General features: G+C 38.8%; 1 protein-coding gene and 2 pseudogenes across 2 annotated transcripts; 2 read left to right on the top strand and 1 right to left on the bottom strand.

The window, feature by feature from the left end:
• Positions 1 to 42589: 42589 nt before the first annotated feature.
• Positions 42590 to 251774, top strand: SPPL3 (signal peptide peptidase like 3). 2 transcript variants are annotated; one of them, XM_037816662.1, is made up of 11 exons: positions 42590 to 43108; positions 172563 to 172640; positions 203709 to 203828; positions 236778 to 236897; positions 237608 to 237686; positions 238524 to 238636; positions 247746 to 247852; positions 248292 to 248455; positions 249154 to 249353; positions 250378 to 250487; positions 251178 to 251774. In XM_037816662.1, exons 2-11 carry the CDS (start codon positions 172628 to 172630, stop codon positions 251247 to 251249), a joined length of 1098 nt encoding a protein of 365 aa, XP_037672590.1. In that variant the 5' UTR covers positions 42590 to 43108; positions 172563 to 172627; the 3' UTR covers positions 251250 to 251774. The 2 variants fall into 2 exon arrangements, with proteins under 2 accessions (XP_037672590.1, XP_037672589.1); XM_037816661.1 differs by having other exon boundaries at positions 42591 to 43108; positions 203709 to 203794.
• On the bottom strand, positions 122233 to 122482 carry LOC119519169 (annotated as a pseudogene).
• LOC119519168 lies at positions 231071 to 231949 on the top strand (annotated as a pseudogene).
• Positions 251775 to 281345: the final 29571 nt, after the last annotated feature.

Here is a 281345-nt window from a genome sequence, read left to right as displayed (position 1 = left end):
ATTGAGTGCTCTGCCCTCAAGTCTGTGCAAACCCACCTTCTCTGTCCCCCACATACACACAAACACACACAGCTGGTGCTCCAGCCCCCTTACCCTGCTTTACTTCTTCATTTTTCCATAGCTCTCACTATCTTCTATGATACTCGACAACTGGGTGTGGCTAATAAGCACTTGGAATATGGCTAAGGTCCCTTAAGATGATACTATTTGTGGTATATTGGGTTAAATTTTTCAAAATTAAATTTGAAAATAAGGAATATTTTAAAGGTTTAATTTGAAATATTTTAAAAATAAACAGATATCTTCACCTGTTTCTTTTTACTTTTTTAATGGTGCTACTGGAAAATTTACATGTGGCTTGCATTGTATTTCTGTTGGACAGCCCTGGTGTCTAAATTTAGTTACCTATGATGTTGTTTATGGTCCACCCCCTCTGCTAGCATGTAAGCCCCGTGAGGGCAAGGCTTTTTTCAGTCTTGTTCACTGATACATCCTCCTCAGTGCCTGGAACAGTGCATAGTAGGTGCTCAATAAATATACTGAATGAATGAATGAGTAGCTAAAGTTCATTATGCACTTATGATGTATACTTAGCACTGTGCTATGCTTCAGTCATGTATTTGGTTCTCAGAACAACTCTATGAAGTACATACTGTTATTATTTCCATTCTGTAGGGGAGGAAACGGAGGCTCAGAAGAGGTAAACGGCTTGCACTGCGTCCTTCAATGCCAGGTTTTAAACCCAAGCCATCTGACCGCGCAGGTAGATGAGCACAGTGTGATCAGCAGCAAGTAACTTCAGGATTGGGCAGCTTGCAGCTGGTGGCAGAACTCGAATCCAGGAATTGTGGCCTGAGCTAAAGGACAGACACGATGCAGTGTGCTGTCCCTTCCTGGCTCCATGGGCCTGGTTTACTAACCCCCTGCAAGGAGGCGGTTCGCTGCCTGCAGTCGCCCCTCAGTGACTTTTCACCTAGAACAGGAAACAGAAATGAAGGAGGGGTTGGGGATGGGGCCTGGATCCTTTGCAGAACTTTTTTTTTTTTTTTAATTCAGTTTTACTGAGAAATATTCACATAGCATATAATCATCCATGGTGTACAATCAACTGTTCACAGTACCATCATATAGTTGTGCATTCATCACCCCAATCTATTTTTGTACATTTTCCTTACACCAGAAAGAATCAGAATCAGAATAAAAAATTAAAATTAAAAAAAAAAGATCCCCTCCCCCATCCCACCCTATTTTTCATTTAGGTTTTGTCCCCATTATTCTATTCATCCATCCATACACTGGATAAAGGGAGTGCGATCCACAGGGTTTGCACAATCACACTGTCACCCCTTGTAAGCTACATTGTTATACAATCGTCTTCAAGAGCCAAGGCTACTGGGTTGCAGTTTGATAGTTTCAGATATTTCCTTCTAGCTATTCCAATACATTAAAACCTAAAAAGTGTTATCTATATAGTGCGTAAGAATGTCCACCAGAGTGACCTGTCAACTCCATTTAAAATCTCTAAGCCACTGAAACTTTATTTCATTTAATTTTGCTTCCCTCTTTTGGTCAAGAAGATGTTCTCAATCCCACGATGCCGGTCCAGGTTATCCTGTGTTGTCAGGGAGATTTACGCCCCTGGGAGTCAGGTCCCACGTCGGGAGAAGGGTACTTTGCAGAACTTTTGAACTCATGACATGCCCGAGGCCAAGCAGCTGAACCGGTGACTCAGGGACAGAAGTGAATTTGGTTGGAGAGGGGATGGCAGTGGAAGGGGAGAGCCTGCTGGGAGTGTAAGGAGAGAGGCCCCCCAGGGCCTCCTTCAGCTCCCAGCACACACAGAGGCCTTTGTCCTGGGTGCCTGGAATGCGGGTTCACTCTGATGGATGAAAAGGCATGTCAGTCACCTGACCCTGCTTCTTGACAGATCCTGAGGTCCCACAAGCAGAAAGGCTGGTTCTGGCCCCCAGCCTGCCCTTCCCCAACCCCCATGGGGCCAAGTGGAACTGACTCAGGCTGGGGGAGGCAGTTTTTCTTCTTGAGAATCACACAGGACCCGGTTTATGTTTCACTGTCCACACCCACCATCCATCAACCCCCTTGCCCAGCTGGGTGGCTTCAGGCAAATATCCCAAAGGAGTTAATCTCTATTGACTCTCTCATAAAATAAAGATATGGATCTCATAGGGTTGCTATAAGATAATTTTTTAAAGAGCCTAATGAACCAGACTTTCTTGGTTCAAGACACACTGAGTGCCTCAGTGTTTTTTTCAGGACACCTCTAGCCCCTCTCTCCCCAAGTAACAGTTATAGTAGTAAGTAGTTAAGTCAAAACAACTTAATAAGTATTCATGTTCTAACAATTTAATAGTCACTTGGAAAAATAATGCACATAAATTAAAAGGAAAAATAATATTTTTAGTTCATTCTTAAATGACCATAGGAACCTACTCACAGGATACATGTGTCTGTGAGGCTCTGCAAAGCTTTTCAAACCTTGGAATCAGATTGGACACTACCACCCTTATTTCCTGTTCCACGCTGATTTTTGCAAGACACTCGCTTTCTCATCACTGCAATTGCCAGAAACCCAGCTTCACAAAGCTATGACATCATTGGAAGGAACGTAAGCTCCATTTAACAAAGAAATCATGAACTACCTTGAGCTGGTAGTTTGCAAAGTGTCCAACAGATGCCACTGTGTTTCCATCAAAAATCCTCTAAAATATGCTGTGGTGCCCTGGGCCACTTCGGCGCACAATTGCAGAACTGTGGGTTTTTGTGGTGGCTCCCTCGGACACAGCAGGTATTCAATAAATGGTAGCCAGGTGCTTTAGCACTATCTTCTCCCACCTGGCGAGTAGCTATCTGCAAGGCTGAAAGTTCTTTGACGTCCAGACAGAGCACAAGGCTTCTCCTTGACCTTGAGAACCAGAGTAAGAGGGGTACCCCTTCAGCCAGTCTCAGACTCTGCAGGAATTCAACGGCACTGCCCCCCACCCTCCCACCCACCCCGGCTGTTGATCTTAATGCAGAACATGCAGCAGGACCCACCTGTATTCCAACTGGGGTAACTCTCCTCTCTGCCCCCATTTCCACCCCTTAATTTTTATTGAGCAATATTTTTAAATACGCTTTATTTTTTAGAACATTTTTTTTTTTAATTTACAGGAAAATTGTGCAGAAAGTACAGAAAGTTCCCATACAGCCCCCTCTCTCCCACCCCCAGACTTTCTCCTATGGGTGACATGTTGCGTTCATATGGTACAATTACTACAATTGAGGAACCAACATTGGTACATTATTAGTAACTAAAGTCCATAGTTTACATTAGGGTTAGCTTGTGTTGCACAGCTCTGACAAATGTATAATGTCATGTGCCCACTGTTATTGTATCATACAGAATACTTTCATACATGATCTCATTTAACATCTCAAAGCCTCATGAGGTAGGTACTTTTATCCCCATTTACAGATGAGAAACCTGAGGCTCAGAAAGGAAAAGCCCCATGGGAAGGAAGGGGCAAGGGCTGGAGAGTTTCTGTGCTTTATTGTCATCCCCTTTTTCAACAGCAGAGAGCTCTCTACTTACACACTGCAAAAGTTTCCAAACCTGCCTTAACCCTAAGAATTCTCAGGTTCACGGGTAAAAAGTTCAGATTCTAAATCCCCACAGCCATTGCTCCTGAATCAGACTCTCCAGGGGATACGGCAAAGAATCTGTTTTGAATGAGACCTTCAGGCAATTCCTGTGATCAAATAAGTTTCCAAAGCTCTGTAACACATAGCCTCTTGGATGTCTTAGATGTGACTCCCGCCCTCAAGGGGTTAACAAATGAAGGCAAATAACCTGATTCCAACAAGCAAACACCCAAAGATATGTACTATGATACCACAAGGAGCCAGGTGAAGTGAGCAAATAAATAAATTAGCTGGGACTCCACACTTCCGCCCCAAGGGTAGTTGAAGTCACTGCCCAGAGAGCAATTGTCGCAAGCTCTGCCAGGTACTAGCCGTGTGACCTTGCACAATTGATGAACCAATATTGATACATTATTAGTACCTAAAGTCCATAGTTTACCTTAGGGTTCGCTCTTTGTGTTGCACAGCTCTATGGGCTTTGACAAATGTATAATGTCATGTGCCCAGCATTACAGTATCACACAGAATACTTTCATGCATGAACCCGTAACCATTTGGAGCCTCAGTTTCCCCATCTTAAAGTGTGATAATGTGGGACCTAACTCAAACATCCTTGTTGTGGGTTTTTTGTTTGGTTTTGTTTTTAAACCACTTCCTTTAATATACAAGAAACATACCAGACCCAAAGAAAGCCCAGTCAAGCTCTCAGTTCCAGAGTTGATAGTTTAGGGAGGTGAGGCAAAGAAAACAAGCCTTTCTTTAGTCCCCCAGGGAAAGAAAGGGTGAGAGGACACAAAACATCACAAGGTCCTGAGGAACCCAAGGCTGGGGCCAAGGGGCCCCCAGTTCTCTACTAAGGGAACTTGCTAATGTCCCTTCTCATGGTCTCCTGGCCTCGCTCCCACGCTCATCTTCCGGTTTTCACCCAGAAGCCGTCAAATTCCCAGGATGGCCCCTTCCCTAACATTTTCACTCATGGAGAAATCCGCTTACACTGTTGTGGTGCCAGGGCCCCTGCGGGATAGTGAGGGGTCATCTCCCCAGGACCTTGCCATTTGGTTTCTGCCTATTATTCTTAGAAACTCAAGATCGGTGTGTGTTCATTAGGGTTCTCTAGGGAAACAGAATCAACAAGAGATATCTATAAATATAAGATTTTATAAAAGTTTCTCATGCAAGTGTGGGTATGCACGAGTCCAAATTCTGTAGGGCAGGCAGCAAACTGGCAATTCCAATGAAGATGTTCAATGAACTCTGCAGGAACAAACTGGCAACTTTGATGAACTCCTCAGGAAACGCTTCGCTGGGCAGCCGGAGAAGAAGTGAAGGTCCTCTATCTGTCCCACTTAAAAGTCTTCAATTGATTGGATTAAATCCAGCTGATTGCATTCTCTCATTGCAGAAGACACACCTTTCGTTGATGTCGTCAGTCACAGCTGCAGCCAAGTGACTGGTGATTTAATAAACCAGCCTGTTGGTTCATTAACTAGCCACAAACATCCTTGCAGCAATGGTTAGGCCAGTGCTTGCTTGACCAGACACCTGGGCACCATCACCTGGCCAAGGTGACACATGAACCTAACCATCACATGGGGTCTCTTGGGGTCTGAGCCCTGGTTGGCTTCAGGGGTTTCTGTGGCCTGTCCTGCTCCCCTCTTGGAAAGCACCTCTTTGGAGGGGACCTCAGTCTGGGTCAGAAGTGGTGTCTGTCTAGTCCTCCAGGGATAACAAGGTGCCCGGAAGCAAGTCCAATTCAGAAGATATAATACACGCGACAACATGCATGAAGCTTGAAGACATCATGTTGACTGAAATGAGGCAGATATTGTAACACTTTTATGAAATATCTAGAATAACCAAATTCATAGAAGCAGAGAGTAAATTATAGGTTACCGCAGGCCAGAGGGGAGGGGAATGGGGAGTTGCTGCTTAACCAGGACAGAGTTTCTGTTTGCACTGATGAAAAAGTTTTGGAAACGGATGGTGGTGATGGTGGGACAACATTGGGAAGGCAATTAATATCATGGAATTGTACACATGAAAGTGATTTAAATGGGAAATTCTGTCGTGTATATATGTCACCACAATAATTTTTTTTTTAATTTTTAAAATACGAAGTTGTATATTTAGCAACCAGATGTGTGTAAGTATAGCAAGCAGGCATTTGACTGTTAGTTTTCATCCTAATAAAAATAGCTAACATTTTTTAGCACCTACTACATGGCAAGCCCTGTGCTAAGTGCTTCATATTTATTCGCTATCTTAATTCCTACAATTATAAAAGCCAACCCATTTCTGGTAGTTTGCATAATTACCAGGCATTAGCAAACGATGACCTTATGAGGTAGGTTCTATTATTATCCCATTTCAGAGATGAGGAAACTGAGGCAGAGAGGTTAAGCAACATGCCCAAGGTCTCACAGCCTGGAAACCACAGAGCTGGGATTTGAACCCAGGAAGTCTGGCTCCAAGCCCCAGGAGGAACAAACCTACAATGTCTGGTCAGGAATTGTGGAAGTTGTCACTTGACTTCTTTTGCAAAAGGCTGTCCACTCAGTTGAGTGGGTCCCAAAAGTAGCTGAAGGGCCAAATGCAGGTTGCATGCCCAGGGGCAGGGCCCCAGCAGGGGGAGTTTTCATGGGTCGCCTTAAACATACCTGAATTCCTGGGACCAGGAAGTGCCCCTGCCTTGGTCTTGCTAAAGCCACTTATCGTGGGCAGATGTTGCATGGGTGGTGTGCCAGTTTGGATGTATTCTGCCCCCAAAACACCATGTTCTTTAATGCAATCTTGTTGGGGCAGACATATTACTGTTGATTATGTTGAGATATTTGGATTAGATTGTTTCCGTGGAGATGTGACACACCCAGCTGTGGTTAGTGTCAACTTTGAGTAGATTATTTCCATGGAGGTAGGGCCCCACCTATTCAGCATGGGTCTTGATTAGTTTACTGCAGCCCTGTAAGAGCTTGGACAGAAGGAGCTCAGTGGAGCAACGGAGAGAGACATTTTGGAGGCGGCTGCTGAAAGAAGACTTTTGCTGACACTTTGGAGATGCTAGCCTGGAGTTTGCTCCAGAAAAGCTAAGAGAGGACAAATGCCCCAATAGCAACATTTTGAAGAATGCACAGGAGCTGAGAGAGGAGCTGGAACACAACCCAGGATCAGCAGATGCCAGCCACGTGCCTTCCCAGCTAACAGAGGTTTTCTTCAGTGAAGTTACCCTATTGTTGATGCCTTTGTTTGGACACTTTTATGGCCTTAGAACTGTAAGCCTGTAACTTAATAAATCTTTATAAAAGCCAACTCATTTCTGGTAGTTTGCATAACTACCAGGCATTAGCAAACTGGAACAGGTGGGCAAGTGGCAATTAGTTCCTGCCCAAACACAAGACAACCTCCTTCCCAGAAAGCCACAGCTTCTGGACTCTGCCCACTGGAAACAGGGCCTTTGTGGGAGAATCAAGGAGCCAAAAGGGAAATCAAGCCAAACCAGGTCTCCAGGGACTTGATGCTAGAGTCAAATCCATTCACACACCTGGCTTGGAACCATTTGACTCACCAGGTATCCACAGTTTAAAAAAAAAATTTTTTTTTTTTTTTTTCAGGATGGATACAAAAGAACCCAGCAATATTGGTTGTTTTAGAGGAGGGGAACTGAGAGGCTGGAGGACCGAGTGGGATGAAGTCTGCCCTCTTGGGCTAGTTCAGTTTCACACTCCAAGTGAATTGGTCAGGGTCCTGGTGGGATACAGCTGGTGATCTCAAATGAGATGATTTGAGGAGGCTTTCATGAAGGGGTTATTTATGAAATAAATAAATAAATGAAATAAAGAAGACATAGGGATGCCCAAGAGATCGAATAGTCCAGGGTGGGGATGGGGGCTGCTAACAGTGGGGAGCTGTTAGCAGGAGCAACCCTGAATGGGTGAGGGGTGGGAAAGACCCCAGTGCCTTGGAAAGGGCTGACTCAAAAGGACCAACCCCACCATCAGAGCCAGGTGACCCAAAGTGGTGGGGTGGGGTGGAGGGGCTTGCATATCTCCTCCTTGCTCCTGTCCTGCCCTCCAGTCTCTCCAGTTGTCCAGTTGCCAAAACCAACCATAAGCCAGAGGGCAAGGGATACTCCTGGGGCTCAGGGCAGGGTGGAGATGGGTGGAGAGCAACTCTGGAGAACAGAGCAGATAGAAGCTCAGTAGATATAGGTTAACAATTCAGAAAACAGATCATTTGAAAAAAGAAAATTTTTTGATGCTGTGAGTTACTTCCAGATTCTTTCCATCAATCCCCCTATTTCATTGAACTTAGATTGAGTTGGGTTTCTGCCACTTGCAACTCAAAGAGTCCTGCCTAATACAGATGGAAACTGCTCAGACTGCACTGAATTGGAAATCTGGTATTAGGATCACCATCTGCATGTGAAATCCAGCTACTCTGCCTTGGCCTACGAGGGGCTGGGTGGTGGCTGGGTGGTTTCTGTTCTCAAAGTCACCTCATGATCCAAAATGGCTGCTGGAGCTCCAGCCATCATATCCAAATACCAGGCAGTAAGAAGAGGTAGGGGAAAGGACAAAAGTGATAAACCTCAAGGCTGAGTCTCCTTGGAGTCTCATATATTTCTACCCATAGGTCATAGAACAGACTGCCATCATATCTAGCTTCAAAGGAGGCTGGGAAATGTCTTTATTCTAGACAACAAGATTGCAATTCTGTTACTAAGGAAAACATGGGAAGAATATATATGAGGTGTGTAACTAGCTATAAATAGTAATAATACTGCCTCCATTTATTGAGCACCTCTCCATTGCCTCCTTCCCTCTCCACCAGAGCACTGTCCTGCAGGGCAACCTCAGCCCCTCGATGTGCAAAGCTCCTTCTTGCCCCAGGGCCTTTGCACATGCTGTTCCTTCTGCCTGAACCACTCTTACGTTCTTCCATCACCAGCTGCTTCTCGTTCTTTACCCACTTCTCAGCACAAAGCCCTTCCTGACACATCTAAACAGGTTCTCCTCTGTTAGTCTCCATCCAAGCTCTGTGTTTTCTCCTTCATAGTGCTTTTTAATGTTTATGATTATTTATCAATCTCCTCCATCAGACTGTAAGCTCAGTGAGGTCTTTTTTTTTTTTTTCATGACTAGAACAAGGCTTACTCTCAAGCAGTTGCTCATTATGCCCATGAAGAATGCATCAATAAATGACTTCTCTCCTCTTCATGTCTGGCAAGCCTCTATTTGATCACTTCCAGAAATGGAAATTCCTGACATCTCAAGGATGTCATTCATTTTCAGTCAGTTCTGAAATTAATAATAATGAATCAGTCAGATATTATATTTTGGCTGCATAGAATACAAAACCCAAAGTCATGTTGTATTGAGGCAGAATAGAATAGGGCATCCAGACAGTGGTCCCTAGCCTTCTATTCAGCTTCGAAAGAGTTAATGCAGAGCTGTGAACTTCAGCTGCAAACCTCATGGGACAAAAATTTCCCCTAAAGCTCCGTCACCTCCCCAAACCATAAAAGCTTATAAAATCATGGGCCCAAAGCAAATTCCTGGTTAATGACAGAAAGCATGGGGTCACAAATGTTGTTAAACGTCTGCCCAAAGACAAATTTTAGATGTATGAGGGCAGATAACTATCTCCTCCTGAAACAAAGAAGACACCTCATGTTCAAACATTGAGATAAGATCACTGTCAAACTTCCCTATATAAAAAACTAACTCACTGTCACTCAGTGTGTGTTTCTCCTATGAACAAGTCTGTTTTATCTTTTTAATGTGTATTTTTTCTTTCTTTCTTTAATAAACTTTATTACTTATTCCAACTGGCCCCTCTCGTCTCTGAATTCTTTCCACGGCGAGAGTCCTAAACCCGGAACGGGGTTCTGTCTAGTACAGTTGCCAGCAGGGCGCCAGTTACAGTATAAACACATAAGAGTTTATTTCCTCCAGAAGCCAGCAGTCAAAGGCTAGGATAGAGGCTTTACAAGTCACCAATGCTTTTATCTTTCTGCTCTATCATCTTCAGTGGGTGGTTTCTGTTCTTAAAGCCATCTCATGATTCACAATGGCTGCTGGAGCTCCCAGCCATCATATCCAAATACCAGGCAATAAGAAGAGGTAGGGGGAAGGACAAAAGTGATAAACCTCAAGGCTGCGTCTCCTTGGAGTCTCATACAACATTTCTACCCACAGGTCATAGAACAGAATGTCGTCACATCTAGCTGCAAAGGAAGCTGGGAAATGTCTTTATTCTAGTCAACAAGATTGCAATTCTGTTACTAAGACAAAAATGGGAAGAATATATATGAGGTGTGTGACTAGCTATAAATGGTAATAATAGCGTCTCTATTTATTGAGCACTCACCATGCCAGACACTATGCCAAGCACTTAACAAGTGTATCCTGGTCAATCATTACCTTCTGTCCCTTCTGTCATCAAGGAAAAAAACACACAAAATGACAGAGGAGCCATTTGGACACAGCCCCCTTCACTGTGAGCCAATGTGATCCTGGGCAGGGAGAGGTTATGTTCTCCTAGCATAAGAAGATCGGGAATACTGATTCCCATGAAATTAAATCAAAGTACTGTAACTAGGAGGAGTATGAGCTTCCCATGCAGAAGACAGAGGGGCATGTTTTCCGAAGGACGTTAGGCTCTGTGGTTTGAGACATGTCTGGTTTGAAATGTGTTGAGCAAAAACTAGCTACGGCTGGTGCGGGAACTGCTCGCTGTTCCAGCAGCCCCTCAGAAAGCCTGAGATCACTTCCTCCTCCTGCCCCCCACAAGCGTCAACAAATGGTGAGACCAAAGTTCACCCTGTTCCCCTCTGCAAGTCAGCAGAAACTCGGAGAAGAAAAAGCCTGACAGTCAGCAGACTCCGGGAACTGTGTACTTTGCAATTTACAAAAAGGAGCTTCGGGGTGTTGCCATTTTTACAGAGATGGGTGAATCTTCATGAGTGGACTGGGGTGGCAGGGGAGGGGAGGGCATGAGTTATAGGAAGGCAGGAGAGACAGGCAGGCAAGTCATAGAGGAAGGGGGCCGTGCAGAGCCTACTTCAGGGTCACACTCACCGACAGAGAAGAGAGGAAATTACACTTGACCTTCCCCAGGGTGAGAAGGAGGAAGGGGCTTGGAAGGGTAGAGGCTGAAGCAGGGGCTCCCTGCGAAGTGGGAGCTGCCCCAAGGCGGGAGACATGGTTTGGGGGGTTCCTGGGAATCGGTGACGTAGGCAAAACCTGGGCACCCAAGCTTGGCCTAGAAACAGAGGCCTTGCTGGCCTCCCAGTTGGAACTGAGGGTATGTCAAGGCAGCCAGTGTGGCCAAGGGCCAGAGGGCCTCCCTCAAAATTTCTTGCCTGTGTAGGAATCCCACAGCCTTTGTACAAGACTAGAAATAGGAAGTCCCATGGAATGCCTGAGTTTGAATGCCCCTGGGGGAGTTTGGGGTCAGGCTTAATTTGATTCGGAAAAACAAAGTGATGTCTCTAGCACCTGAGTTGGAAATTCCTACCTGCACCAAATTGGAAGGAAATGCAGGTGTTGAATGAGAGGTGGTGAACACACCCTTTTACCACCGCAGCTGTTCTAGTTTGCTAATGCTGCCGGAATGCAAAACACCAGAAATGGATTGGCTTTTATAAAAGGGGGCTTATTTGGTTACACAGTTACAGTCTTAAGGCCATAAAGTGTCCAAGGTAAGTCATTAACAATTGGGTACCTTCAATGGAGGATGGCCAATGGTGTCTGGGAAACCTCTGTTAGCTGGGAAGGCACGTGCCTGGTGTCTGCTCCAGCAAAAATGGCTTTCTCCCAGGACATTCATCTCTAGGCTTCAGCTTCTCTCCAAAATGTCACTCTCAGTTGCTCTTTGGGTGTTTGTCCTCTCTTAGCTTCTCCGGAGCAAAAGTCTGCTTTCAGAGGTAGTCTCCAAAATGTCTCTGTAAACTGCAGTTCCTCTCTCAGCTCCTGTGCATTCTTCAAAGTGTCCCTCTTGGCTGTAGCAAGCTCACTCCTTCTGTCTCAGCTTATATAGTGCTCTAGTAAACTAATCCAGGCCCATGCTGAATGGGTGGGATAACACCTCCACGGAAACTATCCAATCAGAGTCATCACCCAGAGTTGGGTGGGGCAGATCTCCATGGAAACACTCAAAGAATTACAATCTAATCAACACTGATAGTCTGCTCACATAAGATTACATCAAAGATAATGGCATTTTGGGGGGCATAATACATTCAAACTGGCACAGCCACCCTCCACTCCAACCTCCTCGGCTTTGACTAGGGGCCAGCTAGGATGTTTTCAAATGAAAGTCAATGAAAACAAAAAATCCCAAAGTTGGGAGGGTGGGATGATGTCATTAGGGGCCCAGGGTGTCTCCATTTGCTCTCTGCACAGGCCAGGCATCCCCTTATAGGCACCACTGGCTGCCACTGGTCACCCGGAGCGCCTTCAGCCTCCTTGGGCAGAGGGAGAGAGAAAAGCTGGCTGAGCAAGGCCTGCCTGGCCTGTCACTGAATCAATCACTGGCGAAGGGGACTGGATCTGATCGACTTACACCTGAGCTCTCCAAGTGTGGTCCCAGGAGCAGCCTCAGCCGCCTCACCTGGAAACTTGTTAGAAATGCAAATCCTTGGGCCTCTCCTCAGACCTGCTGAATTGGAAACTCTGCAGGTGGGGCCAGGAATCTGGGGTTTCACCAGCCCTCAGGTGATTCTGCTGCACTCTCAAATGTGCCTTGGAGAAAGGACCGCTGAAAGCACCTTCCGGGTCCAGGCACAGAGGTGACTGGAGAAAGGCAGGTAGGTGAGACAGTGTGGGGTTAAGGAGGGGAGGAACGCCCTCTTCTATGGGTAATAGCAGCTCACTCTGCGTGCACAGTAAGACGGCTGGGACGACTGTGGGCCAAGGAGTCCCCATTTGCAGCCCCTAGTCCAGCTGGAGAGACAGTAAAGCTGAAGTTTCCTTCCCCACCACCACCTCCCACAGAGGAGGAATAAACCCAGTGAACAGAAAAAGAAAGCACCAATGCATATATTATGTCATCCTTTAAAGGAGCTAGCATTAAATTCCATTTCAGCAATGAGGAATTCAGGGCTCAGAGAAGTCAAGGAACTTGCTCAAAGCCACACAGCTATGCAGTCATTTGTCTGTGTCTTGCCCTTTATGGCTAGGAGATGTCCAGTCCATCTCCTATCTGACCAGTGACAGACCAATGGTGGGGCGGTGGAAGCAGTCAGCAGTGGAGACGTGCATTTTGTGTACAGAATTTAAAAACAATAATAAAACCAACTAAATGTCAGTCTGCTTTTGATGATCACCATGCATCAGCAATTCTAAATGATGTCAGTGACAAAATACTCTTCCCCAAGGTGGTTTAGGTTCTAAACAATTTCCGCAGTTACTGTTGAGTTTTAATAATATATATGATAATGTAAATAATATAGATATAAAAGATAAAAACAGAAAATAATATACAAATAAAAATTAGCAACTTTTAACAACTTATCTTTTCATAGACATTGTATTCTACCTGGAAGCTAGTTCAGAGAATTCCCGGTTATAACAGCTGGCCCCTCTGCATGTGAATGCAGTCATCAGTATGTCGGTTTCAAGAGTACGTTTATAATGATACAAGATCACTGGGCAAAGTTTTTGACTCCAGCCCCTATCGTTCTACATATTTCTGCATTTAAACTGTAGATTAAAAAAAAAAAAGAAAAGAAAACGATGGCACAGCAACTGTACAGATGAAGAAAGAGAACTTGGGTCACTTCAATTCTGTCACTTTACATGACCATTTGGAGTTTGACTTCATGTTTAAAATTTAAAACAGGGAAACCCGAGTGTGCACAGCAAGGTGTAGTAATTTTGTTGGTAAGTGCTAACTTTAGTTCCTACATGAAATATTTTACTGAATTTAAATGTTATCTTTAAAATTGAAATACTGTCTTTGTTCTGATTGTTTTAAAATTAAAGAATCAAAAAAAATGATTACTGATTATTATACAATTAATAATGAAAATATTTTCATCCTATAGAGAAAGGGAGTGTTAAATACTTAAAAGTGCCAGTGCAGTCCTTCAAATATCTGAAAACAGTTTTTGAACTGCTGTTTGAGCTCTCTCTTCCTGATTAAATGACCCCCAATTCCTTTGGCCTCTTCTCAGCTGACACATTTTGGAGAACCTGCTTACCCACCTCTGCTACCCCTAGAATCTAGTGAGGATCCTTTAAAATCATGGCATCTGGAACATTGAATTCTGCAGGAGAGAGGAGTGAGCACATTTTAGAACCAGGAGGACCTGGTTTCAAACCCTGAGTCTGGCTATGTGATCTCAGGCAAGTCATTTTCTCTCTCTGAGCCTGTTTCCTGATCTCTACAATTTGGTTAAGGATATTTATAATCTTGCAGTTGGTCTGAGGATGAGATGAGCTCATTTATTATCTAGGTGTGGTTAGTCATAATCTTTCCTTGCCAACCTTCTAAGAAAGGAGATTTTGCCTACTCGGCTCCCCCTCCTCTCCTTTTGTTCAGAATCCCAGCAATGGGCTACATCTTCAGGAGAAAGCAGTCTGAGAGTTAGAGACCTATGTCTACATACTGAGGGACTGCCACCCCTCCCCTCCAGGAAGACCTTCCCTCCCGGAGAAGAAGTATTTTAAGGAAGTCTTGTGCATGAAAAATGTACTTACCCCCAAACTACACCTATTACCTGAAAGTGGTTGAAATGGGAAATACTTAGTTGAATATACATTGCTACAATAAAAAGTAATAAGACAAGACAAAACAAACAAACAAACAAAAAACCCCACACTTATTAGAATGGCTAAAATTTAAAGGCTGACCATACCAAGTGCTGACGAGGATGTGGAACAACTAAAACTCTCATACACTGCTGGTAGAAATGTAAAATGGTACAATCAGTTTGGAAAACAGTTTGCAGTTTCTTAAAAAGTTAAATATATAATATTATTATATGATCCAGCCATTACATTCCTAGCTATTTACCCAAGAGAAATGAAAATATATGTCCACACGAGGACCTGCATGCAAATGTTCATAGCAGAGTTATCTGTAATAGCCAAAAACTAGTAACAACCCAAGGACCACCAACCAGCAAATATTACATGCATACAATCGGACACCCCTTGGCATTAAAAAGGAACACACAACAGCATGCGTGACTCTCAAGATAATTATGCGAAGTGAGAGAAGCCAGATAAAAAAGAGCACATACTGTATGATTTCATTTCTATAAAATTCTAGAAAATGTAAATGAATCTTCAGCAATAGAAAGCAAATAGTGGCTGTCTGCAAATGTGGGAGGGTGGGCACAGCCGGGAGGAAGGGCTTACAAAGGGCCACATGGAAACTATTAGGAGTGATGGATCTATTCATCATCTTGTTTGTGGTGATGGTTTATCCTTATGTCAGGTTTATACTTATGTCAGGTTTATACTTGTGTCGAGACTTATCAAATTACACACTTTGAACCCATGCAATTTATTGTATGTCAGTTATATGTTGACAAAGCTCTTTCTTAAAAATGGTACTAACTCCTTGGACATTTTTTGAGAGAAAGGGAAGAGATTTTAATTACTTCCAATTACATTTTTTCTGCCAAAGAAGTCACTATGCAGAGACCAGGCAACAAGAAGCACTGGTTATATTTGGCTTGTACATATCAGACATAGAGCTTGGTCCCTGGCTCGATAAATAGAGGTGATTGAGATTATTAATGCAGCATTCTAGATAGCATCTGACTGGCACAGAAGAGAATTCTATTCTAGACCAGAAGTTGCAAATTCAGAAGTCTTTAGAGCCCCAGGCAGGTGAAGTGAGCAGGCAAAGGGAGACGAGCAAACACAATAGGTAATGGCAGAGACTTTGGCAAACAGAATGTATGTGCAGTATAAACAGTCAAATTCTGAATCCCAAACAACAGATATCCGTGAACTGAATTGGGTGAGTCTCTGTAGGGCCACTTTGCTATCTTTATGTTTAGATACTGCATTTAAAGTAGGTCTGTGCAACTTAGTGATACCATAGCAACAGCTAACGTTTTAAAAAATATTCTTGTTTGGCCCTCTCAATAGCCCTGTGCACTAGATCAGACTATTTCCATTTTCCAAATGAGGAAGCTGAGGTTCAGAGATGTCACCAAGAGTCCAGCCCAGGGCTTAGACCCAAACTTACTTCTCATCCAACCACACCTATGATTGTTTGGGGGTGGCAGGGTGCCCAGCCCTAGGGGGGTCATTTGCTTTTGGACTTTTTTTTCTACTTATGCATTTATTTTTTTTAAAATTCATATTTATTGCGATATATTCACATACCATGAAGTCATACAAAACAAAGCATACATTCCATTGTTTACAGTACCATTATATAGTTGTACATTCATCATCAAAATTAATTTTTGACATTTTCATTACACAAAAATAATAAAGAATAAAAATTAAAGTGAAAAAGAACAATTAAAGTAAAAAAGAACACTGGGTGCCTTTTTTTTTTCTTCCCCCATTTTTCTGCTCATCCATCCATAAACTAGACAACGGGGAGTGTGGTCCATATGGCTTTCCCAATCCCATTGTCACCCCTCATAAGCTACATTTTTATATAACCATCTTCAAGATTCATGGATTCTGGGTTGTAGTTTAATAGTTTCAGGTATTTACTGCTAGCTATTCCAATTCATTAGAACCTAAAAAGAGTTGTCTATATTGTGCGTAAGAGTGCCCACCAGAGTGACCTCCCGGCTCCTTTTGGAATCTCTCTGCCACTGAAGCTTATTTCATTTCCTTTCACATCCCCCTTTTGGTCAAGAAGATGTTCTCCGTCCCACGATGCCGGGTCTACATTCCTCCCCGGGAGTCATATTCCACGTTGCCAGGGAGATTCACTCCCCTGGGTGTCTGATCCCACGTAGGGGGGAGGGCAGTGATTTCACCTTTCAAGTTGGCTTAGCCAGAGAGAGAGGGCCACATCTGAGCAACAAAGAGGCATTCGGGAGGAGGCTCTTAGGCACAAATACAGGGAGGCCTAGCCTCTCCTTTGCGGCAACAGTCTTCCCAAGGGCAAGTCCCATGGTAGAGGGCTCAGCCCGTCAAACCACCAGTCCCCTGTCTGTGGGCATGTTAGGAACCATCGAGGTAGGGCAGGCGAATACCCCTGCATTCCCCACCAGCTCCTCAAGGGGGCTCTGCATATTTCTTTCAATGTTTTTTGTTTTGTTTTTTTAATTAACTTTTTTTTTAAATCAACTATAACAAAAAAACATTTTTTTTAAAAACATACAATTAAAAAAAACATTTCAAACAAACCATAACAAGGGAGACCACATGTACATGTTCCTACTCTACCCCAAGAAAATAACCTAATAAAGCAACATTTCTGTGAACTTGTTCCTACCATACCCATCAGAAAGTAACAAACCATAGTCATTCCTGGGCATTCCCAGAACATTGAATTTACCCACGATAGCTTATCTGTTCTTATTGGGTTATCATTCCCCCTTCATTAATTGCTCTCTACTGCTAGTTCCCCTACATTCTACATTATAAACCATTTATTTTAGGATGTTTTGTTTAACCTCCAGGAGTTTGTGAATTTTCTAAGTCTCTGATGGTTACTGACTTCTAGTTGTAGTCCATTGTGGTCAGAGAATGTGCTTTGAATAATTTCAATTTTTTTAAATTTATTGAGGCTTGTTTTATGTCCCAGCATATAGTCTATTTTGGAGAAAGTTCCGTGAACATTAGAGAAGAATGTGAATCTTGGTGATTTGGGATGTAATGTTCTATATATGCCCGTTAAATCAAATTCATTTATCTGATTGTTTAGGTTTTCAATTTCCTTATTGTCTGCTGTCTGGTTGATCTATGTATAGGAGAGAGTGATGTGTTGAAGTCTTCCACAATTATTGTGGAAACATTCATTGCTTCCTTTAGTTTTGCCCGTGTTTGTCTCATGTATTTTGTGGCACCATGATTGGGTTCATAATTGGGTTTATGATTGTTATTTCTTCTTGTTGAATTGCCCCTTTTATTAGTATGTAGTTGCCTTCTTTGTCTTTCATAACATCCTTGCATTTAAAGTCTATTTTATCTGAGATTAATATTACTACTCCTGCTTTCTTTTCGCTGTAGCTCACATGAAATATTTTTTCCATCCTTTCACTTTCAATTTCTTTGTGTCCCTGCGTCTAAGATGAGTTTCTTGTATGCAACATATTGATGGTTCATATTTTTTTATCCATTCTGCCAATCTATATCTTTTAATTGGGGAGTTTAATCCATTTACATTCAACGTTATTACTGTGAAGGCATTTCTTGAATCAGCCATCCTATCCTTTGGTTTATGTTTGCCAGACATATTTTTTCCCTCTCTCTCTTATTGTCTTTTTATGAACCAATATTGAATCTCTTTAGTACTGAACTTTTCTCCATCTCTCTCTCTCCTTTCTTTGTTTCTCTGTTGGTAGGGCTCCCTTTAGTATCTGAAGTAGGGCAGGTCTTTTATTAGCAAAATTTCTCAGCATTTGTTTGTCTGTGAAAAATTTAAGCTCTCCCTCAAATTTGGAGGGCTTTGTGGATAAAGTATTGTTGGTTGGAAATTTTTTACTCTCAGAATTTTAAATATGTCATGCCACTGCCTTCTCGCCTCCATGGTGACCTCTGAGTAGTCACTACTTAGTCTTATGCTGTTTCCTTTGTATGTGGGGAATTGTTTTTCTCTTGCTGCTTTCAGAACTTGCTCCTTCTCTTCAGTATTTGAGAGTTTGATCAGAATATGTCTTGGAGTGGGTTTATTTGGATTTATTCTATTTGGAGTTCGATGGCATTTATGCTTTGTGTATTTATATTGTGTAGAAAGTTTGGGAAGTTTTCCCCAACAATTTCTTTGAATACTCTTTCTAGACCTTTACCCTTCCTGTCCCCTTCTGGAACACCAATGAGTCTTATATTTGGATGTTTTATTTTATCTATCATATCCCTGAAGTCAATTTCAATTTTTTCAAAATTTTTTTCCCCATTCTTTCTTTTGTTCTTTCATTTTCCATTCTGTGGCCCTTGAGGTCGCTGATTCATTGTTCAGCTTCCTCTAGTCTTGTACTATGAGTATCCAGAATCTTTTTAATTTGGTCAACAGTTTCTTTTATTTCCATAAGATCATCTATTTTTTATTTACTCTTGCAATTTCTTCTTTATGCTCTTCTAGGGTCTTCTTCATATCTTTTATATCCTGTGACATTCTCTTCTTCATGTCCTTTATATCCTGTGCCATGGTCTCATTGTTCATCTTTAGCTCTTTGATTAATAGCTCCAAGCACTGTGTCTCCTCTGATCTTTTGATTTGGGTGTTTGGGTTTGGGTTATCCATATCATCTGTTTTTTTCATATGCTTTAAAATTTTCTGTTGTTTTTGGCCTCTTGGCATTTGTTTTACTTGATAGGGTTCTTTTAGGATATGTAGGATTATTCAAAGACTAATCTCTAATTTGTCAGATCTACAGCTTGGTGGCATACACTTTCTCTAACTACCAGCAGATGGCGTCCGCAAGTCACCTATTCCCCTCAAGTCAGTTCTCCCCAACTTTGTCTTTGTGGTGTGTGGGAGTCTGATTCTTGTGGGGTCCAACTGGTGCACCAAATTTGGGTGTGTTGTCAGTGCTGTCTGCCCTGAATATGGGGCGTGTGTCTGAGTGGTTAGGGAGGCAGGGCAGCTTTAACAAACAAACCTCCCAGGTATACTTGGAGATTTAAGGCTGTTGCAAGAGTCTAAACCTTCATTTCAGTCTTGCCACAGATTGTCTCTGCCGCTGACCAACAAGTCTTTAGTATTGGTATATGGTCCCTGGGATTTCCAAGTGCGTCCCTCTTCTAAGCCATGCCCTTCTAGGGCCTCTGCTGAGGGAAGGTTGTGCTATGTCACAAGTGCATGCAGTCCCTCAAGGGAAGTTCTGGGCTGCTGGGCTGTGTAGGGGCATTCCCAGCCTGCTGTAAGGATAGCTGTGTGGGGTGTGTTAATTTCCTCCTTTTCGCAGAACTCTGCCTTCCCAGCTCTGGAACAATTACCTGTGGGTGCACAAAAGGCTATTGTCAATGCCAGATATTGTGGCATGTGCGTATGATGCTGGAAATACCCCCGTCACACTGGGCTTTTTGGCATGGCTCTGGGCTGTGGCTCTGGCGCCGGGCAGGAGCATTCCCAACCCACCAGAAAGATGACTGCAAGGGGCGTGGTTATTTTCTCCTTTTGGCTCACCTCTGTCTGCCTTGCTCTGAGACAATTAGCAGCGGATGCGCGAAAGGCTGTCTTCCACGCCAGATATTGAGGCGTTCGCACAGCCCATTTCTGCCGCACTTCACTGTGCGGTTCTTGCTGCCGTATCTGCAGCCGCTTTTGGGTTTTTTAAAAAAGAACTAGTCTGCCTCCAAATGCCAACCCACGGTTTCCCTATACCACAGCATGGCTGCTGGATATTCAGCAACTTACTCGTTTCAGAACACAGACTCCCAGTTTCACCAAGTGCATGGTCCCTGTGGATTTAGCAGACCTTGTTCAGCTGGTGCATCGCTGGAACTGGTGTTCTGGGTCACTTTCTGGCTTTTATCTAGCATTTTTCATGGAGGTGTTTTTTTGCCCTGTCACTCCTAGCTGCCATCTTAGGTTCTCTTCTACTTATGCATTTAACGTTATAGATTTTCCTCCCAGTACAGCTTTGGCCCCACTTCGCAAATTTTGATGTGTAGTGCACTCATTTCTAAATAAATGAAGAGTTAAGTTTTAATTTTCCCTTTATCCCAGAAATTACCTAAAAGGGCATTTTGTAACCTCCAAGACAGTTGGAATGTTTCTCGCCACGTTGCTAACTAGACCTGAGCATCTTTTCCATATGAGCTACTGTTCAAAAGGTTTGCCCTACCCAATTTGCTTTTCTTTCCTGGTGGTCACTTCTAGGGGCTGGGATGTTTCGGAAGGAGAAAGAGCTCAAGGAGCCCTCTTGTGGTCATACTCGGAAAACAGAGTTGGGGACCATACACCTCTAACCACCTGCCCATTTCGACAGGATAATTTATAAGTTCCCTTGTTAAGGAGTTCACCTGTATTCAAGTAACCTGGAAGATTAATAAAGGTAAATTTGCTTTCAGAAAGTCATTATATAACCATTTAAATCTGTAAAAAGGATTTGTTTATTCATTCCACGAATACATCTGATGTGTAACAGTCCCATATAGTTTTAAATGCCTGACAGATGTTAACATTAAATCCTCGGAACAGTCATTTAAGGTGGGTTTTATCATCATTCCCATTTTACAGATGAGAAATTAAAGCTCTGGGCATATTCAACAATAAACAAAATAGATGCTACTTCTTCCCTCCTGAACTTACAGTCTGGTGGGAGAAACCAATATCAAATTACAAACTTTGATTATTGCCAAGGAGGAAAAGCAGAAAGTGTTATGCAAGTGTAGACCAGTGGAACCAAGTCTGGATCGAGAGATCAGGGAAGGGGACTTCCCTGAGGAAGCACTGGCTGAGCAAAGAGGGCTGTGGAGAGTGGAGGGCAGTGCAGTGTATAAAAGCTAGAGGCAGAAGGGAGCAAGACTTTCTGGAAATCGAAGATGGTGCAGAAAGCCAGGAAGAGGAGGCTGGAGAGACCAGCTGAGTCCAGACCCTGCACGGATAAACAGTTTAGACTTGGCCCTTAAGGCAGTGGGGAGCCATTGAAGCTTAAAGCAGGAGAGTAATATGATCAGATTCTGTCTTTTTGGAGGGTTGTTTGGGAGGAATGAAGCTGTGATGGTGGAGGGATAATCTCTTCTTCAGGATTCCTTCAAATGGACACCCTGCCTCCACCCCCCACCCAGCACCCACTCCCCCCAAGTGTAAGCATCTTGGCTCAATTCATGCAACACTTTTCAGAAGTATATGCATTTTTTTTTTCTTAGAGAAGTTGTAAGTTTACAGAAAAATCATGCAGAAAATACAGAGTTCCCACATACCACCCCCGCAATACACATATCCACTTTTCTCTATTATTATACTTAGCATTAGTACGGTAACTTTATTATGGTTATGAAATAGTATTATCATACATATACTATTAACTATAGTCCATAGTTTGCATTAGAGTTCACTGTTTGTGTTGTACAGCCCTATTTTTTTAAAAAAATTTTAGCCTACTAAGAATATGCAACCTAAAATTTCCCCTTTAGTCACATTCAAATATATAACTCAGAGGTGTAAATTACATTTGCAATGTTGTGCTTCCATCAACACCATCCATTAACAAAATTTTTCCATCTCTCCAACCAGAAACTGTACCAATTAAGCATTAACTCCCCATTCCCTACCCCACCCCAGCCCATGATAACCTGTATTCTAGTTTCTGACTGTATGAATTTGCATATTCTCATTATTTCCTATCAGTGAGATCATGCCATATTTGTCCTTTTGTGTCTAACTTATTTCACTCAACTTGATGTCTTCAAGTTTCATCTATGTTGTCACATATATCAGAACTTTATTCTATTTAATGGCTGAAAATATTCCATTGTATGTATACACCACAATTTCTTTATCCATTCATCTGTTCATAGACATGCGGTTTGCTTCCATCTTTTGGCAATTGTGAATAAAGCTCCTGTGATAATTGGCATACAAATATCTGTTAGCATCCCTACATTCAATTCTTTTGGGTATATACCTGGAAGTGGGATTACTGGGCATATAATAATTCTGTGCTTAACTTTCTGAGGAACCACCATACTAACTTCCACAGTGGCTGTGCCATTTTACATTCTCGCAAGCAATGAACAGAATTTCCTATTTCTCCACATCCTCTCCAACTCTCGCCATTTTCTGTTTTGTTTTGTTTTGTTTTCTGATAGTAGTCATTCTAGTGGATGTGAAAGGTATCTCACTGTGGTTTTTATTTGCATTTCCCTAATAGCTAATGATGTTGAGCATCTTTTTATCTGCTTATTGGCCATTTGTATATCTTCTTTGGAGAAATGTCTATTCAAGTCTTATGCCCATTTTAAAATTAGGTAATGTTTGTCTTTTTGTTGTTGAATTGTAGGGTTTCTTTATATATTTTAGATATTAAACCTTTATTGGATATGTGGATTCCAAGTATTTTCCTCCCATTCTTTAGGTGTATTTTTACTTTCATAATAAAGTCCTTTGATGCCCCAAAGTTTTTAATTTTGATGAGGTCCCATTTATCTATTTATTTCTTTTGTTGCCCATGTTTTGGGTATAAAGTCTGAGAAACCATTGCCTAACACAAAGATGCTTCCCTATGTTTTCTTCTAGGAGTTTTATAACTGGGTTCTTATATGTAGGTTGTTGATCCATTTTGAGTTGATATTTGAATATGATGTGAAGTATAGATCTACCTTCCTTCTTTTGCTTATGGATATCCAGTTTTCCCAGCACCATTTGTTGAAGAGACTATTCTTTCCCAATTGAGTGAACTTGGCACCTTTGCCAAAAGTCAGTTGGCTTTGAATGTGAGGGTTTTTTTTCTGAACTCTCGATTCGAGTCCATTGTTCTGTATGTCTGTCCTTGTGCCTGTACCATGGTGTTTTGATTACTGTAGCTTTGTAATACATTTTAAAATTATTAAGTCCAACTTTATTCTTCTTTTTCAAGATGGTTTTGCTTATTTGGGGTCCCATACCCTCCATATATATTTGGTGATTGACTTTTCCATTTTTGCAAAGATTGCTGTTGGAATTTTGATTGGGATTGCATTGAATCTGTAAATTGCTTTGGGTAGAATTGCTATTTTAACAATATTTGGTCTTCCAATCCATGAACAAGGAATGTCCTTCCATTTGTTTGTTTTCTTTGATTTATTTTAGAAATGTTTTTTAGTTTTTTATATATAAGTCCTTCACATTCTTGGTTTAATTTATTCCTAGAGATTTGATATGTTTAGTGGCTATTGCAAATAGAAGTTTTTCCTTGATTTCCTCTTCAGATTGTTTATCACTAGTTTATAGAAACATTACTTATTTTTGTGTACTGGTTTTATACAATGACACTTTGTTGAATTTGTTTTTGAGCTCCGATAGCTGTTGTGGATTTTTCAAGATTTTCTATATATAGGATCATGTCATCTGTGAATAGGGAAAGTTTTACTTCCTTTCCAATTTAGGTGTCTTGTATATTTCTTTTTCCTGATTAATTGCTCTGGCTAGAACTTCCAGGACAATATTGAATAACAGTGGAGGCAATGGGCATACTTGTTTTGTTTCTGATCTCAGAGGCAAAGCATTCAGTCTTTCACCATTGAGTACGTTAGCTATGGATTTTTCATATATGCCCTTTATCGTGTTCAGGATGTTTCCTTCTATTCCTAGTTTTCTGAGGGTTTTTACCAAGAAAGTGTGCTGGATTTGTCAAATGACGTTTCTGTGTTAATTCAGATGACCATTTTTTTTTTCTTCTTCATTCTATTAATATGGTATATTACATTAATTGATTTTCTTATTTTGAACCATCCTTGCATACCTGGGATAAAGCCCACTTGATCATGATGTATAGTCCCTTTGATGTGCTGTTTGGTTTGGTTTCCTAGTATTTTGTTGAGGATTTTTGAATCTGTATTCATAAGGGATATTGGTCTATAATATTCTTTTCTTGTGGTATCTTTATCTGGCTTTGTTATTAAGGCAGTGTTGGTCTCAAAGAATAAGTTAGGCAGTATTCCCTCTTCTTCAATTTTTTGGAAGAATTTGAGCAAGATTAGTCTTAATTCTTCTTGAAAAGTTTGGTAAAATTCACCATTGAAGCTGTCTGGTCCTGGGATTTTCTTTGTTGGGAAGTTTTGGGTTACTGATTAAAAATTGGTTAAAATGGCAAATTGTATATATATTCTGGTTTGCTAATGCTGCCGTTCTGCAAAACACCAGAAATGGATTGACTTTTATAAAGGGGGTTTATTTAGTTACAAAATTACAGTCTTGAGGCCATGAAGTGTCCAAGGTAAGGCATCAACAATCGGGTACCTTCACTGGAGAAAGGCCATTGGCATCTGGAAAACCTCTGTTAGCTGGGAAGTCACATGGCTGGCGTCTGCTTGCTCCCAGGTTGTGTTTCAAAATGGCATTCTCCAAAATGTCAACGTCAGCTTTCAATGGTCATCTTCAAACATCTCTCTAAGCTGCAGCACTGAGCTCCTTCTGTCTGAGCTCTTATAGGGCTGCAGTAAACTAATCAAGGCCCGTGCTGAATGGGTGGGGCTGCACCTCCATGGAAATAATCTAATCAAAGATATTACCCACAGTTGGGTGTGTCACATCTCCATGGAAACAACCTAATCCAAAGATTCCAACCTAATCAACACTAATATGTCTGCTCCCATAAGATTACATTAAAGAGCATGGTGTTTGGGGGGACATAATACATCCAAACCGGCATAATACATAAAACCACAATGAAAAAAAAATGTTATTATCTTGGGCTGAGCTCTTTAGAAGCAGAGCCTCAGACAGGTTCATGAAATTCACTGAAAAATGAGGGAATCAGTATAGGGAGGGGAGGGGCCAAGCAAGGACCATTTCAGGTCTAAATTGCACCATGGCATTGTCCCACTTTAAGGCAAGGGGGCTAGACTTTTGTGTTCTTCTATCAGCCAGTCATTGACTGCAGATGGCTGGGAGGTGGAGGGGGAGTGCTATAACCTTCCTGTCCAGGCAGATCCCCTTGGATGAGGGCAGTCTTCTGGAGAAGGCAGCAGTCAACACTCGTAGCAGCAGGGAATCGATGCAACTGTGGGAGGGGGGACCTGGGCAGGGCACCAACAGCATCTTCTGCAGCTAGCAAACTGCAGTTTCAAGTCAGATCCCCTAATGCCACCCTTCTAACTCGATTGCCCTACCCCCAGTCCCTCCTAGTGGTAAGGACAGAGAAGGCATCCATGAAGATGTGACTTCCCCCCAAGACCTGAAGGATGAAGACTAGTTAGCATGCAAAAGGGAGGAAGGGGCAGGAGGAACTTTCCAAGCAAAGGGCCAGCACTACAAAGACATGGAAGAAGGGACTGAGAGAGCTTATTTGAGGAACTGAGTGAGCCAGGGAGGCAGAAGTGCAGACAGTGTGGCGACACCAGAGCTGGAGGCAAGATGGAGGTCATGCTGGAAGTTCAACTTTATCCTCAGGGCAGTGGGGAGCCACTGGGGGTTTGGAACAGAGGAATGACATGACCTGACATGCTTTTAAAGGAGTCCTGTGGCTGCTGTGAGGAGAACAGACCTGTGGGGACAAGGGCCGAAGCAGGGATCCCGGTGAGGAGATCCAGGCAAGAAGTCATGGTGTCCACACAAAACTTGTTCATGAATATTCAAAGCAGCCTTATTCATAATAGCCCAACAGTGGAAACAACCCAAAAGTCCATCAGCTGACTAATTGCTAAATGAATCAATTGTGGTATATACATACGATGGAATATTATTCAGCCATAAAACAGAATGAAGTACTGATACATGCTACAACGTGGATGATCCTTGAAAACATTATGCTAAATGAAATAAGCCAGATACCAAAGGCCACATATTGCATGATTCTATTTATATGAAATGTCCAAAATAGATAAATCCATAGAGACAGAAAGCCGATTGCCGGGGGCGTGACTGCTAATAGGGATGGGATTTCTTTTTGGGGTGATGAAAATATTCTAGAATTTGATAGTGATGATGGTTGCACAACTTTGGAAATATACTGAAAACTACTGAATTATACTTTCACCAAGGGTGAATTTGGTGGTACATGAATTATATCTCAATTTAAACAAAAGAAGGTAACAAGTAATTGCAACCTGGACCTGTTGGAGGAAAGGGGCTGAACTGGGGATGTATTTTGAAGGTGGGTTCATTTCAGTGTGTAATTTGGAGAAAAGCAGACACAGCAGCAACTGTGGAACACACATCAATGCTCTCCCAGCTCCAGTCTGAGCTGCTCATGGAATTGAGAGGCCATGCAGTGCCGAGTTTACTGGCTGTGTGTCTTTGGGAGACTGGCTTGTCCTCTCTGGGCCTCTGGATGGACTGGGAGAGGTGAGTCTGGACAGCCCCAAGCTGCCTTCTCAGCATTTCTCAGCACATTGTCATAACCTGAGTGCATCCTGACACGCTCCGTGGGGCACTGACAAGTAACTACACGTCTCCATGTGGCTTCAGAGTCCCCAGATAAACCCGACCTCGCCTGGCCAACCCCAGCTTTTAAAAAGAACAAGTCCTGAATTAGGAGGGTGTTTTCTCCTCCATGACCTCTCCCCACCCCCTGTCACTTCTTCCCCTGTTCCACCTCCAGGATCACTGCAGCCTCCTGTCTCGGCTGGGTTCAAGTCCTGCTTCTGCCTCATCCTAGCCGCGTGGCTTTGGGTAACTAACACACTCTCTGATTCTCAGTGTCCTCATCTGTGTAACGGGGATTTGTGAAGATTCAATGAAATATTATGTCCATAAAGTGTTTAGCCCACAGCTTGGCACATGGCAGCCCCCAAGAGTTGTCAGGTATATATATTTTTAATTTTAAAGCCATTTTATTATATGGCATTTTGATTCATACCAAATAATAGATTCATTCCACAAACATACTGGGTACCAGGCCCTTTTGTCAACTCTGAGTATATAGCAGGGACTAAGGAAGACCTAATTGCCATTCTCATTGAGTTTTCCTTGTAGAAGAGCGAGACAGACAATATACAAATTAAAAACTGACAGTTTTTATATATTAGATGGTAATAAGTGGTCCACGAAAAAAAAATAAAGCAGGCAACCTCTTAAGAAGCACCAAGTGGGTGATGGGCTGGTGGTGCAATTTTAAATAGTGTGACCATAGAAGGCTTCATTGAGGAGGTGACTTTTTTTAAATGCAATTTTATTGAGATATATTCACATACCATACAATCATCCAAAGTGTACAATCAGTTGTTCACAGTATCATCATAAAGTTGTGCATTCATCACCACAATCAATCTTTGAATATTTTCATTACTTCAAAAAATGAGAATAAAAATTAAAGTAAAAAAGAACATCCAAAACATCCCATTGCCCCGTCACCCCCTTTGGTTCATTTACTTTTTTAAAATACAGTTTTATTCAGATATATTCACACACCCTACAGTCATTCACAGTGTATAATTAATTATTCACAGCACCATCATACAGTTGTGCATTCATCACCAGAATCAATTTTTGAAATTTTCCTTAATCCCCCCCAAAAATAAAAATAAAAGCAAAAAGAAACACCCAAAACTCTCTATCCTCTCCATCCCACTTTATTCGTCATCTAATTTTTGTCCCCATTTTTCTCCATATACTGGATAAAGGGAGTGCAAGCTGCAAGGTTTTCACAATCACATAGTTGCACTGTGCAAGCTACATAGTTATATAGTCGTCTTCAAGAATCAAGGTCAACTGGGTTGCAGTTCAACAGCTTCAGGTATTTCCCTCTAGCCATTTCAACACACTAAAGACTATAAGGTGATATCTATATAGCACATAATAATACCCTCCAGAGTGATCTCTCAATTCCATTTGAAATCTCTCAGCCACTGGAACCTTATTTTGTTTCATCTCTTTTCCCCCTTTTGGTCCAAGAAGATCCTCTCAATCCCACGGTGCTGGGTCCAGGCTCATCCCCAGGAGTCATTTCCTGCATTGCAGGGGGATTCACACCCTTGGGAGTCATGTCCCACATAGCGGGGAGGGTAGTGAGTTCACCTGCTGAGTGGGCTTAGACAGAGGCTCTCTGGGGGGGGACTCCTAGGCACAATTATAAGTAGGCTTAGCCTCTCCTTTGCAGCAATAAGCCTCACAAGGGAAAGCCCCCAGATCGAGGCAGTACTCAATGTTTGTGAGAATATCAGCAATAAACCAGGTGGGGAAGTCCAACATTTCCGCATTTCTCCCCAGTTCTTCAGGGGGTGGGTGGGGGTGTGTGTGTGAGGGCAAATACACTTTTACTCTCTGCCCAAAACACTCTGGGATGTATCAGGATTTCACCCCAACCTGTACAGACTCACCAAATCCCACTTCCCATTCAAAGTTCCATGCACTTATGGTATTCAAACAAACTGACCGTATGAGTTAAATTATCTAGTGTGCTACAGAAAATACAGATTCTGCACCAAATAAACATTTCCTCTCTTGGTCTCGCACAAAAGTTGTAGTTTTAAAACCCAGTCAGTATCATCCTTTACCCTCTGGCCTGATTTGCCTTATTCCTAACCAGATCTGCTTCATGCATATCTTTAATCGAAGCCTGAACTCATTTTCAGCTCTTTCAGCAGTTGCTGTATGAGGTAATACTGACATTCATAGTGGCTGAGATCTAGCTCCAAGTCTAGGATGTCACACAGATACCCAAAGTTCCAGATACTGATGAGGTTATACACAAGGAGCTCAGCATCTAAGACTTTTGAGATTACAACTCAGGAATACATGTGACTGCTGTAAGAGCTAACAATCTAGGGACCATTACAATAAGCATTCCCCTGATAAGTTGTGCTCTCAGATTCAATTCTCAGAGTTTACACTTTATAGTTAGTTCATATTAATGAGGCATTATAATGTTTGTCCTTTCATTTCTGGTGTAATTCACTCAAAATGCTGTACTCAAGATCCAGTCACCTAGTTGTGTGTCTCACAGTTTCATTCCTTCTTATAGCTGCTCAATATTCCATTGTGTGCATACAGCGCAGTTCACCATTCTGCTCATTAGTCCATGCACCCTTAGGCCACTGAGGAAGTGACTTTTGAGCAAATCCCCTTGCCAGTTTGGATGTATTTAGCCCCCAAAATGCCATTATCTTTGATGCAATCTTGTGGAGGCAGACATATCAGTGTTGATTAGGTTGGAACCTATTGGTTCAGTGTTTCCATGGAGATGTGACTCAGTCAACCGTGGGTGAGACCTTTCATTGGATTATTTCTATGGAGGTGTTGCCCCACTCATTCAGGGTGGGTCTTTATTGGATCACTGGAGTACTTTAAAAAGAGCCACATAGACCCAGATGCAGAGCAGCTAAGAGTGATATTTTGGAGAGCAACTGAGAGCAACATTTTGAAGAGGAGCTGCAGCTAATAGAGGACAAAACGCCCCAAGAACAACATTTTGGAGAATGCCATTTTGAAATGCAAGTTGGGAGCAAGCAGATGCCAGCCACGTGCCTTCCCAGCTAACAGAGATTTTCTGGATGCCAATGGCCTTTCTACAGTGAAGGTACCCTATTGCTGATGCCTTACCTTGGACACTTTATGGCCTTAAGAGTGTAACTGTGTAACCAAATAAACCCCGTTTATAAAAGCCAATCCATCTCTGGTGTTTTGCAAACGGCAACATTAGCAAACTGGAACACTCCCTGATATGTAAGTTCTAAAGTTTAATCACAAAATAAACATTATCCAAGAACCCCTCCAAGTTTAAGAACTAGAGCATTGTCACTCCTGAAGCTAAGATATTTTTGGGCACTGCTTACACACACATACACATACATAAGCACACACACAGATTAGAACAGAGCTTCTCAAACTTCTCAAACTTTAATGTGCACGTGAATCTCTTGGGGCTGGGTTAAAATGGAGACTGTGATTCAGTAGGTCTGGGCCAGGCCCAAGATTCTGCATTTCTAACAGGAAAGCTCCAGTGTTCACATTAGTATCTTCATTTTTCTCCTTCTGGCCTAGCCCCTCCATCTTCCTCCCTCCACCCTCACCAAGATGCCCTCCTGGCTGCCATGCCTCACCATTCTCCCCCTTCTCATGAGTTTCTGAAGCACTTTACAGCTCAGGAAACCTGAGTCAGGGAGTCTGGGTGCAACATGTGGCTCAACCACAAAATCTCTATGTGACCTTGGGCAAGCTACTGTGACCTTGGGCAAGTCACTGGCTCGCCCTGAGCCTCAGTTTCTCCATCTGGAAATGAAAGTCAAGAGGGTCTTTAAGACGTGCTCCAGCTGGGACAATGCATTGGTTGTTTTTTGTTTGTTTGTTTGTTTGTTTTTGTTTTGTTTTGTTTCTGTTTTTGGCTGCCCACCATCTGAACCTCATTCCAGTATTTGGAGATTCCTCCTTACGTGAGTCTTAATGGTAGGCAGGGTCTGCCAGCCATATCATAGCCAAAAATATCAGATACTTTTCCTCCCCAAGCTGAGTCATTTCGATGGAACCTCTTGGAACGTGGGAGAGAGGACACTTGGAAGGAAGAATGGTCTGGAATTCACAGGGCCCCCACTGACCAGCAGGGTAGCACGCTGTTTGTGGCAAAATCCTCACCCGTGGTCCAGCCACCCAACTTCCCTTGGTTCCTGCCAGCATTTTGATCCTATTTCTTTTGCCAATTCTCTAAGCTTCCAGATATCCTTCCAGCAAATACTTTTCTGCCTAAGTTACCTAGAATTGAATTCTGCTGCTGGCAACTGAGAACGCTGGTGGGCCCAGACCTTCAGTGGTCTGTGATTTGCTAAAATATGTTATGCCATTTGGATGTGTATGTCTTGTCTCCCTGCCCCCAACCTCCCCTCCCAAGATAAAAGGATATCCTGAGGGCCCAAACACAGTGCAAAATGCAAAAACACCTAGTTCATGGACACAGAAACCTTCCAAAGATCACGGAGCATCTTTTAGTTCAGGGGAGCAAATCAGCAGCCTGAGAACATCAGCCAGCCTGCAGCTATGCTTTGCTATGAAATTCCAATAGAAGTTTCAGATTCCCAGGTTTTCTTGAAAAATTGGAAGATCTGGCCGCGCTGACCCACATCCCCACATGGCAACATTCAGATGGAGCTAAGTAGCATGTACCTCCTTTAGATGAGGTATGAATTCTCCAGTTTTCCACCCCTGCTGTCTTACACCCGGGCTGCTTCAATCATTTAAATGATTTATTTGAGTTCAGGATGATTTGAGTGTACACCCCTTGTTTAGCTGAATAGAATATTCTGGTTCATGCCTTGCCTTTGAGCCTGTCTTTTAAGGCCATGCGTGGGGACAGGATGCAACAGAGTGAGATGAGCACAGGTTTGGAGTCACCTAATAGCTCGACAACCCTGGGCAATGAGCTAAGGTGAGTAAAGCATGACACTGAATAGGTGTTCAGCAAAAGTTTACTTAACAGTTTGGGAATTCTGAGATCCTAAATGTGAAAGAGCCTGACCTTAGCTCATTGCATTTTTACAACATTCTTGGGAACAATTATTTCCAGTTCAGATTTGAGGAGACAGGGGGTCAAGGAGGTTAATGGACTTGCCCAGCTAGGAATAGCCCAGTCCCCTAATAGCTATGGAATAAAATAGTAGGTATGAGGGGTGGGCGTGACCCCTTCCTGGGCTATGCCCAGCCACACCCCTGAATCGCGTGGGACCCACGGGCTGATTGGGAAAGAACTGCCACCCTGTCCAGGTGTTTGAGCCTGGGTTCAAACAGGTCCAAACCAGCCCAACGAGCTTGGCAGGGCCAGAGGAAGGGAGGAAAGGGTCCCCAGAGAGAAAGAGTCATGGGAGGAAGACAGGGCCTGCGTGGGCAGGGGCCTGGAGAGCAGAGAGAACAGGGGTTCAAGAAACAATCTGAGGCTGTGTTAGAAATGCCCGGAACCAGCCTTTTTCCATCCCTGCAAGGTACTCGTTTGCTCTAGGATAGACGTGGGTCAGTGGTGTGGGCAAAGAAGGAGGTCATGTGGGGCCCAAACGGTGCTGCCAGAGGATTCCTGTCTGAAAGGGCTGGGTGGAAGGCACCGCATGTGTCTGGCTGGAGAGCGAAAGAGGTCAGTCAAAAGCTGCCTGGGACAGGCAGGCCCCGGGGGAAGGTGGGCAGTGTGTGGAACCGGAGACCCCCAGATAGTGAGCAGAGGGCTTCAGACTGCAGACGACAGCTCTGGGCACACCTGAGGCACCTCCTCCCCTGCTGGACCTCAGAGAGAGGTCTGCTTAGAAGCCACAACCCCTGTCAGAGCCTAGAGGGTCACCAGAATGATGGGTGAAGGGAGGGGACCCATGGACAATACACACTTCCTGCCGGCCAAGCTGACGGGAGCTTGGAGCATCAAGACTGGGTGTGGCTGTGAATGTGCCCCTTACACTGGCTGTTCCTTCACACTCGCTGAGCCCCTGTGCCAAGCTCCGTTCCAGGTGTACGATGGAGAACTACAGACAAGGTCCCTGCCCTGGTGGAGCTTTGGGTGGTAGGACAGAGAACAAACACATGAACAGATGAATCGAGGTGAATTCGATTGTGTTAAGTGCTGTGAAGGAAACGAGGTGATATGACCGAGTGGCTGAGGGGAGAGGAGCTAAGTTGACCAGAGCAGGCCCAGCTGAAGAAGAAACATACGTGACACCAGGGTATGAGCCAGAGGAAGAGGGTCACAGCTATGTTTCCTTTTCAGCTGGGCATTGCTCCCAGAAAGCCTTGCTTCACTGGGGTCCTGGTCTTACCATAGAAATCAGACCACCCAATGGCTTACCCGGGAGGGGTGGGAGGGCAGGGCAGGCTCTGCAGCTTCCTCTGTGTGCCCACCCCAGGGGGTTGTCACCTTAGGAATGAGGCTGAGTGGGTGGGGAATCCTCTGAACCACTGGCAGGGGCGAAAGGAATTTAGGATGTGCTCCAACCTGCCCAGGTAAGCCCGGGCTCCTGGGCGAGGGCATCACCAGTGACTCACTGCAGGCAGAGCTGGGGAACCTCTAGCCACCTTCAGGGAGAGGCTCTGGGAGAAGATCTGAGAGGCTCACAGAGACACCCACAGATATAAGGGCTTATTGTCCCTGAGGCAGGACCCACACCCCTGCCCCGTACAAAGCCCCACAGAAGCTGCAGTGAAACTTGAGGTTCATTTCTCCTCTTCTGGTGGAAAAGGGGTACGGACCTTGAGGACACGAAGCCAGCACTTCCCAGAGGAGATGTCTGGGGCTGGGCTGCAGCATCTGAGATGCTCGTTGTGAGATGTCTCCACCTGGCACTGGCCTCCTTCAGTGCATACTCTGTTTCCCTCTTTGCATCCCCATCTCAATCACTCAAACCCAGACCTTTCTACATCCTGGGGCATCACACGTCCCTGGATTTGAAGCCTGCCCCCACTGTGTCCATTCATGACCTTTGCACCCTTTGATCAGCTCCTCACCTGCTCTGCATTTCAGTTTCTTCTTATGAAAAAGGGGAATAAAGAATGTAGCCTCATAGAGTTATCAGATTTTTCATCCAACAAATATTGTATGATTCAAGAGATGTAGAGCACTTGGAACAGTGCTTGGTGTATAACAAGCATGCAATAAATGGCAGCTATTTTGCAATTATCATTATTAAATATTTACCAGGCATTGGGGATTCAGTGGTGAGGAAAACAGACACCACCGTGGTGGACGAGGTGAGATAAAGGATGTACAGCACATGGTCCAAAGAGGGACCCTAGTAAAAGGTGGTTCTCCCTTCCTTTCTAGACGAATGTCCCAGCTCCAACTGTTCAGCTCATTGAAATCTAAAAACCCACCATGTGGTGGAGGCTGAGTGAAGGTGGAGGCAGAAGGGCCCCAAAGAGTGTGCTAGACACTAGCTACCTCTAGGCTGTGCTACCAAGGAAAAGTTTCCCTGGGGAAGGTGTCTTGATCTTCTAGACTGGGGACTAGCTGCGAGGGTAGCAGGGATGTCCTTGCTCACAGCCACCCATCTGCTCGGCTGGCGTCTAGAAGTGGGGTGTTGAGTGCTTTCCTTCCCTGGGTCCTTTTAGTCAGGGCTGGGTTTTCCCTAGGACATGCTGACTCAGGCTTATCTCTCAGGGACAGAGGTGGTTAGTTTCCACCATTTAAGTCTGGTTTTGCAATTCTCACACCCTATCCTTGTGTTCAAAGTTGCCACTCAGGGCTTCACTTAAGGTGTGTCTATAAGGTCTAACTCACAGGCAAGAAGGGGCATATCCTGGAGCTGTGGGGACTTCTTAACCACTTCCAACAAGTTCTCCCAGGCTTTGGGCTCAATTTAAAATGTGTCCTGTTCCAAGGAAGAGAGACTGGGGCAGGGGGTGCTGGTTATCCATTGCAAGGATAGAGGTTGAGTTAACTTTTGTAAGAGGAATTCTGAAATAGTTCAGAAGACACAGGTAGAGTCTGATGCTAGAAATTTAATTTACAAGGAGATATAAAAGAATTTCACAATAGCAGAAAAGCTAAGCAAAGATGTGTTATTAATAATAGCTCTCATTTATTGAGTGCTTACCAAGTGCCACTTTGCTAAACACTTCACATGCATTATCTCATTTAATCCTTAAAACAGCCCTGTGGAGTTGGTGCTGTTATTATCTCCCATTATGAGAGGAGAAAGCAGGACACTTAGAAAGGTGGGGCCACCTTGTTCAAAGCCACACAGCTAGCAAGTGGCAGAACCAGGATTTGAAACAAAGTTGGGTGACTCCAGAGCCTTATCCTCAGCACTGGTGTCATCAACTAGCTGCAATATGATGGAAAGGTGAGATTTCTGAGCTACGACAGACATCAGAAATACTTTGCCTCTACCAGAGGCATGCCTGGGAACTCCCATAAATGGAAATTAGAATCACTAGGGAAACAGTATGAAATGTAGATTCTTAATCTCTACCACGAGAGATAACTGACTTTGTAGGTGGAGCCTAGCACCTCTATTTTTCATAGTTTCTCAAATGATTCTGATGTTGTAGCCTGAATAGGGTTTTGAGGGCTCTCCCCTCCTTAATCCCCCACATATTTTCCACTGGGCTCTAAACTGGAATCCAAACTGCCTTGAAGTGTTTATGAATGGTGGTGAAGAGGAACAAGTATAGGGCTGTATCATTGAACTTGGTTTCAAATCCTGGCTCTGCCATGAATTAGCTGTGAGACCTGGGGCAAATGGACTCACTTTTCAGAGCCTTAGTTTTCTTAGCTTAAAAGGAGAGGGGCTAATTTTACTGACCTTACAGGGTTGCTCTGAGGATTAGAAGAGTTAAAGAATGTAAGGGGTGGGTAATGGCAGAGAAGCTTGGTCAGAAAAATCCATTTTCAGATAACAATTATAAAATCTGAATAAATATATATCAAAGCCCCCCCCCCCAGCTATTTGAAGGCCCTGGAGAACATCCAACAGCAGGAAGAAATGGAAGGAAAGTCAACCCATGAAAGATGCAAGCTGCACTGGGTGAGATTTGATTTTTTTGTGGCATATCCTTGAGGGTATTCTCTAATTTCTAATTATGCGTTTGGGAGGTGGCTTGAGTAGAAAATGGCAGGCTCACTGGTTTGAGGTATCAGGACACAAAGTTCTAGGCAAGCAGAGTGGCTGGAATATTAAGAGGGAAATCCCAGAAAGAAAGAAGGGATCTGTAGAGGAGATGAGTCCATACATCTGTATAGAAATTCCGTACAAATCACACTGAACTACACAGAATCCTTCAGGGATCCCAGTGAAATCAGCAGCTGGAAGCTGAAAGAACCGAGTGGAAATTTCAGCTACCGCCCTCTATAAGGGAGACAATGTTTGGAGTTTAGTCCAGTCCAGTCAAGTTCATTGCCAGCTAGAACAAAAACCTCTTCAGAGGAGCATATCTGAATCTAGGATCTCTACAAGGTATATTCACAATGTCCGGTATACAACAACCAAGTACTAGACATGAAAAGCAAAAGGAAACAAAGACTCATGCTCAAAACTGGTTTTCAAAGAGAAAAAGCAATGACCCAGATGTTGGAATTAGCAGCAAGGATTTTAATACAACTATTATAAAAATTTTCAAGGTCTTAAAGGGAAATGTAGTCATAATGAAGCAGCAGATAGGAGTCTTGGCAGAGAAACTATAAAAAAGAACCAAATGCTCCAAAGAATTGGGGTAGCTGGTGGTGGATACCTGAAACTATCAAACTACAACCCAGAACCCATGAATCTCGAAGACAGTTGTATAAAAATGTAGCTTGTGAGGGGTGACAATGGGATTGGGAAAGCCATAAGGACCACACTCCACTTTGTCTAGTTTATGGATGGATGAGTAGAAAAATAGGGGAAGGAAACAAACAGACAAAGGTACCCAGTGTTCTTTTTTACTTCAATTGCTCTTTTTCACTCTAATTATTATTCTTGTTATTTTTGTGTGTGTGCTAATGAAGGTGTCAGGGATTGATTTAGGTGATGAATGTACAACTATGTAATGGTACTGTAAACAATCGAAAGTACGATTTGTTTTGTATGACTGTGTGGTATGTGAATATATCTCAATAAAATGAAGATAAAAAATAAATAAACTAAGAAAATGAAGACTAAAAAAAAAAAAAAAGAACCAAATGCAAATTCTAGAATTGAAAAATACAATAACTGAAATAAAACAATTTGAAATACAATAATTGAAATAAAACAATTTGAAAGGCTCAATAGCAGAATGGAGAAGAACAGAGAGAGAGAGAGGAAAAAAAAAAAAAGACTGAAAAAATTAAAACAAGCCTTACAGACCTGTGCATCAACATTGAAAGATCTACATACCATATGTAATTTGAATTCCAGGAAAAGAGATGAGAGAGAACAGGGCAAAAAAACTATTTGAAGAAATATTTGCTGAAGATTTCTCAAATTTAATCAAAGACAAATTTTAAAAAGCTTAGTGAAGCCAAATGGGATAAATACAAAGAAAACTATGCCTATCTACAGCATAGTCAAATTGCTGAAATCCAAAGACAAGAAGAAAAATTTTGAAAGCAACCAAAGAAAAATGACATAAACAGGAGACCCATGATACAAATGTTGACTGATTTACTGCAGACAATGGAGGCTAGAGCCTAATGGATCGACAGATTTAAAGTGCTGAAAGAAAAAACAAAATGAACTCTTAAAGCTGATTTCTATATCCAGCAAAACTATCCTTCAAAAATGAAGGCAAAATAGAGTCATTTTCAGATATAACAAAAACTGAGAGAATTTGTCAACAGCAGACCTGTACTGCAAGAAATACCAAAGTAAGTTCATCCAGCAAAGGAAAGCAACACCAGATGTAAACTGAGATCTACAGAAAGGGATGACAAATACTTAAAATGGTAAATATGTGAGGAAATATTAAAATGTTATATATATATATATATTTTTCTTCTCTTGTTTTCTTTAAGAGCCATATGGTTTTTTATTTATATTATTATAATTTCATAGCTAAAATTACACATTGCAATGAGAGATTTATAATATAGATACATGTAATTTATATAACAACAATAGCACAAAGGGTGAGAGTGGGGATAAATAGAATTACATTGTTAAGTTCCTAAATTTTCCATGAAGTAATTCAATATTAATTCTAAGTAGACTGTAATAAATTAAAGATTCATGTTTTAACCACTAGAGCAACCACTAAAAATACAATTAATTCAAGGAGGGTATAGCTAAAAAAGCCAATAGAGAAATTAAAATGCAATACTAAAAATATTCAATTGACCCAAAAGAAGGCAGGAAAGATGAAACAACAACAACAACAACAAAAACCACATGGAACAAACAGAAAACAAATAGCAAAATGGTGGAACTATACCTAAATACATCGATAATCATTTCAAGTGTAAGGGGACTAAACACTCTACTTAAAACACAGAAATTGTCATTGGAAAGATAAGTAATGCTATCTGCAAGATACATACTCTAAATACAAAGTCACACATAGGTTGAAATAAAAGGATGGAAAAAGATATAAAATAAAAACAGAAATCAAAAGAAAACTGGAGAGGCTATATTAATTATAAGATAAAGTAGACTTCAAAATTAAGACTGTTAACAGAAATAGAAGGGTTACTTCACAATGAGAAAAGAGGCAATTCATCAGAAAGGTATAACAATTTAAAACGTTTATTGACCTGATCATAGACCTTCAAATACATGGAGCAAAAACTGATAGAATTAAAGGGAGAAGTAGACAAATCACAATCATAATTAGAGATTTTGATGCCTCTTGCTCAGTAATTGAGACAACTACTAGACAGAAAGTCAGTAAGGACATAGAAGACCTGAACAACATTATCAACTACCTTGTCTTACTTGAATAACTGACATTCGTAGAACACTACACTCTCAAAATAATAGAATACAAATTCTTTTCAAGTGCACCTGGAACATTCAACAAGCAAATGCTGGACCATAAAACAAATGTCAATAAATTTCTGAAGATTGAAATCTTACAGAATATATTCTCTGACCACAACAGAATTAAATTAGAAATCAGTAACAATCAGATATCTGGGGAAGTCCAAAACATTTGGAAATTATACAACGTGTTCCTTAAAAAACCCCCATGGTCAAAAGAATGTAAGTTGATCTGATTCCTGAGAAGCTCACAGAATACCTTTCTTTGGATCTTCTGTCTTCCCATGATGTCTCTAACAGATTTTTCTGTCCTTAAGGATTCTCTTTTTCAGTCGAGGGGCGGGGAGATGGGGGTGGTGGTGGTGGGAGGGAATGTAGAATATGAGATCATGGAGAGAATCACAAGGAGTATACAACCTCTTGTTCTGGATCAAGGTTCACCTTCTTGCTCTCTCAAGACTCATCCCACAAACTCTGAGTTTCTATTCTGAGCTAAGTTCTGGCCTGGGCACTGAGGATGTAACTGGCAACAAGCCACAATTCCTTCCCACAAGGCATTCGCAGTCAGGAGGGAGAGACTGACAAATAAACAGGCAATGTTGGTTTCATTGTGGTGTTACCATGCAAGTAAATTCAGGGGTCTGTGGGAGTACAGGGCAGGAATATCTAATCCCGCCTCAGTTTAGTCAAGAGAGACTTCCTGGAGGAGGTGACATTGATGTCAAGACCCAACATTGTGAACAGAAGTTAGGGAGGCAATGGGAAAGCCTTCTGGGCTTGGTCAGAGATTGGAACCAGACAAGAACATAGCCCATCGCGAAGCTGCAAGCAGTTCACTGAGGAATATAAAGTGCATGTGTGTGTTGTATATATAAGTGTTTTGGGGAGCTGGGGATAGATGGAAGTAAGAAATGGGGCTGGAGGGGCAGGCACGGGACAGCTCCCAAAGGGCCATGTAAGCCACACTAAGGAGCTGGGACTTCAGCTTCTCAGAAAGCAGTGCCTAAGTTACCCAGTCAGTCCTGACAATGGATGCTCCCAGGAGTCTGTGCCTGAGGCAGATGATGCATCCTGGGGAGACTCACAGAGTCTCCTTTGAACATACTTGGTAGAAGGAGTGATGCTATAATTACTGTAGTGATAATTAGAGGAACTTCCTTGGCCTCTCTCAACAAACATTGCATAAGCCGTGGCCCTCTCACCTGCAAGGTAGCCAAGCACCACTCCTGGGTGAGCCAACGCCTGCGTCTCCTGCCGAGCACATTTGACTCTCCGGCTGAGGCCCAGAAGTGTCATAGATACACCTGGGGCTGCTCCAGCTTGAAACTGAGTGCTGCTGGCAGATGGAATAAAGGTCACTCCCCGAGTGCCACAGGCTGGGCTGGCTCCAGCCAACACATGGGTTTCAGATTTATTTCATTCTGGCTTTCAGAGGAGACTTCAAGCCCGCAGGGATCTTGACGAGGACCTGGAAGAACCTTTTACATCTTAGCAACAACAGCCTGAGATGCTCAAGCCACCCATCTCTGGGCTCATTCTTTGTCCTCCTGGGACCATGTATGGCCCCACACCCTCCCCTCTTGATCATATGCTGTTTGGCTTCTTATAAGGTCTGCATTCACGTGTTTCCACAAGATACACTTTGGGGACCCCTGGTTTAGATGGAGAGAAGAAAACATTTCTTCTCATTTTGGACCCCATATCTTCACCTGAACCCCTTCCTCTTTCTCCCTTCCACCAGCTTTTTCTCAGTGGAAAGTGTAATCCCTTCACTTCTGGGAAGGCATTGACTTTTTTGCCCTTGGCATCCCCTGTTCCATCCACCAAATACCAACTTTTCATTTGGCTCTGTCTTCTGTGACTCATTGGGAACCAAAGCCCAAGTGCATCTCCCAGGCTTCAGTGTGTCATTTTTGTTTCATTAGTGACATGTCTGGTCAATTTTGTTCTTAGCTCTCCACAAAAGGAGCTTCTGCACCTCCTAAAGCTACTTGTGCCAATGGTTTCTGGCCTTTCCCATTGTGTTTGGAGCTTTGCTCAAGTGAGACTCAGAATGACTGTGTGTCATGTTCAAGGGTACAGTTTGCTTTCTGTAAAAGGACCTGGCAAAGTTGTAAGAGTTGAATCTTTGCCTTCCCATCTCCCCATGATATCCCGAAATCCAGGGCAATTTCTGGCTGGGCAGATATTTGCAGGCTGGTATCTTTCTGTGAATGGTAAGAGGAAGGGTCCCTGGTGGTTTGGTACTTTCATGGGGCCCAGCCCTGCCTCAAACCCTCTCCAGGACTTTGATCTTATCAACTGGCTCTTTCCCAGGTTTCTCTGGTGGAGCTCCAGAGGAAACAAGTTCAACCTGACTGGTCCTGGCACCTGGAGGTGGGGGAAGAAGGAAGGAGAGCTTGCTTCTTAAGGAAAAGTGTACTTGGCTTTCTCATCAAAGGGTTCCTCTTGGGGAACAGGCAAGTGGCATATGTATGGGCACTGGCCAACTGATCCATTTGGAGATAGATCCAGGGTGTGGTATTTCCCGTAAGCCTGGGCAGGCCCTGGGAAACTGGAGCAGAGCTAGGTCCCGGGCTAAAGTTGGGCAAGCTGCAGTGGAGCTTGGGTATGCCAGCCCCAGGTGTGCAAGCTCTGCTCCCTGCGGAAGATGAGGGTTCAAGAGGGCTAGTGTTTCTGCTGTTCACGCATGCTTCTAAAACCTGGGCGGCACTGATCATTTTCACTCATGAACAGGGTAACTGTCAGGGAAGATTAGTTAGGCCCTTCAAAGTCTGGCCTTACTGCACCTTTTAGTCTCTTCTGTCACTGCTCCCAGCACAAATCATCCATTCCATTCCTGGACTCCATGATCAACTTGAACACTCACATCTCTGGACCTTGCCATTCTCTTCTAGGATGCCTTTTCTCCCCATGAGCCTCTCATTCTTTCAGAGGTCTGCTCAATTCATCTCTCCCTCCCCTCTCCTCCTTTGCCCCAGGTTCGGTTCACTGCGCTGTCCCTGGTCTATGTCTATTGTGTTTACTTCTGTGCCTGCCTCCAGGCCTCCAGATAAGGAGTTCCCTGATCTATTTGCTCTCTCCACTCTGCCAGGAACTCTCTTTCCCCAGAGCTATGCAGGACCAGCTCCTTCTGGTCCACCAGGTGTCAGGGACTTGTTCCTTGAGCACCTTATCTAAAGTAGTCCCCAAGCCTATTCACCTGCCTTTACAGTCGTCATAAAACTTAGCAGCATCTGAAATCATCTTCGTTTTTTTGTTGGCTTGGATTGTCTAAGTTCTTTCCTCTAGAATGTAAGCTCCCGGAGGGCAGAGACCCAGCTAGCACATAATTGGCGCCCAATAAATATCTGTTTATTGATGAAACGAAGACGAGCCTGGGTATTCGATTTGGCACCCCAAGGACTTAGCCCAGAGCCCGAGCGCAATAATGGGCGCAGAGCGTAGAATATTTGCTAAATGAATGAATGAATGAACCAGCGAGCTGCTTGCAGACTGACAGGTTGACAGACAATTGGGGACCCGTGGCCAGCACACGGTTGATTGACGGTTGACAGCTGAGTGGCAGCCCACGGGCGCGCATCGAGGCTCCTGATTGGCTAGCTGCAGCAGACCCTCGGAGAGGGACGGGAGAGGGGACGCGAGGCAACCGCTCCGCGTGGGGCGGGGGGCGGCACCAGGCCGCTGGAGGCGGCCCAACCGCCTGAGGCTGCGCGAGCAACAGTCGCCCAGAACCAACGAACCGGGATCTCCGCTCCAGGGCCCGGCGCGGGGGCGGGACGCGCGCGTCACGTGAGCGTGTTTTGCGCACGTGACTCGAGCCGGCCCAGGCTCGCCCCCGCCTTCGCCCCTCCTCCCTTCGGCGGGTGTGAGCTGAGCGGCCTCGCCTCACCGCCTAGCGCCCCCATCAGCCGCCGCCGCCGCCGCCGCTGCCGCTACCTCCACCCGCCGGCCATGTCCTCCGGCCGTCGCCGCCGCCGCCCAAGCGCGGCGCTCCCGCGGCCCAGCGCGCAGTGAGCGCGGGACCCTCTTGCCGTTCGCTCGCCCGTCCGCCCCGGGGCCCCCTTGTTCTCAGCGCCGCCGCCGCCGCCGCCATGTTGGGTTTAGAGCCGCAGCGGAGCCGCCGCCGCCGCCGCGGGTGAGGGAGACCGAGAGCGGAGCCCGCCCCGCCCCGGGGCCCAGGGAGCGGGGCCGCCTCGGAGCCCGGCCTCTCCCCGCCTGCAGCCTTTCTTGCCCGCCCGTCCGCCGAGCCAGCGAAGCCGGGCCCCGGCCGCGCCTTCCGCTCCCGGCCCGAGCGAACCGGCCGCCGGTTCGTTCATCCGCCGTCGTCGGGCCCGGCCTGAGCCTGCAGCGGAGCCCGCGAGAGTCAGCGCCATGGCGGAGCAGACCTACTCCTGGTGAGTGCGGGGCTCCGTGGGGCCGGGCGCGGCGAGGGTGGGAGGTCAGGACGCTGGTGCGGGCGACCCGCGGGGGAGGAGGAGAGGAGCAGGAGGAACAGGTGCGTGTTGGGGGGGTGGGGTGGGGGCGCTGGTTGAGGGTGCACGTCCCCCCGATCCCCTACCGGAGGGGGCGGCTGGCGCTCCGGGAAGGGGGCGAGCGGTCGGGGACTCGGCGTCCGAGAAGGGGAATGGAGGAGGAGGCAGCTGTGGCAGCGGCGGATGTCATCTGGCTCTGGGCGGAGCAGGTGATGGAGAAAGGGGAGCATGACTCCAGTGGTGGGAAGCCGAATCCGACGGGCACCCAAGAACTGACTTGTGTTGTGGGGTGGCTCCTGGGCAGGAGGAATCGAAAGGGTGGAGAGAGACGGGTCGGGGCCATGGTGGGCTACTGGGCTGAGAGGTAGCCCTGGTGGGAAAAACAGGCGATGAGAGGTATAACTTCGAAGTTGTGCAAGAGGAGGAGCCTCCTGGACTGTGGGGCTGCTGCTTATCTCGGGGATGGGGCTCTAAGGGAGGGGAAAGGTGGGCAGGGGTCCAGGAGCGAGGACAGGAAAACCGCGGAGGGAGTGCGTTTGGGAACCATGGAGGGAAGTCACTGGTGAAGAGGTTGGAAGAGGAAGCCTGTTTGGATAACCAAACTCTGGAAAGGAAGTTATTGGTAACAGTGGGACCCAGGCAGTCTCGTAGTAATGGCTGGCACTCTTTCCTTCAGAATTCGAATTGGCCTGGTGCCCTGGGCCAAGTATGAAGACCGAGGATCTGCAGGTTATGCCCACTTTAGTGGGACTTTTAGAGATAAGTAGTTTGTTCAGGACTGAGAAGCGTGTTATGTAGCTTATGGAGTGACACCATACATATCCTGAGAAGGAAGTGCCAAGGTTTGGGGAAAGGGGGATGAGAGGCCTTCCTTTAGCATGCAGTGGTAGAATATTTTGCAGGACGGGTTGAAGGACTGGTGATGGTATTCCATGAGAGTGGAAATTGGATCGTGGGGGAGGGAGTAATGGCTAGAGCGTGAGGAAGCAAGAAATGGGATGATTGTGGGTGTGGGGGTGAGAAATCTGGTTGCAATCTAGGGAGATCGTTTGATGATGGCATACTCCTTGAAGCAAATGTGGTTCCAGACCCAAAACTGTGGACTTCCCCTTTTTAGAAAAGGGCATAATAGATGGGGAAGAGCACAGCATTGAAGTTGAAAGTCAGATTCTTTACTAACTTGCTGGACAAGATAGTAAGTTCTCCATTCCTGTTCCCTTACCTCTAAAATAGGGGAATTAACTTTTTCATAGGCTGTAAAGATTAAATGAAAAAAACTTTACAAAGCACTTGACAAATTGTCAAGTGCTGTATTTACTACATTCATTGTAATTATGTCAGGGAAACATCAAAGAAATGGCTAATATCTTTAAAAATAAAGATGAGTTTTAGGTAGAAAACTTTGGATGATTTGTGGTGTTTTGGGTTGTGATAAGTCAAGAACTCGTGTCTTCACATAGGGAAAGTGGACTGGTGATTGAAGATAATTCAAAGGGAACTTCAGTGATGTATACACAGTCTCAAGAAAGATAACTGAGAGATTGAAAGAAAATAACTTAAAAGGAAGAATTAAAATCTTGGCGAACAGTTGTTGCTGCACATGTACTTTTAGAAAGATGTTTAATTTGATAGTGAGCTGCCCCTCAGTAACAAGTGATGTGGAACATAAGACTACAAGTCTCGCTTTCTTATGGACAGAGTAAGAAATGAAGGTAAAGGTGATCGATCCTGTCATGCTCTGTGGTAACTCATTTCAAACCTCTTACACTCTGGCCCAGCTGGGATTCCTGATGGCTGCCTTCCTGTTTTTTACTGTGTCTTGTAGAGGCTGTGGATGGTTTAAAGAGTAACAAACACAGTGGTCAAGAAATGGGGAAAATGAGAGTGTTTTCACTACGTAGGCTGACCGTGCACTCCCTCTGTGTCTTTTGGTTGACTCTGTCAGATAAAGGGGGTTATCTTGTGAAGTTTCACAGGTTACAACATTCATTTTACTAATGTATTTCTTCAATCTCAGCTTCCTATATTTGCTTTACATAAATCCCAGAATTAGGTAATAGAGGAGGAAACTGAGGTTCAGGAGGCTAAGTGATTTGCCTAAAATACTTCAGCATCTGTGATGCTTTGTTTTGTTTGACATGAATTCTCCCATCATTTTATTCATTATTACTGAAATATAAATATAGAAAGGGTATTCTGAAAGTATACATACCTGATTTTTGGATTATCTGTCATTTTGCAATATCTTTGTCATTGTTTGTGCAAATAATCAAGAGTTGATTGATTTTTTTAAAATAGACTTGCCCTTTATTATATTTATTTGTATACAGCCTTTAGGAAAATCATCCTTGTGGAGACTATGGTGGCACTATAGGAACTATGGATTTGTCTGGTGATGAAATTGGTGAAGAATGTGGAAGCATATGAAAATAGGCTTCTTTAGGATTTTCATAATAGAACAAGTAAATTATGAAATAATATTAGCCATGACTTAATTGTTGAAGCTAAGTGATGAGAACAAAGATGTTGATGACGGCTTTGATGTGTTTAGATTTTTCATAATAAAAAGTTTTTTTTTTAAAGCCCCATATGTAAATTTATGCCATTCCTTGATTTCTGAACTTGCTCTCTTCCTAGCAAATTCTGTGAAAATCCTGTTACATCAGGGGTCGGCTCAAATTCCATCTGGCTGTGAAGCATTTTCTGACCATTCCTTTCTGAAAGTGATCTTTTTATTTTCAATACTTGTAGTTTTGTCTGCATCAATCCTTGCTTTTCATATGTGTTTAGTCTCCTCACCAGATTGTAAGCACCTTAAGAACAAGGACCATATTACACTAATTTTTGTTCTCCCCTAGTTTTGCACATAGCACCCATAGTAAATACTCGGTGATGGATTATGATAAATTTTCATGGTGGTTCATAGTTAGTTAAAAGAATATTGAACCTAAGGAGAATCTACAGATAAATGAATGTTTGTATTCCATATACTTATAAAAGAGTCCTCTCGGTAACTTAGTGCTGTAAGAATGAGGAATGCCATCTTTATTAAAGTTTTAAATAAAAGCTATTGACAGAAGAAATTAAAATAATTGGTAGTAACACCAGAATTTTAATCCACGATTTAACCACAAGATTCTGCTTATATCCTTTTCATTCAGATACACTGAAGAAGTAAAATACATGTGAAAACACAAATTGAAGGTGCAAACTAGATTTTTATTAATTTGAGAAAAACACTTTATGTATATTTATGAGCAGTCATTTTAGCATAAGTTCTGTGAGAAAAAGGAACTTGTCTCTTAATGGAGTCAACGTAGTCCTTGTATATAGCTCCACCTGAACCCTGCTAGAAATTACTTATGTTAGAGTTATTGTTGGTGTAGCGGGAAAAGAAAGTCAGTCGATTGGAACCTCTTTTAAACTATATTATTATCATAATACAGTTGATCCCTATTGTTCGTGGTAGTTATCTTCTATAAAGTTAGCACGAACACTGAATTAGTGAATACTGAACCCTTGCTCCTAGGGGCGGAAATACAGGGTTAGGTTTCTGTGAGCCTCTGGTCACAACATTTTTGTCAACTGATTAATATGTAACCTTGTTTTGCATATGTTTCTGTTTAAAGACAGGTGTCTTTAAAATAATTAGTTATTTAATAAATATATTATTTCTTTAATATATATTATTGATTCATTAATATTTAAGTCAGCGAACAAGACTGTAACTCAATCCTGAAAGAAAGTTATTTAACCCACATATTTTCTCTGGAAGGCACGTCCCAGCCTTCTTGCACTTAGGAATGCTAGACAGCACTTTGACACCACACTTGGGGACCATCTTAAACAGCAAAATCACCAAGAAAAAGCACAGAAATGTGAAAAATGTGGTACTAACTATACCGTAAAAAGGACACTTGCTTACAGCATAATTGAAATAGGAAGGCAGAACGTCACCTTGCTGGACCTGGGAATGTGTGTGTCAGGTGACTCAAATTTGTTTTTTACCCCTCTACATGTGTCGGTGAATTGCTGCAGACGTGCCCCCAGTATTGATTTTGGAGTTAAAATAAATTTAGTAAGTAAGTGAATTTGCAAATACATACTCTGTGAATGATGAGGATCAACTAGTTTATTGCCTTTTCTGGGTACTAGGCTTTACAAGAATTTCTAAGTAAGGAGCTGAGGCTCAAAGAGTTTAACTTGCTCTAGGATGTAAATGGTAAAAGGCTTCAAAGTTAAGACCCCATTGACACCAAGGCGCTGACACTGAATCTATCTTCTTTTGTTCCACAACCCTTGCCTGCTCTGAGCCAGCTCACACTCCTTTGCCTGGGTTTCTGTGTTAGCGTCTGGCTGGATTCCCTCTTCTGCTCTTTCTCCTCAATAGTTCATTCTCCATGCAATAGCCGGAGTGGCCCTTTTGACAGTCTGACTCAGGTCATATCAGTCCTCTGCTTAAATCTCTTCGATGACTTTTGGCCATACTAAGAATAAGTTTCAGATTCCTTAGTAGGACTCTTCATGGGCTGCCTTTGTATGTGTGTCTAAGGGATGACAGACAGTAAACCAGAATAGAAGTTACAAAAGGGTAAGACCCTTTCTACTTTGGTACTGTCTCCAGTGCCTGGCACATAATAGGTGGTTGGCAGATAGTCGCTGGACACATGAATTGAGACTGCTTTCACCTGTGGAAGTTAAGATGTGATCAAAGGACTGCATTAAATTGAGGTGATATATTGTTGTGATAATGGACATTATCATGTAAGCTATTTGCAAATAGAGCTAAACTGTAGAGTGAAAAATAATACATACCTCCAGAACTAATGGAGTCAGTTCTACATTTGGATTACTGTTGTGTATGCCTTGTGATTATTGTATCTGATGAAGGTTTTCCAGAGAGAAATTATTTAGTTGAAAACATGTATCTAGCAGTATGGACTTCAGAAATTTTCCCATTATTTTTAAAACATGTTTTGCCTATAGTTAATTTAAAGTGCTATGATATTGTTTTGGTGATGTGTAATTTAAGCTAAAATTAGCCAGAGCTAACACTGTGAATTTGTTTTAAATCATTCCCTTCAATGTTTGCTATGAAGGCTTTAAAGGAAGGGAAAAAAAGGAAGGAAAAACTTGAGAGTTTATAACCAAAGTAGTACTAGGAATTAAAATCCCTAACTCTCATGCGTATTTCAAAATAGATTTCTATGTGATCATTTATTTTAAGGATGACAACTACCATTGAATTGTGAAGTGTTATATAGTTCTATATAATTGTATTTTATTTCAACAGTAACATTTAATTTTCATCATTCTTACCTATTTCATCAAACCGTCTTATGAAAATCAGGAGATGTCCTAATAAGAGAGTGCTGTTTTAGTTGGCTGTATTTGGCATCTGTAACTATGCAGTTGCTGTCCATGGCTATAGAGCCATGAGTATAATTTGGTTTTTAAAATTTTGTAATCTATTTTTGAGATGTTTCTGGAGTTTAATGCCTCCTTTTTTAGAAGTTACAAATATTGATTTTCTTTGATGTATGTATAAATTAAGAAATGTTTGCAACTTCGAGTTTTTTATAGCATATTTTCTAGTCCTTATTTAAAGATTAGAGGCAGGGTGCTCCTCTTCTGGAATTTTAACCTATTAGATGTCTAGAGAGGCTCTGGGTGACTAAATTCAATTTTACGGGGAAAGTCTACAATTTGTTCCCAGGATCCTTGTGATGAATTGTTACCTGAGATTTTATTAATAGGTCCATGAGATATTCACTAGGGCCATAGATTAAAATACAAATCTAACTCAATTGATGTGATAAAACTAGAGGGAGCCCCTAAGAAAAAGTTATGTTTATAGATATTTTAAAGCATTAGACCAGTGAAAATATTATCTGTATGGCCCAAGACCTTATAGAAAATCCCATTTTCTAATGAGTTTGTAGAGTTACCCTAACCTGGTAGCAAACCTTGATAATCTCTCTTTTGAAGTCTCAGTATTGTTAGTGAAAAAAATGCTCTGAAGTGGAGGGTTTTTTTTTTAATTTGTTTTGTTTTTATGTGTTTGTGAATTATATCGAATTTAAGTGAGCATGCAAAAAATACTCATTTGTCTTACAACTCTGTCATTAAAATTTCATTTAAAATTCTGAGATAGGAGGACCTAATATTATAGTTCTGGCTTCTTTGAATCAGTAATTTTTTCCTTTTGAAGGTGTTTTTCATTTCTGATTAGCTAGGACCTAGCATGTCTTAGTCCCAGGGTTATAATGTATACAGTGGTTATGCCTGTGTTACCCCATAGGTTCGTTGTGACTACAACCATGATATAATGTATGTGGAAATGCTTTGTAAATTATGAAGTGCTGTATAATGGCAAGATAATTTGTTCTCTACATTAAAGCTTCCAGATAGATTCTCTTACCATGAAATGATTTTTCTTGTTTCATCATTAAACCAGCATTTAAACTTTGAGATACCCATGCTTTCATCCTTATACTGGAAATGCCAAATAAAGAGGAATAGAAATAATAGCTTGCAAATTGTCATTGACTTCTCCTGTTGCCTTTGAAATGTGTTATCAGGTCATCTCCTTTTAGTCATAAGTTTCATAGCCCGTCACTACATTCCACAAAACAAAGAAGAAAATATGTGAATTGAATAAAAGCTAAGATTTTTCATATGATCATTTTATTTTGATCTTTTGAAGACCGTTTCCTTCATAACCTACTCAAATGAAGAAAGAACAGTGGTGTGGATAATCCAGGTCTTTCCTGGTTTTCTTTGAAATGCATAGGAAACCTTTCTTCCCTTTTGAAATGCCTGTGGAGGGGCTGTTAAAGCTGTTATCTGTTTCCGTACTCAGCATCAATCCAACTAGGCACTCCCACTTCCCTTCATTTGAGGGCCCCAAGCTTGGAACTTCATTCTTGACCTAAATAGAACATATGTAGCAAAGTTTTGTTGACTGTTTCTTCCGCTTGATTATCCATACATGTTGACCTAAGTACCAGTGCCTGACATTATTTTGTTGTTTCCTTGTCTTAATTTTTTGCTCGGAGTTGTCTAGCTTGACTTTCCAAACTTTGCCTGACAGCCTAGGCTTTTAAACTTGTGTATGGTCTGACTTGATAAGCTTCAGAAATTTGCACTCATTTTTTTTCAGAAATGCTTGCAAAAATTTCTCTACTCTTTGAAGTAAAAATGTGTTTTGAAGAACAAATTCTCTCATGTAAACCATTGGTTAGTGTGGAAATCTTTAGAAATGTTTCCAGGGACCCCAGCTAGGCTGGCTAGAGTTAGTTGAGATTTGAGATAAGATCAGAGTGAAAGAAAGAAAGAAAGACCAGAAATTGAGGCTTGAGAAAGTCACAGTTGAGAAATGGCAGGAAGAAGAGGAGTCAGAGAACCTCCATCCAGAGGTAGGATGAATTAGGAAAGTGCAGTGACGATGAAAGAAAAGGCACAAGAGAATTTTTAGGGGCAAGAGTGTAAAAAGTTATAGGTTTCAAAGAGAATGAAGAAAAAGCACGCTATTGAATTTGCAGAAGTTGAAAGTGTACTAATAAAGATCAGAGTAGTGAAGTGAAAGCCACATTTGGGATGGGTAATGAAGAAATAAAGGCATTTTTGGGTAATGGCCATTTGAGAAGATAAGTTGTGAAAGAAATAAGGAAAGAGGATGGTTGGTTTAGGGTTATAAGGGTTTTATTTGGTTTTGTTTTTTAATAAGGGAGAGAATTGTGAATTTAGAGGCAGATAGAGAAATTGATCTTGGAAAGGGAAGAGATTGTTTTTCGTAGGAGAAAATACTGTAGCTTAAGTTTAGAGATTTCTACTTTTTAAAATTCATGAATTTCAGCTAAGAGTTTGTGTAGAGAACTTAATGGGGAATGCTTGGTTGTCCATGTACTAATCTTCCTCTCTTGGTCTTTACATGGTCACTGGTTTGGATTGTACTGTATTTGGATGTTCTAGGGACTTTTTCATTGCCTGTGGTATAAAATCCAACCTCTTTAGTCTGACTTTAAAAACAGTCTGGCCTTATAACCCCTCTTCCTTATATTGTCTTTAAAATACTTGTTATTTCAGCCAAACTGAATTACTCACTATTTCCCCTAAGTAGGCTGGCCTGTGTGTTTTTATTTAAACGGACTCTTCTTCGTGATTAGTCCTCCTCCCAAGTCTCTAAATGTGTGAGGCCTACCTGTCTTTCAAGGTCTAGCTGAAATGCTGTCCCCTTTTAACAGGGCCTGTAGTTGGCCCAGGAAAAAAAAACTTCTGATATTTATATCTCTTATCTGTTCCTGTCTTATGGTGGGCCTTAGGATTTTCTGACCTTATGTGTAATTATGTGGCTATCTCCCCCCACCCCCAACAGTGGCCTGTGTAAGGAAAGGATTCAAGTCATTAATTTCATCGTTCAGCGACGTGACTCATAGTAGGTGCTCAGATTTATAGTAGGAGCGCAGATTTTTTTTTTTTTTAAAGTATGAATATTTTAGAGGCAGCCAAGAGAGATCCATTTGAAATTTGTCAGGAATGGCTCCCTGAAAATACAATGACAGGGCATACAGAAGACAGGAGAGTTTACTTCCCTAACATCTCATTGCTCTTTGAAGAAAATACAAAAGTAGAATAGTTACTGCCAAATTGGTTTAAATATGGCGGCCAGTTTTACCTAACTCCCTAAGATCTGAAAAGCATCTGGAGGGAAAAAATGGGCTCAGCCCAGGAACTGCAGGCGAGGGAGACATTTACCATAAAAGATAGCAGGCGCTTTAGCATAGTCATCTTCATTTATTTTCAGTCTTTTTGAACTTGGCCATAGGCTGACTGCAACCAATTTATTTACAATTTATCTCCAAATGAATATATATATATATAAAATTGAAAATATATGACTTTGCCAGTTACACCCACCCCCCATCCCCCCATATTCCGTATATTTTTTAAAGTGGAGAAGCTCTGGAAATCGTTTTTTGGTTAGCAAAACAATTTTAGGGGAAAAATTCTGGTAGCATGCCGAAATGAAAATATTTAAGGAAACTTCCTTCAAAGTATGAGAAACTATAAGCTATATAGAACTAGCTTCTGAACAATTTAACATTTCTCTTTGTCTTTTTTTTTTTTTTGGCCTGTGTTTCAGAAATTGAAATTCCTTATATTTAGCCTTCTGTTTAAAAAGTAAAAGGTTTTTAAAATAGAAACTATTTTGCCTTTATCTTTTTCTGAAAGACTATTTTCTAATTCATTTCTTGTCTCTTGTTTAATAATTATTCAGAAAGGACCATCTTTTAAAAAGATCTCTTGGGCTGGTGTGTGCATATTTTAAATTTAATTGATATAACAGTGCCTCAGTCTTAGGTCAAAATTAGGTAACCTAGTCATCTGGAATGGGCATAAACCAGAAGTTTGGGGGATTGAGAGTTTTTTTGTTTGTTTGTTTTCTGTTTTTGAATCTTTGCATTCTTTGCAATGTGAAAATTACCAGAAGGCCTGAGGATAACGTATTAGGCTGGTGTTCATGGATAGCAAAGATTATAAAAGCCAAGACTGAATGTTAGAAAAAAGCCAAGACTAAATGTTGGAAAAAGAATAGAAGAAGGGAAGAACTGTAATAGCAGATGTGGATGGATAATAGAAGCAGAAGTGAAAGGTAGAGACATAAGTTTCAGCAGGCTTCGAATAGTAAGACCAAATGGAAAATGGGTCCCGAGTCATTATGTAGCAAAGGTTCAAATGGCCCTAAATATCTCTGAAATTCCAGCTTTGTGTTTCAGTTTAGACTTATCAAATTGATAATGAGTCAACAATTAGTGATAGGGCAGTCTTAGCCTATTCCTGTAGTTATCGAGAGCATCTGGTATGGGCATCATAGCTAGAGACCTCAGAGACATTCTTATCAGAAAAGCCCGGAAAGACCTGTTGGTTTTATATCTCTTAATCCATCTTTTCTCCATCTTCAGGGGTATGTAGGCAGTGAGCACCCTAACTTGTTCATATTGAGAAGAGTGTTGAGAGTATGAGGAAGGGGCTGCATCTGATTGTTGTTCTTAAAGAGGCTGTTGCCTCTGGGTTTTAGGACTGTCTTGCATAGGAGCACTCTGGTGGATTTAAGTTTCTGAGAGATAAAACTTGGCGAGTGAATCTTTTATAGAATCTCAGGTAGGGACCTGTGTATTCGGGGACTACTTTTGGTAAGGGCATGGCATACTATAGTCATTTGGGATGTCTAGCTGGAGCTTGTGTAAGGGAAACCTCCAGGACAGCCTCTCAACTCATGTACACTCAGGTTGGGGCCCAGGTTGAGGCAGCAGCCATCGAGGGGAAGGTCTTCTCAGGACAAGTGGCAGGAGCACAAGAGGACAAATGGTAACTTGTGAAGCTTCTTAAAACTCAGGCTCAGAACTTGCCATTTTTGCTTCATTCTGCCAAAGCAAGTCATATGGTCAAAACCAAAAAGACATGGAGATACAAAAACAAACCTTGCCCCTTAGTAGGAGGACTGCAGAGTCACATGGCTACAGGAATGGATCCTGGGAGTGGTGAGGAATTAGGGCTGGTAATACAGTCTACTGCAGTGGAAGTTCCCTCTTCTCTGTCATGAGTTACTTAACACCTTTTCATTCTATTCTAAAATTAAGCAAGTGGCAGATTTCAAATAGGTCCCTTTCTGTAACGTTCTGTTTTTAATTGTAATATTTATATTTTAAAATCAAGATAGAATTCACATATTGTACATTTCACTCATTTAAAGTGTACAATTCAATGTTTTTTTTCCCCCCACAGGGTTGTGCAACAGTCACCGCTATTAATTTTAGAACATTTTCGTCATCCTAGAAAGAAAGCCTTACCCATTAGCAGTCACTGTCCATTCCTCATCCCCTTAGCCCCTGGCAGCCGTTAATATACTTTCTGTCTCTATGAATTTTCCTGTTCTGGACATTTCATATAAACTGAATCATACAGTATATGGTCTTTTGGGTCTGACTTCTTTCACTAAGCATAATGTCTTCAAGGTTCATCGATGTTGTTGTTGCATGTATCAGTGCTTCATTTCTTTTTGCCGAAAAATATCCCATTGTATTCATATATCACATTTTATTTATCCATTCTACAATTGTTGGACATTTGGGTTGTTTACACTTTTTGGGTATTCTGAATAATACTGTTATGAACTTTCTTGTGTAAGTTTTTGTATGGGTATATGTTTTAATTTCTAGGAGTGGAATTGCTGGGTCATATGTACTGTATCTTTGTATTTAATGTTTTGAGGACCTGCCAAATTGTTTTCCAAAGTAGCTGCACCATTTTACATTCCCACCAACACTGTATGGTGAGGGTTCTAGTTTCTCCACATCCTCCCCTGCAGTGTTATTGTCCATCTTGTTGATTATCGTCGTCTTAGTGGATGTGAAGTGGTATCTCATTGTGGTTGTTATTTGTGTGATATTTATATTTTTAAAGGGTTTATATAGAGAAAAAGCAGTGGATTAGAATATGTCAGATCTGTTTGTCCTTAACAGTATAGTATTTAATCTCAATTTTAGTTATTGAAAAATCTAGCTTCTAGAAATAAAAATTAATAGGTGTTTTAGTTCACAGATTTTTATTCAGGCTACTTCTTCTTTTACATTCTAGAATCACTTAAGATATTGGCCTCAAATGATTATTAAACTACTTTCCTCCCTTTGGGTAAGTGAATGACGAAATTATTCTGGCAGCCTGCTGCATCATCAGTAGAGTAGACCTGGGACTGGTTGAATGACTGAAGTTTTTCTGTTGGTTTTTGTTTTCCCTTCTTTATCAGTTCCTTGCCAGGAAGATGATCACTAGAGGAATTCGTTGTAAAATACAACAGTTTCTAGAGCAGCACTGTCAAATGGAAATAAAATGTGAACCATGTATGTAATTTAAAGTTTTATGGTAGCCACATTAAAAAGTAAAAAGAAACAGGTAAAATTAATTTTAATAATATATTTTTACCCAGTATATAGAATACTGTATCATTGGTTATATATAATCAAACTGAAAATGAGATATTTTAATTTTTTTTTTTTTTTTTTTTTTTTTTTTATTGCAGAGTCGTCTCAGTTCAGACTAGCCACATTTCTGGTGCTCAATAACTATATTTGTCTAGTGGAAAGCATCCAGTATTGAACAACAGTTCTGAATGATCTTTCTAAGAGTTTAGAACCTAGATTTCTGCTCACATATATGCAGTGATCTGTTTATCTTTAGGAAAAATAGTGGGTCTTTGATCAGTCTGTATGTTTGGTTCTTTAATTATACATTGTTACTGTTTTTTGTTTGTTTAATTTAACATGGGAGAAGATCAGCATAAGCTCTCTGGGAGATTTTATTGTAATCTTTAGGCTAATGAGCCTGTCTGTAATTATTAGTCAAAATGCAGTTAAGAGGGATCCAGATAGACAAACTCCTTAGAGCTCAGATTTTTGATTGTGGGTAGAGATTAGTTAGTAGGAAGAGGAAAAAGGTCTCAAGCCCCACCATTAGGTATGTGTCAGGTACTGTTCTTAGCTGATGGAAGAAATCTGTTGGACCTGTTACTGTTTAGTCCTTATTCTATTTGTTCTAGATGCTCAGGGTCTGCTTTGGCCTGTTCCTTATCTCTACTGTCTGACCATTTAGCTCACTTAATTAGGTAGACAGGATTGCAGAGTTGATTTCTGGTATTTAGTGAATGACTTTATACCTGTTGGGACTCCACAATCGTAACTAGAATAAAAAGAAGCCCCTTTCCTCCAGGAGTTTATGATGTTGTTGGAGACTGATGGTCAGATGCCAGCAAATGTAATTAAGACAACTTTGAGAGAAAGTAGATTACAGAGTGAGTTATTGTACAGGCTGTGTCCTAATCAATTATTTGATTACTAGAAGGACTGAATGCTTTTACTCATAGCTTACATCCTGTAATTTGCCTCAGTCTCCATCACTTTCTGTTACTATACACTGATATGTCTATATCACTAGTTTATATTATATTCCTAGCCCCTGAAAACGTTTCAGTTGTGATCCCTGGTCTGTAATTAGTTCTCGGTCATCACTTCAGGGATTGAGTGGAGGTAATGAGTTAGCTGATCAGTGTCCCAGCAACAGTGGTTAAAAATTATTATTATTTTTTTTACCTTATGAGGACTTGTATATTTAGACACAAATGCTTTCATCACATTTAACCATTGTATTAAATATTGCTCACAGAAGAATTCACATGCTTTTGATTTGGGGTCCTGAATGATCCTCTGACTGGAGGAGTAAGGGTCACTACTTGATTTACATGCTGTATCCTACTGTACTCATCTTTGAACTCTTTTGTTGTTTGTGATAATGTGAACCTGGCATTCGGGAGGAGGCTCTTAGGCACAATTATAGGGAGGTCATGGTAGCATTTTATGTTACCCTTTTAGGAATTATATGTAGGAACACTAGATTTTTTTTTTTTTTTTACACAAAAATGGGAATAAGTTCATACTATGTGTATAGAAAAAAAATATGTACATTTTGAAGTATAACAGATACCCAGGAACCTCACCAACTGACTAAAGAACTAAAAAGATGATGAATAGTCTTGATCCCTCCTCTTACCTCCATCCCCTCCTCCACCAGGTAATCACAGTTGTGAGTTTTGTGTTTATTATTCCCTTGCTTTTTAAAAAACTAGTTTTAATATATTTGTTGTTTTACTGTATAACATATTGTATTAGGGTTCTCTGGGGGAACAGAATCGACAGGCGATATCTGTAAAGATGAGATTTTATAAAAATGTCTCTTGCAACTGTGGAGATGCACAAGTCCAAATTCTGTAGGGCAAGGTTGCAACGTGGGAACTCCTATGAAGTTTTTTGGCAAATTCCCCAGGAGAAGCTGGATGCCTGAAGTAGAGATGAAAATTCTGCCTTCTGACTGCTGAAGTTATCACTTCTCCTTTTAAAGCCTTCAGCTGATTGGATGAAGTGTCTCTCATTCCTAAAGGCAGTCTCCTCAGTTTTTTGTAGATCTAGTCAGCTATACATAAAATCAACTTACTGATGATTTAAGTCCATGAAATGTCCTCAGAGTAACAGGCCAGTGCCATGCTTGATTGGCCAAACAACAGGGCACCATTACCTGGCCAAGTTAACACATGAGCCTAACCACACATGTTATTTAGTTTTGCTTTATTTTTGTGAAACTGAGTATTATAAAGATGATACACTGTATATATATGTCTTCTATAATTTGCTTTTTTCAGTCAATATTGTTTACAAGATTTGACCCTTTTGTTTTGTCCTCATTTCCAGGGCTGTGTAATGTTTCATTATATGAATATATCTTCATTTATTTATCTCTTCTCTTCTTGATGGATATTTAGGTTTCCAGTTTGGGACTATTTCATTAAGTTCAGCTGTGAACGTTCTTGTACTTATTCCTGGTGTCTGTGTTTAAGTGTTTTCCTAGGCTTTATACATAGGAGTAGAATTTATCAGTGCCTTTTATGGTGAGTGCTTTGTGTCATAAGAAATTCTTCCCTAGGCTGAAGTCTTAAAATATTCTCCTATATTTTCCTTTAAATATGATAGCTTAGTATTGGGGTTAGAGTTTAATGCTTTGCCTTTCATGTATGAGTTTTTAATCCATCCAGAATTATTTCTTTTAAATTGATGGATGAGGTAGGAATCTAGTTGTGCCAGCAGTATTTATTGAATAGTCGCTCCTTCTCTCGTGATCTATAATATTATGTTTGTCTCTTTCTAGTAGTATGTGTTTGTGCACTTGCACAGATGTGTATGTGTGTAGCATTAAAATGATAAATAGTATTTTGTTTTCTGCTTTTTTTCTATTTAATGTATCTTGAACATCTTTCTTTGCCATTAAGTATATTAGACATAAGTTTTTAGTGGGTACATGGTAGAATGCTATATTCAGTCCCTCTATTTTTTCAATTATATTATGTTAATGTGTTAAATAATAAATTCAAGTGGCCACAAAAAGTTATGCAAATTAAGATTTTTGTCTTTTCTGATCCTGCAGTCTTCCTTTCCAGAAAACTTGTACCTAGTTTTCTGTTCTTCTAGAAATGTATGCATGAAAGCATGCATTTGTGCATAAATCCTATGAAATCCCTTTTTAATGGTCGACATGAATGCATACTATACCCACTTTTTCACACACCAATATATCTCAGCTACACTGTCAATTATTCACTTGAATGATCTGAGTCAGTATGTAGGTGAATTTCTGAATATGACCACCTTTCCTAATAGTTAAAATGAAAAGAAAATGAAATAGCAAAGTTAAATCCAGGAATGAAGCCTGCAAAGGTAACAGAAGGAAGTAAATATTAAAAACTTTTGCTCCTAGTAAGACAGATTGCAATTTTATTGAGATCTTTCCAGGCACTTTTGTTAAACATTTGGTGTGCATATTGTTTATCCTGAAACCAAGTTCTTTGAGGTGTGTTCTGTTTCCCATTTTACAGTTGAAAAAACTGATTACTCACCCAAGATTATGCTGTTAATGAGTAGCAGAGCTAGAATTTGAACACAGGTATTTTTGATGCCAAAGTCAACACTCTTTGCCATTATTGGTTCTCTGAGAATAAAGGGGACCTTTAATCAAATAAGCTTAAGAAAGGCTGCATATTAATTCCTTCTCTTGAAAACTCAGAGTCTGAATTAGCATATTATGAACTCTAAGAAGTCACGCTATAAAAAAAAAAGGAACCTGTTTAATTTTGTTTTTTTAATGCATTTTTTATTGTGAACTTTAATATATATACATAACAGTGATAACTTTCAACGTACGATTTCACAAGTAGTTAGTGAACAAATTTCAAAGAATGCTGTGGGTCACAGTTCCCCAACTTCAGCTATTTCCATTATTGTAAAATATACATACAGAGAGATGTTAACTTTTGATGTATAGCTCAACAAGCAGTTATATAGGTATTTTCAAAAATAGTTATGGGTTACAGTTCCACAGTTTCAGTTCTTTCCTTCTTATGCAATATAGGGTATATACAGAAAGGTGAAGACTTTCAAAGCACAGTTCAATGAGTAGCTATAGAGCAAATTTCAAAGAATGTTATAGGTACAGTTGTACCATGTCATTTACCTCCTTCTAGCTATTCCAATACCCCAACATCTAAATATATATATATATATATACACACACACACACACACATGTAAAGTTTCAGTATTCCTAGACCTTTGTTAAATCTTACCTTGTTTGTTACTACCCCTTCCTCTCACTTAATCTCTTTCTCCATCTTTAGGGGTGTCTAGACAGTGAGCACCGTAATGTTCATATTGAAAGGGGGGTGTTGACAGTAAGGGGAAGGGGGCTGCATCTGATGGTTGTTCTTAAAGAGGCTGTTGTCTCTGGGTTTTAGGACTTACCTGGCATAGGAACACTTTGGTGGATTTAGCTTTCTGAGAAAGAAAATTTAGTGAGTGAATCTTTTATAGACTCTCAGATAGGGACCTAGGTATTTGGGGACTACTTTTTTTGGTAAGGGCATGGCATATTGTGGCCATTTGGGATGTCTAGCTGGAGCTTACGTAAGAGAAACCTCCAGGATAAGCCTCTTAACTCTGTTTGGGATCTCTCAGCCACTGTAACCTTAGCTTGTTACTTTTCTCCCCCCTTGACCAAAGGTCAAGTATGCCTTTTCAGTCTCTCGCTGCCAGGGCCTGGCTCATTCCTGGGGATCATGTCCCACGTCGCCAGGGAGATTCATTCCCCTGGGAGTCATGTCCCGTGTGTGTGTTTGTGTGTGTGTGGCGGTGGGGTTAATGAATTTATTTGCCGAGTTGGGCATAGAGAGAGAAAGGCCACATCTGAGCAACAAAGAATGTAGGAGGGCTCAGCCTCCCATTTACAACCCTGAGTTTCACAAGAGCAAGCCTAAAGTCAAGGGCTTGATTTATTAAGTAGTGGGTTCCTGATTTCACATGATATATATATATATATATATGTATATATATGTATATATATATAGTCTATCCCAAGATAAACGGTCGGTTTCTTTCATTATCTTCACTTAGTTGTACAATCATCATCACTCTCAACTTTAAACATAATATATTCCAGAGCTCTTATCAGCTGCTAATTATTCATCCCTAATATTAGTGTGGTATTGATAAAATATTCCTATTAAATATCATCTTTAATATGTAGTGGGTAGTTTTTCTATATACCACTCTATTGTTAACCCTCTGCACTAGTGTCATACCTTCTAAGTATATCACGCTAACACTTATTTAGGTTTGTGGTGCTACCCCGTGGGTTACATGCCTTTAAACAACCATTTACGACCATGTTCACCTTCAGTGCATCACTGGTATTTATAATCCCGTTTACAAACCATATTCACACCTGACTATTCCCATACCATTAAGTTCATCCTCATTATCATAACTATACATCTTAGATTATCATTCCCCCTTCACTAACTTCTGTCTATCTCTAGGGCCTCTATATTCTACATTATAAGACACTTATTTTACATTTTTTCATGGAATTCACATTAGTGGTAACATACAATATCTCTCCTTTTGTGTCTGACTTATTTCACTCAGCATTATGTCTTCAGGGTTCATCCATGTTGTCATCTGTTTCATGACCTCGCTCCTTGTTACTGCTGTGTAATATTCTATTGTAAGTATATACCACATTTTATCTCCTCAACTGCTGAAGGACATCTGCATTGTTTCCATCTCTTGACAATTGTGAACCGTGCCGTTGTGAACATTGGTGTGCAAATACCTATTCATGTCACTGCTTTCAGACCTTCTAGGTATATACTGAGAACTGAAAATTGCTGGATCCTAGGGTAACTTGATATCTAGTTTTCTGAGGAACTGCCAGACTGTCTTCCAGAGTGGCTATGCCGCTACACAGTCTAACAGCAATGACTGAGAGTTCAAATTTCTCCACATCCTCTCCAGGTTTTGTAGTTTCCTGTTTGTTTATTGGCAGCCGTTCTTTCTTATTGGTGTGAGATATCCTCTTATTGTGGTTTTGATTTCCATCTCCCTAATAGCTAGTGAAGATGAACATATTTCATGTGTTTCTTAGCCATTTGTATGTCCTCCTTGGAGAAATGTCTTTTCATGTTTTTTGCCCATTTTATAATTGGGCTGTTTGTACTATTGTCATTGAGTTGTAGGATTTCTTTATATATGCAAGATATCAGTCTCTTAACAGATAAACGGTTTCCAAATATTTTCTCCCATTGCATTGGTTGCCTCTTCACCTTTTTGCCAAAGTCCTTTGAAGCACAGAAACTTTTGATTTTGCTTGTGCTTTGTGTATAAGACCTAAGAAGCAACCTCCTAATATTAGGTCTTAGAGATGTTTCCCTACATTATCTTCTAAGAGTTTTATGACACTGTTTCTTATATTGAGGTCTTTCATCTACTTTGAGTTAATTTTTGTATAGGGTGTGAGGTAGGGGTCCTCTTTCATTCTTTTGGATATGAATATGCAGTTCTCCCAACTGCATTTATTGAAGAGACTGTTCTGTCTCAGTTCATTGGATTTGGGGCCTTATCAAAAATCTGTCTACCGTAGATCTGGGGACCTATTTACAAATTCTCAGTTCAATTCCATTGATCAATATGTCTGTCTTTGTGCCAATACCATGCTGTTTTGACTACTGTGGCTTTATAGTAGGCTTCAAACTCAGGAAGTGTAAGTCCTCCCACTTTGTGTTTCTTTTTAGAATGTTTTTAGTGATTTAAGGCCCCTTTGCCTTCTAAATAAATTTGGTAACTTGCTTTCCCAAGTCTGCAAAGTAGATTGTTAGAATTTTGATTGGAATTGCATTGAATTTGTAGATCAGTTTGTGTAGGATTGACATCTTAATGACATTTACCTTCCTATCCGTGAAAATGGAGTATCTTTCCATCTCTTTAGGTCCCCTTTTATTTCTTTTAGTAAAGTTACGTAGTTTTCTGTGTAGCAGTCTTTTACATCCTTGGTTAAGGTTATTCCTAGGTACTTGAGTTTTTTAGTTGCTATTGTGAATGGAATCTTTTTCTTGAGTGTCTCTTCAGTTAGGTCATTTCTGTTGTATAGGAGCATTAACTACTTATGTGCATTCATCTTGTATCCCACCACTTTGCTGAATTTGTTTATTAGCTCAAGTAGCTGTGTCATTGATTTCTCAGGGCTTTCCAAATATAAGATCATATAATCTACAAATAATGATGGTTTTTCTTCTTCTTTTCCAATTTGGATGCCTTTTATTTCTTTGACTTGCCAGATTACTCTGACTAGAACTTGTAGCACAATGTTAAATAATAGTGGTGACATCGGGCATCCTGATATTAGAGGGAAAGCTTTCAGTCTCTCACCATTGAGTACTGTGCTGTCTGTGGGTTTTTCATATGTGCCCTTTATCATATTGAGAAAGTTTCCTTCAATTCCTACCTTTTGAAGTATTTTTGTAAAAAATGGATGGTGAGTTGTCGAATGCTTTTTCAGCATCTATTGAGATGATCATTTGATTTTTCCTTTTTGATTTGTTAATGTGTTGTATTACACTGATTGATTTTCTATGTTAGACCACCCTTGCATGCCTGGGATGAACCCCACTTGGTCATGGTATATGATTTTTTTAAGGTGTCTGTCAGGCAATATTGACAATCTTATCAAAAGTGATATTTCCACTGTGCTTAATGTTTTTCTGCTTCTTTCTGTCTCTGGGTGGTTCCTTAAGGACTTCGATAATCAGGGCAGAGGCAAAACTTACCACTTCAGTCTGGGTCTTTCTGTTCTGAATGGTCAGTATCACCATAATTCTTAGACCTTTCCAGTCACTGGCTGCCTTGGCAATGTCGTCACCAACCCCTTTTTTGGAGACAGACTGAGAGGGCTGATCTTGGGGGCCAGGGCAGATGTGGCACCAACTTCCCCACTGGTGCACCTCAGGTACACTCAAGGCATGCAGGCTTCAAACCCACCACCGGTCGTCCAGTCCTCCCCCCCCCATTTACAGGGAAGCTGAGACCCAGAAAGGGTTAAGGACTCGGCAGGACAGCACAGTGCCCTGAGTCCAGAACCGGAGGCTTTTCTGCAGGAGGCTTTTTTTTTTCTTTTAATTAAGATTTATTTACGCATCATGCAGTCATCCAAAGTATACAGTCATTTGTTCACAGTACCTTCATATAGTTATTCATTCATCACCCTGATCTATTTTTTGAACATTTTCCTTGTACCAGAAGAAGTGAAAATAAGAATAAAAAAATAAGAGGAAAAAAAGAACGCCAAAATCGTCCCTCCCACCCTATTTTTCCTTTAGTTTTTTGCCCCCATTTTTCTACTCATCCATCCATACACTGGATAAAGGGGAAGTGTGATCCACAAGGTTTTCACAATCACATTGTCACCCATTGTGAGCTGCATTGTTGTACAATCATCTTCAAGAGTCTAGGCTGCTGGGTTGTAGTTTGATAGTTTCAGGTATTTACTTCTAGCTTTTCCAGTACATTAAAACCTAAGAAGTGTTGTCTGTATAGTGTGTAAGAGTGCCTGCCAGAGTGACCTCTCAACTCCATTTGGAATCTCTCAGCCACTGAAACTATTTCATTTCATTTCACATCCCCCTTTTGGTGAAGAAGATGTTCTCCATTCCACGGTGCTGGGTCCAGATTCATCCCCGGGAGTCATAGTCTGCATTGCCAGGGAGATTTACACCCCAGGGTGTCAGATCCAACATAGTGGGGGAGGGCAGTGATTTCAGCCATCATGTTGGCTTAGCTAGAGAGAGAGAGCCACATCTGAGCAACAAAGAGGATTCAGGGGGAGACTCTTAGGCACAATTATAAGTAGGCCTAGCCTTTTCTTTGCAGTAACAGGCTTAAGGGTAAGTCCTGTGGTAGAGGGTTCAGCACATCAAACCACAAGTCCACAATGTTTGTGAGAACATCCACAACAATCCAGGTGAGGAAGCCCAACACCTCTGCATTTTCCCCCAGCTCCTCAGGGAGGCTCTGTGTATTTAAAAAATTTTTTTTTAATTAACTTTATCAAAAAATTAAAAAGACAATAAAAAACCATTTCAAACAAAACAAAAACAAAGGAATAAGAAAAAACAAATAAACTAAAATAACTATATTACTTTCAACATGTTCCTGCTCTACCCCAAGAAAATATACAGACTATAACCCAGCAAAGGAATAAGAAAAACAGATAACCTGAGATAACTACATTTCTGTGAACTTGTGTAGGGAGCTTTTTGATGAGTGATTGGATCTCTTTACTTGTGATTGGTTTGTTGAGGTCTTCTCTTTCTTCTGTGGTCAGTCTGAGTTGTTCATGTGTTTCCAACAAATTATCCATTTTGTCTAGATTGTGTAGTTTGTTGGTGTACAGTTGTTCATGGTATCCTCTTGTGAGTTTTTAAAATTTCTTCAGGATCCACAGTAATGTCCCCACTGTCATTTATTATTTTGTTTATTTGGGTCTTCTTTCTTTTTGACTTTGTTAGTCTAGCTAAAGGTTTGTCAATCTTGTTGATCTTCTCAAAGAACCAACTTTTGGTTTTATTTATTCTAGATTTTTTTTTTTTCTGTTCTTCATATTGTTTATTTCTGCTTTTAATCCTTGTTTCTTTTCTTCTACTTGCTTTGGGATTATTTTGCTGAGCATTTTTGTAGCTTCTTCAGTTGTTCTATTGGTTCTTTAATTTTAGCTCTTCCTTCCTTTTTAATAAATGCATTTACAGCTATAAATTTCTCCCTCAGTACTGCATCCTGTAAGTTTTGATATATTGTGTTCTCATTTTCATTTTTCTCTAGATGTTTAGCAATTGCTCTTGCAGGTTCTTCTTTGATCCACTGATTGTTGGCTGTTGAGTAGTCACTACTTAGTCTTAGGTTGTTTCCCTTGTATGTGGTGAATTGCTTCTCTCTTTTTGCTTCCAGAACTTGCTCCTTCTCTTCAGCTTTTGACACTGTGATCAGAATATGTCTCGGAGTGGGTTTATTTGGATTTATTCTGTTTGGAGTTCGTTGGGCACCTATGATTTGTGTATTTAAGTCGTTTAGAAGAGTTGGGAAGTTTTCCCCAGCGATGTCTTTGAATACCCTTCCTAGACCTTTGCCCTTCTCTTCCCCTTCTGGAACACCAGTGATTCTTATATTTGTGCGTTTTATATTGTCCATCATATCCCTGAGATCTGTTTCAAATTTTCTGATTTTTTTCTCCATTTGTTCTTTTGTACTTTCACTCTCCAAAACATTTCAGGTTTGCTTACTCGTTCTTCAGGTTCATCTAAGCTGCTGCTATGTGTTTCCAGGATCTTTTTAATTTGATCAACAGTTTCTTTTATTTCCATAAACTCATCTATTTTTTTTTTTACTCTTGCAAATTCTTCTTTTTGCTCTTCTAGGGTCTTAATGTCCTTTATACCCTGAGCCATGATCTTGTTGTTTGTGATTACTTCTTTGATTAATTGCTCCGAGTTCTGTGTCTCCTCTGTTTTTTTTCTCATTTGGGTTATCTGTACCTTCTGGTTTCTTTATATGCTTTAAAATTTTCTGTTGTTTTTGGCTTCTTGGCATTTGCTTATCTTGATAGGATTCTTTTAGGATATGCAGGCTTATTTGAACAATTATCTGTAATTTGACAGAGCTACAGCTTGGTAGACTACACTTTCCCTAATCTACCAGCAGATGGTGCCCCCAAGCCACCTATTACCCTCAAGCCAGTTCTCCCCAACTTCGTCTGTGCAGCAAATGGGGGTCCCAACCATGGGGAGGTCCAGTCTGCACCAATTTTCTGTGTGCAGTTGGGACCGCTGGCCTTGAGGGTGGGAGATGTGCCCTGTACAGTTAGGCAGGGAAGATGGCTTTAAGACCCAGAACTCCCAGCCGTTCCCAGGGCTGCGACTGGAATCCCCTGGGGCTGTTGCATGAGTCCACCCCTTCAGCTCAGATTCCCTACAGTTTCTCTTTGCCATGGGCCCACAAATCCCTGGGATTGATGTAGGGCTCTTGGCATTTATGTGAGGGACCCTGCCTCTCTGTGCACTCCGTGGGCCTCTGCAGGGGAAGACTGCGTGACATCACAGTCAAGCGGAATCCCCAAGGGAAGCGCTGGGCCGTGGCGCTGTGAAGGGGCGTTTTCCAGCCTGCTGAAACAGGGTGTGGTAACTTCCCACTTCCGCAGTCCTCTGCTTACTGCATCATCCTGTCCGTGGCTCCAGGAAAATTAGCTGTGGGTGTATGAAAGGCTATTACCTGTGCCGAATACTGAGGTGGGTACCCGGGGCGAGGAAGGGACTCCCCACCATGCTCGACTGTGCGGCTCCTGCTGCCGGATCCTCAGCAGCTTCCCAGCTTTTTAAACTAACCCGCCTCCAAACACTGACCCCAGGTTTCTCCCCCCATGGTGCGGCTCAGCTGCCGTTTCCCCAGCAGCCTCTCTCACTCACTTGATTCTGAACGCAGTCTCTCACTTTCACCGAGTAAGTGCACAGTCACTGTGGATGTAGCGGACCTTGTCCAGCCAGTAGAACCCTGGAACTGCTATTCTGGAGCACTTTCTGTCTTTCATCTAGAGTTTTTCACAGAGGAGTATTTTACTCTGTCTTTCCTAATCCTCCATCTTGGATCCTCCCTGACCCATTGATTGTTTAGGGGTGTGTTATTTAACCTCCAGATATTTGTGAATGTTCTAGATCTTTGATGGTTATTGATTTCCAGTTGCACTCCATTGTGGTCCGAGAATGTGCTTTGAAGAATTTCAGTCTTTTTTAATTTATTGAGGCTTGTTTTACACCCCAGCGTATGATCTATCCTGGAGAAAGTTCTGTGAGCACTAGAGAAGAATGTATATCCTGGTAATTTGGGATGGAATGCTCTATATATGTCTGTTAAGTCAAATTTGTTTATCATGTTGTTTAGGTACTCATTTTCCTTGTTGTTCCTCTGTCTGGTTGATCTGTCTATAGGAGAGAGTGGTGTATTGAAGTCTACCATGATTATTGTGGAAATATCTGTTGCTTCCTTCAGTTTTACCAGTGTTTTGTCTCATGTACTTTGCAGCACCTTGATTGGGTGTGTAAATATTTATGATTGTTATTTCTTCTCAGTGAATTGTCTCTTTTGTTAGTATATAGTGTCCTTCTTTGTCTCTTACGACATCCTTGCATTTAAAGTCTATTTTATCTGAGATTAGTATTGCTACCCCTGCTTTCTTTTGGCTGTAGCTTGCATGGAATTTTTTTTTTTTTTAATCCTTTCACTTTCAGTCTCTTTATGTCTCTGGTCTAAGATGAGTCTCTTGTAAACAGCATATTGATGGGTCATACTTTTGAGTCCATTTTACAGTCTGTATCTTTTAATGGGAGGGTTTAATCCATTCACATTCGAAGTTATTACTGTGAAGGGAGTTCTTGAACCACCCATCTTATCCTTTGGTTTTTAGTTGATAGATCTGTTTTTTCCCCTCTCTCTATTTCCTTTAAGTTACCCTTACCAGTGCTCTTCAGTTCTGTGCCGTTTTCCAGGCCTCTGTCTCCTGTTTTATTTTCTCAGCTGGTAGAGCTCCTTTTAGTATTTCTTGCAGGGCAGGTCTCTTGTTAACAGATTCTCTCAGCATTTGTTTGTCTGTTAAAATTTTAAGCTCTCCCTCAATTTGAAGGAGAGCTTTGCTGGATAAAGAATTCTTGGCTGGTAAATTTTCTCTTGCAGAATTTTAAATATATCATACCACTGCCTTCTCTCCTTCATGGTGCCTGTTGAGTAGTCAGTACTTAGTTTTATGTTGTTTTCTTGTATATGGTGAATCGTTTCTCCCTTGTTGCTTTTAGAACTTTCTCCTCTTTAGCATTCAACAGTCTGATCAGAATATGTCTTGGAGTGGGTTTATTTGGATTTATTCTATTTGGAGTTCATTGGGCATCTTTGATTTGCCTGATTTTATCATTTAGAAGGGTTGGGAAATTTTCCCCAACAGTGCCTTCGAATACTCTTCTTATCCCTTTACTCTTATCTTTACCTTTTCGAACACCAATGACTCTTAACATTTGTGCGGTTCATATTCTCAATCGTATCCCTAAGATCCATTTCAAAATTTTCCATTTTTTTCACCATTCATTCTTTAGTGCTTTACCATTCTGTCCTCTAGGTCACTATTTCGTCCCTCTCCCTCTTCAGATGTGCTGTTATGTGTCTTAAGGATATTTTTAATTTGATCAACAGTATCTTTTATTTCTATTAGATCCACCATTTTTAAAATTTACTCTTACAAATTCTCCTTTATGCTCTCCTAGGTTTTTTTTTTCCACATCTTTTATATCCTGAGCCATGACATTGATGTTTGCTTGTAGTTCTTGATTAATTACTCCAAGTTCTTTGTCTCTGTCTTTTCAGTTTGGGTGTTTGGGTTATCCATGTCTTCTGGTTTCTTCATATGCTTTATAATTTTCTGTTGTTTTTTGTTTCTTCGCATTTGCTTATCTTGATAGGGTTCTTTAAGGACATGCAGGATCATTTGAACATTTATCTATAATTTGGCAGAGCTACAGCTAGGTGGAGTGCACTTTCCCTGTCCTACCAGCAGATGGCACTCTTGAGCCACCTCTTCCCCTCAAGTCAGTTCTCCCCCAACATCGTCTATGCCCTGAGATGGGCTCCAAACCATGTGGAAATCCAATCAGTGCACCAGTTTTCCATTTCCACTGGGGCTGCCAGCCCTGTGGGCGTGCCCTTTGTAGTTTGGCAGGGAGTCTGCTCCAGGACACAGTGGTCCTGGCCATTCCCAGAGCAGCGGGTGAAGTACTCTGTGGCTGCAGAGCTGTGCATCTCACCTTCCTGCTCAAATGCCCCACAGTCCTTGTCTGCTGTGCACCCACAAGTCCCTGGGATTGGGGGAGGGCACTTCTATATGGCGCCCATGCCTCTAGGCTGTGCACATTGCGGGCTTCTATGGGGGAGGATTGGATGTTGTCACAAGCCCACCGAATTCTGAATTCTCTCAAGGAAGTTCTCAGTCACGGGGCTTTGAAGGGTTATCTCCCCAGCCAACTGCCAAGATGGCTGCACGGAGCATGGAAAGCTGCTCCCTTCTGTGCTTGTCTGCCTGCTCCAACTGCCAGTCCCTGGCACAGGGGCTCTTGACTGCCGTCTGCGAAGGGTTATCACCTGAGCCAAGTGCTGAGGAGGGTGCCTGGGGTGTGAAAGGCTGTTCCCCTCCACACTTGACAGTCGGCTTCAACTGCCCATTTCCCAGCGGCGTTCCGGGCCAAACACTCACCGGCCTGACACAGTCTCTAGGTTTCTCCAAGTACATACGTCCCTGCCCAGCCAGTAGAACCCTGGAACTGCAGTTCTGGAGCGCTTTCTGTCCTTTATCTAGTATTTTTCATGGAGGAAAGTTTTGCTCTGTCTCTCCTCATCCGCCATCTTCCCAGAAGCCCTTAAATTTTGTTTTGATGTTAAAACTTAGTGGTTTGCTCAAGGGAAGAGTTTGCCTGGCATACTTACCAATACTGGGATCAGTTCTCCCTTCAGGCTGTTTTGGGGGATGCCATTCACAGTTGTATTCTCTTTCTTGTATCAAATTTAGAGAGGGGCTAAGGAGGGAAAATCAATCCTGACTTGGTGAAGAGGAAGAAGCAGCCCATAGAATTACCTAACAGAGACCAGGTGTGTGTGTAGCTTTGGATGGTGGGGGTGAGCATATGGCCCAGAGTCTTCTGTGAGGTAACCAAAAGGACAGATGGTTTTTCCAGAGGTAAGTTACACATGACTACAACTTCCTTTGTTCATGTTATAAAGAAGATATTAAAGCTCATGCTTTATTTCCATGTGTATGATATGTTAAAATGTTAAAATTGTAATACAACCAAAGGAATTTATGACATTCATTTAGGGATAGTCAAGAAGATAACATTTGGCCAGAAATACTTCTTACACATGAAGTTTGAGTTAAGGATTCTTTGTCATGGATTTTTCATTTTAGCTATACTAAAGATAACATAAGCTATGATTTGGGGAAAGGAAGAATGTGTCCATTATGGGTATATTATTTAAACAGTGAACAGAACCTAGTGTTGGAGATGGTCACGAATGAATCAGCAGCCTGTTTGCATTTATTTTCCAAGAGAAAGTAATTTATCAGCTTAATTGAAAGCCAAACCCTTGGTTAGTCATTGCTTTTAGTATTTGATAGGGCTAGTCCTATCTTTTTTTTTTTTAATTGAATATTCTTTGATATTTCTGTCCATTTACTTTTCCAAGCTCTCAAGTTCTGTGAATAGTATCTTTTTGTTTTAATTGAAACAAAAATTATTCTTCTTCATAATGTTTTATCATATTTCTTTTGCAGCTAATCAGATATTTTCCACGTTAAAATTTAGGTAATTTTAAAATATCAACACATTAATTGCCCAATATTTTACACTTTTTGTTGCTGCTTTAGATGAGATTTTTTCCCATTCTTTTTCTAGCTGGTTATTACTGATGTAGAAAGAAACACCACTGATTTTGGTGGCTTTTCTTTATATTCCAACAACTGTAGTAGACTAATTATTCTAATGATTCTTCACCCAAATTGTATAGATACAGAATCAAGTAGTGATATGTATCTTCCTAATTTTTAAATTCTCCTGTTTTATTTGTTCCTTTAAGGAAAACTAATGTAGAGGAAAGAGTATGTAATATACTATTATAAATAACTGAATCGCATAACCCCTAGATCTTTTAAGTGGAAGACCTCTAAGGTTTAACCATCAAATTTGTGTTGTATTATTTTAATCATGTTTAAAAAGAAAAAAAAGGTTTTTTTGTTGTTTGTTTGTTTGGTTTATTTATAAACCAGATTGTTCCATAGTTCTCTGTTGTATCTTCTCAATTTTAAACCCAAACAGTTTTTCCTCCACAATGCTTTGGGGCCAGTATACCACCTTAGAAATTTTTTAATTCATGTGTGAAAATGTTGGGTTTTATGCTCTTGTGATGGTGATGAAGTAGTGGTTGGGTATTTTTTTTTTTTTTGGTAATTTGGTCAGTGTCGTCTTCTGCTATATGGATTTGTTTACTCAGCTTTTCTTGTATCAGTTTTGGCATTTAATATTTTAATAATATATTATTCATTGAACTTAAGTTTGGTGTTTTCTAACAATTTTGGTCTCTTTTATTTTGGTTTTTAGGATTGCTTTCTCATTTTTAACTTTGAGATTTCTCTTTTCCCGTTTAATTTTTAAAATTTTAATCATCTTTTTAAGGTATAATTACCTACAGTAAAATTCACCCATTTTATATGTATAATTTGATGAGTTTTTGACAACCACCAACACAATCAAATATAGAACATTTCCATCACCCCAAACAATTCCCTTGTCGCTTTACAGTAAATTCCTTCCCCTCACTTCTAGGCATCTGGCAAACCACTGTTTTGTTTTCTGTCATTATGGTTTTGCCTTTTCTAGAATTTCATGTAAGTGGAGTCAAGTCAGACATCATGTAGTCTTTCTGTTTCTGGTTTCTTTTGCATTCATAATGTTTTTGAAATACATCCATGTTGTGTGTATCAGAAGTTGTTTTGTTTTAAATGCAATTTTATTGGGATACAGTCATACACCATATAATCCCTCTGAAGTATACAATCAGTGGCTCACAGTATCATCATATATTTGAGCATTCATCACCGCAGTCAGTTTTAGAACATTTTCATTACTCTGAAAAAAAAAAAAAAAGAACACCTAAAAAATCCCATACCCCTTATCCTCCGCTGTTATTTATGTATTTTTTGTCTTTATTTTATTATTCATCTGCCCGTACACTGGATAAAGGTCATGTCAGTCATAAGGTTTTCACAATCACACGGTCCCACAATAAAAGCTGTATAGTTTTGCAGTCACCATCCAGAATCAAGTCTACTGGATTACAGTTCAACAGAACTACCTTCTAGCTATTCTAATACTCTAGAAACTAAAAAGGAATATATGTATTCCTTATGCATAAGAATAACTTCAGAATGACTTCTCAACTCTATTTGAAATCTCTTAGCTCTTGAAACCTTTTGTTACCTTTTTTACACCCTTTTGTCAAGAAGGCATTCTCAGTCTCATGATGCCAGGGCCAGGTTTGTCCCTGGGAGTCATGTCCCTTGTTGCCAGGGAGACTCAATCCCTGGGAGTCATGTCCCATGTAGCAGGGGAGGGTAGTGAGTTTATTTGCAGAGTTGGCTGGGAGAGAGAGGCCACATTTGAGCAACAAAAGAGGTTCCCTGGGAGTGACTTTTAGGCATAACTATAAGTTGGCTTAGCTTCTCCTTTGCAGGAATAAATTTCATAAGGGCAAGCCCCAAGATTGAGGGCTTGACCTATTAAATGGGAATTCCCTAATGCTTGCACGAATATCAGGAATTCCCCAGGAGGGGAAGTTTAATATTTCCACATTTTTCCCCAGTCCCTCAAGGGGACTTTGCAAATACTTTTTTTATTTTCTGCCCAGAATACTCTGAGATGTATCAGAGTATCATATTAACCTGTACAGAATAAGAAGATTTCATTCCCTATTCTAGGTTCCATGTAATTATGTTGTTGAAATAAACACCCATACAGGTTAAATTAGATAGTGTGCTACAGAGAATATAAATTTTGTACCAAATAAACATCTCTTAAATAACAGTTAAAATTCAGGAATAGATGTGACTGCTGTAAGAGCTTATAATCTAAGAACCTTTACAATAAGCCTTATTGAACATTCTGTACTCTGCATTGATTGTCCAATCTCTGCCCACATTCTATCCCTGGTAACCTGTGCTCTAAAATTCAGTTCTCAGCATTTGCTTATTATAGTTAGGTTATATTAGTGAGGCCTTACAATATTTGTCCTTCTGATTCTGGCTTATTTCACTCAACATAATGTCATCAAGGTTCATTCACCTAGTTACATGCCTCACAAAGAATTTTTTTTTTTTTTTTTTTTTTTTTGCTGAGTATAGTTCTTTGTATGTCTATGTCATAGTCTATTTTATTTATTTATTTAGATTCTGGTAACATATATGGAACCTAAAATTTCCCCTTTTAACCATATTCAACTATATAATTCATTGCTGTTAATTACATTCACAATGTTGTGCTACCATCACCACCATCCATTACCAAAACTTTTCCATCATCCCAAATAGAAACTGTGTAGTTTTAAGCCTTCACTCCATATTCCCTATCCCGTCCCCATACCCTGGTAACCTATATTCTAGATTTCGTATGAGTTTGCGTATCCTTGTTGTTTCATGTCAGTGATATTGTACAATATTTGTCCTTTTATGTCTGGCTTGTTTCACTCACCATGATGTCTTCAAGGTTCATCCATATTGTTGCATGAATCAGAACTTCATTCCTTTCACAACTGAATAATATTCCATTGTGTGTATATACCACATTTTGTTTATCCAGTTATCTGCTGAAGAATACTTGGGTTGCTTCCATCTTTTGGCAGTGGTGAATAATGCTGCAGTGAACATCGGTTGTGCAAACATCTGTGCAAATTCTTGCTTTCAATTATTTTGAGTATTTACTTATGGTAGTTCTATACTTCATTTTCTGAGTTATCATAGTTCATTTACCATTCACCAGTTGATGGGCATTTGTTCTGTTTCTTGTTTTGAGCTGTTATGAATAAAGCTGCTGTGAACATTCCAATACAAATCTTTTTGTGTACACCTGCTTTTATTTCTCTTGCATAAATACCTAGGAGTGGAATTGCTGAGACATGTTTTAACCATCTCTAACTTTTAAACAAACTGTCAAACTATTTTCCAAAGACTGTAGCATTTTGCATTCCCACCAGCAATGTGTGAGAGTTCCTGTTGCTCCATTGTACCAACCCTGGGTATTGTCGGTCTTTTAAAATTTTAGCCGTGTTAATGGGTGCATAGGGGAATCTCATTGTTGGTTTTAATTTGTATTTCTGTGATGACTGATGATGTTTATCTTTTCACATGTTTAGTTGCCATTAGTGTATCCTGTATGTTGAATGTCTGTTGAAATCTTCTGCCCATTTTCTTTTCCATTGTTTGTTTGTCTTGTTATTGAGTTGTATGAGTTTTTTATATATTCTGCATACAAGTTCTTTGTGACGTATATGCTTTGCAAAAATTTTTCTGCAGTTGGTGCCTTGTCTTTTCATTTTCTTAACAGTATCTTGGAAGAACAAAGTTTTGTTTGTTTAAGTCCTAGTTTATCTTGTTTTCTTTTTTTTCCTCCCCTTTTATGGCTTGTCCTTTTTGAGTGCTTGCCTAAACCAAGGTCATATCTTTTTCTGTGTTTTCCTCCAGAAGTTTCTTGTCTTCTGTTTACGTCTTTGATCCATTTTGAGTTAAATTTTGTATATGATATGAAGTAAGGGTTGAGGTTCATTTTATATCTGTATAAATAGTTCCAGCACTATTTGTTGAAAAGACTACATTTTCCTATTGAATTACCTGCACCATTGTCAAGAATCATTTGATCAATGTGTGAATTTTTTCTAGACTCTAGTCTGGTCCCCTAATCGGTGTGTCATATTTTTACATTGATACCACATTGTCTTGGTTACTATACCTTTGTAGTAACTCTTCAAATCAGTAGTGTAAGTCCTCCAACTTTGTTCTTCTGTTTTAAAATTGTTTGGGCTATCCTAGGTCCTTTCCATTTTAGAATCAGCTTTTCAGTTTCTAATAAAAAAGCCTGATTGGATGTTTATTGGGATTTATTGATTTTGTATAAAAATTTGGGAAGAATTGATAGCAGGATTGAATCTTCCAATCCATGAACATAGTATATCTCTTGATTTAGTTAGATCATCTTTACTTTATTACAGATTTATAATTTTCAGTAAACAGTTCTTTCACATATTTTGTTAAATGTACCCTTTTCATGTTTTGTGGTTTTAGATGCTGTTTTTTTAAAATGTAATTTTACTGAAATATATTCACATACTGTACAATCATCCATAGTGTTCGCAGTTTCATCATGTAGTTGTGCATTCAACACCACAGTTAATTTTTGAACATTTTCATCACTCCAAAAAATAAAAATGAAAATAAGAATAAAAATAAAAGTAAAAGAGAACACTCAAAGCATCCCATACCATGCCTTCCCCCTCATTTACTTTTAAAAAATTTTTTAAATTGAAATCTATTCAGGTACCATACAGTCATCCAAAGTGTAACACAATTCACAGTATCATCATATCGTTGTGCATTCATCATGACAATTAATTTTTGAACATTTTCATTACTCCAAAAAATAAAAATAAGAATAGAAATAAAAGTAAAAAGAACACCCAAAACGTCCCATACCCCCTCCTCCATATTATTCATTTACTTTTTGTCCCCATTTTTCTACTCATTTGTCCATACACTGGTTAAAGGGAGTGTGAGCCATGAGGTTTTCACAATCACATGGTCACACCATATAAACTATATAGTTACATGATCACCTTCAAGAATCAAGGTTACTGGATTGCAGCTCAGCAGTTTCAGCTATTTCCTTCTAACTATTTTAACAAACTAAAAACTAAAAAAGGATATCTATATAATGCATAAGAGTTACCTCCAGAATGACCTCTTGACTCCATTTGAAATCTCTCAGCCACTGAAACTTTATTTTGTTTCAGTTCCCTTCCCCCTTTTGGTCCAGATGGCTTTCTCAGTCACATGATGCAGGGTCCAGGCTTATCCCTGGGAGTCATGCTCCACATTGCCAGGGAGATTCATACCCCTGGGAATCATGTCCCATGTAGTGGGGAGGGCAGTGAGTTTACCTGTCAAATTGGCCCAGAGAGAGAGGCCACATCTGAGCAACAAAAGAGGCCCTCTGGGGTGACTCTTAGGCACAATTATGAGTAGGCCTTGCCTCTCCTTTGCAGTAACAAGCTTTATAAGGGTAAGCTCCAAGATCAAGGGCTTGGCCTACTGAACTGGTGATCTCCAGTGTTTGCAAGAATATCAGGGATTCCCCACCTGGGGAGGTTTAATATTTCTACATTTTCCACAGTCCTTCAAGGGGGCTTTGCATATACTTCTTATTCTCTGCCCAAATTACTCTGGGTTATATCGGGGCTTCATGTTAACCTATACAAACCACAAGGTCTCATTCCCTAGCAAGGTTACGTGGAATCGTGGCATTTGAGTAGGTCTATTCAGATCTGTTCTATTTGGGGTAAATGGTGCTTCTTGGAACTGTAATTTTATGTTTTTCATAAGAGATGGTAAATTTTCAGTGATTATTCCCTTCATTATTGTTTCTGCCTCTTTTTCCTTCTCCTTCTGGGATACCTGTCACATGTATATTCGTGTGCTTCATGTTGTCATTCAGTTCCCTGAGATGCTGCTCCTATTTTTCCATTCTTTTCCCTATCTGTTCTTTTGTGTGTAGCATTTTAGGTGGTTCTGTCCTCCAGTTCATGAATCCTGTCCTGGCCAGTTTCCGAGGGTGTCAGAAGCCAAGCTTAAGTTGTTTCTGCCCCCGCCCCTCCTCCCTGGGCCTTGGGACTGAATTCTCTAAGTGAGGGCCACCACTTGAGCTGGACTTCACACCCCCTTTTCTTAGGGAAGATAAGCCCTTTAGGGAATTTTCTCCTGCACTTGACTTCTTCCTTTGTCGCTCTGACTCTCTTAACCCCACCCTTGCCTGGGTCAGCACTGTCAATGGAAAATTCCTGAGGCTTTCTCTGATGAACTACTTAGAATGGGAGAAAGGAAAGAAGAAAGAAATCCCCTTTTCAGAGTCAATCCCCAGTTCCCCAGTTTCGTCAGTCAACTGGAGTTGGTGCCCGGTTCTGTGTGTCCCTCTTCCTGGGACACAGCCATTTTCCAGCATTCTGAGCTCAGCCATCTCCAAAAGCCTCTAGTTTTCATAGTAGTATTCATCTATTTCTGTTGAATACTATTTCATCAATAGTATTCATCTATTATCATCATCTTTTTCTGTCAGTGCCACCTCCTCTCTGCTGGGAGAGACCCCAGGGTTTTTCCCTGCTTGCTCTGGGCCCATCCGTGCCTGCATCCTGCATCCAGTAGTCCAAACCTGTCAATCAGAACTGCGACCAGAGCTTGGCTGAGCTACCCTCCTTTGCTCCTAGTAGACTGCTTCTGCTTTCCACAGGGAAGTGTTCCAACTCGCCTGCTGTGCCAGTTGGGGAGGGGTGCCATTCCACCCACTACAGACTGGTGCACAATGAGCATCCAGGAGTGGACGTCCCACAACAGTTTCTGTAGACCATCCATTAGTCATTTCTGGCTCTCCACCAGTCACTCCAGAGGATCAGCCGAACTCCACACCTCCCCGCCCACTTCATCCTAGAGTTTTAGCTCTTATATTTAGGATGTTAATATATTTTGAGTTAATTTTTATATATGGTGTGAGTGTAGGGATCCATCTCCATTCCTTCAAATGTTGATATTTAGTTTTTCTAGGACTAATTGTTGAAGAGAGTATTATTTTCCCATTGAGTGGTCTTGAAACTTTTGTCAGCAGTCATTTGGCCATAGATGTGTGGGTTTATTTCTGAACTCTGAATCCTATTCCATTTGTTTATAAATCTGTTCTTATGCCAGTACCACACTGTTTTAATTATTATAGCTTTGTAGTAAGTTTTGAGAAGTATGAGTCTTCTAATTTCATTTTTCTTTTTCAAGATGGTTTTGGCTATTTGATGCCCTTCCCCCTTCCATATGAATTTGAGGATTTGTTTTTCTGTTTCTGCAAAGAAAGCAGTTGGGATTTTGATCAGGATTACATTAAGTCTGTAAATCACTTTAAGTAGTATTGACATTTTAAGAAGACTAAGTCTTGCAATCCAAGAAAGAACACAGGATGTTTTTCCATTAGGTCTTTATAATTTCTTGCATTGGTGTTTTGTAGTTTTTGTGTACAAATCTTTATATCCTTGGTTAAGTATAGTCTTAGATATTTTATTATTTTTGCTATTATAAATAGAATTGTTTTTCTTGATTTCTTTTTCAGATTTTTCGTTGAAGTTTTATAGAAATACCACTGATTTTTTTGTGTGGCTCTTGTACCCCACCATTTTTAGGTAGATACATTTATTTGCCCTGATTGCTTTCTTATAGGTTTTTGAGTATTTTTTCTATATATAGGATCATACCATCTTCAAATAGAGATTTATTTTTTCCTTTCAAATTGCATGCCTTCTCTTTTCTTTCTTTTCATATTACTCCTGTTGCTCTGGGCAGAACTTCCAATACAATGTTTAGGTAATTTGTGTGTTTCCAGGAATTTGTCCCTTTCCTCTAAAACATTTTGATATATATTGATCGTAGTGTCTACTTATAATACTTTTATTTCTGTAATGTCAATAGAAGTATGAGATGTTTTGAGTGTCCATTCTCACTTTTATTTTTTTTCTTATTTTTATTTCTTGGAGTAATGAAAATATTCAAAAAATTGTGATGAATTCACAACTATATGATGATACTGTGAACAATTTATTGTACATGTTGGATGATTTTATGGTATGTGAATATATCTCAGTAAAATTGCATAAAAAAGAAAACAAACATAGTTATGTCCTACTTTTTCCATTTTTAGTTACTTGTGTTTTCTCTTTTTTCTTTATCAGTATGACTAAAGGTTTTTTTTCCTTGTGAACTTTAACATATATACATAATAGTGATAACTTTTGAAGTACAATTTAACAAGTAGTTGGAGAGCAAATTATAAAGAATTTTATGGTTTGCAGTTCCACAATTTCAGTTATTTCCATTATTGTAAAATATATATACAGAGAGGTGTTAACTTTCAAAGTACAGCTCAACAAGCAGTTATATAGGTAATTTCAAAAAATGTTATGGGTTACAGTTCCACAGTTTCAGTTCTTTCCTTATTATTGTGAAACAGAATATATACAGAAAGGTGCTAACTTTCATAGCACAATTCAACGAATAGGTATAGAACAACTTTCAAAAAAATGTTATCGGTTCCAGTTCCCCCATTTTGGTTATTTCCTTCTAGCTGTTCAGATACCCTATCATCTAATACGTGTATAAAAATATACATACATATGTGTATAAAGTTTCAGTGTTCGTAATCCTTTGTTAAATCCTATCTTGTCTGTTGCTACCCCTTCCTCTTGTTTAATCACTTTCTCAATTTTTAGGGGTATCTCGGCAATGACTCCCCTAACTGTTCATATTGAAAGAGCTTGTTGACATTAGGGAAGGGGCTGCATCTGATTGTTGTTCTTAAAGAGTCTGTTGCCTCTGGATCTTAGGACTGTCTGGCATAGAGACACTCTGGTGGGTTTAAGTTTCTGAGAGATAAAACTTAGTGAGTTTCATAGAATCTCAACTAGGGACCTAGGTATTTGGGGACTACTTTTGTTAAGGACATGGCATACTGTGACCATTTGGGATGTCTAGCTGGAGCTTGCATAAGAGAAACCTCCAGGATACTAGCTAAAGGTTTGTCAATTTTTTTTCATCTTTTAAAGAATAAACTTTTGGTTTCATTGAGTCTCTGTTGTTTTTCTGTTCTCTCTTTTATTTTTTCTCTGATCTGTATTATTCCTTCCTTCTGCTCACTTTGGGTTTAATTTCTTTTCTCTTTTCTAGTTCCTTCAAGTGTAAGGTTAGGTTACTGATTTGGGATTTTTTTTATTTTTTTAATGTAACTATTCACAGCTATAAATTTCCCTTTGAGCACTGTTTTTGCTGCATCCCATAAGTTTTGGTATGTTTGTGTTTTCATTTTCATTCACCTCAAGATACTTCCTAATTTCCCTTGTATCTTCCTTGAACCATTGGTTGTTTAAGAGTGTGTGGTTTAATTTCCACATATTTGTGAATTTCCCATTTCTCCCCGTTATTGATTTCTAGCCTCATTCCGTTATGGTTGGAGAGATACATTGTATGATTTCAGTCATTTAAAATTTATCAGGACTTATTTTGTGACCTAACATATGGTTTTTCCTAGAGGATGATCCGTGCACCTAAGAAGAATGTGTATGCAGTTGTTGTTGAGTGAAGTGTTCTTATATATGTCTTTTAGGTCTGGTTGACTTGTGGTATGGTTCATATCTTCTATTTCTTAATTGATCTTCTATCTAGTTGTTCTAGCCATTATTGCAAGTGGTGTATTGAAGTCTCTTACTATGAATGTAGGATTATTTCTCTCTTCAAATCTGTCAATATTTGCTTTATGTATTTTGGGGTTTAAAATTATTATATTATTGTGTTGTACTGTATATTTTTGTACCATTTCTGTTTATTCAGAAAATGACTTTGCATATTAGTCTTTTAATAGTTAAGAATGTCCTTGTAGTAGTAAAAAGTATTGCATTTAATGAATATCAGTCCTAGAGCACACATCTTAATATTCTGTGTAATGGGAAGTATGCCTAAGGTACTTATGCATGCTAAAGTATCATGGTTGTTATAAGAAAAAGCACTTGTAATATTGTTTGAGTTGCGTGATAAGCTAGCCACTTTTTTCTTGGAACAACATTTTTACTTGAAGGAATGGCAGAGAAACTGTGGTTATACAGATTTGGATATTTGGCAGATATCGTCTTAAAAAATGAAAGAACTAAGTTTGTTGCTAGTGATAAAATTTGAACTTGACAGCTTCCCACTATTTAAAGACTTTTCTGATGAGATCCAGTAGTAATGCTAATAAATGTGAATGTTTGGTGTGGAATAATGCAGTGTGTCAATATTTGGAAAAGCTACATAACTCGAACCAGTATTTGCTGTTACCAGTCACTAATACATGATGGTACAAAATCATGCATGGGTAAAGATCCATTCAAAGTGCATAATAGACCAGTGAATTTTAACGTAATGGAGTAAAAATGTTCATTGATATGGTTTTAGATTCCACATTCCAACTAACCTTTAAAAAACTACCTCCTGTCAAATTCTGTTGTTGTACCAAAGAATAATATCAACAGTTACCTGAAAAAGCTGTTAAACTGCAGATCTCTGTGAGGTTGGATTTTTGTCATGTGCTTCAGCCAAAACAGTGTATCACAACAGTTAAGTTCAGAAGCAGATGTAAGAATGCTGCCGTCTTGTATTAAGGCAAACAAAGATATTTGCAGAAATGTAAAACAGTGTCACTCTTCTCACTAAATGTCTTGGTGGTTGGAAAATAGTTAACGTTATTAAATTAAATAATTTATGTAATTATATAATGGGTTTGTTATTAAGTGAATCTTTTAAATCTCAGTTTTACTTTTTAACATGGCAAATAATGATAGATACAGTCTACCTAAACAAAGTTTTTTTGGGTCCTCAGTAAGAGTCCTGAGCCCCAAAGTTTAAGACCCTTTTCTCTAGACACCATATTGTTTTACTGTGGTACTGGCTGCATTGTAATTATTGTTGACTTATTTATAATTGAGTCTTGATTTTTTCATGTATGTTGCCCAAAATTCCAGTATTGAAACCGTGTGGCAAACATGAAAATGTTGAAAACTGCTGCTCAAAGCCGTGTTAATCAATCATTTGGCTTTCCCAGTTGCCAGTGTTCTTTCTTACAGTTTGCTGGTTCTCCATCTGGTATCTCAAACCTCTTAGGGATCAGGGATCTGGAGCATATTTTGAAGGGTACTTTCTCCTTTTCTCTCCTTCTCAACCATGTGTCTCTTAATATTCTTCTTCCTGTGGTATGGTTACTGACCCTAAATTTAAAATTGAGAGATTGCTCTTCAGAGATGTTCTGGCCCTAAATTTAAAATTGAGAGATTGCTCTTCAGAGATGTTCTGGCCCTAAATTTAAAATTGAGAGATTGCTCTTCAGAGATGTTCTGGGTCTCTTAAATTTCCTAGTTTTATTTCAGATGGTTGGAAGTCTGACTCTTGGTGGAATTTTGTTCTTTATATATATTGAGGTATCATCGTCCGGTGGGATAGCCTGGATAAACAGAGGTTAGGAAATATGGATTCTGGTCTTGAATCTGCTTTTAACCAGCTGTGAATCTTTCTGTCTCCTTGGTTTCCTCATCTGTGAAGGGAAGGTAGTAATTACCCCTCCTTACTCACACCTTACTCATTTAATAAATAGTTGTGTTTTTTAAGTGTGATTGACAGAGAAGATACAAACAGGAATCAGGCATAAATCCTACCCTCAAGCAGCTTAGGATCTATTAGAGGAGGTGATGTCATTCTTTCCTTGCATTTGAATTATTTGTGGATATATCTTATTTTAATTATTAGAATAGAACCTTTCCGAAGGGAAATTCTTATATGCAGAGCTTTGCATATATTAGGTACAGGAACCATTTCCTAACATAAGTAATGTGGGACAGGACTAATCTTTTATGAGAGTGGGCTGTTGTTTTTGTATGCCAGAATTTCAAGGACAGGATTTTTATCTGCCAGAGTTTTGATTCTATACTATCTTTTTCCAGATAAGTCAGGATTCAGTCCTTTGCTGTGATACGCATAAAGACATCTTACCTATGTGGTGTCACTGATGGCACTGGAGTTAACAATAGTAAAGCAAGGATCCACCACGACCAGGTTAACATAAGATAGAAATGTGGCTGCCAGAGTACTTAGATGAAATGTAGACCATATTGATAACAGTCTCTTCAGGATCAGATTTCAGATTTTTTACTTTCTTATGCTTTTCCCCTTTCTTTTATTGCCAAAACCCTTTCCAAGTTTCTTTCCTTTTATAAAATTCTTTGCTTTGCCTGTGTTCTTCCTTTTTCTATTTTTGAATGCTCTTGTACAGAAATCAGCAAACTAGGGCCCATTTGTCAAATCCAGCCCATTTGTTTTTGTAAATAAAATTTTATTCTAAATTTATTTCTGTATCATGTACATCTGCTTTCATGCTACAGCAGCACGGTAGTTACAGCATAGGCCGTGTGGCTCTCAAAGCCTAAAATATTTACTCTGACCCTTTACAGGATAAGATTGTTTACTCCTGCTTCTTAACTATTTATAGTGAAAGACCAGTCGCTCCCAGCCCCAATTCTTCACAGATTCTTTTGTAAAAATACAGTAAAAATAAACTAAGAAAAAAATAAAAGACAAGCAAAATGCATGCCTGAAGTTTTAATTGTTAGATTCAACAGACAGAAAATTATCAAGTTGTTGTAAATGTTTCAAAATATGTGGTCTCCGTTTTTGTACTTAGTCATGGATCATTTACCAACAGTTTGTGAACCAGCATTAGTGCTGGACCACACTTTGAATAGCACTGTTCTGGTAGTTGATCTTTACTAGAGAACTTCATAGTCACACAACTTTGATTAAATTGATTCACCCCTTTTCTGAAAGTATTTTTGTAAACCACTGCAGTATACAGTTGTATATTTTTGGTTAAGTGTGCCAAAATCGTGTCCTAAAAGTGATGTGGATCGTCTAGTGATGAGTCAAGTCCTCTCGGGAGAATTTGGCATCTCTAAATCCCTGCTTGGTGACTGGATAGACTTTTTGACTCTGTGTAGACTTAGCATAGCTTCCTTATTAATAGGGGTAGTATGACTACAGATATAAATGTTCAAAAATAATTCTTTGAAAACTGTAGGATTTTTGTTTCAAATACTTTTGGGTTTGTGTGTCAAAATTAACTGTATTTATATGGTTAAATACAATACTGCATACTACAGCATATTTAATATATACTATCCTAATTCTTACCTCACAGTTAGTGCTGAGTAGAGACTGTCCACTTAGATTTGGTAATCTTTATGTTGTTTAGGACGATTATGTAAGCATTTATTTCCATATTTCACTTCTAACACATTGTTCTTGTTTGCTAATGCTGCCCTTTTGCAAAACACCAGAAATGGATTGGCTTTTGTAAAGGGGGTTTATTTGTTTACAAAGTTACAGTCTTTAGACCATAAAGTGTCCAAAGTAATGCATCAACAAAGGGTACCTTCACTGGAGAAAGGCCATGGGCATCTGGAAAACTTCTGTTAGCTGGGAAGGCACGTGGCTGGTGTCTGCTTGCTCCTAGGTTGCGTTTCAGCTCCTCTTTCGGCTCCTGTGTGTTCTTCAAAGTGTCCCTTGTGGTTGCAGCTGCATATGCACCTGTGTGGCTCTTTTTAAAGTACTTCAGTGATCCAATCAAGATCCACCCTGAAAGGAAGGGGCAATACTATCCTCCATAGAAATAATCCAGTGAAAGGTCTCCCCCACAGTTGATTGAGTCACATCTCCATGGAAACATCCAGTCACAAGTTTCCAACCTAATCAACACTAATACGTTTTTAGCCCACACAAGATTGCATCAAAGAACATGGCATTTTGGGGGACATAGTACATTCAAATGGGCACACACGTATTTACAAGTTTTCTTTAAAGATAGAACTTAAACACTTCCCAAAGGAAAATTTTCTTACTGTGCCTCCAAGAAACCTGATGAGGCAGAATAAAAAGTGAAAATTTTAACCATTTATTATAAGGACCCTAAACAGAGTGACAAAATAGATAGAGGAAACAATAATAAATTATAAAAAGAAATTGATTCTTAAAAAGGTGTACAAATTTACCACATGACCCAACAGCTTCACTCCTATTAGTTTGACTGCCTGTAAAGTCTTGGATGCTCACATTTGCTTTCCTCTATTTTTTCCTGCTATTTGGTGTTGCTCTCAAGGTCTGATGATAGTGTTTCCATTGTAAATGATTTTGTCTGTTTGCCTGGTGCCCAGAGGACTTTTTTCTTTATTAAATTCCAGAATTTTAATAGAATATTTGTCTCAGAGTTGGTCATTAGGGATTGATTGGTTTAATATTTAGCTCCTTTTTTAAGATTTCATAACATTGATGTTAAATTATAGTTTTTAGTATTTGTTATGTTCCATTGCTGATTTTCTCCTTTAGAGACTTCTGTTACACATAAGTTGGATCTTTTTTGCCTTCTGTAGATCATCGCTCTCCCTTTGATTTATTTTTGCATTTTTATTGTGAAATATACATACAGAAAAGTGATAACTTTTATGGATTACAGTTCCACAATTTCAGTTATTTCCTAATTGTGAAATATAACACATATACCTAAAGGTGATAAATTTCAAAGAACAATTTAACAAGTAGCTATAGAGCAAATTTCAAAGAGTGTTTATGGGTTACAGTTCCACCATTTCAGTTATTTCCTTCTAGCCATTCTAATACCCTAGAAACAAAACAAACAAAAAATTATATAAAGATTCAGTATTCTTAATCCTTTGTTAAATCCTGTCTTTTTATTTATTTTTGGTTTTAAATTTTCCTCCTTTCACCTTCTAGTTTTCTTAAGGCATTATTCTTTGTTTTTCTTTTAGTTTACTCTTCATTCTGAAATAATATTTCTAATTCTTTCCTGTGTTTTGTCACCCCATTTGAGGTTTACTAATTCAGATTTATGTTGCCCCTTCATTATATTCTGTCATTTTCTTGTTTCCTTCATTTGTTTTAGCTTATTTTGAAATATTAAATTATAGTTTTCATCTATTTTAAAGGCATGTGGTATTGTTTGGGGATACTTTCATTATCTTTGGGCATGCTATCTGCCTCTTACTCTCTTTTTTCTCATATTGTCTTTGAGATTTCACTACAGTGCTTTCCTGATGCTCATTTAAGTGAAATTATTTTTCCTGAACTATTTGAATGGACAGATGAGCCAGGAAAGCTTTTTTAGCTTCATGGCTCTAGACCTCCCTGTTCTGAATTTTCTGGGGGAGAAAATGCCTTATACTTTCAGAGACCTCCTGGCCTTTGCTCTTCCTAGTCCTTTATTGAGCTTTCTCTTCCTTTAGCAGTATTGTCTGTATTCTGCTTACTTTGGATTCTGTTCCCATTAGTTTCTCCTCCCTGCAGGACTTTATCCTGAAATGTGGCTTCAGATGGGTAGCTTCAAGTTTATAAGGCCCAAATTGCTATATCCCCTTCAGACTTTGCCACAGTCTCCTTGCACTCACCCACAAATTGGAATGTGCAAAACTCCTTTCACTCTCGGCTGCTATTCTCAATTTGAGCACTTCACTTTCCATTGAATACCTATTTTGTTTCTTTTGGGGTTTTTCTGATTTCATAATCATCAAATGACCTCTTGCTTCCCTCTGATTCTTTTCACACAGATGCCAATTCCATATGGTGGTTTATCCCCACCAGTTGTATTTTGGGTTTCCTTGTCAGCATAGCTTTTTTGTAGATGTTTATAGATTTTCAGTTTTGCCACCCATGTTGCTCTCTTTGTTTGTAGAAGAATTCAGGAGAACTCAAAACCAACTATGCCCTGCCTACTGCCATAATTCTAGAATCCTCTCCCATAATTAAATGGTTTTTAAAATACTTTTTGAGCAGAAAAGTGCCAAAAATGATAGTGTTTTATATTTGGTTTTGCTTTTTAACTTCCAATGAGCTGGAAGTCTAATTAATATAGTAGAAAACAGGCCTTGAATCATTTCACTTTGGAAACATAATTTAGTCTGTGTGTATATGATTAGGAAAATCCATAATGTGTTACTGGACCATTCTTTGGTTTGAGATCAGACGATTTCTGAAAGTAGAAATTTCTCGTTCAATTACTTCCCTGCCTGTCACTTTCAATTAAACAACTACAAAAATGTATCCACTGTTGTCAAGACCACATCCAGAGTCAGAAAAAAGACCTTCCTTCTTTGGGTGGCTTTTTTTTTTTTTTTTTTTAATTAAGAAAAACCTTTTCCTTCTCTCTCTCATTGACCAGAATTGCGCCATAAGCCTGTGCCTAACCAGGTCACTACCAAGGGGACTGGGATCTCCAGGATTGGCTTAGCTCTGTGCTCCCAGTAAGGTTGCTCCTAGCCACATGGAGCTATTTAAGTTAATTGAGTAAAATTTCAGATGTAGTTCCTCACTTGTACTCACCACATTTCAAGTGCTCGATAGCCACATGTGGCTAGTGGCTAACCTTATTGGACAGGGCAGATAAAGAATGTGTTCATATCAGAGAAGGGTTTTTTGGATGGTGCTGGCTTAGATTAACCATGATTCACCCTCTGGGCCTGCCTCTCCTAAAGCACATGATTCTGGGGGAGAAGAGGAGATTCTTGGACAAAATTGGAGTTCTTTTTAGAATGTGAAATTGGGGGAATGACTAATCAATGGATCGGCAATAGTGTCTGTTTTATCTGTTCTGCTGACTTTCAGAATTACACTGTCTTAAGACTGGGTTTCTCTCAGCTGCTTTCTAGGGACAACCACATGGTGAATAGACACAGTATCTGACAGTGAGACCACCCTAGTTTGGCTTTTGGGCTTTGGGTACACTTCCATTCCTTTGCATAAGTAACGTCTTTTCTGAGTGAAGGAAAGGCCGTCTGAAAGAGGACTGAATACATTTTGAAGCAAGTATAGTTTACTTGAAACCAAAATTTTATTTGAAAATTAATCTCTGAAGTCATAGTGCTAGATAGCAGGGCTGGTGATTTACTTGAAAAAAATTGATTTATATACATTTATCAGTTTCTAATTGGGTAGTTGAAAAAATACTAGTGAACTGTTTTATTTCTGTTCATTTATTGTACTGTCTGGAAAGAAGCTCTTTTGCTGGAGAATCTACTTCCCTAAGTCATTAGTACTGTGAATGTGGTGTGAGTTGAACTCTTCTAGTGCTTGCCATTACCTAAATAGCATGTTTTACTCTGCTCATCATGGTAGCAGAACAAAAATAAGATCATCGATAGTTCCTTTTACTTCCCTAGTTGTTTCATATTTTCTGGGGTCTGATGGTCTTTCCGAATAAAGAGAAGAAACAATGACTGGAAGGATACCGATTTTCCTCTCCTCTCCCCTGCACACTCAGGTAAGAGTCAGGCAAGTCCTTTATGCTTTTTTCCCTCTCTCCTTTACTTTCCCCTTGTGGAAAGTCATCATCAGACAGTTAACATGCTTGTACTGAAAATCCTGACTGGCTATTAGGCCCAAATAAATACCATGAATATCATAAATATAAGACTTTTCTTATTATTAAGCTATTTCTCTCAGTTGAGCGGGTCTTAGTTATACCAAAAACAAAATGTCCTGATTTAGAAACACTTGACTCTCATTATTTAAAAGGAATAGGAATAACAGGAAGTTTAGTCTTTTGTTGTTGATAACCTTTGCAGTGTTCTATAATTTAATGGTGTTTAGAGATTGGGGCATTTTGGCTGACTGAATTTTTGATTGACTCAGTTCTTAGCCATTTCTGAGTCTTTAAAAGTCTTTTTACTATGTATGCATATGCTTTCTTGCTTTAATAAAACATACTGAATGCAGTTTAACATTTGACTATTCAGGCTTTCATAACGTCTCAGACACATACTCATTTGTAGTTACTATTTCTCTGATGTAGATACATATACTGTAAGAGGTAGCTGACCACATTACATTGCCCCTGATTTAAAAAACAACAAAAAACAATATGCTATCTGCTTGCTTACTTCTTTTCTCCATTTTATGTCAGCAGAACCAGATTTACTTGTTTTTAAATGCTAGTGTATAATTTGACAAGCATCACCATTTTATATTAATTTCTTCAGCATTCTAAAATGGTTTAGGGATGGAGTCTGTTTACAAATTTAACACCCTCCACCTGAATGTTGAGAGGTATTCTTGTGCGTTATGGTGAACCCTTTGCTCTTGTGAGCTTTAGTTTTCTCTGCCCACTAAACAGGAGGCTGTTTCATGTGTTTCACATTTTAATCCTCACAGAGCAGTCAGTAAAGGGTAAGTTGATGACTGGCACACACTAGGAGTAGCTCAATTTTAATCTGTTTGAGGAAGAACTGATTGTAGCTGTTCTTTTTTCTGTTTTTTTTTAACTATCTTAAATCCTTATGGCCTTCATAATTCATTCAATGACTTTTCTGAATTGCCATGAAAATATGAATTTTTTTTCTAGAATTTTATCGTAGATTGTGGTCCCTGGACTAGCAGCATCTATAACACATGGAAACTTTTTAGAAATGTAGATTCTTGTCTACCTGGATATAATGAACCAGAAACTCTGAAGTGGGGCCCAGTACTCTGTGCTTTAACAAATCTCCAGGTGATTCTGATGCTTCCCTCAAGTTTGAAAAACACTGATTTTGAATGATTTATGAATTTGCATAAATTGGACAAACTCAGAAACTTTGCCCCCATATATGCTTTCATTTGCTTCCTAGCCTTCCTTCCTAACATTAGTGTTAAAATGATGTCAGAAGAATCAGGAAGTATGACAAATACAAGAGTGACTATTTCCAGTCAGATTCCAAGATTTGAGAAGTTGTGGAGTGCCCCAAAGGTGCTAAGTTGTTTGTTAGGTTGTCAGTACTTATTAAGTATATGTTATAGTTTTTCAGTTTTTCACAGTGCTACCATTGTACACACTTGTAAGGTTGGTGAAAATGTGTTTTTGTTTGTTTTGTGTGTGTGTCCTTGTGACATGTGTGTCATGTCATGACAGTTGTGTGTCCTTGTGACATGTTAATTAGTAAGTATAATTCCTTTGGGCAGTTAAAAATGTCAGTGTATTTTATTTGTATAGCACAGGAATTCTCTGCTTTCAGATGTAATGTAGTCCTAGAAACTTACAAAGCAAAATCCTTACTATATACAGATGTTTTCCTTCATCTGGTTGTCTTCCTCAGAAGAAAACAGTGCATGAGCAGATAAGGTGGTAAGGAAGAATGTATCTTAAATAGAAAATATCAGATTGGTATGCACATTTTTCTGGAGTACATAATTCAACCTTCCATACATACTGAAGAACAGACTGCAAGCAATGATGACACGGGTGTAGGCCCACAATTTCAAACAGTTTGCCAAGGCGCCTTGGGGTGTCCCAACAATCTCACATCGGCATCACAGGATGTTTTTGATTTTCTAGAGAAACATGGTGACATCTGTCAGCCATCACACAAGCTGCTAGGGTAAGATAGTTCATGATTCAGCATTAAATCACTACGTTCCTTTTGAGAATGTCGTATCTTTGTGAAGATGGGATTTTGGCAATTTGGCAATAAAAATGAGTACTATGTGAAAATGAATATGCTACAGAAAATGAGAGTAGTTTCCAATCTGATTCTTAGATTTGAGAAGTTGTCGAGTGCCCCCAAAGGGGCTAAATTGTTAGGATATAAATACTTATTGAGTTTGGGCATAATAGAACCATTAGGTATTTTTATGGCTTAAAGGTCACCATTAAAAAATTACTGAGGATTAAATGAGATATGTAGATAAATAAACAAGAAGAACATGACTCTACCCAAAAGAGAGAGCATCCCCTTTATCTCAGCCATTAAGATGAGTAAAACTTATATCATATTTGCTGTGGCATTCTAAAAGTAAGGGGACACACTCAAGGTGATTATGGTTTATAGGAAGAGGAGACCAGAAAGACCAGTGCTCTGCTTATGGAACATTAATACATGAATATTAATACTCTTATTAGATTAAAAGCCAGTTCAAATGGTTACCTTAAAAATAGCCAAATCCATGTTTCCAGGCTTTGCAGTTACCCTAACTTTTCACAACCCAGCTTAGCTCTAGGACCAAGAACACACCAGGCACGGAGTCAGACTTGAGTTTAATAGGACTCACTTACAGGAGGTACAGTTCCATGGCAGTGACAGGCCGGGAAAGATGGAAGTTAGTGCTCCGCAAAAGCAGGGGGTGCCAGAGGGTGTTTTATAAGGGTTAGGACAAGGAGGGTGTGAGAACAGAGTTTCGGTGAGGGTTTTGTGACACAAGGGTGTGGAGCTCTGTTATCTACAGTGATTGGGGAGGGGGTTTTCAGTGCTTTGTTAACAATTCATTTTTTCCTCCCCTGTGTAGGTCTGATGACTTTTAAGGTTTGTCCTGGTCAAGTAGGCAGCTTTCTGATATCACTATGGATGGGAGGGGGCCGAGCCCTGGGCCTTCACGTAACTAAATTAATCTTTTTCTTTCTGTCCTCTCTTTTTCTTTCCCCTTTCCTCCCTAATTAGTCTTGAAATCAGTATTGCATCTTCTTTTCCTTGGGTTTATTTTGTTTGTTTGAATCTCCTTTTCCCTTTTTTCCCCTACGTTTAGTTCTGCACATAGTAAAGCTTGCGGCTATCAGTGCAGATATTCAGTCTCATAAAACTTCATTTATGTGTGTTTATAAGTCAGAAACCTATTTTGCTTCTTCCTGAGCCTGAGGGGGAAATCTTAGAAAAGTCCATGGAGATTTAAGTTGTAAACACACTTAAACACACTACGTAATTACTGCACAAGCTTAACCACAGAGTTTGCTGTTAAAATATAAATACTCAGATGAGGACCTGAAAGAAGCCTCCATACTTCCACCCTGTGAACTCTTCTTGGGTTTTCTGTTCCTGCCTTCTATCTGGCAAACAAAAACATGGAATCTGTTCCAAGAGCTTCTGTGAAGCTGGCTTAGAAACTCTATAAATAGCTCAACTTAAAGACTCAAAATTCTAGACTATTTCCCTTCTATTTTGCTAGCTTTCTCCAATCCATTATTTTTTTTAATTAAGTTTTATTGAGATATATTCACATACCATAGTCATCCATGGTGTACAATCAACTGTTCACAGTACCATCTTATAGTTGTGCATTCTTCACCCCAGTCTATTTTTGAACATTTTCCTTACTCCAGAAAGAATCAGAATCAGAATAAAAAATAAAAAAAGAACACCCAAATCACCCCCCCATCCTACCCTATTTTTCATTTAGGTTTTGTCCCCATTTTTCTACTCATCCATCCATACACTGGATAAAGGGAGTGCGATCCACATAGTTTTCATAATCGCACTGTCACCCCTTGTAAGCTGCATTGTTATACAGTCATCTTCAAGAGTCAAGGCTACTGGGTTAGAGTTTGGTAGTTTCAGGTATTTACTTCTAGCTATTCCAATATATTAAAACCTAAAAAATGTTATCTATATAGTGTGTAAGAATGTCCAGCAGAGTGACCTCTTGACTCCATTTTAAATCTCTCAGCCCCCGAAACATTATTTCGTTTTGTTTCGCATCCCCCTTTTGGTCAAGAAGATGCTCTCAATCCCATGATGCAGGTCCAGATTCATCCCCGGGAGTCATATCCTGCATTGCCAGGGAGATTTACACCCCTGGGAGCCAGGTCGCACATAGTGGGGAGGGCAGTGAGATCACCTGCCAAGGTGGCTTAGTTAGAGAGTGAGTGAGCTACATCTGAGCAACAAAGACACACTCAGGGGGAGACTCTTAGGCACAATTATAAGCAGGTTTAGCCTCTCCTTGCAGCAACAAGCTTCATAGGGACCAGCCCCAAGACAGAGGGCTCAGCACATCAAGCTATCAGTCCCCAGTGTTTGTGAGAACATCAGCAACAATCCAGGTGAGGAAGTCCAACACCTCTACGTTCTCCCCCAGCTCTTCAGGGGAGCCCCGAATATATATTTTTATTCTCCACCCAAATTACTTTAGGATGTGTTGCTATGTCATTCTAATCTATACAAACCTACCATAACTCACTTCCTATTCAAAGTTCCATGCAATTGTACTGTTTGAACGAACTGACTGTAGAAGTTATATTGGTTAGAAAATATAGATCCTACACCAAATAAACATCTCTTCCCTTGGTCTCACATGGAAGTTGAAGTTTGAACACACTCAGTTTCCATCTTTACCCTTTGGCCCGATTTGCTCTAGTCTTAACCAGATCTGTTTTATTCATATCTCTAATTGAAATCTGGGCTCTATTTCAGCTTTTTTTTTTTTTAAACAGTTGCTGTATGCATTAATACTGATATTCATATCTTCTGAGCTCTAGCTCTGAGTTTCAAGTGTAACACAGATACCCAGTTTTCAGAGACCAATCAAGTTACACATTAAGGGATCAACATCTCAGAATTGGGAGATAGCCATTACAGTTCAGGAATATTGTAATCTGGGGACCATTACAATAATCATTTCCCTTTTAGGCTGTGCTCTAAGATTTAATTCTGAGTTTACACATTGTAGTTAGTCCATATTGGTGAGGCATTATAGTATTTGCCTTGGTTTCTGGCATATTTCACTTAACATGCTGTCTACAGGATCCATTCACCTTGTTGTGTGTCTCACAGCTTCACTCCTTCTCCTAGTTGCTCAATATTCCATTGTATGCATACGCCACAGTTCACTATTCTGTTCCTCAGTTAGTGTACCCTTAGGCCACTTCCACCCATTGCAAATCATGAATACTGCCTCCATAAACACTGGTGTGCAAATGTCACCAGTGTGCAAATGTCCATTCATGTCTCTGCTCTCAGGTCTTCCGAATACATACCCCATAATGAGGTTGTAAGACCTTATGGCCCCACCTGCTTAGCTTCTTGTGAAGCCACCACAGTGACCTCCAGAAAGGTTACACTATTCTGCCTCCTTATCAACAGTAAATAGTTACATCCCTCTCTCCATGTTTTCGCCGGCACTTTTATGTCTATTTATATTTTTTCCTACAGTCTTAATATACAACCATCCATAGTGTACAGTCAGTGGTTCATGGCATTATTACCTAGTTTTACATATATCACCACAGTCAGCACTTGAACATGTTGATTATTATGAAAAAAGTGTTCCAATCCATTATTTTTGATTAAAAATAAAAATAATTGGTTATTTTTCTTGAGAACTTTGTTGTTATATTCTTAAGAGGTTTTTTCCTAATTTGTTGTAGGTTTTAAAAAATCCAATTCTAAGACTTGTTTCTCTTTCCAATTTTAAATGACATATACTAAATAAGCAAAACAACCTGCTTTGCTCATTATGCTCCATAGACTTGATGGAATCAAACATTTTCTGGCTTTAGAATTCTAAGACAACTATTTTAAATTGAAATAGCAGCTGTGTAAGTAAACCAGAGACTGTAGAAGTTTATTTCATCAATTTAAAACACTGAAAATCATTGTTTTGAAGTAGTTACAAATCTATTTGAAGAACTCAGTATATCTCTTTGATAAAATTAAGTGATAGCTAAACAAATGTGTCATACTGTGTGTATATTTGAAAGAAATTGATGAAATTAGAAAATTATTTTATTGATCCCCTTAGAAAGTTTCTACTTTTCAGTCATTTAAAATATTTACTGAACTTCTACTATGTGCCAGGCACTGTTTTGGGTGTAGGGATATAGCAGTGAACAAGGCAGCAAGGCTCTTGATTCTGGCTGGGATGGGGAGTAGAGGAGAACAATAAACAAATTAGAAAAATATCAATAATGGATTCTAAACAGAGAATTAAAATGGGATGATATATCATGTGGTTGGGGTGACTCTGAAATTGAGGTAGACAGGAAATGTATGTTTGAGAAGGTGACATTTTTAAGCTGATTTCTGAATAATAAGAGCCAGCCATGCAAAGATGAGAGGAAGCATATTCTAAGCAGAGGGAATAGTCCAAAGGGGAAATAGTTGGGGATTCCAAAACCGAAAGCAAGCCAGAGAGGCTGAAGCCCAATGTCTGTGGCAGGGATGGTGGCAGCACAAGGAATAAAGGTAAGGTCAAGGTCAGATAGAGGAGTTTGGATTTTATTGGGATAGTGGGAAGCCATTGGAGAATTTTAAACAGAGACATGATGTCATGCAGTTTGGAACTGAAGAATGATTATGGGAAGGGGAAGTTTGAATACTATGTAAAGAGACTAGTTGAGGCTTTTGCAGTAGTTCAGGTTGATGGTGATGGCTTGAATTGGGGTGCTAATGATGGAGACAGAAAAGAAGAAGGATTTGGGGTATGTTTTGGAGGTGTGGTTGATTCACTTATGTTGTAGGTTTTGATTTGAGTAACAGGGTGGATAGTGCCTTTACTTGATAGGGTGAAACTGGAGGAGGAAAGGGTTTTTGAGGAAAATGGAAAGTTCTCTTTTGCCCGTTTTAAGTTTAAGATAACAATTATTAGATAACCAATCGGAGATGTCAAATAAGAATTGAATGTATATCACAATGGAGTTCCATGGAGAGGCCAGAACTAGAGGTTTATATTTGGGATTAAGCTACAGAGAGCAAGAATTTAAAACCCTTGGGTTTGATAAAAATCATTAGGAAAGTTGTGTAGGTTAAGAAGAGGAAGAGATCCAGTGCTCTGGAGTGCTTCATCATTTTGAAGTTTTGCAGAGGAGAAAAAGCCAGCAAACGTGACTGAGAAGGAACAGTGAGGTAGGAGGAAGAAACCAGTGGACTGAGGCGTCGGATAAACCAAAAATGGAAAGTTTCAAGGAGGAGGGATGGAAACTGCCAAATGCTACTGAGAGGTCAAGTTAGATAAAGCAGTGACATTAGCTTTACGAGTCATTCATGATCTTGATAAAAGCATTTGAATGGATCAGGGAGAGAATAGAAATGAGGAAGGAGGCAGTGATTAAAGACAACTCTTAAATAAAAAAATATGGTATAGTGATAACAGGTAATTATATTTTCTAAGAGAGAAGGGGGATAGCAAACATGTACTTTGCTCCTAATATGGATCTACAGAAATGTCACTCTAATTTATATATGTGTATCTTCCACCTGTGGACCCAGGCATGCGTTAGTAGAACTGTGGTCCGTCACTGTGTGATTGCTCTTGAATGGAGCATAGGCACAGAGGTCCTTCAGGTAGCTGCACTCCTAGTGATATGCTAAGCAGCTCACTTTACTAGTCTAAGGCTGTAATTTAATATATTTCAAGCTAGAAATAGTTCAGAAGGCACAAAGTTTTTCTCATGTACTGCCTCCTGCAGCTTCCAAATCACTGATTTGACAGGTCCTTTTCTTCTACATTTTTGAAGTGCCCTCTTGGCATTTCTTCCGTTAACTAGGAATGTTTGCTAGGGCTCTGTCTTCAATACTGTGTATTATATAATCTGTCAGTAAAATGTCTTTCCCCACCCCCACCTGTAGTTTCTTGGTGTATAGCGTATCTTGTGCCACTCACTATCTTAGGTTGAGGAAAAAGAGTTTCTGATACTTGTCTGTAGATGTCTTTAATTTCATGCACCTCTTGGCATTACCACCTTTATCAATTGAGTAGACTTTTATGACTATTTTCTCTCTCATTACTCTAAGTAAAAACTATCAATTTGCTGTGTGTGCTTCTGACCCATTATGTCAGAAACCGAGTCATCCTTTTTTCTAGTCATCACAGTTTTTAGTTGTGCTTTATTTCCTGTCTGGACTGGCATAGGCCAGCAAAAGAGATGCAGATAGTTTGTATTGGTTATCAAGATTAATTCAGCCTGCAGAATCCTCAGACTTATTATTCCAGATAGTAAGATAGTTCTGTAAGCTTAGGGCATTATAGTTATTAAATGTCAAATATTGCCTTAAAATAATACTAAAGTACATTTATATGTACAAACTAGTACTTTTGTGACTCAGTCTATTGATTTGTGATCGGACCAGAAAGGTGTATTAAGTTGATACTTCTTTGGCTTTGAATAAGAAGTCATAATTGTTAGATAGTCAGGTATCGAACCTCTCTGACCAAAGGAAAATTCAGTTATCACTCCATAACTGACCTTTCATTTTCCGTACTCAGAAACAGAATAGATTTGGATAATAAGAGGTTATTGTTTTTGTAACATTGGACTAATTGTATAAAGCACAGAGGGAGACTTGCCCAATTAATACCTTTTGTTTCATATTCCAAAACTTCTGACTTACACAGTCAAGTAATTTATCTTAATTCACATGAATGAACGAACTGAGGCTGTTTCTCTTTTCACTCATTTAGGGGAAGTATGTAACTTGGTCTTTTATTCCTTACTTACAACATGAAGGTTTCAGAAATTTATAATAATGGAAGACTGAGAATGGGTCGTGGCCAACCCAGATAATTGCATATGAGTTATCAATTCTTTTTTCTTAAATGTGCACTAGCAAAGGAAACCAGTGAATAATAAAGAGCTGAATAATTCAAAGCTTTTATGTTATTGTTTTTTGAAACAGTGGCTCTATCAAGATATAACTCACATATCATAAGATCCACCCTTTTAATGTGTTTGCAATTCAGTGGTTTCCAGTTGTCCAGCCATTATCACTGTTTAATTTTCATCATCCCCAGAAGAAACCAATACCCATTAGATGTCACTCCCTATTCTCCTGTTCCCTCTGCCCCTGGCAATCACTAATATACTTTCTGTCTCTGTGAATTTGCTTATTAGGCACTTCGTATAAATGGAATCATATAATATGTGGCCTTTTTTGTCTGATTTCTTCCACTTAGCAGAATGCTTTCAAGGTTCATCCACATGTATCAGTACCTCATTCCTTTTTATGGCCAAAAACATTCCCTTGTACGGATATCCACATTTGTTTATCCATTCTCCAGTAGGGTTGTTTCCTCTTTTTGGGTATTATGAATAATGATGCTATGAACATTTTGTGTACAGGTTTTTTTTGTGTGGCTATATGTTTTGAGTTCTCTTGGGGGAATATACTTGGGAGTAGAATTGCTGGATCAAATAGTGTCTCTATGTTTAATATTTTGAAGAACTACTAAACTGTTTTCCAAAGTGATTGCACCATTTTAAAGTCTATCTTATTGTTTCTTAGGTAAGAAAGTTATTGACTAGTCCAATGAATGGAATCTGTCACGTGTATCTACGTATTGAAAAAATCATTTAGCCATGGAGCTAGAGATTTTAATATGCTATTTCCCACCTTTGGTAATATGCTATTTCCCACCTTTCTCTTTGAGAAAAGCTCATAAGGTTTTTTTGTTCATTTTCTTGAAATGATGGCTTGAGACTTTGATAATACCCCTAATTGATTACTCTTAAAGTTTTATCAATTGAATGTTTGCATGCAAATAAAAGAAAGCCCAATTTTAAGCCCTAATGAGGCTTTTTTTGAGCAGTAACTGAAAAGTCCAGCTAATGCTGGCTTTAGGCAATACAGAGTTCCCTGATGGCCTCAGCAGTCCCAACATTGAATTGTATTGTCCCTGATTGATCTACCTTAGGTTGTGTGCTCATCTTTGGACAGGGCTTGGGATAAGTTAAAATTGGGAATGGGTACATTCCAAATCAGGATTCTTCTAGAACAGGGAGAAAGAATGGATGCTGGAGAGATATCCAGCAGAAGCTCACTACGGAGTAACACCTCTCGTTTTGGAGAACTAATAAGAAAAAAGTAAATGCATATTCAGTGCATTTGAGTCTATATATGATAACCTACTGAATTCAGAAAGCCACACTTTCCTCAAGAAACCAATCTTTTGTTTTTCTGGCCTTTCCTGAGGATTCCTTATATGTGTATGCCTTTTCATTCTTAAGTATTTGTTTTGATAAAGTATTTTATAACTTTGTTAAACAAAAATGATTCCCTTGTTTTAAATGCTAAGTTTGGGCTCTGTTCATTTCATAATCACTATGTCTGAGTTTTAAGATTAAAGAGATACTTTTCACTGTTAAGAATGTTCTATATTTGCTCAGTGATAGTCCTTTGTTGGATAAAAGGATTAGATTTTTAATGACCAGTACAACCTGGGTTTATATAAGAAGCATCTCTGACTCTTCTAGCTAATTCTGAAAAGTAACAGGACAAAGGAGTAACAAGGATGGTTTAAACATTTTCCTCTGAGCATCAGTGAGAATTAACTATGATATTTTAATGCAGATGGGCTTTAAGTGAGTTTCCACATATTATATGAATTATCTAGTTTAATCACTTTCCTTGCTTAGCTGTTGTTATTGGTGTTTTTTTCCCTTGCTGCATAACAAGCTCAGAATTTCAGTGAATTACAACCAACAGCATTTACATTCACTCTCATGGGCCTACAAATTGGTGCAGATGCACTGATCTAGGCTTTGCTCGGGTAGGCCAGGCTGGGCTTAAGGCTTCTGGCCAGGTTCAGGTCTATTTCATAAGTTTTACTCTGGGACCCAGACGGAGAGGCAGTGGCTACCTGGGTATGTTCTTATGTAGGATCACAGGAGTATAAGAAAGGTGAGTAGAAACATGCAGTGTCTCTTAAGGCTTCAGCTTAGAACTGGCAGACTGGTACTTCTTCCCAATTTCATTGGCCAAAGTAAGTCACATGGCCAAACCCAATACAAGGGAGGTCAGGAAATATGCTCCTCCCACAATGGTAGGCATGGCAGAGTCACACAGCAAACAGTGTGGGGGTATAATTCTGTGGGTGAGAATGAAGGATAATGATGCTCTGCTTAGCCATAGGTATTTTTGTAGGAATATAGGTGCATAAAGCTATGTGACAAAAGTAAATTTACCTTTAGAGTGAGTACATTAGGAGTTTGGAAGAGTAATTCAGCACAGTCTAATATTAAAACCACTAAGAATGTTCAAATTAAACTACTAAATGATATTTTATGTATTGCTACCTCTGAAAGAAAAGATAGTAGTGATATGTTCAGCTTCTCTGCCTCAGTGTCTGCAGACATTTGCTAAATTGTTTAGTAATTCCTCGTACTAACCCCTTATGTATATTGTACAAAGGGGTAAAATCCTTTCCTGTGGTTTAAATTATTATCCAGCTGTGGTGGTTTGGAGCTGTATACTCCAGAAAAATATGTTTTTAAACTTTATCCATTCTGTGGGTATGAATCCATTGTAAGAAGGTCCTTTTGATGAGGTTTCTTCAGTTCAGGTGTGATCCAACCCGAGCAGGATGGATCTTAATCCTATCATTGGAATCCTTTATAAGCAGAATGAAATTCATACAGATAGAGAAAAAGCCATGGGAAGTAAGAAGCTGCAGGTTATTGGAACCCAGAAGAGAAAGGAGAGTCCAGGAGAGGCTGCTGTGTGCATTGCTTTGTGGCAGAGGAGCCAAGGACCAAGGATCACCAGCAATCAACCCCAGAATGCCAGTCTTTGGGAAGAAAGCATCGCCTTCATGATGCCTTAATTTGGACTTCTCCTAGCCTCAAAACTGTGAGCCAATGAATTCCCATTATCATTGCATGGATTTGCTTTAGCAATGAGGATATTTAAAACACCAACTCTTATTCCCATTCTTTCTCTAAAATTTAGCAAGCTTCTAATTAATCAACTTATATTAGCTGTTACATGGATTCATGACAGAATATAAAATTAATGAAAAGATGGGGATTTTGAAATTACATTTAGAGACAATCTAGGTAATCTAAGGCACATTTCAGAACATTGTATGCAGTGCCCCTAGAACAAATTGCTTTGTCTTTTTAGGGAGTTTCCAATAGTAGTAGGAAAGTGGTTTTGTAGACTATAGGAGGAGGAGGAATCTAGGTTTTAATGGATAGGATGGTGTTTTACATCCTTATTTAACTATGGAACTCTTGGATATTTTGAAAAAGTGAGGTTCTATGGGATACATTTTGGATAGAGTTGTTGTAGGCCATATTTATTAGTTAGGATTAGGTTCAGCTGTGTGTTGTAAGAAAAACTCAAGATAACAGTGGCTTAAACAAAGTAATTCATTTCTCTTTCATATAAACGGTGGCTGAATATGCAAACTGGTATGGTAACTTCACTGTCATTAGGGTTCCAGGGTCCTTCTAGCCTACTAATCTATCATCCTTAGTATGTTCCCTCATAGTTCAAGGTGGCTGCTTGAGCTCCATCCATCATTTTTACTTGTTGAATGATGAATGGGTGTTTTTTAAATAGATTGTTTAATTAAATTGTGATACTTGAAGGGATAAATTTTAGTTATTTATTATTTCTTAGGAATCTCATTCCCCTTTAATAAATGGAATGTTACTATATAAATATAAACACTAAGCTCAGATATAGAACTGATTCCACTTTCAGTGCTTATAAGGCAAAGAATAATACAGAAAATATAAAAATCTTTTGTTTCGAAATGCAGCAAAATACATATTTGGACTAAAAAAAAGCTAGGATTTTAATGTATTTTAGCCAATCTAAGACTTGATTTAAGATGGCCCACTATTTTATATACCACTAAGAAAGAAAAAAAAATGTTGCCGATTGTAAGATGCACTCTGATTTCAGAGATGTTAAAATGTGTGTCTTTTCTTGACCTTTTCCTTGTCTGGCTTTTGTCTCCTTCCATTTTGCTCTAGCCAGTTGAAGGGATAGTTACTGTATGTAATGAGAACTGTTTTGTCAAATGCAGATGAACTAGGCAAAAATAATGCACCATACTAATAAATAGTGCTTGTTAATATCAATTGTGCACCCAGTTAATCTTTTCTTATAAAGCTGAGCTGACAAATTGCATTAAAATATTACTGCTTTGTTTCAGTTATCTATTGCTGCATAATAGACTACTTCAAAATTTAGTAGGCTAAAATAGCCATTTTTAATTGAAAACTTTTAGATAAGTATAGTGTTGTAAAAAAAAAAAAGATAATGTAGCTATCCCTTGTACATTTTGCTCAGTTTCTCCTAGTGGTAACATTTTGCAAAACCATAGTATAATTTCACAACCAGTATGTTGACATATCTAAAACATGCTGATTTTACTCAGATTCCTTGCTTTACCTGTACTCATTTGTGTGGGTGTATTAAATTCTGTATGATTTTATCATCTGTTTATGTTCATGTATCCACCACCACAGGCAAGGTAGTAAACAGGTTCAACACCAGGAATATTTCTTCTGTTGCGGTTTTGTAGCCACACCTCCCTCCCAGTGCTGTCCCCCCACCTCTGTCCCTAACCCCTGACAACCACTAACCTGTCTGCCATTTCTAAAATTTTTTTCAAAAATGTGTTCTTTGCTTGTGATTCTGTGGATCCTCTGTTGGGGCAGGGCTCAGTGGAGAGGCTTGTCTTGGCTCTACATGGTGTCTGCTGGACTTGACTGAGACTGGAGGGTCCAAGATGTTCCCACCCACATGTCTGGAGCCTTGGTGCTGGCTCTCAGTTGAAGTGTCTGATGGCATCTGTCTCATGTAGTTTCTTCTACTGCAGGGCTACTGTCTCCATGTGGCCTCTTGTTCCAGTGGGAGAGCCTGGACTACCTTACATGGCAGCTCAGGGCTCCAAGAAAGCAAAAATGTAAGTTGCCAGGCCTCTTCCAGCCTAGGCACTGCCTCACTTTTGTATCAAAAGTTGCAAAAATAGCTCAGATTAAAAGGAAGGGGAAATAGACTCCACCTCTTGATGGGAGGAGCAACAGGTGTGTACAGGGATGGGAGGAATTGTTGGTGGCCAGCTTTGCAGACAATATTCTGCACACTACAAATAAGATGGTTGGATTACAGGAATTACAGCGCATGTGTCTGCTGGAATATAATGTTTTAGTTTGAACCTCAGGAAAGTACAAAATAGAATGTGATAAAGTTACATAGTTTACTGCTGCTAATGCCTTTTTCAAATAAAAAGTTCCTTTGCAAGCAATGTGTAAGAGTCCAAGTTATCAACCAAATGCAAGGATTCCCAAGAGGCCCGTGGTATTTGCAGAACAAGTGGTTGCTTGAAGTGGCAATCAAGATGTGAGGAATGGTTCCCTCTCTTTCATTTCCCCAAGCTGGCTGGTTCTTGTGATTGTAAAATAGCAGAGACTTGTCTACATATTTCCAGATTTCTATAATAATTTTAGTAAGACAATACAGATTTTTCTCTTTACATTAAGCTTTTTTAGGTAAGGCATAAGAATATTGATTTTAGCCTCAGAAAAAAGGATCAGATCTTTTAAGGGGGAGTAAGGGTGCAGAAGGAAAGAGACCCTCATTTCAGCTGAGGATTTGAAACCAGGAGAATATTTTCTCTTAAGATTTGGCTATGAGATGTTAGACTTCCTTAGTTTTGTTGTGAGAGGGGCAGTCCAGTGGATCAGAGGTTAGATCCTGAACTTCATTGGCAGAATTCTTGATCATCTATTACACTGAAGGAATAAGCTTCATAGAATTTTGGGAATGAGAGGTAACTAAGAGCTGTTGTTCAGTGAGGGCTATATACTTAAAGATCATTTAATACATCATGTGGATGATTAAGTGTAGGTGTGGTTTCAAATATAGAAATGGATTTTTTCACTGATATTTTAGAACAATATGTTACTTGGGTAAGAGTGTCCATCCTGCTTTCCTTCTGAGTGGTATCTTTAATTTCACAAAGACTTGATATGAACTCTTTATGCATGGGTACTTTGTCGGGCATTTTTAAAAGAAAGTTAAAACAGAGTGATTATTTTCAAGAAGCTTGTGGTCTGTGAGAACAAATAAGATGTACATGATAGCTGATACATAATACCAAAGTGATAACATAGAAGAGGTTCAAAATAAGGAGAGAGATCATTATAGACAATAAACTAAGCTGCCTAAACCTCTTGTTGCTTTTGAAAAATAAATTAGGACTGGTTCTCTTCCATCTCTTAAGTACTGTGACTCTGAAATGTATTTTTAAGCTATTAATTGGAGGCATAGAAGATATATTAGATTTCATGTAATGATTTGAAGGATTTATTACTGCATATATACACAATTTACCCACTGTACACACAATTATGAACACATGTTTTATTCAAAATTATGGAAAAGGAAACACAAAGGGTTGTGTTCAGAGTAGTTCAGGACCTGTATTTAGTGCTTTTCATACTAATGGTAAGGATAGCACAGCTGATGTCTGTTCACACTAATAGAAAAGGAGAGTGAGTTCATAGTTGCAGAAAGAAGTTATCCCCTAGATATTGGGAAGGAAATGTCTTCCTTTGCTTTAATAATATTTTTAACTTCTTTGGGAACATGATTGGTCCTCTACTGCTTCCCATCTCCTAAACTTTAAGTGTTCACATGCAAGCTATTTATGGTCCATCTGTCTTTATTCTCAGCATTCTCTTAAAAGGTACTTGAAAGGGCAAAATCCCTGCTGGTCTCCCCACTCAGAGCCCACCTCAAACCCAGGAGACAACAGATCAGACATCAGGACCACTGAGCTCACCTTGCCACTCCATTGCTCTCTTGTTTCAATCATGGGCACAGCTGGTCTGGAAGCAGTTTACACTTGTATTGTTGAAATCGTCAGGGAGCTAAGCCAAGTAAAAATGAACTGAGAGATTCTCACAACATCATTGTTGCCTGTTATGAAGTGAACACTTCTAAAACTGCATCTGAGGTGAAGTTTCCTTTGACTTTGCATCCAGCAGATTGTGGGTAACATGAAACCAGGTCCCACTGTGAACTCTTGCTGGGAAGAACTTAACAGGCCAAATATAACTTCAGGAAATGATGCATAAATGTACTTATCTCATAAAGACTAAAGGAGAATATATGTAAAGTCTCTAATCCTTGATACATTTCTATTAGGAGTCTTCAGAGATCAGTGCTTTACAAATTTACAGTCACCTTCTATCTCTTTATGTTAAGATGAGATCTCAGTCCTGAACCCTGGCACCACTTTTGCAGCTCACTTTAGTTATATAAATTAAAGTAGATCTCACCATTTAAATGTCCTTCTATCACTTGAAGCTCAGTATATAAAGAACTGAACTCTCCTTTCCCACATACATCTGTTTTCCTCCTTTGTTCCTTATTTTCATTAATGGACTACCATCCTCTCATTTACCCACCTTCATTCCTACTTCTCCCTTGCTCCTCATACCAAGTCAGCTGCCAAATGCTGTCTACTTTACCTCTAAATAATGTTTCTGGTGTCTCTCTTGATTTGGTGTTCTTCCTGGGCTCTCCCTTAAATTCTCTCTACTTTCCAGGGCCTGCAAAGGCCCAGCTTAACCTTTCTGGCCAATTTTTTTCCCTCTGTTTTCTTTCAAGTTAGCAGAAATACTTAATACACACCCCACACTTTCTTCTCCTTATGCCATCATCCCTGTACTCTTTGCTTCTGAATGTTCTTCTCCTTGCTGAATTCTGCATATCTAGATCCTGCTTGTCCTTCAAGAACATCTCATTTGGCACCTCTTCAGAAGAGGTTAATTTGACCTCCACAATTGGAAGTGGTCTCTTCCTCCTCTGAACTCTCCTGCCTGTCTATTCCTTTTATTGAAATTTAGTTCTCCTTCTAGTGCTTTTAGAGATATTTATGCATGTGTCTTATCTCTCCTATTAGATTGTAATCTTGGAATCGGGAGCCGTGTGAGTTATCTCCATAGTGCTGAGTGTAGTGCTTAACATAACCACATAAAGCATTTGTCCTGGTTTTAAAGAAGAGTCTTTGTGTGCAATGCAGATTTCTCATATTAAATGACAGTATGGCAACAAGCTGCCCGTATGGTGTAATGAGCTATGAACCTGCTATTACATTATGGCTTCCATAAATGTAACATTTTCAGATAATTCACTTCTTTAAGAAGGGGCACACCTGTATTATTTTATTGTTGTTAGAGACAGAAATTAATAGCATAAAGCAAAAACCAATTTCTTATAATCCTTTGGAGATTAATTAAATGCCACACTCTTTGGTATACTGCAATTAAATGCTGAGTTTGTATGTGAAAAAGACTTTTCCCTTTCTAACCACTTGGGCTCGCTGAACATGGAAGGATTTACAAAGATCAGGTGTATCATTTATAATTTTTATTTTACCATGCAGAGAGAGTACTTATAATCTAGCTTAACAGTAAAGATGTTAAAAATGTTTTGAGAGAGTATTTCTGTTGAAAAAAAGGCATATATAGTTTAGTGAAATGTAAATTATACTAAATTGTAATTGTTAAAGAGCTTGGACTCTTATTAATATCCTTTAACATACCCATACTGAATCTCTTTTGTACTGAACCTTTCTCCATGTCTCTCTCTCCTTTCTTTGTTTCTCTGTCAGTAGGGCTCCCTTTAGTATCTCCAGTAGGGCAGGTCTCTTGTTAGCAAATTCTCTCAGCATTTGTTTGTCTGTGAAAAATTTAAGCTTGCCCTCAAATTTGAAGGAGAGCTTTGCTGGGTAAAGAATTCTTGGTTGGCAATTTTTCTCTCTCAGAATTTTAAATATGTCATGCCACTGCCTTCTCGCCGCCATGGTGGCCGCTGAGTAGTCACTACTTAGTCTTATGTTGTTTCTCTTGTATGTGCTGAATTGCTTTTCTCTTGCTGCTTTCAGAACTTGCTCCTTCTCTTCAGTATTTGAGAATCTGATCAGAATGTCTTGGAGTGTGTTTATCTGGATTTATTCTACTTGGAGTTCATTGTGCATTTTTAATTTGCATATTTATGTTGTTTAGAAGGGTTGGGAAGTTTTCTCCAACAGTTTCTTTGAATACTCCTCCTAGACCTTTACCCTTCTCTTCCCCTTCTGGAACACCATGAGTCTTGTATTTGGATGTTTTATATTATCTGTCATATCCCTGAGGTCCGTTTCAATTTTTTCTATTTTTTTCCCCATTCTTTCTTTTTTTCTTTCATTTTCCATTCTGTCATCTTCCAGGTCACTGATTCTCAGTTCAGCTTCCTCTAGTCTTGTATTGTGAGTATCCAGAATCTTTTTAATTTGGTCAACGGTTTCTTTAATTTCCGTAAGATTGTCTCTTTTTTTGTTTACTCTTGCAGTTTCTTCTTTATGCTCTTCTAGGGTTTTCTTGATGTCCTTTGTATCCTGTGCCATGCTCTTCTTCATGTCCTTTATATCCCGTGCCATGGTCTTGTTCTTCTTTAGTTCTTTGATTAATTGCTCCAAGTACTGTGTCTCCTCTGGTCTTTTGATTTGGGTGCTTGGGCTTGGGTTATCCATATCATCTGGTTTTTTCATATGCTTTAAAGTTTTCTGTTGTTTTTGGCCTTTTGGCATTTGCTTCACTTGATAGGGTTCTTTTATGATTTGTAGACCAATTAAAATCCTTATCTTGAATTTGTCATATCTACAGCTTTGTGGAGTACACTTTCTCTAACTAACCAGCAGGTGGCGTCCACAAGCCACCTATTCCCCCCAAGCTAGTTCTCCCCTGCTTTGTCTTTGTGGTGAGTGGAGGTGTGAGTCTTGTGGGGTCCAGTTGGTGTACCAAGCTTGCATGTGCAGTTGGTGTTGCCCGCCCTGTATATGGGGCGTGTGTCTGGGCGGTCAGGGAGGGGGCAGCTCTAACAATCAAATCTCCCTAGTGTTCCTGGAGATTTAAAGCTGCTGCAATAGTCTAATCCTTCAGTTCAGTCCTGCCACAGTTTGTCTCTGCCGCTGACCCACAAATCCTTGGTATTGGCATATGGCCCCTGAGACTTGCGAATGGGTCCCTCTTCCAGGCTGTGCACCCCCAGTTCCTCTGTTGAGGGATGACTGTGCTGTGTCACAGGTGAGCGCCGTCCCCCTAGGGCGGTTCTTGGCTGCAGGGCTGTGTAGGGAGGCTCCCAGTCTGCTGAAGGGATGGCTGAATGGGTTAATTCACACTGCTCCACTTTCCCAACTCTGGGACAACCAGCTGAGAGTGCAGGGAAGGCTAATGTCCACGCCCAGTTTTGTTTTGTGTGCATGTTATTGGAAGCACTTCCCATCACACTGGGTTGTCTGGGGCATCTCTGGGCTCTGGGGCCAGTGACAGGCAGGAGTGTTCCCTGTCCACTGGAATGATGGCTGTGAGAGGACGCCCCCCTTTTCTTGGGAAGTTGTGGTGTTTAGTGAATTTTCTCAGCCACTGGACTTATTGCCTTGTGTCTCAGAGCTCTCTTAGTTCTGCTCTTGTCTTGACTTGCCCAAATTGCAAGTCTTTGAGGCTTTCTGTATTGGGCTTCTTAGAGTAATTGTTTTAGAAAAAGAGAAAAAGATTTTAAAAAAAGGGGTAAGGCCCTCCTTGCGGATCTAATGGGTTATTGAAATGCTAACAGACAAGGCAATTAGGGCCATTAAGGAATGGTCCAGGGGAAGAGCTTGGACTCTGAAGCCAAATATGGGTGTGAATTCTTTCCTTTCCCCTTTCTAGATGTATGACCTTGGACAAGTTATTTAACCTTTCTAAGCCTATTTCCTCATCTGTGGAATGGGAATAACAATAATGATAACTTTGTCACAGTGTTATTTTGAGTATTAAAAGAACTAATTTATTTGAAGCACTTAGCATAAAATTCCACACATATCAAGAGTTCATTGAAACTAAGCAGCTATAATTACTAGTAGGAGTTTACAATTTGAGATTCCAGATTGTTGGTGGTATGATAGCAAGTGCTGATGATGGTTTTTATGTTTTCAACTGTGCTGAGTAGTTTCCTAGGAATTAGATTAGCTCTGAAATGTTATGTCTGCAGAGAATTTTGGTTTCTAGAAAACAGAACTGACTCTCCCTTCAGAGAAAAAGGCTTTCAGTGGGAATCCATGGTAATTTTTAATTTTTTGTTGGTTGCTGCTGCTGCTGCTTTTTGTTATCAGACCCTTCATTCCCAACTCCCAGATTAAAATGATATTTGTATAGGAGAGGGAGTGGAGAGCTTCGGCAAAAAGAACCTGGAACTACAGAGGAATGACTGCTTGAAGAGAGGGGAGGAATAAAAGGCACTTTTTGTTTTGTTTTTGTTATTTTATTAAGCACCATTATTAGTGGGAATGATTATCTTCACAAAGAGAAGGGAAAGCTCTATCAGAGATATAAGTAGTTGAGAATTCCCAAAGCATCTAATTTCTCCCTCATATGCACATTGGATAAATAGTAGACATAAGCAGTGAAATACAGAAATAGTAACTTGAAGGAATTTATTCTAGAGGTGGGTGAGTAGGACCTCATTAAAGGAGCCAAGAGAGCAGACACATTTCCCTTTTGTAATAGAGGAACCACTTGGGGTGAGCGCTTATCCACCCATCTGATGGCTGGGCTTCCTTCTAGGCCACAAAGTCTGCATGATAAAGGACTTCCAGCTGAAATGGAGGAATGCAGTTACATTTAAAAAAAAAAAATCTATGAGGCAAGTACTAATATTATCTGAATTTTAGAGCAGACTGGAGTTTAGAACTGAATTCCTGATCACTTCTCTCCCCCAACACACAGCACATCCACATTCTACCTATAGTCTTCCCATCTCAGTTGATGGTGGCTCAGACAAAATCATGATAATCATTCTTGATTCCCCTCCCTTCTCTCACATTTCATGTTCAATTCATCAGAAATCCTGTAGGTACTATCTTCAAAATATATCTGGAATAGGGGGAGAGTCCTAAGATGGCAGCATAGAGAGGAGTGGAAGCTAGTTAGTCCCCCGGAACAACTAATAAACACCAAGGAACAACTAGTAAATAATCCAGAATAACTGCGGGGGGACAGACATGACCATCCACTCATCATACACCAACCTGAATTGAGAGGAATGCCTGAGATCACAGCATAAAATCTGTAAGTAAAAAACTGCAGATCCAAGCTGGGAGCTCCCTCCCCCCATGGCCCAAGCTGCAAAGCTTGTGGTGCTAAAGACCACCTCTCTCGGAGCAAGTGAATACAGCTCAGCTGAGCTCCAACTGAGGTTTTAATTAACAAATGTGGACTGCTCAATACAAGCTACAAATCCCCAACAAGCAGACAGAGGCATTGGGTGAAGACTGACCTTGGAGAGCGGGAGGGTGGCTATGGACTGGCCCTGAAGGGGGTTTTCTGTCCCTGTTTCTGCTCAGTGGAGAAAACCTCAGCCAGCCCTCTGACCAGACAAGGGTGCAGATAGCACAGGCAGAGAGAGACCCTTGAAATGCTAATGACCTCTCCCTAGGGGGTCTATCTTCCCTAAGAGGAAAGAGGTGGGGCCCAGCTCTACTACGCACCTTCCATTCAGAACCAGACCCCAGAGCCTGGGGGAAAACAGCCACAGTCCACACCTCTTTACACCAGTCTGGAGCTACAGGCTGACAGGCGCCACCTACTGGGCAGAAAAGCACAGTGACCTGAGGCCTCACGGAGTGTACCAATTTTATAAGACACACCCTCAGGGAAACTGGATACTGAATATTTCGTCCTTCTGGGATCAGAGCCCATTTTGGTCTGGGAAAACCTGATTGGGGTAGCCAAGGAAACCATGCCTTGACAACAGAAAACTACAACCTACACTAAGAAAAATGAAGTTATGGCCCAGTCAAAGGAACAGACTTTCACTTCAACTGAGATACAGAAATTTAAACAACTAATACTGAATCAATTTAAAAGCCATGTGGATCACACTCCCCTTTGTCCAGTGTATGGATGGATGAATAGAAAAATGGCAAAAAAAAAAAAAAAGCACCCAGTATTCTTTTTTACTTTAATTGTTGTTTTTCACTTTAATTTTTATTCTTATTACTTTTGTGTGTGTTTGGTAATGAAATTGTTCAAAAATTAATTTTGGTGATGGGCGCACAACTATATGGTGGTACTGTGAACAACTGATTGTACACTTTATGACTGCTTGGTATGTGAATATATCTCAGAATTGAATTATTAAAAAAAGTTTAGGGAAGATATGACAAAAGAGATGAAGTGTATAATGAAAACACTGGGCGTATGTAAGGTAGAAATTGAAAGTTCAGAAAACCAACTGGCAGAATCTATGGAAATGAAAAGCACGACACAAGAGATGAAAGACACAGTGGAAGCATACACCAGCAGATCTCAAGAGGCAGAAGAAAACACTCAGGAACTGGAGAACAAGGCACCTGAAAGCCTACACACAAAAGAACAGATAGAGAAAAGAATGGAAAAATATGAACAACGTCTCTGGGAACTTAAGGACTAAATGAAAAGCAAGAATGTACATGTCATTGTTGTCCCAGAAGGAGAAGAGAAGGGAAAAGGGGCAGAAACAATAATAAAGGAAATAATCAATGAAAATTTTCCCATCTCTTATGAAAGACATAAAATTACGGACCCAAGAAACACAGTGTACCCCAAGCAGAATAGATCTGAATAGGCCTATGCCAACACACTTAATAATCATATGTCACAGACAGAGAGAAAATCCCGAAAGCAGCAAGAGAAAAGCGATCCATCACATACAAAGGGAGCTTGATAAGACTATGTGCGGATTTCTCAATAGAAACCATAAAGGCAAGAAGAAAGTGGGTGATATACTTAAGATACTGAAAGAGAAAAACCACCAACCAAGAATCCTATATCCAGCAAAACTGTCCTTCATATAGGAGGGAGAGCTTAAAATATTCTCAGACAAACAAACAATGACAGAGTTTGTGACCAAGATACCTGCTCTACAGGGAACACTAAAGGAAGCACTGCAGACAGCAAGGAAAAGACAGGAGTGAGAGGTTTGGAAAACAGTTTTAGGAGATAGTAGCACAGCAATGTAAGTAAACTGAAAAAGATGACTGAGTATGGTTGAAAGAGGAAGGTTGAGATCATATGCAACACCAGAACAAAAGACGAAGGATAAAGACTGGGACTGTGTAACTCAGGGAAACCTAGGGTGCTCAATGACTCTAATAAAAGGTACAAATATGTTTTTACATGAGGTAGAACAAATGAATGTCAACATTGCAAGGTGTTAAAAATAGGGTGGGATTGGGGGGAAAATACAATCAGTGCAAACTAGAGGCTATAATAAATAGAAACATTGCATGATGCTTCCTTTAATATAACAAAGGCAATATAGCAAAGCTAAATGAATATGGGTGTGGGAGTAGTGGAAGGGTATGGTACTCCTGACATTGGTGATGTTGTCTGGCTCTTTGTTCTACTTTGTTAATGTTATCTTTCCTTTTATTGCTTTCTAGCTGTCATTCCCCCCCCCCCTTTTTTCTTTTTCTTTTTTCTCTCTGCTGCCTTTGACGCTTCCTCCTCCTTTGTGGAAGAAATGGAGATGTCCTCATATAGATAGAGGCGATGGTGCTGAATACATAAATACGTGACTGTACAGGGAACCAATGATTATTTGCTTAGGACAGAATGTATGGTGTGTGAACAAAACCATCTTAAAAGGGGTTAATGAAGAAACCTTGAGGGCACTAATTGAGTGAAATAAGACAGACACATAAAGGCAAATATTGCAGGGTCTCACTGATATGAACTAATTAGAATATGTAAACTCATAGACATGAAATATAAGTTACCAGGATATAGAATGAGGCTAAAGAATGGGGAGTGGTTGCTTATTATGAGGAGAATGTTCAACTAGGGTGAACTTAAATGTTTGGAAATGGACAGGGGTGATGGTAGCATGTTGTAAGAATAACTAACAGTGCTGAAAGGTGTGTGAAGGTGGTGGAAAGGGTAAGCTCAGAGTCACATATGCCACCAGAAGGAAAGTTGGAGATTAAAAGATGGAAGTGTATAAAACATTGACTCTTATGGTGGACAATGTCCATGATTAACTATACAAATATTGGAAATCTCTCTCAAGACCTAGAACAAATGTATAACACTATAAGTAGAAGTTAATAATAGGCATATAGGAAAAAAATATATACCTATTGCAAATATATATATACCTATATACTACAGTTTGTAATATTTTAGCTTTCTTTCATTAACAGTAACAAATGTACTGTAACAAAACTGTGAATCAATAATGGAGCGGGTAGTGGTGTTTAGGGGTATGGGAGGATTTGAGTTTCCTTTTTTTTCTTTATTTATTTTCTGGAGTAATGAAAATGTTCTAAAAATTGAAAAAAACTTAATTGTGGTAATGGATGCACAGCTGTATGATAGTACCATGGGCAATTGATTGTATACTTTAGAGCTTTGGATAGTTGTATGGTATGTGAATAATCTCAAGAAAAAAAATATATATATATATTAAAAATATCCAGAATAGATCACCATGACCACAGCATTCACCCCATTGCCAGCTACCATTGATCATCTTTTGCCTGCTTTCACTGAGACATTCTCTTATCCCACTGTAGTCTGTTCTCAATACATCAGCCAGAGTCATCCTTTTTTTCTACTTATTTTAAAAGAGATTTCTTAAGGTATAATGTACATACAGTAAAATTTGCCCTTTTTTAGTATATAAAATTCTGTAAATTTTGACAATATATACAGCCTTGTAATGACCACCCACCACAAGGAAGAAAGAGAACATTTCCTTCACCACAAAAAGTTCTCTCAGGTCTTTTTTTTTTTTTTTGAATGCAAATTTTGATTCTTTTCTTTTCTTTTTTTTTTTTTTTAAATCATCATTTTATTGAGATATATTCACATACCACGCAGTCATACAAAACAAATTGTACTTTCGATTGTTTACAGTACCATTACATAGTTGTACATTCATCACCTAAATCAATCCCTGACACCTTCATTAGCACACACACAAAAATAACAAGAATAATAATTAGAGTGAAAAAGAGCAATTGAAGTAAAAAAGAACACTAGGTACCTTTGTCTGTTTGTTTGCTTCCCCTACTTTTCTACACATCCATCCATAAACTAGACAAAGTGGAGTTTGGTCCTTATGGCATTCCCAATCCCACTGTCACCCCTCATAAGCTACATTTTTATACAACTGTCTTCGAGATTCATGGGTTCTGGGTTGTAGTTTAATAGTTTCAGGTATCCACCACCAGCTACCCCAATTCTTTAGAACCTAAAAAAGGTTGTCTAAAGTGTGCGTAAGAGTGCCCACCAGAGTGATCTCTCGGCTCGTTTTGGAATCTCTCTGCCACTGAAGCTTATTTCATTTCCTTTCACATCCCCCTTTTGGTCAAGAAGATGTTCTCCATCCCACGATGCTGGGTCTACATTCCTCCCCGGGAGTCATATTCCACGTTGCCAGGGAGATTCACTTCCCTGGGTGTCTGATCCCACGTAGGGGGGAGGGCAGTGATTTCACCTTTCAAGTTGGCTTAGCCAGAGAGAGAGGGCCACATCTGAGCAACAAAGAGGCATTCAGGAGGAGACTCTTAGGCACAAATACAGGGAGGCCTAGCCTCTCCTTTGCAGCAACCGTCTTCCCAAGGGTAAAACTTATGGTAGAGGGCTCAACCCATCAAACCACCAGTCCCCTATGTCTGTGGTCATGTTAGCAACCATGGAGGTGGGGTAGGCGAATACCCCTGCATTCTCCACAGGCTCCTCAAGGGGGCACTACATCTTTTTTTTTTTTTTTCCTTGTTTGTCTTTTTTCTTTTTTTTTTTTTTTTTTTAACTTTCCCTTCTTTTTTCAAATCAAGTGTATGAAAAAAAAAGTTAAAAAGAAAACAAACATACAATAAAAGAACATTTCAAAGAGACCATAGCAAGGGAGTAAGAAAAAGACAACTAACCTAAGATAACTGCTTAACTTCCAACATGTTCCTACTTTACCCCAAGAAAGTTACATAATATAGCAACATTTCAGTGAACTTGTTCCTACTACATCCATCAGAAATTAACAGACCATAGTCATTTCTGGGCATCCCCAGAACGTTAAATAGCTTATCTGTTCTTCTTGGATTATTGTTCCCCCTTCCTTAATTGCTCTCTACTGCTAGTTCCCCTACATTCTACATTATAAACCATTTGTTTTACATTTTTCAAAGTTCACATTAGTGGTAGCATATAATATTTCTCTTTTTGTGCCTGGCTTATTTCGCTCAGCATTATGTCTTCAAGGTTCATCCATGTTGTCATATGTTTCACGAGATCGTTCCTTCTTACTGCCGCGTAGTATTCCATCGTGTGTATATACCACATTTTATTTATCCACTCATCTGTTGAAGGACATTTGGGTTGTTTCCATCTCTTGGCAATTGTGAATAAAGCTGCTATGAACATTGGCGTGCAGATATCTGTTCGTGTCACTGCTTTCCGATCTTCCGGGTATATACCGAGAAGTGCAATCGCTGGATCGAATGGTAGCTCTATATCTAGTTTTCTAAGGAACTGCCAGACTGACTTCCAGAGTGGCTGAACCATTATACAGTCCCACCAACAATGAATAAGAGTTCCAATTTCTCCACATCCCCTCCAGCATTTGTAGTTTCCTGTTTGTTTAATGGCAGCCATTCTAACCGGTGTTAGATGGTATCTCATTGTGGTCTTAATTTGCATCTCCCTAATAGCTAGTGAAGCTGAACATTTTTTCATGTGTTTCTTGGCCATTTGTATTTCCTCTTCAGAGAACTGTCTTTTCATATCTTTTGCCCATTTTATAATTGGGCTGTCTGTACTATTGTCATTGAGTTGTAGGATTTCTTTGTATATGCAAGATATCAGTCTTTTGTCAGATACATGGTTTCCAAAAATTTTTTCCCATTGAGTTGGCTGCCTCTTTACCTTTCTGAGAAATTCCTTTGAGGTGCAGAAACTTCTAAGCTTGAGGAGTTCCCATTTATCTATTTTCTCTTTTGTTGCTTCTGCTTTGGGTGTAAAGTCTAGGAAGTGGCCTCCTAATACAAGGTCTTGAAGATGTTTTCCTACATTATCTTCTAGGAGTTTAATGGTACTTTCTTTTATATTGAGATCTTTGGTCCATTTTGAGTTAATTTTTGTGTAGGGGGTGAGGTAGGGGTCCTCTTTCATTCTTTGGATATGGATATCCAACTCTCCCAGCCCCATTTGTTGAAAAGACCATTATGGCTCAGTTCGGTGACTTTGGGGGCCTTATCAAAGATCAGTCGGCCATAGATCTGAGGGTCTATCTCTGAATTCTCAATTCGATTCCATTGATCTATATGTCTGTCTTTGTGCCAGTACCATGCTGTTTTGGCAACTGTGGCTTTATAATAAGCTTCAAAGTCAGGGAGTGTAAGTCCTCCCACTTCGTTTTTCTTTTTTAGAGTGTCTTTAGCAATTCGAGGCATCTTCCCTTTCCAAATAAATTTGGTAACTAGCTTTTCCAAGTCTGCAAAGTAGGTTGTTGGAATTTTGATTGGGATTGCATTGAATCTGTAGATGAGTTTGGGTAGAATTGACATCTTAATGACATTTAGCCTTCCTATCCATGAACATGGAATATTTTTCCATCTTTTAAGGTCCCCTTCTATTTCTTTTAGTAGAGTTATGTAGTTTTCTTTGTATAGGTCTTTTACATCTTTGGTTAAGTTGATTCCTAGGTACTTGATTTTTTTAGTTGCTATTGAAAATGGTATCTTTTTCTTGAGTGTCTCTTCAGTTTGTTCATTTCTAGCATATAGAAACATTACTAACTTATGTGCATTAATCTTGTATCCCGCTACTTTGCTAAATTTGTTTATTAGCTCTAGTAGCTGTATCGTCGATTTCTCAGGGTTTTCTAGATATAAGATCATATCATCTGCAAACAATGACAGTTTTACTTCTTCTTTTCCAATTTGGATGCCTTTTATTTCTTTGTCTTGCCGGATTGCCCTGGCTAGCACTTCCAGCACAATGTTGAATAACAGTGGTGACAGCGGGCATCCTTGTCTTGTTCCTGATCTTAGAGGGAAGGCTTTCAGTCTCTCACCATTGAGTACTATGCTGGCTGTGGGTTTTTCATATATGCTCTTTATCATGTTGAGGAAGTTTCCTTCAATTCCTACCTTTTGAAGTGTTTTTAACAAAAAGGGGTGTTGGATTTTGTCAAATGCTTTTTCAGCATCTATTGAGATGATCAATTGATTTTTCCCTTTCGAGTTTTTAATGTGTTGTAATACATTGATTGTTTTTCTTATGTTGAACCATCCTTGCATGCCTGGAATGAACCCCACTTGGTCATGGTGTATGATTTTTTTAATGTGTCTTTGGATTCGATTTGCAAGTATTTTGTTGAGGATTTTTGCATCTATATTCATTAGGGAGATTGGCCGGTAGTTTTCCTTTTTTGTAGCATCTTTGCCTGGTTTTGGTATTAGATTGATGTTAGCTTCATAAAATGAGTTAGGTAGTGTTCCATTTTTTTCAATGTTTTGAAAGAGTTTGAGTAAGATTGGTGTCAGTTCTTTCTGGAAAGTTTGGTAGAATTCCCCTGTGAAGCCATCTGGCCCTGGGCATTTATTTGTGGGAAGATTTTTGATGACTGATTGGATCTCTTTGCTTGTGATGGGTTGGTTGAGGTCTTCTATTTCTTCTCCGGTCAGTCTAGGTTGTTCATATGTTTCCAGGAAATTGTCCATTTCTTCTACATTATCCAGTTTGTTGCCATACAGTTGTTCATAATATCCTCTTATAATTTTTTTAATTTCTTCAGGATCTGCAGTTATGTCACCTTTTTCATTCATTATTTTGTTTATATGGGTCTTCTCTCTTTTTGATTTTGTCAGTCTAGCTAGGGGCTTGTCAATCTTGTTGATCTTCTCAAAGAACCAACTTTTGGTGATATTTATCCTTTCTATTGTTTTTTTGTTCTCTATGTCATTTATTTCTGCTTTAATCCTTGTTATTTCTTTTCTTGTACTTGGTTTAGGATTGGTTTGCTGTTCATTTTCTAGCTTCTTCAGTTGATCCATTAGTTCTTTGATTTTGGCTCTTTCTTCCTTTTTAATATATGCGTTTAGTGCTATAAATTTCCCCCTTAGCACTGCTTTTGCTGCATCCCATAGGTTTTGGTATGTTGTGTTCTCATTTTCATTCGTCTCTATATATTTAGCAATTTCTCTTGCTATTTCTTCTTTAACCCACTGATTGTTTAGGAGTGTGTTGTTTAACCTCCAGGTATTTGTGAATTTTCTAAGTCTCTGATGGTTATTGACTTCTAATTGTATTCCATTGTGGTCAGAGAATGTGCTTTGAATAATTTCAATCTTTTTAAATTTATTGAGGCTTGTTTTATGTCCCAGCATATGATCTATTCTGGAGAAAGTTCCGTGAGCACTAGAAAAGTATGTGTATCCTGGTGATTTGGGATGTAATGTCCTGTAGATGTCTGTTAAATCTAATTCATTTATCAGATTGTTTAGGTTTTCAATTTCCTTATTGGTCTTCTGTCTGGTTGATCTATCTATAGGAGAGAGTGATGTGTTGAAGTCTCCCACAATTATTGTGGAAACATCATTTGCTTCCTTTAGTTTTGCCAATGTTTCTCTCATGTATTTTGTGGCACCTTGATTGGGTGCATAGACATTTACGATTGTTATTTCTTCTTGCTGAATTGCCCCTTTTATTAGTATGTAGTGGCCTTCTTTGTCTCTCAAAACATCCCTGCATTTGAAGTCTATTTTATCTGAGATTAATATTGCTACACCTGCTTTCTTTTGGCTGTAGCTTGCATGAAATATTTTTTTCCATCCTTTCACTTTCAGTTTCTTTGTGTCCCTGTGTCTAAGATGAGTCTCTTGTATGCAACATATTGATGGTTCATTTTTTTTGATCCATTCTGCGAATCTATATCTTTTAATTGGGGAGTTTAATCCATTTACATTCAACGTTAAAACCGTGAAGGCATTTCTTGAATCGGCCATCTTATCCTTTGGATTATGTTTGCCATATTTTTCCCTCTCTATTAATATCCTTTATTGTACCCATACCGAATCTCTTTAGTACTGAACCTTTCTCCAAGTCTCTCTGTCCTGTCTTTGTTTCTCTGTCTGTAGGGCTCCCTTTAGTATCTCCAGTAGGGCAGGTCTCTTGTTAGCAAATTCTCTCAGCATTTCTTTGTCTGTGAAAAATTTAAGCTCTCCCTCAAATTTGAAGGAGAGCTTTGCTGGATAAAGTATTCTTGGCTGGAAATTCCTCTCACTCAGAATTTTAAATATATCGTGCCACTGCCTTCTCGCCTCCATGGTGGCTGCTGAGTAGTCACTACTTAGTCTTATGCTGTTTCCTTTGTATGTGGTGAATTGCTTTTCTCTTGCTGCTTTCAGAACTTGCTCCTTCTCTTCTATGTTTGACAGTGTGATCAGTATATGTCTCGGAGTGGGTTTTTTTGGATTTATTCTATTTGGAGTTCGCTGAGCATTTATGATTTGTGTATTTATGTTGTTTAGAAGATTTGGGAAGTTTTCCCCAACAATTTCTTTGAATACTCTTCCTAGACCTTTACCCTTTTCTTCCCCTTCTGGGACACCAATGAGTCTTATATTCGGACGTTTCATATTATCTATCATATCCCTGAGGTCCATTTCGAGTTTTTCAATTTTTTTCCCCATTCTTTCTTTTATGTTTTCATTTTACATTCTGTCATCTTCCAGGTCACTGATTCGTTGTTCAACTTCCTCTAGTCTTGTACTATGAGTGTCCAGAATCTTTTTAATTTGGTCAACAGTTTCTTTAATTTCCATAAGATCATCCATTTTTTTATTTAGTCTTGCAACGTCTTCTTTATGCTCTTCTAGGGTCTTCTTGATTTCCTTCATATCCCGTACTATGGTCTCATTGTTCATCTTTAGTTCTTTGAGTAGCTGCTCTAGGTGTGTCTCTTCTGGTCTTTTGATTTGGGTGTTTGGGCTTGGGTTATCCATATCGTCTGGTTTTTTCATATGCTTTATAATTTTCTGTTGTTTTTGGCCTCGTGGCATTTGCTGACCTTGATAGGGTTCTTTTAGGGTTTGTAGACCAGTTGAAGTCCTTATCTCTAATTTATCAGATCTACAGCTTCGTGGAGTACACTTTCTCTAACTAACCAGCAGGTGGCGTCCACGAGCCACCTGTTCTCCACAAGCCAGATCTCCCCTGGTTAACCTTTTTGGTGAGTGGGGGAGTGAGTCTTGTGGGGCCCAATTGGTGTCCCAAGCTTGCGTGTGTAGTTGGTGTTGCCTGCCCTGTATGTGGGGCGTGTTTCTGGGCAGTCGGGGAGGGGGGGGTGGCCCTAACAGTCAAATCTCCCTGATGATCCTAGAGTTTTAAAGCTGCTGCAATAGTCTAATCCTTCAGTTCAGTCCTGCCACAGTTTGTCTCTGCCACTGACCCACAAGTCTTTGGTATTGGCGTATGGCTCCTGAGACTTGCAAGTGGGCCCCTCTTCCAGGCTGTGCACCCCGGGTCCTCTGTTGAGGGATGACTGTGCTATGTCGCAGGTGAGTGCCGTCCCCCCAGGGCAGTTCTGGGCTGCTGGGCTGTGTTGGGAGGCTCCCAGTCTGCTGAAATGATGGCTGAATGGGGCTCTGTTAATTCACACTGCTCCCCCTTCCCAGCTCTGGGACATTCAGCTGAGGTTGCAGGGAAGGCTAATGTCCACGCCCAGTTTTGTGGTGTGTGCCTGTTATTTGAAGCACTTCCGTCACACTGGGTTGTCTGGGGCAGCTCTGGGCTATGGGGCTGGCGATGGGCAGGAGTGTTTCCTGTCCACCAGGATGGTGGCTGTGAGCGGACACCCCCCTTTTCTTGGGAAGTTGTGTTGTTTAGTGAATTTTCTCAGCCACTGGATTATTGCCTTTTGTCTCAGAGCTCTCTTAGTCCTGCTCTTGACTTGACGTGCCCAAATTTCAATTCTTTGAAGCTTTCTGTATTGAGCTTCTTAGAGTAATTGTTTTAGAAAAAGCAAAAAGGATTTAAAAAAAAAAAAAAAAAAAAAACGGCCCTCCTCAGAGATCTAATGGGTTATTGAAATGCTAATAGACAAAGCAACCAGGGCCATTAAGGAAAGGTGCACAGGGCAGAGAGATCAGCCTTGCTTCGGGATTTGCATATGCGCCTCAAGGCCTGATCTCCGCCCTTCTCCTTTCTGTGTTCACCAGAACTCCAAAAATCCTCTGCTTTTATTTTGGAGTTTTTCGTGTTGTTTTTTTTTCTATGCCTGTCTCCTCTCTGCTGGGCTGGCTGCTCTCAGAGTCTCTGGTGTCTGGTCTCAGTCTATCTATGGTTGGAGTTTGAATCAGTAGAATGAGTTTCCGATAAGAGCAGCCACTGCAATTCTCCCTTCTCCTTCCTGGAGCTGACAGCCCCTCCTCCCCCGGGACTGAGTCTGGCAGGGAGGGGCGCGGGTCCCCTGGCCGCAAAAACTTACAGATTTCGCTGATCTCAGCAGTTCCACGTTTTCATGAGTGTTGTATGAAGTATGCCCAAAGACAGATTGCTCTGTGGTGTCCAGTCCACGCAGTTCCTGGCTTTTTACCTACTTTCCTGGAGGAGTAACTAAAACATACAGCTCACCAGTCTGCCATCTTGCCCCGCCTCCATTCTCAGGTCTTTTTGTAACCAGTCCCCTCCTCCCAGCCCCAGCCCCTGGCAAGATTTCTTTAGATTTTTCTTTTCCAGAATGTCACATAAATGGGATCGTGTTTGTAGTCTTTTGAATCTGGCTTCTTTTACTTGGGATGATGCGTTTGAGATTTATCCATGTTGCAGCTATCAGTAATTCATATTTTTTTGTTGCTGAATTAGTATTTCATTGTATAAAGATACCAGAATATCTTTATCCAGTTTACTAGTTGATGGACATTTGGGTTGTTTCCAGTTTTTGGCAGTTCTGAATAAAGTAGCTATCAATATTGACATTCAGGATTTTGTGTGAACATATATTTCATTTCTCTTGGGTCATTTGGTACGGGTCTGTTTTCATCTTCCTTATGACTAATGATGGTTGAGCATCTTTTCATGTACTTACTTGCCACCTGTATCTCTTTTTTTGGTTAAGTGTCTAAGTCTTGCTCATTTTAAAAATTAGATTGTTTTATTATTATTGAGTTAGGAGAGTCATCTATATAAATACATATAAATTTAATTGTAGAGTGTTTTCTCATAGTCTGACTTGTCTTTTTTTTATTTACTTGAGTGTCTTTCAAAGAATAGAAGTTTTTATTTTGGCGAAGTCAGAGTTATCATCTTCATGATTTGTGCATTTTGTATCTTAAGAAATCTTTAACCGAGTGTCACAAAGATTTTTTTCCTATGTTTTCTTCTAGAGGTTTTATGGATTTTAGTTTTACATTTAGGTCTGTGTCCATTTTGAGTTAATTTTTGAATACCATGTGGGGTTTTTTGGTTGATTTTTCATGTGGATGTCCAGCTGTTTAACAGTATTTGTTTAAAATACTGTGCCTTTCCTCTTGGCACCTTTGTTGAAATCAGTGTATCATAAGTATGTGGATTCATTTCTAGACTCTGTTGTGTTGTGTTGAACAGTATGTCTGCTCTTACATCAACCTCACACTGTCTTGAATTCTGTAGCTTATTACTATAAGCTTACTTAATAGTAAGTCTTAAAATCGGTTGGTATGCATCTTTCAACTTTTTTTCCCCTCCAAAATCATTTTGGCTGTGCTAGTTCCTTGGTTTCCATTAAAATTTTAGAATTAGCTTGTTGATTTCTACAAAAAACATGTTTTGCTAGTTTTCGGTTTCATTGCTTTCTACTCTTTACTGTTTCCTTCCTTTTACTTGCTTTGGGTTTATTTTTTTCTGGTTTCCTGAGGTGGAAGTTTAGATCATTGATTTGAAAGCTTTTTTCTTTTCCAATATAATCATGTAATGCTGTAAATTTCCCTCTAAACACTGCTTTAGCTGTGTCCCACAATTTTTGATACATGTATATTTTTTAATCCAGAATGTTTATTGGGATGGTGTCCCACTCATCTTGCTTCAGGGTGATTTTAGTGTTGCTTCCTTCCGAAGGAGCATTCTTCTGTAAGCCTTGCTTTTCCTCCAGTAGATTGGCAGAGGATGGTGGAAGATCCAACACATAAAACTAGTGTCTGTGCATGGCTAAAGACCGTGGTGATTTTATAGCATCCTGGGCATTTCACATCCATGAAGTAGGAATTGAGGCTCTGCACCAGGCGCTTCTTGTGTTTCCTCTTCTCCTCTTCTGGAGAGGGATGAAGGGTCCTTTGCGAGAGGCATGTTCTCGTGGGGAGGTCATCACTGCTGAAAAAAGATGTATGTTGTATTTTCATTTTCATTCGGGTCAAGATATTTTCTAATTACCCTTTGATCTCTTATTTGACCCATAGGCTATTTAGAAGTGTGTTCTTTAATTTCCAACTATTTGGGGAGTTCACAGATTTCTTTCTGTGGTTGATTTTTAATTTAATTCATTATAGTCAGAGAACATACTTTGCATGATTTCAGCCATTTTAAATTCATGCTCCATGTGTGCTTTGTTTCCCATTAGCTTTTAGAAAGTGCATTTTGGTCCATGATACATCTTAATGATCTGGGCTGAGGTTGGGAAACAAGCAAAGTTGAAAGGGAATATTATAAAATGACTTAAGAGCATGAACTTTGGATCTGCAGCCATTACTAGCTGGGTTAAAATTCTAGCTCTTCTTCCTTGTAGCTATATGATTTCTAGCAAGTTAGTTAATCTCTTTGCTTCAATATCCTCATCTCTAGAGATGATAATGATAGTACCTTTCTCAAAGGTATGTGTGAAAATGAAAAGAGTTAAACGTAAAATGGTTAGTACAATGCCTAGTGTGTAACAAGAGCTCCACGACTATTGATTATTGTTATTGTTACTGTAGCAGCAGTTTTATTTCTTGGTCTCATAGGCCTTTTGGCTAAGAGCTTTGTTTAGTTGCTTGGATCTTTTTAAAAGAATTACTCCGTTTTAAAAGATTTTTCTCAGGTTTATTATTTTTTTTTTTTTTTTTAAATTCAGTTTTATTGAAATAACATTCACACACCATACAATCATCCATGATATACAATCCACTGTCCACAGTATGATAACATAGTTATGCGTTCATCACCACAATCTATCTCTGAACATTTTCCTTACATCAGAAAGAACCAGAACAAGAATAAAAAATAAAAGTGAAAAAAAAACACCCAAATCATCCCCCCATTCCACCCCATTTGTCCTTTAGTTTTTATCCCCATTTCTCCACTCATCCATACACTAGATAAAGGGGGTGTGATCCACAAGGTCTTCACAATCACACTGTCACCCCTTGTAATCTACATTATTATATAATTGTTTTCAGGAGTCCAGACTGCTGGGTTGGAGTTTGGTAGTTTCAGGTATTTACTTCTAGCTATTCCAATACATTAAAGCCTCAGAGGTGTTATCTATATAGTGCATAAGAATGTCCACGAGAGTGACCTCTCGACTCCATTTGGAATCTCTCAGCCACTGAAACTGTTTCGTCTCATTTTGCATCCCCCTTTTGGTCAAGAAGATACTCTCAGTCCCACGATGCCGGGTCCACATTCATCCCCGGGAGTCATACTCTGCGTTGCCAGGGAGATTTACACCCCTGGGAGTCGGGTCCCACGTAGGGGGGAGGGCAGCGAGTTCACCTGTCGAGATGGCTCAGTTAGAGAGAGAGAGGGCCACATCTGAGCAACAAAGAGGTACTCAGGAGGAGACTCTTAGGCACCATTACATACAACTTTAGACTCTCCTTTGTGGTAATGAGCTTCATAAGGGCAAGTCCCATGCTCGAGGGCTCAGCACATCAAACCGCCAGTCCCAGTGTTTGTGACAACTTACGCTAGGGGATCAGCATCTCAAAGTTTAGAGATAGGCCTTACAATTCAGGGATAGAGTTAACTGCTATAAGAGCTTACAATCGAGGGACTATTACAATTATTGTGTCCATGTTAGGCTATGTTCTAAGATTCAATTCTCTCAGGTTTATTATTAATGGGAGGCCAGTAAATATTCATTTGGTTGTTTGTGGCACCCATGTGTAGTAGAAAACTGAAAGTTTGGGAAATCCATGTAAGTCAAGCTTTTAAAATACTTTAATTCAAACTCTAACCAAGAATTCAACTCTTGCTAATCAAGTTGTTTCCTCTGAAAGCATTCTCACTAGTGCCAGAAATCTCCAACTATAGAACAGAGCTGATGCCCTTTATAGCTGCCAGCTAGAAGTAGTCTTAGTGTAGCTTTTTTATTTTGACAATCATTTTATGATTGTTTCAATTTTTGTCAAGGTTGTTTAGAAAATTTGTAAGTAAAATCACCCAGTGTTTCTTATTCTTGTTTCATTTTCTAATAGTATATGTGTTCTTTTTTTCCTCCTGGAGTCCTCTAGGTTTGTTATTTGATCTGAATCTAGTTAGAAGAGTGAAAGTGGACTAATTCCAGTTAAAGACCTTTGTGAATATCTCTGAAAACAAACAAACAAACAAACAAAAAAAAAACAACCAAAAAAACAAGGGTATTGAATATTCTCATTATTGCTTCAGACAGAAGAGTCCCCTCCAGACAGCTAAGTATCTGTTCTTTGGAGAGATCTAGCAGGATACTTTAGAACTCTGGATTCAATCTGTCTGAATTTGAATCCAAATTTTGTACCTTACTGGCTTTGTAACATTGAGTAAGTTATTTCACCTCTCTGTCCATTGATTTTCTCATATAGAAATTAGGGAAAATAAAAGTTGCCTATTTCACAGGGTGGTAATGAGGACTAAATTAATGCAATTAAAGTATCGGATAATGGCACTTCTCACATAAAGTCCAATAGTTAACTTTGTTCAGCTTGGCATTTACCAAACCTACTTTTCTATCGCTTCTTTTAGTCATGTAAAACTTGAAAATTGCCTAAGAAAGTGTTGTCCTATAGAACCTGCTTTGGGAAACACTGTTGAAGTGTTTTTTGAGTGATACTCCAGTTCGACAAATATCTATGTATTGTCACCCTTGTTTTTGCTTTAGGATATTAGCCCAGCTGTGACTGATTTTATTGTCTTACCACTTCTGTTCCCTCAGAGTCACTAAATCCACAGAGTAATCAGGGCACTTGTGAAATAAGCGCAGTGCATTTCTTTCTAGAGCAGGACTGGGGGAACTTGGAATACAAATATGACTATAGAGTAAACATGTATTTATAATTTCAGGGAAGAACAGCAACAAAACTTTCTTCATTTGGGTAGGGGTGTCACAGGAGGAGCTGACTTTTATCAAACGAAATCTGCACAGTAAATTGCCCTTTACATTGAAGTGAGAAATGTTGGCCATGTTTAACATGCTGTAACTAGAACATTATTCAGATTCTGAAGTCAGTCTCGGCATCCCTTGTCCTGGATTCATTTCAAAGTGTGTAAGAAATAGAATAAAAGGTAATGTTAAAATTTTCAAGACAGCAACAAAAAATAAATCAATAACAACTTTCAGAACCCTAAAAGCTTTTACTTTTGAACATATTGTTTGGAAGCCTTATGCTTTACAGCTTATTGATTTTGAGGCAGTTAACAGATTGCCTTCAATATAGTTGTATTGAACTATATTCAATATAATCAAAACACAGATATAAATTATATGTTTTCCTCTTGTGGAGTTTCATCCATGGCCAGTCCTGGCATCTGCTGCACTAAGTATAGGTATGCCTTTTCCTTATATTCCTTGAGCAAGTTCACCTCTCTGTTCCTTAGTTTCCTTATATGTAAATTAGGGCTAATAAAGTTAATTATCTCATAGGCTGGTGTTCTGGTTTGCTAATGCTGCTGTTATGCAGAATACCAGAAATGGATTGGCTTTTATAAAGGGGATTTATTTGGTTACAAAGTTACAGTCTGAAGGCCATGAAAATGTCCAAATGAAGGCATCAACACAAGTATACCTTCACCAAAGGAAGGCCAATGGCATCCGGAAAACCTCTGTTAGCTGCCAGGCTGGCATCTACTGATCCCAGGTTGTGTTCCAGCTCTACTCTCAGCTTCTGTGCATTCTTCAAAGTCTCTCTCTTGGCAGCACTTCTTCTGTCTGTGAACACTTTTATAGGACTCCAGTGATTCAATGAAGACCCACCCTGAATGGGTGGGGTAACACCTGCATGGAAATTATCCAATCAAAGGTCTCGCCCACAGTTGATTGAGTCACATCTCCATGGAAACACTCAGAAGATTCCAACCTAATCAACACTAATATGTCTGCCCCCACAAGATTGCATCAAAGAACATGGCATTTTGGGGGGCATAATACTTCCAAACCGGCACTGGTGGTAGTGAGGATTAAATATCAAAATTATTCACTATAAGCCAAATAATAGTTAGCTATTGCCATTAGCAACTGCCCTATAGAATTATTAAAATAATTTTCCTTACTCTTCTCATTTCATTATCCTTTTTTTTAGCCAAAGAATTTATAGAGATTCCCAACAACAGTAAACTTGTGTTATTAATACTCCATCTACCAGATAACATTCATTGAGTGCTAAGCTCTATGAGGGTGAGAACTTTGAGGACTAGAGAGGTTAAGTAACTGGCCCAAAGTCAGACAGATGGCAAAGAACAGAGTCTGATTTTGTACTTAGGCTAATTGAAGAGCCTGTGTTCCTGTCTTCTCCCCCACCCTGGCCTTTTTTTTAAAGTAGTCTTTATATTAATCTCTTCTCAAAGTATCTAATTTCAACATGCTATTTTTTTCCTATTGGGATCCTACTGGCACACATCACTTAAATATTTTTTAACTTAAACATATGAATACACTAATTCTTGGGGTAGCTGGTGGTGGATACCTGAAACTATCAAACTACAACCCAGAACCCATGAATGTCGAAGACAGTTGTATAAAAATGTAGCTTATGAGGGTTGACAATGGAATTGGGAAAGCCATAAGGACCACACTCCACTTTGTCTAGTTTATGGATGGATGAGTAGAAAAATAGGGAAAGGAAACAGACAGACAAAGGTACCCAGTGTTCTTTTTTACTTCAACTGCTCTTTTTCACTCTAATTATTATTATTGTTATTTTTGTATGTGTGCTAATGAAGGTGTCAGGGATTGATTTAGGTGATGAATGTACAACTATGTAATGGTACTGTAAACAATCGAAAGTAGGATTTGTTTTGTATGACTGCGTGGTATGTGAATATATCTCAATAAAATGAAGATAAAAAAATTATAGGAATATAGCAAAATGATAGGGTAATTAGGGAAATGCGATTGCGGACTGTACATTTGCCATATTAAGGAATTTTTGTTAAACTTTTGGTATGATAATGGTATTGTGGTTATGGTTTTCAGAATGTTTATCTTTCATGGATATGCACTTTAAGGAAAAATTAAAATATGGCTGAGATTTGCTTCAAATAATCTGGGTGGGGAGGAGGGTAAGGGGCACTGGTGTGTGTATAAAAAATTATGCTGACCACATGTTGACAATCATTAAAGCTGGTGGTGGGCACATGAGGGTTTTAATTCTATTCTCTCTACTGGTGTGTATGTTTACATTTTTTCCAAAATAAAAAAATTATTAAATAAATAAATAAATAAATAAATACACTAATTCTTCTGCTACTTAATGTGGGGCCAAGGCCCTTTCTTTGAGTGTGGGTCTGCTAGTTGAGGTTTCACATCAGCTTTCTTGCATAAATAACATGGACAGTGCATAGTGTATGATTTCCCAGTTTCTTTTTCTTTAAATTGGAGTTATGATTTAATGATACCTGCTAGAGCAATCAGAGTGTAGACTCCTTCGAGATTTTTACGAGTAGTTTTCTAATCTTTTACAGTTGTTTCACCCACTCTTAATTTTCCATCGGTTTGTTGTCATGACTCAAGGTTATGGAAATTCCCCCCTTTTAATTTTTTTTTTTTTTTTAGTTTAAAAAAACTTTTTTACAAACACTGCCCTTAGAGCCCATGCTCTTAACTGTACTATACCACCTAACAAGGCACTTCCATGTCTGCTACACATGTTTCGTCAACCTAGTTCTCATTATCTTTTTAGATGTTGCTCCTCCTCAAGCCAAGCTCTTTTAGTGCATGTCCATCTTCATACCATTTTATATCCCATCGTTTCTGCTTAAAATACCTCCCTTTTTCAGCCTTCGACAGTTCAGCTTGCCCAATCCTTGTTGTCTTTCCTTGGTATCTTTACTTGGCTGGTTTCCACTGCACTTAGGTACTCATTATTCTTTGAAAGGAATTCAAGTGTCCCTTTTTATATGTGTTAACTCAATATAACTAAATTCTGTATTGTGAATTTTCTAGAAGTAGGTGGTTAATTTATTTGTGAAACCCAAGCCTTGGATTTAAAGAAATTTTAGCTGAAGATACTTCCGGATGTTCTCTTTTCTTGGAATTTGTCATACCTTCTTTGCTTCATACAAGTCACTAAACCTGCATCCAGTTTTATGGAGACGATTAATACCTTCTAGTATGAGTACTATCCTAAAACCTCATCTCTGCTTCAGCCCGTTTTTGCCTACCTGGCCTTTCTGAGCTCAGTAGAGGTGTTATTTCTCCTCTCTAAAGCTAAATTTCTTTCCCATTATCTCTAGAATCTTGCCCACACAATCATTTCCCTTCTTCTCTGGTTATCCTTAATCTTTCCATTTTTAAGAACTCCTGTTTTTCCTGTCTTTAGAATGGCACAATTTTATACTATCATTAGATCATATAAAAACAAATTTTGTCCCTATTTTCTAGCACTAGAATTCCTCATGAAATGATGTGAAACTCAAAACTTCCACTTTCCCTCTATCCACTATTTCATTGAAACCACTCTTGAAAATCATCTTTGATCTGTCTTAAACTGAATGGCCTATTCTCAACCCTCATACTCTTCTGCTTACGTTTTTGAGAGGTAGAGTTGTGTAATGGTTATAAACTGTACTGAAACGATACTGCCTGTGTTCTCATTTTGTCTGTGATACTTTCTATCCATATAACCTTGGGCAAGTTTCTTAATTTTTTTTTTTTGCCCTGGTTTCCTCGGCACTTGCAATCAGCATTCAATTCTTTGTTGAATCTCCAAACGGTCTTTTCTCTCAGCTCTAATCGCTCACCGTAGTAACTTCTGATATCCAATGTGCCAACTGTTGAAGAAAAATAAAACCAAAGATTGAGTGCTGAGTGGAAATATTTTGCTAACAAAGAGATGAGGTTTGAAGGAGGGGTAGTGGGATGGGTCTTTTAAAACCAAAAAAATGGCAGTGTCTCAGTTCCATATTAAGAAAGTAGAGTGTCTGAACAGTGCTATTGCTGGTGCTGTTGGGACTTGTTGATTAAGTAAGCATTGGTCCATAGCGGTCTCCCTTGGGTTGTGGCTTCCAGCTGCATTGAGGTGCCCAAGTCAGAATTTTGGTACCCAGTTAGCTCTCCATCACTGTCATCAAGCTAGGTGATCAAGTTAGGCTTTATCATAACCGATAGAAATTTTGACTTTTGTCCCTCCTGCCTAAGATTATTGTAAGATTCCTAGTTGGTCTCCTTTGATTCCAGTCTTTTCTAGCACTACACTGACTGTTTCTACCTTATTAGTTTTCCAAAATATGATTGTATCACTGTTATGATGTTACCCCATTGAATAAAGAACAGTAGTGCTTCTAGGTAGAGGTTAAAACTCCAGCAGACAAAATCCTAATGATAAATCTAGGACTTCTACTACACCATTGATCCTGTTGATGTTATTCTGAGTTATTCTTCCTATGTACCTATTCCCTGTTACAAAAGAATTAAGCTCTTGACATTTATTTCTTTTGGATTTCTTTCTCCTCCTCTGTTTTCTTTTCCTTCTCCCAAAAAACTTTTCTGAGGTGCTCAATAAATAGATGCCACAAATTATTTTATAGTCCACAGAAAATATTACCTTTGTGTAAGTTTTACTCCAGGTATGTTTTACTGCAAATTCATTTCATTGAATTGGGGGCTGCCCTTGTCACAACTTTCATTTTCAGTGTATTACAATAGGTTTTCAAATTGAATGTTAATTGCCTTGATTGTATAATTTTTAAAACTGTTAATTTAATAAAACTTCATTATTCTGGATTTAACTAATTAAGAATTTGTGAAAATTTTTTGTATATCAAACTGACCTTAAGCTCATGTCTGTCTTTTAAAAAATGATTTTAAGGCATTAGTAATCCAAATTCAGTGACCAAAAAAATTGGTAGATTTAAAGTAGTGTCATATGGAGAAGGGGACATACTATGGGAAAGGACTAAGGAGTCCGTTTACCCTGTTTACCCTGTTCAGCTCCAGCTGCAGTTAAGCTTTCCAAAAAAAAAATCTTAAAGTACCTGCTTAAATTTTTTAAGCTTCCTTTTCAAATGAATTGGGTACGAGACGCTGCTGTTTCCTTCGCGAAAAACAGTGTTATTAACCAGAAAATTAACATTTACCTGAAAGTAGCATTTGGCGCTGGATCAAGATGATCTCAATTGAAGTGATTATATGACTAAATAAATCTTAAAGTATATATGTAATTGTAATATTGTTGGTTTTAGAAGTTAAAGAAAACCTTTGTCTTTAAATTTGGTTCCTTGAAAAATTCTATAGATGGGATGTTACATTTAACTGTAGAACATAATCTTTGGCCATTTGGTTAAAAATAGGTGGAAAAAAATAGCCAAATCAGAAGTCACAATCACTTCTTTTTTCGTAGTGTGTTAACTGGGATCCTAAACTCAATTTTTAAAAATGTTAATGCTATTTTTAAAAATTTAAATCATAAAGAAATGTAAAATAGTGAGTCCCATTATGGGATTATATGAGTTATTGTTCTACAAGTTGCTGCTTCATGTAACAGTTTTCCATGCTGTCTTTTAAATTTCTTCATAGTAGAGTGAATTATACAAAACACAGTACCTATAGTAAAAGAATAAGACAGACTGATTCACCCCACTACTCTTCAGCTTCTTCATCTGTAAAATTGGAGACACAGTCAAGAAAGTGAAAAGACAACCCACAAAATGGGAGAAAACTTTGCAAATCTTACACCTGATAAGGGACTTGTATCTAGAATATATAAAGAATTCTTACAATTCAATAATAAAAAGACAGATAAACCAGTTTGAAAATGGGCAAAGGATCTGAATAGACATTTCTCCAAAAGAAAGCATATAAATGGCCTAGAAGCACATTAAAAGGTGCCTGACATCATTAATCCTCAGGGTAATGCAAATCAAAACCATAATGAGATACCACTTCACATCTATTAGGATGGCTAGAATCAAAAAGTCAGATTGTAAAGCAGGTTGGATGTGGAGAAATCAGAACCCTCATACAACCCTTGTACAACCACATACTGCTGGTGAGAATGTGAAAGGGAGCAGCTGCTTGGAAAAACAGTGGCTATTCCTCAAAATGTACAAAACAGAGCTACCATATGACCCAGCAGTTATGCAAGAGAAATAATTTACCCAAGAGAAATAAAAACATATGTCTCAAAAACTTGTTCATGAATATTTATAGCAACATAATTAAAAATAGCCAAAAAAGCAGAAATAACCCAAATGTCCATCAGTTGATAAGCAAAATGTGGTCCATGTCATGGCTTAGTTTGATAGCTTGCTTAGTTGTCTGTCTTCCCATTAGACAATTTTTGGTGGATGATAGTAAAGTAAGATTATTGCAATATTATTTGGCCATAAAAAGGAGTGAAGTTGCTGATATATGCTACAACATGGATGAACCTCAAAAACATACCAAGTGAAAAAAGCCAGACACAAACGGCCACATGATGTAAGATCCCATTAATATGAAATGTCCAGGATAGGGATATCTAGAGACCTAGAAGTAAATTCCTGGCTGCTTAGAGATGAGTGGGGATGGGGTGGGAGGAATGTGGTGGCTAAAGGGTTTGGAGTTTCTTTTTGAGGTGATGAAAATGTTCTAAAAATGACTGGTGATGGGTGCACGTAAGTGTGAGTTTGCAAAAAACCGTTGAATTGTACACTTTAAATGGGAGAATTGTGTAGTATATGAAATACATCTCAATAAAGCTTTTAAAAAAGAATAATAAATTTTAAAAAACATTTGGCACAGAGCTTGGCACGTTACTCAATAAAAGATTGTTTTTTATTACTTTGGGTAAGGAGTCATCAGCCTTTATAATGGTAATTGAAGCCATGAGATTGGACATTATCACCCAGAGACAATGTGTAGAGTAAGAAGTAAGAGAACTTTTGGCGAAGTCTTAAAAGGAGACTGAAGGGTTAAGAGCCAGAGAGAAAGGAAGAAGATCCCATTAATATGAAATGTCCAGGAAGCTGGGGTAAAATTGTTTCAAGAAAAGGAAGTGGCTACCTGGTATCAGATCCTGCAATGGGGGTGGGGGTTGGGGAGGGAAGTAAAGTAAGATTATTGACTGAACTGTCCATTACATTAAGCAACAACAAGATTGTTGATCATCTTGGGGAGCGCGAGTTCTGTGGAGCACTGGGAGCAGAAACCAGATTGTGTCAAGGAGATAGCAGTGAAAACAACAAACAGTTTGAATCCCTAGAAGGTTTGATATCCCTTTATGTTCTGGCCTAATTGAACTTTCTGCCTTCTCTTCTTGTCACTAAATCCCACCCCGCTGTCTCCACATAGACACCCTTGTGGGAGTGCCTTCCAGCTCTTGCTCATTCTTTCTTTTTATCTGTCTTACACCTGTGCTTGCTTTCTGGCCTCTCTTGCTCTCTCTAGCCCACCAGAATTTCTTGTAATCTCCCAGTAACCCTCACTCTCATGTAGGCCTTCAAGCTGGACGTAGCACTCCTGTACCTGTCCATGTCATGGCTTAGTTTGATAGCTTGCTTAGTTGTCTGTCTTCCCATTATACAATTTTTGGTGGATGATAGGGACTGGGTCTTGATCATGGAATGCCAGCAGCTAGCAGAGTACTAATTTAAATAGAGTGATGCATGCAGAGATGCCTAAGAGAGGAGGGAACAGTGACCAGAGGCTGTTTTACTAGACGGAGCTTGTAACAGACATGACATGTCTCAAGATGGTGGTGAGAGCTGTTGGGTTTTAGATGTGTTGAATTTGAGGCATGAATGGAAGTGCCCTTAGGGCATTGGAGATTTGTTATTGAGATTGAAAGGACAGAGTTGGAGAAAAAAATTTGTTAATCAGCAGCATAGAGATGATGATACTTTGAAAGTGGTTGATTTCTCTCAGGAAATTGGTAGGAATAGAAACCCTCAAATCCCAGCTTTGGGGAAGTGCTCCATTTAGATGCATTTTCTCCACTCATTGAGGATTACTTAATGAAGTAAACTACAATATAACAAACATTTTTAACTTACTAACTACAACCTTATTTTTAAAAGCGTTAGTTTTAGGGTGCTGCCTCTTATTGGCACCAATAATAAAGTTTTGGGTACCTGAGTCTGATGTAAACTCTTTTGAGCATGAACTATCCTAGGACATTTCATTAGAATCTTCAAACAGGGCAGTGCAGTCTGTCTTGGGAATCCCCCTTGCTCTGGGACTCAGGAGACATGCTTTTCCAACTATTCTGATTTATCTTGTTAGAAGTAATGACTTAAATTGTTAGGCTCCTTTTTGCTTGTGCACAAAAATAGATTTGTCACTAGGAGAGGCTAACTGCCAGGAAATAATTAAACGTTAACCTACAGCATCCATTTTTTTAAGTCATTGGGAATTTTCTTCTTAAGTCTAGAGTTCAGAAGTGTACAGATGCTTTCAAGACACTGTTTCTAGAATCATTTCCAAAGCTATTATCAACATTAAATGGCAGGGTATAATCTTTTTTTCCCCATTTTTTGAAGATTTTCTGTAATTGGAGAAGTAGGTTTTCAGAAAAATGGAGAAAATACCAGAGTTTCCCATGTAACCCACCTCACTTGCACAGCTTTCCCTGTTATCAGTACTTTACATTAGTGTTGTACCTGTGTTACAGTTGATAAAATAGTGTTATAATTATACTATTAACTGTAGTCCATAGTATACATCAGAGTTCACTGTTTGTGTTATATACTCCTATTATTGGTCTTCAAAATTTTATTCTAAATATTTGCAACCTAAAATTTCCTCATTAAACCACATTCAAATATATAATTCCATGGATTTAATTACACCCACAATGTTGTGCTACCATCACCACCATCCATCCATTACCAAATGTTTTCCATCATCCCAAGCAGAAAACATTGTACCAATTAAGTATTAACTACCCATTCCCTACCCTCACTCTAGCTCCTGGTAAACTGTATTCTAGTTTTTTACTCTATTAATTTGCATATTGTAATTATTTCATATCAGTGAGATCGTATGATATTTGTCCTTTTGTGTCTGACTTATTTCACTCAACTTAATGTCTTCAGGTTTCATCCCTGTTGTTGCATGTATCAGAACTTCATTCCTTTTTATGACTGAAAATATTCCATTGTATGTACATATCACATTTTGTTTATCCTTTCATCTGTTAGGCATTTGGATTGCTTCCATTTTTTGGCATTTGTGACTAATGCCACTATGAACATCAGTGTGCAAACATCTGTTTGAGTGCCTGCTGGAAGTGGAACTGCCTAGTCATATAGTAATTCTATATTTACCTTTCTGAAAAACTGCCAGACTCTTTTCCAGAGGTTGCATCATTTTGCATTCCCACTAGCAATGACTATTTCTCTACATCCTCTCCAACACTTGTTATTTTGTGTTGTTTTTTAATAGCCATTCTAGTGGATGTGAAATGGTATCTCATTGTGGTTTTGATTTGCATTTCTCTAATGACTAATGAGTTGAGCATCTTTTCATGTACTTATTGGCCATTTGTATATATTTTTTGAAGAGCTGTCTAAGTCTTTTGCCCATTTTAATTGGTTTATTTGTGTTTTTGTTGTTGAGTTGTAGGATTTTTTAGTATATCCTGGAAATCAAACCCATATTGAATATGTAGTTTCCAAATAGGTAGGTTATCTTTTTTATTTCATGATGAAGTCCTTTGATGCACAAAAATTTTTAATATTGATGGAGTCCCACTTATCTATTTTTTCTTTTCTTGCTCATGCTTTTGGTTTAAAATCTGAGAAACCATTGCCTAACAGGTCCCACAGAAGCTTCCCTATGTTTTCTTTGAGCAGTTTTCTAGTCCTGGTTCTTACATTTAGGTCTTTGATTCATTTTGAGTTGATTTTTGTAATATGGTGTCAGGTAGAGCTGCATCTTCATTCTTTTGCATATGAACATTCAGTTTTCTCAGCACCATTTGTTGAAGAGACTATTCTTTCCCCCATGGAATGGACTAGGCTTCTTCATAAAAAAAATCAGTTGGCCAAACTCAGCAGGTAAACTCCCTACATGGGACATGACTTCCAGCGGTGTAAATCCCCCTGGCAACATGAGACCTGACTCCTGGGGATGAGCCTGGAACCTGGTATTGTGGGATTGAGAAAGCCTTCTGGACCAAAAGGGGGAAGAGAAATGAAACAAAATAGTTTCTTTGGCTGAGAGATTTCAAATGGAGCCAAGAGGTCATTCTGGAGGTGTGACCATGTGATTGTGAAAACCTTGTGGCTCAGACTCCCTTTATCCAGTATATGGACAGATGAGTAGAAAAATGGGGTCAAAAATTAAATAAATAATAGGGGGGGGATGATGGGATGTTTTAGATGTTCTTTTTTACTTTTATTTTTACTCTTTTTTTGGGGGGGGAGTAAAGAAAATGTTCAGAAATTGATTGTGGTGATGAATGCACAACCATACGATGGTACTGTGAACAATTGATTGTACACTGTGTATGGTTGTAGGGTATGTGAATATATCTCAATAAAAATGAAAAAAAAATCAATTGGCCAGAGTTATGAGGGTTTATTTCTGAACTCTGATTCGATTCCATTGGTCTACATGCCTGTCCTTGTTCTAGTAGCTGCTTTGATTACTGTAGCTTTGTAATATGTTTTAAAATTGGGAAGTGAGTCCTCCAGCTTCTTTCATCTTTTTCAAGAGGATATTGGCTATTCAGGGCCACTTACCTTTCCATCTACATTTGATACTTGGCTTTTTCATATTGGCAAAAAAGATTTTGGGATTGTGTTGAATCTGTAAGTCACTTTGGGTAGAATTGACACCTTAATAATATTTCGTCTTCCAATCCATGAACACAGAATGTTCTCCCATTATTTAGGTCTTCTTTGATTTCTTTTAGCAATGTTTTCTATTTCTGTGTACAAGTCCTTTATATCTTGGTTAGATTTATTGCTAGATATTTAGTTCTTTTGGTTGCTATTGTAAATAGAAGTTTTTCTTTGGTTTTCTCTTCTGATTGTTCAATACTGCTATACAGAAACACTAATGATTTTTGAGTTTCATCTTGCACCCCACCACCTTGTTGAATGTGTATTTAACGCTAATAGCTTTGCTGTGGATTTTTCAAGATTTTCTATATATAAGATCATGCCATCTGCAAATAGGGAAAGTTTTACCCCTTACTTTCCAATATGATTGCCTTTTATTTTTTGCCTAATTGTACTGGCTAGAGCTTTCAGTACAGTGTTGATAACTGTGATGAGTGGGCATCCTTGTCTTATTCCTGATCTTAGAGGGAAAACAGTCTTTCATCATTGAGTATGATGTTAGCTGTGGTTTTTTCACATATGCCCTTTATCATGTTGAGGAAGTTTCCTTTTATCCTAGTTCTGAGTTGTTTTTTTTTTTTTTTTTTATCAAGAAGGGGTGCTAAATTTTATCAAATGCCTGTTCTACATCTATTGAGATGATCATGTGTGTTTTTTTTTTTTCCTTCATTCTGTTAATGTGGTATATTTATTTTCTTAAATTGAACCACCCCTTGCATATCTGGGATAAATCCCACCCGATCATTGAGTATAATTCTTTTAAAGTTGGATTCAGTTTGTTAGTATTTTGTAGGGAATTTTTGCATCTATATTCATGAAGTTTGTTGGCCTGTAATTTTCTTTTCCTGTGGTATCTTTATCTGACTTTGGTATTTTGGTGATGTTGGGCTCGTAGAATGAATTGGGAAGTGTTCCCTCCTGTTTCGTATTCTCAAGGACTCTGAGCAGGTTTGGTGTTAATTCTTCTTGGACTCTTTGTTAAAATTTACCAGTGAAGCCAACTGCTCCTGGGCTTTACTTTTTGGGGAAGTTTTGTTTACTGATTCAATGTTATGTTATACGTCTGATGAAATCTCTTTCTTCATGAGTCATTGTAGCTGGTGTGTATTTCTAGAAATTTGTCAGTTTCATCTGGGTTATCTAATTTGAGGTTTACAGTTGTTCATAGTACCCTCTTATAGTCCTTTTTATTTCTGTAAGGTTGGTATTAATGTCCCTCCTTTCATTTCTGATTTTAGTTTGAGTCCTCGCTCTCTTTTTTTTCTTTTCAATTCCTTTATGAAATTATTAATTCTGACCAGCATGCTAACACAAAATTTTGCAAGTTTTTAAGGAAATTCATTTTAGTCAAGTTCTGAAGCAGTACTGGATAGTGACACAAACCTTCCTTCCAAAGCTGCATTATAATTTTTTTTCTTTAAATGATTCCCTTCTTTGGTCAAATGGAAAAGTATAAACCACTTACTCCAGCTTATACTGATATACTTTGTCTGAGGAAGCCAGTTGCCTTATTTTTCCCTTTGTCCTGTGAACATGTCTGTTACAGCCAATATAGGCTATTTTTGGCTGCTGGTGTTCTAACACAGGAGTCACAATGAAGTTGCTGGATGTATGCTCAAATCATGGTAAAGTGCACATGCTTTTAAAATTGTAATATGACTACCCATCTGAGAGAATAATTCATGAAAGCATGTTGCTATGAAAGCCTTTAATATAGAGTCTTCTGTTTCACCTCACTTTAATTCCTTTCTTCTCTGTCCTAGGCAGTAAAATACACCTGAAAACAAAATTACTCAAAAATGGTCTTCACAGCTCCAGAGACCTTTCTTTCAAAATATGAATTTTCCCAGTCATAGGATTTTGTATCTTGGCAGAAGTAATCAGGTTTTCACTATATTAGTCTTGGTAAAATGTACAATATTAACATATGGTGCCTCTCATATATATTCTTTCCATAAAATACTTCGTTCTAATGAAGGAATAAGAAGAAATATTTTGATACTTGAAATCTGTCACATCTTCATGGTCTGACTCAGAGATGCTCATGGCTACGTGGAAATTAGGAAATGGCACCCCCTGTCCAGATGGGCTCAGGTTCACAAATACACTTAGTGAAAGGAGCATATGCTCCTTTCTGCAGGTGACTGCATCCTCCATCCAGAGCACATGGCGCTGCTCATCAAGCCATAAGCCCATTACAGAGATACATCCACCGGAGGAAAGGGTGGGTTTTATTTTAACAGTTGCACTTGTGCCCTACATAACAGCATAGGGCAAGAATCACTCAGACTCTTTTATGTAAAGGGCCAGATAGTAAATTATTTTGGGCTTTGTGAGCAATGCAATCTCCGAGTCATACTCACCTCTGCTTTTGAAGCACTAGAGCAGCTGTATACAATGCTCAAATACACGAGCTTGGTTTGTGTTTATTGTAATAGCAGCAGGCCATATTTTGCTGACTCTTGGTAGACTTCCCATAGCACTTTATTTCTCTATTAAAAAGTCAAATTTGTCACCTGCATGATATGCCTTTCTTACTAGATTTAATGTTCTTAAGCAACTTTCTTACTTGCTTTTTGTACCTTGCACGTAAATGATTAAATTTAATTTCTTTAAAATTTTATTTGACAAGATACCTTTTCCTTTAATGAACTTAAAATACATATTTGTTTTTTTCCCTTAAAATGTGGAAGAGAATTATTGTGGACATTATGATGTTAGACGATTTTTTTAACATAAAAATACAAATTAAATTCTAGATTTCTCACCATAAAGGGAAAATCTATACCATTTCTTAGCCTTGGAATACAAGTCATTTTCTGCATATTATATTTGAAACCTAAAATTTTGCATAGCCAAAAAAAAAATGAACTACCTCTCTGTTTTGCAGTAAGGTTAGAATTGTATGTGAAAAGGTGCTAGCTAGAAGTTGCATAGCTCTTGTAAATAAAGATCTAAGGCAGAGTTCTCAAAGTATAGCCCTTAGATGCTGGAGGTTTCTAAGACCCTTTAAAGAGGTCCATAAGGTCAAACTGTTTTCATAATATTAAATTTATTTGCCTTGACATTTTTTTCTCATGGTATAAAAGCTATGAGGGTAAAACCACTAGTGTGCTTTAACATGAATCAAGTCATGGGCACCAGACTGTACTAGTAACTATTGTATTCTTCACCACCAACACATGCAGTTAAAAAAAAAAAAAGAAAGAAAGAAAAAGTCTGTTTCATTTACAATGCTCTTGATGAAACAATAAAAATTACTTCTATTAAATCTCACCCCTTGAGCACAGATTTTTTGTGACAAAGTGGAATGTTCCTATAAAACCCTTCTGTCTACTGATGTACCATTGGTGAACTTGAGAAAAACACTTGTGCAGTCATTTGAGATGCTTGCTGAACTAGGTACCTTTTGACTGGAACACCATTTTCACTTGAAAGAATGACTGCTGGACACACTAGAGTTACTCAGACTTGGGCATATAGCAGACTATTTTCTCAGAATGATTAAAGTGAGCCTGTCACTTCAACAAAAAAAACCTGAAAGTATGTTTTGCTCCTGATAAAATTTAAGCTTTCAACTGAAATTTATAAGTTGGCAAAACTTGTATGCATTACTGTGAGCTCAGGAATGATGTTAACAATTGATGTTTCAGATGTTGTATAGTGAAATTGACATTTTGAAGAGCTACATAACTCAGTGAACTACTGTTTTCCAAACGATCAACGCATGATGGTACACAATCATTTATGGGTAAAAGATCCGTTCAAAGTACAGGATAGTCCAGTGAATTTTATAATATATAGTAAAAAAAAAAAAATTTCTTTGGTATGGTTTCAGATTCCACATTGCAGCTAGCCTTTAAGAAATTACCACTCATTGAATATCAGTGTAGTATCGTAGAAGAATACTCTTTCCCTTTCCAGTTACGCATCTGTGTAAGGCCAGATTTATTTTTTCCTACACTTCAAACAAAGCAACATATGGCAACAAATCGAATGCAGAAGTAGATATGAAAATCCATCTATTTTCAATTTAAGAGATTTGCAGAAATGTAAAAGAATTCTCCTAATCTCATTAATTTTTTTTTGTTTGGGGAAATATAGTTATTTTCCCTTTAAAAAATGTTCTTTATATTAACATGTAATGGTTTTATTATATCCAAATGAATAAATATTTTAAAGTATTCTCAGTTATAATTTCTAATATGGTAAACATTAGTTATCCACATGAGCGAAAACTCTTTTGGGGTCTTTAATAATTTTTAAGAGTGTGAATAGTTCTGAGACCAAAAAGTTTGAGAATTGCTGGTCTAAGGCAATGTCTATGCAGGGTTGGAATAGTAGTTGCTTGGTTTGTTTTGTGGACAAGAATGCTTTCATTGTATAGCTGGAAGACTGACACATAGAACACGTTATAGAACAGTACTCTCTGTGTCTCAGTTTGGCATGGTTTTTAGTAGGATGTGTGTTATAAGCACTTGCTGGTAAAACAGCTAGAAATAGATGTTTGTAGAGCAGTTACTAAAATTCTACATAATTTTGAAAATCTTAGGATGTAGAATATAGTCTTGTATGTGAGAGAACTTTCTGGTAGCTTTTCATGTTTATCTATTAAGGTGGTGAAGGCTTGGGGCAATGTAGTTAAAAAATTAGTGGTTTTTCTAATGACCGTATAAAATATTTCAACTCATCAGCTTACCTATACTAATACATCACTTGACAAAGTCTTCAAGTCTGTTTTCTGTACCTTTGTCTAACGTGAATTTGGCATGATTCAAATGCATGGATTTTAATTTCTTTTTGCTTTTGAGTAAGAATTCCTTTATTTTGGAGTAAAGAGTAATTCCAGTTTTTAATGTCACATCCAGAGTCTCTGGGAACAGATACCTCAGTAGAGGGCCTGAGGGACAACATATTTCTGTTGATGCTTTGGTAGGGACTGAAGTGGTTGGATAGGGAGAGGCTGTGAAATAAATAAGATTGTTGAACTTTGATTTCCTGGAATTGGCTAGACTACCCACTCTTTTCCTCTGAATACCTTTCCCTCTCTGCCTACCCCTTTCTAGTCTGACCCTGTGCCCAGACCCCAATACCTATAGTAAAATTCGAGGATCTGTGTGTACTTCTGAAGTGCTGATGAATGTTACTTCAATTCTTTCTGTGACCAATGACCCATTATTACAAAGAAAATAGACAGAGTGATACCAGAGGGTCCCTCTTCCTTCTTTATCTTTATACTATCACTGAAAAACCCTTAGACATTTTGAAACAACTATATAATTTCATGGGCTTATAGAATAGGTAAAAAGTGAGCAAATACAAATCTTGGGCAAAGTAATCTATTTAGCAGAGTTAAAAAAAAAAAAAAGGTGGTGGATGAGAGACCTTTAGGGCTGGCCAAATCAAGTGACACAAGTGAAGAATTCTCCTGGGTTAAATAGACCAACAGAGACTCTATCCCCCTTAATGGCTTATTCTCAACTATCTCTGCTGTTATACTGTAGGAGTTACACAAGCCACTTTTAAATGTGTAAATATCGGTGGTTAAAAGAAGAAAATTAGTGTCAGTTTTTTGGTTGTCCCAAAACAGTGTCATCTTGGTCAAGGTTCGTTTACCTATAATATGTTAGGAATCAGCCAGTTGAGACAGTTATCTGTGAGAGGGTATTTTAGTAATATTTCTTGTTTGGGGAGGAAAAAACAATGTTGAAAACCTAGAATCTTTAAAAACAACTATATGACGATACTGTGAACAACTGATTGTACTCTTTGAATGATTGTGTGTTATGTGATTATATCTCAATAAAATTGCATAAAAAATTAGTTTGGCCTTCATGTTCTTCTGGGCCAAAAGAGGATTTTATAAAGACCACAAAGATTTAAGTTTCCCTGGAGGTGATCACACAGCTAATTATGGTGTAATTAAAGATAGAAACTAGGGTCTCCTGGCTCCAACTCTGTCACCCAGTTTGGAGCAGAAGGTGAAATTAATTTGGGAGTCTCTAGAGTTGGGCTGCCTAGCTTCAGAACTGCACCTGGCTCCTAATCTCAAAAATGTTGATAATCACACAGGTACACAGTTCCTGAAATCCAAAACTCTGAAAACTCAGAGTTTTCTGTAACTCCTTTGGCAGCAAATCCTGACCTAAACTGATATGAGGCTATTTATGTAGTAATCTAATCTCTATTATACTACTTAATATAAATATTCATGTGTTTTACTATAGAAATATTAAAATTTGATTCCAGAGTTCTGCTCAGACCTCAATAGGCATTTTTCTTTGTAAAATACAAAAAAAAATTTGAATCCTGAAACACATCTTTCTCAAGGTTTTGTTTGTTTGGTTGGTTGGTTTTGGATAAGGAGTTGTGGTGGGAATGTAATACTTAACTCATAGAATGTCAGTGAGAGTTAAATACTCAGTAAAATGTTAGATGTTATTCTTGTTACCACCAGTAAAACCCTAGAACCTCAATTTAAAAATAAAACACAGCTATCTTTTTATTCAGCTCTGTGTCACTGCAGTCCATTAGAACTTGCTGCAAGAATAGAAATGTTCTATATTTAACTGTCCAATACGGTAACCACTAGCTATTGAACACTTGGAATGCAAGTAGTGCATCTGAGGAACTGAATTTTTTTTGTTTTATTTAATTTAAATTTGATATACGGAGGGATATCAAAAGACAGTTTATATGTGCTGTTGAAGTTAAGTTGGTATCAAACCAAATGAGACTGCTATATATTGAGGATGTTAAATTTAAGCCCCATGGGAACAACAAATTAAATATCAGAGAGTATACCCATAGAGACAGAAAGTAGAATGCAGGTTACCAGGGGTGGGGAGTGGGGTGGGGGCAATGGAGAGTTAATTCAAAGTGAGTATAGGGTTTCTGTTTGGAGTAAAGGGAAGGTTCAAGTAATGGATAGTAGTGAGGGTACTGCAACACTGTGAATGGGATTAATCCCACTGAATTGTATGTTTGAGAAGGGATGGGATGAAGTATATGTATGTTTGCACAATTTTAAAAAATTAACTATGGAAATAATGATAGTTAAATGCAATGCATGATCCTGGGTGGTGGGATCTAAGAATGGAGGAGAAAAGACTAAAAGGACATCCTTGGTCCATAAGAAAAAATCGAAATACGGAATGTAAGCTCTATATCAATATTAAATTTCTTGAACTTGATTTCTGCATTTAAGGTGGTTATATACCTGAATATCATGATTCTTAGGAAATGTACATGGAAGTATCAATGTGTTCAAGAAGAATGATGTGTGCAACCTGCTTTCGAATGTTCAGAAAATGGATGGATGGATGATGGGAAGGAAGGAGGGAGAGAGGGAGAAGAGGGAGGGAGGGAGGGAGGGAGGACGGATGCAGCAAAGGAGGCAAGGTGTTAAAATTGGTTGATCTAGGTATCTGGGTGACAGAGAGGGGTGGAAATAAGTTGGAGTTAGTTTTTATGGGTTTGTATTACTTTTGCAACTGTCCTGTAAGTTAGAAATCATTTCAAAATAAAAAGCTTTTTAAAAATGCAAGTTGGCTAAATTAATTTTAATCTATATTCTATATTTTATAAGAAATTTGTTGAAAGACTTTTGTAAAACTTGCATTAAAGTAGTTTGAATCGAAGAGATATACAATTTCAAATTGCACCATGAGGTACTGTTTGCACTGTTGTTAAAGCCTTTTAAAAGTTATATTATAAATTAGAAAATACCATGCATGGACTATATCTAGAAATCAACTTTAACCAAATTTTCTTGAATAGATTTATTGTTTTAAACATTTTTATTGTGAAATATAACATTCAGAAAATTGATAATTTTCAAAATATGATTTAACAAGTAGTTATAGAGCAAATTTCAAAGAATGTTGAGGGTTACAGTTCCACCATTTTAGATATTTCCTTCTAGCTGTTCTAATACCCTAGAGATGCATATATATATATATATATATATAGAGAGAGAGAGAGAGAGAGAGAGAGAGAGAGAGAGAGAGATTGATTCAATAGTCATACTCTTTTGTTAAATTCTGTCTTGTCTGTTGCTACTCCCTCTTATTTGATCACTCTCTCAGTCTTCAGGGATATCTGGGCAGTGAACTCTCTAACTTGTTCATATTGAAAAGGGGTGTCGACATTATGGTAAAGGGGGATGCATGTGGTTGATGTTCTTGAAAAGGCTGTTGCCTCTGCATTTTTGGGACTTCTCTGGCATAGGAACACTCTGGAGGATTTAAGTTTCTGAAAAATAAACTTAGTGAGTTTAACTGTTATTGCATCTCCATTAGGGACCTGGGTATCCATTAGGATTTGGGGGACTACTGTTGATTTGGGCTTGGCATACTGTAGTCATTTGGAATATCTAGCTGAAGCTTGCATAAGAGAAACCTCCAGGATAGCCTCTCAACTCTATTTGAATGCCACTGTAACCTTATTTTGTTACCTTTCTTTATCCCTTTTGGTCAAGAAGGCACTTGCAATCCCTTAATGCCTGGGCCAGGCTCATTCCTGGGAGTTTTGTCCCATGTCACCAAGGAGACTCACTGCCCTGGGAGTCATGTCCCATGTAGGGGGCAGGGTAATGAATTTATTTGCATAATTGGTTTAGAGAGAGAGAGAAAGGCCACATCTGAGCAACAAAAGTGGTTCTCTGGAAGTTACTCTTAGGCATAATTATAGGTAGGCTTAGCTTCCCCTTTATAGCAGTAAGTTTCATAAGAGCAAGCCTCAAGAGCAAGGGCATGACTTATTAAATAGGGGGTTCCTAATTTCATGTGTCATATATTCTGTCCAAGATAAACAGTGTCTCACACCATCTTCATTTAGTTGTACAATCATCACTCTCAGTTTTAAACAATTACCATAACCCAAAACACCCTGAAGCTCTTATCACCCCTAATTATTTATCTCTAGTATTAGTGTGGTACTAGAAAGGAATTCCTATTAAATATAGTCCATAGTATGCAATAGGTAGTTTTTCCCCGGATACCACTGTTGTTAAGTCTTTGTACCAGTGTCATACCATAGAAATAGATGTGCCAGCACTTATTTATATTTGTAGTGCTGATCTGTGGGATACATGCCTTTGAACAACCCCTTTCAATCATGTTCACCTTCAGTACAGCACTAATACTTATAATCCCATTAATGAACCATCATCATCTCTGTACTTTCTCATACCCTTAAATTCAACCTCGTTAACAGATCTGTACCTATTAGGTAATCATTCTCCCTTCTCCAGCTTCTGTCTATCTCTAGGTCCCTTATAGTCTAATTTTATGACATGGATTTTACATTATTCAGGGAATTCATATTAGTGATATCATACTATATCTCTCCTTTTGTGTCTGACTTCTTTTACTCAGCATTATGTCCTCAAAGTTCATCCATGTTGTCACATGTTTCAGGACCTCATTCCTTCTTAGTGCTGCATAGTATTTTGCCCTATGTATATACCACATTTTGTTTATCCACTTGTCTGATGAAGGACACTTGGATTGGTTCCATCTTTTGGCAATTGTGACTAATGCTATCAACAACAGTGTGCAAATGTCTGTTTGTGTCACTGTTTTCAGACATTATGGGTATATGCAGAGCAGTGAAATTGCTGGATCATAGGGTAACTCGATATTTAGTTAATACTGTCTTCCACAGTGGTGGTACCATTATACATTCCCACCAGCAGTGGATAAGAATTCCAATTTTTCCACATCCTTTCCAGCACTTATAGTTTCCTGTTTAATGGCAACCATTCTTACTGGTGTGAAATGATATCTTGTGGTTTTGATTAGCATTTCCCTAATAGCTAGTGAGGATGAACACTTTTCATGTGTTTTTTAGCCATTTGTATTTCCTCTTCAGAAAAATGTCTTTTCATATTTTTTGCCCATTTTATAATTGGGCTGTTTGTACTAGTGTACTTGAATAGTAGGATTTCTTTGTATATGCTGGATATCAATATATTATCAGAAGTAAGATTTCCAAATATTTTCTCCCATTGAGTTGGTTGCCTCTTCACCTTTTTGACATACGGTTTCATAAGGGCAAGCCCCAAGATCAAGGGCTTGACTTATTTAGAAAAAAAGCACAGAAGCTTTGAATTTTGAGGAGCTCCCATTTATCAATTTTTTTCCTTTCATTTATGCTTTGGGTTTAAGGTCTAAGAAGCTACCTCCTAATACTAGGTATTGAAGATGTTTCCTGGCATTATTTCCTAGGAGTGCTATGGTACTGTCTCTTATATTGAGGTCTTCGATCCACTTTGAGTTAATTTTTGTATAGGGTGTGAGGTGGGGTCCTCTTTGATTCTTTTGGATATGGATATCCAGTTCTCCCAGCCCCATTTGTTGAAGAGACTGTTCTGTCCCAATTCAGTGGATTTGGGGGCCTTATGAAAAATCAGTTGACCATAGATTTGGGGGTCTGTTTCTGAACTCTCGATTCGATTCCATTGATCAATATGTCTGTCTCTGTGCCAGTACCATGCTGTTTTGACCACTCTGGCTTTATAGTAGGCTTTAAAGTCAGGAGGTGTAATCTTCCCACTTCATTCTTCTTTTATAGAATGTTTTTGGCAATTACAGGACCCTTTCCCTTCAAAAAAAAGCTTGATAACTAGCTTTTCCAAGTTTGCAAAGTAGTTGTTGGAATTTTGATTGGGAAGCATTGAATCTGTAGATCAGTTTGGGTAGAATTGACATCTTAATGACGTTTAGCCTTCCATTCCATGAACACGGAATATCTATCCACCTATTTAGTTTCTCTTTGATTTCTTTTAGTAAAGTTTTGTAATTTTCTATGTAGCGGTCTTTTACGTTCTTGGTGAAGTTTATTCCTAGATTCTTGGTTCTTTTAGTTGCTATTGTGAATGGAATCTTTTTCTTGATTGCTTCTTCAGCTGGGTCATTACTATGTATAGAAACATTACTGACTTGTGCATTAATCTTGTATCCGGCCCATTTTGCCGAATTTCTTTATTAGCTCAAGTAGGTTTGGCCTTGATTTCTTGGGATTTTCAAATATAGGATCATATCATCTGCAATTAAAATCAGTTTTACTTCTTCCTTTCTAATTTGGGTGCCTTTTATTTCTTTGTCTTGCCTAATTGTTCTAGCTAGAACTTCTAGCACAATGTTGAATAATAGTGATGACATTGGGCATCCTTGTCTCATTCTGGATCTTAGGGGGAAGACTTTCAGTCTCTCACTGTTGAGTACTATGCTGACTGTGGGTTTTTCATATATGATCTTTATCACATTGAGTAAGTTTCCTTTAATTCATGTCTTTTGAAGTGTTTTCGTCAAAAAAGGATGTTGAATTTTGTCAAATGCTTTTTCAGCAGCTATCGAGACGATCATTTGGTTTTTCCCTTTCGGTTTGCTGATGTGTTGTATTACATTGATGGATTTTATGTTGAACCATCCCTGCATACCTGGAATGAACCTAACTTGGTCATGGTGTATATGTAATTCTTTTAGGGTGCCTGTGGATTCAATTTGCAAGTATTTTGATGAGAATTTTTGCATCTGTATTCATTAGGAATATTGGCCTGTAGTTTTCCTTTCATGTAGCATCCGTATCTGGTTTGGTCTTAGAGTGAAGTTAGCCTCATAAAATGAGTTGCATAGTGTCTTTTTTCTTCAATTTTTTGAAAGAGTTTGAGCAGGAATGGTGTCAGTTCTTTTTGGGAAGTTCGGTGAAATTCCCCTGTGAAGCCATCTGGCACTGGGCTTTTCTTTTCAGGAAGTCTTTTTTTTAGGGTAAAAAAAATTTATGCGTCAATAAGAGGTGAAGATAGAGGCAGCTTATTAAGGAAATGAGCTAAAGATCAATGTCTTATTTTGCCAGGGTTGCTATAACAAAATCTTTTTAGGAAGGTTTTTGATGACTGATTACTTGTGATTGGTTTGTTGAGGTCTTATTTCTTCTCTGGTCCGTCTAAGTTGTTCATGTGTTTCCAGGAAATCTTCCATTTTCTCTTAAGTTGTCTAGTTTGTTGGTGCACAGTTCTTCATAGTTTCCTCTTACGATTTTTTAAATTTCTTGGGGATCCATGGTAATGACCCCCCCTTGCATTTCTCATTTTGGTTATTTGGATCTCTCTTCTTTTTGATTTTGTCAGTTTAGCTAAGGGTTGGTCAATCTTGTTGGTCTTTTCAAAGAACCAACTTTGCTCTTATTTATTCTCTATTTCTTTTTTTATTTTTTTGTCTCCAGAACCTTTATTTCTGCATTAATCTTTGTTATTTATTTTCTTCTGCTTGCTTTAGGGACAGCTTGTGGTTCATTCTCTAGCTTCTTCAGTTGTTCAGTTAGGTCTTTGGTTTTAGCTCTTTCTTCCTTTTTAATGTATGCATTTAGAGCTCTAAATTTCCTTCTCAGCACCACCTTCACTGGATCCCATAGGTTTTGATATGTTGTTTTCTTGTTTTCATTCATCTCTAGATAATTACCGATTTCTCTTGCAATTTCTTCTTTGACCTCCTGATTGTTTAGGAGTTTGTTGTTTAACCTCCATGTATTTGTGAAAGTTCTGGTTCGTTGGTGGTTATTGATTTCCATCTGCATTCCATTGTGTTCATAAAATGTGCTTTGAATAATTTAGTCATTTTAAATTTGTTAAGCCTTAGTTTGTACCCCAGCATAGGATCTATCCTGGAGAATGTTCCATGAGTGCCAAAGAAGAATGTGTATCCTGGTACCTTGGGATGCAACAATCTATATATGGCTTTTTTTTTTTAATTCATCTTTATTGAGATATATTCACATACCATGCAGTCATACAAAGCAAAGCATACATTCAGTTGTTTACAGTACCATTATATAGTTGTGCATCCATCACCAAAATTAATTTTTGACAGTTTTATTACCACACATACAAAAATAATAAGAATAAAAATTAAAGTAAAAAAGAACAATTAAAGTAAAAAAGAACACTGGGTGCCTTTTTTTTTCTTCCCCCATTTTTCTACTCATCCATCCATAAACTAGACAAAGGGGAGTATGGTCCATATGGCTTTCCCAGTCTCATTGTCACCCCTTGTAAGCCTCATTTTTATACAGTCATCTTCAGGATTCATGGGTTCTAGGTTGTAGTTTGCTGGTTTCAGGTATTTACTGTTAGCTATTCCAATTCATTAGAACCTAAAAAAGGTTGTCTATATTGTGTGTAAGAGTGCCCACCAGAGTGACCTCTCAGCTCCTTTTGGAATCTCTCTGCGACTGAAGCTTATTTCATTTCCTTTCATGTCCCCATTTTGGTCAAGAAGACACTCTCCATCCCATGATGCCGAATCTAGATTCCTTCCCGGGAGTCATATTCCACGTTGCCAGGGAGATTCACTCCCATGGGTATCAGATCCTACGTAGCGGGGAGGGCAGTGATTTCACCTGCCAAATTGGCTTAGCTAGAGAAAGAGGGCCACATCTGAGCAACAAACAGGCATTTGGGAGGGGGCTCTTAGGCACAGTTATAGGGAGGCCTAGCTTCTCCTTTGCAGCAACAGTCTTCCCAAGGGCAAGTCCCATGGTAGAGGGCTCAGCCCATCAAACCACCAGTCCCCTACATCTGTGAGCACATCAGCAATCATCGAGGTGGGGAAACCCAACACCCCTGCATTCTCTACCAGCTCCTCAAGGGGGCTCTGCATATTTTTTTCATGGTTTGTTTTGTTTTTTCAATTAACTCTTTTTTTTTTTTAGATCAACTATATCAAAAAAATAAAAAATAAAAACATACAATAAAAAAAAACATTTCAAATAAACCATAACAAGGGAGTAAGAAAAAGCCAACTAACCTAAGATAACTACTTTACTTCCAGCATGTTCTTTCTCTACCTCAAGAAAACAACCTAATATAACAACATTTCTGTGAACTTGTTCCTACCATACCCATCAGAAATTAACAGACCATAGTCATTCCTGGGCATTTTCAGAACGTTAAATTTACCCACGATAGCTTATCTATTCTTACTGGGTTATCATTCCCCCTTCCTTAATTGCTCTCTATTGCTAGTTCCCCTTAATTCTACATGTTGATGGTTCATATTTTTTGATCCGTTCTGTCAATCTGTATCTTTTAATTGGGGAGATTAATCCATTTACATTCGGTGTTATTACTGTGAAGGCATTTCTTGAATCAGCCATCCTATCCTTTGGTATATGTTTGTCAGATATATTTTTTCCCTCTCTCTCTTATTGTCCTTTAATGAACCAATATTGAATCTCTTTAGTACTGAACCTTTCTCCATATCTCCCTCTCCTTTGTTTGTTTCTCTGTTGGTAGGGCTCCCTTTAGTATCTGAAGTAGGGCAGGTCTTTTATTAGCAAAATCTCTCAGCATTTGTTTGTCTGTGAAAAATGTAAGCTCTCCCTCAAATCTGAAGGAGAGCTTTGCTGGATACAGTATTCTTGGTTGGAAATTTTTCTCTCAGAATTTTAAATATGTCATACCACTGCCTTCTCGCCTCCGTGGTGGCCACTGAGTAGTCACTATTTAGTCTTATGTTGTTTCCTTTGTATGTGGGGAATTGCTTTTCTCTTGCTGCTTTCAGAGCTTGCTCCTTCTCTTCAGTATTTGACAGTCTGATCAGAATATGTCTTGGAATGGGTTTATTTGGATTTATTCTATTTGGAGTTCTCTGGGCATTTATGCTTTGTGTATTTATATTGTGTAGAAGGTTTGGGAAGTTTTCCCCAACAATTTCTTTAAATACTCTTTCTAGACCTTTACACTTCTCTTCCCCTTCTGGGATACCAGTGAGTCTTATATTTGGACATTTTATATTATCTATCATATCCCTGAGTTCCGTTTTGATTTTTTCAATTTTTTTCTCCATTCTTTCTTTTGTTCTTTCATTTTCCATTCTGTGGTCCTCAAGGTCACTGATTCATTGTTCAACTTCCTCTAGTCTTGTACTGTGAGTATCCAGAATCTTTTTAATTTGGTCAACAGTTTCTTTTATTTCCATAAAATCATCTATTTTTTTTATTTACTCTTGCAGTTTCTTCTTTATGCTCTTCTAGGGTCTTCTTCGTGTCCTTTGTATCCAGTGCCATGCTCTTCTTCATGTCTTTTATATCCTGTGCCATGCTCTTGTTGTTTGCCTTTAGTTCTGTGCTCCTTTGATCTTTTGATTTGGCTGTTTGGGTTTGGGTTATCCATATCGTCTGGTTTTTTCATATGTTTTAAAATTTTCTGTTGTTTTTGGCCTTTTGACATTTGCTTTACTTGATAGGGTTCTTTTAGGATATGTAGGATTATTCAAAGACTAATCTCTAATTTGTCAGATCTACAGCTTGGTGGCATACGCTTTCTCTAACCAGCAGATGGCCTCTGCGAGTCACCTATTCCCCTCAAGTCAGTTCTCCCTAACTTTGTCTTTGTGGTGTGTGGGGTTCTGATTCTTGTGGGGTCCAATTGGTGTACCAAGTTTGGGTGTGTTGTTGGTGCTGTCTGCCCTGAATATGGGGCATGTGTCTGAGCGGTTAGGGAGGCAGGGCAGCTTTAATAAACAAACCTCCCAGGTGTGCTTGGAGATTTAAGGCTGTTGCAAGAGTCTAAACCTTCATTTCAGTCTTGCTGCAGGTAGTCTCCGCTGCTGACTCACAGGTCCTTGGTATTGGCATATGGTCCCTGGGATTTCCGAGTGGGCCCCTCTTCCAAGCTGTGCCCTTCTAGGGCCTCTGCTGAGGGAAGGTTGTGCTACATCACAAGTGCACGCCATCCCTCAAGGGAAGTTCTGGGCCACCAGGCCGTGTAGGGGTGTTCCCAGCCTGCTGTAAGGATGGTTGTATGGGGTGTGTTAATTTCCCCCCTTTCTCACAGCTCCACCTTCCCAACTCCGGGACAATTAGCTGTGGGTGTGCAAAAGGCTATTGTCCACACCCGGTATTGTGGCATTTGCGTGTGTTGCTGGAAACACTTCCTGTCACACTGGGTTTTTTGGCACAGCTCTGGGCTGTGATGCCAGCGCTAAGCAGGAGTGTTCCAAGCCTGCCGGGAAGATGGCTGCAAGGGGCATGATTATTTTCCCCTTCTGGCTCACCTCTGCCTTCCTTGCTCCAAGACAATTAGCGGGTGTGCCAAAGGCTATCTTCCACGCCAGATATTGAGGCGTTCGCACAGCCTGTTCCTGCTGAGCTTCACTGTGCGGTTCTTGCTTCCGTATCTGCAGCTGCTTTTGGGTTTTTTGAAAAAAGAGCTAGTCTGCCTCCAAACTCCAACCCATGGTTTCCCCACACCGCAGCGTGGATGCCGGATATTCAGCAGGCTCACTCACTCGTTTCTGAACACAGACTCCCGGTTTCACCAAGTGCACCATCCCTGTGGATTTAGCAGACCTTGTCCAGTTGGTGCATCGCTGGAACTGGTGTTCTGGGTCACTTTCTGGCTTTTATCTAGTATTTCTCATGAAGGTGTTTTTTTCCCCTGTCTCTCCTAGCCGCCATCGTAGGTTCCTATATATGTCTTTTAAGTCTAATTCATTTATCATGTTGTTTAGGTTCTCACTTTGTTTATCGGTCTTCTGTCTAGTTGTTCTATCTATAGAAGACAGTGGTATATTGAAGGCTTCCACTGTTATTGTAGAGATGTCTGTCGCTTCTTTCAATTTTGCCAGCATTTGTCTGATGTACTTTTGAGCTCCTTGATTGGGTGCATAAACATTTATGATCATTATTTCTTCTTGGTGGTGTCCCCTTTTTATTAGTATATAGTGTCCTTTGTATCTTATGACATCTTTGCATGTAAATCTATTTTGTCCAATATTAGTAGAGTACCCCTACTTTCTTTTGGCTGCAGCTTGTCTGGAATATTTTTTCCATCCGTTCACGTTCAGTCTCTTTGCGTTGCTGAGTCTGAATCTCTTGTAAACAGCATATTGATGGATCATACTTTTTTTTTTTTTTTAATCATCATTTTATTGAGATATATTCACATACCACGCAGTCATACAAAACAAATTGTACTTTCGATTGTTTACAGTACCATTACATAGTTGTACATTCATCACCTAAATCAATCCCTGACACCTTCATTAGCACACACACAAAAATAACAAGAATAATAATTAGAGTGAAAAAGAGCAATTGAAGTAAAAAAGAAGACTGGGTACGTTTGTCTGTTTGTTACCTTCCCCTACTTTTCTACACATCCATCCATAAACTAGACAAAGTGGAGTTTGGTCCTTATGGCATTCCCAATCCCACTGTCACCCCTCATAAGCTACATTTTTATACAACTGTCTTCGAGATTCATGGGTTCTGGGTTGTAGTTTAATAGTTTCAGGTATCCACCACCAGCTACCCCAATTCTTTAGAACCTAAAAAGGGTTGTCTAAAGTGTGCGTAAGAGTGCCCACCAGAGTGATCTCTCGGCTCGTTTAGAATCTCTCTGCCACTGAAGTTTATTTCATTTCCTTTCACATCCCCCTTTTGGTCAAGAAGATGTTCTCCATCCCACGATGCCGGGTCTACATTCCTCCCCGGGAGTCATATTCCACGTTGCCAGGGAGATTCACTTCCCTGGGTGTCTGATCCCACGTAGGGGGGAGGGCAGTGATTTCACCTTTCAAGTTGGCTTAGCCAGAGAGAGAGGGCCACATCTGAGCAACAAAGAGGCATTCAGGAGGAGACTCTTAGGCACAAATACAGGGAGGCCTAGCCTCTCCTTTGCAGCAACCGTCTTCCCAAGGGTAAAACTTATGGTAGAGGGCTCAACCCATCAAACCACCAGTCCCCTATGTCTGTGGTCATGTTAGCAACCATGGAGGTGGGGTAGGCGAATACCCCTGCATTCTCCACAGGCTCCTCAAGGGGGCACTACATCTTTTTTTTTTTTTTTCCTTGTTTTTTTTCTTTTTTTTCTTTTTTTTAACTTTCCCTTCTTTTTTAAATCAACTGTATGAAAAAAAAAGTTAAAAAGAAAACAAACATACAATAAAAGAACATTTCAAAGAGACCATAACAAGGGAGTAAGAAAAAGACAACTAACCTAAGATAACTGCTTAACTTCCAACATGTTCCTACTTTACCCCAAGAAAGTTACATAATATAGCAACATTTCAGTGAACTTGTTCCTACTACATCCATCAGAAATTAACAGACCATAGTCATTTCTGGGCATCCCCAGAACGCTAAATAGCTTATCTGTTCTTCTTGGATTATTGTTCCCCCTTCCTTAATTGCTCTCTACTGCTAGTTCCCCTACATTCTACATTATAAACCATTTGTTTTACATTTTTCAAAGTTCACATTAGTGGCAGCATATAATATTTCTCTTTTTGTGCCTGGCTTATTTCGCTCAGCATTATGTCTTCAAGGTTCATCCATGTTGTCATATGTTTCACGAGATCGTTCCTTCTTACTGCCGCGTAGTATTCCATCGTGTGTATAAACCACATTTTATTTATCCACTCATCTGTTGAAGGACATTTGGGTTGTTTCCATCTCTTGGCAATTGTGAATAATGCTGCTATGAACATTGGCGTGCAGATATCTGTTCGTGTCACTGCTTTCCGATCTTCCGGGTATATACCGAGAAGTGCAATCGCTGGATCGAATGGTAGCTCTATATCTAGTTTTCTAAGGAACTGCCAGACTGACTTCCAGAGTGGCTGAACCATTATACAGTCCCACCAACAATGAATAAGAGTTCCAATTTCTCCACATCCCCTCCAGCATTTGTAGTTTCCTGTTTGTTTAATGGCAGCCATTCTAACCGGTGTTAGATGGTATCTCATTGTGGTCTTAATTTGCATCTCTCTAATAGCTAGTGAAGCTGAACATTTTTTCATGTGTTTCTTGGCCATTTGTATTTCCTCTTCAGAGAACTGTCTTTTCATATCTTTTGCCCATTTTATAATTGGGCTGTCTGTACTATTGTCATTGAGTTGTAGGATTTCTAGTATATGCAAGATATCAGTCTTTTGTCAGATACATGGTTTCCAAAAATTTTTTCCCATTGAGTTGGCTGCCTCTTTACCTTTTTGAGAAATTCCTTTGAGGTGCAGAAACTTCTAAGCTTGAGGAGTTCCCATTTATCTATTTTCTCTTTTGTTGCTTGTGCTTTGGGTGTAAAGTCTAGGAAGTGGCCTCCTAATACAAGGTCTTGAAGATGTTTTCCTACATTATCTTCTAGGAGTTTTATGGTACTTTCTTTTATATTGAGATCTTTGGTCCATTTTGAGTTAATTTTTGTGTAGGGGGTGAGGTAGGGGTCCTCTTTCATTCTTTTGGATATGGATATCCAACTCTCCCAGCCCCATTTGTTGAAAAGACCATTATGGCTCAGTTCGGTGACTTTGGGGACCTTATCAAAGATCAGTCAGCCATAGATCTGAGGGTCTATCTCTGAATTCTCAATTCGATTCCATTGATCTATATGTCTATCTTTGTGCCAGTACCATGCTGTTTTGGCAACTGTGGCTTTATAATAAGCTTCAAAGTCAGGGAGTGTAAGTCCTCCCACTTTGTTTTTCTTTTTTTAGAGTGTCTTTAGCAATTCGAGGCATCTTCCCTTTCCAAATAAATTTGATAACTAGCTTTTCCAAGTCTGCAAAGTAGGTTGTTGGAATTTTGATTGGGATTGCATTGAATCTGTAGATGAGTTTGGGTAGAATTGACATCTTAATGACATTTAGCCTTCCTATCCATGAACATGGAATATTTTTCCATCTTTTAAGGTCCCCTTCTATTTCTTTTAGTAGAGTTATGTAGTTTTCTTTGTATAGGTCTTTTACATCTTTGGTTAAGTTGATTCCTAGGTACTTGATTTTTTTAGTTGCTATTGAAAATGGTATCTTTTTCTTGAGTGTCTCTTCAGTTTGTTCATTTCTAGCATATAGAAACATGACTGACTTATGTGCATTAACCTTGTATCCCGCTACTTTGCTAAATTTGTTTATTAGCTCTAGTAGCTGTATCGTCGATTTCTCAGGGTTTTCTAGATATAAGATCATATCATCTGCAAACAATGACAGTTTTACTTCTTCTTTTCCAATTTGGATGCCTTTTATTTCTTTGTCTTGCCGGATTGCCCTGGCTAGCACTTCCAGCACAATGTTGAATAACAGTGGTGACAGCGGGCATCCTTGTCTTGTTCCTGATCTTAGAGGGAAGGCTTTCAGTCTCTCACCATTGAGTACTATGCTGGCTGTGGGTTTTTCATATATGCTCTTTATCATGTTGAGGAAGTTTCCTTCAATTCCTACCTTTTGAAGTGTTTTTAACAAAAAGGGGTGTTGGATTTTGTCAAATGCTTTTTCAGCATCTATTGAGATGATCAATTGATTTTTCCCTTTCGAGTTTTAATGTGTTGTAATACATTGATTGTTTTTCTTATGTTGAACCATCCTTGCATGCCTGGAATGAACCCCACTTGGTCATGGTGTATGATTTTTTTAATGTGTCTTTGGATTCGATTTGCAAGTATTTTGTTGAGGATTTTTGCATCTATATTCATTAGGGAGATTGGCCGGTAGTTTTCCTTTTTTGTAGCATCTTTGCCTGGTTTTGGTATTAGATTGATGTTAGCTTCATAAAATGAGTTAGGTAGTGTTCCATTTTTTTCAATGTTTTGAAAGAGTTTGAGTAAGATTGGTGTCAGTTCTTTCTGGAAAGTTTGGTAGAATTCCCCTGTGAAGCCATCTGGCCCTGGGCATTTATTTGTGGGAAGATTTTTGATGACTGATTGAATCTCTTTGCTTGTGATGGGTTGGTTGAGGTCTTCTATTTCTTCTCTGGTCAGTCTAGGTTGTTCATATGTTTCCAGGAAATTGTCCATTTCTTCTACATTATCCAGTTTGTTGCCATACAGTTGTTCATAATATCCTCTTATAATTTTTTTAATTTCTTCAGGATCTGCAGTTATGTCACCTTTTTCATTCATTATTTTGTTTATATGGGTCTTCTCTCTTTTTGATTTTGTCAGTCTAGCTAGGGGCTTGTCAATCTTGTTGATCTTCTCAAAGAACCAACTTTTGGTGATATTTATCCTTTCTATTGTTTTTTTGTTCTCTATGTCATTTATTTCTGCTTTAATCCTTGTTATTTCTTTTCTTGTACTTGGTTTAGGATTGGTTTGCTGTTCTTTTTCTAGCTTCTTCAGTTGATCCATTAGTTCTTTGATTTTGGCTCTTTCTTCCTTTTTAATATATGCATTTAGTGCTATAAATTTCTCCGTTAGCACTGCTTTTGCTGCATCCCATAGGTTTTGGTATGTTGTGTTCTCATTTTCATTCGTCTCTATATATTTAGCAATTTCTCTTGCTATTTCTTCTTTAACCCACTGATTGTTTAGGAGTGTGTTGTTTAACCTCCAGGTATTTGTGAATTTTCTAAGTCTCTGATGGTTATTGACTTCTAATTGTATTCCATTGTGGTCAGAGAATGTGCTTTGAATAATTTCAATCTTTTTAAATTTATTGAGGCTTGTTTTATGTCCCAGCATATGATCTATTCTGGAGAAAGTTCCGTGAGCACTAGAAAAGTATGTGTATCCTGGTGATTTGGGATGTAATGTCCTGTATATGTCTGTTAAATCTAATTCATTTATCAGATTGTTTAGGTTTTCAATTTCCTTATTGGTCTTCTGTCTGGTTGATCTATCTATAGGAGAGAGTGATGTGTTGAAGTCTCCCACAATTATTGTGGAAACATCAATTGCTTCCTTTAGTTTTGCCAGTGTTTCTCTCATGTATTTTGTGGCACCTTGATTGGGTGCATAGACATTTACGATTGTTATTTCTTCTTGCTGAATTGCCCCTTTTATTAGTATGTAGTGGCCTTCTTTGTCTCTCAAAACATCCCTGCATTTGAAGTCTATTTTATCTGAGATTAATATTGCTACACCTGCTTTCTTTTGGCTGTAGCTTGCATGAAATATTTTTTTCCATCCTTTCACTTTCAGTTTCTTTGTGTCCCTGTGTCTAAGATGAGTCTCTTGTATGCAACATATTGATGGTTCATTTTTTTTGATCCATTCTGCGAATCTATATCTTTTAATTGGGGAGTTTAATCCATTTACATTCAACGTTAAAACCGTGAAGGCATTTCTTGAATCGGCCATCTTATCCTTTGGATTATGTTTGCCATATTTTTCCCTCTCTCTATTAATATCCTTTATTGTACCCATACCGAATCTCTTTAGTACTGAACCTTTCTCCAAGTCTCTCTGTCCTGTCTTTGTTTCTCTGTCTGTAGGGCTCCCTTTAGTATCTCCAGTAGGGCAGGTCTCTTGTTAACAAATTCTCTCAGCGTTTCTTTGTCTGTGAAAAATTTAAGCTCTCCCTCAAATTTGAAGGAGAGCTTTGCTGGATAAAGTATTCTTGGCTGGAAATTCCTCTCACTCAGAATTTTAAATATATCGTGCCACTGCCTTCTCGCCTCCATGGTGGCTGCTGAGTAGTCACTACTTAGTCTTATGCTGTTTCCTTTGTATGTGGTGAATTGCTTTTCTCTTGCTGCTTTCAGAACTTGCTCCTTCTCTTCTATGTTTGACAGTGTGATCAGTATATGTCTCGGAGTGGGTTTTTTTGGATTTATTCTATTTGGAGTTCGCTGAGCATTTATGATTTGTGTATTTATGTTGTTTAGAAGATTTGGGAAGTTTTCCCCAACAATTTCTTTGAATACTCTTCCTAGACCTTTGCCCTTTTCTTCCCCTTCTGGGACACCAATGAGTCTTATATTCGGACGTTTCATATTATCTATCATATCCCTGAGGTCCATTTCGAGTTTTTCAATTTTTTTTCCCCATTCTTTCTTTTATGTTTTCATTTTCCATTCTGTCATCTTCCAGGTCACTGATTCGTTGTTCAACTTCCTCTAGTCTTGTACTATGAGTGTCCAGAATCTTTTTAATTTGGTCAACAGTTTCTTTAATTTCCATAAGATCATCCATTTTTTATTTAGTCTTGCAATGTCTTCTTTATGCTCTTCTAGGGTCTTCTTGATTTCCTTTATCTCCCGTACTATGGTCTCATTGTTCATCTTTAGTTCTTTGAGTAGCTGCTCTAGGTGCTGTGTCTCTTCTGGTCTTTTGATTTGGGTGCTTGGGCTTGGGTTATCCATATCGTCTGGTTTTTTCATATGCTTTATAATTTTCTGTTGTTTTTGGCCTCGTGGCATTTGCTGAACTTGATAGGGTTCTTTTAGGGTTTGTAGACCAGTTGAAGTCCTTATCTCTAATTTATCAGATCTACAGCTTCGTGGAGTAGACTTTCTCTAACTAACCAGCAGGTGGCGTCCACGAGCCACCTGTTCTCCACAAGCCAGATCTCCCCTGGTTAGCCTTTTTGGTGAGTGGGGGAGTGAGTCTTGTGGGGCCCAATTGGTGTCCCAAGCTTGCGTGTGTAGTTGGTGTTGCCTGCCCTGTATGTGGGGCGTGTTTCTGGGCAGTCGGGGAGGGGGGGTGGCCCTAACAATCAAATCTCCCTGATGATCCTAGAGTTTTAAAGCTGCTGCAATAGTCTAATCCTTCAGTTCAGTCCTGCCACAGTTTGTCTCTGCCACTGACCCACAAGTCTTTGGTATTGGCGTATGGCTCCTGAGACTTGCAAGTGGGCCCCTCTTCCAGGCTGTGCACCCCGGGGCCTCTGTTGAGGGATGACTGTGCTATGTCACAGGTGAGTGCCGTCCCCCCAGGGCAGTTCTGGGCTGCTGGGCTGTGTTGGGAGGCTCCCAGTCTGCTGAAATGATGGCTGAATGGGGCTCTGTTAATTCACACTGCTCCCCCTTCCCAGCTCTGGGACATTCAGCTGAGGTTGCAGGGAAGGCTAATGTCCACGCCCAGTTTTGTGGTGTGTGCCTGTTATTTGAAGCACTTCCGTCACACTGGGTTGTCTGGGGCAGCTCTGGGCTATGGGGCTGGCGATGGGCAGGAGTGTTTCTTGTCCACCAGGATGGTGGCTGTGAGCGGACACCCCCCTTTTCTTGGGAAGTTGTGTTGTTTAGTGAATTTTCTCAGCCACTGGATTATTGCCTTTTGTCTCAGAGCTCTCTTAGTTCTGCTCTTGACTTGACGTGCCCAAATTTCAATTCTTTGAAGCTTTCTGTATTGAGCTTCTTAGAGTAATTGTTTTAGAAAAAGCAAAAAGGATTTAAAAAAAAAAAAATAAAAAAAAAACGGCCCTCCTCAGAGATCTAATGGGTTATTGAAATGCTAATAAACAAAGCAACCAGGGCCATTAAGGAAAGGTGCACAGGGCAGAGAGATCAGCTTTGCTTCGGGATTTGCATATGCGCCTCAAGGCCTGATCTCCGCCCTTCCCCTTTCTGTGTTCACCAGAACTCCAAAAATCCTCTGCTTTTTTTTTGGAGTTTTTCGTGTTGTTTTTTTTTCTATGCCTGTCTCCTCTCTGCTGGGCTGGCTGCTCTCAGAGTCTCTGGTGTCTGGTCTCAGTCTATCTATGGTTGGAGTTTGAATCAGTAGAATGAGTTTCCGATAAGAGCAGCCACTGCAATTCTCCCTTCTCCTTCCCGGAGCTGACAGCCCCTCCTCCCCCGGGACTGAGCCTGGCAGGGAGGGGCGCGGGTCCCCTGGCCGCAAAAACTTACAGATTTCGCTGATCTCAGCAGTTCCACGTTTTCATGAGTGTTGTATGAAGTATGCCCAAAGACAGATTGCTCTGTGGTGTCCAGTCCACGCAGTTCCTGGCTTTTTACCTACTTTCCTGGAGGAGTAACTAAAACATACAGCTCACCAGTCTGCCATCTTGCCCCGCCTCCGGATCATACTTTTTAATCTGTTCTGAAGGTCTGTGTATTTTAATTGGGGAGTTTAATGCATTCACATTCATAGTTATTTCTATAAAGGCAATTCTAGAGCCAACCATCTTATCCTTTGATTTTTATTTGTCAGATGTATTTCTTCCCCTCTGTCTCTTTTTTTCCTTTAACTTACCCTTACTAATGCTCTTCAGAACAGTTCTGTGCCCTTCTTGCTCTCCTTTTGTTTTTCCCCCTTTATCTTTCCCCAGCTGATAGAGCTCCCTTTAGTGTGTCTGGGGAGGTAAGTCTCTTGTTAATAAATTCTCTCAGCATTTGTTTATGAAAATGTTAAACTCTCCCTCACTTTTGAAGGAGAGCTTTGCTGGATAAAGAATTCTTGACTGGCAGTTTTTCTCTTTTGGGATCTTAAATGTGTCATACCACACTGCCTTCTCACCTTCATTATGCCTATTGAAGTAGTTGGTGCTTAGTCTTATGTGGTTTCCCTTGTATGTGGTGAATCACTTCTTGTTGCTTTCAGGATTTCCTTCTCGTCAGCGTTTGTCAGTCTGATTAGTGTATGTGTCATAGTGGGTGTATTGGGATTTATTCTATTTGGAGTATGTTGGGCATCTTTGATTTGCGTAATTATGTCTTTTATAAGGTTTGGGATGTTTCCCCCAACTATTTCCTCAAATACTCTTCTAACCCCTTTACTCTTCTCCTCTCCTTCTGGGAAACCAATGATTCTTATATTTGGGCACTTCATGTTGTCCATCATTTCCCTGAGCTCTGTTTTGGATTTTTCATTTTTTTTTCTCCATTTGTTCTTTTGTGCATTCACATTAATAGGCCTGTCCTCTCGTTCACTTATTCTTGCCTATGTCTGTTTATATTTGCTATTGTGTATTTCTAGTGTACTTTTAATTTTATCTACAATTTCTTTTATTTCCATAAAGTCTGCTGTTTTTCTTTTTACTCTAATAAATTCTTCTTTATGCTCTTCTAGAGTCTTCTTGATGTTCTTTATGTCTTTAGTCAACCCATTGAAATTGTTTTGGAGATTTGTAAGTATTTCTTTGATTAATTGCTGTTCTATGTTTCCTCCTGCTTTTTAATTTGGTTGTTTGGCTTGTCCATATCTCCTTGGAACTTCATGTGCTTTGTGATTTTCTTTTGACTTCAGGGCTTTTCCTTATCTTGATAAGTTATTTGGGAGTTACAGGATTATTTGGACATTTATATAAAATTTAGCAAAACCACTGCCTGCTCGAGTGCACTTTCCTTGTTTTCCCAGTAGATGATGCTCTTGACCCACCTCTTCCCCTCAACCCCCTTTTCCCTGACTGCTTCTGCGCACCCAGTGCAGTCCAAACCAGGTAGAAATCCAGTCAGCCAGCAGTTCTGCGTGTGCACTGGGGACTGCCAACCCTGGGAGCAGGGGGTGGGCCTTGTGTATTTCCTCTGAGAATCCACTTAAGGGCACATTGTGTCTTATGATTCCCAGGCCTCTGGCTGGACCACCCTCCAGCTGTGGGGCCATAAGTCTTGCCCTTTACAGCCCTCAGTCAGCTCAAAAGTGCTTCACCTCCTTATTGGCTCCAAGGTCCTTGCCCACCATGCACCCGTGAGCCTCTGGGGCAGGGGAGGGGCTCCTGGTGCTTCCATGCAGCACCCTCACTTATTCCCACCTTTTCCCCATGCACATCGCAGGCTTCCACGGAGGAAGAGTAAATGCACTTTCTGTGTATGGTCAACATAGGTCTGCTGGTTCCCAAGTTCTCTCACAGCAGCTCCCAGCTGCGGGGCTCAGAAGGGTTATCTCCCCAGCTAAGTGCTGAAATGGGTGTGCGGGGGTGGAGAGCTCCTTCCTCCCCTGCTTAGCCAGCTGGTTCTCAGCTGCCAGCGCTGGTGGCAGTCCCAGTTGAATAAACTCACCCTATCCTTTCAGACGTAATTTCTCCGCTCTTTAAACCAAATCCCCATTATATATTGTAGAGGTCCTTCTGTGGCCACTGGTAGCCCGTAACCACTGTCCCAGTCGTTTCTGCCTTTTCTCTAGTTATTCCACAAGGGAGAAGTTTTCTCTGCCTCTCCTATTCTGCCTCCTCCTGGAAGTCTCACCTGTACTGCTGGTTAGTGTCGCAGGTCCCGCTCCCTCCAAAGGCCCTGGGCACAGCTTCCTGTTGGGAAGTGGAGTTCCCATGGACAGGTTTTAAACTATGAAGGGAATGTCTCAGATAGGATTCCCCACAACCCTGATGCCAGACAACCATGGAGGCCATGCAAGCTCTGTCCCATTTGTTTGGGCAGTGTCCCTGGTAACTGGCTTCCTCTGGCACCAGGGCCTTTGGAAAGGTAGAGCTGAGTCACCACATCAAGGAATTCTTTCTCCTCTCTTCAACTCTAGGGTGCAACCATATTTTCAAATGGAAACTGAATAGATTTGAAAGAGAAAACTGCTCAGTCTGGAAGAAACTATTCAAAACTCTTTTTTTTCTCTGAAACCACACATTTAGTTCTGCAATGGATAATGTGTGTATTGCAAGGATAGCCCTAATCAGCTATTTTGCACAGTTATTCTGCATGTGGTCTTGCTCTTGTCTAGAAAAACATTAAGAAAGTCAGTGAATACAGGATGCTCAGCCACACAGGCTAGAGCATGGAGGGGGGGGGGGGCTGCAGCGAAAAAAAAATTTTAATATCTTTAAATTCAACCCAGACTTCCAAAAGTCTTGGGTAATGAGCTTCTGGAAAGTTTCCATTGATTTGAGAGTTACAGCTAAAGGAATGGTTTAAACAACAGTTATCAGACTTTAAGACAGTGACTTTGGGAAGTTTTAGATAAGGACAGTGTGCTTCAGAATACGAAGGGTATAAAAGCCAAGTCATCCAAATAAAACACCATCAAAGAAAAGTTCCTTAGAATAAAATTGCCTTTGCTTTTTGTAGCTCTGGAGTCTGAAAATTTTTTTAAAATTATATTTAAGAAATACCTGCTAGCTCTTAATCATGTGAAAAGCTGCTTAACCTTGTTTTTAATTAAATTTTGTAATTTAATTGTATAAAAATTTAATTAGTGCAAAGAAAACTGTACTGAAATAACGGTTTTCATCTGTCAGATTGGTAAAATTTTGTAAGGTCAACAACAACACTTTTGACAAAGGTTGAGAAACAAACTCTCATCCATTGCTGGTGAGAGTGCAAAAATGGTATAATCTCTCTGGAGGGCAGTTGGCAACAAATTGCAAGTGTATTTCCTCTTTGATCCAGCAATCTTGTTTTCAGGATCTTTATTCTTTAGAGACACATGAATTCATGTGTGTGCATTGCAGGTATAATTTGCAAGTCTCTTTATTACAGACTTGTTTGTAATAGCAGAAATTTAGAAAACAACCCAAGTGTGCATCTGTAAGTAATATACTTATGGTATATCCACACAATGGAATACTATGCAGGGTTTTTTTTTTAATTCAGTTTATTGAGATATATTCAATACCATACAGTCTTCCACAGTATACAATCAAATGTTCACAGTACCATCATATAGTTGTGCATTTATCACCACAATCAGTTTTTGAACATTTTCCTTACTCAAAAAGAATAAAAATAAAAGTAAAAAAGGACACCCAAAGCATTCCACCACCCCCCATCCCACCCCATTTTTCATTTAATTTTTGTCCCCATTTTTCTACTCATCTGTCCATACACTGGATAAAGAGAGTGTGAGGCACGAGGTTTTCACAATCACACAGTCATACCATGTAAGCTACATAGTTATATAGTCGTCTTCAAGAATCAAGGTTACTGGGTTGCACTTTGACAGTTTCAGGTATTTCCTTCTAGCTATTCCAATACAGTAAAAACTACTAAGAGATATCTATATAGCATGTAAGAATGTCCTCCAGAATGACCTCTCGACTCCATTTGAAATATCTCAGCCAGTGAAAGTTTATTTTATTTCATTTTGCTTCCCCCTTTTGGTCAAGAAGACTTTCTCAATCCCACGATGCCAAGTCCAGGCTCATCCCTGGGAGTCGTGTCCCACATTGCCAGAGAGATTTACAGCCTTGGGAGTCATGTCCCACATAGGGGGGAGGGCAGTGAGTTTGCCTGCCAAGTGGGCTTTGAGGCCACATCTGAGTACCAAAGAGGTTCTCTGGAGGAGACTCTTAGGCACAATTTTATATAGGCTTAGCCTCTCCTTTGCAGTAACAAGCTTCATAAGAGCAAGCCCCATGATTGAGGGCTTGGCCTACTAAATTGTTAGTCCTTAATGCTCGTGAGAATATCAGTAATTCCCCAGGTGGGAAAGTTTAATATTTCTACATTTTTCCACAGTTCTTCAAGGGGCCCTGCAAATACATTTTTATTCTCTGCCCAAATTACTTTGGGATGTATCAGGATTTCACACTAAGGTGTATAAACCTACCAGATCTCACTTCCTCTTCAAAATTCTGTGTAATTACGGTGTTTGAATAAACTGTCCATATAAGTTAAATTATTTAGTGTGCTACAGAAAGTATAGATCCTGCACCAAATAGACATCTCTTCCCTTGGTCTCACACAGAAGTTGAAGTTTTAAAACACAGTCAATATTGTCCTTTACCCTTTGGCTTGATTTGCCTTAGTCCTAACCAGATCCACTTCATTCATATCTCTAACTGAAGTCTGAACTCTTTTTCAGCTTTTTTAAAACAGTTGTTGTATGAGGTAATACTGACATACATAGCTGCCAAGCTCTAGCTCTGAGTTTCAGGTATCAAAGTTACAAAGTTCCAGAGACTGACCAGGTTATACACAAAGAGCTCAGCATCTAAGAATTTGGAAATTACAACTCAGAAATAGATGGGACTGCTGTAAGAGCTTGCAATCTAGGAACCATTACAATAAGCGTTCTCCTGATAACCTGTGTTCTAAGAGTCAATTCTCAGAATTTACACATTATAATTAGGCTTTATGTTTGTCTTTCCATTTCTTCCGTACTTCGCTCAAAATGCTGTCCTCAAAATCCATTCACCTAGTTGTGTGTCTCACAACTTCATTCCTTCTTGCAGCTGCTTAATATTCTGTTGTTTGCATACACCACAGTTCACCATTCTGTTCATTAGTTGATGTACCCTTAGACCACCTTCATCTATTGCAAATGTCCATTCATGTCCCTGCTCTCAGATTTTCCAATAATGAGATTGCAGAACCTTATGGCACCCACATAGTTAGCTTCTTGTGGAACCACCACTACATTGTCCTCAAGATAGGCTGCACCATTCTACTTCCCCACCAACAATGAATAGATGCATCCCTCTCTCCTGCACTATGCAGGTTAAGGGGGAAGTTCTCCACATACTGATATAGGAAGATCTCTAGGTTACAGTGTAAAAGGGTCAGGTGGGGAGGAGTACAGAGCAGTATGTTTAATGTTCTACCTTTTGTGTAAGAAAGGTTGAGATGTTATTTACATTTATATGTGCATTTATTTCAGAAGGCTGTACAAGAAGCTAATAAAAGAGGACCTAGGGAAGAGAGACTGGGATGGGAGGGAGACGTCTCAGTATACATCTTTTTATATAGTTTTGATTTTTGTACCATGTAAGTGAATATATGACCTCTTTGAGAATGTTTTTTTTTTTTAATTTTAAGGAAGTGTTTCTTCTAGACAGAGATCATTTATTTTCAGAATTGTGAAAGATATGTGCAGAGATTATAGAGCAAGAGACAATTTAAACAGAAATTGATTAAATCAGTATTTCTGATATATGGAATGTCCTGTCTCGTTGTGTATATATTGGTGTCAAAGCTTTGAGTGTATAATCCAGTGGTCCGAAAGAGGACACACTGGCCAACCCCAGCAGCATTACTGGACAGAGACTAAGAGAGAGGCTAGATTGGAAGTTCTATCTTCTACTTCACCTTCTCCATTCCACTTGCTGACTGAAATTTTAGGAAGAAGTGACTGCCTTCTCTGAGGTACTGTGGGAATTCATGACCTGCAACGTATATTCCTATACATATCTGCCCCTCATGATTTGAATTGTATTCAGATTGCCTCACCATCTCTCAGACTTTGCTTTGGAAAAAAGAAGGTTTTGCTTTTTTAAAAGAAAAAAACTTTTTATTATAGAAGTTTCAAACACACAAAAGTACAGAGAAGAGTATAATGAAATCCCATGAACCTCTCATCCAGTGTCAGTTATTGTAGAGAGTTTACCATTCTTGTTTCATCTATTCTTCCCACCTTTTTTGTTTTCTTGGAGCATTTTAAAATAAATTAAATCATCATTTCATCTACAAAATACTTCAGTATGTACCTCTAATAACTAAAGATCTCCCCCAAAATGACATTTTAGACATCTTTTAACAGGTGTGAAATTTTATTACACGTACTGTATTCTGGAAAGTTTAAAGGAAACTTGACTTAGTTTTCTCTGTGTCAGTCTTTCCCTCTTCACTGTGATAATTTCGTCAGCATACAAAACAAGGTTGAATTATTTCCCGTCTTAAAAAAAAAATTCAGATTTCTCTTATTCTTATATTCCCCTCCATTCTTTTCCCTGTATTTTTCACAAAGCTGTCTCTATTTCCATACCTGTAACTCCTCAGCCAATTCCAGTCAGACTCCCTTCCCCACCACTCCACTTAAACTGTTCTTACTAAGGTCATTAGTCACTTAAATGTTCAATTCAATGGACACTTTTTAGTTGTTGTTTTTTTTTAATCCAGATGAACTCTTCCTCCTAATAAAAATAATGAAAGATGAGTTCTTACTGTGTCAAGCTCTTTATCTGAATTATCTCATTTAATTTTAACTACTCTTTGAGATAGGTGTGTGTCATCATTATCACCATTTTACAGACAAAGAAACTGAAGCTTAGAGAGGTTAAGTAACTAGCCCCAAAACTAATAAGTATTAGAACAAGAGATTAAATTCAGGGACCATCCTATCCTGCTGCCAATTGAAACACTAATCACTTAACCTACTATCCTGTATTTTCCTCCTCTTTCTCTGTTTCATTTTTGTTTTCCTTGTAGCTCTTCCTTTTACCTGATCTTAGAATTTGGAGTTTTAAAGGCCTTGATCCTGAGATCTCGTCTCACTGCTAGGCAAACTCCTCTACGCCTGTGGCTTCAGTTGTCAAGTAGAAGTTGATGAGCTCCCAGGATTTATCTTTAGCTCAGAGCTGCTTCTGAGTACCAGACGCAGATATCCGGCTGTCTCCTCAACACATCCAAAACTTAACTCAAAATCTACTCTTATGTAGCCTTTTTTGGTAAATGGTATAACCATCTAACCAACTGCTCAGCATAAACGTGGGAACCATCCGTGGCTCCTCCCTCTCCTAGTTCCTATAAACAATCATTGAGTTACATATATATACTTTTTTTTTGATCTTGTATTTCTGTAATTCATCTACCTCCCTAAGGAAAGCCCAATTAATAGATGGGAATCTACCTATTATACCTTCTTATAGTACCTTATACTTCTTCCCCTTCCTCAACACTTGCCATGATTATAGTCAATTACTTATGTTAATTTTTTTTAACTTTCCTGTAAGAAAGGAATGCAGGCAGGGACCAAGACAATCTTTTTTTTTTTTTTTTTTTTTTTTAATTTTATTGAGATTGTTCACATACCATATAATCATCGAAAGATCCGAAATGCACAATCAGTTGCCCACGGTACCATCATACAGCTGTGCATCCGTCACCACAATAGATGTTATTTTTCAATTTTTAGAGTATTTTCATTACTCCAGAAAAGAAAAAAAGACAAAAAAGAAAACTCAAATTCTCCGATACCCCTAACCACTCCCCCCTCCATTATTGATTCATAGTATTGGTATAGCACATTTATTACTGTTGATGAAAGAATGTTAAAATACTACTAACTGTAGTACACAGTTTGCAATAGGTACATTTTTTCCCTATATACCCCTCTATTATTAACTTCTAGTTATGGTGTCTTACATTTGTTCTAGTTCATGAAAGAGATTTCTAATATTTGTACAGTTAATCATGGACATTGTCCACAAGATTCAGTTTTATACATTCCCGTCTTTTAACCTTCAGCTTTCCTTCTGGTGACATATGTGACTCTGAGCTTCCCCTTTCCACCACATTCACAAACCATTCAGCACTGTTAGTTATTCTCACAATAACGTGCTACCATCACCTGTGTCCATTTCCAAACACTTAAGTTCAACCTAGCGAACATTCTGCTCATAATAAGCAACTGCTCCCCATTCTTTAGCCTTGTTCTATATCCTGGTAACCTGTATTTCATGTCGATGAGTTTATATGTTATAATTAGTTCATATCAGTGAGAGCATACAATATTTGTCCTTGTGTGTCTGACTTATTTCACTCAGTATAGTGCCCTCAAGGTTTCTTCATCAATCTGTTTTTTTTTTTTAAGACAGTTTTGTTCACTCACCATACAATTCCATCCTAAGTAAATAACCGATGGTTCCCTGTAGAATCACATATTTATGCATTTACCACCATCGCTACTGTCTGTATAAGGACATTTCCATTTCTTCCACAAAGAAGGAGGAAGAGTCAAAGAAGTTAGAGAGACAAAAGAAAAAGAAAGAAAGGAAAAGAGCTAAAAATCAACAAAGGGAAAGATGGAATTAAATTAAGTACAATAAAAGAGTCAGAGAGCATCACCAATGCCAAGAATCCAATACCCCTCCCTTATGTCCCCCTGTTATAGGCATTTAGCTTTAGTACATTGCCTTTGTGACATTAAAGGAAGCATAATACAGTGCTTCTGTTAACTATAGTCTGTAGTTTCATTGATTGTATTTTTTCCCCAATACCACCCCATTTTTAACACCTTGCAAGGTTGACATTCATTTCTTCTCCCTCATGTAAAAACATATTTGTACATTTTATCACAATTGTTGAGAACTCTAGATTTCACTGAGTTACACAGTCCCAGTCTTTATCTTTCCTCTTTCCTCTAGTGTCCCACATGCTCCTAACCTTCCTCTTTCAACCATATTCACAGTCATCTTTGTTCAGTGTACTTACATTGTTGTGCTACCATCACCCAAAATTGTGTTTTAACCTCTCACTCCTGTCTTTTCCTATCTGTCTGTAGTGCTCCCTTTAGTATTTCCTATAGAACAGGTATCTTGTTCACAAACTCTGTCATTGTCTGTTTGTCAGAGAATATTTTAAACTTTCCTTCATATTTGAAGGACAGTCTTGCCAGATACAGGATTCTTGGTTGGCGGTTTTTCTATTTCAGTATCTTAAATATATCACCCCATTTCCTTCTTGCCTCCATAGTTGCTACTGAGAAATCTGCGAATAGTTTTATCAAGCTTCCTTTGTATGTGATGGATCACTTCTCTCTTGCTTTCAGGATTCTTTCTTTGTCTTTGATGTTTGATAATCTGATTATTAAGTGTCTTGGTGTAGGCCTATTCATATCCATTCTGTTTGGGATACACTGTGCTTCTTGAATCTGTAATTTTATATCTTTCATAAGAAATGGGAAATTTTTATTGATTATTTCCCTTTTATTGCTTCTGCCTCTATTCCCTTCTCTTCTCCTTCTGGGACACCAGTGACATTCACACAGTTCGTGTTGTCATTCAGTTCCCTGAGACGTTGCTCATATTTTTCCATTCTTTTCCCTATCTGTTCTTTTGTGTGTAGGATTTCAGGTTTCTTGTTCTCCAGTTCCTGAGTGTTTTCTTCTGCCTGTTGAGATTGCTGCTGTTTATATCTCCATTGTGTTTTTCATCTCTTGTGTTGTGCCTTTCATTTCCGTAGAGTCTGCCAGTTGTTTTTTCAAACTTTCAATTTCTATCTTATGCTCACCCAGTGTTTACTTGATATCCATCTCTTTTGCCATATCTTCCCTGAACTCATTGATTAGGTTTTTAAGTTGATTTAGCATGTTTCTTTGAAAATGTTTTATTTGTTGTTTCAGTAAAGTGAAACAGTATCTCAACTGTATCTTTAATTGAGGTGTAAGTTTCTTCCTTTGGGCCATATCTTCATTTTTCTTAGTGTAATTTTGTAGTTTTCTGTTGTCTAGGCATCTGGTTTCCTTGGTTACCCCAATCATATTTTCCCACACCAGAACGGGTTCAGGTCACAGAATGGGGTTATATTCAGTATCAGGTCTCCCTGAGGGTGTATCTTAGAAGATTGAGAGACTTTCTTGTGAGGCCTCAAGCCACAGTGCTTTTCCTAACCTTCCCAGCAGGTGGTGCCCTTGTTGGGGGTTTGCTTATGTTTGTAGCTTGTACTGAGCAGTCCACATCTGTTAACTAAAACCCTGGTTGGAGCTGGGCTGAGTTATATTTGCTCACTCCGGGACTGCTGCTTTCTCCTTCAATGAGGTCTTGTAGCTCAGCCTGCCATTCGGGGAAGGGGCTCCCAGCACGTTTTCACAGTTTTTACATACAAATTTTATGCTACGATCTCAGCCAATCCACGCTATCCAGGTTGGTGTACAATGTGTGGGCAGTCACAGTTATCCCCCAGCAGTTGTTCCAGATTATTTACTAGTTATTCCTGGTGGTTTATTAGTTGCTCCATGGGACTAACTAAATTCCACTCCTCTCTGTGCCGCCATCTTGCCCCTCTCCAAAGACAATCTTATTTGTTGTTATTTCCCCACTGGCTAGCAGAGTGCCTGGCACATAGGCATTATTAAATATTTGCCAAATGAAAGTATAAAACAGAATTTATTATAGGAACATCCATCTGTGGACAGTATGTCGGGTGAGCTCATGGAGGCAAATTGGAAACAGGATATCCGATTGTCAAGCCAGAGAAGGGAGCGAAGGAATTGGCAGTGGGACTGGGAGAAACAGAATAATTGGGGAAGTGGAAGTTGCATCACTTGTTAACTGTTGATACATGTGGGAAGTAAGAGAAGAAGATGTCAAGAGTGCAGCAGGCTCTGGGAGCTAAGGGTTGAAGGTACCATTCCTTGAGAGGATCAAATATAATGGAAGAATGACTTTTGTTTGTATCTGTTAACTTGAAGAAGTTCCTATTGGACATCCAGATGGAAATAATCAGTAGGAAGTCATAAAAGTAGAAATGGAATTTAGAAGAGATGCAGGCTTTATCTCAGCATGGGTAAAACCAGTAAAATACTATTGGTAATTCAAGTGTAAACTCATAAAAGTTTAATCACTGAAACTCTGTCATTGGACATGGTTGCTGCTTTTTAAATTGGGAGTGGGTGTTATGAACAGATACTGTGTATCATACAGAGATAGGATTTTTACAATAGCATTTAACATCCTGAGTATTAATTAATAATAGATGTGAGCCTATAAATTTATTCTTCATGTTAAACAAGCAAATCTCATTTTAATTATGTTCTCTTGTAAATGCTAATTTGTACCTCTTTTTCTTTAAGACAAAAGCAAAACTTAGTGGGGTTTGTAGAACTCCATTAGACTGTAAACTCCATGAGGGCTTGCTGCCATGTGATTTAAATTTTTTTCTCTCTTTATTTCTCTAGGGCCTATTCCCTGGTGGATTCCAGTCAAGTGTCTACATTTCTGATTTCCATTCTACTTATAGTCTATGGTAGTTTCAGGTAAGATGCTCTCAGAACGGGATTGATTTCAGTAGGAGGTGGAAGAAGCATTGGCAAGCATTCGAAGTGTTGGCACCAATATTATTCTGTGAAGGAAAACATGATTTTGACAGGATTTAGTTAGATAATTAAATGACAAAGAAAACTTCATGTTTTTCTTAACCAAAAATCAAAGTATAATCTCAGAGCTTTAATAGGCTTATGAAGAGCCGGGAAAACCAAGGTTAAACTGGAAACTAGGAGAATTCTTCATCTTGTCCTGGAGTACTTTAAATAGATAATATCCTTATGGAAATTTACCATGCATTTTTCTTTATAAAAAGACATTGGACATAGGTTGAACCATAAGAAATTGTCCATAGTCAATTTTTTTGACCTACAGAACCCAGAATTTCATATGGTTCAACCTAATCTTGTTAGAACTGTGATGGTAATATTACCAAGTATTTTCTTTTCTGATCTTGGGAGTGCTGAGATTGGATCCGGATACAGCCCCCATTGTAACAGGCAGCCATGGAAGTAGGATGGAAATTGAAGAAGCTCAACACTCATTCCCTTCTTCTTTCCACTCTCCTTACTTGAAAGCAAGTTTAGTAATTATATAATTAAGGAAAAAAAAATTGTGGCTGATATACTTAAAAGTGAAAGCTGCCAAAATGAAAATATACCAAAGAGTTACATCATACACATAGAAAGTATTTCTTTGTTGAACCTCCTTATTTTACAAATGAAGGTTTGAAGCCCAAATGATGTAACTTGAAAAAGATTGCTCAACTAGTTGAGAACTTAAAAGAAAATGACAGTGACAAATGAAACAAGCCAGGCATAAGGATTTCAAGTTATACACTATAGTATCTGGACTTTAATGAGTATTTTGTAAAATCACAGACTTAAAAATACTGTTGGTAATTCCCAGTGTAAACTGGTAAAATTTTTGATCACTGAGACTTCCATAGAGAGCCCTAGATTTGTAGCCACTCTTAGGAAGCATTAATTAAATCAGAGCAACCTAGAACATTTTCAGCATTATTTTGATATTTTGTACTTCTCACTTGGGGCAAGTTTCTGACTTTTTCCCTTTGAGTATATAATGTATCAACATTTCGAAAGACTTTTAAATTTTAAAAAAAGAGAGAGACATCCTTAGACTCAAAACCCTAATACTTCTTTCATTAGCACAATTTACCTTTTGTTTGGCATATAATTTATCTACTGTGTACATTTTCATAGTTGAAATTATTTTTATTAATTTTTTTCACCTAATTTATTTCCTACAGTTATCTTCATGCTAGTTTTTAGTAATTTGATGTTCTTTTGTGTTAGTATCTTATTCCACTCTTGTTGGAAGTGTGGTTTGTTTTCAGTTTTCTGCTGTTATTGATGTATTGCAGTGTCCATCTTTTTATGTGCTCTTTTGCTTTGGTTGAATTTTATTCTTAAGATAGATATCAAGAGAATTGAAATACTTCATCAAAAAAATATGAATTGGCTCTTACTACAAAATGCCATATTATTTTCCAGAAGGGTTATACCAGTTAGGATTGACCAAGTTTTAAACAAAATTTTATATGATAAATATACCAAAGAGTTATATCATACAGATAGCAAGTATTTCTCTGTTGAACCTCCTTATTTTACAAATAAAGGATTGAAGCCCAAGATGATGTAACTTGAAAAAGATTGCTCAACTAGTTGGTAACAAAGTAGTATTGGAATCCAGTTCTCAAGACTTGTGGTCCAGTACCTTATGTCTTTTATACTTTACTAGTGCATTTTGTGCAAAAGGTAAATCATGAGGTCTTTAATTATATGTTTAAATTGGCCTTATTGAATGAGTTGGAAAGTGTTTCCTCCTCTTCTGTTATCTGAAAGAGATTATGTAGAATTGTATTATTTCTTCCTCAACTGTTTGATGGAATTCAGCAGTGAATCCATCTAAAGTCAAGCCTTTCTCTGTGGGGGGAAAAAAAAACTTTTTTGTCTTTGTTTTTACCTGCTCAGCTCATCGCTTTATCATAATTAAAAAAAGTTTTTTTTAAATATTGGTAAGGACTTTTTAAAGACACATGTTATTCTCTGTCTTTTTTATTGTAGCCATTCTAATACTAGGATGTGATCTCTCCTTGTGGGTTTTCTTTTTTATTTAAATTTAATTTTTATTAAAGTAATACATGTACATAATAGTCAAATAGTTCTACAATTCTCTGTCTTACCTGTTCCTCCCTAACCTACAGTCTTACTTCTAGTATTTACTGCCACATTTCTGATAATGTGCTTCATATTATTATTTCTTGATTTATTTTTCAGTTTCAGACATTTTCTCTTGCCTCCCTAATATGGAAATGAATAATTTAGTCTTCTCACATTCCTCCTATCCTTTTACTATACTTAATGTCACAATTTTTTATTATATTGGCAGCCAGCTTTTAAAAATTGTCATTACATTAACAATGGTTGCAACTGAGAGCCTTAGTGTATTTTTTTTCTTGTTTAATTTTTCCCAAAAACCCTGGAATTGGTAATTACATCTTTTTTGTCTTTTGCTTTGTGTCCCATGTACCAATCAGCGCTTTCACTCTATCCATGCATTCTCTGACAGGACTAAAATGCCTCCCAATAATTTAAGCACATCAAGTGCTCTATCTTGTCATATTTTATTGTGTGTAGCCCGCCTGGAGTTCCTCATCCTCCTCCAGTCTAGCCTTGTTGTGATCTTGGCCTCCTGCACAGCTGTTATCCTAGAACTTCCTCTCTTGGCTTCTCTTCTGAACTGGATCCAAAGTTGGATCCAGTTTTCTTCTTTCTTGGTTTGCTTGTTTTTTTTGCATATTCTGCAGGAACTTTTCTTGAGACTAGTAGGTTAAGCCTAAGGAGGTTAACCCAAGATTAAGGAATAAAAGCCCACACAAAATAAAGTATAAAGCCAATTTGGGAGCTTAAGAACAACTTGGGAGCTTAATGCTCTTTCTGGCTGTGGCAACAGTGAATTTTCTACAGTTTTCCCCATGGCTTTAGACAGTCTCCCCTAATTCAATTTCAATTTGATAGAAAAACATACTTTTTTCCCCTTTATTTTTTTCAAACATTTCCCCTTCCTCCCTGTCCCTCTACCCTGGTTAACTCTAATCTACTTTCTATCTCTGCAAATTTGTTATTTCTCATCATCTGTTATAAGTGTTATCTGCAGTATTTGCCCTTATGTGCCTTGCTTATTTCACTGAGGATAATGTTTTCAAGGTTCTTCAATATTGCAGCTTGTCTCATAACTTCATTCTTCCTTATGACCTAATAATATTTCTGTTGTATGTATGTGCCGCATTTTGTTTTTGCATTCATCTGTTGGTGGACGTTTGGGTTGTTTCCACCTTTTGGCTATTGTGAATACTGCTGTTACAAACATCAGTGTAAAAGTATTTCTTTGAGACCCTGTTTTCATTTTCTTTGGGTATATACCTAGAAGTAAAATTGCTGGGTCAAATAGCAATTCTGTATATAGCTTTTTGAAGAACCACCGTATGCTTTCCATGGTGGTTGTACCATTATATATTCCCACCAACAGTGCACTAGAGATTCAAATTTTCCTCATCCTCTCCAACACTTACTTAATGTTTTTTTAAATAATAGCTTTCCTGTGGATGTGAAGAAGTTTCTTGTTGTGGTTTTGATTTGTATTTCCCTAATGGCTAATGTTGAACGTCTTATCATGTGCTTATTGGCCGTTTATGTATCTTTTGAAGAAATGTCTATTGAAGTCCTTTGTCTGTTTTTTAATGGGTGTGTGTGTGTGTGTGTGTGTGTGTGTGTGTGTTGTAGCATTGAAAAAGCTCTTTTTATATTCTGGATATTTGGCATTTATCCAATATATGGTTTGCAACTATTTTCTCCCATTCTGTAGGTTATCTTTTTACTTTCTTGATAATTTCCTTTGATGCAAAAAAGTTTTTTTAATTTTAATGAAGTCTGATTTGTCTATTATTTCTTTTGTTACTCATGCTTTTAATGTCATATCTAAGAATCCATTGCTGAATCCCAGGTCAAGAAGATTTGCCTCTATGTTATCAGCTAAGAATTTTATGGTTTTACTCTTACATTTAGATCCTGGTTCAATATTGAGTTGATTTTGTGTATGGTGTGAGGTAGAGGTCTAACTTCATTTTTTGCATGTGGATATCCAGTTTTCCCACCAGTATTTGTTAAAATGATATTATTTCCCCATCGCATATATTTAGCATCCTTGTAAAAAATCAGTTAGCCATAGATGTGTAGGCCTATTTCTGGACTTTGAAATCAGTTCCATTAGTTTATTTGTCTGCCTTTATGATAGTGCCACACTGCTTTTTTTTTCTTTGTTTGTTTTTTATTCAATTTTGTTGACATATATTCACATATTCTGCAATCATCCATGGTGTACAATCAGTTGTTCACAGTACCATTATATAGTTGTGCATTCATCACCACAATTTTTGAACACTTTCATTACCACACACAAAAAAAGAATAAGAATGAAAGTTGAAGTAAAAAAGAACACCCAAAACATCCCATACCCCCCATCCCTCCCTATTATTCATTTACTTTTTGTCCTCATTTTTCTACTCATCTGTCCATACACTGGATAAAGGGAGTGGGAGCCATAAAGTTTTCAGAATCACAAGGTCACACAGTGTAAACTATATAGTTATATACAGTTGTCTTCAAGAATAAAGGCTACTGGGTTGCAGCTCAACAGTTTCAGGTATTTCCTTCTAGCTATTCTAATACACTAAAAACTAAAAAGGGATATCTATATAATGCATAAGAATAACCTCCAGAATGACCTCTCAACTCTATTTGAGATCTCTCAGCCATTGAAACTTCATTTTGTTTCATTTCTCTTCCCCCTTTTGGTCCAAGAAGGCTTTCTCAATTCCACAGTGCTAGGGCCATCCTCATCCCCGGGAGTCATGTCCTGCATTGCCAGGGAGATTTACACCCGTGGGAGTCATGTCCCATGTAGGGGGGAGGAGTGCCACACTGTTTTGATCACTGTAGTTTTGTTGTACAATTTCAAATCATGAAGTTGGAGTCCTCCAACTTTGTTTTTTTGCAAAATTGTTTTGGCTATTTGGGGCCCCTTGCAGTTCCATATAAATTTGAAGATTGGTTTTTCCATTTCTGGGGAAAAAAAAAAAAGCTGCTGGAATTTTTATAGGGATTGCATTGAATCTGTAGATTGCTTTGGATGATATTGACATCTTGTCAATATTGACTCTTTCAATCCATGAACATGGGATGTCTTGCCATTTATTTAGGTCTTCTTTAATTTCTAGTATCATTTTATAGTTTTAAATGTACAAGTCTTTGATATTCTGGTTAAATTTACTCCTTAGGTTTTTGTTTTTTGTTTTTTATTTTTTTCATTTATATGCTACTGTAAATGGAATTGTTTTCTTAATTTTCTCTTTCTCTTTGGATTGTTCATTGCTAATGTGTTGTGACACATTTGATTTTTTTAATGCAATTTTATTGAGATATATTCATCTACCAGATAATCATGCAAAGTGTACCATCAGTGGATCATAGTGTCATCACACAATTGTGCATTCATCACCACAATCAATTTTTGAACATGCTCATTACTCCAAAAAAATAATAGGAATAAAAATAAAAATAGAAAAGAACACCCAAAACATCCCAAACCCCTTATCTCTCCCCCCCATTATTTATTTATTTTTGTCTTTATTTTCTTACTCATCTGTCCATAGACTGGATAAAGGCAGTGTCATTCGCAAGGTTTTCACAGTTACACAGTCACACTGTAAAAGCTATATAGTTATACAGTCATCTTCAAGAATCAGGGCTACCGGATTGCAGTTCAACAGTTTCAGGTATTTCCTTTTAGCTATTCTATTACACTAAAAACTAAAAAGGAATATCTATGTAATGCATACGAATAACCTCCAGAATGTCCTCTCGGCTCCATTTGAAATCTCTCAACCACTGAAACTTTATTTTGTTTCCTTCCTCTTCCCCCTTTTGGTCCAGAAGGCTTTCTCAACCCACAGTGCTAGGGCCAGGCTCATCCTCGGGAGTCATGTCCCACATTGCCAGGAAGATTTATACCCTTGGGAGTCATGTCCCACATAGGGGAGAGGGCAGTGAGTTCACCTGCCGAGTGGGCTTAGAGAGAGAAAGAGGCCACATCTGAGCAACAAAGAGGTTCTCTGGGAGTGACTCTTAGGCATAACTATAAGTAGGCTTAGCTTCTCCTTTGCAGGAGTAAGTTTCATAAGGGCAAGCCCCAAGATCAAAAGCTTGGCCTATTAAATTGGTAGTCCCCAATGCTTGTGAGAACATCAGGAATTCCTCAGGTGGGGAAGTTTATGTTTCCACATTTTCCCCTAGTCCCTCAAGGGGGCTTTGCAAATACTTTTTTATTCTACAGTTGATTTTTGTGTGTTAAACTTGTACCCTGCCACTTTGCTGGACGTGTTTATTAGCTTTAATAGTTTTCTTGTGAGTCCTTTGGAGTTTCTCTATATAAGATCATATCTTTGCAAATAGAGATAATTTTACTTTCTTTCCAATTTGGATACTTTTTATTTCTTCTCTTGCCTAATTGCTCTGGTTTTGAATAGCGGTGTGAAAGAAGGCATCCTTGTCTTGTTCCTGATCTTAGGGGGAAAGCTTTCAGTCATTCACCATTGAGTATGATGTTAGCTGTGGGTTTTTTCAACAATGGCTTTTATCATGTTAAGAATGTTCCCGTCAGAGAACATACTTTTCATGATTTCAGTTCTTTTTAATTTATTGAGACTTGTTTTGTGGTAGGCCACATGTGATCTACCTTGAAGAACATTCCATATGCAGTTTCTTCACAAACAAAAGAGAGAGAGAGCATTCTGCTATCATTGGATAGAATATCAGCAGGGTTGGGACAAGTGAGGTTATATAGTGAGGCACTTAACTCAGTGTTGAAAAATGATATTTTAATGGAATATTTTTAAGAATAAAAATTAATGCAAAAAGTCCTTGATGAATAAAATAATCAGCATTTTAAATAAATATAGGATCAGTATTACTGGCTTTTTCTTTTGCCTCATACGTCAGTGTAGCTTGGCATAGCACTGTTACTGATCCTCATCATTTTATTAGGATATGTATGTCTTAGATGATCGTTCTGGGTTAATTTTCCTAGGTATTTGGTGAGTATTTTTAATATGTAGGTTCTAATCTTTTTCTCATTTCTGGACAGTTTTAAATGTTAGTTCCATTCCATTGTTTTGTGTTTTCTTTAGAGAATTTTAAGGAAATGTTATTCCTTCTTTACCTGTCTTCCATCCGCTAATTTCTCTCTGAACCTTTTCTTTCTTTATGTCATTTTTGTCCCCTTGGCCATTTTTCTGCCTTTCTTCAATTCCCATTATTAAATTTTCATTTGAAGCCATTCTCTCTTGGGCCTCTATTTTTTATAAAATATGGAGATTCTTTCCAGAATTCAGTCAGTTCTTTTTTTTCTTTAATTTCTCTGTGTCTTTTGTCTGTGTGTTATTAGTAAAAACTAAAATTCAGAAGAATTTCTGATTCAAGGTGGTCTTTCAAATGCTTGTTTGGATATATTTTGATTCTGTATTTGGAGAATGAAAACTTTATAGAGTGTGTTTTCTTCTTCATGGGTTTTTGTTTGTTTGTTTGTTTGTTTGTTTTGTTGAGGGGGCAGGGGTTAGGGGCCGGATTTTCCCCAAATTGGTTTGTGTGAAATTTTGCATCCATGTTATCTGTAGTATGGTTCTCTATGGATTTTATTTTATTCTTGTTCAATTTAGGATCCTATACAAGATTCCTAGTTTAATGATGCCCGTTTTTCTCAGTCTAGCGAAGTCCAGATGCTTTAATGGAGTTTGTTTTGGTTGGGGTGGAGGTGATTGCAAGTCCTCCACTTTGTGGTTACATTTAGTCTTGTAGAAACCTAAATTTCCTATTTTTTTTCCCTTCTCCACCAAATTGCCAAAGGACCCTTCTTCTTTCCTTTTTTGCCTATTTCCTCATCTAGGAATTTTGTGTTTAGAAGACTCTCCTGTTAAACTAGCAGGCAGTAAATATGACTGGTGGGCCTAATCTAGCCCACCTCCTGTTTTTATACAAGCCGTGAGCTAAGAATAGTTTTCACTTTTTTTAATGATTGGAAAAAATCAAAAGGAGAATATTTTGTGATGCATGATAATTCAGATTTCAGGGTCCAAACCTACAGGGTTTTGGGAACACAGCATGCTTGTTCATTTACATATTGCCTTATAGCTGCTTCTGCTCTACAATAACAAAATTGAGGAGTTGCTACAGGCCTATAAAATCTAAAATATTTACTGTTAGGCCCTTTACAGAAAAAAAAATTGTTGACCCCTGCTTTAAACCAAGCCTGTTCTTTAAATCACGTGCCCAGCCTTCTAAGTGAACCAGGAGTAGTAGACCTTTAAATGGTGTGTACTTTGAAATCCCTTTCCTGCGGTCCTACTCTAATCTGCCTAGTTACTTTTTTGTATTTTCAGATACAGGTGGATTTACTCTTTCTAGTGGTCACTCCAGCTCCCCCTCAGGCTTCAATAGTGTTTTTTAGTTTGCCAGAGATGCTATATCAAACACCATAGACTGGCTGACTGAAACAATGGGAATTTGTCTCACAAAATCAAGGTGTTGGCAGGATTATGCTTTCTTCAAAGGCTATAGCATTCTTCTGTGGCTTGCCAACAATTCATAACTCACTCTCTGCCTCATCTGTCTCCAAATTTCCTCTGTTTTTAAGGATTCCAGTCCTATTGGATCAAGACTTACCCTGTTTCAGTTTGGATTCGCCTTAGCTAATCACATCTTCAAGGATCCTATTTATAAATGCACTCACATCCACAGGACCAGGAGTTAGGACTTGAACATGTCTTTGCAAGGGTCATGATTCAATTTCTAAAAATTAGCATCCCTCCTCTGTCTTTGTGGCAGTTTTTCTTGGTCTGCCTTGGGTGTGTGGTGGGAGCATGTGGACCCAAAGCGTTGGGATTTGTTGTTTTTTCTTTTTACTCACAGTTATTTTGCAGCGTTGGCCTTCTCTGTCTTCAAGTAATGTTGAGAGAGTGATTTTTCCATACAGGTATTGTAGTCGTGCAGTTATTTTTGTATTATTTGGGGACAAGATTTTTGTCAAGTTGCTTATCCCACACCCACCATTGTCGTCTGCATCTTTGAGGGATATGTTTTTGCTGGAAATAAAATTCTTGGTTGACAGGTTGGCGTTTTTTTTGTTGTTGTAGTTTTTTTGCTTCCAACATTTTGAATAGGTTGTTCATTGCTTCTTGGGCTCTGTTGATGAGAAGTCAGCTATTAATCATATTTGTGTTCCCCTGTACCTGATGGATCATTTTTCTCTTGTTGCTTTCAAGATTTTGCAATTTGTTTATTAACCAGTTTGGACTAAATCATGGTGTTTGATCATTGATGGCTCTGCCTTTAAATTTTTAAGCCAGACTTCTAGGGGTTAGTCCTATGTCTGCATAGCTTGCTGGTCAGCCAATGATTAGTAAGAGGTTTTACTCAAACACCTTGAGCAGGTAAAGCTTCCACCATCTGACAGTGGATCTGTGTGTGTGTTGTTTAAAATTCAGGAAGTTTTTAAGTCTGCCCCAGCTTTTACTTCTCACCAGGTTCTCTTGTACCTTTTCTGGAGGTATACGTAGGCTCATAGGCAGCCAGTAATGTGCATATTGCTTGAACCCTCTCTAATCTTTCCTGTACAGATTTGAAAAGCTTATCAAGGCCCGCAATGGCTGTCACCTTTCTTGAATCTCCCTTTTAAATTTCTGGCAAGTTTTCTGGTCCATTGCTTGCTGAAAGTAGGACTGCAACCTGAGACTAACTGAACTGCTCATCTTCCCCTTCTGTCTGCCTCCAGGATCACTACCGTTAACTGGTAACACCTATGGGACTTAGGGGGCTTTTCTGTGCTCTGGTCCTAATCAAGTCAGCACCCTCTGGCAGCAAAGCTGCTGGTTTCCATGACTAACCCACCTGTAGAACTACCGTACTGACCAGGCTTAGCTGTGGGGAAGGATAGTACAATCCACTGAAGAATGCTGTAGACACCCACTGTTTTTACCTGAAGTAGTTTTTCCTGAATACCTGCTTCTTGATTTGTTGTATACCTTTGGTCAATTTCCAGAGCCCTGAAACAGCTGTAGTTTTGTTTGTTTGTTTTGTTTTGTTTTGTTTTTGACAATTTTGCCCACATTTATCATTGCTTTTTGGGGAGAAGATTTGCCAGCTTATTCATTTAGCCATGCCAGGTCTGGATGCTTTTATAGTTGTCTCTGCCTTTGGTTTTGAATATTCTTTGTTTTTATCCTGCTTAGGATTCACACAGTCCTTCTTGAATCTGTTTGTTCCTGACTTATATCAATTTTGGAAATTCTAGGCCATTATCTCTTCATGCATTGCTTCTGCCACTTTTTTTTCTCCTCTTCCTCAGGGATTTCAGTTACCCATATTTTAGACCCTTTCACTATGCCCCATATATCTCTTTTACTCTTTTCTATATGTTTGTCCTTTGTGTTTCTGCATTTCATTCTGAATGTTCTTCAACTCTTCTTCCAGTTCACTAATTTTCTTTTCAATTGTATCTAACCTTTTGTTTAACTCAGGCACTGAGTTCTCAATTTGATTTTGCAGTTTCTGAATTTCCATTTGATTCTTTATCGTTTCCAGTTCCCTACAGAAACTTCATCCCATCATTTAATTCATTGCACATATTAATCACAGTTATTATTTTTTTGTGTGTGTGTGTTTATTTATTTTTTATTGAAATATGTTTACATACCATACAATCATCCAAAGTATAAAACAATTGTTCACAGTATCATCACATAGTTGTGCATTCATCACCGCATCAATTTTTGAACATTTTCATTACTCCAAAAAACAAAAATGAGACTAAAAATAAAAGTAAAAATAACACCCAAAACATCCCATACCCCTCCTCCCCCATATTCATTTACTTTTTTTTTTTTTTTTACAAAACAAATTGTACTTTCGATTGTTTACAGTACCATTACATAGTTGTACGTACATTCATCACCTAAATCAATCCCTGACACCTTCATTAGCACACACACAAAAATAACAAGAATAATAATTAGAGTGAAAAAGAGCAATTGAAGTAAAAAAGAACACTAGGTACCTTTGTCTGTTTGTTTGCTTCCCCTACTTTTCTACACATCCATCCATAAACTAGACAAAGTGGAGTTTGGTCCTTATGGCATTCCCAATCCCACTGTCACCCCCCATAAGCTACATTTTTATACAACTGTCTTCGAGATTCATGGGTTCTGGGTTGTAGTTTAATAGTTTCAGGTATCCACCACCAGCTACCCCAATTCTTTAGAACCTAAAAAAGGTTGTCTAAAGTGTGCGTAAGAGTGCCCACCAGAGTGATCTCTCGGCTCGTTTTGGATCTCTCTGCCACTGAAGCTTATTTCATTTCCTTTCACATCCCCCTTTTGGTCAAGAAGATGTTCTCCATCCCACGATGCCGGGTCTACATTCCTCCCCGGGAGTCATATTCCACGTTGCCAGGGAGATTCACTTCCCTGGGTGTCTGATCCCACGTAGGGGGGAGGGCAGTGATTTCAGCTTTCAAGTTGGCTTAGCCAGAGAGAGAGGGCCACATCTGAGCAACAAAGAGGCATTCAGGAGGAGACTCTTAGGCACAAATACAGGGAGGCCTAGCCTCTCCTTTGCAGCAACCGTCTTCCCAAGGGTAAAACTTATGGTAGAGGGCTCAACCCATCAAACCACCAGTCCCCTATGTCTGTGGTCATGTTAGCAACCATGGAGGTGGGGTAGGCGAATACCCCTGCATTCTCCACAGGCTCCTCAAGGGGGCACTACATCGTTTTTTTTTTTTTTTTTTTTTTTTTCCTTGTTTGTCTTTTTTTTTTTTTTTTTAACTTTCCCTTCTTTTTTCAAATCAACTGTATGAAAAAAAAAGTTAAAAAGAAAACAAACATACAATAAAAGAACATTTCAAAGAGACCATAGCAAGGGAGTAAGAAAAAGACAACTAACTTAAGATAACTGCTTAACTTCCAACATGTTCCTACTTTACCCCAAGAAAGTTACATAATATAGCAACATTTCAGTGAACTTGTTCCTACTACATCCATCAGAAATTAACAGACCATAGTCATTTCTGGGCATCCCCAGAACGTTAAATAGCTTATCTGTTCTTCTTGGATTATTGTTCCCCCTTCCTTAATTGCTCTCTACTGCTAGTTCCCCTACATTCTACATTATAAACCATTTGTTTTACATTTTTCAAAGTTCACATTAGTGGTAGCATATAATATTTCTCTTTTTGTGCCTGGCTTATTTCGCTCAGCATTATGTCTTCAAGGTTCATCCATGTTGTCATATGTTTCACCAGATCATTCCTTCTTACTGCTGCGTAGTATTCCATCGTGTGTATATACCACATTTTATTTATCCACTCATCTGTTGATGGACATTTGGGTTGTTTCCATCTCTTGGCAATTGTGAATAATGCTGCTATGAACATTGGCGTGCAGATATCTGTTCGTGTCACTGCTTTCCGATCTTCCGGGTATATCCCGAGAAGTGCAATCGCTGGATCGAATGGTAGCTCTATCTCTAGTTTTCTAAGGAACTGCCAGACTGACTTCCAGAGTGGCTGAACCATTATACAGTCCCACCAACAATGAATAAGAGTTCCCATTTCTCCACATCCCCTCCAGCATTTGTAGTTTCCTGTTTGTTTAATGGCAGCCATTCTAACCGGTGTTAGATGGTATCTCATTGTGGTCTTAATTTGCATCTCTCTAATAGCTAGTGAAGCTGAACATTTTTTCATGTGCTTCTTGGCCATTTGTATTTCCTCTTCAGAGAACTGTCTTTTCATATCTTTTGCCCATTTTATAATTGGGCTGTCTGTACTATTGTCATTGAGTTGTAGGATTTCTTTGTATATGCAAGATATCAGTCTTTTGTCAGATACATGGTTTCCAAAAATTTTTTCCCATTGAGTTGGCTGCCTCTTTACCTTTTTGAGAAATTCCTTTGAGGTGCAGAAACTTCTAAGCTTGAGGAGTTCCCATTTATCTATTTTCTCTTTTGTTGCTTGTGCTTTGGGTGTAAAGTCTAGGAAGTGGCCTCCTAATACAAGGTCTTGAAGATGTTTTCCTACATTATCTTCTAGGAGTTTAATGGTACTTTCTTTTATATTGAGATCTTTGGTCCATTTTGAGTTAATTTTTGTGTAGGGGGTGAGGTAGGGGTCCTCTTTCATTCTTTTGGATATGGATATCCAACTCTCCCAGCCCCATTTGTTGAAAAGACCATTATGGCTCAGTTCGGTGACTTTGGGGGCCTTATCAAAGATCAGTCGGCCATAGATCTGAGGGTCTATCTCTGAATTCTCAATTCGATTCCATTGATCTATATGTCTATCTTTGTGCCAGTACCATGCTGTTTTGGCAACTGTGGCTTTATAATAAGCTTCAAAGTCAGGGAGTGTAAGTCCTCCCACTTCGTTTTTCTTTTTTAAAGTGTCTTTAGCAATTCGAGGCATCTTCCCTTTCCAAATAAATTTGATAACTAGCTTTTCCAAGTCTGCAAAGTAGGTTGTTGGAATTTTGATTGGGATTGCATTGAATCTGTAGATGAGTTTGGGTAGAATTGACATCTTAATGACATTTAGCCTTCCTATCCATGAACATGGAATATTTTTCCATCTTTTAAGGTCCCCTTCTATTTCTTTTAGTAGAGTTATGTAGTTTTCTTTGTATAGGTCTTTTACATCTTTGGTTAAGTTTATTCCTAGGTACTTGATTTTTTTAGTTGCTATTGAAAATGGTATCTTTTTCTTGAGTGTCTCTTCAGTTTGTTCATTTCTAGCATATAGAAACATTACTGACTTATGTGCATTAATCTTGTATCCCGCTACTTTGCTAAATTTGTTTATTAGCTCTAGTAGGTGTATCGTTGATTTCTCAGGGTTTTCTAGATATAAGATCATATCATCTGCAAACAATGACAGTTTTACTTCTTCTTTTCCAATTTGGATGCCTTTTATTTCTTTGTCTTGCCGGATTGCCCTGGCTAGCACTTCCAGCACAATGTTGAATAACAGTGGTGACAGCGGGCATCCTTGTCTTGTTCCTGATCTTAGAGGGAAGGCTTTCAGTCTCTCACCATTGAGTACTATGCTGGCTGTGGGTTTTTCATATATGCTCTTTATCATGTTGAGGAAGTTTCCTTCAATTCCTACCTTTTGAAGTGTTTTTATCAAAAAGGGATGTTGGATTTTGTCAAATGCTTTTTCAGCATCTATTGAGATGATCAATTGATTTTTCCCTTTCGAGTTTTTAATGTGTTGTAATACATTGATTGTTTTTCTTATGTTGAACCATCCTTGCATGCCTGGAATGAACCCCACTTGGTCATGGTGTATGATTTTTTTAATGTGTCTTTGGATTCGATTTGCAAGTATTTTGTTGAGGATTTTTGCATCTATATTCATTAGGGAGATTGGCCGGTAGTTTTCCTTTTTTGTAGCATCTTTGCCTGGTTTTGGTATTAGATTGATGTTAGCTTCATAAAATGAATTAGGTAGTGTTCCATTTTTTTCAATGTTTTGAAAGAGTTTGAGTAAGATTGGTGTCAGTTCTTTCTGGAAAGTTTGGTAGAATTCCCCTGTGAAGCCATCTGGCCCTGGGCATTTATTTGTGGGAAGATTTTTGATGACTGATTGGATCTCTTTGCTTGTGATGGGTTGGTTGAGGTCTTCTATTTCTTCTCCGGTCAGTCTAGGTTGTTCATATGTTTCCAGGAAATTGTCCATTTCTTCTACATTATCCAGTTTGTTGCCATACAGTTGTTCATAATATCCTCTTATAATTTTTTTAATTTCTTCAGGATCTGCAGTTATGTCACCTTTTTCATTCATTATTTTGTTTATATGGGTCTTCTCTCTTTTTGATTTTGTCAGTCTAGCTAGGGGCTTGTCAATCTTGTTGATCTTCTCAAAGAACCAACTTTTGGTGATATTTATCCTTTCTATTGTTTTTTTGTTCTCTATGTCATTTATTTCTGCTTTAATCCTTGTTATTTCATTTCTTGTACTTGGTTTAGGATTGGTTTGCTGTTCATTTTCTAGCTTCTTCAGTTGATCCATTAGTTCTTTGATTTTGGCTCTTTCTTCCTTTTTAATATATGCGTTTAGTGCTATAAATTTCCCCCTTAGCACTGCTTTTGCTGCATCCCATAGGTTTTGGTATGTTGTGTTCTCATTTTCATTCGTCTCTATATATTTAGCAATTTCTCTTGCTATTTCTTCTTTAACCCACTGATTGTTTAGGAGTGTGTTGTTTAACCTCCAGGTATTTGTGAATTTTCTAAGTCTCTGATGGTTATTGACTTCTAATTGTATTCCATTGTGGTCAGAGAATGTGCTTTGAATAATTTCAATCTTTTTAAATTTATTGAGGCTTGTTTTATGTCCCAGCATATGATCTATTCTGGAGAAAGTTCCGTGAGCACTAGAAAAGTATGTGTATCCTGTTGATTTGGGATGTAATGTCCTGTAGATGTCTGTTAAATCTAATTCATTTATCAGATTGTTTAGGTTTTCAATTTCCTTATTGGTCTTCTGTCTGGTTGATCTATCTATAGGAGAGAGTGATGTGTTGAAGTCTCCCACAATTATTGTGGAAACATCAATTGCTTCCTTTAGTTTTGCCAATGTTTCTCTCATGTATTTTGTGGCACCTTGATTGGGTGCATAGACATTTACGATTGTTATTTCTTCTTGCTGAATTGCCCCTTTTATTAGTATGTAGTGGCCTTCTTTGTCTCTCAAAACATCCCTGCATTTGAAGTCTATTTTATCTGAGATTAATATTGCTACACCTGCTTTCTTTTGGCTGTAGCTTGCATGAAATATTTTTTTCCATCCTTTCACTTTCAGTTTCTTTGTGTCCCTGTGTCTAAGATGAGTCTCTTGTATGCAACATATTGATGGTTCATTTTTTTTGATCCATTCTGCGAATCTATATCTTTTAATTGGGGAGTTTAATCCATTTACATTCAACGTTAAAACCGTGAAGGCATTTCTTGAATCGGCCATCTTATCCTTTGGATTATGTTTGCCATATTTTTCCCTCTCTCTATTAATATCCTTTATTGTACCCATACCGAATCTCTTTAGTACTGAACCTTTCTCCAAGTCTCTCTGTCCTGTCTTTGTTTCTCTGTCTGTAGGGCTCCCTTTAGTATCTCCAGTAGGGCAGGTCTCTTGTTAGCAAATTCTCTCAGCATTTCTTTGTCTGTGAAAAATTTAAGCTCTCCCTCAAGTTTGAAGGAGAGCTTTGCTGGATAAAGTATTCTTGGCTGGAAATTCCTCTCACTCAGAATTTTAAATATATCGTGCCACTGCCTTCTCGCCTCCATGGTGGCTGCTGAGTAGTCACTACTTAGTCTTATGCTGTTTCCTTTGTATGTGGTGAATTGCTTTTCTCTTGCTGCTTTCAGAACTTGCTCCTTCTCTTCTATGTTTGACAGTGTGATCAGTATATGTCTCGGAGTGGGTTTTTTTGGATTTATTCTATTTGGAGTTCGCTGAGCATTTATGATTTGTGTATTTATGTTGTTTAGAAGATTTGGGAAGTTTTCCCCAACAATTTCTTTGAATACTCTTCCTAGACCTTTACCCTTTTCTTCCCCTTCTGGGACACCAATGAGTCTTATATTCGGACGTTTCATATTATCTATCATATCCCTGAGGTCCATTTCGAGTTTTTCAATTTTTTTCCCCATTCTTTCTTTTATGTTTTCATTTTCCATTCTGTCATCTTCCAGGTCACTGATTCGTTGTTCAACTTCCTCTAGTCTTGTACTATGAGTGTCCAGAATCTTTTTAATTTGGTCAACAGTTTCTTTAATTTCCATAAGATCATCCATTTTTTTATTTAGTCTTGCAATGTCTTCTTTATGCTCTTCTAGAGTCTTCTTGATTTCCTTCATATCCCGTACTAGGGTCTCATTGTTCATCTTTAGTTCTTTGAGTAGCTGCTCTAGGTGTGTCTCTTCTGGTCTTTTGATTTGGGTGCTTGGGCTTGGGTTATCCATATCGTCTGGTTTTTTCATATGCTTTATAATTTTCTGTTGTTTTTGGCCTCGTGGCATTTGCTGACCTTGATAGGGTTCTTTTAGGGTTTGTAGACCAGTTGAAGTCCTTATCTCTAATTTATCAGATCTACAGCTTCGTGGAGTACACTTTCTCTAACTAACCAGCAGGTGGCGTCCACGAGCCACCTGTTCTCCACAAGCCAGATCTCCCCTGGTTAGCCTTTTTGGTGAGTGGGGGAGTGAGTCTTGTGGGGCCCAATTGGTGTACCAAGCTTGCGTGTGTAGTTGGTGTTGCCTGCCCTGTATGTGGGGCGTGTTTCTGGGCAGTTGGGGAGGGGGGGTGGCCCTAACAATCAAATCTCCCTGATGATCCTAGAGTTTTAAAGCTGCTGCAATAGTCTAATCCTTCAGTTCAGTCCTGCCACAGTTTGTCTCTGCCACTGACCCACAAGTCTTTGGTATTGGCGTATGGCTCCTGAGACTTGCAAGTGGGCCCCTCTTCCAGGCTGTGCACCCCGGGTCCTCTGTTGAGGGATGACTGTGCTATGTCACAGGTGAGTGCCGTCCCCCCAGGGCAGTTCTGGGCTGCTGGGCTGTGTAGGGAGGCTCCCAGTCTGCTCAAATGATGGCTGAATGGGGCTCTGTTAATTCACACTGCTCCCCCTTCCCAGCTCTGGGACATTCAGCTGAGGTTGCAGGGAAGGCTAATGTCCACGCCCAGTTTTGTGGTGTGTGCCTGTTATTTGAAGCACTTCCGTCACACTGGGTTGTCTGGGGCAGCTCTGGGCTATGGGGCTGGCAATGGGCAGGAGTGTTTCCTGTCCACCAGGATGGTGGCTGTGAGCGGACACCCCCCTTTTCTTGGGAAGTTGTGTTGTTTAGTGAATTTTCTCAGCCACTGGATTATTGCCTTTTGTCTCAGAGCTCTCTTAGTTCTGCTCTTGACTTGACGCGCCCAAATTTCAATTCTTTGAAGCTTTCTGTATTGAGCTTCTTAGAGTAATTGTTTTAGAAAAAGCAAAAAGGATTTAAAAAAAAAAAAAAAAAAAAAAAAAAAACAAAACGGCCCTCCTCAGAGATCTAATGGGTTATTGAAATGCTAATAGACAAAGCAACCAGGGCCATTAAGGAAAAGTGCCCAGGGCAGAGAGATCAGCCTTGCTTCGGGATTTGCATATGCGCCTCAAGGCCTGATCTCCGCCCTTCCCCTTTCTGTGTTCACCAGAACTCCAAAAATCCTCTGCTTTTATTTTGGAGTTTTTCGTGTTGTTTTTTTTCTATGCCTGTCTCCTCTCTGCTGGGCTGGCTGCTCTCAGAGTCTCTGGTGTCTGGCCTCAGTCTATCTATGGTTGGAGTTTGAATCAGTAGAATGAGTTTCCGGTAAGAGCAGCCACTGCAATTCTCCCTTCTCCTTCCTGGAGCTGACAGCCCCTCCTCCCCCGGGACTGAGCCTGGCAGGGAGGGGCGCGGGTCCCCTGGCCGCAAAAACTTACAGATTTCGCTGATCTCAGCAGTTCCACGTTTTCATGAGTGTTGTATGAAGTATGCCCAAAGACAGATTGCTCTGTGGTGTCCAGTCCACGCAGTTCCTGGCTTTTTACCTACTTTCCTGGAGGAGTAACTAAAACATACAGCTCACCAGTCTGCCATCTTGCCCCGCCTCCAATCACAGTTATTTTTAAAGTCCTTGTCTAATAACTCCACATTTATATCTCCTGTAGTTCTGTTTCTTTTGGATTTCAGGTAATTAATATTTCGTTGTTAGACATGGTTTATGAAAAGTTACAGCAATATGAGAGTCTGGAGATGTTATCTTTCTCTCAAGAGAATTTACTATTGTTTCTGGTAGACAGCTAGGCTAGGGGCACATTAACTTAAACCAATTGGTAAGTGAGATATTCAAAGCTGGGCTTCAATTTTAGAAAAGGCTAGTCTATTTCCAGTTTGCTCTTACACCTAGGCTTTAGTCCTGTGAGGTCCCACTCACAAAGGCCCAGGTTGGACCCTGAACTCTTCATTTTTGTTTCCCCTTTGTAGTGGGGCTTCAGAAAGCACTGTTGACTTACTCAGCACTTCAGCCATCCCTTTCAGTTTAAGAATTGGCTATTGTCTGAGGAAAATTGGCATAAATGCAAGGCTTACCTCTCTCCTGGCTTCTCTGCTCTTCTGGAATTGGGCACTACAAATTCTCACTGCCTTAGTAGGTATCCAGTGCCTTCACAAAGTTGTGGTTTTTGTTTGTTTTTGTCCAGTTTTCTAGTTGTGTCAGTAAGAGGGTTTGTCCAGATCAATCTAGTCAACCCTCTCAACAGAGAGTTGAAAGCAGGAAGTGACATAATCTTGTTTGTGCTTTAGAAGGATTTTTCTGGCTTCTATGTGGGAAATAGATGGTTGGGTAGGGGGAAGAGTGGAAGAAGGGAAACCCTGGAGACTATTCTCATAGTACAGAAAAGAAATGACCAGGCTTCTGGTGGTGAAGTGAAATATGAATGGATTTAGGACAAGAATTGCTGATGGAATAGATATGGTATTATGAGAAAAAGAAGAGTCAAGGATGACTTCAAGGTATATGGCCTGAATAACTCGATTCAATGATGGTGCTATTTTTGAGATGGAAAGCTCTGTAGGAGAAGCATATTTTTCATGGAAACTTGATAACAAAGCAAAAATAATTTGTCAAGAGACTGATACTTGTTGTAGTTTGACTCTTGGCCTCTATATGACTTGGGGCAATTAACAGTCTTTCCAGACTCTTAGATTGAAAATGTATACCTAATTTTAATCCACTTATTATTTCATTAAGTATGAATATTACTGTAATTTATAATGATAGTGGTATAGTATGAACTATATTCTGACTCTGTAATGCTATCTCTCTTTAAGCTTTTAAGCTTTCCAGCATGAGTTGTAAGTGTATTATTTTTAGCAGAGCTCAACCAAAAATATTTTAGAATAAATTTTCATATCTTTTTTCTTTCTTAGTGTTTAATAAGTGAATACTGAAATTATTGCTTTGGTAGGCCAAAATTGATCAAATATTGGCAGTTTCATGTAGTTCAATCTGATAGACTCTTTTTGCTCATTGACCTGGGATCATTTTATGTATTCCTCTTCTCAAAAATCTCTCTTTGTGGGAACAGAAATAGAAATTTCAGTAGTTAATGGGGTAAAACTAGTGGCTAAGTAATTTCCTTGATTCTTGCTTTAACGTAAACAAGGAATGGCTGGATGAAAAAGTGACCTATGTCTTACTTGAACATGAATTCACTGATTAAAATACTTACAGGGAGTTATTCATTAAGGAACATCCAGTCGAGTACCATGCGAGTGCTGAATGAGGCTTCCCATTCTAACCATGTTTAAGTTATGTAATTGGGGCTGATTTCTACAATTTAGATGCTTCTTAATTTGTTGTGACTTCCACTTCTTGCTATGAAGGGATTGGGTGGAGATGTGTGATTTTTGTGTTGGCCATTAGCTGTCTTTTGACTTAGACATCCACTATATTAAAGAATGATGATGATGATGATGATGGAGGAGGAGGAGGAGAAAATAGCTAGCAGTTTACTGAGCATTTATGTGCCAGGTATGGTGCTAAGCACTCTACATGAAGTCTTATTTAATTCTCACATCAATTCTACAAGATAGATAATGTTGTTATTCCCATTTTACAAATAAGAACACTGGGGCACAGAAATGTTAAGGAGCTTACCCAATGAATAAGTGCTAAAGCTGGATTCAAACCCCGGCAGAGGTATACTGCTGCTTTGCAAACAATGTAAAATTTCAAATCTGAAACAAATAAATTGATCAGGCAGTAAAGTCATAAGGAATGAGAAGTATTCTTAAAAGCCCTTTTTTGGTGAATCTTTTTTCCTCTGCAGTAGTTCTTAAACTTTATAGTGTATAAAAAAAATTAGGGAGATGGATTCGGTGGGCTTGGGATGGGGGCCCAGAACCCACCCCAGCTTCAGTCAGTTGACTATACACTACACTTTGATACACTGTTTCCTCACTTTTTAAGTTGTTGATTCTTAATTGCCTTTAATATTATAAAGACCTATTCACTGATATCTACTATTCATCCCTTATTCAACTTTACCGAAACTCCCCTGAAATTTCCAGAGTCCTCCCCTTTGCTAATCAAAAATTCCCCCTTCAATCTTCATCCCTGATCTGTCTTTGGTGGTTTACCACCACTTAATATTGAAATTTTCTCTTTCCCTGCCTTTCATGCTGCTCTCTTGCTACCTTCCATTTAAAAGATGCACAAAAAATGTTTCTTGAATTTGATGAGCATTACTATTATTGCTACCACCCCTCCCCCAACTATACAACCAAATACGTTCTTATCTCCTTTGATTAGGAACATAAAGATATATTCGCTTGGTTATTTAAATTGTCATATTTTATTTATTTGGAGCTGTGAAAACCAAGAGAAAATAAATACATAGGATAAAAGATTTATAAATTGTACTGGTTATTTCCCACCAGATTTTCGCATTTCAAGCACAGTAGGAGAAAGCATATCAAATAAAACTAGATTCTGAAAGCCGAAACAAATCCAAGATTTTAGGAGCTCTTATGTTTGCTGTCTCTTGGCTGAATTTTGCTAAACTTCCCATATAACTAAAGCTGACACCTCTCGCCTTATTTTTCCCAGCTGCTCAGAAAAATATAGTATAATGACACATCTGATCAGTATGCCCCAGAAGAGTTTGACAAACCTACAGAAGCACATTAACACAGAGAGATAGAAACAAAAAAACTAATGTTAGGAGTGGGGGGAGCAATAGGGGGAAAAAAAGGACCAATCTGATAAGCCAGGTAGACCCAGGAATTACAACATGAGGCTGGCTTAGAATTTCATAGGAAGCTTATTACCTGTGAGACTTTGTCGGAAGTTCTGTCCCATCAGGAGCCATGGACAAAGAAATAACAGGTTTGAAAGAGATCTAAGAGGAAGATACACTTTATGTTCAGTGTTTTTAAAAAGTTGCTATAAAGAAATAATGGAACTTTTATAGAGTAACTACTACTTTTTAAGGCAAGCACCTACTCTAGGAAGACAATGTGAACAGAAAACTGTAGAGATAATAAGAATTGCACTTTATGCGATTTGTGTCGTTCATACTAAATGCATGTATCTGTAAAGTTAGACCAGATTAACCAAGATAGGTCTCATTATGGTTCACAGATGTCATGATGTTCTAATGATGTGTAATGTGTTTATTTTTTTGAGCTGCTCTTTTTGTCATTCCATAATCTTCAGTCCTACTTTAAGAAAACATTATATACAGAAATCTCAACTTACTAGATAATGGAGGGAATGATACATACGTTATAATGTATATGGATGAGATCCTTTGTACATTTAACAAGTTTTATGAATTCATTTTTAAATGTTCATTTTACTAAAAACACTGTAAATTTTTTAGGAACACATTTAGCTTAAAGCCAAAGTTAACCAAATAGTGTTGACCTTGGCCAAGTGATTTCTCCCCTTTGTTGTATCTGCTTCCAATATTAGGACAATAAAAAAACAAGGCATTCCTAAAATAAAATATTAAGATAAAAAATTCCAATTTGCCTTTCTCCTATAATATTGACAGTATACTCAGTTGTAAGAATTCAAATAAATGATACAGTATACTTTTGGTAAAGTAATATGTTCTCAGCTCCATTTTGCTTCCTGCAGTTGTTTATTTTTGCTCTGCCCTATTCCTAAAGGATTTCAGACCATTTATTTAAGTTTTGCAAATTGTGATGAGAGAAGGTAAATTAAAATAGGGTCAAAAAGAAAAAAAAAAAGAAAAACATGGGTGGGGACAAAATAGAACCACAACTAAGACTAAAAGTGCCTGCCCTAAAAGCCACCACCCTTACTGCTGGTGGTCCACCAACACCATGGTAAGCCTTTGCAGTGCCGCTGGATAAAAAGAACCTGGTTGTTCAGGAAAATTGCAACTATTTTCAGTCTTAAGATCAGACAGACCCTTATCCCAAAGACCTTCATAAGAAGGAAACTGCATTGAGTTACATGGCATTTCATGGCTGGCATTCAGATATACTCTTTACTGTAAGCTGGTGGCATTGCACCACAGTGCATTTCAGTAAAAGCAGTGGTGCTGGTTTAAAGCTGTTAGGTACCCCAGAAAAGGCCATGTTCTTTTAATCCATTCCTGTGGGTGCAGACCTTTTGTGGGTGGGACCTTTTGATTAGGTTGTTTCAGTTGAGATGTTTCCCACCCAATTCAAGGTGGGTCTTAATTCTTTACTGGAGTCCTTTATGGAAGAATAAAAGGCAGAAAAAGCCGAGAAAATTTAGAGAGAAACACCCAGAGAGTTTGGAGAGAACTGAGAGAGAAAAGCCCCAGAAGACCTAAGAGGGACCCACAGAGGAATCCACTGGAAACAGAGCTGAAGGCAGCGAAACCCAGGAGCAAAGGACCAGCAGATGCCAGTCATGTGTCTTCCCGTGTGACAGAGGTGTCCCAAGATGCCAGCAGCCTTTCTTCAGAGTCCAGATATCATCCTATTGATGCTTTAATTTGGACATTTTCATGGCCTAAGAACTGTAAATTGTAAGTTAATAAATACCTATTGTAAAAGCCAGCCCATTTCTGATACATTGCATTCCAGCTGCTTTAGCAAAGCAAAACAGTAGTTTTGCCAAAATTGGAGAGGCATAACAGACAATAGAAAGTTGTGAGCCAGATACCTAGTTTACTGCTGAACTGGTGTGGTCCAGGGTTGTATTTTAGAATATCTGGAGAAGAGAATGGACAATTAATTCTTCAACTGATTATTCCTGAATATTGATTTCTTGGTAAATATTAGCAGCAGTGAGCACAAAATGTACCTGCTCTTTATTCAGGATGAATACAGACCTCAGTGTCTTAACAGAGCCCACAGCACATAGTGGTGCCCACAGCACCACGTTTCCCCTTGTCCTGAGGCAAGCAGTGAAAGTTCTCAAAGACAGGCCTAGGATTCTCAGAAAACCGTTTTTAATCCAGTCTAATACATAGAGACATGAATGGTTGATTTCCTAAAATGCTGTTCCTTACAGCTGAATTAGTTTTTTAGCCTGTAAAAAGTTACGGCAAATATAAGTACATCTCTACATAAGCCAAAATAAAATCTTGTTTAGCATTTAACTTTCTGGTATAGTGCCTATGATAAACTTCATGTGAAATGTACATCAAAATGACCCAAAAAAAAAAACAAAATGAAATTTTTATTTATAAACCAATTTTAAATTTGCAGAATGTTGTCATTCTTTCTGACACTAATTACCTGACAGGATTAGTTGTAGGTTGGACCTCACCCAAAGAAAAAAAATCTCATCTGCATATAAAAGGTTGCTTTTCTTAACATTTCTCTGTAATGCAGAATATATGCAGCTCATCCAATAATGATACCAGATCAAGTTAACGCAAGAAGAAATATTGTGTAGCATTTTTTAAAAAATGAGAAATAGCTGTGTGTAGTGATATAAAAAGATGTTGACATACTATTGAATGAAAAAAAGTACTTGCTAAGTGGTATTGTGATAATCCTCTCTTTTTTTAATATTAGCTAGTATTTTTGAGTGCCTACTGTATACTGACAGTTTACTAAATGAGGTACATGCATTATCTTTTTTTTTAATTAGAGAAGTTGTAGGTTAACAGAAAAATTATGCAGAAAATACAGAGTTCCCATATCCCTCTAACCCAACCCACCTCATCACCAGTAATACTCATTTTTTTTAAAAGACAAATTTATACTAAACAAGTATGTATCTCTGGAGATAGGGATTATAGTTGTCTGTTGTTTTATACTGTTCTCTATTATTTGAGTTTTTTAACAATCACATATATTAACTTTATCAGGAAAAAAAATCCTAGATTTTGTATTTGTTTTGTTTTGTTTTTGATGAATGGGAGATGATACAGCCAATGTACAGCTGTACAATGGGCATAAATAATAGTGCATCCCTAAGAGGTAGAATGATCATACTATTTATTGTCCAAATAATAAATACCTGTGTTTCAGGGAGTATACTATCTCAAAATAATCATGCTTTGGTCTTATTGGGGAATTTGTCGCCCTTTAGAGCTGCCTTCCAGTTAGTTTGCTAAAGAACCAACTAGCCACTTTTATAGGGGATCTGAGTGAAGTATTCCTAACCAGTCTATACTCCACAAGCTTTCTGAGCCAGGTCACCCATCATAAGTGGGAATATAGCCAATTGAGGCTTCTGCAGCACCAGTAACATGTAAGGGAGTTTTAGACAATGGATGAGAATAGCCCATGTGTCTGCTTCTTCAGCCTAGAGGGGACATGAGGGAATATCATCTCATAAAACCAAATGGCAGAGAAAGTCTTAATTATTCAGGCAGAGGGGCAAGTCCTTTGAATCCGGCAAGAGTTTTACATCATAAGCGTGGAAAACTGTGAAGTCAAGAGTGTTATCATTGTGACCTGGGCCCAGTCGTTTGGCTAAGAGTCCCTTCCAGGAAGAACTGACCTCTCCAGGATAGCATCCTCTACTCCCCTAAAGAGAAGGATAAAACTCAACCATGTTCCAATACCCCCAGAATTTATAAAAGTGAGAATAAGAAATGAAAGGAGACACCTCCTTCAGTTCAAAGTCAGCCCAGTTCAGGATCTGAATGTATTTTTTTTTAATTACGTAGAGGCTTCTGCTTCGGGCCAAGATGGAACCAACAGGGACTAGATTTAACATCCCACTTGAAACAACAAAAGAGTCAATAAAAAGACAAAATACATGAAACAACAATTTCGAGGACACTATTCATCAGACAACAAAGGACAGTGTCTCTGAGAAACAGTAAAGAAACAATTGTCCCAGTTCATTGTCTTAAGACATTTTCAGGCTGTGGTGCATGGAGGGAGACTCCCTAGGTTGAGGAGTTGGAGATGAGAGTCTGGGGAGACTGAGGCAGTTACTTCATAGGTGGAGTGCTGTAGAGGAGAGAACCTCAGATAGCTGCAGACTGTCCTCCTTGAGAAAAACATGTGAAATATTCCAGGGAAGGGTACCTGTTCCCACAAGCCAGGAGGGAGAAACTTAAGATTTGCAGGGCATTGGGTGCTTCAGGAAGGTCTCGCCTCAGTGATTGAGAATAATTAGCCCTAGACTGAGAACTGCTTTGGACCCACCTGATAAATTGTAAAAGTAATACCTTGAAAATCAGACTATTTTCAAGTAACTAACAGCATCCCAGTGCAGAGCTCAAGATTTATAGGAATATTTATTAGCCAATAAGTGTTAAAAGGAGGAATGAAAATAATACCAGCTGGAAATCTTGATCTACACAGAGGAATGAAGATCACCAGAAAAAACTACATGAATAAATATGTTTTTTTTTTCTTATTAGTGTTTAAAACTGTTTAAAAGATAATTGACTATATAAACAAAAATAATAATGTATGTGGATTTATAGTATAACAGGTAAAAGTAAAATACGTACCAACAGTAGCACAAAAGTTGAGGGGGGAAAATGAATGTAAACTAATTGTAAGTTTTTTATACTGTACATGAAATGGTATACTATAACTTGGAGGTAGACTGTGTTAGTTATAGGTATATACTGTTGTGCCAATTTGAAACTGTTACAGACCCCAGAAGAGCCGTGATTTCTTTAACCCAATCTTGTTGCATGGAACCTTTTGATTTAGTGTTTCCATGGAGTTTGTGACTCGCCCAACTGTAGTGAGACCTTTGATTAAGTTATTTCCATGGAGGTGTTGATGCCGCCCATTCAGGGTGGGTCTTGATCAGTTCACTGGAGTACTTAAGAGAGCTCAAGAGTCGACACAAACACACACACTTGGAGACACTGGGAGATGCAGACAGGAGGACATTTGGAGATGCTAAGCTAAGAGATGAAGCCCAGAATTTGCCCCGGAGAAGCTAAGAGCGGACTTTCAGATGTTTAGAAAGATACGCTCCAGGAGAACCAAGCAGAGAGCTGAGAGAAGCTAAGAGAGACAGAAGCCCAGAGACATTTTGGAGAAAGCCATTTTAAAACCAGAACCCAGGAGCAAAGGACCAGCAGACACCAGCTACATGCCTTCCCAGCTGACAGAGGTGTTCCAGAAACCTTGGCCTTCCTTCAGTAAAGTTATGATCTTGTTGATGCCTTAATTTGGAAATTTTTATGGACATTTGTGAACTAATAAATCCCTCTCATAAAAGCCAATCCATTTCTTGTATTTTGCAGAATGGCAACTTTAGCAAACCAGAACAACTGTAAACCCTAAAACAACCACTAAATTTTTATTTTAAAGAGTTATACCTAATAAGATAACAAGGGAGATAAAATGGAATCATAAGAATACTTGAATAATCCAGAAAAAGGCAGAAAAAGAAGAAAAGAGAACAGAAAAAGTTGAGACAAATAGTAAATATACCAGGATGGTAATCTCAAACCTAACCATATCAGTAATTACAGTAAGTGCAACTGATCTAAACACCCCAATTAAAAGGCAGCAATTCTTAGATTGAATAAAAAGCAATATGCTATCTACAAGAAACACATTGCCAGTTTGGATGTATTATGTCCCCCAAAACACCATGTTCTTTAATGCAGTCTTGTTGGGGCAGACATATTAGTGTTGATTAGGTTGGAATCCTTTGACTGAGTGTTTCCATGGAGATGTGACTCAACTGTGGGTGAAATGTTTGAACGAATTATATCCATGGAGATTTGGACCCTGCCCATTCAGAGTGGGTCTTGATTTAATCACTGGAGTCCTATAAAAGTGCTCACAAACAGAAGGACCTTAGAGCAGCTAAGAAAGACATTTTGGAGATGGCCATTGAAAGCAGACTTTTGCTGACACTTTGGAGATGCTAGCCCAGTGTTTGCTCCACAGAAGCTAAGAGAGGATAAAACGCCCCAAGAGCAACATTTTGAAGAATGCACAGAAGCTGAGAGAGGTGCTGGAACACAACCCGGCATCAGCAGCTGCCAACCACATGCCTTCCCAGCTAACAGAGGTTTTCCAGACGCTATTGGCCATCCTTCAGTGAAGGTATACTTGTGTCGGTGCCTTAATTTGGACATTTTCATGGCCTTCAGACTAAATTTGTAACCAAATAAACCCCCTTTATAAAAGCCAGTCCATTTCTGGATTTTGCATAATGACAGCATTAGCAAAGCAGAACACATACTATAAAGGCAAGAAAGGTTAAAAGTAAAAGGATAGAGAAAAATGTGCCACGCTTATACTAGTCAGAAGAAAGCTGGATTGGCTGTATTATTGTTAGACAAACTAGTTTTCAGAGCAAAGAAGATTACCAGAGAGACAGTTGTTTCATAAAGATAAAAGTAGTTAAGGAAGAAACCTTAACAATCCTACATGTTAAAGCACCTAATAAGAGATCTTCAAAATACATGAAACAAAAACTGATAGAACTACAAGGAGAAATAAGGTTTTCATACCGTTCTCTCAATAATTGATGGAACAAATAGGCAGAAAATCAGGGAGGAAGTAACGAACTTTCGACAACAACACTACAAGCCAACTTGACCTGATTGACATATATAGGACACTTCACCCAACAGCAGTGTTCACATCCTTCTCAAGTGCACATGGGACACTTAACCAATACAAACCATATCCTTAGACGTAAAACAACTCACTGACCATAGCTGAATCAAAATAGAAATTAATAACAGGAAGATTACTGGGAAATCCTCAAATATTTAGAAACAAGAAGTACACAACTCTCAATAACCAATAGATTAAAAAAGAAATTAAGGTGGAAATTAGGAAGTATTTTGAATTCAATGAAAATGAAAACATATCAAAATTTGTGGGATGCTGCAAAAGCAGTACTTTGGGGGGAAATTATAGCTCTAAACACCTATGTTAGAAAAGAAGAAAAGGTCTCAAATTAAGGACCTAAGCTTCTACCTTATGAAACTAGAAAAAGAAGAGCAAATTAAACCCAAAGTAAGCAGATGAAAGGTAAGAGCAAAGCCAAAACCAATGAAAGAGATTTCTCTATTTTTAAAGAAAATCAGTGACACCAAAAACTGATTTTTGGGGAAAATCAATAAAATTGATAAATCTCTAGCTAGGAAAAAGAACAGAGAAGGCATAAATTACCAATATTAAGAATGAGAGGCGATATTTCTTAGAGTCTACAGATATTAAAAAGCTAACAAGGGACAACTATGAACAACTTTATGCTAATAAATTTAACAACTTAGATGAAATGGGTAAATTCCTTAAAAAACACAGTTTACCAAAGCTTAGTCTAGAAGAAATAACTAGAATAGCTAGATTAATTGAAAATTGCCAGACTGTTTTACAAAGTAACTGTACCCATTTACATTCCCACCAACAGTTTATGAAGGCTCCAATTTTTCCATATCCTCGCTAACATTTGTTATTATCTGACTTTTTTATTATAGCCATACTAGGAGGTGTGAAATGGTATCTCACTGTAGTTTTGATTTCCATTTCCCTAATGACCAGTGATGTTGAGCATCTTTTCATGTGCTTGTTGGCCATTTGTGTATCTTCTTTGGAGAAATGTCTTTCAGATCCATTGCCCACTTATTAATTGGATTATTTGCTATTCAATACTTTGTTATTAAGTAATAAGAGTTCTTTATATAGTCTTGATACAAGTCCCTTATTAGATATATGATTTACAGATATTTTCTCCCATCCTTTTCACTTCCTTGATAGTGTGTTTTGAAGCACAATTTTTTATTTTGATGTCATAGCTAAGAATCCACTGCCAAATTCAAAGTCATAGAGATAAATCATAGGTTATTTATCCCTATATTTTATTCTGAGAGTTTTATAGTTTAGCTTTTAAATCATATCATTTAATTAAAATTAAATCAAATTTAAAATTAGTTTCCTCAGTTGCACTATCCACGTTTCAAGTGCTCATGGCTAGTGTCTGCCACATTGACCATTGCAGACACAGAACATTTCCCTTATTGCAGAAAGTTATTTTGGACACAGGCATACACAAACCCTTTCTTTAAAGGAACATGCCAGTCAAAAGTGGGCTAAGGTCTTGAACAGGTAGTTCACAAAGAAAGAAATCAGAAGGTCAAGCCCACATAACACACAATTGTTTAATAATTAAAGAATTGGAAAGTAAAACAAACTGAGATATCATTTTTATTCCTTCCTCCAATCAGATTGACAATAACTACTTCCTTCAGGGCTTGACTCAGAACTCACTAGTGAGTCCTCCCTGAGTTACTGTATCTAAAATTTCAAACCCTAACAATTCCATATCCTGCTTTTTCTCCTTAGCATTTATCATTAGCACCCCATGTATTTTACTTATTATTCTTTTTATTGTTTGTCTGACCCCTTCGAGCATAAAATCTATGAGATTCTGTTTTGGTCAGTAACTTATTGTCCTCCCAGTACCTAGAATGGTCCCATACATAGCAGAAACTCAAATATTTGTTGTTGTTGAATCAGAGTTCACAAGGTGTAGAGAAACCAGTACTCTCTATATACTTCCATCAGAGCGAGTAAACTGGTACAGCCTTTCTGGAAGCAGTTGTGTAGGTATGTAAAAGTCTCAAAATGGTTCTTGCTCTTTGACCCAGCATTTCTCCTAGGTATTTATCATAAGGAAGTAATTAAGGATGTGCACAGAGATTTAGCTGGAAGATTCATCCACGGTGGAATGCTTTCAACTGCAGTCAGGGAAACTCTTGAACTGACATATTGGAAGGAACGTAGTTTGTTTTTTAAAATGTGGCAACAGGAACTGTTTTGCAGTTATTCAAAAGAGATCTTCCTGTCATTCCTAATGCCTTGACATTTAAAAATATTGTCTCACTATTGACTTTCAGACTTGCTTCTTTCTTAAGCAAAACTAAAACTTAACTATAAAATTTTTTCCCACAGGTCCCTTAATATGGATTTTGAAAATCAAGATAAGGAGAAAGACAACAGCAGTTCTGGGTCTTTCAATGGCAACAGCACCAATAATAGTAAGGCATTTTATGTCAGTTAACTTTCTTACAGGTACTTGTCTTAATTTGATTCTTTTTACACCCCCAGTTCATAGTTTACTGCATTCAAGGATTTATGCCTAGTGTTATAATAAAATCTAATCTGTGTGGTATAATCTGTTGGATTCTTAACTTCTGAATTTAAACTACTGATTTCTTGTATACTTTTCAGCTAATGCTTAAAAGTTTGCTGCCATGATTCTTAATTAAAGTTAAGCAGGATAGACTAGCATGTCTGTTTATGAGTTCATTAAATACTTTGGCAAGGTTATTTTTGTGGGTGTCAATCATCAGTTCTGTTCAGTGACTTTTGAGAGAGTTTTTTGAAGTACTTCTTAAACAAATTTCTTCTGGTATTTAAGAAATGATAGGAATATTTGATTAAAAAAAAGAAATGTGCTATATGGCACAGCATTAGTCATAGTAACTGAAAAGTAGAAATAGCACAAATGTTCTTAAACCAGTGAATGGATAAACTAAATATGATATATCCACACAGTAGAATACTATTTCCATAATTAAAAGAATGAAGTATTAATAAATGTTGCAATATGAATGAACCTCAAAACAAGCTTTATAGTTATTACTATAAACGAGTATGAGTATGGATTTAGGATGATGAGAATAGTCTGGAAATAGTGGTGAAAGTTATACTGTATTGTCAGTGTACTTAATGTCGAAGAAGTGTCCACTTAAAATGTTCGAAATGATTTTTGTTATGCATATTTTACCGTAATTAAAAACAGATAACTTAAAAAAAAGAAAACAAAAAACAGTATGCTTAGTAAAAGAAGCCAGGCACATAAGATCATGAATTATATGATTCTATTTATATGAAATACATAGAGGCAAATTTATAGAGACAGAAGGTAGATTAGTTGTTGCCTTGGGCTAAGAGTGGGAAAGAGGGTTAACTATAAATGTGCATCAGGGATTTTATTGGGGTAATGAAAATGTTCTAAAACTAGATTATAGTGATGGTTTTACCACTTGGTAAGTTTACCCAAAAAAGTCATTGAATTCCTTAAAATGGGTGAATTTTGTGGTATGTTATGTAAATTATACCTCAATAGAGTTAAAGAAAATGGAAGTGATTATTATGAAAAGAGAATTGAATTAGAAATAAGGAGATTCAATTTGACATTATTAAAATATTTACATTGAATACTTGCCATGTACTCAGCATTCTGTTAAGATATTTTGAAAGACGTAAAAGTAAAGAGTTGTTACCCAAGTTGTCACATAAGCATTGTGACCAAAAACTTCCCAAGGTGTTAAAAAGTGCTAAGACAGGGGGAGGCGGGGCAAGATGGCAGACTGGTGAGCTGTATGTTTTAGTTACTCCTCCAGGAAAGTAGGTAGAAAGCCAGGAACTGCGTGGACTGGACACCACAGAGCAATCTGACTTTGGGCATACTTCATACAACACTCATGAAAACGTGGAACTGCTGAGATCAGCGAAATCTGTAAGTTTTTGCGGCCAGGGGACCCGCGCCCCTCCCTGCCAGGCTCAGTCCCGTGGGAGGAGGGGCTGTCAGCTCCGGGAAGGAGAAGGGAGAACTGCAGTGGCTGCCCTTATCAGAAACTCATTCTGCTGATCCAAACTCCAGCCATAGATAGACGGAGACCAGACACCAGAGAATCTGAGAGCAGCCAGCCCAGCAGAGAAGACAGGCATAGAAAAAAAACAACACGAAAAACTCCAAAATAAAAGCGGAGGATTTTTGGAGTTCTGGTGAACATAGAAAGGGGAAGGGCCCTGAGGCGCATATGCAAATCCCGAAGAAAAGCTGATCTCTCTGCCCTGTGGACCTTTCCTTAATGGCCCTGGTTGCTTTGTCTCTTAGCATTTCAATAACCCATTAGATCTCTGAGGAGGGCCCGTTTTTTTTTGTTTTTTTTTTTTAATCCTTTTTTCTTTTTCTAAAACAATTACTCTAAGAAGTCCAATACAGAAAGCTTCAAAGACTTGCTATTTGGGCAGGTCAAGTCAAGAGCAGAACTAGGAGAGCTCTGAGACAAAACGCAATAATCCAGTGGCTGAGAAAATTCACTAAACACCACAACTTCCCAAGAAAAGGGGGGTGTCCGCCCACAGCCATCATCCTGGTGGACAGGAAACACTCCTGCCCATCGCCAGCCCCATAGCCCAGAACTGCCCCAGACAACCCAGTGTGACGGAAGTGCTTCAAATAACAGGCACACACCACAAAACTGGGCGTGGACATTAGCCTTCCCTGCAACCTCAGCTGATTGTCCCAGAGTTGGGAAGGTAGAGCAGTGTGAATTAACAAAGCCCCATTCAGCCATCATTTCAGCAGACTGGGAGCCTCCCTACACAGCCCAGCAGCCCAGAACTGCCCTGGGGGGACGGCACTCACCTGTGACATAGCACAGTCATCCCTCGACAGAGGACCCGGGGTGCACGGCCTGGAAGAGGGGCCCACTTGCAAGTCTCAGGAGCCATACGCCAATACCAAGGACTTGTGGGTCAGTGGCAGAGACAAACTGTGGCAGGACTGAACTGAAGGATTAGACTATTGCAGCAGCTTTAAAACTCTAGGATCACCAGGGAGATTTGATTGTTAGAGCCACCCCCCCCCTCCCTGACTGCCCAGAAACACGACCCATATACAGGGCAGGCAACACCAACTACACACGCAAGCTTGGTACACCAATTGGACCCCACAAGACTCACTCCCCCACTCACCAAAAAGGCTAAGCAGGGGAGAACTGGCTAGTGGAGAACAGGTGGCTCGTGGACGCCACCTGCTGGTTAGTTAGAGAAAGTGTACTCCACGAAGCTGTAGATCTGATAAATTAGAGATAAGGACTTCAATTGGTCTACAAATCCTAAAAGAACCCTATCAAGTTCAGCAAATGCCACGAGGCCAAAAACAACAGAAAATTATAAAGCATATGAAAAAACCAGACGATATGGATAACCCAAGCCCAAGCACCCAAATCAAAAGACCAGAAGAGACACAGCACCTAGAGCAGCTACTCAAAGAACTAAAGATGAACAATGAGACCATAGTACGGGAGATAAAGGAAATCAAGAAGACCCTAGAAGAGCATAAAGAAGACATTGCAAGACTAAATAAAAAAATGGATGATCTTATGGAAATTAAAGAAACTGTTGACCAAATTAAAAAGATTCTGGACACTCATAGTACAAGACTAGAGGAAGTTGAACAACGAATCAGAGACCTCGAAGATGACAGAATGGAAAATGAAAGCATAAAAGAAAGAATGGGGAAAAAAATTGAAAAAATCGAAACGGACCTCAGGGATGTGATAGATAATATGAAACGTCCAAATATAAGACTCATTGCTGTCCCAGAAGGGGAAGAAAAGGGTAAAGGTCGAGGAAGAGTACTCAAAGAAATTGTTGGGGAAAACTTCCCAAATCTTCTAAACAACATAAATACACAAATCATAAATGCTCAGCGAACTCCAAATAGAATAAATCCAAATAAACCCACTCCGAGACATATACTGATCACACTATCAAACACAGAAGAGAAGGAGCAAGTTCTGAAAGCAGCAAGAGAAAAGCAATTCACCACATACAAAGGAAACAGCATAAGACTAAGTAGTGACTACTCAGCAGCCACCATGGAGGCGAGAAGGCAGTGGCACGATATATTTAAAATTCTGAGTGAGAAAAATTTCCAGCCAAGAATACTTTATCCAGCAAAGCTCTCCTTCAAATTTGAGGGAGAGCTTAAATTTTTCACAGACAAACAAATGCTGAGAGAATTTGCTAGCAAGAGACCTGCCCTACTGGAGATGCTCAAGGGAGCCCTACAGACAGAGAAACAAAGAAAGGACAGAGAGACTTGGAGAAAGGTTCAGTACTAAAGAGATTCGGTATGGGTACAATAAAGGATATTAATAGACAGAGGGGAAAAATATGACAAACATAAACCAAAGGCTAAGATGGCTGATTCAAGAAATGCCTTCACGGTGATAACGTTGAATGTAAATGGATTAAACTCCCCAATTAAAAGATACAGATTCGCAGAATGGATCAAAAAAAATGAACCATCAATATGTTGCATACAAGAGACTCATCTTAGACACAGGGACACAAAGAAACTGAAAGTGAAAGGATGGAAAAAAATATTTCATGCAAGCTACAGCCAAAAGAAAGCAGGTGTAGGAATATTAATCTCAGATAAAATAGACTTCAAATGCAGGGATGTTTTGAGAGACAAAGAAGGCCACTACGTACTAATAAAAGGAGCAATTCAGCAAGAAGAAATAACAATCGTAAATGTCTATGCACCCAATCAAGGTGCCACAAAATACATGAGAGAAACACTGGCAAAACTAAAGGAAGCAATTGATGTTTCCACAATAATTGTGGGAGACTTCAACACATCACTCTCTCCTATAGATAGATCAACCAGACAGAAGACCAATAAGGAAATTGAAAACCTAAACAATCTGATAAATGAATTAGATTTAACAGACATATACAGGACATTACATCCCAAATCACCAGGATACACATACTTTTCTAGTGCTCATGGAACTTTCTCCAGAATAGATCATATGCTGGGGCATAAAACAAGCCTCAATAAATTTAAAAGGATTGAAATTATTCAAAGCACATTCTCTGACCACAATGGAATACAATTAGAAGTCAATAACCATCAGAGACTTAGAAAATTCACAAATACCTGGAGGTTAAACAACACACTCCTAAACAATCAGTGGGTTAAAGAAGAAATAGCAAGAGAAATTGCTAAATATATAGAGACGAATGAAAATGAGAACACAACATACCAAAACCTATGGGATGCAGCAAAAGCAGTGCTAAGGGGGAAATTTATAGCACTAAACGCATATATTAAAAAGGAAGAAAGAGCCAAAATCAAAGAACTAATGGATCAACTGAAGAAGCTAGAAAATGAACAGCAAACCAATCCTAAACCAAGTAGAAGAAAAGAAATAACAAGGATTAAAGCAGAAATAAATGACATAGAGAACAAAAAAACAATAGAGAGGATAAATATCACCAAAAGTTGGTTCTTTGAGAAGATCAACAAGATTGACAAGCCCCTAGCTAGACTGACAGAATCAAAAAGAGAGAAGACCCATATAAACAAAATAATGAATGAAAAAGGTGACATAACTGCAGATCCTGAAGAAATTAAAAAAATTATAAGAGGATACTATGAACAACTGTATGGCAACAAACTGGATAATGTAGAGGAAATGGACAATTTCCTGGAAACATATGAACAACCTAGACTGACCAGAGAAGAAATAGAAGACCTCAGCCAACCCATCACAAGCAAAGAGATCCAATCAGTCATCAAAAATCTTCCCACAAATAAATGCCCAGGGCCAGATGGCTTCACAGGGGAATTCTACCAAACTTTCCAGAAAGAACTGACACCAGTCTTACTCAAACTCTTTCAAAACATTGAAGAAAATGGAACACTACCTAACTCATTTTATGAAGCTAACATCAATCTAATACCAAAATCAGGCAAAGATGTTACAAAAAAGGAAAACTACCGGCCAATCTCCCTAATGAATATAGATGCAAAAATCCTCAACAAAATACTTGCAAATCGAATCCAAAGACACATTAAAAAAATCATACACCATGACCAAGTGGGGTTTATTCCAGGCATGCAAGGATGGTTCAACATAAGAAAATCAATCAATGTATTACAACACATTAACAAGTCAAAAGGGAAAAATCAATTGATCATCTCAATAGATGCTGAAAAAGCATTTGACAAAATCCAACATCCCCTTTTTGATAAAAACACTTCAAAAGGTAGGAATTGAAGGAAACTTCCTCAACATGATAAAGAGCATATATGAAAAACCCACAGCCAGCATAGTACTCAATGGAGAGAGACTGAAAGCCTTCCCTCTAAGATCAGGAACAAGACAAGGATGACCGCTAGTCACCACTGTTATTCAACATTGTGCTGGAAGTGCTAGCCAGGGCAATCCGGCAAGACAAAGAAATAAAAGGCATCCAAATTGGAAAAGAAGAAGTAAAACTGTCATTGTTTGCAGATGATATGATCTTATATCTAGAAAACCCTGAGAAATCGACGATACAGCTACTAGAGCTAATAAACAAATTTAGCAAAGTAGCGGGATACAAGGTTAATGCACATAAGTCAGTAATGTTTCTATATGCTAGAAATGAACAAACTGAAGAGACACTCAAGAAAAAGATACCATTTTCAATAGCAACTAAAAAAATCAAGTACCTAGGAATAAACTTAACCAAAGATGTAAAAGACCTATACAAAGAAAACTACATAACTCTACTAAAAGAAATAGAAGGGGACCTTAAAAGATGGAAAAACATTCCATGTTCATGGATAGGAAGACTAAATGTCATTAAGATGTCAATTCTACCCAAACTCATCTACAGATTCAATGCAATCCCAATCAAAATTCCAACAACCTACTTTGCAGACTTGGAAAAGCTAGTTATCAAATTTATTTGGAAAGGGAAGATGCCTCGAATTGCTAAAGACACTCTAAAAAAGAAAAACGAAGTGGGAGGACTTACACTCCCTGACTTTGAAGCTTATTATAAAGCCACAGTTACCAAAACAGCATGGTACTGGCACAAAGATAGACATATAGATCAATGGAATCGAATTGAGAATTCGGAGATAGACCCTCAGATCTATGGCCGACTGATCTTTGATAAGGCCCCCAAAGTCACTGAACTGAGTCATAATGGTCTTTTCAACAAATGGGGACTGGGAGAGTTGGATATCCATATCCAAAAGAATGAAAGAGGACCCCCTACCTCACCCCCTACACAAAAATTAACTCAAAATGGACCAAAGATCTCAATATAAAAGAAAGTACCATAAAACTCCTAGAAGATAATGTAGGAAAACATCTTCAAGACCTTGTATTAGGAGGCCACTTCCTAGACTTTACACCCAAAGCACAAGCAACAAAAGAAAAAATAGATAAATGGGAACTCCTCAAGCTTAGAAGTTTCTGCACCTCAAAGGAATTTCTCAAAAAGGTAAAGAGGCAGCCAACTCAATGGGAAAAAATTTTTGGAAACCATGTATCTGACAAAAGACTGATATCTTGCATATATAAAGAAATCCTACAACTCAATGACAATAGTACAGTCGGCCCAATTATAAAATGGGCAAAAGATATGAAAAGACAGTTCTCTGAAGAGGAAATACAAATGGCCAAGAAACACATGAAAAAATAGTTCAGCTTCACTAGCTATTAGAGAGATGCAAATTAAAACCACAATGAGATACCATCTAACACCGGTTAGAATGGCTGCCATTAAACAAACAGGAAACTACAAATGCTGGAGGGGGTGTGGAGAAATTGGAACTCTTATTCACTGTTGGTGGGACTGTATAATGGTTCAGCCACTCTGGAAGTCAGTCTGGCAGTTCCTTAGAAAACTAGATATAGAGTTACCATTCGACCCAGCGATTGCACTTCTCGGTATATACCCGGAAGATCGGAAAGCAGTGACACGAACAGATATCTGCACGCCAGTGTTCATAGCAGCATTATTCACAATTGCCAAAAGATGGAAACAACCCAAATGTCCTTCAACAGATGAGTGGATAAATAAAATGTGGTATATACACACGATGGAATACTACGCGGCAGTAAGAAGGAACGATCTCGTGAAACATATGACAACATGGATGAACCTTGAAGACATAATGCTAAGCGAAATAAGCCAGGCACAAAAAGAGAAGTATTATATGCTACCACTAATGTGAACTTTGAAAAATATAAAACAAATGGCTTATAACGTAGAATGTAGGGGAACTAGCAATAGAGAGCAATTAAGGAAGGGGGAACAATAATCCAAGAAGAACAGATAAGCTATTTAACGTTCTGGGGATGCCCAGGAATGACTATGGTCTGTGAATTTCTGATGGATATAGTAGGAGCAAGTTCACAGAAATGCTGCTATATTAGGTAACTTTCTTGGGGTAAAGTAGGAACATGTTGGAAGTTAAGCAGTTATCTTAGGTTAGTTGTCTTTTTCTTACTCCCTTGTTATGGTCTCTTTAAAATGTTCTTTTATTGTATGTTTGTTTTCTTTTTAACTTTTTTTTCATACAGTTGATTTAAAAAAGAAGGGAAAGTTAAAAAAAAAAAAAAAAAAACAAGGAAAAAAAAAAGATGCAGTGCCCCCTTGAGGAGCCTGTGGAGAATGCAGGGGTATTCGCCTACCCCACCTCCATGGTTGCTAACATGACCACAGACATAGGGGACTGGTGGTTTGATGGGTTGAGCCCTCTACCACAGGTTTTACCCTTGGGAAGACGGTTGCTGCAAAGGAGAGGCTAGGCCTCCCTATGGTTGTGCCTAAGAGCCTCCTCCCGAATGCCTCTTTGTTGCTCAGATGTGGCCCTGTCTCTCTAGCTAAGCCAACTTGAAAGGTGAAATCACTGCCCTCCCCTCTACGTGGGATCAGACACCCAGGGGAGTGAATCTCCCTGGCAACGTGGAATATGACTCCCGGGGAGGAATGTAGACCTGGCATCGTGGGATGGAGAACATCTTCTTGACCAAAAGGGGGATGTGAAAGGAAATGAAATAAGCTTCAGTGGCAGAGAGAATCCAAAAGGAGCCGAGAGGTCACTCTGGTGGGCACTCTTACGCACACTTTAGACAACCCTTTTTAGGTTCTAAAGAATTGGGGTAGCTGGTAGTGGATACCTGAAACTATTAAACTACAACCCAGAACCCATGAATCTCGAAGACAGTTGTATAAAAATGTAGCTTATGAGGGGTGACAAGGGGATTGGGAAAGCCATAAGGACCACACTCCACTTTGTCTAGTTTATGGATGGATGAGTAGAAAAATAGGGGAAGGAAACAAACAGACAAAGGTACCCAGTGTTCTTTTTTACTTCAATTGCTCTTTTTCACTCTAATTATTATTCTTGTTATTTTTGTGTGTGTGCTAATGAAGGTGTCAGGGATTGATTCGGGTGATGAATGTACAACTATGTAATGGTACTGTGAACAATCGAAAGTACGATTTGTTTTGTATGACTGCGTGGTATATGAATATATCTCAATAAAATGAAAATTAAAAAAAAAAAAAAAAAAGACATAATGCTGAGCAAAATAAGCCAGGCACAAAAAGAGAGATATTGTATGTTACCACTAATGTGAATTCTGTGAAAAATGTACAATGTTTTATACTGTAGAATGTAGGGGACCTAGAGATACCAATTAGTGGAGGGGGAATGATAATCTAATAAGAACAGATAAACTATGGAGGGTAATCTCAATGTTTTGGGAATGCTCAGGAATGATTATGGTTTGTAAACTTCCTTGGATATAGTAAGATCATGTTGGAAGCAATAGAGTTATTTTAGGTTTTTTTTTCTCTTATTCCTTTGTTTTCTTAGGGGTTGTTAATTTTCTTGGGGTATGGTAGGAACATGTTGGAAGCAATGTAGTTATTTAGATTATTTGTTTTTCTTACTCCTCTGTTTGGACATGGTTTATTAATTTTCTTGGGGTATGGTAGGAACATATTGGAAGCAAAGTAATTATTTTAGGTTATTTGTTTTCCTTAATCCATTGCTTTGTTTGAAATGTTGTGGGGTTTTTTTGGTTGTTGTTTGCCTGTTTGTTTTTAATTTTTTGATAAAGAAAGTTAAAAAATTGAAAAAAAATCAGTAGAAAAATGGGAGTAAAAACTAAATGACAAATAGGATGGGATGGGGGGATGGTTTGGGTATTCTCTTTTCACTTTTATTTTTTATTCTTATTCTGATTCTTTCTGATGTAAGGAAAATGTTCAGAAATAGATTGTGGTGATGAACGCATAACTATATGATCATACTGTGAACAGTTGATTGTATACCATGGATGACTGTATGGTTTGTGAATATATTTCAATAAAACTGAATTTAAAAAAAAAAAAAAAAAGTGCTAAGACAGAGATGGCAAATACCACTTTCCCTCCTGTACCTGAGGTAGGTACTTTTTCCCACTGACCTCACCATAACCTCAGCATCCTTCCAAACAAGCAGCTGCTATCAATGAATCAGAAGCCCTGGAGATGAAATAACTTTGACATCCATTACAAAGAAAGTAAAGAGAAAGGCAAGTCAGGGGTGAGCAACAGTGGGTCAAGTTAGTAAGAGACTCTTTACTGGAGAAGGTCAGTTTAACTTGAAACAGTGAACTTGGATTGATGGAGAAGTTATTGCAGATAGGAAGAGTATGTAATAATAGGCATAGAAGGACAGTGAGCATGACTTTATAGGTAAAGTTACCAGCCTAACAGGGAGGAAATGCCAGGGATCTAAAATAAGATTAGATAGGTAATTGATGGAAGACCTTGGAATTTAAGCTGAAAAGAGACTTAATATCAATCTCAGCTCCTCTAGTTATTATATGACACCCCAACAACCAAATTACACTTGCCCAGTTTTCACCCAGTTAAATGTGTTTCATTGTCGCCCAGCAGTTCAAAGCAGGCACAATAAATACAAGTAAAATCATTTAAATATAATGTGTCTTTTATTAAACTTCTGTGGCAGATATAAGGTAAAATACCGTCCCAAATAATTTACTAGGAACCAGGTAAGACAGTGCCAGAATCTGATTTTCAGATTAAATTTTTTTTTTATCATCATTTTATTGAGATATATTCACATACCACGCAGTCATACAAAACAAATTGTACTTTCGATTGTTTACAGTACCATTACATAGTTGTACATTCATCACCTAAATCAATCCCTGACACCTTCATTAGCACACACACAAAAATAACAAGAATAATAATTAGAGTGAAAAAGAGCAATTGAAGTAAAAAAGAACACTAGGTACCTTTGTCTGTTTGTTTGCTTCCCCTACTTTTCTACACATCGATCCATAAACTAGACAAAGTGGAGTTTGGTCCTTATGGCATTCCCAATCCCACTGTCACCCCTCATAAGCTACATTTTTATACAACTGTCTTCGAGATTCATGAGTTCTGGGTTGTAGTTTAATAGTTTCAGGTATCCACCACCAGCTACCCCAATTCTTTAGAACCTAAAAAAGGTTGTCTAAAGTGTGCGTAAGAGTGCCCACCAGAGTGATCTCTCGGCTCGTTTTGGAATCTCTCTGCCACTGAAGCTTATTTCATTTCCTTTCACATCCCCCTTTTGGTCAAGAAGATGTTCTCCATCCCACGATGCCGGGTCTACATTCCTCCCCGGGAGTCATATTCCACGTTGCCAGGGAGATTCACTTCCCTGGGTGTCTGATCCCACGTAGGGGGGAGGGCAGTGATTTCACTTTTCAAGTTGGCTTAGCCAGAGAGAGAGGGCCACATCTGAGCAACAAAGAGGCATTCAGGAGGAGACTCTTAGGCACAAATACAGGGAGGCCTAGCCTCTCCTTTGCAGCAACCATCTTCCCAAGGGTAAAACTTATGGTAGAGGGCTCAACCCATCAAACCACCAGTCCCCTATGTCTGTGGTCATGTTAGCAACCATGGAGGTGGGGTAGGCGAATACCCCTGCATTCTCCACAGGCTCCTCAAGGGGGCACTACATCGTTTTTTTTTTTGTTTTTTTTTTTTTCCTTGTTTGTCTTTTTTCTTTTTTTTTTTTTTTAACTTTCCCTTCTTTTTTCAAATCAACTGTATGAAAAAAAAAGTTAAAAAGAAAACAAACATACAATAAAAGAATATTTCAAAGAGACCATAGCAAGGGAGTAAGAAAAAGACAACTAACCTAAGATAACTGCTTAACTTCCAACATGTTCCTACTTTACCCCAAGAAAGTTACATACTATAGCAACATTTCAGTGAACTTGTTCCTACTACATCCATCAGAAATTAACAGACCATAGTCATTTCTGGGCATCCCCAGAACGTTAAATAGCTTATCTGTTCTTCTTGGATTATTGTTCCCCCTTCCTTAATTGCTCTCTACTGCTAGTTCCCCTACATTCTACATTATAAACCATTTGTTTTACATTTTTCAAAGTTCACATTAGTGGTAGCATATAATATTTCTCTTTTTGTGCCTGGCTTATTTCGCTCAGCATTATGTCTTCAAGGTTCATCCATGTTGTCATATGTTTCACCAGATCATTCCTTCTTACTGCCGCGTAGTATTCCATCGTGTGTATATACCACATTTTATTTATCCACTCATCTGTTGATGGACATTTGGGTTGTTTCCATCTCTTGGCAATTGTGAATAATGCTGCTATGAACATTGGCGTGCAGATACCTGTTCGTGTCACTGCTTTCCGATCTTCCGGGTATATCCCGAGAAGTGCAATCGCTGGATCGAATGGTAGCTCTATCTCTAGTTTTCTAAGGAACTGCCAGACTGACTTCCAGAGTGGCTGAACCATTATACAGTCCCACCAACAATGAATAAGAGTTCCAATTTCTCCACATCCCCTCCAGCATTTGTAGTTTCCTGTTTGTTTAATGGCAGCCATTCTAACCGGTGTTAGATGGTATCTCATTGTGGTCTTAATTTGCATCTCTCTAATAGCTAGTGAAGCTGAACATTTTTTCATGTGTTTCTTGGCCATTTGTATTTCCTCTTCAGAGAACTGTCTTTTCATATCTTTTGCCCATTTTATAATTGGGCTGTCTGTACTATTGTCATTGAGTTGTAGGATTTCTTTGTATATGCAAGATATCAGTCTTTTGTCAGATACATGGTTTCCAAAAATTTTTTCCCATTGAGTTGGCTGCCTCTTTACCTTTCTGAGAAATTCCTTTGAGGTGCAGAAACTTCTAAGCTTGAGGAGTTCCCATTTATCTATTTTCTCTTTTGTTGCTTCTGCTTTGGGTGTAAAGTCTAGGAAGTGGCCTCCTAATACAAGGTCTTGAAGATGTTTTCCTACATTATCTTCTAGGAGTTTAATGGTACTTTCTTTTATATTGAGATCTTTGGTCCATTTTGAGTTAATTTTTGTGTAGGGGGGTGAGGTAGGGGTCCTCTTTCATTCTTTTGGATATGGATATCCAACTCTCCCAGCCCCATTTGTTGAAAAGACCATTATGGCTCAGTTCGGTGACTTTGGGGGCCTTATCAAAGATCAGTCGGCCATAGATCTGAGGGTCTATCTCTGAATTCTCAATTCGATTCCATTGATCTATATGTCTATCTTTGTGCCAGTACCATGCTGTTTTGGCAAGTGTGGCTTTATAATAAGCTTCAAAGTCAGGGAGTGTAAGTCCTCCCACTTCGTTTTTCTTTTTTAAAGTGTCTTTAGCAATTCGAGGCATCTTCCCTTTCCAAATAAATTTGATAACTAGCTTTTCCAAGTCTGCAAAGTAGGTTGTTGGAATTTTGATTGGGATTGCATTGAATCTGTAGATGAGTTTGGGTAGAATTGACATCTTAATGACATTTAGCCTTCCTATCCATGAACATGGAATATTTTTCCATCTTTTAAGGTCCCCTTCTATTTCTTTTAGTAGAGTTATGTAGTTTTCTTTGTATAGGTCTTTTACATCTTTGGTTAAGTTTATTCCTAGGTACTTGATTTTTTTAGTTGCTATTGAAAATGGTATCTTTTTCTTGAGTGTCTCTTCAGTTTGTTCATTTCTAGCATATAGAAACATTACTGACTTATGTGCATTAATCTTGTATCCCGCTACTTTGCTAAATTTGTTTATTAGCTCTAGTAGGTGTATCGTTGATTTCTCAGGGTTTTCTAGATATAAGATCATATCGTCTGCAAACAATGAGAGTTTTACTTCTTCTTTTCCAATTTGGATGCCTTTTATTTCTTTGTCTTGCCGGATTGCCCTGGCTAGCACTTCCAGCACAACGTTGAATAACAGTGGTGACAGCGGGCATCCTTGTCTTGTTCCTGATCTTAGAGGGAAGGCTTTCAGTCTCTCACCATTGAGTACTATGCTGGCTGTGGGTTTTTCATATATGCTCTTTATCATGTTGAGGAAGTTTCCTTCAATTCCTACCTTTTGAAGTGTTTTTATCAAAAACAGATGTTGGATTTTGTCAAATGCTTTTTCAGCATCTATTGAGATGATCAATTGATTTTTCCCTTTCGAGTTTTTAATGTGTTGTAATACATTGATTGTTTTTCTTATGTTGAACCATCCTTGCATGCCTGGAATGAACCCCACTTGGTCATGGTGTATGATTTTTTTAATGTGTCTTTGGATTCGATTTGCAAGTATTTTGTTGAGGATTTTTGCATCTATATTCATTAGGGAGATTGGCCGGTAGTTTTCCTTTTTTGTAGCATCTTTGCCTGGTTTTGGTATTAGATTGATGTTAGCTTCATAAAATGAATTAGGTAGTGTTCCATTTTTTTCAATGTTTTGAAAGAGTTTGAGTAAGATTGGTGTCAGTTCTTTCTGGAAAGTTTGGTAGAATTCCCCTGTGAAGCCATCTGGCCCTGGGCATTTATTTGTGGGAAGATTTTTGATGACTGATTGGATCTCTTTGCTTGTGATGGGTTGGTTGAGGTCTTCTATTTCTTCTCTGGTCAGTCTAGGTTGTTCATATGTTTCCAGGAAATTGTCCATTTCTTCTACATTATCCAGTTTGTTGCCATACAGTTGTTCATAATATCCTCTTATAATTTTTTTAATTTCTTCAGGATCTGCAGTTATGTCACCTTTTTCATTCATTATTTTGTTTATATGGGTCTTCTCTCTTTTTGATTTTGTCAGTCTAGCTAGGGGCTTGTCAATCTTGTTGATCTTCTCAAAGAACCAACTTTTGGTGATATTTATCCTTTCTATTGTTTTTTTGTTCTCTATGTCATTTATTTCTGCTTTAATCCTTGTTATTTCTTTTCTTGTACTTGGTTTAGGATTGGTTTGCTGTTCATTTTCTAGCTTCTTCAGTTGATCCATTAGTTCTTTGATTTTGGCTCTTTCTTCCTTTTTAATATATGCGTTTAGTGCTATAAATTTCCCCCTTAGCACTGCTTTTGCTGCATCCCATAGGTTTTGGTATGTTGTGTTCTCATTTTCATTCGTCTCTATATATTTAGCAATTTCTCTTGCTATTTCTTCTTTAACCCACTGATTGTTTAGGAGTGTGTTGTTTAACCTCCAGGTATTTGTGAATTTTCTAAGTCTCTGATGGTTATTGACTTCTAATTGTATTCCATTGTGGTCAGAGAATGTGCTTTGAATAATTTCAATCTTTTTAAATTTATTGAGGCTTGTTTTATGTCCCAGCATATGATCTATTCTGGAGAAAGTTCCGTGAGCACTAGAAAAGTATGTGTATCCTGTTGATTTGGGATGTAATGTCCTGTAGATGTCTGTTAAATCTAATTCATTTATCAGATTGTTTAGGTTTTCAATTTCCTTATTGGTCTTCTGTCTGGTTGATCTATCTATAGGAGAGAGTGATGTGTTGAAGTCTCCCACAATTATTGTGGAAACATCAATTGCTTCCTTTAGTTTTGCCAATGTTTCTCTCATGTATTTTGTGGCACCTTGATTGGGTGCATAGACATTTACGATTGTTATTTCTTCTTGCTGAATTGCCCCTTTTATTAGTATGTAGTGGCCTTCTTTGTCTCTCAAAACATCCCTGCATTTGAAGTCTATTTTATCTGAGATTAATATTGCTACACCTGCTTTCTTTTGGCTGTAGCTTGCATGAAATATTTTTTTCCATCCTTTCACTTTCAGTTTCTTTGTGTCCCTGTGTCTAAGATGAGTCTCTTGTATGCAACATATTGATGGTTCATTTTTTTTGATCCATTCTGCGAATCTATATCTTTTAATTGGGGAGTTTAATCCATTTACATTCAACGTTAAAACCGTGAAGGCATTTCTTGAATCGGCCATCTTATCCTTTGGATTATGTTTGCCATATTTTTCCCTCTCTCTATTAATATCCTTTATTGTACCCATACCGAATCTCTTTAGTACTGAACCTTTCTCCAAGTCTCTCTGTCCTGTCTTTGTTTCTCTGTCTGTAGGGCTCCCTTTAGTATCTCCAGTAGGGCAGGTCTCTTGTTAGCAAATTCTCTCAGCATTTCTTTGTCTGTGAAAAATTTAAGCTCTCCCTCAAGTTTGAAGGAGAGCTTTGCTGGATAAAGTATTCTTGGCTGGAAATTCCTCTCACTCAGAATTTTAAATATATCGTGCCACTGCCTTCTCGCCTCCATGGTGGCTGCTGAGTAGTCACTACTTAGTCTTATGCTGTTTCCTTTGTATGTGGTGAATTGCTTTTCTCTTGCTGCTTTCAGAACTTGCTCCTTCTCTTCTATGTTTGACAGTGTGATCAGTATATGTCTCGGAGTGGGTTTTTTTGGATTTATTCTATTTGGAGTTCGCTGAGCATTTATGATTTGTGTATTTATGTTGTTTAGAAGATTTGGGAAGTTTTCCCCAACAATTTCTTTGAATACTCTTCCTAGACCTTTGCCCTTTTCTTCCCCTTCTGGGACACCAATGAGTCTTATATTCGGACGTTTCATATTATCTATCATATCCCTGAGGTCCATTTCGAGTTTTTCAATTTTTTTCCCCATTCTTTCTTTTATGTTTTCATTTTCCATTCTGTCATCTTCCAGGTCACTGATTCGTTGTTCAACTTCCTCTAGTCTTGTACTATGAGTGTCCAGAATCTTTTTAATTTGGTCAACAGTTTCTTTAATTTCCATAAGATCATCCATTTTTTTATTTAGTCTTGCAATGTCTTCTTTATGCTCTTCTAGGGTCTTCTTGATTTCCTTCATATCCCGTACTAGGGTCTCATTGTTCATCTTTAGTTCTTTGAGTAGCTGCTCTAGGTGTGTCTCTTCTGGTCTTTTGATTTGGGTGCTTGGGCTTGGGTTATCCATATCGTCTGGTTTTTTCATATGCTTTATAATTTTCTGTTGTTTTTGGCCTCGTGGCATTTGCTGACCTTGATAGGGTTCTTTTAGGGTTTGTAGACCAGTTGAAGTCCTTATCTCTAATTTATCAGATCTACAGCTTCGTGGAGTACACTTTCTCTAACTAACCAGCAGGTGGCGTCCACGAGCCACCTGTTCTCCACAAGCCAGATCTCCCCTGCTTAGCCTTTTTGGTGAGTGGGGGAGTGAGTCTTGTGGGGCCCAATTGGTGTCCCAAGCTTGCGTGTGTAGTTGGTGTTGCCTGCCCTGTATGTGGGGCGTGTTTCTGGGCAGTCGGGGAGGGGGGGTGGCCCTAACAATCAAATCTCCCTGATGATCCTAGAGTTTTAAAGCTACTGCAATAGTCTAATCCTTCAGTTCAGTCCTGCCACAGTTTGTCTCTGCCACTGACCCACAAGTCTTTGGTATTGGCGTATGGCTCCTGAGACTTGCAAGTGGGCCCCTCTTCCAGGCTGTGCACCCCGGGTCCTCTGTTGAGGGATGACTGTGCTATGTCGCAGGTGAGTGCCGTCCCCCCAGGGCAGTTCTGGGCTGCTGGGCTGTGTTGGGAGGCTCCCAGTCTGCTCAAATGATGGCTGAATGGGGCTCTGTTAATTCACACTGCTCCCCCTTCCCAGCTCTGGGACATTCAGCTGAGGTTGCAGGGAAGGCTAATGTCCACGCCCAGTTTTGTGGTGTGTGCCTGTTATTTGAAGCACTTCCGTCACACTGGGTTGTCTGGGGCAGCTCTGGGCTATGGGGCTGGCGATGGGCAGGAGTGTTTCCTGTCCACCAGGATGGTGGCTGTGAGCGGACACCCCCCTTTTCTTGGGAAGTTGTGTTGTTTAGTGAATTTTCTCAGCCACTGGATTATTGCCTTTTGTCTCAGAGCTCTCTTAGTTCTGCTCTTGACTTGACGTGCCCAAATTTCAATTCTTTGAAGCTTTCTGTATTGAGCTTCTTAGAGTAATTGTTTTAGAAAAAGCAAAAAGGATTTAAAAAAAAAAAAAAAAAAAAAAAAAACGGCCCTCCTCAGAGATCTAATGGGTTATTTAAATGCTAATAGACAAAGCAACCAGGGCCATTAAGGAAAAGTGCCCAGGGCAGAGAGATCAGCCTTGCTTCGGGATTTGCATATGCGCCTCAAGGCCTGATCTCCGCCCTTCCCCTTTCTGTGTTCACCAGAACTCCAAAAATCCTCTGCTTTTATTTTGGAGTTTTTCTTGTTGTTTTTTTTCTATGCCTGTCTCCTCTCTGCTGGGCTGGCTGCTCTCAGAGTCTCTGGTGTCTGGCCTCAGTCTATCTATGGTTGGAGTTTGAATCAGTAGAATGAGTTTCCGGTAAGAGCAGCCACTGCAATTCTCCCTTCTCCTTCCTGGAGCTGACAGCCCCTCCTCCCCCGGGACTGAGCCTGGCAGGGAGGGGCGCGGGTCCCCTGGCCGCAAAAACTTACAGATTTCGCTGATCTCAGCAGTTCCACGTTTTCATGAGTGTTGTATGAAGTATGCCCAAAGACAGATTGCTCTGTGGTGTCCAGTCCACGCAGTTCCTGGCTTTTTACCTACTTTCCTGGAGGAGTAACTAAAACATACAGCTCACCAGTCTGCCATCTTGCCCCGCCTCACCCTCAGATTAAATTTTACATAGCAGCTGACCTAATATCAGTATTTTAAGCCAAATAACTTTACACCCTTATAACTCCTTTAAAGTCCTGTGTTATATAAAATATATACAAATGATGTTCTTAAACCACATTATAAATCTCATGTACATTGTATCACATCCAGCTTGGTAACCTAAGCAAAATCTTTTATAAAGTGTGTCTGAGTATAAATTTGTCCTCAAATAAATAAATGTAAGGTCATACTATACAATAGAAGGAAATTACTTGGTAACGTAAGTTTTTTATTTCTTTTTATTAATTAGTGTCTAAAGAGTAGTGGAGCACTCCTTTTTAAGGGCTCATTTTTCTTTGATCTACCTTTGATGTGCTGAATTATCCTTAACAACATGTTTCCTCAGCGACTACTCTGGGCCAAGTATACCCAAAGGGATAAGGTTAGAGTCCTGGCCTATTCTGACAGGTTAGGATGGAATGTAGTCTATTTCCATAAAATCAGGAAAAACTTAATGAAAGAAATGGCCATTGCAGAAAGGCCAGCACTTAATTATGGAGTATGAAATCTTTCCAGATTGAAAGTATAGCATGGAAAGTGGGATGTATTTATCCAGAATCAAAGAAATAAGAACAACCAGAAAGATGGACAGAGAAACATGAAAGATTGTGTAGATGCTAATAAGATTAACAATGTAGAAGAATTGGGAAGGTTCTAAGAAAAGGAAGGCATGAATTCAATGTTAAGACTTTGGCAAGATTGTTTTGAACTAATGATTTAAGGAGAAAGTGTCTAGAAAGCAGTGTTTAAACAGTTGCAGTTGCCCACTCCCAAAATTATAATCAAAGAATTTTGTGAAAAAGACATGAGAGAAGGAAAGTTTAAGTGTAGACCAAGATCATTGGCAGGGATTGGAGAGCATGGAATTGGAAATAGATTTGAATATCAGAAAAAGGAGTAAAGGGTTACTCTATGATTATGTGCTTTGGATAGGTCAGAAATGATTAAATTTTCCTTGATCATAAGAGAAGTTAGAAGAATGGAAGAGGCATGAAGTAATGACTTGAAAGGGAATTATATGGGTCATGGGACACACACCAAAAAACCAAAACTTACAAAATGGAGATTGCTTTGTAAATGAGTGTTTCTCTTTGCTAAAGGTTTCAATGCAGAGTTCTCTAGAGCATTTGGCCAAAAGGCCAAGGAATTATTACTTCAAATTATAGAATACCCCACCATCTCAACAACTCCAGCCACATGGAAATAAGGGGAAGGGTGAAACACACCTCCTAGGAAGTATGGAAAAGAGGAAAATTAAAATTAAAACCATAATGAAATAGTACTACACATTTACCAGAATAGCTCAAGTTAAAAAATGTGACACCACTAAGCATTGGTAAGGATCTAGAACAAGAACCTTCTTGCACTGCTTGGAGAGAGTGTAAATTGGTAGAATTACTTTGGAAAACAACTTGGCATTATCTACTAAAGGTGAAGATATAAAAATCCTAGGACCCAGCAGTGTTACTCCTAATTACATGCCCAAGAAATGCAGGCAACATGTACACCAAAATTCTTGCTGTGCTTGCATCACTGATAATAACCAAAAACTTGTACACAGCCCAAATGTTAACCATATAATGGATAAATGAATTTTAATAAATTCCTAAAGTAAAATACTATACAGCAGTGAAAACAAATAGACTGTACAGCTACATATAAAAGTATGGGTGATTCTGACAAATATTCTGAGGAAAAGAAGCCAGACACACAAAAAAACACAACGCATAATTCAATGTATATAAAATTCAGAAAAAGGCAAAACTAAACACTACTATGTAAGGATGCAATGCTTGGGTAGAAAACATAAAAAGTAAAGCAAAGAAGAAAGTGTACCATAAAAGTCAGGATAGTAGTTCCGTTGAGGTTAGAGAGAGTAGTTATTAACAGGGGCACAAGGGAGGTTTCTGTGGTTGGCAAGGTTCTGTTTCTTGACCCCCAGGTATTATCTTTGTGATGATTCACTGAGCTCTGCATTTTTGTTTCATGTACTTTTTGGTATGTGTATGTTTCACAATAAGCAGGGTTAGAAAGAAAGTGGGGGGTGGGGGGGAGTTCCCTTCCAGGTCCTCTCTGACTTCCCCTAACCTTGTTCCAGCTCCTGTTTCATCCCTACCTCTGCCCCAAAAAGACTATATGGATATTTTTTTTTTACTTAGCACAGCAGTCCATTTAACTAGTAGATTAAAACACACACACACACACACCACAATCCCCATTATCTGATGTCCTGATGTTGTTTAATAGGCTCCCTATATAATTTGAGTATGAAAATTGAAGGAGCTATGTAGTTGAAATTCTCTTCATTAGTAGAGACATACATCTTTTTTTAAATTCAGTTTTATTGAGATATATTCACATACTATACAGTAATCCACAGTATACAATCATTTGTTCGCAGTACCATCATATAGTTGTGCATTCATCACCACGATCAATTTTTTAAGATTTTCCTTACTCAAAAAAAAAAAAAAAAATTAAAAAACACTTAAAGCATTCCATCCCACCCTATTTTTCATTAAATTATTGTCCCCTTTTTTCTAGTCTATACACTGGATAAACAGAGTGTGGTCCAAAGGCTTCCACGGTGTAAGCTACATAGTTATACAGTTGTCTTCAAGAATCAAGGCTACTGGGTTGCAGTTCGATAGTTTCAGGTATTTTCTTCTAGCCATTCCAATACACTAAAAACTAAAAAGGAATATCTGTATAGCACATAAGAATGCCCTCCAGAGTGACCTCTCAACTCCATTTGAAATCTCGCAGCCACTGAAATAGCTAATTATTTATTTTGTGTCATTTCACTTCCCCCTTTTGGTCAAGAATATTTTCTCAATCCCATGGTCCCAGGTCCAGGCTCATCCCGGGAGTCATGGCCTTTGTTGCCAGGGAGATTTACACCCCTGGGAGTCAAGAGATGTACATCTTAATCTCCCCACCTAGACTGTAAATTCCATGGGTTGGAAATGACTTTTTTTTTTAAATCCCTCATGTTGCCTACTACTTAATAGTTCAGTACATATTTAGTCACAGGTATGTTTCTCTCATGGAAATGTAGTCAGCAGTTTTCTTAACAATCATCAATTATTGTTTAATTCTTTTCCATAACCAGACATATATTTAGCCTGAACCTTGTTCACTGAATGCTGAAAATAATGTCGTTATACGTAACTTTTAATTCTATCATTATGCCTTTTTATGTTGATTTTGACTTTAAAGAAAATGCACTGCATTTAAGTCCTCCCCATTTTGGCTGCTCTTGTTTTGTTGCTCTGTTTTGTTTAAGTCACTAGAGTTTGGTTAAAACTTCTAATTTGTTAGACCTTTGCCCTTCAGGGCCATTATCTTTCCACACCTTTAAGAAATGTCATGTTGAAATCATTACACTATTTTAGCTAGCATATTGTAAGCAACTAAAATAGCCTTACTTGCCCTGTGACACTGCTGTTTGATAAACTCTCTTATGCATCCATTTATAAAAATAATGGAAGCAGTGTCTCTTATACCTTCTGGTTTAAAATTTGTGCTTTCGGAGAAAGAATTCTGGTTCTCCCTGTTCAAGATGGCAGAATGAGACACTTCAGGGATCTGTTTCCCCAAGAAGCTTTGAACAACCAGTAAGAATTGGCAGAAACATCTTTCTCAGAGCTCCAGAAAACAGAGGACTGTAATAACAGGGTGAGTGCCAACTCAAGGGAAAGGCTACTTTTATTAAAAGCAGTAAGATCTGATGGCACACTGGCTGGCCCCTCCCCAACGCAGCACAGAGCTGTCTGCACTCCCATGTGGATACCTGGTCCAGTTCCAGAGGGAGCACAGTAACCCTTGTGCACATACTGGGAGCAGGTATGTCTGGCCCAGTCTGTCTGATGGGGGGGGCCTGAGGGACTTGCCATCCCATAACTTGCCGTGTGTAGAGGGTAGGTCACGGAACACTCCTACAAAACACTGTGGTTACAAAACATACAGATTAATAGAGAACAGTGGCTCAGGAAAAGATTAAAGCATTTGAAACCATCATGAGAACCAGACCTAGGACATACCAAAGACCTAAGAAAAATTGCCCTAAATATGATCAAAGGGCTTAAAGAAACCTTGAAAGAACTAAAGGAAATCAGGATAACTATAGGTGAACACAAAGAGTATCAGTAGAGAGATGGAAATTATGAAAAGGAAAAGCACAGAGAACTGAGGAGTATAGTAATGGAAATTTAAAATTCCCAAGAGGGATTCAGCAGCAGAAGGAACAATCAGAGAACTTGAAGGTAAGACCAGTGAAATCAAATCTGAGGAGCAGGGAGGAAAAAGAGTGAAGAAACTGAACAGAATCTGAGGAATGTGTGGGACACCATCAAGCATACCAATATATGCATTATGGGAGTTCCAGAAGAAGAAAGAAAGAAGCAGAGAGACTATTCAAAGAAATAATGGATGAAAATTTCCCACATTTAACAAAAGATATGAATATACACATCCAAGATGCTGAACGAATTCCAAACAGGACAAACCCAAATTAGACCCACACTGCAACATTACATACAGTAGTACTAGCATTTATATTTACTATCAAATGCCAAAGATAGCATTCTGAAAGCCGCAAGAGAGAAGCAACATGTCATGTACCAAGGAACCTCAATAAGATTAAATGCCATTTCTCATTAGAAACCATGGAGACAAGAAGGTAGTAGGATGGACGATGTATCTAAAGTACTGAAAGCAAAAAATTGCCAAGAATTCTATATCCGACAAAACTGTCTTTCAAGAATGAGGGAGTAGTTACAGCATTCCCAGATAAACAAAAGCTGAGGGAGTTGGTCACCACTAGACTATCCCTACAAGAGATGTTAGAGTTCTCCAGGTTGAAAGAAAAGGACAGTAGAAATAAGAGCAAAGCAGCACAAAGAATTAAAGATCTATGGTGAGGATAGGGACATGGGTAAATATAAATTCCAGTACTATTGTATTTTGGGTTTGTAACTCCACTTTTTACTTCCTACAGGGTCTAAAAGGCAGGCAAATGCATAATATAATGATAATTCAGTGGTTTGGGACTCATAATGTATAAACATGTAATTTGTGAAAAGAACTACATTAAAGTGGGGGGACAGAGGAATTTAGGAACATTGTAATGGTTGAGCTCGTGTCAAGTTGGTTAGCTTATAGTCCAGTTGTTTGATCAAACAAGCACTGGCCTGATTGTTACTATGAAGTTATTTCCTGGATTTAAATCAGCAGTAAGTTGATTGCATCTGTGGCTGATTTCATCTACAGTCAACTAAGGAGATTGCCATCAACAGTGAGAGAAATCTCATCCAGTCATTTGAAGACCTTCAAAGGAGAACTGATGATTTTGCAGTCAGAAGGAAGAATTTCCATTTCTAATTCAGCCAGCCTGCTTCTCCTGAGGAATTCGTCGAAAACCTTCATTGGAGTTCCCAGCTTACAGCCTGCCCTAAGGAATTCAGACTTGCCCATCCCAACAGTAGCGTGAGCCAATTCCTATTATAAATCTCATAATATATGCATTATATGTATAATATCCTGCCGTTTTGTTTCCCTGGAGAACCCTAACACATAGTTTGCATATACTGTTGAAGTTAAGTTGTTATCAAAGCAAATGAGATTCTTATAGATGTAAAATGTTAAATTTAAGTCCCATAGTAACCACAAAGAGAAAAGTTGCCAACCAAGAATTCTTTAACCAGCAAAACTCTCCTTCAACTTTGAGGGAGAGCTTAAAATCCTCTCAAACAAACAAATGCTGAGAGAATTTGCTAACAAGAGACGTGTCCTACAAGAGATACTAAAGGGAGCCTTACCAGCAGAGAAAAAAAGAAAGGAGAGAGAGGTATGGAGAAGGGTTCAGAACTAAAGAGTTTTAGTAAGGGTACATTAAAGAAAAACAGAGAGGGGAAAAAATATATCTGACAAATAAAAACCAAAGGATAGGATGGCTGATTCAAGAACTGCTTCACAGTAATAACGTTGAATGTGAATGGTTTAAACTCCCCAGTTAAAAGATAAAGATTGGAAGAATGGATTTAAAAATATGAACCATCAAAATGTTGCTTACAAGAGACCCATCTTAGACCCAGAGACACAAAGAAATTGAAAGTGAAAGGATGGAAAAAAATATTCCATGCAAGCCACAGTCAAAAGAAAGCAGGAGTAGCAATATTAATCTCAGATAAAATAGATTATAAATGCAAGGATGTTATAAGGGACAAAGAAGGTCACTATATTCTAATTAAAGGGGCAGTTCAACAAGAAGAAATAACAATCATAAATGTCTTTGCACCCAAGCAGGGTGCCCCAAAGTACATGAGACAAACATTGGCAAAACTGAAGGAAGCAATAGATGTTTCCACAATAATTGTGGGAGACTTCAGCACATCACTCTCTCCTATAGATAGATCAGCCAGACAGAGGACCAATAAGGAAATTGAAAACCTAAACAGTCTGAGAAGTGGATTTGAATTAACAGACATACATAGAACATTATATCCCAAATCACCAGGATACACATTCTTCTCTAGTGCTCACAGAATTTTTTCCAGAATAGATCGTATGCTGGGCCATAAAACAAGCCTCATTAAATTTTAAAAGATTGAAATTATTCAAAGCACATTCTCTGATCACGATGGAATACAATTAATAGTAACCATCAGAGATTTAGAACATTCGCAAATATCTGGAGATTAAACAACACACTCCTAAACGATCAGTGGGTTAAAGAGGAAATAGCAAGAGAAATTGCTAAATATATAGAGACGAATGAAAACAAGAGCACAACATACCCAAACTTATGGAATGCAGCAAAGGCAGTATTGAGGGGGGAAATTTATAGCTCTAAATGCATACTTTAAAAAGGAAGAAAGACCTAAAAGTAAAGAACTAATGGAACAGCTAAGAAAGCTAGAAAATGGACAACAAACTAATCCTAATCCAAAGAAATAACAAGGATTAAAGCAGAAATAAATGATACAGAGAACAAAAAAAAATTGAATAAATAAAACCAAAAGTTGGTTCTTTGAGAAGATCAACAAGATTGACAAGCCCTTAGATAGACTGACAAAATCAAAAAGACAGAAGACCCAAATAAACAAAATAATAAATGAAGGGGGTACATTACTGCAGATCCCAAAGAAATTTTAAAAATTATAAGAGGATACTATGAACAGCTGTATACCAACAAACTAGATAATGTAGAGGAAATGGACAATTTCTTGGAAACACATGAACAACCTAGACTGACTAGAGAAGAAATAGAAGACATCAACAAACTACAATCACAAGCAAAGAGATCCAATCAGTCATCAAAAAGCTTCCCACAAATAAATGCCCAGGGACAGATGACTTCTCAGGGGAATTCTACCAAACTTTCCAAAAAGAGCTGACACCAATCTTACTTAAACTCTTTTGAAACATTGAAGAAAATGGAACACTACCTAACTCATTTTATGAAGCTAACATCACTTTAATACCAAAATCAGGTAAAGATGCTACAAGAGAGGAAAAACTACAGGCCAATCTCCCTAATGAATATAGATGCAAAAATTCTCAACAAAATACTTGCTAATCGAATCCAAAGGCACATTTAAAAAATCATACACCATGACCAAGTGGGGTTCATTCCAGGCGTGAGAAAATCAATCAGCATAAAACAATCAATCAATGTAATACAACACATTAACAATCAAAAGGGAAAAATCAAATGATCATCTCAATAGGTGCTGAAAAAGCATCTAACAAAATTCAGCATCCTTTTTTGATAAAAACACTTCAAAAGGTAGGAATTGAAGGAAACTTCCTCAATATGATAAAGGGCCTATATGAAAAACCAACAGCCAGCATAGTACTCAATGACGAGAGACCAGAAGCCTTCCCTCCTAAGTTCAGGAATGAGACAAGGATGCCAGCTGTCACTGCTGTTATTCAACATTTTGCTAGAAGTGCTAGCTAGAGCAATGCGGCAAGACAGAAATAAAGCGCATCCAAATTGGAAAGAAAGAAGTAAAACTGCCATTATTTGCAGATGATATGATCTTATATCTGGAAAACCCTGAGAAATCAATGACACAGCTACTTGAGCTAATAAACAAATTAAGCAAAATAGCAGGATACAAGATTAATGCACATAAGTCAGTAATGTTCTCATACACTAGAAATGACCTAACTGAAGAGACACTCAAGAAAAAGATTCCATTCTCAATAACAACTAAAAACATCCAGTACCTAGGAATAATCTTAACCAAGGATGTAAAAGACCTATACAGAGAAAACTACCTAACTTTACTGAAAGAATTAGGACCTAAAAAGATGGAAAAATATTCCATGTTCATGGATAGGAAGGCTTAAATGTCATTAAGATGTCAAATCTACCCAAAGTCATCTACAGATTCAATGCAATACCTATCAAAATTCTAACAACCTACTTTGCAGACTTGGGAAATCTAGTTATCAAATTTATTTGGAAGGGAAAGGTGCCTTCAATTGCTAAAAACATTCTAAAAGAGAAAAACGAAGCAAAAGGACTTACACTCCCTGACTTTGAAGCTTATTGTAAAGCCACAGTAGTCAGAACAGCATGGTACTGGCACAGAGATAGATAGACATTTGATCAATGGAATCGAATTGAGAATTCGGAGATAGACCCCCGGATCTACAGTCGACTGATCTTTGATAAGACCCCCCAAACCACTGAACTGGGACATAACAGTCTATTGAACAAATGGGGCTGGGAGAGCTGGATATCCATATCCAAAAGAATGAAAGGGGACCCCTACCTCACATCCTACACAAAAATTAACTCAAAATGGATTAAAGAGAGCGTGTGCACGAGGAGTAACTGCAACGTCGGAAAGATGGCAGGGGAAGAGCCAAGAAAAAAGATTCCTTTGGTTCCAGAAAATCTCCTGAAAAAGAGGAAGGCTTATCAGGCCCTCAGATCCACTCAGGCAAAGCAGGCACTTTTGGAAAAGAAGCAGAGGAGAGGGAAACAGCTCAGGTTTAAGCGACTGGGATCATTTTTAATTGATTCTCAGCAGCAGCAACATGACAGGATACTCCTCAAACGACTAGAAGTGAAACCTCATGGCTTGGAAATGCCAGATGAACATTCCTTGGCCTTTGTAATACGCATCCAAAGGATCAAAGGGATAGGTTTACTGGTGCGGAGGACCATTGAAAGACTTCGCTTGAGAAAGATTTTCAGTGGTGTATTTGTGAAAATGACCCCCACAACCCTAAAAATGCTGTGTACAGTGGAACCTTATGTGATCTGGGGATTTCCAACTCTGAAGTCTGTCAGGGAACTCATCCTGAAACACGGACAAGCCAAGGTCAAAAATAAGATAATCCCGTTGACAGACAACACAGTAATTGAGGAGCACCTGGAGAGATTTGGTGTCATTTGCTTGGAAGATCTCATTCATGAAGTTGCCTTCCCAGGAAGTATTTTGACAGGATCTCCCAATTCCTGTGTCCATTCTACCTCTAAGTGGACTGTCATGCTACCAAGAATAAAGTGGGCTTTTTCAAGGAAATGGGCTCACCTGGTTATTGGGGCAAAAGCATCAATCAACTCATCCGACATCTGAACTAGACCCAGGTGAGGCTGTGCTGAAAAACACCTTTGGGTCTGGTTTCTGATGGAGCCAGACCTTGCCGCTTCAAAGTTCTTTTTGCATTTAGCAGTATTTGAAAGTAATCTTGGTACTGGGAGAAGAGACAGAAGACAGGTATTTACAAGTCTGATAGATGGAGAGGAGCTTGGACCAGTGAATTCCTGATTAGGAATTTGGGGCTATGTGCATTGTTACAGGCTGGAAAATGCCCAGTGATGAAATAAGCTCTGTATTTTGGTGGTCATTTAGCTGGAAATGGGGAAGGAGTGATACTAAAAACTAAATTTGAAAAGGAAAAAAAAATGGATTAAAGACCTCAATATAAGAGACAATACCATAAAACTCCTAGAAGATAATATAGGGAAATATCTTCAAGATCTTGTATTAGGAGGCCACTTCTTAGACCTTACACCCAAAGCACAAGCAACAAAAGAAAAAATAGACAAATGGGAACTCCTCAAACTTAAAAGCTTCTGTACCTCAAAGGAATTTGTCAAAAAGGTGAAGAGGCAGCCAACTCAGTGGGAAGAAATATTTGGAAGCCATATATCTAACAAAAGACTGATATGTTACATATATAAGAAGTCCTACAAATCAACGACAGTAGTACAAACAGCCCAATTATAAAATGAGCAAAAGATAATGAAAAGACATTTCTCTGAAGCAAAAATACAAGTGGCCAAAAAACACATGAAAAAATGTTCATCTTCACTAGCCATTAGGGAGATGCAAATTAAGACCAATGAGATATCATTTCACACCAGTTAGATTGGCTGCCGTTAAACAAACAGGTAACTACAAATGCTGGAGAGGATTGGAGAAATTGGAACTCTTATTCATGGTTGGTGGGACTGTATAATGGTATAGCCGCTCTGGAAGACAGTCTGGCAGTTCCTTAGAAAACTAGATATGGACCTGCCCTTCGATCCAGCAATTTCGCTTCTTGGTATATACCCAGAAGATCTGAAAGGAGTGACACTAACAGATATTTGCACACTGATGTTCATAGCAGCATTACAATTTCCAGCAGATGGAAACAATCCAAATGTCCTTCACCAGATGAGTGGATAAACAAAATGTGGTATATACACGCGATGGAATACTATGCAGCAGTAAGAAGGAACAAGGTCATGAAACATATGACAACATGTATGAACCCTGAAGACATAATGCTGAGCAAAATAAGCCAGGCACAAAAAGAGAGATATTGTTTGTTACCACTGAAGTGAACACTGTGAAAAATGTAAAATAAATGGTTTATATTGTAGAATGTAGGGGACCTATCGATAGACAGCAAATAGTGAAGGGGGAACAATAATCTAATAAGAACAGATAACTTATGGAGGGTAAACTTAATGTTATGGGAATGCTCAGGAACAACTATGGTTTGTTAAATTCTGGGGGGTATGGTAGGAACAAGTTCGCAGAAATGTAGTTTCTTTATGTCATTTGTTTTTCTTACTTGTTTGTTGGATTATAGTTTATTTTCTTGGGGTAGGGTAGGAACATGTTGGAAGCAATATGGTTATTTTAGGTTATTTGTTTTTCTTACTCCTTTGTTCAGTTATGGTTTGTTAATTTTCTTGGGGTTTGGCAGGAACATGTTGGAAGCAATGTAGTTATTTCAGATTGTTTTTTCTTATTCCTTTGTTTTGGTTTTGGTTGAAATGTGTTTTTTGTTTGTTTCTTAATTTTTTTATAAAGTTATAAAAATAAAGGCCATTGCACACACACAAAAAAGCAACATCATTGGAACATGGAAAAATTGGAATATAGACTATAAACTTTTTATCAGTGTTAAATTTCTTGAACTTGTTAACTGCAGTTACGGTGGTTACATAAATGAATATTCTTGTACTAAGGAAATATACATGGCAGTGTTAAGTGTTCAAGGAGCATGATGTATTCAGCCTCCATTCAAGTGTTCAGAAAATGGATGGATGGATGGATAGACAGACAGACAGATAGAATAATATGGCAAATGTGGCAAAATGTTCAGATTGGTGGATCTAGGTATGATGGGTAGGGGTATGTTGGAGCTACCTCTGTGGGAAGCTGCCTTGTAAATTTGAAAGTATTTCAAAATAAAAAGTTAAAATTCTATGCATTCTAACATTTTAGAACGGTTCTTGATATTCAATTTTGCATTTTAATTGCAGACTGAACATCTAGAATTTAGACTTATAAATAAGTACTTCCTATATACCTCATTTACTCAACAATTTGTTCTAACCAGCCATTTAAATCTTCTGTTCGTATTTGAAACCAATATCATTTACCTTAGACCATATCATGTTTCGTTTTACAGAAGGAGAGGGGTGTGTGTGTGTCTTTTAAGATTTATGGATTCTTTTTAAAGATTTGTCTTATGCTACTACAAACTGTCATTTATGTAGAAAACGATTATTTTCTGTTGTGAAAGGCATCTGGTTTCTGTGGTTTTCTCTAGTTCTTCCTTGAAGTATTAAAGAGCACTTAAATTCAAAAACTATTTAGGTGAAATTAGGGTAGAGATTCTGTCGAGTTTTGTCTTATAAATGTCCATAAAGCCCTTTAAGGCAATCCCCGTCTCCCCGCTATGATCCATGGGTCAAAATGAATGGGTTTGAGACTGCAGCTCATGGCAGACCTCGTCTCCAGATTTCTTCTTGTCATGACACTTAAATCAACTTTTTGTAAATTGAATTGCTGTATTCCTAAGTGAATTATTTGACTCATCTACCTGTCCACTAAGAAGCAATTTTGTTTAATACAAATGTTTTATCTCACCAACCCAATTTAATAACGATAAGTAATAATAAATTTAAATTACTTAAGAGCAATTTTTAAATGTTAGTTGATGATTGCAACCCTTTGTGCTTAGTTATGTTCATCCTGGTTATGTAATATTTTATTTGTAACCTTTAATATAATGAAGAGTGTTTTACTTCTATTTCTTCGTTATATATCTTGTGACATCTCTTTGGTTCTTCTCATATACTTTTTTTTTATGATACTTCAACAGGGTTTATTTGGAAGTGGGTAGCATACAAGACAAAATTAATAGCTTTTTCTCTTCCAGTGGTTATCAGATTTTTCTGTGTTTTCCTTCTCTACCAAATACTCTATTAGTGGTTTTCAACCTTGGATGCAAACTAAAATTTTGTCAGGAGTTTTTAACTGGTCTGATCCCCGTGGGATCAGAGATTTCAGTTTAATTGGTCTGGTGTGACAGTTTTTTAAAGCTCTCCAGGTGATTCTAATGAACAGTCAAGACTGGAGACCCACTATGCTAAATCATATTCTGTCCCAATATGCAAGAATCAAAAGTATAGCAGTTTATTGAACACAACCAAATTTTTGGCAAGTCTTTGTAAACTGTTCTAGCAATTTTATCTTTATATTCTCTTATATTAACAGTATAGGAACATATTGTCTGAACCTCTTAGTATTTACAAATTAATATCCTGTGACTGGTCCATGCAGTTGTGTGAAGGAAATTCACCCCTGCCACTGGGAAGGGTCACATCCAAGCTTAAGTTTTAAATGCAAGATTCGGATTGGCCCATCTCACTTCTCTCCTCCACTGTGATGACCACATTACCAAGCTAATTCTGTACTTGGGTTACAAAATGAAAAGACGTGTAGATCTGGAATTATTTCATGTAAGTGCAGGTAATCCATATCTTTTACATAAAACCAGCAAGAAATATATGTTTGTAGTGCTAAGCCATTGAGATACCTCGGTTAATTGTTATTGATCAAAGTATGATATATACAGTCCATTAATATGGCCTTTTAAATTGCTAGCTTTTAAAATGTTGCATCATCCTTGCAATTTCTAAATAAAATGTAATTAGTTGGTCATAAAAAAAAGTAAGCAGTTTTACAATGTAGAAAAATTTAATACATAGTATATAAACATTATTTACATCAGAAATCACTAGGACAGTGGCATTTTTCACAAATATAAATTAATTATTGTTTAGTCAACAGGTTTTAAAAGTCCACAATTTTACAATAAAGAAAAAACATCTATCCCCAAACAAGTAGGGGAGTAGATGGACTAAAGCAGCCTAGACCCTTGGCTTGGCTCTGCCCACCTGACCCAGCAGCCCTCAGCTGAGCTGGGAGACCACTGGTACTGGGCACTCGGCCACCGCTTCTGCTGACAAGTGGGTTTTGGTCTGGAGGATTGCAGTGTCATAGTGTGCATTCATAGCTGAATCATGTTTGTACCACCCATCCTGATACAAGAGATTCTGTTCTCCCTCATTTATCTCCTATTCTGCTATCTTAAAATGTTCCCATAAAATAATTTTTCTGATTTGCTGCTTTCAGCTGTCCTGTTCTCTTCTCTGTCCTACCCAAAGTCAATCCTCAATTATTAGCAATAAAGGGAAAGAGTAAATATGAGTACATTAAATTACAAGATGAGAAATTATTTTACTCAGTAGGCTTAATCTACCTCTTTTACCAAACCTTTACACAGGACTACAAGTTAGTCATATTGACTAATGGGAATTTTTACCATCTCTTAATGTTCCTGATTATTTTTTTTGTACCGTATCATCCAGATGGTAAGCACCAGGAGGTACAAATTCAATTCAACAAGTATTTCCTGAATGTCAACTATAATGAAGGTAGTGTGAGGAAAGCAGCTTCTAATCTCATAGGGAAGGAGAGAATCAGAGGGCCTGAATATAGAACGGGTACACTAATCCTTAGCACCACCTGCAGTTTAATGAGTTAATATATGTGATGTGCACAGGCACAGTGTCTGTTACATAATTAAGTGGTTAATATGTCCCTGCTTCTCTCTTTCAGGTATCCAGACTATTGACTCTACCCAGGCCCTGTTCCTTCCAATTGGAGCATCTGTCTCTCTTCTAGTAATGTTCTTCTTCTTTGACTCAGTTCAAGTAGTTTTTACAATATGTACAGCAGGTAAATGAGGATTTTTGTCTTTTTTTTCACCTTTTTAAAATCATCATTCAAAAATTTAGATTTTTACAACATAACATGCAAGTTTTTCTTGATAAGTCTGGCTTTTTTCCCCCCACCTTTGAGCCATTTGGGAAAAGGAAATCTTTGATATACATGTCTGTTCAGACCTACCAACACAACCTGAAAGAAAGGCCAGGGATTTGAAAACGTGTGACTTTTATGATGCCTGTGCTGTATTGCTTTGGCTGTAGCTCCTTTTCTGGTAGGTTACCAGGAGGTCCAGTTTGACAAAGTGGTTGTTGGCAACACCTATAATTCCTGTAAATAATGGAATGATAGTTAATCAGCATCAGCTGTCTGATCTGTTTTCAAGCTAAGTGGTGATGGAAATGTATAACGTCTTAACGAGATGCTACAAGTCTTGTTTGGGGATTATCCCCCTGCCCTCCATTCCCTTATCTTTTCTTGTGGAGATAGGAGAGAATGAGAAAACCTACCCATGTGTCCCCCTACTTCAAATCGGGTACTCTGTTTTCCTAGAGGTTATCTGCAATCATAAGAAAAATATTTTTCTTCCCTAGTTAATTAATTATATCCACTTGTCAAGAAAAGTATGCTAGGAAATGATTTTCTATATATTATGCCATTTTTCTTATAATTAGTAGAAAATAAACCAAAAAAAAAATTAACCTTACATTTTCTTTCTCTAGTTCTTGCAACAATAGCATTTGCTTTTCTTCTCCTCCCGATGTGCCAGTATTTAACAAGACCCTGTTCACCTCAGAACAAGTAAGGACTTGGAATTTTTCCTCTCAGTTATAAACTTCTATGTGTTTTTCACTCATACTTGATATTATTATCAGGAATCTGAATTTCTGATATTGATTGGAGCATACACGTGACAGAAGACTGGGAAGTGAGATGTTTGATCTTTAAAACTGGAAGAGAGTAGTTCCTTTTGCACCTTGTCATGTCAGAGACAATATAAACAAGTTTTAGGAAGTCAGAATCATTGTAATATGGTTCCTGCTTAGATTATTTGAAAAATGAGAGTTTTTCTTTAGAAGCAATATAAGAATAGTGGCTAAACTCAAGCATTATTTGCTTTTTATCTTGAGTGAACTAGAATATATAGTGGCCATTTAGGTTTAATCCAATGTATACACCTTAACTCCTAAAGCCATTTCTCCATGGGAACAAAATGCTGTGCTGGCAGAAGTGCTGTATGCACTTAGGAAATCAGTCACTTCAGGCAGCTGATTTTCTCAAGAATTAGATAACCAAATAGATTTGCCACCCTATAACTGTTTATCTTTATTAATGAGTTGACTTCATTTTGTTTTATTAATAAGAACAATTTCCTCTATATTTAGATTCTTTAAAGGTTGATGGTGTGACTTTAAACTTCTAAACACCCATGCTGACAATTTGAGCTAAAAAGTTCATTATCAGATGGGCGCAAAAGTGTAATTCCTCTGAGTTTTCTCCAAAGAGGTTTGAGTATTTGGGATTTCCAGGTATCCAAGTATCAGGCCATCTTGAACTCTGATCATGAAGAACCAAAAGAGAGTTTGGCTGTTCAAGAAAGTCTGCCCACTTGTCCAATAAACGTTGTATGTTTTCCAGGATATCCTTTGGTTGCTGTGGGCGTTTCACTGCTGCTGAGTTACTGTCATTCTCTCTGTCTGTCATGCTCGTCCTCATCTGGGTTCTCACTGGCCATTGGCTTCTCATGGATGGTGAGTAATTATGTGACAAGCTGGAATTTTACTTAATACAGTTTTATAGATAAATCTATTTGTCCTCCTTTCCTCTACTTTCTCTGTTTTAGTAATAGTACCCTTGCTTACCATGAATATTAGATGTCCAAAGGAGGGTACTAATATATCAAGTTTTTTATTGTTTTCCCATTAAGAAATTTTTAAATGTCTTCATTGAGATATTCACAAACCATGTAATTCATCTATTGAGTGTGCAATTGGTTTTTAACATATTCACAGAGTTGTGCAACCATCATCACAATTTTAGAGCATTTTCATCGCCCTACCCCTCACCCCCTCAAACCCGTACATATTAAGCAGTCACTCCTCCCCCTTTCCCGCCTCCCCCCATCCCGGCATCCACTACTGTCTGTGTTAATTTGCCTGTTTTGGACATTTCACATACATGGAATCATACATTATATGGCCTTTGGTGTCTGGCTTCTTTCACTTGGCGTATTTTCAAAGTTCATGTTGTAGCAGGTATCGGTACTTCATTCCTTTATGTCTCAATATTTTATTTTCCATGTTCTATTTACCCATTCATCAGTTTCCACTTTTTGACTATTATGAATAATGCTTCTCTGAAATTTGTGTACAAGTTTTTTGTGGACTCTACTTTCTTATATAACTAGGATTATATCGTTCTGTGACCTCCATTTTATATAATGATATAAATCCATGTCTGTATCATCACATAAAGGTTATCATATCCTTTTTAGTAACTCCAGACTGTTCCATAGTATGGCTCGTAATTTACTTAGTTATACTAGATCCTTTGATTTGTTTTCAGTCTTTTCCTATTGTAAATAACCATGAGATAAACATTTTTGTTCCACCTCATGGTGTACCTGTCAGATTATTCATCAGGATTATTTGCTAAGGATGAATTCTCCAAGACATGAAAATCCTGGGACGAAGGGTTTTGTTTTTTTTTTTTAATTTAAAAACATTAGTTGTATCTGTTATTCACCTTCCTTTCAGAAATGCCATAGCAGTTTCTACTCCCACCTATGGCACATGAGAATTTCCCTTCAATAATTTTAATAATAATAATAATAAAATAGTGTCAACAATAGTAGCTAACATTTATCAAGTAGCTACTATGCATTGGGACTCTCCTGGGTGTTGTTATATAGATTATCTCATTTAATCCTCAAAAACAATTCTGTGAAGTAGGTAGCATTACTGTTCCATTTTTCAGAGGAGGAAACAGGTTCAGAGAAGTTAAGTAACTTGCTGAAAGTCACAGAACTGTGTGTATTTCATATTTACTAAAACAACTTCCATCATCTTTTACGGATATTTTTGAAAATTCCATCACTCTAACACAGTAAATGTTTTTATTTTTCCTAATCTTTTTTTTTTTAATTATAAATCTTTTTTATTAGAAAAGTTGGAGGTTTACAGAAAAGGCATTTCCTATTCTCTTTTGAACTTTTCTTAATTTAAGACCCTGGAGTTGTCTCCACCTTGTTTTTTTCATTCCTTACTCTCATTTTCACAGTTTGCTACCCTAACATCAAGAAACTTTTCTCTAACTTCTCTGCCCCACATGGTGTGTTCACCTCTTCCTTTCTTTCAGTGGTTCAGAAGAAAAGGTTAGAATATAAAGGCAGTCAACTTTATACTGTTTGTAATACTATCAAAAGAATTTTTAAGGGAGGAATTTGAAAATTAGGGGTTTACAGGTATGGATTTCATTTATTCCTATTATCTACTCCAAGTAACCACAAGACTAATCAAGACCTTGGAAACAGAAATCTTTGGCACCAACTGCCATATCTGAGCAGCAACTCTGCTCTCTCTGCCAGGCACTGTTTGCCTACAGTTTAGGCTGGCTCAGCTGCTGTGGGGTATTCGGTGGTGTAGTTGTCTGAGCACAGAACACCCAGAGTGATGCCTGCTGTCTGAGCCTCAGGCCCAGGAGTAGCTAAGTTATTCAAACAAGTTTTTAGTACCATGACATCAAGGTATATATACTTTCTATGCCTTATCTTAAGTTTGCTGAGTAGTTATTTGGTACATAGTACCGGTTTTTTAAACTGGTGTTTTTACATATATAATTTTAAGAAAATTAGCATCAAAACTATGAATTAACTCAAAACCAAGGATGTTCTGCTAAGATCAAATTAAATATAATTTGACAAAAAGGATTTTAAACTGCATTTTTTTTCCATGACCCAAAATCAGTATCATATCAGTGCACTCAGAAAATGCTCAATGAAAAGGAAAGTATGTTGTAATATAGTCTAAATAAGGAAAAAAAATTTAAACCTTAAGGAAAACTAAAAACTTACCCTTCTGTTCAAGAGGATTTTTTTTCCTTAGGAGTAACTTTGAACAGTACAAAGATTTGGAATTCTTATGTGCCCAGTTAATTAGTAAAAAGCTGAGAGAAACTGGACATTATGAGGGAACAGTCTACACAGAGTGGATTTCAAACCCTGTAAAATTATTTAAATGGCACATATTATTTTAATCCAAGATGATAATTATGGAGGAAACACTTTAAATTGCAAAACATACAACTATAAGATACAGATATTGTTCAAAAACACATATTTTATTCAAAAGATAAAATTGTAGAGATGGAAAACTGATAAGTGGTTGCCAGGGTGAGGGACTATGACAACAAAGAAATAATAGTGTGAGGGATTTTTTTGTTAGAGTGATGTAACTGTTCTGTGTGCTAATTGTGGTTATGGTTCTGTGGATTTATACATGTGTTCATGTGTTCAAATTCATAGAACTGTACATCTAAAGAAAACTGTCAATTTTACTATATAATTTTTAAAATAAAATAAACCTATTTATAGTCATAAAGATATAAATTTTGTATGTGTATATATGTGTGTGTGTATATAGACACACATATAGAACATATATATATTTGTTGTCGTTCAGTGGTTTTTTTGAGTGCCTACCATATACTAAGCTCTTGCAACTCAAAAGCAGTTTCTTGGTGTTGCAGAGCAAGTTACCCACTAGGTTTACAGACAGACCTTTAGTGACTCAGAATGGGAAGGCAAAGTCAATATCACCAGTGCCTGGTCTCAGCAGTAATTCACCTTTGCTGATATTTCAGAACTGCTAAATTTCCGAAGTAGATTATTAGTGCTTTCAGTATTACTACAGATTTGTGTTTAATACAGCAGTTCTTCTGAGTTTGATAAAGAATAAGTTGAGAAAAAGAAATTATATTCAAGGTCACACAACAAGTTGCTTGCCCAGCTTATAGAAGGGCAGATAGCTATTTTACATAGACTAGGTATTGTTAGGAGAGATAAAGTTGACATGTATATGTGTTAGATTGTTCCTGAGATTAACTCTTGATTTCTGCAGAACGATTTGTTAAATAAAAGTAGGCAGGAAGAAGTAAGTAGTGTATGAATTGGGCATGTAGAGGATTTTGAAAGACTTGAATAGAATCTAATCTCTTTGTTAAATAATGTGTTATAGAATATTAAGGAATCTTCATGATGGTAATGATTGTAGCAGACATATAAATGTAAAATCAATCTCATAGCCACTTTTATGATTATATCCCTTAAAACCCATCTAGTCCACTGGCTTCAACAAAGAGGAGAATCTCTATTACTTCTGATCAAAAACTGTTTAAAAATACTGGTCAGTTGGTTAAAATCTAAATCTTTAAGATTATTTCAGTATGGGTATGATGGTGTCCTTAAGTGGCAGGTTGGGAGCCCCATAAATGATACACTTAAATCCACCGACACAAATGTGTGAAATGAGATGATGAAAGATCCAGGTGCTTTTGGTTTAAGTACAGTAATATAAAGCAATAATCACCTAACCTCAGAGTCCACATTATGACAAATGATATTTAGCTACTTGGAAGTGTCTCCACCTCCTGTGTGACCTAAGGTTCCCTGTAATCCCACCACTTTTTGTGGCTCTCCTTTTGTGGTTCTCTCTATTCATGTGATGACACACAGTACTATTTATATGTTGTGCTAGGGGTTTCAAGCCCTTACTAAGCACTAAACTTTGACCCAGAGAAGATGAGATATCTCTCAAACAGCAAAAATGTGTTCTTTGTTACTCTCATCTCCACTGTACCCTAGCATTACGTAAAACAGAAAAATACCTATATTAGTAGTATGTCACTTAAAAAAAGAAAGGATTGGCCTGATGGACGATGACATTCCTTTAGAGATAAACTGGTTACACAGCCATCCTAAACACATATTTTAAAACATATCAGCAGAATTTGCTTCAATGTACTCTGTGGGAAAGTTTATTTGATTTACTAAAGAAGGAACAGGATAAACAGCTCTCAGTAAGACACACTAAAGGGTCCATTTTACTACAAGGTGCTCTTCATCTGTATTGTAGAGTCAATAGAAACTTGGCCATGAAGGACAGACTTTATTTTCCCGGTCACCATTATCAGAAATACATTTCCATTATGAAAGTCCTCTAATAATAGAATTTTTTGATGGGTGTTCTGTAAGGCTCCACTAAACCCTAACTGACCTAGTAGGTTTTACGGCATTTTCTGTTATTTTAAATTATTACAATTTCTTGATATTTACTTACCCAAGGATCTCTTCTTCCTACCAGTTTTGCATTGGTTAAATTGCCCTTGAAACCGAATAATTTTCCTTTAAAAAAAAAAAGAGCCTTGCCTTTGAGATTTTTAAATTTTCTCAGGTTAGTGTTTAGTATATGTTTGACTTACTTTCTACTATTCCAATAATGTAGCTTTCTAGCCATGGTCTGTAAGATGCCGAAATATGTTCCTTTCTGCCATAGAAATTATTTTTCCATACTTCTCTGCCAAATCAGAAATCATCTTGTAGGCAGTGAGAGTTGGTTGTAGGGTTTTTAAAATGAGTGATTCTTAATTAAACATTCTTTGAAGTTACTCTAGAGTGAAAACAGGATGATAAATGTGATTACATAAGAGCATGGCATGAAATATGTATCAAGGTTATACTAAGAAGTGTTAGGAGGGACTATACAGTTTTCCTGAAGTGAAATCTAGAGCTGTTAAATCTGTGCTCTAACTTAGTTTCGTCTGACAAAGTAACCTTTTGAATTTGGAAAAGCTTGAAAGAACTTGACCAATAGGTGGTGTGGTGTGTTAGCTAAAAGCTGATGAATCTTGACCACGCTAACCTAATGTTCAAGGTTTAAACCTGGTTTAATGATCCCCTGATCTCTTCAGGGTCTAGAAGAGTCTTGACAGATGTTTAGTTTAGTCCAGCTAACCTATGAGTAGGAGATGTTTAGTGTCAGAAAGCTGTTGATTTTTTTTTTTTCCTAGTTTTGAAATGCTAGACTGTGGCATTCAGTCCATTTAGAGCAGTGGTTTCTAGAGATCCTTTATCTTAGTATGTAAGCACTGCTAAAACCATAAAAATTATGTAACCCTTTTGGAATACATTTTAGCTTCGTTTGGTTTTATTGTCTGTCCCTGGCCCTACTAGTTGTGGAAGACAACTAGTTTAACTAGTTGCTAACTTTGGTTTAACTAAAGTAATATAAAGCGATAATCACCTAACCTCAGAGTCCACACTATGACAAATGTACAGATATTATGTCGTAATGAGTTGAAAATAATTAAAACTGTTTGGCTAAGATTAATAATTTACTTCCATAGCGCTTTATTTAGTTTACATTTAACCAAAAGTTAAGTTTGTTGGTAAAGCTATAAGGGAGTTTTTCAAGTAGCAAGGAGCGAGCAAATGTTATTACTCTTTTCTCTTTGGCCTTGAAAAGCCTGAGGAGGTAAGGTTTTTAAGAGTTACTCAAATGAAAGAATAAAGACAAAGAGAGGCAAACTAGATGAATGTTTGAGTGTGTTTCTGGGATATGACATAGGTTTTCGTGATAATCAGTTCAGTGGTAGCAGTGATGAAATTCTGTTTGACATACTTATAATACAAGACCTTCTCTGAAATAGTCAAATCAAATACATTCTGCCTCTTCATACATAGAACTTAGAGTATAGTGGGAAAATTTAGTTAGTATGATAAGAAAGAGGGTAGTGCTGAACTTAATTTAGGAGTGGAGAAGTAGACTGAGGAATAGGAAACCAAGGGAGAGACTCTAAGGGAGAACCGCTGCATTGCACAGCTCCACTCTGTGAGCGTTGTGCCTGCCCCACGAGGTTGTGCAACTTTATAATGACATAAGGAGCTCAGGGTCACTCCACCTGAGTCAGGACTGTAATAGTGACCCTAAGGCACAAGGTGAGGCGAACTGTTTTTTGACAATGGCAATGAAGAGTAAGTGGGAAAGGACACACACATCAAAGTTGGAAGTGTGGAGTGGCATGACCAAGGTGTCTGCAGCAACAATAAAGAGTGGGTAATGCCCCAAAGTGGCTACCAATTGAGTGTACGTGATGAAACCTGTGATAAGATGAAAACGAACCCAGTTACTTGTTTGGAAGATCAGGAATAGAATGGCATTGTTTGGTGTCATGAAAAGTCCTGTCACTAAGCAGATCTTTCTTTTCCATGTTTAGTTTAGACCCAGGTGGGATGGAATTAGTATAAGATTAGTGACAAGCAAGTGGATGACCTTTAAAGGTACCTGCAAATTTAGGATTAAGTGATTCTATGGTGAATTGAGTAACTGCCTGCATGTGCATATAAATTTAACCTGAGGAGCCTACCCCTTTTGCTTCTTTGTCCAGTTTGCTTCCTTATATATGTCCTTAGTCTTGGTCCTTTATTTCTTCCTTTGTCCCCCTTTGCATTCCACGTATTTGCCTGTAAGCTGATGAACAGATCACCTCTTGCAGCCCTGCCACCACCCCCAGCCAGTATTTATACACAAACATGTTCCTTACCTGTTCTCTGGTCATCGGTTCCCAGCCTCTGCCCCATGGGCTTTCTAACCACTACTGACCATTCTTGTTCCTCAAGCCAGCTGAGCTTATCCCTGATATTCTGTTTGCTGTTCACAACACAGCCGAACATTCGTTTCCTAAAGATAATTAAAATGGGAAAACATCCTGTAAGAAATGGGAATGAGTTCATTATTTCTTGGGCTTTAGGTGTTATCTCTTAATGCCTTAAGCATTGGGGCTTTTTTCATCCAGCTAAAGATGGCTGTGAGTCAATATGCCAGTTAATTTCACTTAGTCATCCCCCTGTACCTCTTTGCAAGGCCTAAGTGATCCTAATTAGTTAATATGGTTGATGATGTTAATTTCAAATGGACATCTGATAATACAGATTTTCTTTACTTACAGTAATTTGAAATTAATAGAACATAATTTGTCATTCATTCAGGAGGTATTTATTGAATGCCTACTCTGTCGATTGCTGGGGGTCCAGAAAGAAAAATAAACTGTGGTTTCTGCCTCCCAGGAGCACCTAGTTTAGGTAATAAACTCACTTGACATAAATAATCACGCTGTTATAGGATGGATGTATTACTTGAGAGAGAGTCAAAGTTCTGTGTTATCACAAAGAAGAAACAGTTTATTCTGGTTAGATCAGGAAAGACTCATTGAAGAAGGGCTTTGTGATGTGGCAGGGCCTTTTGTGTACAGCATGAACGCACATAGTAAGAGTTGTGAAGTACATTAGTTTCCACCCGTAAGTGGGTAGCTTACAACAACAGAAGTTTATTTTCTCCCAATTCAGGAAGCCAGAAGTCTGAAATCAAGGTGTTGGCAGCGTTAGCTCCTTCTGGAAGCTCTGAAGCAGAATCTTTGTTCTGTGCCTCTCCTTGTTTCAGGCGGTTAGCGTTAATCCTTAGTGTTCCTTAGCTTGCAGATGCCTCACTCCAACCTCTGCTTCTGTTTTCACACAACCTTCTTCCCTGTGTATCTTTGTCTGAATCTCCCTCTTCTTTCTCTTGTAAAGACAGAGATTACTGGGTTTAGCAATAAGAATGAGCCTTCAGTAGAATAACAGGGATGAAGCCTTCTTAGAGTGAGTATGAGAGAGAATGGCTTGAATTTATCTAGTCTTTAGACAATAACTTCCAATTTGTATGAAATATATGGGAGAGAAGAAAAAGCCAACCAGCACTCTAGGGAAGCACCAGAAAAATTCAAAAAGTTGGACATTCTGTAGGACAAATGGCTCCAGTCTTAACAAGTCATTAAAAAAAGTTCTGCCAGATTGAAAAATATTTAACAGACATACACAGATAAACAGTTCCCAGGATTGGATGCTGGCTTAGCTGGCTCATAAACCATCTGTGAAAGTCATTTTGAGATCTGTTGGGGAAAACCAATTAAGTGATTTGAAAATTCACTGAAACAGAGACTAGAAATTGCCCCCCCCCCCAAAAAAAAAGCCATTTGTATGATCTCATTTAGATTTAAAAAATACATATATAAAAAGCTCTGGAAGGACCTTTAACAGCGGTAATCTCTGGGTGTGGTGGGGATGTAATTCTTTTTAATTTTGCTTGTCTTTTTTCTAGTTTTCTACGATGTAGTTCCTGCTTTTGTAATAAGTATTAAAAACTTTAAAGAGAAACTGGGAAGAAAGGAATTGAAGAGTTTTAGCTTTTGTTTTTAAGATATTATAGCATGCTTGTTGATGGGGGGAAATCCAGTAGAGACAGAAAGTAGCTGGAATAACGTCCTTGAGTCAACAAAAGGGGATGCAATCTGGGTGTGAGTTGACTTTAAAGCAAAGAGTAAGGACAATTCATTGACGGTAAAGGGGGAAGGCAATAAACAAGAGCTAGGGTACCCCCAACAAAACCTGGCCATGAGGTGGAGGAGCTCCTCTTTATGACATTTAGGCTACTGGACATTGGTATGTGGGAGAGGAGTTGGGGGTGACTGTTCTACCAGGTCTGTTCCTTTCTAAATAAACTAATAAGGTCAAAATAAGGAACTTCCTGGGTCTTAGTTGAACATTATAGCATGAAGAAAAGGTTATCTCCCCAAATATCAACATATCAACATGAGCTAAAGTTGAGAACACTTCGTACCAATGGGGTGTAAATGTCTTAAACTGGAGCTCAGGGCTGCCTGATTTTTAGGGGACTTGCAGATTGTTAGGTTTATAAGCTGAGTAGCTTGTGGAAAGAGGCTGCACCTCTACTTCACACCCTGACTGCTGCCACACTCTCTCCTCCCCAGCTCTGGCCATGGGTCTCTGTGTTGCCATGATCGCCTTTGTCCGCCTGCCAAGCCTCAAGGTCTCCTGCCTGCTTCTCTCAGGACTTCTAATCTATGATGTCTTTTGGGTAAGTGTGTATTTCCCCGGAAGCCCCTGCTCTCCTTTGTGTTTAATTGGAGCAGTCGTCCTGAAAATCGTTGTCCGTATGTGTCTAAAGTCTGGAAAGAGCCCGTGTAAGATCACTCACTCCAGTCCTCAACTGCATGTGTCCCAAGGTCCACAGGCAGCTGCTTGAGCCTTTTGTTTGCTGAGATGTTACAATAAATAGTATATGTCTGACTTACAGTGGAAGAGTTAGCACGCAGACAAGGTTATCTGCCATGGGAGCATATGGAGTTACACTGTAAGAATTAATCTCTGGGTAAGGTGGGGAGTTCAGAAGTCTGCAAGTACACATGAAGAGCAGGGATTTCCTTCCTCCTGAAAGCATGCAGTCACAAAAGCATTGATGTCACAGGATTCCAAGAGCAGCTCCCTCTGTTAAAAGCATCTCTCCAACTTGGCAGGTGTTTTTCTCAGCCTACATCTTCAACAGCAACGTCATGGTGAAGGTGGCCACGCAGCCGGCTGACAATCCCCTTGACGTTCTATCCCGGAAGCTCCACCTGGGGCCCAACGTTGGGCGTGATGTTCCTCGCCTGTCTCTGCCCGGAAAACTGGTCTTCCCAAGGTAGGACTGGTGTGTTGGGCCTCATCTTGTGAGTGATCGTGCTGCCTTCTGGGACCTCTCTCTTCCTTAGCCTCCATTAATCTGTCTTTTGTCATCAGCAATCTAACCCTGGAATGGAAAAGAGTTGAGTCATTATTTCTATTTTACAAATGAGGAAAAGAATACTGACCATAACTCACAAAGATTTAGCCCTAAGTAATAGAGGTGCTGCTTTTTTATTTTTGATCTCATACAACCGTACCTTACTGCCATTATCAGATTTTAAAGTTGGCTGGAGGGAATTAACAGGAGAATCTAGATCTTTTTTACTTCTAAGACATTTGTGAAAATATGTTCTAATGCTAAAATGAAACAGTTCCTCATAGGAAAAGTTAATGTGATGCTTTAATTTCCTGTGTCTGGTAGTAGTCAGTGAGTGTGGTACAGTGATGAGTTGCCTGACGTTTCTAGAGGAGGAAGAACTTAAACAGTCACTACCACGATCACTCACCAGGGGCTCTGTCGGAACCCTGAGAAACCAGCTTGAAGATCTCTATTGCTGCTTCTCTTGTGCCTTTTAATATCTGCAGTCTTAAAAACTAGTATTGTTTCAACCAGTGGAGAGTTTCCATCTACCTCTCAGATGAGTTCTTTCACTTCTGAACGAGTAGAAATTGCGTTGTAGTGTGGCTCCCCTAACGTATGAAACTGCGTTCCAGCTCCACAGGCAGTCACTTCTCTATGTTGGGCATTGGAGACATTGTGATGCCTGGTCTCCTGTTGTGCTTTGTCCTTCGTTATGACAACTACAAAAAACAAGCCAGTGGTGACTCCTGTGGTGCCTCCGGACCCGCCAACATTTCTGGACGCATGCAGAAGGTCTCCTACTTTCACTGTACCCTCATTGGATACTTTGTAGGTAAGAGAAAACCAAAGAGACTGCATATGATCCCCTCTCTGGCTGTCCTCCAACCCCTTGGAATTAAATCAGGTCATCTAGCTCCAGATGCTGGATGGAAGGAGTTGAGTTAGACAATCAGAAAGTAACCCTTCTGGCCCATGAGATAAGTGCTCTCTGTACTGGAGAGCTTGGTTCCCTATCCAACAGTACATCTGAAGAAGGTTGCAGGAAGAGCATAGTCAGTCCTCAAAGCCAAGAACACGTAGCACACGAAGATCATGGATTAGCATTAGGTTTAAGGAATATCATGTTTACTGCCTACTTTATTAAATAGATATTTACTTTCATTTGTTCTAACAATTCTGTTAACTCTGATGTAGGACTCTCCCATTTCTCTGTAGCCAGCTTGCTTATAGGCAGAGAGGAAGAGACAGTTGTAATTGGGCTAGGAATAGCAAGCAGTAACTTGCCTATCTGCACATGCAACAGCTACAGCAGGGTGGGTGGAGAGAAGCCCCTTCTCTCCTTCTTGCCTCCTGCTTATGTCAGCACTTTCATATACCTGGCTTCACTGAGAGGGGCAAGGCAGGCAGTATTATTATCATCTCCTCTAGACAGATGAGGAGGCTGAGGCTCGGAGAGGTGAAGTGCCTTAACCAAGATTACATAACTGTCATCAGTAGCAGAGTTAGAACTTGAACCCAGGTCTTTTGCCTCCAGGTCCAGCATCACATACTACAGGAAGCAGGGAGATCAGGCATCTATAGGGCTGAGTGAAGTAAGGATTCAACCTAGGAACCTGAGCAAGAAATGGGACTTGGGCCAGCCATAGGTCCTACAAGTCACAGGCTTTTGAAAGCTGTGCTGTTCCACATTTCTTCAGCTGTTCAAACTGGGCATTTCATACCCTACTCATTGGATGGAATGTCACATTAGATTCATATATTCTCAAGACTTCACCAAGAAGCAGCCAGGTAACAGAGATTCTCATGTCTTTACTGGCCTCTTGGGGTTACTCATGATTATTTCTGTCTCCTCATAGGTCTCCTAACTGCTACTGTGGCGTCTCGCATTCACAGAGCAGCCCAGCCTGCCCTTCTCTATTTGGTGCCATTTACCCTATTGCCACTCCTCACGATGGCCTATTTAAAGGTGAGAGAAGCAGTTATAAACCTGTGAAAGCAATAACTTGGCATTAATCCTGTGCTAGGATATATGTTCTCCTTGCTGGGATGATTTTGCATAAGACCCGGAACTCTTGATCTTGACACTGTTCATCTGTTTGCTAACCCAGCATTGGCCATCTTGTCCAGATTCTCGCTGCTGCTGGCACAACATGCTAATGAGTTAGACCTCTAGACCACCTGGTCTTGGATTACTAATTAACTCTTCTAAAGAGTGCAACTTTGACAACTTCCTGTTTCTCTTAAAAGCAGCTCCCTATTGCCATCTAACATTTTTTTTTTTTTAACGTTATGTTAAGGTTTAGAGATAACCAAGAAAGATTTAATCATATTGAGGCAATGTATGATATAAACTAGATTTAGAGAGAACATTATTGTATTTATAAGATTTATATTATCCCATTTTACAGACAAGGAAACAGACACCAAGGTTAAGTAACTTACCTAGAACATATAACTCATCGGTGATAGAACTTACATTCAGGGTGGAGTTGGTAAAACCCTTTTCTTCCTAGGGGACCTCAGAGGTTCTCTGAGACTGGTGGTTACTTTTCAGTGAATAAAATTTGACTGCCCTTTGATCTTCCATAGAAGCAGAAATCAGAAACGACTTGTAGAAATGTGTGCCTCATGTAAATCTGTAACCTTCCTTTCCCAGGGTGACCTACGGCGGATGTGGTCCGAGCCATTCCACTCCAAGTCCAGCAGCTCCCGATTCCTGGAAGTATGATGGATCCCACAGAAAGTGACCAGAATGGCCATCTTAGTCCCTTTCTCTCAACGTGTGGTTTTGTTTCCTCTTAGAGCTGGCCTGGTACTTGGAGATGTACCTGTTTAAGGAACTGACATGTGACTGGATCTCACAGTTAAGGGGGCTTGAGAGGGAGAAGTGCTAGAGCCCCGTTTGGTTCCTTCTCTTCCTGTGGTTGTAGAGATGGAGCCCCTTTCCCCAGTGCTCCTTCTTCCCCCATTTTTATGGATTTGCACAGACTGTTATCTTGTGGGGGAGATGGAGAGTTGACTATTTAAAAAACTGAAGCGGCAAGGAGTCGTTGTAGAACTTTTGAACACTAAAAGAATGGAAAAAAGTAGCAAATTGAAGTTTCTTCAGTGAACCCTCAAGAACTTTGGGACCAGTTTCCTAGGGGGGACTCAGTTTCAGAGAACTGAGACAGAAGCTCTTCTGTCGTTATATCCTTCTTTCCTTTTTTTGGATATATTAAATATTTTCTGTGGTGTGAAGTGACTTATTAAATCCACAGACATTGAGTGACTTCTTACAACATACACATAAGAATTTGTTGTAATGAGTTCATGTCCACCTGATGTCATGTTGGCAGTGAACAAGGGCACGGTTTTTATACATACATATATATATACACACATACACACATAGATATATATGAATAAACAAAAATTAAAACCTGCTAAGATCATGCTGTGTAGCAGACAGGGGCTTGCTGTAATTTTTAGCATGTAGAGCAGTTTACTATGGCTTCCTTGTATATGGATAAGCTGCTGTGTTTCCCCTTCACAACTGAACCTGCAGTTAAAAACCAGTGTAGTATTTGTACTGATACACTCATGGACTTCAGGGGACTCTTATTGGTTTTGATCAGTGTAGCAAATTAGGGATGAAGAAGTTAAAACTTTTTGGCCCTTTTTTTCTTTTTACAGGCTTCTCCCTTGCAGGTTTTTTAGTGGTTTCTTCTTGAACCAATGCATGTATTATAGCAGCAGGTGTCTGTGCTTTCTGATCATAGTAATGTACTACTTGTAAATACATTTTTCTATTTTCTATTTTTTTGTATTTTTTTTTTTTTTTGGCATTTTGTTTTCATTGGTGTGCTGTATTTTCCATGGCCTCACTCCTTTAAGAAAAAAAAAAGGAAAACAACACAACTCTGTCCTTGCTGTTGTGATTGTGGTCCTGGTTTACCTGCGGTGACAACTGGTATTGGGGACAGATGTCAAATGACCCTCCAACATGGGCCCTGAATTCCAGGAATTGGGGAAAAGAACAGGCTTCTCTGTCCCCTTTAATCTGACTTGTGCCAAGGTCTTTGCTGGAGGGCCCAGCGTTCGTTCTGGTAGTAACTGTGAGTGAGGTCTACTTGTCTTTAAGTAGCCCCAAGCCTGATAAGAAAGTGTTCTGAGGCCGAGAGAGCCTGGCACTCACCTGAGGGTACCTGGTAGCAGAAATGGGAGAAAGGCCCACGGGGGCCGCCTTTGCGCGAGTGCCCTGACTTGACTTGACCTGTGTAATAAACTGGTGTGTTGTTGCCGCTGCTCAGAGCCCCCATGGATGGAGCTCACGGGGTGGTGCACACTGTGTTGTTAATGGAGTGGGAAGGAATCGGGATGTTGCATTCCTCTGTTGTTGTCTTCAGATCCTGCTGAGGGTTTTTTTGTTTTGTTTTTGGGGTTTTTTTTTTTTTTGTTTTTTGTTTTTTTTTTAAATAAATGAGTCCTTTCTAGCCTTTGTCACATGATCTTCACTTCACTTTTAGTTGTTGATACCAGTCACCTCCGACCTGCTCTGCCTGTTCCAGAAGACAGGAAGACCCTGCCTCTGTTCCGTCCTGGTCACCTGCGCCTCTGGGTCCATCACAAGAATGTCAGAGAATTGAAGCTTCTGTTGTCCACAGAACTCAAAAAACCCTCTGGATTTGGGGGTGCAAACGGCTTAATTAAACGGGGGAATAGGCATGGAGAAGGGGTTCAAAATAATTCATTAACTGCAAGGGCTTTTGTGGTTTGAAATAACATTATTTGGTCATTTTAATTTTAATTTTTCCTAGCTCTTTTAGTTTTCATAAGAAATTAAATTCCAAACAAAAGGAATGTGGCTTTCTGTCATCTACCTTCTAGGAAAGTTTAGGGGAAAACCCCACATGGGATGTCTGAAGGTAACTTGGATTCCTATTGCTAGTCTTTTCAAAGCCCTTAAAATATCCCTTAAAAACTTTTGACAGAAGATCTGCAAATATTTGTTGTGTTCTAAATTAACCACAGCAGGCACACCCAGTCCTGGAAGTAATGCTGTTTTGATAGGGGTTGTGGGGGGTGGTATTAAAGCAGATGCTTTAGATTTCTCCCTACAGGCCCCATCCCTTTCCGTTCCTCACCAGCAGCTCAAAAGACTTATGTCCTCCTCTTTACTGGTGTCTCACATATGTGGGTTTGGGGTTTTTCTATCTAGGAAATATTTTACATTACTCATAGCATGTTTTCCAGTTTTCAGCAGAGACCCCCTTCCTGACTGATCTGAGGCTCTTTTTCCCCTAAAAGAGACTGTGGTTGAAACTGTCAATAATAGTAACTTTCTTTTTTCTAATTTAAACTTGATGAAGCTAGGATGACAAAGTTTGTCCAAAGCCTAGCAATACTATTACTTTTATTACAGCTTATGTCTTTCTGAATTAACCACCCACCCCCTGTTCAAACTGTGGAGACTTGGATGGGTAAGCTGAATTGTGGAATTCAGAGTGATATGAATTACTTTTGTAGCATGCCAACACAGACCTCAGTTAATCAGTAAGTTATTACCCCCAAGAAGAACAAAAGTACTAGCTCCATAAAAGGGTTAAGGGGAAGAGTGTCTGTTTTGCCAATAAAGTGTTAAAAATAGAATATGCTGTGTCTGCCTAGCAGCTCTCAAATTACTGCTAACCAGATCCAGTATTGTATGTAGACATTTCTGTTTTATAAAGTCTAACATAAAATTTACGTCAAAGCCTTGTAATGTTGGCAGTTTTATTTAAAAATGAAGTTCATCAAGAATGTTAACTGTGCAGTCCTCCTCCATTAGAAGCACATCAGACTAAGTACAGGCTCGGAAAGAAACCAGCCCATTCTTCTGGCCATCCAATGCATGCTGACCTGTACAAACTCCCCCTTCACTAAATCACATTTCTTTGGCAATTTCCAACAAATAGTTCCTAATACAGATGTCAGCCTTGCTACAGGAGTATTTTACTGAAGCACTGTAAATCGAATATTAGAACCCAAGCTTCTTCCCTCTTCTGAGATAGATAACCCAAGTAAGAATTTTTTTTCTTTCAATCCAGAAATTGTTTCGAATTCTATGCAATTTGCGGGGCTGCCTTCTGTTGGCAAGACTACTTAAAGCTCAGAGTCCAACTTCTCATGTTTGCAGGGCCTCTCCTAGAATGGTAATTTTCCCACTTCTTCTTTTGACTACTTAAACCATAATTTGTTCCTGCCTCAACCTTTCCCTTGGAATTCAAAGCACTCTCCCCTCCACTTGAGGTAATTCAGTCCTGGTTCAGTGCCTAAGCTGTTTCAGACACTGGACACTGGGGTGAACAAAACCAATCACCCCGACCCCTCCTCTCGAGATACAGGGAAGGTGGTGCTTTAGCCGGCTACACCCGTGGAGAAGAGGGCCAACAGCCTTCCCCACACGCGGGTCCACGGTGACTCGGTTGAGCCTTGCTGTAATCACCGAGTCACGGTCTGAGAAGCAGTGCCTGGTGAGCCCCCTTCACAGGCCTGGGTGTGCCCTAAGAGAAGGGTGAGAAGCAGGATTACAAGTGCCCCTTTTTCCTGTGCCTTGGGGGAGAAGCCTGGTGCTCCTGCTGACGGAGACAGCATGACTACTGAGAGAAGCAGAAGTCTTCACCAAGCACCCTGTCTTCACTCACAACATGATGTGGATGCCTCACTAATTTGAGCCAGCACTTACCATGCACTATAACTAAAGGCTCTGCAGGTAGGTTGTGGAAACTCTAACTCTGGGCAGTGTTTATTAGCAACAGTCACTTCCATGTGCTATATATATAGGACTTCTACATACTTGAGATACTAAAAATTCAGGTGAGACTTCAGCTTAGTTTATGGTCCCTTCAATCTGGATTCTGCCTCATCAGTTTCAAGAAGCCTGGCCTCTGTTGAGTAGAGCCTGCAAAACTTGCCACTGGTTCACAGGGGAACAGCAGCCCTGGGGGTCCTGAAACAGATCAGTATGTGAGCGTTTCCAGTCTGGAATTCTCATTAGATCAAAAGAAGATAGAGAAATGAGAACTAGTTAGGAAGAGTAAACAAGGCTCGAAAGACGGGGCATTGGGAAATCTGCCAAGCAGTGGGCTGTGGACTTTTGCCTTGCAGGGAATGAAAGACAGGAAGTAGGTGTCCAAAGGATGGAGGGCAGTGAGAATGGCCTCTTGCCAGCATTCCAGCCTCGGAATTCTGAGCACCAGATCCTCTGCTGTGCCCAACAGACTTGCTCCCCGCAAATTACCTCTCAGCCTTCTGAGACATTTCCATTTGACCCACATGGATTTTCCGTGAGGTAGCGAGCACAGCCTTTGTTTTTGAACCTTTCCTATTGGAGACTGAATTTCCTCGCACTTCAGTCAGTGTTGTGCCTTGTTTGTTTTCCCAGGTATATAGTAACGCATCCTGGGGCAGCTGTACCCAACTGTGCAGGGCTCCTGGGGAGGGCTGAAACCTGATTTCAAGCAAGGAAGTTGAGGAATTGCTAGTACAAGAAAGGAGCAGTCTCAGACAAAGCATTCTGCAGATGAGTCTTGGGCTTGCCAGCTTGACAGTGGTAGAAACACAGTGCTGCCCTCCCCAAGACCATCTGCAGGTTGGCTGGGGCTGGCCGGGCCACTTAACACCAACCCCAGCCTACCCAGACGCTCCATCGGATGGAAGGCCGTGAATGGAGAAGAACCCTTGTCCTCACCCGAACGCTTCGGGCCACCTCCCTTCCATGCCTCTGGCCCTTTCAGCAGCCACTGATGCACTCCAAGCCTCCTTCTCACAGGACTTGCATCACTGGATGCTGCCTCGTGGGCCTCCCCACTGCCATCCACCTTTCACCATGATCTTCATCAGCCATTTTACCACAGGCCTTTCCAGATTCTGCCCAGTGCAGCCCCAGGGAGAGAGGAGCTGACGGCACTTGCTGCCAGACTGGATGCAGAGGCTGGCAATTCAGAGATGACTCCACATGTTTTGACCTGAACTACTGGCTACCAAAACTGAGGTAGGGAAAAGACGGGAGGAGACAAAATTCTGTTTTAGCCAGTAAAGCAGCTAAAGCTAAAATATTGGGGTGTCTTAAACCTAGAAATGGTATTTAAATCCTCAACAGAAGTAGGAAGAAAAGTTCTCCTCTAGCGTTCTCTTAAGGCGTTTTGTATGCATCTCTCACACAGCCCCGTGTGAACTTCAGTTAGTGACAGTCCCTCTAAGCCTTAGTTTCTTCATCTGTAAAATGGGGATAAATGTGCCTTATTTTAAATACTAAATAAATGTTTGGCACTATTATGATTTACTGAGTTCTCATATACTCCACACACAGTTTACCAGTCCTCAAGGAGTTAGAATACAATTAAAATGTTTCAGTTTGAACAGACATATTCACTGTTTCATTATTCAGATGACCACAGCTTCATGTAGTACTTTCAGTTTTGAGAAAACTGATACCCTTCAATAGTTGAGGGGGGAGTGGGGTATGAGGCCCTTCAGTCCAACTGAGTGGATTCTAAATAGAGAACAGGATATTAAGCCTCAGCCAGTAGAAGTCTCGACATTTTTTTCTCGCGGAGAGCTTGCATACAAAGCTCTGTGCACAGAGCTGTGCGTACTAGCTCTGGGAACTATGGCTAAGCCTGTGTAGCAGTTTCCCACAAAAGCACGTTCTGGGGTGTCTGAGCAGAACTTAGGATAGCTCTGAGGTTAGCAAAGCTCTTCTGCCACAGCATCTCTTGGGAAGGTGCCTCATCCCATTCAGGTTTAAGGAGCAGCGCATCACAGCCTTTTAGGGCCTTCCTCGAGTCATTCCTTAAGAGGTTAACTTAGTCTTAATTGTTTTGCAATCCAGGGTGAACCTAATCTTTGCAACAGAAGCATGAAGTGTCCCAGTGCAGAGAACGGGTACCTGGAAGAATCTCTAAATTTGCTCTTGGAGTAACTCATTTGGGAAGCGTTCTGCCTAATCGGTCATTAACCTTTTGTCTGCTTAAGGCCAGGAGTAACAACCTCGAGCCAGATTCTGGAAACAAACCAATCCTCTTGGTTTTATTTACTATACTTTTGATTTTCTCCCTGTAATAAATGCCAGATAAGCCCTCTTTTGCTTCAGTGTACTTAAAAGGCCTGCCAATTTTGAGGAAACAGTTAACTACTATACAGTGAAAACTACTGCCAATCATTTGTGGGTTTATATTAGCAGTTCTCAAATCTTTAGATTCTTCCTGAGAACATAAGGCACAATGGGTCAAACCCCAGCCTATTTTTAAACAAAGCAGTGATTTCTTAGATATAACACCTAAAGCACAAGCAACTACAATGAAAAAAATATAAATTAGACTTCATCAAAATTAAAACTTTCGAGAAGATTGTAAGAAGACAGCAAAGAAGGGAGCTCCAGGACTCAGTCCTCCCATCAGAACAACTATTAAAGTAGGAGGGACTGTCTGAAACAACTATTTTGAAACTCCAGAGGCCAGAAGAACACCATACAGCATCCAGGGATAAGCAGGAGGAAGAGGTTGATAAAATCACAGTAAAGAACAGCAATGGCTCTCTCCAGGTGGCTGCTGGCATCCGTCTTCCACTCTGGAGCCAGGCTGCCGGTGTCCACCCCTGGCTGGGTCACTGGTGATCATCAAGCACACCAAGGTACACATCATGGGAGTCCCAGAAGAAGAGACAGCAACAGAAGGAATATTCAAAGAAATCATGAGAAAGAACTTCCCAAACCTAGCATAAGACGTGAATATGCACATCCATGAAACCCAGAGAACACCAAACAGGATAAACATTAAGAAAAACACAGCCTATCATATATCCATCACACTATCAAATGTAAAGGACAGGGAGAGAGTTCTGAAAGCCACAAGAGAAAAGCAACAGTTAGACTGAGGGCCAATTTCCCATCAGAAACCATGGAGGCAAGAAGGCAGTGGGTTGAAATACTTAAAGTGCTGAAAGAAAACAACTGCCAAACAAGAATTTTATATCCAGTAAGACTTTCTTTCAAAAATGAGGGAGAGATTAAGACATTCCCTGATAAACAAGTTGAGGGCATTCATTACAACCTAGGCCTGCCACACAAGCAATGCTAAAGGGAGTTCTTCAGACTGAAAGAAAGGACATTAGACTGGTTCAAAGTGGCAAAAAGACAGACAGACATGCAGTAAAGGAACCATTTGGGTAATTATAAATGCTAGTATTATTGTAGTATATTATTTGGTATAACTGCACTTCTTCCTGCAGGTGCATAAAAAGTAATGACAGATATATGATTTTGGACATACAATGTACAAAGGTGTAAGTGGTAACAAGTACAAAAAAAGGTGGGAGGACAGAGGAGTAAAGGAAATGCATGTGTGTATGCTACGGAAGTTAAGTTGGGATCAAATACAATTGTTACATTTAGGATGTAACCCCATGGTAACCACGAGGAAAACAGATTTTTAATATATATATATATATATATTTTTAAATATATCCAAATGAGGGGAAGAAGATGGTGGCATAGAAAGGAGTGGAAGTTAGTTAGTCCCCCTGGAACAATTAATAAACAACCAGGAACAACTAGTAAATAATCTGGAATAACTGCTGGGGACAACTGTGACTGTCCACACATCGTACACCAACCTGGATTGGGAGGAATGCCTGAGATTGCAGCATAAAATCTGTAAGTAAAAACTGCAGACTGAAACGGGGGAGCCCCCTCCCCCCACGGCAGCCCAAACTGCAAAACCTCGCTGTAGTAGAAAGCAGCACTCTTTGAACAAGTGAATATACGTCAGTCCAGCTTCAACTGGGGTTTTAATTTGTAGCTTGGACTGCTCAGTACAAGCTACAAATCCCCAACAAGCAGAGGCTTTTAGTGACTACTGACCTTAAAGAGACAGAAGACTTCTCTGTCCCAAGAAGGGGAGCCCAGAGGACTAGGTGCTATCTCTGGCCGACGGGTGAAACTGGGGAAGCCGTGGACTGGCCCTGAAGGGGGACTTTCTGTCCCTTTTTCTCTCGACCTGAGCAGCTCAGTGGACAAAGCCTCAGCCATTTTCAAATCACAGCACTCTGACCCAGACAAGAGTGGAGATAGCAGAGTCAGAGAGACAAAGAACCTATTTAAATGCAGATGATAATTCCCTAGGGTGTGTACCTTTCCTTAGAGGAAGAAGGTGGTTGTCAGCTCTACTACTGGCCTCCCATTCAGAACCAGAATGCTGAGCCTGAGGGAAAACAGCCAAAAAAGAAACTAAGCGGGCCACACCTCCTTACACTAGTCAGGAGCCACAGGCTGACAGGTGCCACCTGCTGTGCAGGTTACAAAAAGCACAGTGGCTTGAGGCCTCACAGGAAAGTCTGTCAATCTAAGACACACCCTCAGGGAAAACTGATACTGAATATTGCCCCCTTCTAAGACCTGAGTCTGTTCTGGTCTGGGAAAACCTGATTGGGGTAACCAAGGAAACCAGATGCCTAGACAACAGAAAACTACAATCTACACTAAGAAACACGGAGTTATGGCCTGGTCTAAGGAACAAACTTACACTTCAACTGAGATACAGGAATTGAAACAAGTAATGCTAAATCAATTCAAAAAGTTAAGGGAAGATATGGCAAAAGAGCTGAAGCATATAATGAAAACACTGGGCAAACATAAGATAGAAATCAAAAGTTCGAAAAAAACAACTGACAGAACCTATGGAAATGAAAGGCATAACACAAGAGATGAAAAACACAATGGAGACATACAAAAGCAGATCTCAACAGGCAGAAGAAAACACTCAGGAACTGGAGAACAAGACACCTGAAAATCTACACACAAAAGAACAGAGAGGGAAAAGAATGGAAAAATATGAGCACCATCTCGGGGAACTGAATGACAACATGAAGTGCATGAATGTCCGTGTTATGGGTGTCCCTGAAGGAGAAGAGACAGGAAAAGGGGCAGAAGCAATAACAGAGGAAATAATCAATGAAAATTTCCCATCTCTTATGAGACATAAAATTACAGATCCAAGAAGTGCAGCATACCCCAAACAGAATAGATCTGAATAGGCGTACACCAGGACACTTAATAATGAGATTATCAAACATCAAAGACAAAGAGAATCCTGAAAGCAGCAAGAGAAAAGCGATCCATCATATACAAAGGAAGCTTGATAAGAGTATGTGTGGATTTCTCAGTAGAAACCATGGAGGCAAGAAGGAAGTGGCATGATATATTTATGATACTGAAAGACAAAAACTGCAACCAAGAATCCTATATCTGGCAAAACTGTCCTTCAAATATGAGGGAGAGTTTAAAAGATTTTCAGACAGACAGACACTAAGAGATTATGAACATGATACCTGCTGTACAAGAAATACTAAAGGGAACACTACAAGCAGATAGGAAAAGACAGGATAGAGATGTTTGGAGAAGAGTGTAGAATGAAGACTATCAGGAAAGGTAAAAGGAGAGAGAAAAAATAAAATATGACATATAAAATACAAAAGACAAAATAGTAGAAGTACTGTCCTTACAGTAATAACACTAAATGTTAATGGATTAAACTCCCCAATAAAAACATAGACTGGCAGAGTGGATTAAAAAACAGGACCCAGCTATATGCTGTCTACAAGAAACTCACTTTAGACACAAGGAAAAAAACAGGCTGAAAGTGAAATGTTGGAAAAATTTTTCATGCAAATAACCAGAAAAAAAGCAGGAGTAGCTGCTTTTCTCTAATATCAGACTAATTAGACTTCAAAACAATTAAAAGAGACAAAGAAGGACACTATATATTAATAAAAGGGTCAATTCATCAAGAAAACATAACAATCATAAATATTTATGCACCCAAACTAGAGTGCCCCAAAATACATGAGGCAAACACCGAGAACACTGAAGGAAGAAGTAGATATCTCTACAGTAATAGTCGGAGGCTTTAATACACCACTTTCATCAATGGATAGAACATCTAGACAGAAGATCAATAAGGAAACAGATGTTGAATTGTATGATAAATGAACTAGACTTGACAGACATGTATAGAACACTATACCCCACAACAGCAGGATACACATTTTTCTCAAGTGTTCATGGAACATTCTTTAGGATAGACCACACGCTGGGTCACAAAGCAAGTCTCAATAAATTTAAAAATATTGATATTACACAAAACACTTTCTCAGCTCATAATGGAATGAAGTTGGAAATAACAAGCAGAAAGTCACAAAATTCACAAATATATGGAAGCTAAACAACACACTCTTAGACAATCAATGGATAAAGGAAGAAATTACAAGAGAAATTAGTAAATACCTCGAGGCAAATGACAATGAAAACACAACATGTTAAAACTTATAGGATGCAGCAAAAGGCAGTGCTGAGAGGGAAATTTATTGCCTTAAATGCCTATTTTAAAGGGGAAAAGAGGGCAAAAACTGAGGAATTAATTGTTCACCTGGAGGAACTAGAGAAAGAACAGCAAACTAACCCCACAGCAAACAGAAGGAAAGAAATAACAAAAATTAGAGCAGAAATTAAATTGAGAACAAGAAAACAATAGAGAGAATCAACAAAACCAAAAGTTGGTTCTTTGAGAAAATCAATAAAATTGAGGGACCCTTAGCTAAAAAAGAGTGTGTGTGCAAAAGTGAGAGAGAGCACACACAGCTGCAAATAAATACAAGCAGAAATGGGAAAGGAGACATAACTACTGACCCTGCAGAAATAAAGGAAATAATGAGAAGATATTATAAGCAACTATATGCTAATAAACTAGACAAATTAGATGAAAAGGACAACTTCCTAGAAAAGAATGTTTTTAAATAAGGGAGAACAAATGAATGTCAACATTGCAAGAGAGGTTGGTATGCCATTGGATGGTATAGGGGAAAAAATACAAATCAATGCAAACTAGACTTTATAGTTAATGGTAACATTGTAAGATGCTTCCACTAATTGTAACAAAGGCAATATACCAAAGCTAAATGTCCATAAGAGGGGAATATAAAGGAGTGATATGGGATTTTTGGTGTGGTATTATTGTCTGACCTTTTAATTGTACTTTATTTTTCTTCTATCTTTTGTATTTTTATTTTTTTCTCCTTTTCCTCTTTGGGGAAGAAATGGAAATGTCCTCATATAGATTATGGTGGTGAATGCATAATTATATGATTATACTGGGAATCATTGTTTACTTAGGGGGGATTGTATGGTGTATGAATAAAACTATTTAAAAAATAAACAGAGGGATACAAGGGCTAGAGAAAATGTCTAGAGAGGAATGTACCTATTCCCTGTTGGTAGGGAGGTAGAACGGCACAGCCCAGCTGGAGGGCAGTCTGGTGGTTCCATATGGGGTTGCCCTATGGTCCTGCAATCCCGTTATTGGGTATATACTTGGAAGAACTGAGAGCAGGAACATTAGTGGACATTGCACACTGGTGTGTATGGCAGCAGAACTCATGATTTGCAATGGGTGGAGGTGGCCTAAGGATACATCAACTGATAAATGGAATGGTGAACTGTGGTGTATAAATCTGTTCTGGTTTGCTAGTGCTGCTGTTACGCAAAACATCAGAAATGGATTGGCTTTTATAAAGGGAGTTTATTTGGCTAGAAATCTACAGTCTGAAGGCCATGAAAATGTCCAAGTATACATGAGTATACCTTCACTAATGGAAGGCCAATGGTGTCTGGAATACCTCTGTTGTCTGGGAAGGCATGTGGTTAGCTGCTTCTTCCTTTGCTCCCAGGTTGTGTTTCAAAATAGCTTTCTCCCAGGACGTTTCTCTCTAGGCATCTGGGGGTATTCTCTTAGTTTCTCCCAGGCAAACTCTGGGAGTAGCGAAAGTCTACTTTCAATGGCTGTCTTCAAAATGTCTCTCTTTGCTGCAGCCAAAATGTCACTCTGAGCCGCTCTGAGCTCCTTCCATCTGTGGACTCTTTTATAGGACTCCAGTGATTTAATCAAGACCTACCCTGAATGGGTGGGGTGACACCTCCATGGAAATTATCTAATCAAAGGTCTCAGCCACAGTTGATTGAGTCACATCTCCATGGAAACATTCAATCAAAGGATTCCAACCTAAGCAACACTAATACATCTGCCTCAACAAGATTGCATTAAAGAGCATGTCATTTTAGGGAACATAATACATCCAAACCAGCACAACATACAATGGAATACTAGTGGCAGAAAGAAGAAATGAAATTGTGAGGGACGCAGCTAGGTGAATGGACCTTGAGGACAGTATGTTGAGTGAAATAAGCCAGAATCAAAAAGACGAACATTATAATGCCTCACTAATATGGACTAACCATAATGTGCAAACTCTGAGAATTGAATCTGAGAGCACAGATTGGAAGCTCTTACAACAGTCACATCTGTGCATGAGTTGTAATGGTTGTCTCTAAATTCTGAGATGTTGAACTCTTTGTGTATAAACCAGTTTGGCCCTGGAACTTTGGGTATCTGTATGACACCTGAGACTCAGAGCCAGAATTCAGCAGCTATGAATGTCAACATTACCCCATACAGCAAATGTTAAAGAAGCTGAAAAAGAAATCAGACTTCAATTAGAGATTGAACAAAACGGACTTGATTAGAACTAAGGTAAACCAGACTAAAGGGAAAAGGATGATATTGACTGTGTTAAAACCTCAACTTCAGTGTGAGATGAATGGAAGAGATGTTTATTTGGTGCAAAATCTATTTTTTCTGTAGCATGCTATGTAAGTTAACTTGAATGGCCAGTTTATTCAAACACCATAATTACATGGAATCTTGAAAGGAAGTGAGATCTGGTTGGTTTGTATAGGTTAGTGTGAAACCTGATACATCCCAGAGTAATTTGGGCAGAGAATAAAAAGTATTTGCAAAGCCCCCTGGAGGGCCTGGGGGAAAATGTGGAACCATTAAACCTCCCCACTTGGGGAATTCCTGTTATTCTCACAAGTATTGGGGACTACCAGTTTGGTAGGCTGAGCCCTTGATTTTTGTGCTTTCCCTTTTGAAGCTTGTTACTGCAAAGGAAAGTCTAAGCCTACTTAAAATTGTGACTAAGAGTCACCCCCAGAGAACCTCCTTTGTTGCTCAGATGTGTCCTGTCTCTCTCTAAGCCCACTTGGCAGGTGAACTCACTGCCCTCCCCCACCACCACCACGTAGGTCATGACTCCTGGGGATGAGCTTGGACCCAGCATTGTGGGTCTGAGAAAACCTTCCTGACCAAAACAGAGAAGAGAAATTAAAGTTTCAGTGGCTAAGAGGTTTCAAATGGAGCCGAGAGGTCATTCTGGATGTTATTCTTATGGGTTATATAGATACCTCTTTTTAGTTTTTAGTGTATTAGAACAGCTAGAAGGAAAAACCTGAAACTGTTGAACTGCAACCCAGTATCCTTGATTCTTGAAGATAATCATATAACCATATAGCTTATACAGTGTGACTGGGTGGTTGTGAAAACCTTGTGGCTCACAGTCCCTTTATCCAGGGTATGGACCAATGAATAGAAAAAAGGGGAACAAAAAATAAATGAATAATAGGGGGGAAAAGGAGTATGAGATGTTTTGGGTTTTCTTTTTTACTTTTATTTTTATTATTTTTAATTTTTCAGGGTTATGAAAATGTTCAAAAAATTGTGATGAATGCACAACTGTATGATGGTACTGTGAACAACTGATTGTACACTTTGGATGACTGTATGGTGAATATATATCAGTAAAATTGCATTTAAAAAAAGGTAAACAGTCAGCCAACTCAATGGGAGAACATATTTGGAAATCATACATCTGATGAGACTGCTATCCAGCATTTATAAAGAAATCCTACTACTCAATGACAATAGTACAAACAGCCCAATTATAAAATGGACAAAACATATGAAAAGACATTTTTCTGAGGAAGAAATACAAATGGCTGAAAAATACAAAAGAATGTTCATCTTCACTAGCTATTAGGGAAATGCAAATCAAAACCACAATGAGATATCATCTCATATCAATAAGAATGGCTGCCATTAAATAAACAGGAAACTACTGGAAACAAACAGGAAATGCTGGAGAGGATGTAGAGAAATTGGGACTCTTATCCACTGCTGGTGGGAATGTATAATGGCACAACCACTGTGGAAGACAGTTTGATGGTTCCTCAGGCAACTAGATATCAAGTGACCCTACGATCCAGCAATTTCACTTCACAGCATATACCTGAGGATCTGAAAGGAGTGACATGATCAGACATTTGCACACTGATGTTCACAGCAGCATTGTTCACAACTGCCAAGAGATGGAAACAATCCAAGTGTCCTTCAACAGACCAGCGGATAAACAAAATGTGGTATATACACATGATTGAATACTATGCAGCAGTAAGAAGGAATTATGTCATGAAACATACGACAACATGGACAAAACCTTGAAGACATAATTCTGAGTGAAATAAGTTAGACACAAAAGGAGAGATATTGAATGTTACCACTAATATGAACTCCCTAAACAATGTAAAATCAGTGTCTTATAATATGGAATATAGGGGACCTAGAGATAGACAGAAATAGTGAAGGGATAATGATAACCTAATATGTACAGACATGTTAATGAGGATGAACTTAAAGATATGGGGATGGACAGAGGTGATGTTGGTTCATTAATAGGATTATAAGTATCAGTGCTGTGTTGAAGGTGAACATGATTAGCACTACAATTATAAATAAGTGTTTACATGATATATTTCTAAAGTATGACACTGGTACAAAGAGTTAACAACAGAGTAGGATATGGAAAAAACTACCCATTGCCTATTATAGACTATACTTAATAGGAATACATTGCCAGTTCTACACTAATACTAAGGATGAATAATTAGGAGCTGATAAGAGCTTTGGAATGTTCTGTATTATGATAATTGTTTAAAATTGTGAGTGATGATGATTGTACAACTAAGTGAAGATTATGTGAGATACTGTTTGTTTATCTTGGACAGAATATACGCTACTTAATAAGTCAAACCCTTCATCTGGAAGCTTGCTCAGGTGAAACTTATGGCTGTGAAAGGGAGGCTAAGCCTACTTATAATTATGCTGAAGAGGCACTGCAAAAAAACCTCTTTTGTTGCTCAAATGCAGCCTCTAAGCCCAACTCTGCAAATAAATTCATTACCCTCTCCCAGCGCGGGACCTGACTCCCAGAGGAATGAATCTCCCTGGTAATAAGTACCAAAACTCAGAGGCAACAGCCTCTCCAAGAACTTCAACCAAATGCATCCCCTTTCCCATAATATTGACACCCCTTTTCAAAATGAACAAGCTAGAGTCATCACTGAGATCTCTAGACATCACTAGACATCCCTGAAGAATGAGAAAGTGATTAAATGAGAAGGGGTAGCAACAGACAAGATAGGATTTAACAAAGGATTAATGAATACTGAATCTTCATATATATATACACACACATAATATATATATATAATATGTATATATTATATATATGTATATATTTTAGATGCTAGGGTATTAGAATAGCTAGAAGGAAATAATAGAAATGGTAGAACTGTAACCCATAATATTCTCTGAAATTTGCTCTACAACTACTTGTTAAATCATACTTTGAAAGTTATCTTTCTGTATATATGTTATATTTCACAATAAGGAAATATCTGAAATTGTGGAATTGTAACCCGTAACATTCTTTGAAATTTGCTAACTACTTGTTAAATCATACTTTGAAAGTCATCACTGTTCTGTATGTATGTTATATTTCACAATACAAAATGTAAAAAAAAAAAAAAAAAAAAAACGGGGGATGAAAAATTAAAATGGAAGTCAATAAAGTATAAAACCACCATTGTCATTTTCCATTTTAATCTTCCTATTCAGTTAAGTGAGCAAAATTTAAATGAAACAAGATTAACTTAATATAAAGCTTTTCTATAAAGATTAGCTCAGCAGCATGTATACCTGTCTTTAAAACTACCATCTCTTTGGGACTTCATTATGACCTCAGAATCACTTTCAGCATTCAGCCTTGCAGTCCCCACTCCCACCCCCACAGCTCCCCCCCACAAAAAAATGAAAATGTAGGGTGGTATCTTTGTGACTGAAGGTTAGAGAAAGACTTCTTAAACAAGTTCCTAAAAACACAAACCACAAGACGAAATGATGAAATCAACTTCAGCAAAATGAAGAATCTCTATTCCACACAGATCATAAACACAAAGTTAGCAGAGAGATCATAGATCACAGAAGATCCTTGCAATATCTGTGTGGTGATTCGGAGCCATGTAACCAAGAAAAACATGTTCTTAAGCTTAGTCCATTCCTGTGGGTGTGAACTCTTACATATAGGACCTTTTGGTGAGGTTACTTCAGTTAAGGTGTGGCCAAGCTCAATCAGAATGAGTCTTAATCCTATTACTGGAAAACTTATAGGGAGGGTCACAGAGAGGAAAAAAAAAAAAAAAAAAAACAGAGAAAGCAGCTACAAGTGTCCAGGACTCTGCCCCATTTTTCATACCCCCTTCCCCATTGCTGACCACTTTCCGAAGCACTCCTTCCCTAAGTTGCAAAAGTTTTCATTTGTCTTTTCTCTAATCTCTGAAATTCCCACGTATACACCTCATAGATAAATTCTTGTTTTTAGCAGCTCCAGCTAGATCAGCCTTAATTGGCTTTCCCTGCCAAGATACGCACAATTAAAAAGAAGGTTAACCTAGAAGAAAACTGCCTAATTATAATAGCAAAAATCACACTCACTGAACTGTAGCCCAGAGGCCTCGTTTTGCAGATGCTATGTTTTGCACCTTGTAACTGGACAATAAAAAGACAACTCATGATTGACCCTGTTTGCATCCCCTTATCTTGTTTTGCAACCCTGAAGTCGGGTACCTTGCACCTAGCACCTTATTGATTACTATGCACCAACCCAGAACTAAACACCTCAAATTCCTAAACTATCTTGCTGAACCAAGCCAGTTCTGATCAAAGTTAGCACACCTGACTTGCACAGTAGCCTAAGAATGTATTCACTCTACACATACTCTGTAATTAGACTATCTCTGACCTCATCATCTCAAACCACCTTGCTTATTATCCTAAGCTTGCTTGCCTTTGTTTGAATGCTATAAAACACTGAAAGTTTCTCCAGTTTGAGAAGCAGATTTGAAGAATGCCCTCCTGTCTTTGTGAGGCTAGCCTTTGATAAGAAAGCATTTTCTCTTCTCAAAATCCCAGTGTCTTCTGATTGACTGTCCACATGCGGCGAGGACTCATTTTTGAGCCTCAACTATTTGGCGCCCAATGTGTGGCTGGGACTCTGAGACCCCTGCCCAAGGACTCTTTGACCCTATGAGATTGTAAGAGTTAGTTGCTGACCCTGAGTGGCCACCGAGACTCCTTTGTCTAGAGGTTTGGTGGATGAATCATGTCCATCCTCCCTGGCATTGATGATCCCAACTGCACTTCATTTGGGGGAGAGAAACAGTTCTGGGAACAGACACCTCTTGGATGAAGTGACTTTGTAAACGTGCCTACTCTTTTTCCAAAGTCTGTTAAGCTTGTTTTTGGTTGTGGGCTAAAGTCCCAGTTTGGTTACTGGCTATTGGTTAAGATTGTGGGCTAGAGTCCCACCTTATTCAGGCCATTTGGATACCCAGTACCAAAGACCCCAAGGTTTATGAGAGTTAGACACTGAAGAACTCACTTTGTCCTTGGATTTGGTATTTGGTATTCTTGCAGTTTTTATACTTAATTGTTTTAATTCCACCAAGGCATTATGAGAAATAATTGTAGTACTACTGAAAAGAGTCACAAACCTCTTGTTATGCTTAGGTTCATGCGTCAACTTGGCCCAGTGATGGTGCTCAATTGTCCGGTCAAGCAAGCACTGGCTATCTGTTGCTGTAAGGACATTTTGTGGACTTAAATCATCAGATATTGATGGCATTTATGGCTGATTACATCTACAGTTGACTAAGAGGAGTGTCTTCTGCAATGAGAGACGTTTAATCTAATCAGTTGAAGGCTTTTAAGGGGGAAGTGATAGCTTCAGCAATCAGAAGAGAGAACCTTCCTCTTCACTTCAGGCAGCAAGCCTCTCCTGGGGAATTCATCAAAGACCCTCAGTGGAGTGCTGGCTCACAGCCTGCCCTACAGAATTTGGACTCATGCGTTCCCATAGTTGCATGAGACACTTCATAAAATCTCATACTATTTACATATATCTTCTGTTGGTTCTGTCTCCCTAGAGAACCCTAATAAACCTCTTAAATGTATTTTAGACAAATAACCAATGTTAAGTTATGAAACTATGAAAAATAAGAGAATGGTTCTATTGAGAAAACTATATTACAATTAGACATATTAGAAAAGAAAAATGATATGCAATCCAAGGTGTATAATCTTTTGTGTCTTTGTATCAGAATAAGAATTTGCAGAAAAGGGTGCAAAATTATGTTTCAAACTACTGAGTTTTATATTTCTGTGCTTTGTGTTTTGTATCTGACTTTATTCATGTCCATCTGTCTGTTTAATTTATATTTTCCTACCTCTGGATGGTAACACCAAATTAACAAACAAAAATTCTTGAGAGAACTCTACTCAAATGCTCAAAGATAAATAAGAACTTATATATATGTATATGTGTGTGTGTTTATATATATATATATATTATGAAGTATAAATTTATATAACTTATATAAATTAGTACTCCTGGAGTCCCAGAAATTGAGGAAGCCAAGCTTCTGGTGCTTTTTAAAATCCTCCTGTCTTCTTCGTCTGTTTTCTGGCTTAGCCTAACTCCCCTTTTACATATAATCCACATCCTATTGAAGATTCAGTGAGTCTTGCAAAGAATTCACTCTTATTATTCATACCTATGACCCTGGATACTCAGACCTTTGCCAGTTAATTTACCAGACTGTAGGTGAAGGTCATGTAGAAATCTAAATAAACAAAACTATTTGGAAAGAAAAAAACTGAAAAATAAAAGAGGTCCTCTCAAGCTTCTACAGCTAAATAAGCCCCAATAAACTTCTAGGCACCAAGGTTCAGGGCACTAGAACTTGTGATTATTATAAACAACCTAGACATTGGAAGAGAGAGTCCCTAAAATTCCCAAAAGATAGCAGCCCCCAATGCTCTTTATCCACTAAAAAGCAAAATGCTTCAGAATACACTATATTCTGAGAAACTTATAATAAGAATGGCGTATAATCTAAAATAAATATTTTGAATACTTATTACTTATGTCCTTATAAATAAAAATAACTCATTTAGGGAAAAACCTCTCTCAAATAACTCATTTAGGGAAAAACCTCTCTCTAAGCTTTTAATAAATTAAATTTGTATATATAGCTAATTACAAAGGATTAAACAAAAACTGTAGAGACAAAATACCTTTATGGATTTCAAAATTCATATAAAATTAAATCATATACAATACATTTTTTCGGGTACAGTGTAATATCTGTATGCATCATTAAATCTTTGTCACAAGATTGTATATCACTGTTTCAAAAGTGCATTGACTAGAAGATGGCAACATAGACAGGAGGGGAAGCTAGTTCGTCCCCCTGGAACAACTAATAAACAACCAGGAACAACCAGTAAATAATCTGGAATAATTGCTGAGGGACAAACGTGACTGTCCATACATCATACACCAACCTGGATTGGGTGGAATGCCCGAAATTACAGCACAAAATCTGTAAGTACAAACTGTGGACCTGAGCCATGAGCCCCTCCCCCATGGCAGCCCAAACTGCAAAGCCTCACTGTGCTAGAGAGCAGCACTCTTTGAACAAGCAAATATATCTCAGCCAGCTCTGAGGTTTTAATTAACACATGTTGACTGCTCAATATAAAAAAGTCCCCAACAAGCAGGCAGAAGCTTTGGGTGATGACTGACCTTGGAGAGCCTGAGGACCTCTCAGGTGGGGGGGAGCCCAGAGGACCAGGTGCTATCTCTGGCCAATGGGTGAAACTGAGGGTGACCATGACTGCCCCTGAAGGGGGGCTTTCTGTCACTTTTTCAGCTTAGTGGAGAAAGCCTCAGCCTTTTTAAGTTCCCAGTGCTCTGACCCAGACAAGGGTGGACATAGCAGAGTCAGAGAGACTATTTGAATGCAAATGTTATCTCCCCAGGGGGTGTATCTTCCCTAAGAGGAAAGAAGTGGTGCCAAGCTCTACTGCCTGCCTTCCATTCAGAACCAGACTCCAGAGCCTAGGGGAAAACAGCCACAGGCCACACCTCCTTACACCAGTCTGGAATGACAGGCTGACATGCGCCACCTGCTGGGCAGAAAAGCACAGTGGCTTGAGGCTTAAAAGGGTGTATCAATCTTCTAAGACACACACTCAGGGAAACCAGATACTATTGCCACCTTCTGAAACCTGAGCCCATTCTGGTCTGGGAAAACCTGATTGGGGAACCAAGGAAACCAGATGCCTAGACAACAGAAAACTACAACCTACACTAAGAAAAACAAAGTTATGGCCCAGTCAAAGAAACAAATTTACACTTCATCTGAGATACAGATATTGATACAACTAATGCTAAATCAATTCAAAAAGTTTAGGGAAGATATGGCAAAAGAGGTGAAGTATATAATGAAAACACTGGGCATACATAAGGTAGAAATTGAGTTTGAAAAAACAACTGGGAGAATCTATGGAAATGAAAGGCACAACACTAGATGAAAAACACAATGGATACACACAACAGATCTCAAAAGGCAAAAGAAAACACTCAGGAACTGGAGAACAAGACATCTGAAAGTCTACACACAAAAGAACAGATAGAGAAAAGAATGGGAAAATATGAGCAATGACTCCAGGAACTGAATGACAACATGAAATGCAGGAATGTATGTGTCATGAGTGTCCCAGAAGGAGAAGAGAAGGGAAAGGACAGAAGTAATAAGAGGAAATAATCAATGAAAATTTCCCATCTCTTATGAAAGACATAAAATTACAGATCCAAGAAGCACAGCATACACCAAACAGAATAGATCTGAATAGGCTTACACCAAGATACTTAATAATCAGATTATCAAACACCAAAGATAAAGAGAGAATCCTGAAAGCAGCAAGAGAAAAGCGATCCATTACATACAAAGGAAGCTTGATAAGACTATGTGCAGATTTCTCAATAGAAACCATGGAGGCAAGAAGGAAGTGGTGTGATATATTTAAGATACTGAAAAAGAAAAACTGCCAACCAAGAATCCTATATCTGGCAAAAGTGTCCTTCAAATGTGAGGGAGAATTTTAAATATTCTCTGACAAACAGACAATGATAGAGTTTGTGAACAAGATACCTGCTCTACAGGAAACACTAAAGGGAGCACTGCAGACAGAAAGGAAAAGACAGGAGTGAAAGGTTTGGAACACAATTTTGGGAGATAGTAGCACAGCAATGTAAGTACACAGAACAAAGATAACTGTGAGTATGGTTGAAAGAGGAAGGTTAGGAGCATGTGGGACACTAGACGGAAAGAGGAAAGATAAAGACTGGGACTGTATAAATCAGTGACACCTAGGGTGCTCAACAATTGTGATAAAAGGTACAAATATGTTTTTACATGAGGAAAAAAAAGTGAGTGTGAACATTATTTCGAAGTATACAGAGGTGATGATAGCACATTGTGAGAATGACTAACAGTGCTGAATGGTGTGTGAATGTGGTAAAAAGTGTAAGCTCAGAGTCACATATGTCACCAGAAGGAAAGTTGGAGGTTAAAAGATGGGAATGTATAAAACAGTGAATCTTGTGATGAACAATGTCTGTGATTAACTGTACAAATATTAGAAATCTCTCTCATGAACTAGAGCAAATGTATGACAATATAACTAGAAGTTAATAATGGAGGGGCATATAGGAAAAAATATATACCTATTGCAAACTATATATTACAGTTAGTAGTATTTTAACATTCTTTCATCAACAGTAACGAATGTATGGTACCAACACTATGAATCAATAATGGAGGGGGGTTGGTTAGGGGTATGGGAGGATTTGCGTTTCTTTTTTTTTTGTCTTTATTTCTTTCCTGGAGTAATGAAAATGTTCTAAAGATTGAAAAAAAAATTAATTGTGGTGATGGATGTACCGCTATATGATGGTACCATAGGCAATTGATTGTACCCTTTGGATAATGTATGGCTTGTGAACAATCTCAATTAAAAAAAAAAGTGCATTGACTAGGAATTTGTTTGGAATGATGAAAAAGTATAATTCGTGGTGACAGCACAAATTGTGAATGTAATTAATATCACTGAATCATATACATGAAAGTGGTTAAAATAGGAAATTGTGTTGTACACATTACTACAATAAAAATTTAAAAAACTGACAGTATTTACAATAGATTAAAAAATTGATATATGGGGGGTGTGCATTGACTAGAAGGATCCAAGATGGCCAGTTAGGGAGAGGCTGGGCTCACTTCTCTCCCAGAAAAGCAACTAGGGTCAGGCAGAAACTCTCCACACAGATCTGGGACTCTGGAGCTCAGGGTGAGTGTTGCGCCACACCCTGAGAAGTATGGGATGAAAAGAAAAAGAAGTTGCAATGAGAGATCATAAGAAACCCCACCAGCCCCAGCTCCTGGCACCCCTACCCCACTCTTGGGGCAGAAAGCATCCAGTTCTCTGGTAGGCAGGCAGCTCCAGACAAAAAGGGCAGCAGAGGTCCACTCTCCCAAGAACAGGTTGGGACATGGTCTAGTGCTGTGCCAGTTTTTGGCCAATGAATTTGGACTGCTGGGATCACCAGTGGATTCAACCTGCCCCACCAGGTGCAGCTACATCATTGTCTGGAGTCATCAGGGAGGTAAGAGCTTCCCTTATGAGGGTTGAGGGGAATAGGTTGTTGAAGAGTGCCATCTGCTGGCAAGCAAGGAAAAGACACCCCCCCAGGAGGACATCTAAAGGCTTTTGGGCAAAGAGAGCCATATGCTGGGCAGGCAGGAAAGTACACCCTGGGGGACTGGAATTTTAGGCATCTTTACCTGACCTCCCTGGAGCCCTGTGGAGCTGGTGTGCACCCCCTTTGTGGGTCCCTGGCTAAACCTAGTTGGGTAATAATGACAAACCAAGTGTTAAAGAAGAGCATTAATGCAAATCCAATCAACAACAAAATCTTAGACAACAGAGAACGTCTGACCTTCAGAGCCAAGATAACCTGATGCCCAGACATTAGCAAGAAATAATAAGCCATATTAACAAACAGGAAGATACGACTCAAAGGAGAAAATCAAAAAGATGGAAGAGATTCAGAATCTGGAACAGATTAACCAAAGATGTTCAAACAAATCTAAACAAATTCAGTGAGACGACTAAAGAGATAAAGGATATTAAGACGACACTGGGTGAGTATAAAGAAGAATTTGAAAGCATGCATTGAAAAATAACAGATCTTATAGGAATGAAAGGCAGAAAAGATGAAATTAAAAATACACTGGAGGCACACAACAGATTTGAAAGAGCAGAAGAAATTAACAGCAAGCTACAAGACAGAAGATCCAAATTCAAACAGACAAAAGAATGGATAGAGAAAAGAATGGGAAAAATTGAGCACGGTCTCTGGGAAGTGATTGACAACATGATGCACATGAATATTTTTGTCATGAGTGTCCCAGAAGGAGAAGAGAAGGGAAAAAGGGTAGAAGGAATATTTGAGGAGATAATGGCTGAGAACTTCCCAACTCTTAGGAAAGGCATTGATATCCACGTCCAAGAAGATCAACATAACCCAAACCAAATAAATCTGAACAGACCTGCTCCACGACACTTACTACTCAGAATGTCAAATGCCAAAGATGAGAGAATTTTGGAAGCAGCAAGAAAAAAAGGCATTCATAACATACAAGGGATGACCAATAAGACCAAGCACTGATTTCTCATCAGAAACCATGGAGGTGAGAAGGCAGTAATGTGAAATATTCAAGATACTGAAAGAGAAAAATTGCCAGCCAAGAATTCTTTATCCAGCAAAACCATCCTTCAAAAATGAGAGAGACAGGGGTGTAAATCTCCCTGTCAATGTGGAATATGACTCCTGGGGAAGATATTGTTGATTGAGAAAGCTTTCTTAGACCAACAGGGTGAAGAGAAATGAAACAAAATAAAGTTTCAGTGACTGAGAGATTTCAAATGGAGTTGAGAGGGCACTCTGGAGGGTATTATTATGTGCTATATAGATATCACCTTATAGTCTTTAGTGTGTTGAAATGGCTAGAGGGAAATACCTGAAACTGTTTAACTGTAATACAGTAGACTTGATTCTTGAAGATGATTGTATAAGTATTTGGTTTTATGGTGTGATTGTGTATTTGTGTGTGGGAAAATAGCCTGAGCTGGGAACGCGTCCTTGACTTCCCTAGCACCTGCAGTGTTGATGTAAGAAGCATGCAAGTCTTGGATGGTCTGTCCTTGACTTCCCTGTTTTGCTAACTTCCCTATCTTGCTTTCCCTAGCCTGTTAGTAACTCCCCTATTTTCTGTGAGAAAGTGAAGCTAATAAATATGCTGTGGAGCAAGCAGAGGTGCTTTTTGCCTTCAAGGCTCTGAGCCCCCTGCTCCCAGAACTTTATATTTTGTGTCCGTGTTTCATTCCTGCGCTGCTCTGTCAGCAATATTTGTGAAAATCTTGTGACTGACACTCCCTTTATCCAGGGTATGGACAGATGAGTAAGAAAACAAAGAAAATAAATTAAAGGACACACTTAAAAGTTCTAATGCAATAAAAATGAATCTAAAATATGGAAAAAATGAGGGAGAGTTTAAGATTTTCACACATAAGCAGAAGCTGAGAGAGTTCATTGCAAGAGACCTTGCCCTGTAAGGGATACTAAAGGGAGTCCTGCAGGTTGAAAGGAAAGGGCAGGAGAGAGAGGCTGGGAGGATGGTGTAGAAATGAAGATTTTAAGTAAGTGTAAATAAAAGGGTAAAAAAAAGAGACAAAAATGAGATATAACATAAAAAGATCAAAGGATAAAATGAAGTAAGTACTGCCTTTAAAATAGTAACATTGAATGTTGATGGATTAAACTTCCCAAACAACACAGATTGGCAGGATGGATTAAAAAAAAAAATGTGTACCTATATACTGTCTACAAGAGACTCACCTCAGACCCAAGGCTACAAATAGGTTGAAAGTGAAAGACTGGAAAAATATATTCCATGCAAACAGTATTAAAAAAAAAAAAAAAGCTGGAGTAGCCATACTAATATTGGACAAAATAGACTTCAAATGCAAAGCTGTTTTAAGAGACAAAGGACAGTGTCTATTAATAAAAGGGGCAATCCATCAAGAAGAAATAACAATCATATATATATATATATATATATATATATATATATATATATATATATATAGACACACACACACACACCTAACCACGGTGTTCCAAAATACATGAGGTAAACACTAGCAAAACTGAAGGGAGAAATAGGCATTTCTACAATAACAGTTGGAGACTTCAATATACCACTCACATCAATAGAAAGAACATCTTAACAGAGGATCAATAGGGAAATAGAGAATTTGACCTAACAGACATATACAGAACAATGCACCCCATGACACCAGGCTATACATTCTTCTCAACTGCTCAGGGATCATTCTCCAGGACTGACTGCATGTTGGGTCAAAAAACAGGTCTTAATAAATTTTAAAAGATCAAAATTATACAAAGCACTTTCTCTGGTAACAGTGGAATGAAGCTGGAAGTCAACAACAGAAAGAGGACTGGAAAATGCACACATTTATGGATGTTAAATAATACACTCAAACATTCAGTGGGTCAAAGAAGAAATTGCAAGAGAAATCGGTAAATATCTTGAGATGAATGAAAATGAGAACATGACATATCAAAACTTATGGGATGCAGCAAAAGTTGTTTTGAGAGGGAAATCTATAGCCCTAAATGTCTACATTAAAAAGGAAGAAACTAAAATCAAAGACCTAATTACATGCCTGGAGGAACTAGACAAACAACAACAAAATAATCCCAAAGCAGAAAGAAAAAAAAAACAAAGGTTAGAACAGAAATAAATGAAATTGAGAAAAACGAGAGAATCAACGAAACCAACCAAAATTGGTGCTTTGAAAAGATCAAAACTGAAAGCCCTTAGCTAGACTGATAAAAGAAAGAGAGAGACAGAGAGATGATGATGATGATGATGCAAATAAATAAAATCAGAAATGAAAGGGGGAAGATTACTACTGACCACACAGAAATAAAAAAGATAATAGGATACTATGAAAAACTGTATGGCCGTGGGATCAGACACCCAGGGGAGTGAATCTCCCTGGCAACGTGGACTATGACTCCCGGGGAGGAATGTAGACCTGGCATCGTGGGACAGAGAACATCTTCTTGACCAAAAGGGGGATGTGAAAGGAAACGAAATAAGCTTCAGTGGCAGAGAGATTCCAAAAGGAGCCGAGAGGTCACTCTGGTGGGCACTCTTACGCACACTTTAGACAACCCTTTTTAGGTTCCAAAGAATTGGGGTAGCTGGTGGTGGATACCTGAAACTATCAAACTACAACCCAGAACCCATGAATCTCGAAGACAGTTGTATAAAAATGTAGCTTATGAGGGGTGACAATGGGATTGGGAAAGCCATAAGGACCACACTCCACTTTGTCTAGTTTATGGATGGATGAGTAGAAAAATAGGGGAAGGAAGGAAACAGACAAAGGTACCCAGTGTTCTTTTTTACTTCAATTGCTCTTTTTCACTCTAATGATTATTCTTGTTATTTTTGTGTGTGTGCTAATGAAGGTGTCAGGGATTGATTTGGGTGATGAATGTACCACTAAGTAATGGTACTGTAAACAATCGAAAGTACGATTTGTTTTGTATGACTGCGTGGTATGTGAATATATCTCAATAAAATGAAGATTAAAAAAAAAAAAGAAAAACTGTATGGCAACAAACTAGACAACTTAGACAAAATGGATAATTTTCTAGAAACACATGAACAACCCACACTGTCCCCCAGAAGATATAGAAAATCTCAATAAATCAATCACAACTAAAGAAATGGAAAGAGTCATCAAAAACCTCCCAAGAAAGAAAAGCCCATAACCAGAAGCCTTTACAAGTGAATTCTATCAAGCATTCCAAGAAGAATTAACACCAATCATGCTCAAACTTTTCCAGAAAATTGAAGAGGAGAGAAGCTACCAAACTCATTGTATGAAGCCAACATCGCTGGAATACCAAAGCCAGATAAAGATACTACAAGAAAGGAAAATTACAGACCAATCTCTCTAATTACAGTGGATGCATAAATCCTCAACAAAATACTTGCAAATTTAATCCAACAGCACATTAAAAGAATTATACACCATGATCAAGTGGATTTTATCCCAGGTATGCAAGGGTAGTTCAACACAAGAAAATCAATTAATGTAATACACCACATTAACAAATCAAAGGGGAAAAAAATCACATGATCATTTTGATTGATGCAGAAAAGGCATTTGACAAAATCCAGCATTCTTTCTTGATAAAAACACTTTGAAAGATAGGAATAGAAAGAAACTTTCTCAACATGATTAAAAGCATATATGAAAAACCCACAGCTAACATCATACTCAATGGCAAAAGACTGAAAGCTTTACCACTGAGATTGGGAACAAGACAAGAGGCCTATTGTCACCACTGTTATTCAACATTGTACCAGAAGTTTAAGCTACAGCAATTAGGCAAGAAAAAGAAATAAAAGGCACCCAAACTGGAAAGAAAGAAAGAAGTAAAATTTTCAATATTTGCAGATGGCATGATCCTATACCCAGAAAGTCCCAAAAAATCTTCAACAAGGCTACTAGACCTAAGAAATGAGTTCAGCAAAGTGGTAGGATACATGGTTAACATGCAAAAATCAGTAGTGTTTCTATACACTAGTAACGAGCAATCTGAGGAGGAAATCAGGGGAAAAATTCCATTTATAATAGCAGCTAAAAAAAAATCAAATACCTAGGAATTAACTTAACTAAGGAAGTAAAGAAAATGTATTCAGAAAACTACAAAGCATTGCTAAAAGAAATCAAAGGAGACCGAAATAAATGGAAAGATATTCTGTGTTCATTGATTAAAAGATTAATCATTATCAATTCTACCCAAATTGATTTACAGATTCAATGCAATCCCAATCAAAATTCCAGCAACCTACTTAGCAGAATTGGAAAATCCAATTACCAGATTTATTTGGAAGGGTAAGAGGCCCTGAATAGCTAAAAATATCCTGTAAAAGAAAAATAAAGTTGGAGGTCTCTCACTTCATGACTTCAAAGCATATTACAAAGCTATAGTAGTTTAAAAAAAAAAAAACAACAGCATGGTATTGGCATAAAGATAGACATATTGACCAATAGAATTGAACTGAGAATTCAGAAGAAGACCCTCACATCTATGGTCAACTGATTTTTTTAATGCATTTTTGTTGAGACAGTCACACACTATACAATCCATCTGAGTTATACAATCAATGACTCACAGTATCATCACCTAGTTGTGCAATCATCACCACAATCAATTTTAGAACACTTTCATTACTCAAAAAAAAAAAAAAAAAGAGAAAATCCAAAAACATCCCATTCCATATTCCTTATCCCCACACCCCAACATTGAACCCTAGCATCAACTGATTTTTGACAAGCCTGCCACATCCACTGAACTGGGACAGAATAGTCTCTTCAACAAATTGGGGCTGGGAGAACTGGATATCCATATCCAAAAGAATGAAAGAGGACCGTATCTTAAACCTTATAAAAAATTAACTCAAAATGGATCCAAGTCCTAAATATAAAAGCCAGAACCATAAAACTCCTAGAAGAAAATGTAGGGAAGCATCATCAAGATCTTGTGGTAGGAGGTGGTTTCTTAGATCTTATATCCAAATCACAATCAAAGAAAAATTAGATAAATGGCAACTCCATAAAACTGAATACTTTTTTATTCTTCAGAAAATTAAATCCTCCAGAGAGCTCCTATGCCAGCTAAGTCACCAAACTTAGAGGCAATAGCCTCTTCAAGATCAACCAGATGTGTCCGCTTTTCTCATAATGTCAACATCCCTTCTCAACATGAACAGGTTAGGGTGGTCACTGCCTAGACATCCCTGAAGATTGGGAAAGTGATTAAACTAGAGGAAGGGGCAGCAACAGACAAGATGGAATTTAACAAAGGATTATGAATACTGAATCTCTGTATAATTTTCTTCTTCTTAGTTGCTAGGGTATTAGAATAGCTAGAAAGAAAGAATTGAAATGGTGGAACCGTAAACCATAGTATTCTTTGAAATTTGCTCTATAGCTACTTGCTAAATTGTAATTTGAAAGTTATCATCTTTTTGCATATATATGTTATATTCCACAATAAGTAAATAACTGAACTATGGAACTGTAACCCATAACATTCTTTGAAATTTGCTACTTGTTAAATTGTATTTGGAAAGTTATCACTTCTATGTATATATGTTATATTCCACAATAAAAAAAATATGACTTAAAAACTGAATACTTTTGTACTTCAAAGGACTTTGCCAAAAGGGTGAAAATGCAGCCTACTCAATGGAAGAAAATATTTGGAAACCAGTATCCAATAACAGTTTAATATCCAGGATATATAAAGACATCCTATAACTCAACAATAAAAAGACAAACACCTCAATTTTAAAAATGGGTAACAGACAAAAATAGATACTTTTCCAAAGATACGTACAAATGGGTAAAAATCACATGAAAAGATCTTCAACATCATTAGCTTTTAAGGAAATGCAACTAAATTACAATGAAGTATCCATTCACACCTACGAGAATGGCCA

Source organism: Choloepus didactylus, chromosome 23, assembly GCF_015220235.1.
Source record: "Choloepus didactylus isolate mChoDid1 chromosome 23, mChoDid1.pri, whole genome shotgun sequence".
NCBI lineage: Eukaryota > Metazoa > Chordata > Mammalia > Pilosa > Megalonychidae > Choloepus > Choloepus didactylus.
This window is presented reverse-complemented; position numbering and strand designations above follow the sequence as displayed.

What these genes read in the sequence shown, in the direction of transcription:
- SPPL3 (XM_037816661.1), top strand. Translation starts at nt 43,086, where the DNA reads ATGGCGGAGCAGACCTACTCCTG. An exon ending in ATAGTCTATGGTAGTTTCAG is followed by an intron (nt 172,641 to 203,708) that starts GTAAGATGCTCT and finishes TTTTTCCCACAG; the next exon opens with GTCCCTTAATATGGATTTTG. An exon ending in TCACGATGGCCTATTTAAAG is followed by an intron (nt 250,488 to 251,177) that starts GTGAGAGAAGCA and finishes TTCCTTTCCCAG; the next exon opens with GGTGACCTACGGCGGATGTG.